Raw genomic sequence first — 288,358 nt, forward strand, 5'->3', positions numbered from 1 at the left:
AGGGAAAACGGGGCTATGACTCTCGAAACGACCGGCCGGACCGTTATAATTTCATAGAGTAGAAAGTGACAATATTGTTTCGTAGAGTAGAAAGTGACAATTTTTTTATTTTTGTATTAAGATTAATAAAGTTTTAGTCTTATTTAGAGAAAGTTGATGGGGACCGCAATTGATCAAATCCATTACCTTTTCTTGTAGTAGTCCTCTCCTAATTATTCCTTGCTTTAGTGCTAAGAATAATCGGGCCTTTCCTAACACTAGAGTTTCAAATTGTCTAATCATATCGGTTTCTCTTATGTTTCAATAGCATTCATCTAGTTAGGGGTCAATGAAAGGGTCATTTTGTATTTGTCCATTGGACTAAATATCAAATTAATGGTGTATAATACAAATATGCATTTGACTTTAGACTTTGAATCAATCTTGATCCTCTCCAAATTAGGGGCGGCAAACAGGTGGGTCGGGTGAGATATGAATGAGTCAAAATGGTAATATAAAAAATAGATAAATTATTTGACGTGACCTATATTAATACAAGTAATGTGGTATCTATATTATATTGACTTATTAAATATGATCACTTTTGAAAGAATTTCTAAGCCTAAGCTCCTGTGTTTTACATCTGTGTCTAGGGATCTGCATGGATCAGATCATATCGGATTTAACACATTTCGGATTTCAGATATTGGATCAGATCGAATTTTAAAGATTGGATTGGATCGAATTTTCGGATTTCGGATCGGATTATTATGCCTCAAAGTTGCAAACTCATATGTATATTTTCTTTGTAAAAGAGGTAATACAGTAAGAAAAATTCATGTTTCTACAATTATGAGAGTATTATGGTGCCAATATAGCTAAATTCAGCAATTATAAAGGTAATAACTTGGAGGAAGATGTAAAGGAAGTACTGACTATCCGAAATTAAAGTTTAATATTTATACATGCCTTAATAATTTCGGATTTTGGATCGGATCGAGTTACAATTATACCAATCCGAATCCGATCCAAATATCCGAAATTTTAATAAACATAATCCGAAATATTATCCAAATATCTTAAATCCGAAATTGAGCGGATCGGTTCGGATTTCGAATATCCGATCCAAATGAACCCTATCTTTGTTAGATAACTCTTTCTAAGTTCCAATGAGGGATATTCTTCGGTTTAGACGATTTTAAAGATTGAAAGGAAAACCATTATTTTAAAAAGAAGAAGAAGAAAGAAAACGGAAGCAAGTTTGTCTAGAACTTTAATAAAACTATTTACCCTTCCCTACCTAATTACTTTTCTACCCATCAAACTAATTACTTTTCCTACCCATCGTAGCTTTTGTGAGTAATTCCATCCTTTTCTCCTTTTCTTTTCTTATTTATCTCCTTCTTTTCTTTTCTTTTTCTCGTCTTTTTTTTTCTTTTTCACCTTTTCAGTTCATTTATTTTTTGCCGAGATCATATTATTATTATTTTTACCATAATTTAATTCCACACTCTATTTTGGCTCCATCATTTTTTTCCTTTTGTTTATTCTTTATTTCTTGTTTCTTTTCTAATTTCATTTAACTCTTTTTTTTTTAATTTTCTTTTCCTCTTCATATACTAATTTCATTTATTATTATTTTTCTCTTTTTTATTCTTCTTCTTTTTTTATACAATAATAAAATATAATTGATATAGTAAATATTTGTTCACATTTTTTTAAAATAGCTGATAATATATATATATATATATATATATATATATATATATATATATATATATATTTATATTTATATTTATTTATTTAAATTTTATTTCTCTTTTGTTTCAATTATTAGAACAACTTATACATTATAACTATTTTCTCTTCTCTTTTTTGCTTTCATTTTCTTTTTTTCTTTTTTTATTTCATTTATTATTATTTCTGTCACGACCCTAGTTTCCCTCCGTTGGGTGTCGTGATGACTCCTAGTCTTAGGGACTAGGTAAGCCTACCAATAATTAAAACAACAACATTATTTAAATAGAATCTCTTAGAATTCCCAAAATCGGTAGTACAAGCCATAAGCTCGACAGAGTGTTTGCTAGAAAACTTATAAATACAACTGTCCAGAAGTAAGAATAACGTTGCAAAATGAAAACTGGAAGGTGACTCCGAAGCCTGCGAACGAAGAAGCAGGTTTACCTTGAGTCTCCATAGCAACAGTCCACACAACTAGCTAACGAATAAGTACCTGGATCTGCACAAAAATGTGCAGAAGAGTAGCATGAGCACACCACAGCGGTGCCCAGTAAGTATCAAGACTAACCTCGGCGGAGTAGTGACGAGGAACAGTCAACACCCACTAGTCTAATAAACCGAACATATATAAGTGCATGAAAAATAGAAGTATGATGTCTACATTCGGAATGAAACACAACCTAAATTCGGAATCACGAACACAGCAAGGACAAGTAATAACTCAGCAATTACAACCGCTTTTACATTAGGTTTTAGTCAACAACTCCACGAGGTACTGAACCTCGGATAATTCACAACTCCACGAGGTATCGAACCCTAACACTTGGCATCATGTGCCCTCGTAACACCTCATAACCACACTGACGACTCACGTGCCAATAGAGTCATTCTCACATAGAAGACAAGTAAACAAGGGTAAACATCTATGCTCAACAATATCAAGAACACCTCTTATCCGATAAGAGTGCTTAACTACATGTATGCTTGTGCAAGTGTCCTAACATAGTCCATACCAGCAAATAAGCATAAGGAAGAAGAAGAACGGACAACCCGTAGAATATTTCCCCATAGCTTTCACAAGATAAAGCTCACACAGGTACCTATACCACTACACAAATATCAACAACAAGCATGCCCCCAGGCCATAAATCATCACAAATCAATCCCTGACACAGCCCACCTTGTCTCGCCACGTGTGCAATAGTAATATAAATGCTCACCTTGTCTCGCCACACGTGCATAATAATGTTCCCACCTTGTCTCGCAACATGCGCAACCCACACATATATATATCCCACCTTGTCACGCTGCAAGCGAAAATATCAATAGTAACAATAGCACGACAGAAACCTCGTGCAACCCCACAACAAATACAACAACAATAATGGCAATAATACAAAGTACGACAAGTAAATCAACTCAAGAACTTTTCAATCATAGGAAAAATGTGGGACCAAATCACAAGGAACAACCACAGTAAAGAATGCTAGGCATAAAGAGAACAACTCAAAAAAGGAGAAATTAATGTGTATCAACGATCCCACAATATACATTTCAACAACAGGAAAACTAACACGATTCAAATAGTTCCAAATAAAACAAGTCGACTAAGACATAGGATATCTAAAACTTCTTTTAAGGTTGAGAAATTACTAAGGATTTTCAACAATTTAATTAAGGATAAGCAGCGGAAAAATAATCATAACCTCAATTAAGACTGAACAAAGTATTGAATGAAATAATATAAATTCCAAGTAAAGATAAGCAGTTATGAAAAGATAGCATGGCTATAAAAGAGATAACAGTTTCAATTAAGGCACATATGAATCAAGTAACGATAATAGTGGATCATGAAACAATTTATTCTAATTAAGCAGGTAGATGTGAATCTAAAAATTAAGATATATAATCATAACAAGAATAACTGCATATTCAATGAATACAAGGACCTAAGGACCCTAAAAAGGCCAACTTTACACAAATAAGCTCATGCACGCGCTCGTCACCTCGTGCACACGGGCTACAATCAACATAGAAGACTCAAATCCTAAGGGAAAAATCCTCCACACAAGGTTAGGCAAGATACTTACCTCGAACCAAGCTCAAATAATCTGTGAGAATGCCCCTTTCCTCAAATATCTGGCTCTGAATAACCCAAATCTAGCCAAACACAATTACATAATATGAATACAACAATAATAGACTTATCTAATCAATAAAATCAATATTTAATAAAAAATCCAAAATTCGCCCTAAAAAGTCGACCCGGGCCAACATCTCGAAATCGGGTAAAATATACAAAATACGAACACCCATTCACTCACGAGTCCAACCATATACGAATTACTCAAATCCGACCACAAATCCCGCTTCAAAACTCAAAATCTTTATTAAAGAAGTTATTCCAATTTTTCTCAATTTCAACACCAAAAATCCGAAACTAAATGGAGAAAACAAATATAGATTAATGGAATACAACCAAAACTAAGTTAGGAATCATTACCCCCAAAGCTTCCTCTGAAAATCCCTTGAAAAATTGCCAAATTCCGAGCTCTCAAGTCCAAAAATGAAGAATGAAACCAAACCCTCGAATTTCTCTTTTCTGCCCAGGTGTGACCGCACCTGCGCATAATTAGTCGCATCTGCACGACTGCAGGTGCGCATGTCCAACCGCACCTGCGCTTCCTCTCGCTTTGTCGTGCCAAAAATCCGCTTCTGCGGAGCCACTGATACGTACAATTTCTCCGCACCTGCGGAGACTGTCAAGTCTAGCACTTCTCGCACCTGCGCCTCAATCTTCGCATCTGCGGGCATCGCAGATGCGGAATATTTCTCACACCTGCGACCCTTGTCACTCCTCCATTTTCCCGCTTCTATGCTTGCCTCTCCGCATGTGCGCTCTCGCACCTGCGGTCTCTTCTTCGCAGGTGCGAAAATACCAGAAGCCTAAAGACTTATCAGTAACACAAATCAAACTTTTAATCCGTTAAGCACCCGAAACTGACCCGAGGCCCCCGGGACCTCAACCAAACATACCAACCAATACTAAAACACAATACAAACTTAGTTAAGACCTCAAATCATATCAACTAACTATGAAACTACGCATCGCACCATGAATCGAACTTATAAATTTCAAATCTTTCAACTTCTAAAACCTGTGCCGAAACCTATCAAATCAAACTGGAATGACGTCAAATTTTGCAGGCAAGTCCAAAATAACATAACGGAGTTGTTCCAACTCTCGGAATCGCATTCTGACCCCGATATCAAAAAGTCCACTTCCGATCCAAATCTCCAAAAAATTGATTTTTGCCATTTCAAGCCTAAATCAGCTACAGAGCTCGGATTTACAGTCCGGACATGCTCCTAAGTCCAAAATCACCCAACAGAGCTAATGGAACCGACATAACTCCATTCCGGATTCGTCTTCACATAGTTTCGACTACAGTCAAAAATTCTAAGACTTAAGCTTCCGTTTTAGGGACTAAGTGTCCCAAATCACTCTGAATCATCCGGTAACTGAATCCAACCAGGCACGCAAGACAATACACATAATATGAAGTTGATCAGGGCCATATGCCGCCAAACGAGACTTAAGTTCTCAAAATGACCGGTCGGGTCGTTACATCCTTCCCCTCTTAAACAAATGTTCGTCCTCGAATGTGCTAAGCATCGCCTCGAAATCTTGAAATCGCTGAAAGTACATATCCAACATACACCCGTGGGTGACCCAATGTCACTCCAATCCACATAAGCCTAACGACACCATCCCAACTATAATTTATCCTTTCTATCAACACCGATAAGCCTTAGAGTCAAAATTCTCACATTTCATTTGTCTTTAAAAGACTCGATTCTAAATCCATAACCGACATCAGTCTCAACCAGCAGTAACAACTCATGCCTACACCCACAAGGTACGACCACATAACAAGACACGCCATATATAGGCCCATAATAATATCTCTGATCACAATAGCTGCCCGAAATCAAAACCAGCACCGGTAATTAGACCCATATCCGTTAGCAACCCGTTTCAAACCTCTACAACGGTGACAATTATGCAAGAAACATGAAGACCTCATAACTATACACCTGAATCGATAAGTCACAACTAACACTACCGGGCACACATCCCGCAGGCCAAAACTCAAGAAGCACATAACGAAATTGACTAAATATGTAAAGAGAAACACATAAGATAAATATCAAACAAGCCCGACAGGCATAACTTTCTAACAATACCCTACTACAAATCAATTCAAAAGAAAAAATCAAAGTACATGAACAAATCATAAGGATCTCATCCTGGTATCACCCTCCACCGCGGCACGCATCCCGGCTCAAACATATCAAATCACATGGAATCACGGGGGTCTCACCCTCAACTCTGAATCACAAGTCGTATACACATCATACCAATGGAAATCCTCCACTAACTCAATTCTGCCAATAAAAGCTTAACACTTGTTAAATTCTCACTCCGGTAGAGTATCAAATCACAAATTATAACCAATTTACTGAGGAATCACATCAAACCTACTATAATGGACAATGTGAATTCACTTATAGTCTCGTAACTTTCGATAATAAATAGAAACAAACGATAGACACGGGCTACCGCTCATAGAGTCTCCTAACAAAGTAAACATCTTAACATAATACTAAATCATAAACTCACCCATAGGTGGGACAACAAGTAGGGGAACTCGCCCCGATAAGCAGGACCGAATAAAAATACGAATGGTGCCCCTCTGTAACAAATCAAAAGCATACATGTATGACATCATCTGGAGCAATGACCTCAAGCCTACTATATGAAACACATTAACGGGCCGAGCCTTCCCCTTTTGGGTGCCCTCTACTCACCTGAATACTCCGTTGTGACATGCTTGTCCGGAGCCTAGGACAATCTCTCACCATGTGGATGGTATCTCCACACTCGAAGCAACCTCTCTATTGATGTGGCTGTGGGAACTGTGCGGTGCAGGTACTTTATGACCCATGAGCACCTGGAGCACTGGCTGACCCACAAACTGAACTGGCTGACCCACAAAACTTCTACCATGTCGTACCCTGCCTCCAAAATAAGGACCAGTATATCTCTTCGGTCTACGAGGCCTCCTCACCTCCCTGTCCTCTCTCTCCTTATCTCGCATGTACTCTCTTTCATGGCCTCACCTATCTCCTCTCTCCTTGTCCCACATGCCCTCTACTCAGCAAGCGATCCCTACCACCTGCTGAAACGAAACATTTGACTCTAACTCTCGAGCCATGCTGAACCGAATATCATGTATGAGTCCTTCAATGAATCTACAGACATGCTTTCAAACTGTGGCGACCAAAGTAGGTTCATGCCTGGCCAAATAACTGAATCTCACAGCATACTCTGACACTGACACTGACATAGTGCCCTGGCGCAGCTGCTCAAACTTTACGCGCCATGCATCTCGAAGGGACTGAGGTACAAACTCTCTCAGGAATATCTCTGAAAATTGAACCCATATAAGTGAAGCTAACTCGGCTGGGCTACCCAACGCATATGCCCGCCACCACTGGTAAGTCACTCCCCTGAGCTGGAACATAGTAAAAGCAACCCCGCTCTTCTCCACCACACCCATAGTACGGAGAACGCGGTGACACTCCTCCAGAAAACCTTGTGCACTCTCTAAAGCCAAACCACTAAATGTGAGAGGGTCATATTTCTTGAACCTTGTAAGTCTAAGCTGCTCTTCTTTGGATGCTGCTACCCTAACCAGGGGATGAACTGGGACCACAGGTTGTGTCGCCATGACACCTGGAACCTGACCAATATGAACTCGCTGCTCTGGGATATGGGCGGCAGGAGTTTGGGCTCCTCCCCCGTTCTGTGAAATAGCTGGTGCAACCGGAATCAACCCCGCCTGAGCCAATGTACCAATCATGCTCAGGAATTGTGCTAAGGTCTCCAGAAGTCCGGGGGTAACAACAGGCGCCTCCGGTACCTGTTCCTTGAATGGAACTACTGGCGGCTCCTCAACTGCTGCTCTGGTAGGCGCTCTAGCTACGACATGTACTCCTCATCGACCTCTGCCTCTTCCCCTCATGGTACCTGCTTTGGGAGCAGCGTCGTCGATAACTACAGCTCATGTCCTCACCATCTGTGAGATAATGGAATGATAAAAGTTCAAACTCCGAGATCAATAAGCTCACACGATAGGAATGAAAGAAGAGAAATTGTCCTACTAGTTTCGTAGCCTCTCGAAGATAAGTACAGACGTCTCTGTACCGATCCGCAAGACTCTACTAAACTCGCTTATGACTCGTAGAACCCATGAACCTAGAGCTCTGATACCAACTTGTCACGACCCAATTTTCCCTCCGTTGGGTATCGTGATGGCTCCTAGTCTTAGGGACTAGGTAAGCCTAACAAAAATTAAAACAACAATATTATTTAAATAGAATCTCTTAAAATTCCCAAAACCGACAGTACAAGTCATAATCTCTACAAAGTGTTTGCTAGAAAACTTATAAATACAACTGTTCAAAAGTAAGAATAAACAGTACAAAACATAAACTGGAAGGTGACTCCGAAGCCTGCGAACGAAGCAGCAGTTTTACCTTGAGTCTCCACAGCAACAGTCCACACAACTAGCTAACGAACAAGCACATGGATCTACACAAAAATGTACAGAAGAGTAGCATGAGCACACCACAGCGGTGCCCAGTAAGTATCAAGACTAACCTCGACAGAGTAGTGATGAGGAACAGTCAACACCCACTGGTCTAATAAACCGAACAAATATAAGTACATGAAAAACAGAAGTATGATGTCTACATAAAGACTATGCAATATGCCTCACAATACATTAATAGTATTAAAGCAAGAAACAACAAGTATTAGCGGAGTATCATGAAAATGACGCACACAAAGTGAATGAAGCACAACCTAAATCCGGAATCACGAATACAGCAAGGACATGTAATAACTCAGCAATTACAACCGTTTTTACATCAAATTTTAGTCAACAACTCCACGAGGTACCGAACCTCGGACAATTTACAACTCACGGGTCTCAATAACCGAACCCTAACACTTGGCCTCGTGTGCCCTCGTAACACCTCATAACCACACTGACGACTCACGTGCCAATAGAGCCATTCTTACATAGAAGACAAGTAAACAAGGGTGAGCATCTATGCTCAACAATATCAAGAACACCTCTTATCCTATAAGAGTGCTTAACTACGTGTATGCTTGTGCAAGTGTCCTAACATAGTCCATACCAGCAAATAAGCATAAAGAAGAAGAAAAACGGACAACACTTAGAATATTTCCTCACAGCTTTCACAAGATAAAGCTCACATAGGTACGTATACCACTATTCAAATATCAACAACAAGAATGCCCCTAGGCCATAAATCATCACAAATCAATCACTGACACATCCCATCTTGTATCGCCACATGTGCAATAGTAACATAAATGCCCGCCTTGTCTTGCCACACACGCATAATAATGTACCCACCTTGTCTCGCCACATGCGCAAACCACACATATGTATATCCCACTTTGTCACGCCGCATGTGCAAATATCAATAGTAACAATAGCACGGCAGAAATCTCGTGCAACTCCACAACAAATACAACAACAACAATGGCAATAATACAAAGTACGACAAGTAAATCAACTCAAGAACTTTTAAATCACAGGAAGAATGTGGGACCAAATCACAAAGAGGAAACTAATGTGTATCAACGATCCCACAATATACATTTCAACAACAGGGAAACTAACACGATTCAAATAGTTCCAAATAAAATAAGTCGACTAAGACATAGGATATCTAAAACTTCTTTTAAGGTTGAGAAACTACTAAGGATTTTCAACAATTTAATTAAGGATAAGCAGCGGAAAAATAATCATAACCTCAATTAAGACTGAACAAAGTTTTGAATGAAATAATATAAATTCCAAGTAAAGATAAGCAGTTATGAAAAGATAGCATGGCTATAAAAGATATAACAGTTTCAATTAAGGCACATATGAATCAAGTAACGATAATAGTGGATCATGAAATAATTTATTCTAATTAAGCAGGTAGATGTGAATATAGAAATTAAGATATATAATCATAACAAGAACAACTGCATATTCAATGAATACAAGGACCTAAGGACCCTAAAAGGGCCAACTTTACACAAATAAGCCCGTGCACGCGCTCGTCACCTCGTGCACATGGGCTACAATCAACATAGAAGACTCAAATCCTAAGGGAGAAATCCCCACACAAGGTTAGACAAGATACTTACCTCGAACAAAGCTCAAACAATCGATGAGAATGCCCATTTCCTTAAATATCTGGCTCTAAATGGCCCAAATCTAGCCAAACACAATTGCATAACATGAATATAACAATAATAGACTTATCTCATCAATAAATTCAATATTTAATAAAAAATCTGAAATTCGCCCTAAAGAGTTAACCCGGGCCCACATCTCGAAATCGGGTAAAACTTATAAAATACGAATATCCATTCACTCACAAGTCCAACCATATAAGAATTACTCAAATCCGACCACAAATCCGCCTTCATAACTCAAAATCTTTATTGAAGAAGTTATTTCAATTTTTCGCAATTTCAACACCAAAAATCCTAAACTAAATGGAGAAAACAACTATAGATTAATGAAATACAATAAAAAAACGAGTTAGGAATCATTACCCCAAAACTTCCTCTGAAAAGCCCTTGAAAAATCGCCAAATCCCGAGCTCTCAAGTCCAAAAACGAAGAATGAAACCAAACCCTCGAATTTCTCTTTTCTGCCCAGGCGTGACCGCACCTACGCATAATTAGTCACATATGCGCGACCGTAGAAGTGCATGTCCAACCGCACTTGCGCTTTCTCTCACTTCTGCGCGCCAAATATTCGCTTCTGCGGAGCCGCTGATGCGCACAATTTCTCCGCACCTGCGGGGACTGTCAAGTCCAGCTCTTCTCGCACCTGCACCTCAATCTTTGCATCTGCTGGCATCGCAGATGAGGAAGTTTTCTCGCACCTGCGACCCCTGGCACTCTTCCATTTTTCCGATTCTGCGCTTGCCTCTCCACACGTGCACTCTCGCACCTGCGGCCTCTTCTTCGCAGGTGCGAAAATACTAGAAGCCTGAAGACTTAGCAGTACCACAAATCAAACTTTTAATCCGTTAAGCACCCGAAACTCACCAGAAGCCCCTGGGACCTCAACTAAACATTCCAACCATTCCTGAAAACACCATACGAACTTAGTTGAGACCTCAAATCACATCAACTAACTATGAAACTACGCATCGCACCATGAATCGAACTTATAAATTTCAAATCTTTCAACTTCTAAAACCCATGCTGAAACCTATCAAATCAACTCGGAATGACGTCAAATTTTGTAGGCAAGTCCCAAATAACATAACGAAGTTGTTCCAACTCTCAGAATCGCATTCCGACCCTGATATCAAAAGGTCCACTTCCGGTCCAAATCTCCAAAAATTTTATTTTCGCCATTTCAATCCTAAATCAGCTACAGACCTCGGATTTACAGTTCGGACATGCTCCTAAGTCCAAAATCACCCAACGGAGCTAATGGAACCGACGGAACTCCATTTCGAAGTCGTCTTCACATAGTTCCAACTACGGTAAAATATCCTAAGACTTAAGCTTCCGTTTTAGGGACCAAGTGTCCCAAATCACTCTGAATCATCCGGTAACTGAATTCAATCACGCACGCAAGTCAATACACATAATATGAAGCTGCTCAGGGCCATATGCCTCCGAACAAGACTTTAAGTTCTCAAAACGACCGGTCGGGTCGTTACAATTTCAAATTAAAATTTATTTTCTTTTTTCATAAATTTAATTTTGTACACATTTTTGGCTCCTTTATTTTGGCATATAGTACATCATTTTGGTATACAGTACAAATTCTTTTTCTCTAGTTCAACGCAGTATTATATATCAAATGGTATATAATATGTTAATTTGGTATATATTTTATATTAGTCTTTTTCACTAGTTCAACTCAATTTCATCCTAAATGTTAAAAATCTACTCCTGAATATATATCAAATTGACTCAAACTTTAGCCACAACCTTCAATCAAATATTTCAAACTAAATATTTTGGTTTAAGAAACAAATTAAAGAAATATGAGAACTCCATTGAAAAGTTAAAAAAAAAAAACTGAATAAGAATTTTTAAAAAAATTAAAGGACCAAATTATAATAGTATACTATTACATTATATAGTATACAGTTGGAATAAACTGTATACCAAAATTGTATATAGTATATTATTTAATATACAATACAAATTCTTTTTCACTAGTTCAAATGGTATATAGTATGTTATTTTGGTATATAGTACAAATTAATCTTCTTTGCTAGTTCAACTCAATTTCAACCTAAATTTTAAAAATTCACCCCAGAATTTGCACCAAATTGACTTAAACTTTAGCCCCAACCTCCAATCAATATTAAAACTAAATGGCTTATACCAATAAAAAATTTCAAAAAATTTAAAAAGGACCAAATTAAAACAGTATGCTATTACATCATACTATTGGATTGAATTGTATACCAAAATAGTATATTTTTTGTCACGACCCAAAATCCATTGTAGGTCGTGATGGCGCCTAACGCCGCCATCAGGAAAGCCAGTGTTGATTTATCAATTTATCAAGGTGATCATCAAATGAACCTGTCTAATCCTGCACTTTTAGTGCAGAAGTGCAGCATGAGTACGTAAATCAATGCGTACCTGGTAAGTATTTAACCTAACCCTGGAGAATTAGTGACGAGGGGTCGACATTGACACTCACTAAAGGTCTGATAAAATAATATAATAAAACATGAGCAGATATGAATCATACGACAATGATGGAGTAAATCTGTAAGTAACATAATCTTCCAATTACTTTTTTTAAAGCAAGAATTTCTAAATCTTGTATTCTACCTTAACAACTCAGAAAATATCAAGTGTTATTATAAAATAATTAAGGAATACAATATAATTGTCGGGCATCAATGGAAGGATTAGCTCGTGAATATTCAGACTACTAGCGGTATAATGCACGATTCTGCTGAGGTCGTTCGACCCGATCCAGAATAATATGTACACTCCCGAGGGTCGTGTGGTACGAACCATTAATGCATCTATATACTGCAGAGGCGTTCGTCCCGCTCTACAAGAAAAGGAAGAAAGTTTCCGTATTACGAGACACGTGTTTACAATACATCACATGAGCAAAAAACAAATGAATATAATCTTTCCCACTTCTTAAATAACTCGCCCACAACTCAAGTTGTTAAGGCTTGGCCTAGTGTACATATATTTATTTCTCAATCGATTTCAATTGTAACTTCAATTAATTAAGCCAACAACATGAGTTTAAATAATTTAAATATTACATAATAAGATCCTAAGTCTACCCGGACATAAACATGTTGTAGCTACGTACGGACTCTCATCACCTCGTGCATACTTAGCACCCACAACTAGTTCCACATAACAATAAATATCACCTAGGGGTAATTTCCCTCTCACAAGGTTAGACATGAGACTTACCTCCCTCCGAAGTTCCAAAACCCGCTCCAATGCCTCTCAAACACCTCAAATCGATGCTTGTCTCTTCAAAACTAGTCACACAATGTGCAACCCATTAAAAATATACTCTAATACCCATAAATAATCAATTTAAACAATTCTCAACTCCGCTCGAAAAGTCGATAAAGTCAACCCTTGGGTCCACGTGCCCGGGTTCCAAAATTCTTTGAAGATAAACCTTACCCATAATACCAAGAACTGAAATATATAATTTATTCTCAATTCCATGTCCAGTTTCGTGGTCAAAATCCAAAAATACCAAATTCTAGATTTTCTGCCAAAATTCCAAATTTCTACTAATTTCCATGTTTAAATCCATATATAAACCATGTATTTAACTTGTAATAGGTGGGAATCACTTACCTTGTATTTTTTGATAAAAATATCCCCTCGAAGTTATCACAACCCAAAATCCCAACATGTCGTGATGACGCCTATCTCGATACTAGGCAAGCCGATAATCTCACTAAACCAAAATTTCTCTTAAGTTGAAAATATAATATTTAAATACAATATAAAATATCACAAATATTGATAGGAACACTCCCCAAAATCTGATGTCACTGAGTACATGAGCGTTTAATATGGATATAAGTCAAAAGAAAACGGTCTATAATAGTCTAAGACTAAATACAATAAACAAATAGATAGGGAAGGAGAGACTAGGTCTGCGAAACACGACAACTACCTCTGAATCTCCGAAAAAATTAACTGTGCGAGAAAATTAACACCATCTATGTCCAGAAGCACCTGGATCTGCACACGAAGAGCAGGGTGTAGTATGAGTACAACCAACTCAGCAAGTAACAATAACAAATAAGGAATTGAAGATAGTGACGAGCTACACAATTATAGTTCATTTTCAGTAATTCCAACAGAGAATAGACATGCTTTCAAATCCAGCAGTTTAAGTCAAATCAATTTATACAATTCAAGATCATGTAATCCGGATATAAAATCTTTCAAAGAATTTCTCAATAATGACAAATAGCAACTAAGTGCAACAACAAATAAATAGCAAGTACAACCTCTCAGGGCTACAATCACTCCACTCGTCACAACAACTAAACCACTCGGCTCTCAGCCCTCACCACTCACACTCAATGGGTACCCGCGCTCACTGGGGGTGTACAGACTCCGGGGGGCTCCTACAGCCCAATCGCCATAATCTGCACGGATAACTCACGTGCTGCACGGACAACTCCCGTGTTGCACGGACAACACACGTGCTATAATATCCTGCATAGACAACTCATGTGCCATAATATCCTTACCTCACCGACAGGCCCTCGGCCTTACTCAGTCATCAACCTCTCTAGTCTCTTGGGCTCACAGAAATCACAAAGACCAGCCCAAACAAAGATAACATAGTGTATCAACAAATATCCAGAAAGACTGAGGTATAATACGCAAGAAAATCATGACTGAGTACAAGACAGCAGTTAGCAAATAATTCAACAAGTCCGCGACCTCTACGAGTCCCAACAATACTATAACATAGCTTAAGAATGATTTCTAATATGATTTATAGTCAAATATCTTCAACACATAGAGAGCATTATTAAACTATACAGTTTTTACAAGACAGACCAAGTCACAATCCCCTCGGTGCACGCCCACATGCCCGTCACCTAGCATGTGTTTCACCTCCAAAATAATAACATGACACAAAATTCCGGGGTTTCATACCCTGAGGACCAGATTTAAAACGGTTACTTACCTCAAGCCGTGAAATTCTTATTCTGCAATGTCCTCTCCTCATGAATTGGCCTCCAAACGCCTCGAATCTAGCCATAAATAATTTGTTTCAGTCAATAAAATTCATTGGAATTAATTTCATAAGAAAATGCCAATTTTCCATAAAAGTTCGAAATTTAGCTCAAAAATTGCTTGTGGGGCCCATGTCTCGGAACTCGAAAAAAATACAAAATCCGAAGGGCCATTTAACCATGAGTCTAACCATACCAATTTTATCAAAATCTGGCCCCAACTCAACCCTCAAATCTTTAATTTAAACCAAGATGGTTTTCAAACTTTTCCAAAAATTAAACGTTCTGCATTTCAAGCCTAATTCCACTACAAACCTCCAAAAAGGTTTACGGACATGCTTCTAAGTCCAAAATCACCATACAGAGCTATTGGAAATATCTGAATTCAAATCCGAGGTCGTTACATATAAATCCACATCCGGTCGACTTTTCTAACTTAAAATTTTAATTATGAGACTAAGTGTTTCATTTCATTTCGAATTCCTTCCTGACCCGAACCAACTAACCTGATAAGTCATAAAATAACTATAAAGCATAAATTAAGCAGTAAATGGGGGAACGGGATTATAATACTCAAAACGAGCGGCCGGGTCGTTACAGAAGCTCTCCAAAATCACCCCAACTAAGTGAAAAAGGGACAAAAATGGGCCAAATCCCGCTTTTAAAAGAACACCTCTGCCGAGATGACCTTTCGCATATACGGTCTCCAGGTCGCCTACCGCATTTGCGGCCCCTCCAGCGTTTCTGCGCCCTGGATTTTGCGGTTCCTTATGCGCAGGTACGGTTCCGTTTCTGCGGCCTCGCTTTTGCGGTTCCTCATGCGCAGGTGCGGTTCCACTTCTGCGGAACTCTACCGCATATGCGGTCCCAGACTTCCCCAGCAAATCCTCTTCTACCCTCCATTGGTCGCATCTGCGATCACGGAGGTGCGGGAATTTCTTCGCACTTGCGGCTCCTGACCATCTCAATCCCAATCGCTTTTGCGGTTCAGTGCCTCGCTTCTGCGGTGAAGCTTCCACAGAAGCGGTTGCACCAGCAACCAGAATTCTCCACCTTTGCCTCATTTTCAAGTTTCGATCCGATAACCAAGCGGAATCCACCAGAGGACCCCAGGACTTTAACCAGATATACCAACACGTCCCAAAATATAATATTAACTTAGTAGAGACCTTAAACCACATCAAACAACATCTAAATCACGAATCATGCCTCGAATCAAACTTATAAATTTTCAAATTTCCAAATTCTATATCTTGTGCCGAAACATGTCAATCAATCCGGAATGACTTCAAATTTCACATCGAGTCATAAATTACATAACAAAGCTATTCCAAGGCTCGGATCCCCAAACGGACATCAAATACAACAAAATCCACTTCAAACCAAACTTATAAAATTCTTAAACTTTCAAAATAATAACTTTCCATAATAAACACTGAAATTCTCCTGGGTGATCCGATACTCAACCCGAGCATACGCCCAAGTCCTAAATCATCATACGAACCTATTGGAACCTTCAAATCCCGATTCCGAGGTCTTTTACTCAAAATTCAAACCTTAGTCAATTCTTCTAACTTAAAGCTTCCGAAATTAGAATTTTCTTTCCAAATAAACTCTGAACTTTCCGAAGTTCAATTTCGACCACACGTACAAGTCATAATACCTGAAGTGAAGCTACTAAATGCCTCAAACTACCGAACGACACGCTAGAGCTCGAAATGACCGGTCGGGTCATTACATTCTCCCCCACTTAAACATACGTTAGTCCTCAAACGTGCTAAGGACTGCTCCAGTGTTGTCCAAAATCATTGTTTAATAGCTTGTGCACCTACCCGCGCCACCACGATCCAGTTGAACACATTAGCTCGAGTCAGACTGAAGATCCTCCCTTTTATTTAGTCAATAAACCTTAGGACCAAATTCCAGCCTCCGAATTTCTCTACAGGTCCTGATTCTAACATACGAACATTGTACCAATCACCACAAACTGTACCAAAGCATGATCATGCATCTATGCTAAAATCTCACCATGCACCACATAAGTCGGTTGCCCATAATAACATCTTCCGACCATAATAGTTGTCATTTCACGAATCTGATCCCGCCATACATCTCATGACACATATAAATCATGTTCCAACTCTCGCAATACTCCCATGACGAAAGAGACATGTAGAAACACATAACCATCTGTCGAATGAATAATTCTTGGAGTCTCTCCTCCTGATAAGAACCATTACCTCATTCTGAACTGAATAACGATATGTTCTCTTTAATGTACCTTATATAAATCTGATTGCACTAATTTTAGGTCTAATAATCTCGTCTCACCCAGCACAAGCTGCTCAGGCAATAAGCCATCTTAGACACTGCCAAAAATCTTATATGACGCATACAACGCGCCAACAAGCTACAATTCGAATATGATACATAAGGAAGAATGAACCCTGGAGAAGGATTACCTAGCCCGCGTAACGAATAAAATGGCCGAATAGATATTGTGAACCTACCTCAGGGATAAAATCAAGGCACACAAAATAAGTGTAAGGAACTATACTCAACATCTCGTTGTTGCGGCACGCAACCTATCAACGCATGACAATGTTGTGGTGTGCAACCCGATCTTAACAATATACTTGTGGCGGCGTGCCACCCAATCCGCACATAGCAATCAAGAAGAAAACACACATATCAAGACGTAATACTTATACTTATGAAATGCCTTAATATCGACCACAAGCATGCCAAGTGTATAATACGAATTCTGGGGAGATGAATAATGGCATACGCGATGAAACCTAGCACAACTAAGGTGCAATGATGACCTGCATCTCGAGAGCCATCTTGCTCACATAACACCACAAGCTACACAGGACCTCAACACGTGTGAAAATAATCAAGTTGTCTCACAACCCACATGGCACAATAGAGATTACACGGAATAACTGACGACAGGAATAACATCCCATGCCTCATTCCTTCATAGGTAATGCTATGACGAACGAACACATCTGACCTGACGTAGCGCACACATCCATATTAGACCCACCAACGGACCTCACACCAATTCTGATCATACCATACTAGGCCAATAACCTTCCAAAGATCCACAATGACCCTATTCATGACACATAAGAACAACAGTCAAATCCGAAACAAACTCACACGGTCCACAGCCCCAAGAATAGGACGCCCCTTAGGCATAAACTCTCGCATTTGCACTATTACCATAACCTCCATACTTGGTTATAATCTTTCACAATCAAATGACTAACATGTCACGCTTATACAATCTTCTCGTGGGGCATGCTCTCACGACCTTCCGCATCAGGTAGCAAAATATGCACCTCCATACCACCAACCGTACTAATTTTGTAAGTCAAATCATAATCCGTAAATTAATACACAATACCACTTCCACAGAACATTATTCTTAGGCGACACTAAGATAGTGCCGGCTTACTCTAAACATCTAAATTCTTCCCTGCCCATCCGAGCTCGTGACATTCTTATCAACACCAAACCACAACCTTAATCCTCAATTTCAAATTCTTATGCCGCTCACTACACCCATTATGCCGCTATACGAGAGTACAAGAATTCATCATAACCCCTGAACTACTAGTGTAATGATCTGACCGATCGTTTTTAGATATAGCACATCGTTTAGCGGTTTGAGACTATGAGTGGCTTCACGTCAGGTATTATAACTTGTACGTGTGGATATAATTGAATTTCGGGAAGTTCGGGATTTGAAGGTTCCAACAAGTTCGTATGATAATTTTGCACTTTGGTGTATGTTCGAGTTGAGTATCGGATCATCTGGGAGTATTTCAACGTTTATTATGAGAGGTTGGTATTTTAAAAGTTTAAGAAATTCTTATGTTTGACTTGAAGTGGATTTTAATGTTATCAATGTCCATTTGGGGTTCTGAGCCTTGGAGTAGCTTCGTTATGTCAATTATGACTTATGTGCAAAATTTGTGGTCAATCAAACCTGATTTGATAGGTTTCAGCGTCGTATGTTGAAGTTTGAAGTTCTAAAGTTCATTAAGCTTGAATTGGGGTGCGATTCGTGGTTTTAGCGTTGTTTGATGTGATTTTAAGGCTCGACTAAGTTAAATATTATGTTTTGGGACATATTGGTATATTTGGTTAAGGTCCCAAGGGCCTCGGTGGATTCCGGATGGTTAACGGATTAAATTTTGCCTTATGAAAATGTTGGTGGCAACATATATGGTGTAACCGCACCTGCGAGGTTTTGGCTGCAGGTGCAGAGCCGCAAAAGCGGCCAAGAGGGTCGCAGAAGCAGCCATGCATGATTGGGGTTGGGGTCGCAGAAGCAAGCATGTGGACCGAAGAAGCGGATTCGCACTTGCGGTTGTTCGATCGCAGAAGTGGAATGGCTGGGGAAGTTTGGGACCGCAGACACGGTCGAGTTCCGCAGAAGCGGGATCGCACCTACGCATAAGAAGCCATAGAAGCGAAGAAAGTAGAAACGCTAGAGGGGCCACAGAAGTAGAGATTGAAGGGCTTGAATAGAGCCGCAGAAGAGGATTCTATGCCGTAGAAGCAGCTCATATTCCGCATATGCGAAAGGACGTTGGGCAGTAAGGTTTTTATAAAAACGGATTTTGCCATTTTTCTTCAATTTTTCACTTGGCTGGGGCGATTTTGGAGAGCTTTAAGGGGAGATTTTTATCAAGCAACACAAGGTAAGTGATTCTCACCTATTACAAGTTAAATACATGATTTGTATAAGGGTTTGATCATGAAATTAGTAGAAATCGTGGGGTTTGGTAGAAAACCTAGAATTTGGTATTTTTGGATTTTGACCAGAAAATTGGACACGAAATTTGGAATAAGTTATATATTTTAGTTCGTGGTATTATGGGTAAAGTTTATCTTCAAAATATTTTGGAATCCGGACACGTGGGCCCAAGGGTTAATTTTATCGACTTTTTGAGCGGAGTCGAGAAATGTATAAAATGATTAATTATGGGTATTATAGTATATTTTGATTTGGTTTGCACATTTGTTTGAATAGTTTTGGATCGACAGGCATTTAGTTTGAGGTGTTAGAGAGGCGTTGGAGCTGTTTATGGAACTTCGGAGCGAGGTAAGTCTTCTGTCTAACTCTGTGAGGGGGAAACTACCCCTAGGTGATGTAATTGTTATATGTTACTTATAACGGGGGCTACGTGCGCACAAGGTGATGAGAGTCCATGCCGTGTAAACTTAGGTTCACACGATGCTATAGCTATACTACTTGAGTTGTCTCCTTCCTATGAAATTCCTTTATTTTAGACTAGACTTGAGACTAGACTTGCGTAGAGTGATAGACTTGCTATTGTAAATATTTGATGGGCTTAATGATAAGACGTGGATTACTTCTACTCTCCTTACGAAATTCTCCCGCATTATGCATTCTCATCGACAAGTTCCCTTAAAATCTATAACTCACATGAGTATTCATGATTGGGGTCAAGGACCCGTCAAAGCTTCGTTTTCTAATGGTATTTGGCCGTTTGCCTCGGCAGGATATATGCATCTATGGTTCGTGTTGTTTGACCCTCGACAGTGTGCACACTATGATGGATCGGGTCGTACGCCTCTGTAGGATTATTTACCACACTCTCATAGGAGCGGGCTGTTTGCGTCGGTAATAAAATAGATTTATCTATGGTTTGGAAAGGTTATGATGGATCGGGTCGTACTCCTCGGCATTTCTATAAAATACTATTATAAAATTGTGCGTAATAATTGGCATAAAGTCAGCATATTTGTGAGCTTTTCCTGATTGAACTGTGACGGCCTATCTGGTAAGGTCCATCATGTATACTCAGATCGAGGATGTAGCTACTAGCTGAGAGTCTGAGTTATTGCTGAGAGTAGGATTGTACCACATATTATGCTTGTTACTTCATCTATTTCCCTCTGATTCACATTTGTTTACTTTTACTGTAACTGTCTTATTGGACCACTAGTAAATGCCGATGTCGACCCCTTGTCACTACTTCTCTAGGGTTAAGCTATATACTTAGTGGGTATGCATTGATTTACGTACTCATATTACACTTACTGCACTTTTTGTGCTGGTGCACATATGTTCGGTGGCCTTTGGGCAAAAAGGCTCGGCCATATCGGGGACTTTACCGTGAGTTGCATTCTAGGTTATAATCCGCAGCCTGCAGAGTTTCCATCAGAGTTATTTATATTTTCCTATCTAACTTGTATTCCAGACAGATATTGTATTTTATTATATTTCCTAGTTGATGCTCATGCACTTGTGACACCGGATTTTGGGGGTTCCTATGGGTTGTTCACTATTGAAGTTTGCGTAAATGCTATTTCACACTATTTCATTAATAAAAATTAATATTTTAAGGTACTAGAATGAGAAATTAAATTGACTAGTCACTGTTGGCTTGCCTGACGGCGGTGTTAGGCGCCATCACGACCACTAGTGGATTTTGGGTCGTGACATCTTGGTATCAGAGCTCTAGATTCACTTAGGTCTCATGAGTCATGAGCAAGTCTAGTTGAGTATTGCGGATCGGTAAAGAGACGTGTGTACTTTTCTTCGAGAGGCTACAAGGCTGTTAGGAGCACTTCCCTTCTTGATTTCCTCATCGTGCAGTTTGATTCCACTGAATCTTTTGCCTTTATTTCCTTCCTACTCAATCTTATGCGACGTGAAGCGCTAGTTAGTAATTGGGTGTCGAGGAGTTATAGTGGTACTGCATACGTGGTGCAGGATGTTTTTCCCTGAGTGTTCGGGCAGGTTATTATCGTCGCCTTGTGGAAGTATGTTTTTTTGTTCCAGTTCAGTATCTGTATTTTCTATGGCTTTGAGACTGTGCACGGATTGCTACGATGTCTATGCGTTGTTATCGCACAATGTTGGTTTAATGGTATAGTGCTCATTTATGTGTGGAGGCAGTGAATGGCTTGAAAAGAGGATTTCTCAAGGCATGATTAATGGGTTCAACATTTAATTCTAGTGGAGGAAAGGCAATCATACTATAGATGTCCATGATCGGTTGATAAAGTAACGAGACTTGATATTTGCGTGGTGGAATTTTCATTGTGATGCGGTATCGCCGTCTTTTTTTTAACGTATTACGGTTTGTAGGTGTTACGGTCTTCTTGGATTATGCCTTCAGGGCAGGGTGTTATGAAATGGTGCCTGAGGGGCGGTTGTCAGAGGTAGCGGTGTGCAGCGGTTCAGAATCAAATTGGTATTTCTAATGTTGATGGCTCGAGAGAGATGATCTTCGGAAAGGCTTAGAGTCGGTGACAATCTATTGGTGCAGGTGCTATAGAGGTGTATATTTGATTTGATGTAATAATTGGGCAGCAAGGTATGGGGGAAGACATGGCTGGAAGTGTTTCGTGGTGGTTGAAGTACTAGCACGACATGTATGAGAAGCAGAGGTTGATAAGTTGCTTAAAGGAGATGATTTAACCGAAGTAAGAGTGGAAGATCATATGGATTCTGTGGTAGGGTAGACGCGTGCCTTGAGAAAGTGTAGAATGGTTTGGGAATCATGATGGAAGGTGATTTGGGCTACAGATTTTATTGGGAGTGATGGTTATTGTACGAAGAAAGATTGAATATGGCATAAAGGAGATTGTTTGAAATGGAGAGGGGTGTGAAGGTCTGATTATCGTTTCAAGTGCAATATAACTTGAGTTCGGAATGTTGATTTTTCAGTTGATGTCAATAGGGAAAGAGAAGACTTATACAGCTGGTGGGCGAGCATGAGCTTAGGAGAACTTATTGATTATAGGTAGTTGTAACTAGAACAACGTCGTTGGAAGATGTTGGTAAGGAATTTCACATGTGGGTTATCTCCTATGAGCAGATTAGCGGTGGCGTGATGTTGTTGAAGCTTTTGCGAGGAATGTTATTTGCTACTCGGTAAGAGGTCGAGTGTGTGACTATGACTGGTGATTCAATATGTTCATGAAAAACTTAACAAAAGACTTCGAGAAGTCTGGCGAGTTAACATTGCGAGATCATGGTAATTGAGAAAAATGGATTGTTGTGGGCTCTGCATTATGTGTTAGTAGCTTAAAGCTAAGTGGGGGAGCCCTAATGTTTACAATTGGATAGTGTGGTTGTCTGCTTGTGCAGTTTCTTGTTATCGGTGCGTTGGCGGATTATGTATGACTAAGAAAAGGAAATATCATGGGTAATTTAGTAAAGAATTTGATGGACGTGTGCTATATTCAGCGTTATCGATGCATGTTCAGGTTTTTGGGAAGACTCGGAGATTATGCTTTTGTGGATGTGATGTATGAGAAAAAGAGTTCAGTCGATTGCTTCTTAGAGAGCGTATACATGTGCTAGTAGAGCCTTGGAGTTTGGTCATATTTGGGACCAGGTCAAAGTGGGTGACTCTCGACAACGATCCTAGTGGATTTAAGAATTTTAGTGCAGTATTAGAGAAAAGGAAGAAATAGCTTCGGTCTCGCGGAAGGTCTTGCAGAATGGGTGCACCAATTGGAGATACTATTGTGCGTGAAAGGAGGTATTAAATGAGTCATGGGTATTGAGACGATGTAGTTTTGCGTTTCGGGTCACTCGGGGTGAGTGTGGATTGAGTTTGTTATGTTGTTAATGGAGCTATCATATTTCTAAGTCAGGTCAATGTAAATTGAAAGAAGTTGGGTCGGTTAGTAATGGCTAAATCAGCGTGATTGTGACAAGGATCAGTCCATTCGTTGTGTGAAGTTATACATGTGGTTTGTGGTTGTACGTGCGGGCTTGACAACCACCGTATTAGATTCAAATAATTTTGTTGTGTAAATGAATTCCAGAAGAGTAATAACGGTTTAGATCATGGCTTGAGATTGTATTTTTTGCGGTTTGGGAATTTAGTTGCATGTTGCATGGGCTATTCGGAAATAAGCTTGGTGAAAGGTTTCTAGTTAATGAAGTGTTTATTCTACTGGTAGTTCAAGGGTTATAATGAATTCTTGTATTCTCGCATAGTAGCATCATGGGTGCAGTGAGCGATATGGGAATTAGAAGTTGAGGATCAAGGTTGCGGTTCGGTGTTGACAAGAATATCATGAGCTTGGAGGATCCGAAAAGAATTAGATGTTCAGATTAAGCTGACATTTTACTAGTGTCGCCTGGGAATGGTGTTCCGTGGTAGGAGTGTTGTGTATTGATTTGAGGGTTCTTGATTTGCTTTAAAGAGTTAGTACAATTTGTGGTACGGATGTGCGGACTTGGCTTCCTGGGTGGAAGGTCATGGGAGCGTACCCCACTGGGAAATTTTATGGGTGTGACATGCTAGTCACTTGATGGTTAAAGATCAAAACCAAGTATGGAGATTTTTGGTACTATCGTTAATGTGAGGGTTTATGACTTGAAGGCGCTCTATTCCTTTGGTTGTAAACTGTGGGTGTTGTGCCAGATTGAGATGGCTTGATTATTTGCACATGTGTTGAGGGCCCGTGTAGCTTGTGGTGTCATATGAGCAGGATGGCTCTCGATATGTAGGTCATTTATCACACCTTAGTCGTGCTTTGGTGTTTTGGCGTATTGTGCTACCCGTCTCCCCAGAGTTGTATTTTTGCACTTGGCGTGCTTGTGGCCGATATTCGGTATCCAGTAGGTAGAAGCGTTATGGCTCGATGAGTATGTCCTTATTTATTGTTATGAGTGGATCGAGTGGCACACCTCCACAGGTACGTTATTCAGATCGGGTTGCATGCCGTAACGGTATCATGTTTGAATCGGGGTGTACGTCACAACAGTGCTACATGGAGTACGGTTCCCTATATCTATTCCTGCATATTTTGTTTCTCATCCTCTAAGGAGGGTTCATAACATATGTTTAACCATTTTTTTCATTACACAGACTGGGTAATTCTTTTCCAGAGTTTGTTCCTCCTTGTGTGTCATATTCGAGTTGTAGCTTGTCGGTGCATTGATGGCGTCATATGAGATCTGAATTAGTGTTCGAAGTGGCTTATTGCCTGAGTAGTTTGTACTGGGTGAGACGAGATTTTCATACCTGAATATTGTGCAATCAGATATATAAGGTGCATTAAAGGAAAATATCGTTATTCAGTTCGGAATGAGGTGATGATTCTTATCAGGAGGAAAGACTCCATAAATTATTGATTTGGCATGTGGTTATGAGTTTCTACACATCTTTTTTGTCGTGGCAGTATTGCAAGAGATGGAACAAGATTTATATATGTCATGAGATGTATTGCGGGCATTGGAATTGTGAAAATTACAGCTTTTATGGTCGAAGGATTTTATTATGGCCAGCCGACTTATGTGGTGCATAGTGTGATTTCAGCATAGATGCATGATCATGTTTTGGTGCAATGTGTGGTGATTAGTACGATGTTTCGTGTGTTAGAATCATGCCTTGTAAAATAATTCGGAACTTGGAACTTGGTTCTAACTCTTGTTAGCTAAGGTTATAGGGAGAATTTTTTGTCTGGCTCGAGCTAATGTGTTCAACTGAAATGTGGTGGCACAGGTAGGTGCATGAGGTGTTAAATAGTGATTTTGGAGCAGTTCTTAGCACGTTCGAGGACGAACATATGTTTAAGTGGGGGAGAATGTAACGACTCGACTGGTCATTTTGAGCTCTAGTGCATCGTTCAGCGGTTTGAGGCCTTGAGTACCTTCACTTCAGATATTATGACTTGTATGTGTGGTCGGAATTGAATTTCGATAGGTTCAGAGTTGATTTGGAAAGAAAATTTCTAATTTCGGAAGATTTAAGTTGGAACAATTGACTAAGGTATGACTTTTAAGTAAATGACCATGGAATCTGGATTTGAAGGTTCCAATAGGTTCGTATGATGATTTTGGACTTGGGCGTATGTTCGGGTTAAGTATAGGATCACCCATGAGCATTTCGGCGCTTATTATGTAAGATTGGTATTTAAAAAGTGTAAGAAATTCTTAAGTTTGACTTGAAGTGGATTTTAATGTTATCAATGTTCGTTTGGGGTTCCGAGTCTTGGAGTAGCTTCGTTATGTCAATAATGACTTGTGTGCAAACTTTGAGGTCAATCGGACCTGATATGATAGGCTTTGGCATCGTATGTTGAAGTTTGAAGTTCTAATCTTCATCGTATTGTGTTTTGGGACGTGTTCGTATATTTGATTAAGGTCTCGAGGGCCTCAAGTGGATTCCGGATGGTTCGAATTGAATTTGGCCTTATAAAAATGCTAGTGCGGCATATCTAGTGTAACCGAAGACGCGGAATGGTTGGGGAAGGCTAGGACCTCAAATGCGTTCGAGTTCCGCAAAAGAGGGATCGTACCTGCGCATGAGAAGCTCCATAAATGAAGGCGCAGAAGCGCTGGAGGGGCCGCAAATGCAGAGATTGAGGGGCATGAATGGAACCACAGAAGCGGACTATGTGCTGCCGAAGCGACCCATGTTCCGCACATGCGAAAGGACGTTGGGTAGTAAGGTTTTTATAAAAACAGGATTTGGCCATTTTTCTTCCATTTTTCACTTGGTTGGGGCAATTTTCGATAGCTTCAAGAGGAGATTTACATCAAGCAACACAAGGTGAGTGATTCCCACCTATTACAAGTTTAATACATGGTTTGTATAAGGGTTTGAACATGAAATATATAAAATGATTAATTATGGGTATTAGAGTATATTTTGATTTGGTTTACACATCTGTTTTAATAGTTTTGGATCGACGGGCATTTGGTTTGAGGTGTTAGAGAGGCGTTGGAGCCTGTTATGGAACTTTGGAGCGAGGTAAGTCTCTTATCTAACTCTGTGAGGATGAAACTACCCCTGGATGATGTAATTGTTATGTGTTACTTATTACGGAGGCTACGAACGCACAAGGTGACGAGAGTATGTGCGTAGCTAGATTCATGTTATGTCCGGATAGACTTAGGTTCACAGCATACTATAGCTGTACTACTTGAGTTGTCTCATGCCTAATAAATTCCTTTATTTTACATTACTACTTGAGACTAGACTTGCGTAGAGTGATAGACTTGCTATTGTAGAGATTTGATGGGCTTCATGATAAGTCGCGGATTACTTGTACTCTCCTTACGAAATTCTCTTGCGTTATGCGTTCTCATCGACAAGTTCCCTTAAAATCTATAACTCATATGACTATTTGTGAGTGGGGCCGAGAACCCGTCAAAGCTTCTTATTCTAATGGGATCGGGTTGTTCGCCTCGGCATGATAGATACATCTATGGTTTGTACCATTCGACCCTTGACAGTGCACACACTATGATGGATCGGGTCGTACGCCTCGACAGGATTAAGTACCACACTCTCATGGGAGCGGGCCGTTCACCTCGGCAATAAAATAGATGTATTTATGGTTTGGAAATGTTATGATGGATCGGGTTGTACGCCTCGACGTTTCTATAAAATACTCTTATGAAATTGTGCGTAATAATTGGTAAGAAGCCAACATATCTGTGAGCTTTTCCTGATTGAACTATGACGACCTATGTGGTAAGGTCCATCATGTATACTCCGATCGAGGAGGTAGCTACTAGATGAGAGTCTATGTTATTGATGAGAGGGGGATTGTACCATGTATTATGCTTGTTACTTCGTCTATTTCTCTCTGATTCACATTTATTTATTTCTACTGTATCTTTCTTATTGGACCACTAGTAAGTGTCGATGTCGATGTCGATGTCGATCCCTCATCACTACTTATCTAGGGTTAGGCTAGATACTTACTGGGTACATGTTGATTTACGTACTCATACTACACTTGCTGCATTTTTTTGTGCAGGTGTACATATGTTCGGAGGTTTTTGGGCGGAGAGGCTCGGCCATTTCGGGGAATTTACTGTGAGCTGCATTCCAGGTTACGATCCGCAGCCTGCAGAGTCTCCATCAGAGTTATTTATATTCTCCTGTCTAACTTGTACTCCAGACGGATGTTGTATTTTATTATATTTCCTAGTTGATACTCATGCACTTGTGACACCGGGTTTAGGGGTTCCTACGGGTTGTTCACTATTATAGATTGCGTAAATTCTATTTCACACTATTTCATTAATAAAAAATTATGATTTTAAGGTACTAGAATGAGTAATTAACTTGACTAGTCACTATTGGCTTGCCTGATGGCGGTGTTAGGCTCCATCACGACCACTAGTGAATTTTAGGTCGTGACAACTAGTAGAATGAACACTTTATTAGCTAGAAACCTTTCACTTAACTCATTTCAGAAGAACCAATGCAACACGCAACTGAATTCCCAAACCACAGGAAATACAACCCTCAAGTCGTGATCTAAACCTCCTGGAAGATCATCTATCTCGAGCCATCAACAGTAGAATCACCAATTCGGTTCGGAACCGCTACACATTGCTATCTCTGATAACCGCGTCTTAGGCACTCTTTCACAACACCTTGCCCGAAGGCAAATTTCAAAGAAGACCTTAACACCGGCGAATCCTTAATGTGTTCCAACAAGAACGACTATACCACATCACAAATGAGAATTCCACCACGCGCAAAAATATCAAGTCTCGTTACTCCATCAACCAAAGCCGGAATATCCATAGTTCGACTGCCCTTCCTTTGCTGGAATTAAATGTTGAACCTCTAAATCATGCACTGAAAAATCCTCCTTTCAATTCATTTACTTTCTTGACACATAGACAAGCGCCTTACCATTACACCAACATTGTGCGATAACAACGCATGAATATCGTATCATTCGTGCATAGCCTCAAAACCATAGGAAGTACAGATATTGAATCGGAACGTCAGAACACCCTTCCGTATGGCAACGATAATAGCATGCCCGAATACGCAGGGAAAAATATCATGCACCACGTCTGTAGTACCAATAGAAATCTTGGACGTCTAATTGACAACAAGCACTTCATGTCACAGAAGATTGAGTAGGAAGAAAATAAAGGCACAAGCCTCAATAGAATCAAACTGCACGATGAGGAAATCAAGAAGGGAAGTGCTCCTAACAACCCTGTAGCCTCTCGAAAATAAGTACAGACGTCTTTGTACCGATCCGCAAGACTCTACTAGACTTGCTCATGATTAGTGAGATCCAAGTGAACCTAATGCTCTAATACCAAGCTGTCACGACCCAAAATCCACTGTAGGTCATGATGGCGCCTAACGCCGACGTCAGGCAAGCCAACATTGATTTATTAATTTATTTACTCATTTTATTACTTTTGAAATCATAATATCCATTACTTAAATAGTATAAAATAGAATTTACAGGGTAAAATGATAATATCTAAGTGAACTACAATAACAAACAACCAGTAGGAAACCCCAAAATCTGGTGTCACAAGTGCAAGAACATTTTCTAAGGAGTACAATAATAATACAACATATGTCCCAAATGTAGTAAGACAAAACAAAATAAATAGTACAATGGAGACTCGGTGGACTCCGATGCGTAGCCTGGAATGCATCTCACATAAAGTTTCCTCAACAGGTGCGCCTACACACCAAGGTAATCATCAAATGAACCTGTCAGATCCTGCACATTTAGTGCAAAAGTACAACATGAGTACATAAATTAACGCGTACCCAGTAAATATCTAGCCTAATCCCGGAGAAGTAGTGATGATGGGTCGACATCGACACTTACTAAAGGTTCAATAAAATAATGTAATAAAACATGAGCAGATATGAAGCATACGACAATGATAGAGTAAATCTGTAAGTTACATAATCTTCCAATTACTTCTTTTAAAGCAAGAATTTCTAAATCCTGTATTCTACCTTAACAACTCAGAAAATGTCAAGTGTCATTATCAAATAAATAAGGAATACCATATAAGTGTTGGGCATCAGTGGAAGGATTAGCTCGTGAATATTCGGACTACTAGCGGTATAACGCACGATTCTGCCGAGGTCGTTCGCCCCGATCCAGAATAATGTATACACTACCGAGGGTCGTGCGGCACGAATCATAGATGCATCTATATAATGCTGAGGCGTTCGGCCCACTCCATAAGAAAAGGAAGGAAGTTTCCGTATTACGAGACATGTGTTTACAATATAGCACATGAGTAAAAAAAATGAATATAATCTTTCCCACTTCTCAAATAACTTGCCCACAACTCAAAGTGTTAAGGCTTGGCCTAGTGTAGATATATTTATTTCTAAGGTTAGACAAGAAACTTACCTCGCTCCGACTAGTTACACATAACAATAAATATCACCTAAGGGTAGTTTCCTCCTTACAAGGTTAGACATGAGACTTACCTCGCTCCGAAGTTCCAAAACCGGCTCCAACGCCTCTCAAACACCTCAAATCGATGCACGTCTCTTCAAAACTAGTCACACAATGTGCAAACCAATCGAAATATACTCTAATACCCATAATTAATCAATTTAAACAATTCCCAACTCCGCTCAAAAAGTCGATAAAGTCAACCCTCGGGCCCACGTGCTCAGCTTCCGAAATTGTTTTGAAGATAAACCTTACCCATAATACCATGAACTCAAATATATAATTTATTCTTAATTCCATGTCCAATTTCCTGGTCAAAATCCGAAAATACCAAATTCTAGGTTTTCTACTAAAATCCCAAATTTCTACTAATTTCAATGTTTAAATCCATATATAAACTATTTATTTAACTTGTAATAGGTGGGAATCACTTACCTTGTGTTGCTTGATGAAAATCTCCCCTTGAAGCTCTCCAAAATCTCCCTAACCAAGTGAAAATGGGCCAAATTCCGCTTTTAAAAGAACACATATGCCTAGACGACTTTTCGCATCTGCGGTCCCCAGGTCACTTCTGCAACAGTCGCTTATGCGGCTTCAATCTCGCACCTGCGAGAACCCAGGCCAGCTCGCCTACCGCATATGCGACTCCTCCAGCGCTTCTGCGCCCTCGCTTTTGCGGCTCCTCATGCGCAAATGCGGTTCCGCTTCTGCGGAACTCGACCGCATCTTTGTTCCCACACTTCCCCAGCAAATCCGCTTATGTGCTCCATTGGTCGTATCTCCGATCACGCAGGTGCGGTAATTTCTTCGCACCTGTGGCTCCTGACCAGATCACTCCCAGCCGCTTCTGCGGTTCACTGCCTCATTTCTGCGAGGTCGCTTCTGCGGTGAAGCTTCCGCAAAAGCGGTTGCGCCAACAACCAGAATTCTCCAGCTTTGCCTCATTTTCAAGTTTCGATACGATAACCATGCGGAATCCACCTAAGGCCCTCAGTACCTTAACCAAATATACCAACACGTCTCAAAATATAATACGAACTTAGTCGAGGACTTAAACCACGTAAAACAACATTAAAATATGAATCGCGTCTCGAATCAAACTTATAAATTTTCAAATTTCCAAATTCAATATCTTGTGCAGAAAATATATCAATCAATCCGGAATAACTTTAAATTTCACACACGAGTCATAAATGACATAACGAAGTTATTCCAAGACTCGGAACCCCAAACGGACATCGAATACATCAAAATCCACTTCAAACCAAACTTATGAAATTCTTAAACTTTCAAAATATTAATTTTCCATAATAAACGTTAAAATGCTCCCGAGTGATCCTATAATCAACCCGAACATACGCTCAAGTCCGAAATCATCATATGAACCTATTGGAACCTTTAAATCCTGATTCCGAGGTCGTTTACTCAAAAGTCAAACGTTAGTCTATTCTTCCAACTTAAACCTTCCGAAATTAGAATTTTCATTCCAAATCAACACTGAACTTCCCGAAGTTCAATTCCGACCACACGTACAAGTCATAATACCTGAAGTGAAGATACTCAATGCCTCAAACTACCGAACGATGCGCTAGAGCTGGGAACCGATCAGATCGTTATATTTTTATACCATTTGGTATACAATACAAATTTATCTTCTTCGTCAGCTCAACTCAATTTCGAAACAAATTTGAAAAATCTACTTAAATTTACCAAACTCACTCAAACTCTAGCCACAAACTCCAATCAATATTTAAACTGAATGTTTTTTGTTAATAAAGTTTTTGAAAATTCATGAGAAATCCGTTGAAAAATTAAAAGAGGACCCAATGGTAAAGTTAAAAAAGTACCATATTATAACAATATACTATTATATTAAATTGTATACTGTAGCAGTATACTGCTGGAATAAATTATATACCAAAATAGTATATTTGTATACCATTTGGGTATACAATAAAAATTTATTTTCTTCGCTAGTTCAACTATATTTCAATCCAAATTTCTAAAAGCTACTGTAATATATTCACCAAATTGACTTAAACTTTAGCTACAACCTCTAATCAACGTTTCAAACAAAACTCATGCAGAATCGGATCAAAAAAATTTAAAACTCAACAAACCAAGTTTATGAGTTTCAAGCTTCAAGGTCCTTCAACGGTGAATTTAATTTATTGTTTTTACAATAAATCTCCAAAAATCAACATGAAAGGTAAAATGTACACATCAAAAAATAATAACTAACGAATTTGAATAGTAAAACACTATGGAAAATCAGATATGGCATTTTGAACTCATTCATATGGAGTTTCAATTTTATTTTTTCAGATTCAAAATTACATCCATTATTTTAATGTGATAATGACTAATAATCAGTTGAAAAGAAGATTATCACGGTATAGTACTCTTTGCAATAAAGATTGGGGTTTATGATGGTATTACATGATTGGGGGTCTTTAAAATAGGAAGGAAAAATTATTAGATGGTCAAGCAAAATGAGTAAAGATGGTTAAATACTTTGGTTTTAATAAGTAGCTTGTGTAGTTTCCTCATTTAAGCTACGGATCTTTTTCTTCCTATACAATATTTGAAACTTATTTACTAAAATTATCCATATTTTGTTTATTACTCGTCTTAAACAAGTTTTTCTTACCATTTATATACAATCCATTATTAATGCCTTAAATTAGGAGATTTAGTTACTCCATTTTTTTTTCCTCCTCCTCTCAATTTCCCTATTCTCTATTGCCTCTCTCTACCCAAAATCCCGTAATTGAGAGCCACAATTAGTGGGCAGTGAAGCCATGCTTCATATGAAATTAATTCCGAACAGACTTGTGTTATCCTCCATGTCCTTTTTCAAAGCTTCTGTAAATATTCCCAACTTTTGAAAAGTTAATTCCGACTTCACCAAGCTCTGGTTCACTTTGCATAAGATCGTGCCATATTACTTATTCATGATTAGCGTCTCGTTGGACTCATAAATCTGCCAAGGGTTCACAATTAGGCTGCTAGTTTTCATCTCTAAAGGGCAACAACACATGTGTAACACTTGAAGTAAATGTTTGATTTCTTTGGCATTAATACCATACAATTTACTTAGAAATTTAGGAGTCGGCTTTAGTAAACTAGTAGAAAGTTAATTTTCACAATTCTTATGAATGGCTCCATATGACCCTTAATCATGTCATCAAGTTTGGCGATGACAAAGAATGGAATTTGATTTTCTAGTAATAACAGAGCATGATCTACAAGAGAACCATCCATTCTGTTTTAATAATTTGACCTTCTCCATTTATATAACTTTCCTACATTAGTTTTACCCAATTAAATATAACTACAATATCATACAACTTAAATACAATTTTTATATAAAATAAATACAATTTTTATTCAACAAATCTTTTTTTTTGTTTCTTATATATGTTCAGATAATCACGAAAGGTATAATTCTTCTAAGAATAGGAAGGATCCAACAATAGTCATGTACCCAACTTGAATTACAATGGTGAATATCATGAACAAGATATATATATATATCAATGATCTCGAGATTAGTTGGAGTTCAAGCGTAAGTAGAAATGAGAGATGATAAATTTGTATAGTACAACAACATACAAATTAAAAAATAAATTTCGTAAAAATTTGATACAAATTTGATACATCTAAAACATCATATAAACTAAAAATAAATTTTATACAATATACACTTATTTACAACTAATCTACAACTTTCATACATTATTTTTACCAGTTAAAATACATCTACATCTTAAATATAATTTTCATATAAATTTTATACAATATGTCTTTTGTATATTTTGTATCTGATTTGTATATATTTTGTATGTGGTGTGTGCTTCTTCCTCTCGAAAATTTTAATCAAATCTCTCTCTTAATACAATTTTGATACATATCAAGAACTTTATGTCAAAGATAGTATTGATAACTTAAATATAAATTTTATACAATGATTCATACATTATATAATTATTTTTCAACTTTTATATAATATTCAAATAAAAATATATATAACTATAACAGAATACAATTATAATACAATTATAATACAATTTAACTATAATTTCATAAGTATATTATATATCATGTATTCTTTTTATTTTAATATGAAATACAGTCAAAATCAAGTCTAATAAAGAATCCGAAATACCGAAAAGTCTTATTAAAAGCTCTGCCACCATTTGATCTGAACCCTCCCAAAAAAACAACACTATTAGTACTAGGTCTGTGCACTTTACTCTTGTCTCTCTGTCATCAAACTGCTCAGCGTCTAATCATAGTAAAGGGAAGATGGGAATAGAGGAAGTGAAAAAGTATGTGGTGGAGAAGTTGAAGGAAGGGTTGCTTTTGCTTGATAACTTAAGTGGTCAATTTCTTGGTTGGTTGGACAAGGTGCTTCCACCTGAGACGAGAAAAGACAAGATCAACCACTGGTTTCACGTTGCTTTACCATTTCTCATCGCCACTGTTGTTTTTGCCTTTGTCACTTATTGCTGCTACTGTTGCTGCTGTCGCCGCCGCGGCGGTGGAGGACGATGGGGCAAGACGATGAAAGCTCCTGGCAGAAACTGTAGAATGTCAAGAAACACTTTTGAGAGCGATCCCAGATCTTACTTCAGAAATCTCCGCGCTTATCCTGGTGATGAACTTGTCTAGTTATGGCACATCTCAATTACTTATATTTGCTTAATGTCATTTAGTTTCTGTCATTTTTCTTCATACTAAAGTGTTGTCTGGTTTGTGTTTGTGATGTGAAAATTTTAATAGTGATGAATTTTATGTAAGGTTTTCTATTGCTAGTTGGGATCTTTATATATATAACGCCTGAGGAGGTGCTGAAATACATAATTGATCACCGCTTGCTGCGGCTATGGAACATGGAATCTTGAAAAAACCAGATTTCATTGCTATTGCTAAAATTCGATGAATCTTCTTTGCTTTTAGAACTTATTCTTGTTTTTCATCCTCAAACAAAGAACATGATATCTGGTTATTCTCTTTAGACATTAAGTAAGTGGTGTGTACTCTGGTACCGGTTCGACTAACCACTATTTGAAGTATTTTGGAAGATCTTAGGCTCATGTGTACATTATATATTTTTCTTTTTTTTAAAAATGTGTTTGTTCATGAAATTTTATAAGTTTTTTGAAAAAATTTCAAAAATGAGTTTTTCTAAATGTTCAAAAAACCTTTTTTCCTCGCTTATAAATCTGCTAGTGAAATGCATGCTCAAACATAATTCAAATTTCAAATACTATTTTCCAATTTAACTTCACGTACTATTTTTTTCAAAAATTAAATTTTTATGTCACAAATGCCGACTTAGTTTTTGGAACTTAGAAAGTTTTTTCATGAAATATTTCATGAACAAACATGTTTTCAAAAAAAAATTGAAATTTGTTTGGCCAAAATCTATGGTCAAATAGAAACTAAATAAAGGGTGTAAGTACAAATTATTGTTTACAAAATATTTTTGCAATCATGTAATTACTAGTAGTGAATTTGTATTATAAACATTGGTCGATATCTTAATTAAATGATAAATATTAAAATAACTACGATAATACAAAGATTTTTAATCTAAATTGATAATTGAGGCTCCACCTATTTATATGTCTTTCTACCTTCCTTTATGCCGAAGCAATTGGGAAGAGAAATACCCTACAAAGTAAAGTAAAGCGGGGATAGTAGTGCCAAGTTCTATTGGGATAAATGTGTTATTGTCATTACTTTAAGTTATTGATTAATTTGTTACATGTTCTCTCTATTATTAAAAAATTCATCTTTTAACGTTAATTAGTAATGAAGCTGATTATATTAATTTTTACTATCTGTTCACATAAAAAATTCACCTTTTAACATTATTGAGCAATGAAATTGATCATATTAACTTTTATTATCTCTTCACATAAACACTCTTTTAGTACATACTTCAATACTATTTATTCCGAGAGTAATGTAAGAAAAAATAATTATTTCATTCTTAAAATTTGAAAAAATTATTTATTTTGGATCACAAAAAAGAATAAATAAATCATTTATTGTGGATCGGAGAAAAGACAAAAATATATTTATTGTTAACAATAATGCAGTTAAAAGAAATAATTGAGAGAGCACTAACTAAGTCAAAGAGAAAAAGGAAAATTGTTATGGATTTGATCAATAGCAGTCCCCACCAACTTTAGTTTAGGTTAGTGATTGCACTGAAGCTTCGCCGTTAATAGAAAAAGAAGACCGCGAAAGTCTACACAATATAGATAGCAACCGGTAAACATTATAATAGGAACTTTTTGTCGTTTAATGAAACTACATGGACTATGGAGTCAATATCATATTTAGAAGAACTTATTCTTGTTTTTCATCCTCAAACAAAGAACGTGATATCTGGTTATTCTCTTTAGACATTACGTAAGTGGTGTGTACTCTGGTACCGGTTCGAATAACCACTATATGAAGTATTTTGGAAGATCTTAGGCCCATTTGTACATTAAATTTTTTTTTTTTTTTTAAATGTGTTTGTTTATCAAATTTTATAAGCTTTTTGGAAATTTTTCAAAAATGAATTTTTCTAAATGTTCAAAAAACCTTTTTTCCTCACTTGTAAAACTGTCATATTTTTTCCCTCAAAATCACATGTAATCTAGACAACTATCATAAGCAAGATTTCACGGGTTATCTTTTGAAGCGTAAACAAAGCTCATTTATAATGTGAGCCTCTAATTCCACAGCAACTCAATGAATTCCCCATCATCAGCATGATAAAGATTCGCGAGCGTTCCACGGTCTTCTACTGTGTTATCCAAATAATATCCGAAAATAGTAATTTCGTGTAGGCACAATTTTGTAGGAAAAAGGCTGAAAATTTCGGCCACCTTGTTCTACCTCATCTTGGTGGAAAACTTTATGTATTTATAGCACAAGTTTTAAGGGTTAAAACTGTTATCCAAAACCTGTTGGTTTTCTTTTCCACCAGAAAAGGGATTCTTTTATTTCCTATTATTTAGGCACGGCAGGGACCACATAATTTAATTAACAAGGCTTTCAATTATGGAATTAATTTATAATTTTCGAAATTAATATTCACCATAATTAATTACGAATTATTCCACTAAAGATTCGTAATTGCACTCCTTATTCAATTTTGAAATTCATCCATTAAATCTTATTTAAATCCATATGTTAAGATTCAGATACTAATCAATTAAATTAAATTACTGATTATTTAATTTATTGATTATTTCCTTTAGACTTTCGCTTAACTTACTTCATGTGCCGGATACAAAATTCACCGGCCGAATTTACACATGAAAACTTATAAGCTTTCATAAAGGTGTATCATCAATCTCTAAACCGAGACATGAATTCCATCAACTAACTGTTACTTTGCCAATGTACATTATTATTATTATTATTATCCAATTTACCAGGCATATTGACCCACGAAAGAATCTCGCCTTTTAATAAATCAAAAACAATAACAATATACACAACTAATAATAATTATATCAAGATTAAGAGTATAAGTACATTTAATGGCTAGAGAGTTTATTTTATTAAGTCAGTATAAAATATTTATCTCTACTTGGTCTGTTCAATACATACAAAATGTACTAGCACAACAAGTTGGAATTAAATCATTCCCATAATCAAGATAAATTATATTAATCTTGTGCTACAATCATCCATGATGGTTTGTCCAATTCCATCATTAGATTGTGAACTCAAACTTTATACTTACAAGAACTGATGATCTAATCTTCCGTGTATAAGCTAAGCTCTATACACTAAATTATCTATTATATAAGCAAAGGACACAGACTAATATATGATTTATTTAAAACTTTATTAAAATTGAATAAACAATTATTCTATAATAAATACTATATCCAAACCAAACTCATGGTTAATAGTATATATCCCAACAATCTCTCACTTAGACGTTTAACATAACAATTATTAGAATATACTATATCTAAACGCATGGTTAATAGTATATGCCCCAATAATCTCCCACCTAGACTTGTGACCATGCATGTACAATTTTCTCATGCATTCTTTTTACATAACTATTAAAAGTCTCCACAAAATAAGATTTTATTAAAGAATCTTGCCAAGTTATTTCTAATGCAATCTTTATCCTGTAGTGCTTTGTCGTAACTATCTAGTTTGGTATTAAACTCTTCAGGGATCCTGTTACCGAAACTATCCCAAGAGTGTACACCAAACTATGATTTTCCTTTGTATTCTCCCACTACGATAAAGTACTACTAATATTACCTTCATTACCTTACGGCATTGAAATATTAGCGACTTCTTACTATAGTGTTCAATGTTCAAACATCACTCCCACTCGATAAAGGCATGCCTATTAACGTTCTCCCACTACTTAAATGCAATGGAACATCAATTCGGACATGTAGGTTTTGATATTCTTGAAAATCTAGTTATTTCTTTGCCCAGTTCCTGTAAAAATAGTTTACTTCTAGGAACATGGTTTATTAAACAGTCCTTATCTAGAAAAAAGTATTTGTTTTAACAATTGTCTTGTTTTCTTTAGGACAATAAAATAAAACTCCATTCATTTTCTTGGATATTCAATAAACATGCACATGTCCATTCTTAGTTCTAACTTACATATCCGCTTTTCCTTTCAGCACATATGCGGGACAAACGCATATATGAACATGCCATAGAGTGAGCTTACATTCAGTCCACAGTTTTATATATGTCCCAGGTACTAACTTTGAAGGAACTAAATTTAGAATATAATTTGCAGTTTCCAGAAAATATTTCAAAAACAAATAAGAGAAATCTGAATAACACGTCATTAATCTATCCATGTCCAAAAGAGACTTATTTCTTCTTTCTACTATATCACTCTATTATGGAGTTTACGGTGTAGTCAATTGAGATATAATCCCTTATTCTGATAAGTAAAAAAAGAACTCTTTAGAGAGGTGCTCGTCACTACAATCAAATTGCAGTAACTTAATATATTTCCTTGGTTCTTCTCCGTTTTAAGTCTTAAAAATCTTGCATTACTTAATTCATTAAGACTTACGGTGCATCAAATAAATATATTAATATTTTGAGTAATCATTTATGAACGTCACAAAAATACTCAAAACTATCTCTTACCAGTATGTTCATTTAACTATACAAATTAGAAGGGATTCATTCTAGCTTATCATTAGCTTTATTTCCTTTTAAATGAAAATAACCTTTAGTCAAATTTCCTTCCAAACATGATCTATAAGTTGGTAGTGCCTCTACTTTCAATGAACCTTAAGGCTCATCCTTGACCAACTTGAAATCCTATCCAAATTAATATGACTTAGGCAAAAGTGTACAGATAAGTTTTTCTCATTTTTTTAAAGAACATATTCTCTTATGAGGTAGACTAATATTGTTTTGTTCAGGAGAGACATTAATATACAATAACAAGGTCATGCATTCATGTACCACAAGTGATAAAATGTTTATCAAACTCAATAACTCAAGAGTTATTCGAAAAAAGAAAATAAATATCCATCTCTTATTTTGCCCAGAAACCGGAATTAAATTCCTTCTAACAAAAGGTGCATATATCGCATCCTTTAAATTAATGTCTTATCACTAAAAAAAAATATTAACAAGTAATACAACAAATTGCATGAAGTCATTGTGGAGTTGAGATAAAAATATTAAATCGATCATAATAAGTCAAAATACTGAATAGTGAAATTCAGACTACATTCAATATTTATATACATACATGCATCTCGAATAATAAATTTCGATGGAAAAAGAATCATTCATGCAAAGTATATTATATAATGCAATAATTATACAATCCAAAAATAAATAGAACCAACTCAGATGGAGAGTATACTATTATTTTCAGTCAATTGTATATAACCTTTTAATATGAAAATTTTAAACACACTACACATATATGTCATGCATCTTGAATAGCAATTTAGATGGGAAAAGAACTACTCATGCAACGTACATATATAATATCAGATTAGTCACTCCAATAATTAAAACAGACCCAACTCAGATGGAGAGTTTGTTGTTAATTTAAGTCGAGTGAACATCATAATTAATAACTCTAGTTCCATTGATCCAACATGTATATTCAGATGGAGAGTAAGTACACGATATCAATTACTAGTATTTCACCTAGTGAACTTATAATAAATTTATCCGATATGGAGGAAGACCTAAAGTCAACGCATAAATTTATTACTCACTTAAAATTAATAGTGGGAGACCATAGAAATATATTTCACCCACTTAATTATGATTGTATTTTAGTTACAAAATTGATTCATCCCTTTAAACTCAGATAGAGAGTTAATACAGGTTATCAATAACTAGTAACTGTATCCAATGAGTTCATAATAAATTTATCCGATATGGAGGAAGACCTAATGTCAACACATAAATTTATTATCTCACTATAAATAAATAAAATGGAGACCATAGGGGTTAATTCCTATCACCACTTTATCACAACCACGAATTTTTTTCTGAGGATTAAATTCCATAATTAAATAAAATGCTTAGTACCCCATTTAAACAGTCTTAAAATGCTAAATTTAACGTTTTTCACTGCATATCAGTAAGTATTGTTCATTAGGTTATTTCTGATAAACCTACCAAATTTCAGACTAATCGGAGATCGTTAAAATCACAATCTCCAAAAATTGCGACCAAATTTGAAAAATTATCATTTTAAGTATTTTTTAAGAATTTAAAATATGACTTATATTCTTATCATGTACCAATTCATGTCAAATCAATATGTGTCGTCATGTTCCAGATTAGACATAAATAAAATGATAGAAAGAATGACTTTTCGTATGTAAATCACACTTTAATCCGTCAAAACTTCAAAAAAACTCATCTAAACGATCCCGAATCATCAAAATATGATGTGGTTCACTGCATATCAGTGAGTTCTTCTTAACTAATCGCTTTCGATGATCATGCCGAATTTCAGATCATTCGGAGATCGTGAAATTCACGATCGCAAAAAACTAGACCAAATTCGAATAAATTATTTTTAGCGTATTTAGGATTAAATCCATGTGATTTGCCTTCTTGCTATATATCATATCTAGTTAAATCACCATGTTTCAGATTTAATACAAATATAGTCGATATATACAGAATAATTTTTCATATTTATAACAAATTCAATTTAATAAACTGCTTGAAAACCCATCTAAACAACCTCAAAATGCCGAAAAATCATGATTCACTGCACAGCAGTGAGTTTTTCTCACTAGATCGTTTTCGATAAACCTATCAAGTTTCAAGTCAATCAGAGTTCGTCAAATTCATGACCACCAGCATGTAACCAAACTCGTAGAATAACCGTTTTAAGTAGTTTCATGAATTGAAATAAATATGATATTAATTTCCATTCTCCTTATAACTATACTACGAGCTCAAGGCATATATATTATGTTCTTCCTATTTCTAGGATACATAATATCTCCTTTTGCAATAAATTATCATTTTATTAAATATAATACGAACCTAAGATATTATATTTTTTTCCGTTCGGCGAAAATCCCAATATCTCTTCTCATGAGTGGAGTTGGTCTCACTAGTACCCAAAGATAAAACTCTTTTTCTAGTTAAGAACCTCCACCACTAATGTAAATTTATCAAGGATAATTTTCATATAGTACATTAAGCATATTTTAATGACCCAAATAAATAGACCATTTTGTGGATCCTACTTATTAATCACAATACTCAATCCATGAATATACATAATTTCACATGTACAAATTTATTAAGAATTTTTCATGAGTTCAAATAAACAAACAACTTTAGTGATAACTATTTATTACTCACAAAATTCTCAATTTTCAAGTAAATATACATGTAGCTCAAAAAATTATTTTATGGCAGAATATTGACCATAGCTTAAAAGCCATATCAATAATATAAAACTCATACAAAATACCGTCATATTTTACTTAATTACAACCTCCAACGAGAGAACATTATTTTTTTATCGAAAATCTAAGACTAGTAATCATGTAGGGCATGAAAACATAAACTAAAATTTGAGAAATCTTTTATGCATAAATATGCCAAACGCACCAATCATTAGTCATCCAGGATATCAAACAGAGGATTTCACTTTCTTACAAAATAATTATATCATCATACAATATTAAGTATACCTTGTAAAACCTGGTCAATAAAATCCTACACTTCTATTATTAAATTTAATACAACACGTCTATTTACTAATAGCCAATGTGTAAACCTATTATATCACCAATATTTAGTCATGGAGACCATGGGGAGTCACCCCACCACCATTGAATTAAAATTATTAAGAAATAATTTCCAAAAAATAGAAAAACATCCAAACCACAGTCCAAACGACCTCAAAACATCGAAAACCACCATGATTCACTGCTAAGGCAGTGAGTTTTTCTCACCACGTCGTTTCCGATGGACCCACCAATTTTCAGCTCAATATGAGTCCGTCAAGTTCGTTGACCTCGGCAATTCGATCAAAATCAGGTTTTGCATTTTTCTAATGTTTACCAAAAAAAAATCCAGATCATCCCTATCAAATATCAATAAAAAACATATATCTCATGATTATAAGAATAATCTAAATTTTTTACATAGTTAATTCACAAAATAACAGTGCAGTTTTTCAGAAAATCACATATACATGTAATTCAAAACCACGCATAAACATGATATTCTTGTTTCATAAAAAACTTAGTTATCTAATTAGATGTGAGTTGGCTCTGATACCAATTGAAGGATTATAATAAGCAGCGAAAGTAATCCCAATATCAAAATCACATGTAATCTGGACAACTAGCATAAACGGAATTTTACGGGTTACCTTTTGAAGCGTGAATAAAGCTCCTCTATCACGTGAGCCTCCAATTCCACAGCAACTCAATGAATTCTCCATCATCGGCATGATAAAGATTCACGAACGTTCCACAGTCTTCTACTGTGTTATCCAAATAATATGCGGAAATAGTAATTTCGTGTGGGAGAAATTTTCTAGGAAAAAGGCTGAAAATTTCTGCCACCTTGTTCTACCTCCTCTAGGTGGAAAATCTTATGTATTTATAGCACATGTTTTAAGGGTTAAAACCCTTTTCCAAAACCTGTTGGGTTTTCTTTTCCACCAGAAAAAAAATTCCTTTATTTCCTATTATTTAGGCACAACAAGGACCACATAATTTAATTAACAAGGCTTTCAATTATGGAATTAATTTTTAATTTTTAAAATTAATATCTACCATAATTAATTACGAATTATTCCACTAAAAATTCGTAATTGCACTCCTTATTCAATTTTAAAATTCATCCATTAAATCTTATTTAACTACCTATGTTAAGATTGAGATACTAATCAATTAAATTAAATTACTGACGATTTAATTTATTGATTATTTTCTTTAGACTTTCGCTTAACTTATTTCATGTGTCAGATACAAAATTCATCGGCCGGGTTTACACATGAAAACATATAAGCTTTCATAAAGGTGTATCATCAATCTCAAACCGAGACATGGATTCCATCAATTAACTGTCACTTCGCCAGTGTACATTATTATTATCCAATTTACCATGAATATTGACCCACGAAAGAATCTCGCCTTTTAATAAATCAAAACAATAATAATATACACAGCTAATAATAATTATATCAAGATTAAGAGTATAAGTACATTTAATGGCTAGAGGGTTTATTTTATTAAGTCAGTATAAAATACTTATTTCTACTTGGTCCGTTTAATACATACAAAATGTACTAGCACAATAAGTTGGAATTAAACCATTCACATAATCAAGATAAATTATATTTAATCTTGTACTACAATCATCCATGATGGTTTGTCCAATTCCATCATTAGATTGTGAACTCAAACTTTATACTTATAAGAAGATCTAATCTTCCGTGTATAAGCTAAACTTTATACACTAAATTATCTACTATATAAGCAAAGGACACAGACTAATATATGATCTATTTAAAACTTTACTAAAATTAAATAAATAATTATTTCATAATAAATACTATATCCAAACCAAACCCATGGTTAATAATATATATCCCAATATTTTCTTCACACTAAAGTGTTGTCTGGAGTAATGATGCGATTTTATTGTCATTAACTTTTTGTCTAGCTATTTGTGATCTTTATATGTATTATGGTTTTGATTACGTCTGATGTTTCTGAAACACAAATATTAGTCAAAGTTTGTTCCTGCTATGGAGGATGGAATCTTGGGACTATACACTTCCACTTCTTTTTCCTCCGTAATTTCTTTGGAGCGACTGCTAATTAATGTTCTTTAATATTCTTTTCTGATTTTAGAAGCTCTTTTTAAAAATTAAAAAAAAATCCTCAAACAGAGACTATGATTTCTGGTTCTCTTTACCAATGAGTATAATTATTCTTAAATTTCGATAATAAGCATTAATTAGTGATATGATAAAAATGATATGTAATATATACTGCTAGTATAACATATTAAATGCAGATAAAACAAATTTAAATCGTCACAGTAGTATATATAGTTGACGCTCCAACAGTCCAACTTTGTGTCTATTTTTATATTTTATTTATGGATTTTTACCTTCCTTGATGCTCCACCTTTGATTTATTCCCTTTATTGCTTTATTGTTAAGAATAATCTTGCATTTTGTCAATTTATTTAATTGTTATGCTTTTTCTACCTTCCTTTATATGGGAACAGATGGAGAAAGAGATCATACAAAGGAATATATTGGGATAAATGTGTTATTGTCATGGCTTAATCTACTCATTAATTTGTTACATACGGAAAAACGCAATATTATATTTATTGTTAACAATAAAGCAATCAAATCAATAATTGAGAGAGCACTAACTCTAACCCAAAGAGAAAAAGTAATATTGTTAATGTATTTGATCAATTACAGCCCTCAGTCCCACCAGCTTTAGCTTGATAATAAAAAATTGCAGTTAAGCTTCATCCTTATCCTTAATAGAAAGAGAAGACCGCGGAAGTCTAAAATTTATCATGCGCAAATTGTACGCAACAAACAATTTTTAAGACTTTCTCTATGCTAAACGACTGAAAAATCATTGTAATAGTAAATTATTTAATAAGTGAATGAAATAGAAAGAGAGCGTGAGCAAACAAATCTAGGCATAATTTCATATGTTCAACAACAAAAAAGCCTCACAAAGGTTTTTATTCGTGTGCATATAATATAACTTTTCTTTCTTCTCTTCTAACCCTTTTTTCATAATCTTCTTACTATTATTATTTCCAGTTTCTACTGTCGGGAGTCAAAATTAGTGTATGAGTTAAAATCTGACGTAGAATATTTAAGATAAGATAACATCAAAAGAAAAGTCATCGAGCCGTCAATCGGTATCAGTCGAGATTGAACACGAAACAACGAGATTCATGTTGAGATGTCAACAATGGTCGAGGTGAAGCACCATTGACGAAGCTGTAATGGCTAATTTTTGAAATAAAATATTAAAAAGAATATTCTAGTGTATATTTTCTGCACTTGTACTATTAGGTTTGTTAGGAAAATGTCTCATATAAATAGAAAAAAGACAATGGTGCATGGGCATTCATTTTTTATAAGAACGGGCTTATAAAAGATTCTATCTTCTCCGCTTTTAGAACTTATTCTTGTTAATTTTCATCCTCAAACAAAGAACATGATTTCTGGTTATTCTCTTTAGACGTTACGTGAGTGGTGTGTACTCTGGACTCTGGTACCAATTCGACTAACCACTATTTCAGTATTTTGGAAGACCTTAGGCCCATTTGTATATAAAATATTTTTCTTAAAATGCGTTTCTACATGAAATTTTGAAACTTTTTCAAAAATGAGTTTTTCTAAATGGTCAAAAAAAACTTTTTTTTCCCACTTATAAAACTGCGATATTTTTTCAAGTGAAATACATGTCCAAACATAATTCAAATTCTAAATACTATTTTCCAATTTAACTCCACATATTATTTTTTTTCAAAAATTAAATATTTATGTCACAAATGCCTACTTCGTTTTTGGGAACTTGTAAGTTTTTTTAAAATATTTCATGAACAAACATGTTTTCAAAACAAATTTGAAATAAAATAGCCAAAATTTATGGCCAAACAGAAACTAAATAAAGGGTGTAAGTAAAAATTATTGTTTACAAAATATTTTTGCAATCGTGTAATTACTAGTAGTAAATTTTTATTATAAACATTGGTCGATATCTTAATTAAGATGGTAAATATTAAAATACTCCGATAATACAAAAGATATTTAATCTAAATTGACAATCGAGGCTCCACCTATTTATATGTCTTTCTACCTTCCTTTATGCCGAAGCAATTGGGAAGAGAAATACCATAGAAAGTAAAGTAAAGCGGGGATGGTAGTGCCAAGTTTTATTGGGATAAATGTGTTATTGTCATTGCGTAGCTATTGATTAATTTGTTACATACATTACAGGAAAAACGCAAGATTGTATTTTTTATTGTTAACAATAAAGCAGTCAAAGAAATAATTGAGAGAGCACTAACTCAAAGAGAAAAAGGAAAATTGTTATGGATTTGATCAATTGCAGTCCCCACCAACTTTAGTTTAGGTTAATTATTGCACTGAAGCTTCACCCTTAATAGAAAAAGAAGACCGCGAAAGTCTACACAATATAGATAGAGAAACATATTTGAGAGAAGCAACCGGTAAACATTATAATAGGACTATGGAGCCAATATCATCGGTTTTTCTACTAAGGTGGTTGAAATTGGCCCCAGCTATTTGGATTCATAATAGAAAAAAAAGAAAATGAAAGTGTTCAAAGTTAGAAGTTGAATAAAGTAATTTTAGATTTTGACATGAATTTTAATTTGAAAAAAGAATTAAAATCTTATGAATGAAAATTACTATTTCACTTAAAATGTTTTTCAAACCAATTTTTCTATTTTGTGCTGAAATTGAAATAATAAATCAATTGGTAGAAAATATTTTAACTGATATTGAAATAATAAAATAATTGTATGGATAAACGGGTGTGTTCTCAAATTTATTCTCAATTAGGCTGCTAGTTTTCGTCTCTAAAGGGCAACAACACATGTGTAACACTTGAAGTAAATGTTTGATTTCTTTGGCATTAATACCATACAATTTACTTAGAAATTTAGGAGTCGGCTTTAGTAGACTAGTAGAAAGTTGATTTTCACAATTCTTATGAATGTCTCCGTATGACCCTTAATCATGTCATAAAGTTTGGCGATGACAAAGAATGGAAGTTGATTTTCTAATAATAACAAATCATGATCTACAGGAGAGACCATCCATTCTGTTGTAATAATTTGATCTTCTCCATTCATATAACTTTCCTACATTAGTTTTACCCAATTAAATATAACTACAATATCATACAATTTAAATATAATTTTTATTCAACAAATCTTTTTTTTGTTTCTTATATATGTTCAGATAATCACAAAGGTATAATTCTTCTAAGAATAGGAAGGACCCAATAATACCCATGTACCCAACTTGAATTACAATGGTGAATATCGTGAACAAGATATATATATATATATATCAATGATCTCGAGATTAGTTGGAGTTGAAGCGTAAGTAGAACAGATAGATGATAAATTTGTATGGTACAACATACAAATTAAAAAATAAATTTCGTAAAAATTTGATACAAATTTGATACATCTAAAACATCATATACGCTAAAAATAAATTTTATACAACTGATTATATAATATACAAATTTTATAAGCTTTTTGGAAATTTTTCAAAAATGAGTTTTTCTAAATGTTCGAAAAACCTTGTTTCCTCACTTATAAAACTGTCATATTTTTTTCAAGTGATATGCATGCTCAAACATAATTCAATTTCAAAAACTATTTTCCAATTTAACTTCACGTACTATTTTTTTCAAAAATTAAATTTTTATGTCCCAAATGCCGACTTAGTTTTTGGAACATGAAAGTTTTTTTGAAATATTTCATGAACAAACATGTTTTCAAAAAAAAACGAAATTTGTTTGGCCAAAATCTATGGTCAAATAGAAACTAAATAAAGGGTGTAAGTACAAATAATTGTTTACAAAATATTTTTGCAATCATGTAATTACTAGTAGTGCATTTTTATTATAAACATTGGTCGATATCTTAATTAAAATGATAAATATTAAAATACTACGATAATACAAAGATTTTTAATCTAAATTGACAATTGAGGCTCCACCTATTTATATGTCTTTCTACCTTCCTTTATGCCGAAGCAATTGGGAAGAGAAAAACCATACAAAGTAAAGTAAAGCGGGGATGGCAGTGCCAAGTTTTATTGGGATAAATGTGTTATTGTCATTGCTTAAGCTATTGATTAATTTGTTACATGCTCTCTCCAATATTAAATTTTTTATCTTTTAACATTAATTAGCAATGAAACTGATTATATTAACTTTTACTATCTTTTTACATAAGAAATTCACCTTTTAACATTAATTAGTAATGAAATTGATCATATTAACTTTTAGTATCTCTTCACATAAATACTCTTTTAGCACATAGTTCAACACTATTTACTCCAAGGATAATGCAAGAAAAAATAATTTTTTTCATTCTTAAAATTTGAAAAAATTATTTATTTTGAATCACAAAAAAGAATAAATAAATTATTTATTGCGGACTAGATAGCACGAAAAGGCAAGATTGTATTTATTGTGAACAATAAAGCAGTCAAAGAAATAATTGAAAGAGCACTAACTAACCCAAAGACGACGACTACAACAAAAACAGTTCAGTATAATTTTACTAGTAGGGTCTGAGGAGGGTAGTGTGTATGCAGATCTTACTCCTACCATGAGTTAGAGAGATTGTTTCCAATAGACCCTCGACATCCTTCCCTTCAAGAACTCCCAACCTTACTTTTGGGGTGACTCGAACTCAGAAACTCTTAATTGAAAGTGGAGGTTGCTTATTACAAGAGCAACCACTTTGTACTAACTAAACCCAAAGAGAAAAAGGAAATTATTATGGATTTGATCAATTGCAGTCCCCACCAACTTTAGTTTAGGTTAATTATTGCACTGAAGCTTCGCCCTTAATAGAAAAAGAAGACCGCGAAAGTCTACACAATATAAATAGATAAACATATTTGAGAGTAGAGGCGGATCCAGGATTTGATGGTTACAAGTGTCACTTTTTAATGCAAATCTACCATTGGTGAATGAGATTGAATTAGGATGGTTTGATCCATTTTGAACTAGTTCGGTTCAGTTCGATCTATTTTAAATTAATTCGTTTCGATTTTCAAGATTTTTGGTGCATAAATAAGTATATGGCCATCAAACTGAATACATTTTGTCCAATTCGATCTAATTCTCTAGCTCTATTGAATGATGTGATTAGATTGATGCATGAAATTAAAATAAAATTTTAAGTTAGCAAATACATCCCTTCTAAGTCTATTGATGCCAATTGAGAGAAGCAACCGGTAAACATTATAATAGGAACTTTTTGTCGCTTAATGAAACTGTATGGACTATGGAACCAATATCATAGGTTTTTCTAATAAGGTGGTTGAAATTGGCCCCACCTATTTGGATTGACAGTAAAAAAGAAAGAAAATGAAAGTGTTCGAAGTTGAAAAAAGTAATTTTAGATTTTGACATGAATTTTAATTTGGAAAAAGAATTAAAATCTTATGAATGAAAATTACTATTTCACTTAAAATATTTTTCTTTTAAAAAAAAATGTGTTTGTCCATAAAAAATTGATTTTTTTTTCGAAAATGAGTTTGTGCTCCCCCTCCCGCCTGAGATATGGATGGGTCCGCTGGAAATAAATCAGTCTGAGTCATAGAATTCATGAACCGCAACATACGACCCATGACCTCCTCGAATCCCGGTGCGGACATGAAATCCACCGGGGCTGGCTCTGCTGCAGGTAGCTCGCCCTGCTCCTCAATAATAGGGTCCTCTACTGGATCCACTGGTGGCACAACTGGGGCAACTCTGGGACGTCCTCTACCACAGGCTAGGGGCCTCCCTCGGCCTCGGCCTCTAGCAACATGGGCAGCAACTCCTCCATGATCGGGTACATCTGCCAAGCGATCTCACCATCTGTGAGAGAATAAGAGAAAGATACCTAGTACAACATCAACTGCACGATAAGAGATGAAGAAAGAGTAGATTCCTAACACCCTATAGCCTCTCGAAGATAAGTACAGACGTCTCTACACCGATTCGAAGACTCTATTAGGCATGATCATAACTTGTGACACCTACGCGAACCTAGTGCTCTGATAGCATGTTGTCACGACCCAATTTCTCATGTAGGCCGTGATGGCGTCCAACGTCGCCGCTTGGCAAGCCACCGGTGAATTAGTCATGTGTTTATTCTTTTTAACAATTTCGAAATGGTTGATTTTTCCTTATTTATTAAATAAGCAAGAGGTGAAAATTTTAATAAAATAAAGTGAAGCTAATTTGAGAGCAAGTATGGTGAATTAATTACTCAAAAGTCACCAAATGTCTACTAGCATAATTTCAATACCCGGTGTCACAAGTATATGAGCTACTAATAGAATATACAAAAATACTAAACTATTGTCTGAAATAGAGTAGACAGTAAGTAATGCAAAAGAAAGACTCCGGGTGTTGCCGAACGGACTCAGAAGAGCAGCTCACCACTAGGCCTAGGTATATCGAGGGTGCGCGCCGGTAAGACTACTAGATGCACCTGCCTCAAATCTTGCACGATTAGTGCAGAAGTATAGCGTGAATATATAAACAGCATGTACCGAGTAAGTATCCAGTCTAACCTCGAAAAGTGGTGACGAGGGGTCGACATCGACACTTACTATGGGCTGACAATAAAATACAGAAATGCTAAATAGACATAGAGTACGTGAACAATAATATTAACACAATAACAATAGTTGGTCCAATAATTCTTCAATAAGTAGTAAATTCCAAGAGTCTTTTATTAGCACCGACCAATTCCAAGTAAATTTCGAACAAATAAATAAATTATAATCTCACTTCATGAAAAGTAATATCCAGTATGTTGATGCTTCAAACATTAATAAGCACGATTTATGCCGAGTTCATATGACCCGATCCAGAATAATGTGTACACTAACGAGGGTCGAGCGACACGAACCATAGATGCATTTATCTACTGCTGAAGCATTCGGCCCACTCCACAAGAAGAGAGGATACTTTATGAACAACCGATTTGAAAGCTAATACAAGGCTAATGCACAATGAAGAACAATTTCTATTAACGACCAAGTAACCCGCCAAAAACTCAAGTAAGTGTAATTCGGTCTCTACTAATTCCTTAATAAGCTTCAATATGATTTAGGCACTTTAATTAACAAATAAGGTGCAAACATTACAAGTATTTCATGATTTGGGTCATAAACTACCCGCACATAAGCATAATTAGTAGTTATGCACGGACTCTCGTCATCTCGTGCGTATGTAGCCCCTACAATTTGAAGTAGATAGTAATTAAAATCACCTATGAGGTAAATTCTCTCTTACAAGGTTAGACAAGAGACTTACCTTGTCTCAAAGCTCGCTTTCCGACCCACAAATTAATTTTAAAGCCTCAAATCGGTGCCGAACAATCTGAAACTAGTCAAATGTTACATAAATTAATCAATACATGTTCAAAAGTTCAAAATTTGACTATTAGAGTAATTACCCAACCCAAATTAGAAGATTCCTAAAACTCACCCAGGGGCCCAGGGGCCCGGTTTTCGAAATTTTTCAAAGATAAATGTTACCCATAACCTCACGAACTTAAATATATATTTTTCACCAAATTCCATAATTATTTTCGTGGTTAAATCTCATTTTTATAAAAGAACACTATGTTTTTCAGCTAAACCCATAGTTTTCACAATTTACATGTTAAAATCTATACATAATATATGTATTTAACTTACATTGGGTATGAATTACTTACCTTCAATATCTAGGTGGAAAACCCTCTTTAAGAAGCTCCAAAATCGCCCAAGGAGTGAAATAAATGAACCAAAAATGGCCTAAGTCCCGTATTAAATGGACCTTACTGCCTCCAGCATTTTCATTTCTGTGGACAATGGGCTGCATCTGCGACTCCGCACCTACGGAAAATCCATTGCATGTGCGGTCCTAGCCCAGGTTGGCTGACTCTACTTCTGCGGAAGGGGTTATGCGGAAAGCTGAGCGCACCTGCGGTTCAGGCATGGCCAGCCTCTTCTCGCACCTGAGGCTTTTCCATCGCAGAAGCGAGGTCACTTCTACGGAAGTTCCTCCGCTCCTGCAGGCCATTGACCACTCACCCCAAACTGCTTATGTGGCCAAGAGCTCGAAAGGGCGGGCACACCAGATCTGGTGCACTAGCAGCTCTTTCAAGCCCAAACTCTATCCGTGCATCGTTCGAGTAACACCTCGAGACCTTGTCCAAACATACCAACAAGTTCATAAACATAAGACAGACTCACTCGAACCCTCAGAACGCGTAAAACAACATCAAAATTAAGAATCACCCTCCAAATCATATCGTATCAACTTATGAACTTCAAGTTCTTCCAACTTGCTTCGAATGCGTTGAACCATACTTAAACTACTCGGAATGACACCAAATTTTTCATGCAGGTCTTAAATCATCATACAGAGCTATTCATAGGCTCAAATTTTCACACGTACCTCGATAACACTAAAGTCTACTTCAACCCATATTTAAAAAACTTTCAAACCCTCAATGAGCCAAATTCCAACTTTAGGCACCGAAACGCTCCCAGGTCATTCAAAATCCGATCTGAACACATGCCCAAGTCCAAAATTATCATACGAAACTATTTTATGTATTAAAATACTTAGGGAGGTATAGTCAATATGTCCAAATGTATCATACCCGTCCCGCAGCCTATATTACAACCAATTAAAGTCTTACTTGATCCTTGACTGAATAAGCTCAATTAGTAGAGTAGTACATTATGGGAAAGCTTATGAAACATCTTTTGTTGCACATGAATATTTTTCTGAGAGTGAGCGAATTCTTCCTATCTTGAGTTCCTAATTGTTCTTAAACTTTATTGTTTGTGGAACTACTGTCTATTCTTGTGTGAGGGCACTTGATTCATGAAGGAATGGTAATGTCATTGACCTATGTGTTAGAGAAAGTGAGGAGGTTGTGAAAAATGTATGGTGTTGTTGAGTCAACTCTTGAGGCGAGGATGTTATGGTCTTGTGCTTAATCTTTTCTAATATTCTTGGTGTGATGAGTTAGGTTAGTTGTTTAAAAAGGTATTGTATATGTGAAGTGTAGTTTGATTGCTCGAGGACGAGCAATGGTTTAAGTGTAGGGTGCTGATAATAGGCTATAATTCCGTATTTTAGTCGCTTATTGCACTCTAATTCACTGCATTTTACATATGTTGAGCTTTAATTATGCGTGTTTTGCACTTATTATATGTTTTATGCCTTGTAGGAGTGATTCCGAGCTTTGTAGATGTTGTGGAATGAATTCATGCTATTTTGGAGCTTTAAAGTCTCAATAAAAGTCCAAGGGTTAAGTTGGAATCGTGTTCGGGGATCAACGGATGATAATGCACTTTAAGAACGAAACGAAGAATCGAGCAGACATATTGCGTATTGTCCAGTAAAATACACATAACATTTTGCTAATAAATCTGTTTGGGCTCCATAATATATCGTTGGAAATATATTTAAAAGGCCTACAACTTTCATGTTTGACGTTTTCCCAAATTCCCAACTTACCACCCAGGTGCGCAACCAAGTGCGCGATCGCGCACTTAGGGCAGAACAATGTGCAAACGCGCGACCAAGTGCATGAGCAGGTGCGCGACCGCGCATATCCTCTCCGGGAAAAGTCCTATTTCTCTAAGAAAGAGTAATTTAGTTCAAGATTTGTTTTGGAGGCGGATTAAATACCCCAAAATACCATTTTTGACACACTTTTGACATACCTTAGATCTAGGGGAGCTTAGGAGAAGAAGGAGAAGCAAGAGCACAAGGATTTCATTCATCCTTTCTCACTCAAATCCGGGTTTGAATTATATTTATGTTTTCCTCTATTTTTATTTCATTTGTGAAGAACTTCTCCATGTCTATGGAGTAGAACCTTTTGGTTTTTGATGGATTTGGTGTATTGATGGTTGTTTGTGGATTATAACTCTTTGTTTATGTATTTGAATCGTTTTGGGAAGATTTAATTGTTGCATCTATGTTCACTTATTCTTGTAATCGAAAGAGGTATAACGTGTGATATATTTGCACTATGTTGTTGGTTGAGTTCATAGATTCTTTGAAGTAATCGAAAGAGGCTAGTTGAATCCTTGATTAAACCTAGTTAGGATGATAATCGAAAGAAGTGCTCCTAAAGACCAATCCATTACAAATTCTTGCATATCTTTACCAAGCATAAATTGGTTCATATTGTGAAGTTGAGACTTAATCGAGAAAGGAGTTTCTACTAAACAATTGTACTGATAATTAAGTTAATTCGAGAGACTCACTTGAACATTAGTAGTGAGTTATCTAGAGTTAGATCCCGAACAATTGTCTTGCACCTAGCCTATCAACCCATATTTTCTCCCATTGATAACTTCCTTGCTTACCTTTGTTGTGATTGTCATTAGTCAATAGCTTTAGATTCTTAGTTAATTATAGTTAGAATTCATATAAATCTCCATTGTTGATCCTCCTGGATAGCAATCTAGCTACAAATTACGAGAATACCATTTAAATCTAATCCATGTGGATACGATATTTATCTGTACTATGTTTGACTAGCGAGTACAATTTAAGTGTGTGTTTTGCGCCTTTCAATGGACCTCACTGCCTCTAGCGTTTTCGCTTCGTCCGAGTAGCACCCGAGGCCCCCGAGGTCTCGTCCAAACATACCAACAAGTTCATAAATATAAGGCGGACTCACTCGAACCCTCGAAACTCGTAAAACAACATCAAAATTAAGAATCACCCTCCAAATCAAATCGAATCAACTTATAAACTTCAAGTTCTTCTAACTTGCTTTGAATGCGCTGAATCATTCTTAAACTACTCGGAATGACACCAAATTTTGCGTGCAGGTCTTAAATCACCATACTGAGCTATTTCTAGGCTCGAAATTCCACACAGACCTCGATAACACTAAAACCTACTTCAAACTATATTTAAAGAACTTTAAAACTTTCAATGAGCCAAATTCCAACTTTAGGCGTCGGGATGCTCCCAGGTCATTCAAAAACCGATCCGAACACACGTCCAAGTCCAAAATTATCATACGAACCTATTGGGACCATCAAATCCCGGTTCAGATTTCAACACGAATGCTTCCAAAACCGAACTAACCATCCCCGCAAATTATAAAACAATAGAAGCACGTAAAAGGTGTCTTATTTAGGGGAATAGGGATCTAGAAAATCAAACAATTGGTCGGGTCGTTACAAAAAATTTCTTACTAAATTAGTATGTCTTCTTCATTGATTTTGATGTAGGTGTTTGATTTATTATTTAATGGTGTTTTCATTCACATACTCTAGTTTTATTTTTTTATGACATCCTCTTATATTAGTAATAACATATTTAACTTTACGAAATTCAAATGTCGATTTTATATACTGCTCATCTTTAATTTAAACAGCGATTTTATTTGTTTCTTATCTACTTCTTAGTTCTCACATATGAACGCATAATTCTATAGTTTGGTAACGACAAAGTCTTCAATATAATGGCAGTGGGACCTAAACATGTCTACCTTAACAGAGCAACATTACACATTGGCTCCGTACAATTTCCTAAAGTCAAAAGTGGCAATCTTTTTGGTTTTCTATTAATTAAGATTAATAAAGTTTCAGTTTTATTTAACCAAATCTGGTGGGGACTGCAATTGATCAAATCCATTACCTTCTCTTGGAGTAGTGCTCTCCTAATTATTCCTTGCTTCAGTGCTAAGAATAATCGGGGATTTCCCAACACTAAGTTTGAAATTGACTAGCTAGCGTTTCTGTCATAATTATTCTTTTTTTCTGTCATAAATTCCCAAATTTAAATTTAAATATAAATATAAATATGTATTTGACTTTATACTAGATAAATTTGAATAAATTTTTATTTTTATTTTAACTTTCTTAAAAGACTTTGGAAGAAAATGTCAAGTCCCATAATTTTCTAGCTTAAAAATTTGATAATAGGGGTTTAATAACATAATTAAAGTGCTCTAAGGGTATAAGGACATATACAATCTAAATAAAGTATTTAAAAATATTTAAATATGTATATGAGATTAAAATTAAAAACAAATAAGATGACTGGGCCGAAGCTAATCCTGGTGATGAACTTGTCCAGTTATGGCACATCTCAATTAAATTAAGTGTGATGCTTGGAGTACTTATATTTGCTTAATGTCATTTTGTTTCTGTCATTTTTGTTCATACTAAAGTGTTGTCTGGTTTGTGTTTGTGATGTGAAAATTTTAATTGTCATTAACGTTTTCTCTAGCTATTTGTGATCTTTATATGTATTATGGTTTTGATTACGTCTGATGTTTCTGAAACACAAATATTAGTCAAAGTTTGTTCCGGCTATGGAGGGTGGAATCTTGGGACTATACACTTCCACTTCTTTTTCCTCCGTAATTTCTTTGGAGCGACTGCTAATTTATGTTCTTTAATATTCTTTTCTGATTTTAGAAGCTCCTTTTTAAAAAATAAAAAATCCTCAAACAGAGACTATGATTTCTGGTTCTCTTTACCAATGAGTATAATTATTCTTAAATTTCGATAATAAGCATTAATTAGTGATATGATAAAAATGATATGTAATATATACTGCTAGTATAACATATTAAATGCGCTAATTAGATAAAACAAATTTAAATCGTCACAGTAGTATATATAGTTGACGCTCCAATAGTCCAACGTTGTCTCTCTATTTTTATATTTTATTTATGGATTTCTACCTTCCTTGATGCTCCCTCCACCTTTGATTTATTCCCTTGATTGCTTTATATTTAAGAATAATCTTGCATTTTGTCTATTTATTTAACTAACTTTAGGTTACGCGCGTTGCACGTGTTTATCGCGTCAATCAGTTAAAATTTATGTAAAAGAACAAGTTATATAAAATTGTAATGGACATTAAAGTAGATGCAAATAAAGAATATTAAAAGTAAGTATGCATGTATATTATTGTGGGAAACAATACATGTAAATTACTAAAATATTAATCATAGGAGTAAAATATTGTACGTACCTTTAATGTTAGATAAAAAAATATGTAATAACAATATTCTAGAGAGTAAAGTTTTATGTCAAATATGCAAAAGAAAATTTGTTGGTGATGTATAGTTCTAAATATTAGGAGTTTCTATACAGTTAAAATAATAAAATTTAATAATTAAATTTTATTTGATTTTAAAATTTTAAATAATAGAAGATTAATTAAATTATAACTTTTTTCTAATATGAAAGTTGTTTTAAAGAAGAAAAATTGCGACTAAAATTTTGCTAAGAAATTTCATGCTTTTAATATAGTATCGATACATGCAAAGTACGTGCGTTGCATCTTATTGTACGTGCGTTAGAACTATAATAATTAAGACCCTTAAACCTAAAAATGATGTTCGAAACTAAAAATATGATTTCAAGGCATTTGGCCTACGTGCATTAACCTAATCTGAATCTGTAATATATGGTTTTTAAGCTTCTAAGTCTGAAAACGTGATTTTCTTTTACAAATAAGGTATAGTACATTTAATACATAAAATTTAATTAATTTTGACGTTCTAAATATTTAAGAAATAATTAAAGTCCTAAATATTTAAAAAATAATTAAATGATTATTTTATTCATTGTAAATTTTTTTAACACTTCCTAAAGTAAAACTATGCAAGTTTTGATGATAAAAACAATAGAATAGTAAAGCTTCTTTTATATAGAAGCATTACATATATAATTGAAACTGGACAAGATTTATGTAAGGCAAAAATAAAGACTCCTAAAACAAAAAGGAGTTCAACGTACTTATTTTTTACCTAATAACTTATAAAAAAATTAATCTAAACCTAAAATGAGTACAAAGTGGTTGAAAATTTCCTAGTATAAAACGAAAGTGTTTGAAATTTAATTGAGTTAAAATTTTATTTAAAAGCCTCCTAAAACTAAAAGGAGTAACAAAGTGGTCAAAAACTTTCCTAAGATAAATTGTGTTTAAAATTTAATACTGCTAAATTTAAGTGGAGGTAAAAAGTGAAAAACCATCCTAAATCTAAAACTAAATGGAGTTTGAAAGTGACAATAATTTTATTAAAAGAACATCTTAAACAAAGTTTCAGAAATTTTTCTAGTGGTAATTGAAAGTTCATGAAATTTAATACTACTAAATCTACAAGGATTTGAAAAGGCACGACTTGTAGAATTAAAAGGAATAGGAAATTTAAATCCTAAATAGTAGGAGAATAATTAATGAGTATCTCTAAATATTAGGGAATTTATTAAATAAATATTTTTAATTATTAGAGAAATAATTAAATGATTATTTTGTCTAGTATAAACTTTATTTTTAAAGAATATAAAAAACGAACTACATTTTACTAAGTCATACTTTTAATATAATATAGATAATATAGATACATTGTTATGCTTTTTCTACCTTCCTTTATATGGGAACAGATGAAAAAAGATATCATACAAAGGAATATATGGGATAAATGTGTTATTGTCATGGCTTAACCTACTCATTAATTTGTTACATACATTACAAGAAAAAGGCTATATTATATTTATTGTTAACAATAAAGCAATCAAAGCAATAATTGAGAGAGCACTAACTCTAACCCAAAGAGAAAAAGGAATATTGTTAATGTATTTGATCAATTACAGCCCTCAGTCCCACCAGCTTTAGCTTGATAATAAATAATTGCAGTGAAACTTCATCCTTATCCATAATAGAAAAAGAACACCGCGGAAGTCTACACAATATAGAAAAACATACTATTTAAGAGAAGCAAACAATGGAAATTATTGCAGGTAGGGTCATGCATAATTTGTTAAATACCGAATTATCGTATCGAAATAAAAAATTTTGATATTCGGTATGGTATTTAATATAAGTTTTAAAATAAAATTGATATTATATATGGTATTTGATATTTAAAATGAAATACCGAAATATCGATATCGTACCGAGATATATATTATATTACACAATTGTATACGGTCAAAACCGAGCTTGCCTTTCGTATAACTGATCAAGACTAGAACATGATAGGGCAAGGTTCAAACTCGTGTTATATCGAACCATGGTGCGAAGTTAGATTGCCGACCTCGTGAACCAAAGATCGATTAACACCGAGATTGGTCAAGATCGAAAATTATTTTGTTAATCAAATCATAAACCCCAATCGCCATGTTGGATAAATATTGGTATCTTCATCTAAAAGGAAAGGTTCCATACCCTAGTCTTTAATTTCGAGTTTGGGGGGTAAAGGATGGGTTATGAGGAGTATGATTCTTTGGTGCAAGAGTATTATTTATACATGCTTGTACTAATAAGGTTTGTGGAAAGATTGTTGAGCTCAAATAAGTAAGGATTGGGTTGTAGAGTGAAGAAAATCTTGTAAAAGAACCTTGTAGTTAAATTTGCACACCTAGTGTTTGATAAAATGCTCAAATGAGCTGAAACCATGAATATCTTCCTAATTTGTGTTCAATTTTGTTATGTCTCAAAATCGATTGGGATTGCTAGAATTTTTGGAACGTTGTAGTAATTTAAAAAAAATCTCAAAGCGAGGTATATTGGCTAAACTATTCTCTTAGAATTGAACTCCATGGTGTTCCCGTAAGTTTCAAGTATGGTTGTCTCAAGTTCCTTATTTGATGTTCCGAGTTATTCCCAATAAATTTGATTGTCCCGAATAAGCAAAGTGTCGAGAATTATGTATTCAAAAAGTGTTCCGAATGTTCCTATCACATTATGTTATCCTTTGGGAATGTGTTCAAGAATGATATGTGTATTAAAATGCTATGTCTTTGAGTTGTGTTTCAAATGAAGGTTATGATACCAAATTGTGTGAGAAAATCTCAATATGTTTAAGACTCTTAATTGCTCATATGGGTACCTAAAGTCTTGATTGGAAATGTCTTATTGTTGATAATCCATAAAGATGGTTGGAAGTGAAATAAGTGAATTGGGAATATAAAGTGTGGCCAATGTGGTAATAGTGAAAGTTATACTTGTGGCGAATGGTGCCAATGAAATGAGATGATATGAGAAAGATTATGAAATGAATTTTGATTCAACTATTCTAAAATTGACTTCGAAAATAGAATTGCCTTAAAGCTTATGAACTCAAATGATGCCCATATGTGGCTGTTTTAACTAATGACATGCTTTGTAAGTAGTATCGATGTGTTTTGCATTCTTACATATACGTGAGTTGAAATTGTGTATTGCCTTTTTTGGAAAAAAGTATTTCAAGAATAAATGATGTGTTACTTGCTTATGATTTTAACTTGTGCTTCGATTGTCAATCATTTTACTCCATTTCTTGGAAAGAAATCCATTGTGTTTAAAACCTTCATTACTAATGAACCTAAAGTTGTGTTTTTTTCGGAATATTCTATTTGTTGATATTTATGATGATGATATGAAAGTGTAGAATATGAAATACAGCCATTGTGCCATGAATGAAGAATTATATGTATGGCCAAGAGAACCAATAAAATAATGATGTTGAAAGTGCCAATAAGCCTATATACGGTATGAAAGGTTATGAGGTAAGTGCATTTGTATTGTTGTTTCCTTTGTAAGCAAATATAAACAAGTGGAGAATAAGCAGGGGAGGAGCTACAATAGTGAATGCGGGTTCAGACGAATCCAGTGATTTTTTTCGGAACCCTGTATTTGTATTGAAATATTTATTAAATCTATATAAATATATACTGCCGAACCTAGTAACAAAAGGGGTCTTGGTTCAATGATAAGAATTGTGGGTTCGCTGAGAAAGATGTGAGTTCGATTCCTGTTGAAAGTAGTATTTTATTTTAAAATTTAAAACTCACACACTTAAATATGTAAATCCGCTTCCGAGAATAAGAGTGGAACATGATGAGAGAACGCAAGTTTAGTTAATCAAGCATGGCAGGGAATTAAAGAGGGAAAAATTAAGTGCAAGAACCACAGAATAATTGTGCTCACCAAAAGGCAAAAAAGTCACAAAGGCACAACAATTGACAGTGAAAGTCAAGCGAAGAACATAGACTCAGAAAGAAAATTGAAAGAAGATTGAAAGAAAATTTCTGGAAACAAGGCATGTGAGAGTTTCACCGTTAAATTCCAGGAGGATAAGAATAGAAAACCACCGTTTAGTTGGGCGAGAAATGTCTAATAAATCCTCACCATAAAGTGTTCCTTAAATGTTTTCAAGGACAAAAGTGGTAGATCGACAATATAAATATAAATATTTTCTTTTTTAAAAATAAATATGTTTGTCCATGATATTTTGATTTTTTTTCGAAAATGAGTCTTGAGAAAAAAACTTTTTTTCCCACTTACAAAACTTCAATATTTTTTTGATGTGAAATGCATGTCCACACGTAATTTCAAATTTTAAATACTATCTTTTTCAACTTAAATCTAAATACTATTTTTTTTTCAAAAATTAAAAATTTTATGTCACAAATGCTACTTAGTTTTGGGAACCTGAAATTTTTTTCATGAAATATTTCATGAACAAACATGTTTTCAATTTTTTTTTTAAATGGCCAAACAGAAGCAAAATAAGGGGTGTAAGTAAAAATTATTGTTTGCAAAATATTTTTGCGATCATGTAATTATTAGTAGTAAATTTTTATTATAAACATTAGTCGATATCTTAATTAAAATGATAAATAGTAAAATACTCCGATAATACAAAAGATATTTAATCAAATTTGACAATTGAGGCTCCACCTATTTATATGGCTGTGTACGTTCCTTTATACCGAAGCAATTGGGAAGAGAAATACCATACAAAGTAAAGTAAAGTAAAGTAAAGCGGGGTTGGTAGCGCCAAGTTTTATTGGGATAAATGTGTTATTATCATTGCTTAAGCTATTGATTAATTTGTTAGGAAAAAGGAAAGATTGTATTTATTGTTAACAATAAAGCAGTCAGAGGAATAATTGAGAGAGCACTAACCCAAAGAGAAAAAGGAAAATTGTTAATGGATTTGATCATCAATTGCAGTCCCCACCAACTTTAGGTTAATTATTGCATTGCACTGGAGCTTCGCAATTAATAGAAAAAGAAGACCTCGGAAGTCTTTCGACACAATATAGAAAAACATAGTCTTTCCAATTTATGTGAACCTATTTAATTGAGCAAAAAATTTAAGAAAAAATAATTTTTTTGAAATTTGTGGTCCTAAACAAGTTAAAAGGGGTCCTAAGATATTTGTGTGGTTATAAAAACTCGATCTATGGCCTCGATCGTGGCTTCGATCCTCGGCCTTCCGACCTTGGGACTAAGTATCCCAATTCATTACGAAACATCCCCGAAATCGAATCAACCACCCCAGCAAGTAACATAATAACAATTGAGCACATAATAAGCAGTAAATGGAGGAACGAACTTTTTCATTAGGAATAGAACGGTAAGTTTAAGCAAAATTATTTTAAATTAAAAAAAAGATACTTTTTTTTTTCAAAATGGCCAAAAAAAAAAAGAAGAAATATGTTAAAGAGAGTACTACTTATTTGAAAGAAGCAAACAGTGAACATTATTGCAGGAACTTTTTGTCTCTTAATGAAACTGTATGGGGCCAATGTCATAGGTTGTTCTACTAAGGTGGTTGGAATAATTGGCCCAGCGAAATTATTACTCACCATAATTTATTATTCTATTCACAAATTGTCCGCAACAAACAATTCTTTTTTAGACGAGTGATAAGTAAGTGAATTGGTAAGTTGATTAACAACTGAAATAGGAAAAAAGGGAGCATAAGCAAAATAATGTATGGCATAATTTCATATGTTTAGCAACAAGAAAGTCTCACGCGGTTTTTGTTCGTGGTACTAGTATTATTCTTCTAACCCTGTTTTCATAATCTTCTTAGTAATTCTTTACAGTTTCTAGAGTTAAGAGTCTATGTCTGACTCTGCTGTGACAAGTTCTGAAAGGCCCCATGCAGCAAGAGACACACCTACATATTTGGACAATACTAGTATTTGATTGAAAGTTACAAAAAGAAAATGAAAGTGTTCGAAATTATAAGTTGAAAAAAGTTATTTCAGATTTTGACATGAATTTTACTTTGAAAAAAGAATTAAATCTTATAAATGAAAATTACTAGTATTTCACTTAAAATGTTTTTCAACTCAAATTTTCTATTTGTGCTAGCTGAAATTGAAATAATAAATCAAATACTTTATTTGGTAGAAAATATTTAAACTGACTTTGAAATAATAAAATAGTACTAGTAATTTGTATGGATTAACGGGTGTGGTCTCCGAACTTATTCCTTGGTCTTTCCGTTAAAAGTTCCTGACTAGTCAATCAGATGTAGGTTCTCGGAAAGTGTAAGAAGCTCTCTCGTTGACTTGTTACTCGATTTGAGGTAATCTTTTAATGTGATTGAAAAAGACGAAAGTTGGTTGAGTGAATGAATGCAAAGAAAAATGATCAAAAATAAATTAAATAGAATACTTTACCAAATGCTCCCTAATTAATTATGACGTTGCCTCTTACCAATTGTCCTCAAAGCTTGAACTTTCACTTTCAATAGTTAGAAGAAGAGCTGATGGCACCGGTCCTCATTGATTGTTTTGAAGTGAAGGCTTTTTCCTACTAATAAGTACAGCGGCCTTAGTATTAGAAAAAGAATTAGCAGGGTACGTGCTAAGTCTTCAATGAATACCGGGGAATTGACCAATTATTGATTGTATAGAAATTTCGTTCTCAACTCAAAATTTTACTTCGAACACTGATCGTCTTTGATGACTCTAAAGTTGCTCCGTTAATTTTCATGAAAATATGGGAAGTTAATACTATTTCAATGACAAAATCAGAAAATTCAATAAAGATAGTCAAATTTAAAATACTCGGGATATGGAAATAGGTTCATAGTCTATATTTTAAATCAATAACAAAAACAATATTGTAAACTTAAATACAATATAATTAACCACACATTCTAATCTAAATCTTGGGTATACTCTAATATGGTCACTGAAAAAATGAAGGTTCAAGAAATAATGGATATATATGATGTCGTGATCTAAATCCAAATTCTCGTGTTTTTACCTAAGGAGAAGATAACTCTACTCAAATCCAATCAAGCCATTCTTCGATTTAGAAGATTTTAAGACCGAAGAGTAATACATTAACGACAATGAAATGAAGTCTGCTAAACTTCAAGAACATGTTCAGTAGCCTTAGAAATAAGCAGTCCAGGTTTTTTTTTTTTTACATAAAACGGGAAATCACTATGAAAGACAAAACAAAAAACCTAAAGATCCAAACCGAAAAAGTTGAACACAACAGTGAAAACACGAAGACTTGATTGGTCACCATCTTTTAGTACATTCTACATATGGATTGAAGCTTTGATGAATTACTTCCGAGCAGAGTTGCGGAAACTGGTATTAGAAGGGCCTCTCTTATGATAATTTCCCCTTCCTGCATTAGGTCTTTTTGTATATTTCTTGTTTCCAGTATTTACTGTTTTAGCCGTTGAGGTTCCAAATACATTCCAAAGATCCCATGCCATTGAAGCCACACTTGTTACTGTATTAAATATAGCAAGCATCTTTTCAAATTTCTCTTTTATCTCCTCCGATGAATTATTACTGTTTGGATTTGTTTGCTCCTTCAATAACGTCTCGTACATGTAAAGCATGGAACAAGCCTCGGAAAAAGCAGGGAGAGGAAATTGAGATGAGATTGTCTTTTGGAAGGGCAAGTATTGAGATGGTAAACCGGCGAGAAGTTGCAATACCAAGTCTGAATCTGGTATGGGACTGTCAATCGCTGCTAAAGAATCGGCTGTGGACTTCAATTGTTTGATATAGACCTCTATAGTTTCATGATCTCCCTTTCTTATGCCATGAAATTGCATCTTGAGTTGAGCTCGCCTGACTTGATCTTGACCTGAAATCGTTTCATCTTTTTCCTGCAATGGAAAACTATCGCCTTTCTCTAATGGAAAACTCATCTCGCTAGTTCTGCCCGGTGGTATTCTTCGCTGTTGGTTTACCCTTTAAGATTGAAAGACCTAAAGATTCAATTTGGTAAAGTGGACATGTGTTGTCTTTGATTGGATAGTATTGAAAGATAAAGTTCCTTCTGGTATGTAATTTCGAGTCCATTTTTTCATTGTGATTGATACTTTGGTGCGCTTTATCATCGAACCTCGAGGGACATAGACCCCTTCGATGATCATATGAATAACGTGCTGGGAATCATCTTGTTCATTCTGTTTCTTGGAAACCCTGTTTCTGAAATGATTCTTAGCTTTGTTGCTCAAAAATTCTCGAAGATGCCCGTCGTTGAATAACCGGGCTATTTCTTCTCTCAATTGTCGATAATCCTCCGTTATGTGGCCATGTGTGCCATAATATTTGTATATTTGGTTGGGATCCCTTTGTGTTGGATCAGTTTGTAGAGGTCGAGGCCATTTAGTATCTTTGATGCGTCCGATAGCCGATACGATGGCGGATGCATCGACATTGAAGTTATATTCTCACAACCGTGGTGCTTCTTTAGGTCTGGTATGCCTGTCGAAACCATTCTTGCTCATGAGCCCTCGAGAGTTCTGGCCTCGATAATTTCTCCTTTCACCTCGTACAGGATTGCGTCCAGGTCTGTTGCCCCTACGATCTCCATTATACGGCTGGTATCGATCCTTGTTCGACTGTGGTTCTCGATCGATATCCCTCTTAATTTTGTCGATGGATCTGATAGGATAAACGGACCCGGAAAGAGTCCTGAGTTGGTCATCTTCGACCCTGATCTTCGATTGGTACCGATTATGTACATAGGCATAAGTGACAGTCGGGTATTCTATCAAATTCTACTTCAACTGCTGCGAAGCCACCGAGCTTCAAACATTGAGTCCTGGGTGAAAGCTTGAACTGCCCAATCGTCGGCGACCGGTGGTAGGTCCATCCGTTCCATTTGGAATCGAGACACGAATTCTCTGAGCATTTCGTTGTCCTCATGTCTTACCTTAAAAAGGTCCGATTTCTGGGTCTCGACCTTAATGTCTCCGGCGTGTGCCTTTACGAAAGAATCTGCAAAAGAATCAATAGAGTTAGGTGGTAAATTATGGTACCATATCATAGCTCCCTTTGATAGAGTCTCCCCGAATTTCTTTAGTAACACGGATTCGATTTCATCGTCCTCTAGATAATTCCCTTCAATTGCACATGTGTAAGAGGTGACATGCTCGTTTGGGTTAGTCGTTCCGTTGTGCTTAGGAATCTCAGGCATGTAAAAAAAAATTGGGATCGGCTTCGGAGCCACACTCGGAGGAAAGGGTTTTTGTACGAACTTCATGGAATCCAGGCCCTTCAATATCAGAGGTGCTCTTGGGATTTGGTCTACCCTGGAATTATAAGTTTCCACCTTTTTATCGTTAGCCTCGATCATCCTCTCCCCTGATTCTATCCGTTTTGTCAGCTCCTCAAACATCTTTATAACTTTGGAGCTAGTCCACGATTCACGCTCGTTTGACCTATCTTTGACCGATTCATCCCGGCGAGTGACTTCCCGGGGAGGATCGGGCTTAGCCCTGCTTGGCGTGCGACTTTGGTTCTATAATTGAGCTATTGCCGCCTGTTGAGCTTGCAACATTTCGAAGATCATTCATAGGTTGTTCCCTTCTCCTTCAACATTTTTTGTGTTCCGAGTTACTGATCGGGCTTCACCACGAACGCTATTTTTGGGGTCAGTAGGAAAATTTGCATCGACAGCCACATGCGAATTAGCGTCGATCGGATCTGCGATCGGAATTCCAGCGGGATTAGCAGGCGGCATCTCGTTATTGGGTGCTATGTTGTTATTTTTACCTTGTTGACCGAACTCGTTGTCAACATGTTGAGATGCTGATTGAGAGTTTGACATTTTTGTATTTTAGCGTAGAATCAAAGATACTCACAAGAACAAGTGTAAAAATAGTGTGTGTTACGAAAGTTAGTACCAGGCAATCACTACTATCCTTAGCCCCACGATGGACGCCAAACTGTTTACCCTAAAAACGGATAACAATTGAATTTATATGCGGTTTATATGTGAATATATATATATATATATATATATATATATATATATATATTGATTGTGAAAGAAACACATGCAAACCAAACGAATCGAATAGCCTTGTCCCTCAGGTTCGATCATCCTCAAATCAAGTGAAGATTCAACTGATATGAGAACATAGTAGCAAGATATTGGAAGTTAGAAGAAGGCAGTATATTGCTTTGTATTGCGTGAATATGATGAGTCTTACAAATGATCAGACCCCCTTTATATAATAGGAGAGTCCTACTCTTGATACAATCTAAATACAGTAAGGAATCTCATGATAGGCTAATTAATCGGTCTCTTCTTGATACGTGCCGGGATTTCCGCTGCGATCCTCGTCCGATTGTGGATATTTCGGCTTTCCGTTGTTTGGCTCGGTAAGCTTCTCTTGGTCTCGTTCGATCTCTATCTTGCTCGGTCTCGCTCTTGGCCGATCTCGATCTTGCTCGATCTATTGTTCATGAGCTCGGTAATCTAACTTCGCACCATGGTTCGATATAACACGGGTTTGAACCTTGCCCTATCATGTTCTAGTTTCGATCAGTCATACGAGAGGCAAGTCCGGTTAGCGAAATTAGATTTATGCCCTTGGTCGACCTCACTTGCCTCTTCTATATAATAGAAATTTAATTTGATTATTTTCCCTTATGGGTGGTTGATCGTGGGAGGTGAAGCTCAACAGGCGAAGTCCTGCTCTCATTTACTCATTATTATTATCGCGCTTGCCTAGTTAAAAAGAGAAAATGATATTTCAGGGAATCTAATCAATTCTTGCTAATACAGTGATAGTGTCAAAGTAATAGAACTGAGAGCAAAGACAACATCACACGCAAATAAAATTCTGTGCACGGCAAAAGTAGATATTCTCTGTGCTTCTCGATTTTCTTTTTTGGTCGACCTTTTCATCCACCAACCAATTTAGTCCTCAGTGCAGGCCAGCAAGTAATGGACAATAAATTGCCCTCTCATCGTACTATTTTAGTTGATTAAAAAATAAAAAATACATAATACTAAATGTCATTGTACAATCTCCTCTCTTTTCGTCTTTTTGAATTGAAAAACAATCTCTTTATTCGAAAGAGATAAGATTTAAGTACACATTATTCTTTTTATATCCCGTCGTGAAACTTTGCCGGTCGTTGTTGTCATTATTCAATCTCATTTTCTGCATGTCCTTTTATACTCGTACACTACCCATCTTTTTTTGCTAAGTTATTGTAATAACTTCATCTATATTACAGGAGTATTTTTTTTTTAGTATGTAACAAAATAAATAGTACTCCCTCCGTTTCAATTAAATGATACTTTTTAAAATTTAAAAATAATTTAGTTTTAAATTCTTTATTTTAGAATCCGTTTCAATTTGTCGTCGGTGCATGCCAGCCAATAACGAACGATAATAAATTGTCATCTCATCGTACTATTTTAATTTATTAAAATAAAATGCATAATAGTATTAAATGTCATTGTCCAATCCCCATTCTCTGCATGTCCTTTTATACTTTATACTCGTACACTGTCAATCTGTTTTTGCTTAGTTATTGTCGTAACTTCATCTATATTACACTTTATTTTTTACTATGTAACGAAAAATAACAATTTACATATGCAGAAATTTTTAGTTTTGATCCTTTTTATTTATTTTTTTGGTAACCATTGTTAAATTACCATTAACTCCAAAAACCCATTACAAATAAAAAGTACTACCTCTTTCCTGAATCAGAAATTTGGCCTCCAACAAAACAAGAAATTACTACAATGTGTTATTTTTCTTAATAACACATTTTATAGCTAAATATATCATGCCATTTTTAAAATCACTCATCTTAAAAATATTTTTGACATGTGAAAAAAAAAATTCTTTGCACTCAAACACCGTTACATAAGATAAAGTCCTAAGATAAATTTAAGGAGGGAGTACTATTTCTAACCGGTTTAGTGCGGTACGATTCAGTCGGTTTAGTCGGTTTTCGAATATCCATTGACACCCCTACCGGGCGCATAGCCGCCCTGGGGCGTTTCATCCTGAGGTCCTCCGATAAGAGCCATCGATTCTTCTCGTTGCTGAAGAAGAAAATTAACTTCACATAGACCCCGGAATGCCAACAGGCCTTGGAAGAGCTTAAACGTTACTTATCGAGCTCGCCGCTGCTTCACACGCCGAGGGCAGACGAACATCTGTACTTATATTTGGCAGTATCAGAGATAGCGGTAAGTGGTGTCCTGGTCCGGAAAAAACGAGGTACACAATTTCCAATTTATTACGTTAGCCGGATCTTGGGTGAGGCCGAAGCTAGGTATCCCCTCCTAGAAAAGTTAGCACTCGCTTTGATAAGAGCCTCTAGGAAACTAAAACCGTACTTCGAATGTCATCCCATATATGTTGTAACAACTTATCCACTTCGAAATATTATGCATAAACCCAAGCTTTCATGGCGGTTGGCAAAATGGGCCGTAGAAATCAGCGGGTATGATATCGAATATCGACCCCGAACAACCATTAAGTCTCAAAGTTTGGCAGACTTTGCGGCTAACTTCATACCGGCCCTAGTACCCGAGGTTGAAAGAGAGCTGTTGGTAAACTTGGGTACATTCTCGGGAATCTGGACCCTCTTTACTGATGGTGCTTCGAACTCAAAAGGGTCCGGACTTGGCATTGTACTAAAATCACCCATATGCAACATGGTTAGACAATCTATTAGAACTGTGAAATTGACTAACAACGAGGCCAAATATGAGGCCATGATTGCAGGTCTCGAACTAGCCAAAGGCTTAGGAGCGGAAGTGATCGAAGCCAAATATGACTCCCTCCTCGTGGTGAATCAGGTTAACGGAACCTTCGAAGTTAGGGAAGAATGAATGCAAAGATACCTAGACACGTTACAAATCACTTTGCACCGATTTAAGGAGTGGATGTGCCTCGAGATCAGAATAGTGAGGCTGATGCCCTCACAAACTTAGGATCATCGGTCGAGGACAACAAGCTCAATTCGGGGGCCGTCGTGCCACTCACGAGGTCAGTAGTCGAAGAAGGACATGCCAAGATAAACTCCACAAGCTTGACCTGGGATTGGAGAAATAAATACATAGAGTATTTGAAAACCGGAAAGCTTCCCTCAGATCCAAAAGAATCGAGGGCCCTGCGCACGAATGTAGCATGATTCACCTTATTCGAAGACGGAACCTTAATCAGAAGAATGTTCGATGGTCCACTAGCAATATGTCTGGGATCAGGAGACACCGAGTATGTCCTGAGGGAAGTTCACGGGGTCTCTTGCGGAAATTATTCCGGTGCCAAATCATTGATTCAAAAGGTAATCAGAGCCGGCTATTATTGGATAGACATGCAAAAAGATACGAAAGAGTTCGTTCTAAAATGTGACAAATGCCAAAGACACGCACCGATGATTAACCAACTCGGGGAACTACTTCATTCGGTCTTGTCACCATGGCCATTCATGAAGTGGAGAATGGATATCGTTGGCCCACTTCCATGGGCACTAGGTAAAGCTCAATATATTTTATTTTGACTGGCTATTTTTCAAAGTGGGTTGAAGCACAGGCTTTCGAAAAAGCTAGGGCGAAGGAAGTCATCGACTTTATTTGGGATCACATCATATGTGGATTCGGGATGCCATCCGGAATTGTGTGTGATAACGGAAAAAAGTTCATCGGCAGCAAAGTAACCAAATTCTTCGAAGAACATAAGATCAAAAGAATTCTATCAACACCTTATCATCCTAGAGGGAACGGGCAAGCCGAATCGACCAACAAAACCATCATCCAAAATCTTAAGAAGAGGCTAGCCAGCGCCAAAGGAAAGTGAAGGGAAATTTTGCTCGAAGTTCTTTGGGCGTACCGCACAACCTCGAAATCCAGTATTGGGGCTACCCCATTCTCGTTAGCTTATGGCGTCGAAGCTCTAATACCGGTCGAAGTCAGAAAGGAGATTATCCGGTTCCAATATGCAACAAAGGAATCAAATGAAGAGGCTATGAATACTAACCTTGAACTCTTGGATGAAAGGCATGAAGTCGTCCTCTTCCGATTAGCCGCCCAAAAGCAACAGATCGAGAGATATTACAATCGAAGAGTCAATCTTCGATATTTCAACGTCGGGAACTTAGTGCTAAGGAAAGTCACCCTCAACATCAGAAATCCAAATGAAGGGAAATTAGGTCCGAATTGGGAAGAACCATACCAAATTCTCAAGGTTACAGGAAAAAGGTCCTACAAGCCCGGAACAATGGATGGAGAGCAACTACCGAGCAATTGGAACATATCTCACCTAAACCGGTATTACTGCTAAGGTACGATCCCTTCCCATTTCCTTTTTATTTCAGAATAACACTTGCAGGTGGTCAACAAGAAACGACGATGGATTTTTCAGCGAGCGACATAAATTCTTTTGGTCTGAAAGAACGTGTTGCACTCTTTTTCCCTTAGACCGGTTTTGTCTCAAATGGATTTTTTGCCGAGGTTTTTAACGAGGCAACAATGAATTGTGCTAACTTAGAATTAAGCCCGATTATAAATCGACACCGAAGATCAGCTCAACAATATTCGAGGTTCCTTTACAATCAACCTCGAATACTGGGGTGCTACCCTCGGATATGCATTGTTTTCGTATATCAACTCTAGCGAGGAAACTACTTCATTAAGGGAGAGTCTCGATAGAAAGGATTTATTGTAAGGGTCAAACGGTCAAAACGAACCGTGCCCATGTAGATTGCTCGAGCCCCGGCATAAAACATGTACGCATTTATGATTGTTTCGATCAAGAATAAAGAGAATTACTTTCCTTGCAATCATCTTATGTTTTAAAATTGTTTCCTCTTTACATCCCCTTAAAGAGCTTCATACTTTTGAAAATAACAAGCCTAAGGGCAATACATAACCAGAATGCGAACGACCACCCCCTCACTCGGGGGACTACCGTCCAACTCAAATAGCCCAAGTCATTGAGCCTCGGGGGCAAAAGACCTATTAGGCAACTCTCCGATTTCTAAAGGCCACGACCACCCCACTCGGGGACTATTATCTCGGGCAAGCCCGGATGACTCGAAAAAATAAAGAGAAGTACTTTCCTTGCAACCATCTTATGTTTTAAAAAGATTTCCTCTTTACATCCCCTTAAAGAGTTTCGTACTTTCGAAAATAACAAGCCTAAGGGCAATACATAACTAGAATGCGAACGATCATCCCCTCACTTGGGGACTGCCGTCCAACTCAAATAGCCCAAGTCATCGGGCCTTGGGGGCAAAAGACCTATTAGGCAACTCCCCGGTTTCTAAAGGCCACGACCACTCCACTCGGAGACTGTTATCTCGGGCAAGCCCGTATGACTCGGGAAAATAAGCCCAATGGGCAGTTCCCGAACTAAAAGGCTATGGCCAATTTAACACGGCTTGGAGACGTTTGAAACCCGTAATGAAAAATAGGCCTTCGAAAAAGAGAAAAATTTTCATAACCGGTTCTAAAGGCTACCCTCGACAAATCCATAAACTTAAGATATTTTCGGGAAAAAATCTTCGATAACATCGAACCCTTAAATACAACCTCATTGTTTCACGCTAAGGCATTTTGACATTTTGAATACAAGTAATAATTTGAATACAAATATTTGAGAGCCGAAACGGGAATAAAAGCCTATATATATATATATATATATATATATATATATATATATATATATATATATATATATATATATATAATAATAATAATAATAATTTTTACAAAGACCAGATTGGCCTAACACAAAAATTTACAAAGCAAAAATGTAAAGGCCTAAGTGGCCTGGTCTTCATCGGGGGTAACATCTCCATCTTCGGAATCTTCCCTATATTCGGATTCACTTAAGCCATCAGAGTCTTCCTCACGAAGGGCCAGCTTCCGGGCCCTGTTTTCCTCTACTTTGGCGTTCTCGATTTCGGCCATCACATCGAAGCCCTGAGCATGAACTCCCTCAAGGCTTCCCTTCGAGCTTGACATTTTGCATGATCCACCATGCTCTTAGCCTCCGCCTGGATGTCCTCGACATCAACATTAAATTGATCCACTATGGCATCAGCTTTGGTGTTAGCCACGATAACCTCAAATCTGGCCACTTCGAGTTCGCTATCCAAGTTTGCCTTATCAGAAACAACCAAGTCCAATCGAGATTGAAGCTCTTTGATTTTCTCGACCTGCACCGAGACTTTCTCTTTTGCAGCTTAGAGATGGGTCTCGGCCGACTTCAGTTGTGTTTGGACGGTTTCCTTTTTTTAGGCTAAGATGTCCATATTCTTTTTGAACTCTTCAGCCTCGGCTTGTATTGTATCTACTTGTTTCTGAAGATTCCCGATCTGTTTGAGACTCTGACGAACTTGCAGGATCAGATTGTTAGTTACTATCTCCAATTCATTTTCACTATCATGAAGTACTCGGAATACCTGCTCGGCCATCTCAGCATGCTCGTCTCGAGCCGTTACTAAATCGGCCTGAAGCTTCTCACTGAGAAGCTTGTAGGTGTCACTTTTCTTAGTGAGGTCCCGGACCTCGGCTTCATGATGAGTCAATTCCTCCCGATATCAGGGAAAGCCTCGTGATGCAGTACCGAAGCCTACAAGCATAAGGGAAGATGTTGTGGTTATTTACAACTTTAAAAGTTAGAATATTTGAGAAAGAAAAGGCACGCCAAATTTACCCGATTTAATACTTGTCGGGCTCCATTGAATAGACCAGTGGCACTCGGCGACGATTCCTTCCTTGATATCGGAAGGTCATTGAGCCCGGTGATGTCTTCCAAAGCAACGGACTCAACCCCATCCAAGAAGCCGTGGATATCGGTCACCCCATGAGGACTCAACATTCCTACCTCACGGATCATGGCATCCAAAATCTGAGGAGACCCGCTGAGGTCGACCGTTCCAAGTTCGTCTATTGAGGTGCCTTCCCTGCTCTCTCTCTCGACCCCCTTAGCTTGGGGTGGAATGGGGTCGACCCCTTTCTGGCCCGGAAGCTTCAAGCAGAGCTCCATCACCAACCTCCTCATGTCGGGATGCTTCAACTTTAGCGCTCGCCGACTCGAGAACTTCTTATACGGTGACGCTGGCCTGCATATGGGCCACCAATTTGAAATTATCTTCCTCGTCTTCTTCGTATTCATCCCTTAATCGACGGATTGAATCCGAAGACATAACAATGGTGTCCCTCTTGGGCTTGCGAGATCTCCTCACCGATCTTTTCTTTTCTGAGCGTGGGAAACACATAGCCCTTTTCCTCCTTTTCTCTTTGGTCTGCTTCGGAGCAGAAGGGTGGGGAAAGACTTCTTCGTCACCATATGAGGGCTTCATTGCAACATCCTTTCTGAGGCCTATAAAGGAAAAAGGTGAGTAAGTTCGAGAAAAATCCCGAACGATCACCGTTCTAAGAAAGAAACTCACCATGATTGCGGGCCTCCCATCGACCATTCGATAACTCCATCCAAGCGCGCTCTGAGTACGACCTCTATAACACAAGGCCTTCGACCCATTTTTTAAGTTCCGAAATTGGGTTCGGCATCTGGGGTACAACTGCGACAACAAAAAATATCAATGAAGAAAGAAATAAGAAGAAAAACGATGAGATTAAACCTTCAAAGCAAAGTACTACTTATGTTTCATGTTCCATTTTTCGAGAAATGGCATATCTTCAGCGGGGATCAGGTCCGAAGTCCTTACTCGAACAAATCGGCCCATCCAACCTCAGTCCCGACCTTCATCTATACTCGATAACGGGGCCTTACTGGCTCGGCGAGCAAGCTTGATCATCCCCCCTCGATAGAGTCGGGGACTGTAGAGGCTCATAAGGTGGTCGGGGGTAAAGGGACATCCTTCAATTTTGTTTACAAAAAATCGAAGGAGAATTACTATTTTTCGGAAGGAGGGGTGGATCTAGCCGAGAGTCACATCATTCCTCTTGCAAAAGGCAATGATGATGGGGTCTAAGGGACCCAACGTAAAGGGGTACGTGTAAACACTTAGAAACCCCTCCACGTGGGTAGTGATCGATTCCTCGGGCGAAGGAACCACCACATGCTTATTAACCTAGTTGCAGTCATGTTTAACCATAGCGAGGAGTTTTTCGGTGATTGTGCATATGTACCTCGAGACCGGCTCACATCGGCCCGTTACCATGGAGGTCTTTTCGACCCTAAAATTAGTAACAGTCGGGCACCCTGCCGGAATGAATTCCTCAGGGTGGGGTTCCGCTGCAGCCTCATCGCTGTCGGGCCGTGATGAAGAAGCAACCTCTTTCTGCGGTACGATCTTAGAAGTTTTCGCCATTGAAGAACAGGAGAAAAGAGATTTAAGATAGTATGCGGATTGATGAGAACTCAAGAAATTTGGGTGCTAAAGTTGTAAGCAAAGGGATTTTTGAAGATAAAGCAAGAGTAGGAAGAGCTTTGAACGTAAAAGTTTGAATGAGAAAAAGTTAGGGTACTTATAGCTTGCTGGTGACAGTTCAGAACCAGTAGTGGCCGACCAACGACTGACAAGCATTTAATACCATGATAATTGGACCAACGGGACATTTAAAGTTGTTGCTTATGTCATGATCGGGTGTACCAATGACGTTCATCGTTTACGTCATTACCCGTCGAGACGAAGCTCAGAAATTCATATCGTTTCTCATCATCTCCTCTCCGAGAAACGAGGGGACAATCTGTATACGGTCAAAACCGGACTTGCCCCTCATATGACTGATCGAGAGTCGAGACTAGAACATGATATGGCAAGGTTCAAACCCGTGTTATATCGAACCATGGTGCAAAGTTAGATAGCCGAGCTCGTGACCCAAAGATCGAGCAAGATCGAGATCAGCCAAGATTGAGACCGAGCAAGATCCTCTCCTCTTATCATATCGTTTCTCATCATCTCCTCTCCGAGAAACGAGGGGACTATTTGTATACAGTCAAAACTGGGCTTGCCCCTCGTACGACTGATCGAGACTAGAACATGATGGGGCAAGGTTCACAGAATTAACAATAATTTGACATAGACCTCTATAGTTTCATGATCTCCCTTTCTTATGCCATGAAATTGCATCTTGAGTTGAGCTCGCCTGACTTGATCTTGACCTGAAACAGTTTCATCTTTTTTCTCCGCCTCAGTCTTGGGCATAGTGTTTGAGGAACTATCACCTATCTCCTTTGGAAAACTCATTGTTGGTTCTTAGCAAATGAAATCTCTAGTCTCTCTCTGGCTAGTATACTTCTTTATTCAAAAAATTATAATATTTAGTTCGATATATATATATATATATATAATAACATCCATTAATTTTTGATAAATTTATTTTTTATATTGTGACTCCATTTAATGAAAATATTGATTTCGCCTCTACGTCCCCGACTCATGACCATATTATTCTTTCCAACCAATTGGTTGTTGTGGGTGGTAATTTGCACTAATTTTCAGAGCCCGGCCCAAGATTTCTTTAGTTGTTTTGGATTTTACGTGCTAATAATTGGAGTTTACTTTCAATATATATATATATATATATTAATAAATTCTTAACACAAATATACTATCCAGATTCTTATTTTTGAAATTATACTGAATTTATTATTGTTATTGAAATTGTATATTATTTCAACAAAATTTATTGGGTACGACCGCACCCTTAGCCGAGCTTCTAACCCAATCCCGGTTATTTTTTTTATATGCTAATTTACAACCACACTATAATACTTATAGATTGTAATACATAAACTATAGAAAATGAGAGGAATTTTTATGAGTGATCGTTCAACTTTGTGTTCATCACACACAAGTTATTTTTCTTCTTTTTGTTACATAAAAATCATTCAACTTTGTGTTCATTACTCACAAGTCACTTTTCTTTCTTTTGTTACACAAAAAATATTTTACTTTGCTCTATTTATCACAAAGTCACATTGGCCACATTTTGTAATACTTTTACTTGAAAAGTCTATTATGCCCTTGATATTATAAATTCTTTCATTTATATAACATCTTATATATACTATATACTATATAGTATATTTTTACCTAGGTATTTTACTTATAATTAAAATAACTTTATATTATTTTATTTATTATTTTTATAATATATCCAGTGACGGAACCAACGGGGTGGCTAGCGTGTTCAACTGAACCTGTTTCACCAAAAAATAATACTGTGTATATGTATAAATTATGATTAACGTTGTCTAAATTTTTTATAAATATATTATTTGAACCTACTTGACAACTACTATTTTACGACTAAAGTTATGTACTTCCAATATTGAACCCATTTGCATAAAATCCCGAGTCTGCCACTGAATATATCCATACATTTAACTTTTCTATGGCACTCAATTTGTTTAATCATATTCAAACATTAACATTTTTAAATATAAAACACAATAGAAATATTTATTTATTAATATTTATTTGAAATAAAAAAATAGATTTGTTTAACAAATGATAGTTTTTTATAGTTATAAGAATTTTAGAAAATATTTCAAAGATATTTGTGTTTAATTAAGTTTTTAAAGGTTTATATGTTAATATTATTTATAGTAAAGTATTAATATGATGTGTCATTGTACTAAATGTAAGTATTTTATTTATTGGATTAATGGGTATGGCTTGGTTGATAAATCAGTGAGCTTTGATTTTATAATTTTCATTAAAAATATTTCATTAAGCATGATTAAGGAAGTGGACTTGAGATTTGTTCAGAGTAATGTTACCGATAAATTTATTAATTCTACTTATATATCTTGAAAATTAATATAAAGAAAATATTAAATGTACGAATATATTATAAAATAATAAATAAAATAATATTAAGTTATTTTAATTATAACTAAAATACTTAGGTAAAAGTATATATATATATAGAAAGTATTGCATAAATGAGAAGATTTATAATGTCAAGGTCATAATAGACTTTTAAGGTGTAAGGTTTGTAAAATTTGGTTAAAGTGACTAATGTTATAACTAGAGTATAGTAAATGATTTTTGTGTAACAAAAAAAAGAAAAATAATTTTTGGGTAATGAACACAAAATTGAATAACTTTTGCGTAACAAAAGAAAGAAATGTGATTTATGGATAATAAATATAAAGTTAAATGATACCCACAAAAAATACTTAGAAAAGGACAAGCAAAGAAGGACTATATCTTTTACTATTGTTCGAATATGGCTTATATACTTTTCTTGCATGGATGACTTATCTCTAAGACGTCCTCTACTAGATCCACTGGTGGCACAACTGGGGCAACTCTGAGACGTCCTCTACCACATGCTGGGGGCCTGCCTCGGCCTCTAGCAACATGGGGAGCAGCTCATCCATGATCGGGTACATCTGTCGCGCGCGATCTCACCATCTGTGAGAGAAGAAGAGAAAGATACTTAGTACAACATCAATTGCACGATAAGAGATGAAGAAAGAGTAGTTTCCTAATATCTTATAGCCTCTTGAAGATAAGTACGGACATCTCCGCATCGATCGAAGATTCTATTAGGCATGCTCATAACTTGTGAGACCTACGTGAACCTAGTGCTCTGATACCATGTTGTCACGACCCAATTTCTTTTGTAGGCCGTGATGGCGTCTAACGTCGCCGCTTGGCAAGCCACCGGTGAACTAGCCATGTGTTTATTCTTTTTAACAATTTCGAAATGGTTGATTTTTCCTTATTTATTAAATAAGCAAGAGGTGAAAATTTTAATAAAATAAAGTGAAGCTAATTTGAGAGCAAATATGGTGAATTAATTACTCAAAAGTCATCAAATGTCTACTAGTATAATTCCAAGACCCGGTATCACAAGTATATGAGCTACTAATAGAATATACAAAAATACTAAACTATTGTTTGAAATAGAGTAGACAGAAAGTAATGCAAAAGAGAGACTCCGAGTGCTGCCGAACGGACTTAGAAGAGCAGCTCACCACTAGGCCTAGATGTATCGAGGGTGCACGCCGGTAAGACTACCAGATGCACCTGCCTCAAATCCTGCACGATTAGTGCAGAAGTGTAGCGTGAATATATAAACAACATGTACCCATTAAGTATCCAGACTAACCTCGAAAAGTGGTGATGAAGGGTCGACATCGACACTTACTAGGGGCTGACAATAAAATACATAAATGCTAAATAGACATAGAGTATGTGAACAATAATATTAACACAATAACAATTGTTGGTCCAATAATTCTTCAATAAGTAGTAAATTCCAAGAGTCTTCTATTAGCACCGACCAATTCCAAGTAAATTCCGAACAAATAAATAAATTATAATCTCTCACTTCATGAAAAGTAATATCCAGTATGTTGATGCTTCAAACATTAATACGCACGATTTATACCGAGGTCATATGACCCGATCCAGAATAATATGTACACTAACGAAGGTCGAGCGACACGAACCATAGATGCATTTATCTACTGCTGAGGCGTTCAGCCCACTCCATAAGAAGAGATGATACTTTATGAACAACTAAGGTGCAAACATTACAAATATTTCATGATTTGGGTCCTAAACAACCCGCATATAAGCATAGTTAGTAGCTATGCACAGACTTTCGTCATCTCGTGCGTACGTAGCCCTCACAATTTGAAGTAGATAGTAATTAAAATCACCTATGAGGTAAATTCTCTCTTACAAGGTTATACAAGAGACTTACCTTGTCTCAAAGCTCGCTTTCCGGCCTACAAATTAGTTCTAAAGCCTCAAATCGGTGCCGAATAATCCGAAACTAGTCAAATGTTACATAAATTAATCAATACATGTTCAAAAGTTCATAATTTGACTATTAGAGTAATTACCCAACCCAAATTAAAAGATTTTTAAAACTCACCCATGGGCCCACGGGCCCGATTTTCGAAAAATTTCAAAGATAAATGTTACTCATAACCTCACTAACTCAAATATATAATTTTCACCAAATCCCATAATTATTTTTGTGGTTAAATTTTATTTTTATAAAAGAACACTGGTTTTTTCAGCTAAACCCATTGTCACGACCCAAAATCCATTAAGGTCGTGATGGCGCTGGACACCACTGCCAGGCAAGCCAACCATAATCAATTAACTTAATTACCCGTTTTAGTATTTTTGAAATAAAAATTTCTTCAATGAAATAGTAAAGATAAAACTCATAGAATAAATGATAAATATTTTTAGCAACTAAATTTCTAAACAATTTGCAACCATTCCCAAACCACGGTGTCACAAGTGCATGAGTATTTATTAGAGAATTAAAATAAAATACAGCATCTGTCCAGAATACAAATTAGACAGAAAAATATAATAACTCTGAAAGAGACCCTGTTAGCTGCGGATCGTAATATAAAATGCATCTCACCTATGTCCCCAAAATTATTAACCACACCTCTGTGCCCACAAGGCCGCTATACATATATGTACCTGTACAATAAAATGTGCAGCAAGTACAGTATGAGTACAAAAACAACGTGTACCCAGTAAGTATCAAACCTAATCTCGAAGTAATAGAGACGAAATAGTCGACTTTGACACTCACTATGAGTCAATAATAATAATTGAAATAAATTATAATTATTCAAATCAGCATGGTTCAGAGTTAACAATAATTTGACATAGACGTCTATAGTTTCATGATCTCCCTTTCTTATGCCATGAAATTGCATCTTGAGTTGAGCTCGCCTGACTTGATCTTGAACTGAAATCGTTTCATCTTTTTCCGGCAATGGAAATTGGAAAACTATCGCCTTTCTCTAATGGAAAACTCATCTTTGGTTCTAAACGAGTGGTCTCGCTAGTTCTGCCTGGTGGTATACTTTTACCCTTTAAGATTGAAAGACCTCAAGATTCCATTTGGTAAAGTAGACATGTGTTGATCTGTGATTGGATAGTTAGAAATAATAGTACTCCCCCCTTTAATTTATCTTATGTAACGGTGTTTGAGTGCAAAGAAATATTTTTTTCACATGTCAAAAATATTCTTAAGATGAGTAATTTTAAAAATGACATGATATATTTTGCTATAAAATGTGTTATTAAGAAAAATAACACATTGTAGTTATTTCTTGTTTTGTTGGAGGCCGAATTTCTGATTCACGAATAATGATTTTTGGAGTTAATGGTAATTTGACAATGGTTATCAAATAAATAAATAAATAAGTTCAAAACTTAAAATTTCTGCATATGTAAATTGTTATTTTTCGTTACATAGTAAAAAAAAAAAAAAAGGTGTAATATAGACGAAGTTACTACAATAACTTAGCAAAAACAGATTGGCAGTGTACGAGTATAATGTATAAAAGGACATGCAGAAAATGGGGATAGAATAAGGGTGGCATGTGGGCCGGGCTCGGTTCTAAGTGGGTTTTGCGGGTCCGGTCCTAAGTGGACCGGTCTTAAGTGGTCCGGTCCTAAGCGGTCCCAGGCTTCGTAGGATTCTTGTTGGAACCGATCCGGGACCGAGACCACGAACTAATGGTCCCGGGGTAAATGGGCCCAATCGGGCCTAAGTGAGCCCAATTGATACTTTTTTTTTATTTTTTTTAATTATAGAAGTTAGAGAAAAAAATGGTAATAAAAATACCTAAGGCAATTCCTTGTAAATTACATTATAGAATTGTCACTTAAATTTATTAATTCAAATTTTAAAACAAAAATATTGTAAAGAGATATTAAAAGCAATTCGTTATAATATTATAATATATATATATATATATATATATATATATATATAAGAAAAAGTGTAATTATAAAAAAATTGGGGTTAAAACAAAGTTGAGGGGGTTAAATGATTATTTATAAATAGCCAACGACTATTTTGGCATGTAAAATAGCCATATTTTAAATGCCATAAAGACTATAATGTGGCAGATTGTTTTTAAAAAAAAATTAGCCCTTGGGCCCGGATAGGCCCGTTTAGGACCGCTTGAACCGGCCCGCTTCCCAGCCGGTCCTGATCTCGGGGGCCTCGCCTATGGGACCGGCCCACTACCCAGCCCACATTTCCACGGTTCCGATCCTATCCGATTAGAACCATTTAGGCCCACTGCTCATTTGAATTTGCGGTTTTGGGCCGGGCCCGGTCCTAACCGGCCCACATGCCACCCTTAGGATAGAACAATGATATTTAATACTATTATGCATTCTTTTTTTAAATAAATTATAATAGTACGATGAGATTGTTCGTTACTGGCTGGCCTGCAATGGCGACTAATTTGGTTGGTTGATGAAAAAGTCGATTGACATACTTAAGTAAAAGAGGAGTTCGGAACCAAAATAATATATTTTTGGATTCAAGACACAAAAATAGGTGGAAAAAAAGTTAGTGACCAAAATACATATATCGTCCTTTAAAAGGGCGCTATATTTGAATATGAAAAGACGGCCAGGTATAACGTCGTTTATTAAGACACTATATATATTTTGTGGGTCCACCAATAATTATTATGCGTTTAACTGACATAACAATAATTCAAATGAGTATAGCGCCCTTATTTAAAGCGCTATGCCTAAAACAATTCGACCCCCGGATTGGGCATTGCCTTATTTAATAACCTTAAGGATTTTGTAAAAATCCATTCAGAAAAATTCTCAAGTCTTGTTAAATTTTTCTTCGTTAAGTTGTTTTGCATTTTGTCATAATGTCTAAAGAGCGAAGAATTAAGGTTTCATTATATTGGGGGAGGGGGGGGGGAGGTTGTGGTAGCGAATAACTCAGTAAGCTATAGTTTATCTCCACAGTGTGATGTTAAGTTGTCACTTACAATGGAGTATGATAGATTGGTATAGTTGTTATGTAAAAAAAAGAGTGTGAGCAAACGTTTGGTGCACCTTAAAGTAACCGGAAGATATCTGTGTTTTGTCACTCCGCAAAGGGTTGTTTGGTATGCTGAGTTTAACATCGAGGATGATGAAACTTTGAGTGATTTTTTGAGGACTCCAGATGAATATCGGGAATTTCTTTTGATAAAAATATTGAAAATATAGGTCAAGGCTGAAGACGTTCGCAATAATGAGGTTGCGCAAAGCAGGGATATCCCTCAGTCATCGAGTGGTTGTTTTGGAGCAGTTTTAGCTGAACAGGTTCCGGTTGAAAGAGTTTGGCATGATCTAAACTTATCTCCACAGGCGAATGAGGAGCGAGGAAATAATTTCTCTCATACTTTACACGATCCACAAGACGAGTGGTAAACTTCAAATTTTCTTTGTATTTTGATGTTTATTTTCGTTGTATTGAATGTGTATTAACACTCATATATTCCACATGGGGTACCGGCCATATATGAATTTTATGAGTTATGAACCAACGCCCAGTTGGAATATGCGTAGTTCTGGTGTGTTGAATCATGGTGGTCCATCCGGTAGTCATCACCAACCGGATGATGTCCATCATGGGATGTCAACACATTACGATTTGTAAGTGAAGTGATATATCTATATGTAAAGTATTTATCAATTTGAGTAACTCAGTATTTTATTGGTTGTGCAGTGAAAACGAGCAACTTGAACGTTCTGTCCTAACTCAATTGCCCGAAGACGACATATTTAATCGGGATCTGGCAGATGCATAGAGTCAGGAAGAGAACAATGATTATGACAATAATACCGATGAGTCTGGAGATGACACACCCTTCCCTGATGAGGGTGATGATGATGAGGAAGAGAATGTTGGACCTTATTTGACGAGGGAGCATGATCCACCCTCGTTAGACCAAGAGTGTACGAATCCCATGTGCAGTTTCATTCAAGGGAAATTCCCTACCTTGATCATTTGCCAAGTATGCCGGATGTGGATGCCCTCATAAGGGATACTTACGAAATTCAGACAGCAATATGGGATGAGTCTAGACCAACGGTGCTGTCAAAGGGCATGCTTTTTCCTGATAAAGCGCGCATAAGTAGGGCGGTGAAAATGTACAGCGTAAAAGAGTGTCGTGCGTTGACGGTATGAAAGTCAACTTTGGATGTATACAAGGTTGTTTGTCGTAGATGGTTTACGGGTTGTAATTGGATGATGCATGCGAAGAAGAAAAAAACAAAAATGTTGGTTGTGGGTAAATACATTGGCACCCACAATTGTGAAATAGACACATTCAGTGGGAATCACTTTAACTTTGATGTTGACTTGATTTCTCTTGTCTTGATTCCACACATTGAAACGTCCTTAAGGTACAAGAACAAAGAGTATATTACATTCGTCCACCAAGAATATGGGTGCACCATTACCAAAAGAAAGGCATTTCTCGGGTGCAAACGTGCGTTTGAAATTATTTATGGTAACTGGGATAAGTTATTTGCATCTCTACCCAGGTACATGGCCCATTGCAACACTTTAATCCTGGGACTGTTGTTGAATGGAAGCTTGAGCAGAGTTCGGGTATACCAGAATATATATCCAGATACGTGTTCTGGGCATTTAAATCAGCAATTGATGGTTTTGTGCGTTGCCGGTCGGTAATATCCATAGACGATACTCATGTCTATAAAAAGTATGATATTAAGTTGTTGATCGCCGTTGCAGTAAATGCTAATGGAAGTATATTTCCCTTAGCTTTTGATATATGTTCCAATGAAAGTCAAGAGACGTGGATACTATTTTTGAACGACTTGAAAGAGCATGTATCAAACAACGTTCATGTATTTGTCTAATATCTGATCGACATGGTAGTATTTTAAGTTTTGTACAGAATTTGCGTGCATGGCAGGAACTGTATGCCTACCACTGTTACCGTATGAGGCACTTGAAGGCCAATTTCCAGAAGGCATATCCCATCAAGGATTTGCATGATTTAATGTGGATGGCTACAACAGATCACCAAGAGTGTAAATTCAGGAGGCGCATGGAATCTATCAGGTAGGAAGACAAGGGAGCCTATCGTTGGTTGATGCGACATGAGCTTGACAAGTGGACTTTGCATGCAGATGGTGGCAGAAGATGGGGAATTCTGACTACAAATGTGTCAGAGTCTTTCAACGGGTTATTGAAGTCTGCACGAGGATTTCATGTCACTGCCATGGTGCGGATGTCATTCAAGCTGATGGCGGAGAGGTTTGTTGAAAGGGCTGCAAGTGCATCGTTGTTGATGGAAATGGGTGTTGAATTTATGCCAATACCAATGAAAAGATTTGAGAAATACAGGAAGCGAGCACATTGGCATTCATTTTTGCAGTATTGCAACGAGAGAAATATTTTTGAAGTTCGCACTGCTATCCATCATAACGGGGGGAATAATACACACACCGTAAATGAATCCAGAAGGTTATGCTATTGTGGGAAATGGTCCATCTACCACATGTCGTGCTCACATGCCATCAAGTGCTTTCAACATGCAGGTTTAGGGCCAACCAACTACGTTGATAAAGAATATAGTGTTGCTGCATATTTAAACACCTATAGTGGGCAGTTGCAGTCAGTGAGCATTATTGGCAATCAGAACCATTTAAAATGGTGTGTAACAAGGATATTTTGAATCAGCCACAAGTGCAAAAAAGAACGCGTATACAGAACCAAATGGATGTTGATGATACCGTTTATGCGCACAAATGTGACATACGTTTGCAAATAGGACACGACCGTCATAAATATCCTTCAGCTGGTTTGGGTGGCGATGGTAATCCAGCTCCCGGTGGAAGTTCATTTAATGTGCCCAACTATCAAGGATAGACATAGTGTTTTATTTCTGTAATGTGATTGTAATAAGTGTATAGTGCATGTGCTTGTTTATCTTGCAGAATGTATGAAATAAAATTACGTTTCCATTGATGTTAAATCTTATTGATATTTAACATTAATACTTCAGTACAATAATTTAACATAAACCTATTTATTTTAAATAATTGTCTTATCGACATGAAAAAGCTGCTCGCCTGCAAAAGCTATCTTTTGGAAAAGTTGTATTGTACCCGAAAGAATCTTTAACACGCGAAGCATAACTCAGTTAAATATTACATTATGTGTGTTGTCTTGTCGACCTGAAAAGCTGCTCTCCTGCAAAAGGTATCTTCTGGAAAAACTGTATTGTACACGAAAGAATCTTTAACACGCGAAGCATAGCGCGGTTAAATACTACGTTATGTGTGTTATTTTGTCGACCTGAAAAGCTGCTCGCCTGCAAAAGCTATCTTCTGGAAAAGTTGTATTGTACCCAAAAGAATCTTTAACACGCGAAGCATAGCGCGGTGAAATACTACGTTATGTGGGTTATCTTGCCTATAAATAACTAGCGCATTTTAGTTATTATCTGCGCTTAACCAAAATAAATAGCAAAACTTTCCATACATTTTTTTATTTTTCTTGCATTAACAAATGTCTGGACGCAATGACCAACCAAGGTGCTATTGTGGCAAACGTATGATTATAAAGGCATGTTGGTCCGATGGTAATGTTGGGCGCAAATACTAGATGTGTCTATACAGGTTTGAACGCAATGACGGAAATCATTGTATGTTTGAGGAATGGTATGATGAACCCATTAACCAGGAATACTATAAATCATGTTTGCAGTATGTTTGAAATATGTACAATGAATACCAACGCCAGATCTCTGAAATGCAATGAGAAATTGCGGCATTACATGAGAAACTAAAAGAGACGGAAGAAGAAAAAGATAAAATGGAAGAGAAATTTAAGTGGTTGGAGCAGAGAATAATAGGCGGTAGTGACTAAACAAACACATGTATGTGTTGAGTGTAGTATTTTATCTTTATGTTTTTCATGTCATGTATTTTCATTAGTTGTACTAAATTTAAATTATGTTATGTTTCTATGTTTGTGTTTGTGTTGTGGTATTAAAATAACGAATAACCGGAGAAATAAAAATATAATGCGCATATAATATAAACAATAAAAATTATTGCAATTATTTACTGAATGTCATATGTACATAAAATACAAAATAAATCAATGCGTCCCACATCGTGTATGCTTTAATGCAGCCATTGGCCTGAGGTGCATCCCATCCCACCTGACTACGCTATTAGGATCATCCTCATCACGTCTCCTCTTTATCGGAGGGCGCGATGCAACATGATCGTCAGTAGGGCTGGCAGGCTCGGTAGAAGGGGTCGTCTGTCCAGCAGTAACCTACAGAATAATAAGATATTTTAATATATGAAAATATATATTTGTAATATATGTGTTAAGTCACAAAAATTTAAATTGTCTTACCATGATCTTGTCGGGCTCCTGAATATAATCATTCGGCGCTACCAGGTCAGTATCGCACAAAGTGGCCTCCGTGACTGGCGAAGATAAAGCCTTAATAAAAAACATAAATATATTTATAGCTAATAAATGTGATAAAAACAAATTTAAATGTAATAGTAATACAAGCATACCTGCGCTTGTGAAGGACCCCCAATATCCCTCGATGATGAGCCATAACTCAGCCGGCGCCCACTATCCATATTTTGTGTCGGCCGATCATCAGCAACGGTCAATGGGCCTAGAAGATCGGTAAAATACTGATCTCGATCCTCTCGCGTAATGCCCGTACCCATGATCAACAATGGAGCTGACGAGGTCACATGTGAAGTCCGTGGAGTGAGCTGAAGCTGAAGGCTAAATGACGGCATGCTGCTGTGAGAGTGGTCTGGCTCATGGAGGTCACCCGGCTGATCAACTCCAACATCCTCAATAGGTGCCTCAATGCCCCATCACTGGGTACCACCTCCTCGCCGATCCCCACGACCTCGTGGGACATGTCTTACATGTCAAACATGTTCCGTCCCCACTAGTGGCCCACGATGGTACTGATATGGTGCCACATACTCAACCTCGTATCGTAATCGCTCATCATCTCGGGCTCGCCTCAATGTCAGGGAAGCCAGATCGATAACCTACCGGCCATACTCGTGCAAAGCAGTTGCTCACTTGCCGGTATGCTACTGCATCTACAGTCCCAACTGGTGGAACATATGTAGGCCAATAGCCTACATAACATGTAAAATATAAATTACAGAACACTAGGTTAACGTTATAAGTAAGTATACCAAATAACATATCAGTGCCTCGTGCCTCCCGGTGTATGGAACGTATCGACCACCAGCTCGATAAATGGGATTCTCGACGAAAAGTCGAGTAACACTGTGGTACCAGCCCATATAATCATGCTCAGTCTCCGTCCGGTCAGGTGGAAGGGGGGAATCAGGTCATGTCGCTGGTCCCAAGTATCAATCTGCGCCTCTAGCCATGCCATATATGTATGAAATGATTATCATGCTGGTAATGTGTTGTATGATAGGCGGGCGGTGGTGGTACAAGTTGCGGGCGGCCAAACTGGCGAAGTACTCGCTCGGTTGCATGATGCTCCACAATATCAAAGCACATCAACGAGACAGAAGAGCTCCACATAATTCGGCCGACCGAGCAATAATCGGGAAAACCATCTATTAACTCGTCAGTGTATGGCCTCCAAATGAACTATTAAGTAACAACAAAAAACGTGAGTATACGCAACACATATGAAGCAAGGCCAAGTAAAGTTAGATATACATTTACCTGTGCGCCCTCCAGCAAATCCAACAAATCCCTGCACAAGGGGAGATTATGTCGAGTCTCGTACTCTCGTTCATATCCCCTCCTATCAACCTACCAGGTAGTTAGAGGGAGAAACAGAGGTGGTGCACCCAGAGCTAATGGTGGTAGAGGTGGCTGCGACTGCAGGAACCGCTCCCAGGCCCAAACCTAACATACAAAGTGGACATAAAATTTAAGGTATATTTTTATTGCGTATGTTATAATGAATAGAGTATTCAAATATGTTTTCACCTGTAGCAGCGACAAAAATCCAGCAACGTCATGCCGGGTGCCCATGCTCGCCCGTCACATCTGCCTGTACAAGTAGCCGAGAACAGCAACACCACAGCTGTACTGGGGTAAATCATCTAGCCGCTCAAGATGATGAAGAAATCTCAAGCTGACTAGGTTCCCCGAAGTGTTCGGGAACAAAACCCCCTCAAAACATAAGGAGTAGCAGCAACCTCGTGTACCGTTGAATATGAAGCTCCGGTGTGTCGTCTGTGATGTCAGGGTACAATGCCTCCAAATACTGTCGGATAGTTGACAACTGCAGACGACTGGCCCTAACCAGTGCAGTCTCCTCCGGTTGTTGTAAACCGGTGAGCCGATGCATCATATCCAGGTACTGCAAACTTGTCTGCTCTCTCATGGAATGCGGTAGAGCAACAGGGTGTCCATCAATGAGCAGCCAATACATGACCTCCACGTCCTGCAAAGTGATGATGGCCTCGCCAATGGGCAAATGGAATGTGTGCGTCTCCGGTCGCCACCGCTCTATCAAGGCTGTGATCAACGACCAATCGAGCTGCAACCAGTCAATCTCTACAATCCTATAAAAACCCGTATCCTAGAGGCGTCTTACTATACGAGGATGGAGAGGGTGGTCCTTGAGAAAGCCCCACATGTCGTCTACTCTCTTGGCGCAGAACGTCTGGGCCAGTAATTGTCCCTCCCATATGTGTGACGACCTATGATCGCACTGTAACAACAATGGCTCCAGGCTTGCAGGTCTGGGATGCAAGGGCAAAACCTCCATGTCGTCTACTGTAAATTAAACAAGATTAATTACATTATTTTATTTTAATATGTTTGTTTATTATTTTACATGTTAGTTTTATTATTTTATATGTTTGTTTGTAAATAAAATATTTATTTTTCATAATTATACAAGATTTAATTATTAAATATTCACATATGGGTTCCGTGCTCGATATTTGAGGCCCAGTAGCACCAAGATATCCTAAATTCTTGTGTTCATGATGAGAAACTTTTCTCGATTTATTACTCAACATTTCTGTTATTTTAAATGTTAGTTTATTATTTATATGTTAGTTTAATATTGTATATGTTAGTTTTATTAATTTATATGTTAGTTTTATTATTATATTTTTTTGTTTGTGACTCACTTATTTTTTACTATAATAAAAAGTTTTATTATTATATATTTTTGTTTATGACTCACTTATTTTTTACTTTAATAAAATTAAATAATTAATTTATATAATTATACAAGATTTAATTTTTAAATATTTACATATGGTTTCCGGGCTCGATATTTGAGGCTAGTAGCACCAAGATATCCTGAATTCTTGTGTTCATGATGAGAAACCTTTCTCGATTTATCATTCAACATGTCTGTTATTTTAAATGTTAGTTTATTATTTATATGTTATTTTAATATTGTATATGTTAGTTTTATTATTATATCTTTTTATTTATGACTCACTTATTTTTGACTATAATAAAATTAAATAATTAATTTTCATACTTATATAATATTTAATTATTAAATATTCACATATGGGTTCCACGATCGATATTTGAGGCCCACTAGCACCAAGATATCTTGAATTCTTGTGTTCATGATGAGAAGATATTCTCGATTAATCAATCAACATGTCTATTATTTTAAATGTTAGTTTATTATTTATATGTTAGTTTAATATTGTATATGTTAGTTTTATTAATTTATATGTTAGTTTTATTATTATATATTTTTTATGACTCACTTATTTTTTACTATAATAAAATTAAATAATTATTTTTTATAATTATACAAGATTTAATTATTAAATATTTACATATGGATTCCGGGCTCGATATTTGAGGCCAATAGCACCAAGATATCCTGAATTCTTGTGTTCATGATGAGAAACCTTTCTTGATTTATCATTCAACATGTCTGTTATTTTAAATGTTAGTTTATTATTTATATATTATTTTAATATTATATATGTTAGTTTTATTATTATATCTTTTTATTTATGACTCACTTATTTTTTACTATAATAAAATTAAATAATTAATTTTCATACTTATATAAGATTTAATTATTAAATATTCACATATGGGTTCCCCGATTGATATTTGAGGCCCACTAGCACCAAGATATCTTGAATTCTTGTGTTCATGATGAGAAAATATTCTCGATTAATCACTCAACATGTCTATTATTTTAAATGTTAGTTTATTATTTATATGTTAGTTTAATATTGTATATGTTAGTTTTATTAATTTATATGTTAGTTTTATTATTATATATTTTTTATGACTCACTTATTTTTTACTATAATAAAATTAAATAATTATTTTTTATAATTATACAATATTTAATTATTAAATATTCACATATGGGTTACAAGCTCGATATTTGAGGCCCAATAGTACCAAGATATCCTGAATTCTTGTGTTCTTGATGAGAAAAGTTTCTCGATTTATCACTCAACATGTCTATTATTTTAAATGTTAGTTTATTATTTATATGTTAGTTTAATATTGTATATGTTAGTTTTATTAATTTATATGTTAGTTTATTATTATATATATTTATTTATGACTCACTTATTTTTTACTATAATAAAATTAAATAATTAATTTTCATATTTATATAAGATTTAATTATTAAATATTCACATATGGGTTCGAGGCTCGATATTTGAAGCCCAATAGCACCAATATATCTTGAATTCGTGTGTTCATGATGAGAAAAACTTTTCGATTTATCACTCAACATGTCTCTTATTTTAAATGTTAGTTTATTATTTATATGTTAGTTTTATTAATTTATATGTTAGTTTTATTATTATTATTATTATTATTATATATTTTTGTTTATGACTCACTTATTTTTTACTATAATAAAATTAAATAATTAATTTTCATCATTATACAAGATTTAATTATTAAATATTCACATATGGATTTCAGGGTCGATATTTGAGGCCAATAGCACCAAGATATCCTGAATTCTTGTGTTCATGGTGAGAAACTTTTCTCGATTTATCATTCAACATGTCTGTTATTTTAAATGTTAGTTTATTATTTATATGTTATTTTAATATTATATATGTTAGTTTTATTAATTTATAAGTTAGTTTTATTATTATTATTATATATTTTTGTTTATGGCTCACTTATATTTTACTATTGTAAAATTAAATAATTAATTTTCATAATTATACAAGATTTAATTATTAAATATTCACATATGGGTTCCGAGCTCGATATTTGAGGCCAGTAGCACCAAGGTATCCGAGAAATATTATTGTTTTCTCATGTTTTTTTTATTACGATCGTTGACTAGAATTGAACAGAATTTGTGTTTGAACTATCAGCTATTTTGACGTATTTTTGGGTATAATATATACTTAAATGATTAATTTTAATAATTACAAGGATACTACGCTAAAATGGCACTACATTTCAAATACAAGCACTACATTAGGCCACAAGATACCACTAGAGGGAACTAAAGTAACAATTTAGTTATTTTACTAGTCTTTAAGCAAATAAATAATCTAAACCGGAAAATAACAACAAATAAATTTAATCACAAAACATTAACGAAAATACATATACCATAGTAAAAAGTAACTAATTAACATTTTTAACAACTAATAATAATTTCTCTATTTTTACTAATATTTTAGCACACTAATATCATAGTCCGGATAAAAATAATAAAATAGTTAATTACAAAATAACATAGGAACACATTAAAAATAACTAATATGCATTTTTTATACGAGTTTTAACAAAAACTAAGTCGGAATAACTCGATTTAAGGTTTTTAAAAAGTTGAAGATTTGGTAATTTGGAGTCGAAACGAGCAACCCACAACGAGAGAACGCCTTAGCAAGGATGTGAGACCGAGAATCTTTACTCTTTTGGGACGAGTGGGGTCCACTCGAGAATTTTTTATCGTTAATGGGGGAGACCGATGTTCCTTAGTTTTTTTACGGGGGTGGGGTGGGGTGGGTATGTTTGGTGGGGGAAGGAAAGGGGACGAGTTTAATATGTAGGTATAGCGCCGTTTGTTTAGGCGCTATACCTGGCCGTCTTTTCATATTCAAATATAGCGCTCTTTTAAAGGGTGCTATATGTATTTTGGTCACTAACTTTTTTTTTCCACCTATTTTTGTGTCTTGAGTCCAAAAATATATTATTTTAATCCGGATCCTACTAAATTAGTATGGCTTCTTCACTGATTTTGATGTAGGTGTTTGATTTATTATTTAATATTGTTTTAATTCACATACTCTAGTTTTATTTTTTTATGACATCCTCTTATATTAATAACAGCATATTTAACTTTACGAAATTCAAAAGACGATTGTATATACTGGTCATCTTAAACTGCGAATTTGTTTTTTCCTATCTACTTCTCAGTTCTAACATATGAACGCATAATTCTATAGTTTGGTAACGACAAAGTCTTCAATATAATGGCAGTAGCAACATTACACATTGGCTCCGTACAATTTCCTAAAGTCAAAAGTGGCAATCTTTTTGGTTTTCTATTAATTAAGATTAATAAAGTTTCAGTTTTATTTAACCAAATCTGGTGGGGACTGCAATTGATCAAATCCATTACCTTCTCTTGGAGTAGTGCTCTCCTAATTATTCCTTGCTTCAGTGCTAAGAATAATCGGGGATTTCCCAACACTAAGTTTGAAATTGACTAGCTAGCGTTTCTGTCATAATTATTCTTTTGTTCTGTCATAAATTCTCAAATTTAAATTTAAATATAAATATAAATATGTATTTGACTTTATACTAGATAAATTTGAATAAATTTTTATTTTTATTTTTATTTTAACTTTCTTAAAAGACTTTGGAAGAAGAGGTTAAAAGTAAATAAATAATATTTTATTATTTTATCCTTGTATTATTATCCCACACCGAATGTCGTATGAAAATAAAACCACATTACAAATGAATTAATCTTGGAATTGCTAATAGCTATGACGAAAAACCAACAAAGCATATATATAATCTAAGGCCTCAGCTCAATATCCTTGTAACCGAGCAAATCCTTACCGGAGCTTTACAATATCTTGCTGCAAATGCAAGGTTCCAAGTATCAATCTTGATCCTCTCCAAATTATGGGAGCCAGACGGGTGAGTCGGAATGAATGAGTCAAAATGAGTAATATAAAAATTAGATAAATTATCTGACGTGACTTATATTTAATACAGATAAAAAATATGTTAATTTACAAATAATGTGATATCTGCATTATATTGATTAGTTAAATATGATCAATTTTAAAAGAATTTCTAAGTTCATGTGTTTTACATCTGTGGCAGATAACTCTTTCTAAGATCCCATCAGGAATATTTTTCGGTTTAGACTATTTTAAAGATCGAAAGGAAAACCATTATTTAAAAGAAGAAGAAGAAAGAAAAGAGAAGCTAAGTTCGTGTAAAAAAAAGAAGAAGCTAAGTTCGTGTAGAACTTCAATAAAATTATTTATCCATCCCTATCCAATTACTTTTTTACCCATCAAACTAGTTACTTTTTCTAACCATTATAACTTTTGTGAGTAATTTTCTCTTTTTCTCCTTTTCTATTTTCCTTCTTTTCTTGCTTTTCTCCTTTTCTTTTTTTCTCGTTTTCTTCTTATTTTTTTCTTTTTTCTCCTTCAGTTCATTTATTTTTTTGCACAAATCATATTATTATTATTATTATTATTATTATTATTATCATAATTTAATTTCACACTCAATTTTGGCTCCATCATTTTTGTCACGATCCAAACTTGCCTTGTCGTGATGACGCCTATCGTGGAACTAGGCAAGTCGACTCATTTCCAAAATAACCGATATTTTTATTTCAAAAAAACTTTCAAGGCTATTTAACATAAAAACCTTCGTAAAGGAGTTCAAATCAAAATAAAAGTACGGAAAAGATAAATCCGACATCGGGATGTCACTAGTCATGATCATCTACTATAATTTGTCTGACAATATCGAGACTAACATAGTCTGGAAAAGTGGCTAAATACAACTAAAGGAAGATAAGAGGGAGAAGAGCAGGGCTGCGATTGCCAGACAGCTACTTTGCTATCCCCGAGAAAATCTGCAACCGAAATAGTCAACAGTCGTTACCGTGTCCAGTTACACCTGGAGTTGCACACAAGGTGCACGGAGTAACGTGAGTATGCCAACTCAGTAAGTAACAACAATAAATAAAGACTGGGCAGTAGTGACGAGCAATAAAGCATATAAAGTTCATATCATGAAATCTCGGTAAAATACAACATGCTTTAAAAATCAGTGTTTGAATCAAATCATCTCGTTTAAACCCAGTTCGAGTAAAAATAATTTAAAGATATTTTTCAACAGTTTCAAACAAGGGCTCAATGCAAATGTGAGCGAAAATGATGAAATCATAATCTGCCCCTCGGGCAACATCACTCGTATATAGCCCCTCGGGCAAACCTCATAGTCACTCGTATACAACCCCTCAAGCATACCTCACAATCACTCGTATACAGTCCCTCGAGCATACCTCACAATCACTCATGCCTCCTAGTCACTCAGCACTCACACTCAATAGCGCTCACTGGGGGTGTGTACAGACTCCGGAGGGGCTCCTTCAGCCCAAGCGCTATATCAAGCCAAATAATGGCATAAATCAATCAGGCCCCCGGTCTATATCAAACATGTTGCGGCGTGCAGATCGATCCCATAAATATCCTCACAAATCAGGCCCTCGGCCTCACTAAGTCATAAACCTCTCAAGCCACTAAGACTCTCAGTAAAATAGGGTATTCAGCCCAAAACAACATTTATATGCATAAAAATAGAGTAATAAAATCGAGTTATGCAGTAAACAAGTATAACTATGACTGTGTATATATTTTCAATCGAAAACAATGAGAGGATAGTAAGAAAAAGGCCCCTAAGGGTCCAAACAGCACTGCCACAAGGTCCAAACATGGCATTCCGCCCAATTTACAGAAAATCATGTCTAAAACTCATAAGTATCATATAGTTTCAACAAAATATCAACTTTACAGTTGCTACAGGACGAACCAAGTCATAATCCCCAATGGTGCACGCCTCTCACCTAGCATGTGCGTCACCTCAAAATAGTAAAATGATACAAAATCCAGGGTTTCATACCCTCAGGACTAGACTTACAATCGTTACTTACCTCAAACCGATCAAATCCCTACTCTGCAATTCTCTTGCCTCTCGATTCGGCCTTCAAATGCTCCAAATCTATTCACAATTAGTATAATACCATCAATTTATGCTAAAGGAATGAATTCCACAAGAAAAACTACCAATTTAGACCTAAAATCCGAAATTGGCTCAAACCTGGCCCCCGGTCCCACATCTCGAAATCCGACAAAAGTTACAAAACTTGTAATCGCATTCACTCACGAGTCCATACATACAAGATTTATCAAAATCTGACATCATTTGGTCCCTCAAATCCTTAAATTAAACTCTCTAAAATTTCAAACCCTAACCCCTCATTTTCACCCCTAATTTCCACTAATTACATGACTAAACAAAGGGACATCACCGTATATACGAGTATTAGGGCTCAAGAAACTTACCTCAATAAAAACCCCCTTGAATCCTTCTTCAAATCACTCCCCAAAGCTCCAAAACTGACTGAAAATGGTGAAGAATGAACCATAATTCGCGAACTGTGTAATATATATCTTCTGCCCAGGCTTTACGCACCTGCGACCTATTTTTCGCGCATGCGGGACCGCACCTACGGTCAGAATCCTCGAACCTGCAAGAATTACTTAAACTCTCAGCCTCCGCACTTGCGCCCAGGTGTCGCACCCGCGGGCTCGCAGGTGCGGCCAATCCTTCGCACCTGCGCTCCAGCCTTAGCTTTCCAATTTCCGCATCTGCGAGCAACTATCCGCATCTACGGACTCGAAGATGCGACCTATCTGACGCACCTGCAGACCTAGCCTACCCCACCACTGCCCGCACCTGCGAACTCCCAGACGTACATGCGACCTTGCACCTGTGGCTCCCCCTCCGCAAGTGCGAAAATATCAGTAACAACAGCTTCAAATGCATTTTCCAACTTTAACCAATCCGTTAACCATCCGAAACACACCCGAGGCCCTCTGGACCTCAACCAAAAATAGCAACAAGTCATATATCAACATACAAACTTAGTCGAAACTTCGAGTCACTCAAAACAATATCAAAACACCCAATTACCCTCGGATTCAAGCCTAAGAACTTCTAATCTTCCAAATTCCACAAACAATGTCGAAACATACCAAACCACGTCCGAATGACCTCAAATTTTACACACACGTCAAAAATGATACCACGAACCTACTCCAACTTTTGGAAATCCATTCCGACCCCGATATCAAATTTTCCACCGCCAACCGAAAATCGCCAAATTTCCAATTTCGCCAATGCAAGCCTAATTCTACCACGGACCTCCAAATCACATTCAGGACGTACTCCTAAGTCCAAAATCACCTAACGGAGCTAACATGACCATAAAAATTCAAATCCGAGATCGTTTACACATAGGTCAATATCCGGTTGACTTTTCCAACTTAAGCTTCTACTTTAGAGACTAAGTGTCTCAATCCACTCCGAAATCACTCTGGACCTGAACCAACTAACCTGATATATCATAATATAGCTAAAAAGCACAAAGGAAGCAGAAATAGGGAAAACGAGGCTATAACTCTCAAAATGACTGGCTGAATCGTTACATCCTTCTGCAAATCCCATTTTCTTCAAAACATGCATTAAATACTTCCAAGAGACCCTATTATATGCCTTTGCCATGTCAAATTTGATAACTACATTGGCAGGCTTTCCCCTTAATCTTATGTTAGTAACAATCTCCTTTGTTAATAGAATATTTTCAAATATACTTCCCCCCTTGACAAATCCTGACTGATTGGAAGAGATCAAAGAAGGCAATATTTTTTCCAGCATATCATGAACAACTCTAGAGATTACTTTATTTACAAAATTGCTTAAGCTAATATGCCTTAGGTCGGTAAATATTTGAACATGTTGTTTTTTGGTAGCAAGATAAGGTTTGTGTGGGTTAGACTTAGGTAAAGAGCTTTCTCCATAAAATAGTTTCAGCATCTCATGTATGTCTTCCCCTATTATATCCAACATTCTTGAAAGAAAATGCATGTGAAACCATATTGCCCATATGCACTTTCACCAAACGATGTAAATATCGCTGCCTTTACCTCCTCCAATGTAGGAATTCTACAAAGTTCTATGTTTTGATCACAAGACACCATTGAGGGAACATTGTTGAGGAGCTCAGAACTTATATGATCAGCTTCTTGTGTGAACTATTTCTGAAATATTTCTACTGTTGCATCAGCCAGCTGATCTTGCGACTCAATCCAACTACCATCATTGCTCTAGATCCTCTACAGTTGGAGTTTCTGCCTTTTACCATTGACATGGTTGTGAATGAATCTAGTGTTTCTGTTTCCTTCTGCAAACCAGGACATACCTGTTTTTTGTTTTCAATATTGTTCCTCTATGCTCAGATATCTCTAACTCAGATTGTGCCTTCTGAAGTACAATTCTATTCTCAATTGTTGGTTATTCTTAAAAAAATATTTCCTTTATTCTGACTACATCTTCCCTTAAAGCTAGTTGGTTAAATATGTCCCCGTAAGTGAGCCTGCTCCATTTTGAAAGAGCAATCTTAACTTTTTTTAATTTATGTTTGAACATTAAGAAGAGGCCACCTGTGAAGTCAGCCTACTAATTCTGTCAAACCACCTCCATAAAAGAGGCATGTTTTGGTCCAGAAATTTAGAAACTTGAATGGTTTAGCAAATGTGGTAGTTTTGTCACCACATGTCATAAACAGTGGTGCATGATCCAAGCCTGTTCTAATTAAATGCTCGACCTCTGTAGTTGGGAATAGAGATTGGAATGGGGAATCGACAAAGATTATGTCCAATATTTTGAATATGCATTCTAAATTTGGCCTCCCATCCCACCATGTGAAGGAATTTCCTGTGTAACCAGTATCAAAGCGTTCACATGAATTTACACAGAAGGCAAATTCTTCATATTTTGGAGGATAGATTGGAAGCCCTCCAATTTTCTCTTCTTTATTTAAAATCACAATAAAATGCCCTCCAACTAGCCATGGTAGTTCCATGTTACTTGCAAGGTAGTATAAAATATTCCATAATTCTAATCTGTCCAGTGATGAGCACTTTGCATATACGAAAATTATCACGATATATTTAGCAATATCTTGATGATAGACTTTGATAGTAAGCTATTGTTCCGTGTCAATTAACAAGTCCCACTGCACTACTAAATCCAGAAAGAGCCATATCTTGCCATTGACATTTGAGATGGTAGCATCCATGCCTAGTCTCCTCCTGTAATTTTGAATAAACCTTTGATTTTGGAAAGGTTCCATAAGTGCTATAACGAAAAAACCATGTTCCTTTTGCATGTTGATAACTCTCTGAAAGGCCTGTTATTTCTTAAAACCCTTATATTCCATATGGGTGTTTTAATCATCATCTAGTCGTGGAGGCTTCCCTTTTGGGCAGTATTCTTGTAGGTGGCAGCTGTTCCTTTAGTTAGTTTTGCTCCTTTCCTTTTTTCCCATGTTTAGCAGGCAACCTAGGTGACAAATCTCCTTCTCTTGCAACAACCTTAAAGTTCTGAGGAATAGATTCATATTCACATTCATCTTCCAGTTGCTCTTTATTGATCAAGGCAGTATGAAGTTCCATTGGTTGTTGGTTGTGTGTAATAATGTCATGCATTACATGATTTGGAGATTTCAATGGTACAATTACTTGAATATGCATTGGAGATCCTGTACCTGATGCACAAGCCATAGACAATGCCTTAAATTAGGGGAATTAGTAACACCATTTCCCCCCCTCTCCTCCCCTCAATTTTCCTATTCTCTACTGCCTCTCTCCACCCAAAATTCCCATAATTGATAGCCAAAATTCTTGGGCAGTGAAGCCACGCTTCATATGAAGTTAATTCAGAACAGACTTGTGTTATCCACCATGTCCTTTTTCAAAGCTTTTGTAAATATTCCCAACTTTTGAAAAGTTAATTCCGGCTTCACCAAGCTTTGATTCACTTTGCATAAGATCGTGCCATATTACTTATTCATGATTAGTGTCTTATTAGACTCATAAATCTGTCAAGGGTTCCCAATTAGGTTGCTAGTTTTCATCTCTAAAGGGCAACAACACATGTGAAACACTTGAAGTAAATGTTTGATTTCTTTGACATTAATACCATACGATTCACTTAGAAATTTAGGAGCCGACTTCAGTAAACTAGCAGGAAGTTGATTTTTACAATTCTTATGAATGGCTCCGTATGACCCTTAATCATGTCATAAAGTTTGGCGAGGACAAAGAAAGGAAGTTGATTTTCTAGTAATAACAGATCACGATCTATATGAGAGACCATCCATTCTGTTTTATTAATTCGACCTTCTCCATTCATATAGCTTTCCTACATTATGTTAACCTATTTTAATATAATTACAATTCAATACAACTTAAATACAATTTTCGTACAAAAAATATATATTTTTCATTCAACAAATCTTTTTTTGTTTCTTATATATGTTCAGATAATAAAAAAAAGTACAATTCTTCTAAGAATAGGAAGGACCCAACAATAGCCATGTACCCAACCCGAATTACAGTGGTGAATATCGCAAACAAGACATATATATCAATGATCTCGAGATTATTTGGAGTTGAAGCGTAAATAGAAAAGAGAGATAATAAATTTGTATGGTATAACAACACACAAATTAAAAAATAAATTTCGTAAAAATTGAAACAAATTTGATAAATCTACAATATCATATAAATTAAAAATAAATTTTATACAACTAATTATATAATATAAAATATATTTGTAACTTATCTACAACTTTCATACATACTAAAAATAAATTTCATACAATTAATTATACAATATTTATTTATAACTAATCTACAACTTATCTATAATTTTCATACATTAGTTTTACCATTTAAAATACATCTACAACTTCAATACAATTCTTATATAAATTTTATACAATATGTATTTTGTATATTTTGTATCTAACTTGTATATATTTTGTATGTGGTATGTGCTTCTTCCTCTCAACTTCCAATCAAAACTTTCTCCTTTAATACAATTTTGATACAAATAATCTACTTTATGTAAAAGATAGTATTGATAACTTAAATACAAATTTTATACAACTATTTTTCAACTTTCATATGATATTCAAATATATATAATATATATATATATATATATATATATATATATATATATATATATATATATATATATATATATATATATATAACTACAACAGAATGCAATTACATACAACTATAATACAACTTTACTACAATTTCGTAAGTATATTGTTTGTCATGTGTTTTTCTTTTTCTTCTTCTTCTTCGAGTTTCAATATGAAATTCAACAAAAATCAAGTCTCATCTTCACCAAACACCCTCAAAATTGAGATATAAACTCCAAAAAATAATCCCAATTGTTTGCAATAACACTCTGTCAATGGTGGATATCAAACATGATAGAATATAAGGGTCCACCAAACTCTATAGAGAACCAGGTTCTCTATCAGTTTCACTAGAACACACGCACACTGCAGTAAGTAGATGACAAGTACGTGGATTATTTCCAGCTCAACGTGATTAAAAACCATGACCTACCCTTGTAGGATTTCAATTTCACTACTGAGCAAGTTTTATATTACAACCTCTGCAACCTAGGAATTAATCTCTTAATCCCTCACTAACTTGTAATACTCCATTATAAGCCACTTTGTAATAACTCTATTACAAAGACTTTTGAACTCGCCGAACTCAAGCCAAGACTCAAACACAAAGGTTTAAGATTTACAAAGGGTTTCCGAAATAATACTTCTAAACAAGCTAAGTAGAAATTATAATTGAAGAACCATTACAAAGCTACAACTCAACTAAGGACATACAATGACTTGTTGTGGAGAACTGGTCCGTAGTAGTGTTGTTCTTTGTTCTTGATGCACTTGAGAATTGATTGCTTGATGATCAATGACCGTGTGAGAGCTTGGATGAATTCTCTAAGTGAACAAGTGATTTATTTTACCTTCCTTGATGTTAATAATGCATTTGTGACATCACTAGGATAATGTAAGCAAGGTAGGTAAAATACACTCCCCACAAAGTTGACTGTTGCACTGTTTCTGCACTGTAGAGTATGCAGGCAACAACTTTACAACTAGGGCAGTTGACTTGTACATTTTCCTCGAGAAACGATAGTTATATGTTCCCTCTGTTGTTCCTCTGACTCTGAAGAGTCGAAGCATATGCCAAGTTGGAACCTTTTGATCTTAAGGTCTTGAGGATATGTAACTGGTTCGTTATCTGGTTCTTGATAGTAAGTTTGTTAGATCGTCAAAACATAAAGCAAGGTACTTGTAACCTATCAATTTCCCCATTTTTGATGATGACAAACTTATAATTGAACATCCTAGAAAAAGACCGCACAGAACCAGACAATGAACCAGAAAAGCCTTAAGTTATGGTTCCCCCTGAATCTGTATTCCCCCTTAATTAGTGCTCACTAATCAATTATGCACATTAATCTTCCCCCTTTTGGAATCATAAAAAGAAGAGAAACAAGTATATAGCAAAAAAAAGTCTAGCCTGAGTTAACCCATGCCACTTGTGTGCACACAACATGACTAAAAACAGAGCATAAAGACAAGGCATAATTAGCAAAAAGGGGAAAACTGGCATTAACATTAATTTGGATTTTTCAACAGAAGTAGAGTCAATGTTACTACCACCATCCACAGTTTTGAACAAACAAAAATAAAACCATAAATATCATCATAAAAACTGACACTGAGGGAATAGACTAATCACTAAAGACTGGACACTGGAGGGACACTATTTAGGGAGCAATAGAAGGACATGGATTAGAAAGGGCTTGGAGAACTAAATCCATTCGAGCATTTGCTGACATTTGCTCATTGAGCAGTCTCTCTTTCAGGTCCTCCACTTGTTTCCTGAGCTCATCATTCTCTTTTGTTAGACAAGCAACCTCTTCTCCTTGATAACTACTGGAACCAGGTGCCTCCTGCAGCTTACTTAACCGATTCTCAAGGATAGAATTCCTTACTTTCAATTTCCTTATCTCCGAGGTAGCACTGTTCTGAGCATTGATCAGCTGAGATATGGTAGAAATGCTTCCAACCCTTCCAATTTTCTCGATACACTCACATTCTTCAAGAGTAGCTTTGGAGAAAGTTTGCTTCTTTGTGCCCACTTTAGCTTATCCCAGAGGAACCTTGAAGTGCTTAAGACCTTGGTGAGAAGGAAACCATACGGCAGTCCATGATTACCATCTTTAAAGTCCGCCACTTTGTTCATGTGCTCTATCATAATCCCAGGAAGATTGATGGTAGTGAAGTTGTCCAGTGCTTCCATAAAGAACAGGTCTACACGAGAGGTGATAGATATTCTCTCACCTCGAGACATCAGTACCTTGTTCACCATCTCAAACAGTAGTTGGTATACAGGAAGGAGGGCCTTTTTCTAAACCCGCCCCCATACTGAATTGCTCTGTCCTTTAATATAGCATTTCTGAAGTTTTGAGAACAGGATCTATGAACACTAGACAGCCCTTCAGCAGGCACACCAAGAATGGACCCCAACAAGGTAGAGTCCATCACTATATCAACTCCATTCACCAACACACAGATGTGATCATCTATAACTTTAAAAAGGCCAGCATAGAAACTTTGAACTTCCTCTTCATACACCATTGGAGAATCATTTGTGAACAAATATATCCACTATTGGAACTCACAGATCTCAACCGTCTCATACTAACCTCCTCCAAGATATCAAGGGCAAATGTGCGGCCCCATAGCACATTTTGACTTCTTAACCTCTCTTTCTCAGCACTCCTTGGATCATCCACTATGGCCTTCATTGAGGAACCATGTTCCTCATCCGTATCATCTTTTCTCTTAGCAGACTTGCAAACATTCTTTCTTTTTTCATCAGACTTCACAGACTTTTCACCCAATTCTTCCATCACCCTGACAACAAACTCTTCTACCAACTTATCACTAGATTCTTTCACCACATTTTCACTAGAGACAACATTATCAGACTTGTTTAGACTTTCAGCAGACACAGAAGATCCCCTTTTAGGCTTGAGGAGACCATGCTTCTGTGAGCACTTTCTAGTCAAGAAACCAAGTTCCTCTTTGACTTCATCATCCACATTCACAACTGGCGCTGTCTTCTCGCTCACAACTTTTCCATCTTTCACTAATTTTCTTCTCCTTGACTTAGCTTGGTTATTCTTAAGCGCAGACTGAAGAGCCTCCTTCCTTTGCAACCTTGTAGTAGGTTACTTAGGAGTAGACTCTTGAGTAACATTGTTCTATGCCTAGTCAAGCTAGCAATTGGCATATCATCAGAATCCTCTTCACTTTCCCAAACTACTACTTCAAAATTAAATCTCATCTCAGGCACAACCAAAGACAAAGGTTGAGCATCGAAATGAGGGGAGAAAGCAGGATCAATACTGACTTGGGTCTCTTGAGAGGACCCCTGAGTTGGATTCTCTGAGGAGGGATCAAGTCCCTCATTTGGGACCTTAGTAGTATTGTCCAGTGCAGATTGTTCAACAAGCACAAGCTCTCTACCCTCTTTTACAGTCTTAGACTCTTCCCCTGAGTCCCAAAACCATCATCATCTCCTCCTATAACAACCCCTTCATGAGCTATGGACAACATGTTCTCTATTGCCTCTTTCTCTTGTACATCCATGGAGAACTCAGTAGAGGAAGGTGTGTTACATGTGGACATAAGATCAGGAGCAGTCTTTGTTGAGACAAACTTCTCGAAAGTATCAGTTTGATCTACCTTTGACCCTTTTTTCATAGGAGAACTTGAAATTTCTTGATCTTCTTCTTTGTCAGCAATACTCTTTTTATCCCCTTTTTTTACGGCTAAGTAGGAGAATGGCTCTGGGCTACAAATCTTTTGGGAGTCAATATTTTGTGACTCCTATGAGAACCAGAACTCGAGTGAGTAGGAAAGGCGACAGAATATAGGGGTGACTTTGTCCTAGGATTTTGGTTAGCAGTGGTGTGGAGTGAGGAGTCTAATATCAGTGTTTTAACAGGAGAGGACTCAATGGGGATGTCACTTGGAACACTTGAGGTTTTTGATTTTCAGCCATGGTGAGAAGAAGAGAAAGGATTTGGCAGTTTGAAGAGAGGCAGAAGAATGAGGTTTTGAAAATTGATGGGAGGAGTTGTGACAGTGATAGATGTATTTATGATGGATGAGGGACCGATTAAGAAAGGGCGGTAGGTTTGGGAGTCAGGTCGATTATTAACGGGTGAGACGTTTGGGTTCACAAGACGCAACGAAAAGAAACTGATGCACTGATGGCGTGGCACTTGTTTTAACCGTTCAAAATTGTGCATGAGAGAACATATAAACTACTAACCTGTGTCGAGAGAACCGGGTTCCCTGACTAATCTTGCATCTGTAATCTTTTCCCTTTTTACCAGCGCGTACTGCATCAACTGCCTATTTGCTCTGTAATCATCATGCGTGTCTACCTGTAACGGTATAGAGATGAGTTAGACTTTGCCAGAAAATACTTTTTAGCTAATTTTACCTGAACATTTCTTTCATAGCCAACTATCGAGGGACCAGGTTCTCAGTTGGGCTTTATCAACCCAGTGCCAAACAATTTCTTTCAAAATGTTCTTTACTCAAGGACTTGGTAAATATATCTGCAATATGATCTTCTGTGTTGCAGAATTTCATGCAAATGAGACCCTTTTCAACATTGTCTCTGAGGAAGTGGTGATGCACGTCAATGTTCTTGGTTATCTTATGTTGGGCTGGATTTTTGGCCATATTGAGTGCACTTGTATTATCGCATAGGGGGCACACAATCTGAGAACACTCCAAAGTCTTTGAGCTGCTGCTTGATCCACATCAATTGAGCACAACAAGAAGCAACTACTACATAGTATGCTTCTGCAGTTGAGAGTGCCACTGAGTTTTGCTTCCTTGTACCCTACGAGATTAGGCAAGAACCAAGGAAATGTGCCAATTCAGACGTGTTTTTCCTGTCCACCAGATATCCTGCATAATCAACGCCAACATACCCAATAATATCAAAATTGTCACTTGAGGGACAATAGAGAACCATGTCCTGCATTTCTTTGAGATATCTCAATATTCTCTTGGCAGCCTTTAGATGAGATTCCTTTAGATTGGATTGAAACCTTGCACAAAGTCCCACACTGAACACAATGTCTGTATGTTTGCAGTAAGATACAAGAGTGACCCTATGATCCCTTTATACATGGTCTGATTTACAGGGGAACCATGTTCATCTATGTCTAGACGGGTATCTATGGCAATAAGGGTGTTGATGACTTTTGATGATTCCATGTCAAACCTTTTCAGCAATTCCTTGATGTACTTCTGCTGACTTATCAATGTTCCCTTCTGAGATTGCTTCACTTGAAGTCCTAGAAAGAAATTTAATTCTCCCATCATACTCATTTTGAATTCACTCCCCATGAGTTTTGCAAATTCTTCACAAAGAGAGTTAGTTGTGGCTCCAAAGATGATATCATCAACAAATACCTGAACAATGAGCAGGTTCCTACCTCGTTTCTTCAGAAAAAGAGTGTTATCAATTTTTCCCTTTGTAAATCCATTTTCTAGAAGGAATTTTGATAACCTTTCATACCATGCCCGGGGAGCCTGCTTTATCCCGTATAATGCCTTGTCCAGTTTGAACACATGCTTAAGATGCTCGTGACACTCATAAGTAGGAGGCTGCTTGACATAGACTTCCTCTTTCAGATAGCCATATAGAAATATACTTTTGACATCCATTTGGAACAGTGTGTACTCCATATGAGATGCAAAGGCAATAAGAATTGTAATGGCTTCCATTCGAGCAACTGGAGAAAATGTTTCATCATAATCGATCCCCTCTTCCTGATTGTAGCCTTGAACTACAAGCCTTGCCTTGTTTCTTGTTGTATTTCTAAACTCATCAAGTTTGTTCCTGAATACCCACCTGGTTCCTATGATAGTTCGATCTACAAGTTGAGGGACCAAGTGCCACACTTTGCATTTTTTAAATTGATACAGCTCCTCTTGCATGGCTGTGATCCAGTCTGCATATTTCAACACTTCTTTGATATATTTGGGCTCTATTTGAGAAAGAAAGGCCGAAAAGGCAAGTGAGTTTCTTGCTTTTGATCTGGTTTGAACTCCTGAGTCAAGATGGGTGATTATGTTGTCAAGAGAATGTGAGATTTTGTGATTCCAATTTGGTACCTGAATCTCATTGGTGGATGGCCCAGGTATGTCTGACTGAGGTTCTTGGGCGCTTCTTACTTCAGCAAGTGGAGTACCTTGAACTGCATCAACAACTCTATTTTTAGCTTCAGTTGTTGTGATTGAGGAACTAGGTTCCTCTATGTCAGCTGGATATTTATCTGTGCCATCGTCATTTGAATCGTTGACCTGGCTCATCATGTCAGTTTTTCCATTTGCCATGTCAATGACTTCACCAGGGGACAAATAAGGGTTCTCTATCTTGATCAACATGTCTGTCTTTCTCACAGGAGATGTGAGATTCATCAAATATCACATGTATACTTTCCTCAACACATTGAGTCCTTTTGTTTTACAGTTTGTAAGCTTTGCTTTGTGATGAGTATCTTAGAAAAATTCCTTCAACACTTTTGGCGTCAAATTTTCCAAGAGCTTCCTTTCCATTATTATGAATAAATCATTTACACCCCAAAGTCCTTAGATGTGTCAGCATAGGCTTCCTTCCATTCAGTAGTTCATATAGCGTTTTGTTCAGAAATGTGACGCTTGAATGACCCAGCCTCCTGTGCCATAGTTCAGCATCATCATCTACGACACTTAGACAACTGAGATCACTATTTTACAAAGACTCAAAATCAGCAACATAGATATTTTTGTATCTTTTTGCTACTAGCACCACCTCACCGGTCACTAGGTTTGTGACTGTACAAATTTTTGACACATATTCTACCTTGTTTCCCTTGTCACAGATCTGGGAAACACTTAGCAAGTTGTACTTCAACCCGTTCACATAGTACACATTTTCGATTGAGTGTGAGAGAGACTTCCCAATCCTTCCAACTCCCAAAATGTATCCTTTCTTTCCATTTCCAAAGGATACACTCCCTCCTTGAAGGGCCTTAAGTGAAAGGAAATCGTTTATACTTCTAGTCATATGCTTTGAACATCCACTATCCATGTACCATTGTATGCTGCTTCCTTTCATTGTTCCATACACAAGAAGATCAGGAGTTAGATTTAGGAACCCAAACTAGTTGGGTCCCTTATAATGGTCCATGCAGGCATCATGCATTTTTTATATGCGGGACCAGGTTCTCTACCAGTAGGTACGTTTTCAGCAAAAGATTTGTTTTTCTGCTGTGACTGAAGTCTGGTCTTACAGTTTTCTTTAAAGTGCCCATTATTTCCACAGTGAGTGCAAAGCCAATTGTCAGGTACAGTAACGTACTTGCTACGAGGGTTGAAAGGAATATTTTCCCTTTGAAACCCAATCCCCTGCCTATTTCCGCCATTATTGGTGTACATGGCAGTGATAGCATCAGAGGACTAGGTCCACTTGAGTGATTTTTTAAGATCAATTTTTACTCTACCTAGTTCTTCCCGAAGTTGTTTGTTTTTCTCAAGCTCAGCACACATACTAGACTTCACTGAATTTAACTCACTTTCAAGCTTAATGTGTACCTCACTTGCAATTTCCTTTCCCTTTTGAGAATTTTCAGGCCTACTCTTCATTTTAGGTTCCCCAATTGTTTCCTTCAAGTCCACTATCACCACTAATAGGTCATCTCTCTCATGCTCAATTTTAGCAACTCTCTCAGCTAAGATTTCTTTTCTTTTCTTACACACTCAAGGGTCTCTTTTAGGTCTATCACAACGACCATTAGATCATCTCTTTCATGTTCTATATGTGAAGTTTTTTCATTTAAGGCATCCTTCTCTTTCTTTAGGTTCTCAATTATTTTCTTTAAATAAACAACAACGATTACTAAGTCATATCTAGTTTGTTCTACTTCTCCTAACTCCACAGTTAAAGCATCTTTCTCATTTATAAGAATGTGATAAGCATCAATTAATACATTTGCCAAAGACATGAGTGTTTTAGGAGAATAAGATTTCGGATTTCTCTGAACATCCAGAAAATTTACCTCATTATCTTCTTCATCTTCATCATCATCAGACAGAGCCATCAACGCAAAGATTGAGTCATACTTAGTTGCGTCACTTTCCACTGCCATCATTGAACTATCACCATGATCATTTTCTTCTTCAGATTTGCTGGAGGAGTCTCCCAATGCAGCAAGAGCTTGCTTTAAAATATTGTCAACGACATTCTTTCTCTTGAAGCATTTGTCAGGAACCGGGTTCCTCTTGGCTGGTTTGTCAAAGTTATTTTTGTACTGATATTACTTTAGGAGAGGTCACTCCTTGATGAAGTGTCCTGGATCGCCACATTTATGACAGAGGTCATAATTGTTTGGCTTGCTAGAACTTCCCCTTTTTGGAATGCCTCCATTCCTGCGAACCATCTTCTGGAATTTTCTTGTCAAGTAAGCCATATCACCATCCTCACTACTTGAATCATTGCTGCCTATCTTGAGGACCATGTTCTTCTCCCTTTTGGATTCTCTTCTTTCATTTCTTCTTATTCTTCATTTCATATGTTTTCAGATTGCCAACAAGTTCATTTATGGTTAGTGTTTACAAGTCCTTCGCCTCTGTAATGGCATTCACTTTGCTTTCCCAAGAACTGGGAAGTACACTAAGGATTTTACTGACAAGCTTGTTTCTTGGAATGGTTTCACCAAGAGAGTGAAGCTCATTAATGATGGAGGTGAAATGAGTATGCATATATTGGATGGATTTATCATTTTTCATCTTGAAGAGCTTGTATTCAGTTGTGAGCATGTCGATCTTCGATTGCTTAACCTGTTTTGTTCCTTCATGAGCTGTTTGAAGATCCTCCCAGATTTCTTTTGCTGATTGGCATCTCGATATCCAATTATATTCATCAGGACCAATGCCACAAACGACAATTTTCTTTGCTCGAAAGTTCTTTTCTATGGCCTTTCGATCAACGTCATTGAATTACTTCCTCGTCTTGGAAATGGCTACAGATGGGTCGCCAAGATTCTTGGTGGGAACAAAGGGTTCGTCATATATGACATCCCATAGCTCAGAATCTTCAGCCATGATGAAGCCGTGCATCCTAGTTTTCCACCATCCATAATACTGTCCACTGAACCTAGGTGGTCTGTAAGTAGACTGACCTTCTTCAAAGTTTGGAGGAGAAGCCATGAGGATCTTTTCTAGGTGTTAGCCTGATAGAAAGAACCCGCTCTGATATTAATTGATAGAATATAAGGGTCCACCAAAATGTATAGAGAACCAGGTTCTCTATCAGTTCCACTAGAACACACGCATACTGCAGTAAGTAGATGACAAGATGATTTTTATGTGAAAAATTCACAGCTCAACGGGATTACAAACCATGACCTACCCTTGTAGGATTTCAACTTCACTACTGAGCAACTTTTAGATTATAACCTCTACAACCTAGAAATTAATCTCTTAATCACTCACCTAACTTGTAATATTCTATTACAAGCCACTTTGTAATAACCCTATTACAAATATTTTACAACTCAACTAACTCTAGCCAAGACTCAAACACAAAAGTTTATGATTTACAAAGGTTTTCCTACATAATACTTCTAAACAAGCTAAGTAGGAATTACATTTGAAGAACTATTACAAAGTTACAACTCCACTAAGGATATACAATGACTTTCTGTGGGGAACTGGTCCGTAGTAGTGTTGTTCTTTGTTCTTGATGCACTTGAGAATTGATTGCTTCATGATCAATGACCGTGTGAGAGCTTGGATGAATTCTATAAGTGAACAAGTGATTTGTTTTACCTTCCTTGATGTTAATAATGCATTTGTGACATCACTAGGATTATGTAAGCAAGGTAGGTAAAAGATACTCCCCATAAAGTTGACTGCTGCACTATTTCTGCACTGTAGCGTGTGCATGCAATAACTTTACAGCTGGGGAAGTTGACTTGTACAGTTTCCTCAGGAAACGATAGTTATCTGTTCCCTCTGTTGTTCTTCTGACTTTGTAGAGTTGAAGCATATTCCAAGTTGGAACCTTTCAATCTTAAGGGTTTGAGGATATGCAACTGGTTCATTATCTGGTTCTTGACAGTAAGTTTGTTAGATCATCAAAACATAAAGCAAGGTACTTGTAACCTATCAAAACACCTTCAAAATTTATTGATTGACAATTTCAATTTGAACACCAATTGTGCAACATTAATGAGAAAATTGCTAAGTTATTGATTGACAATTTCAATTTGAACACCAATAGTGCAACATGAATGAGAAAATTGCTAAGTTATTGATTGACAATTTTAATTTGAACACCAATTGTGCAACATGAATAAGAGATAGAGAGACAGAGAGAGATGGAGAGAGAGAACATGGATGGGAAATAATTGATTCCTTATTCAATTCCTAATATAAAAGGATACACATTTAAAACTAATTTGTATATAATTGGTAAATTGTATATGACCGTGTAATTACGTTAAAACTTAATTAGGAAGGGTAATAAAAATTCATATGTAGTATAGGAAGGTAAAAATCCCTTTAAGCTAGCGCCTTAATGGCCCATTTATCTTATTAGATTTTGTTGTGACTCATTTAGATTTTGACATAGAATTGTCCTCCAATTTTTGTCATATAAAATAATCCTTGTTTTCGCCAATTGATAATCAGAAAAATCCAAAGCTAACCAAAGTATATCCAATAAGAACTTTGTAATCATTTTGTCTTTAATACTTGTTATTCACTATTTAATTTTACCATTTAAACAAAGTTTCATCACAATAAATCAAAATAAGGAGAAAAATGCAATATCTCAAACCATAACCATATGGGAGGAAGGGTTAAAAAGGCACAATAAAATATTTTACGGGGAAAATTAGGCTCCGGAACCAAAGTGTGATTTTTTTGGACTCAAGTGATCATAATAGGTAAAAAAAGATTGTGCACCATAATATATATAGCGCGGTTATTCACCGCGCTATACCTTAACGGCACGTTTGAAAAAGTTGGTTGGATGTTGACCTATGTGTAAACAACCCCGGAATAAAGTTTTGATGATTCCAATAGCTCCGTATGGTGATTTTGGACTTAGGAGCATGCTCGCAAAATTATTTGGAAGCCCGTATCTAAATTAGGCTTGAAAAGTCTAAAATAGAAATTTAAGTTTGAAAGTTTGACAGAGGAGTTGACTTTTTGATATCGAGGTGAAAATCCGATTCTGAAAATTTGAATAGCTATGTTATGTCATTTGTGACTTGTGTGTAAAATTTGAGGTCAATCGGAATTGAATTGATAGGTTTCGGAAACGAATGTAGAAGTTGGAATTCGTTAGTTTTTGTTAAGCTTGAATTAGGGTGTGATTCGTATTTTTAGTATTGTTCGATGTGATTTGAAGGCTTGACTACGTTCGTATAATATTTTAGGACTTGTTGATGTATTTGATTGAGGTCCCGGGGGCTTCGGGTGAGTTTCATATGGTTAACGGATTGAAATATTGGACTTATGATAATCTGGAAGTTTTAATTCTCTTGTAACCGCACCTGCGAAGCTTTGATCGCAGGTGCGCAAGGACCATCGCAGAAGCAGCCAAGAGTGAGGGGAATGGCAGGTTGCATGTGTGCGAAACCCCAGGTGCGCAAGTACCATCGCAGAAGTGGCCAAGAGTGAGGGGCAGGGCAGGTTGCATATGTGCGAAGATTTTGCCTCACCTGTGAGGTCGGAGATGCGGTTGATTTATCGCAGAAGTGGAAAAGGGGGAGTTTGTACTCGTCGCAGAAGAGAACAGGTTCTTCGCCAAAGCGTGTCCGCAGAAGCGGTTAAAATATCACAGATGCGAAACCCCTGATAGTATACATTTCAAAGGGGTTCCGAGTTATGCCACTTTTGGGCTTTCAAGCACGATTTTGGGGCGATTTTAAGAGGGAATTCACGGGAAAAGTTGAGGTAAGTCACTTGTGATCATTTTTACTCCATAATATTGAATTATAATTGAGTAATCCTATTAGATTACGTGTTTTTGAGGTGTATATCGGGAATTTGGACCCAGGGTTTTCATAATAAGAATTTAAGATTTGGAGGTCGAGTTGATGTGAGGAATTGATAAATTTGGTATGGTTGGACTCGTGGTTGAATGGGCATTTATATTTTGTAACTTTTATCGAGTTTTGAGACATGGACCCCACAGGCGATTGTTGAGTTAAAATTCGGATTATGTTGAAAAATTGGTATTTTCATATAGAATTAATTCCAATAATTTGTATTGACTAAATCGAATTAATTGTGACTAGATTCGAGGCGTTCAGAGACCAATTTGCGAGGCAAGGCCATAGAGGAGTAAGAAATTATATGGTTTGAGGTAAGTAACACTTCTAAACTTGGTTCTAAGGGAATGAATCCCCGAATTTGGTGTTATATCAATTGTTTGAAGGTGACGTACATTCTAGATGACGAGCGTGTGGGTGTGCACCATAGAAATTGTGTCTTAAGTAAATTCTGCGAAGTTGTAAATTTAAAGAATCATGTTATTATCCGAATATTCTCCATGTGTTAGGAAATTGATTTGAGACTCTTATTAAAGATCATGTTGAGGCTACGTGCCGATATTTTTGGGACCCCTAGGGTTGTGTTGTTGTTGAATTTAATTGTTTTAAAAATATATATTTCATACTTAAGCATGTTCATCCATTGTGAGAATATTTATGGGATCTGGGTTGACGGCTATATTAGGCCATATTGGCTTTATATATATTATTATTATATGGAACGGGGCATCCCGCCTGTTGTAGGCCTTTTAGGCTTTATTATTATATGGATCGGGGCAGCCATCTTGCAGCAGGACATATAGGCTTATATCACGCTTGGGCGGAAGGAGCTCATCCGGAGTCTACACCCCCCACAGTGAGCGTAGATGATTTATATACGGGATGGACTTCCAAGGGCATGGACTTGCCTTACTTATTTATATTTGTGATGAATTTCCCTGGATATGGATATTGTCCGAATCATTTACATTTGGGGATAAATTACTCCAGAGCTAGATTGGCCTTATACGGTACTAAGTGATTGATTGTCGGTCAATGCATATATATATATATATATATATATATATATATATATACACACGAGATGGAATATCCCTAGGCTGTATTGGCCATAAACAATACCGAGTGATTAGTGATCAAGAGTACATGAGGTTTTCCACTAAGAGGTCATATCCCTCATATCATGCAGTATTGATCTATCTTACTTGTACTGAGTTTAAATGTTGAACTTGAACGTATGCCTACATTTCTGTATTATTTATATACTGGACTGTACTTGCAGAGCTCGTCACTACTTTCATCCCAGAGGTTAGTCTTATTACTTATTAAGTTGGTTGTACTCATACTACACTCTGCACTTCGTGTGCATATCCAGGTGCCTTCAGACACGATGACGGTTAGATTTCAGAGTGCTATCAATCAGAGACTATCAAGGTAGTTGCATGGTGTCTGCTGACATTGACTCTCTTTCTTTCAATTATTGTACTGTTCTATACTTTCAGACAGTGTTTTTATCAGTTAGGCTTTGTATTTATTTAGATGCCCATGTACTCAGTGACACCGGATTTTGGGAGTGTTTTGTATCTATAATGGTGAGGTTTTCTATTAAATTCAGTATTATGTTTTCAAACTTAAAAGACATAGTATTTTATTGGGGTTGTCGGCTTGCCTAGTATTGAGATAGGCTTCATCACGACACAAGAAGGTATCAGAGCCTAGGTTACATAGGTTTCACGAGTCATGAGCAGGTTTAGTAGCATTTTGTGGATCGGTACGGAGACGTCCGTACTTATCTTTGAGAGGTTGCCGAACCCTGAGGAGAAATTTTGCTTTCTTGTATTTTGTCGTGCGAAATTGTTTATTTCGGAAACTAAATTTATGTTATTCTATTCTCTCACAGATTGTGAGGACACGTACTACCGGATCAGACGATTATCTAACAGTGCCACCAGTTAGGGGCGCGAGAGGCCGGGGTCGTAGTAGAGGCCGGGGCCGAGGTATAGCTCGTACAACAGTTGGAGCAGCACCACCAGTTGCTCCAGCTCAGGAGCAGATTCCAGGTATAGTTGAGCCGACAAGACCAGCTCAGGCACCAGTTGTGTCCATTATGATTCTAGGCCTTCATGATGCTTTGGCCTTGATATTGACAATTTGCATTGGACTTGCTCAGGTGGTTTTGTCTCAGGACGCACCTTCCACTTCTCAGGCTGTGGGAGGTACTCATACCCTTGTTGATCGTACTCCAGAGAAAGTAGTGCAGGGACTTCAGATAACGGGGTCACAACCAGTCCATCTAATTGCAGCTGCTCAGACCTAGGTCTCTCCCATTATGGCCGATGATGAGGAGAAGAGACTTGAGAGATTTGGGAGGCTACTAACTCTATCATTTAGCGGTGCTGAGTCGTAGGATGCTCAGGGTATTCTGGATAAGTGCCAGCGGATGCTTCAAACAACGGGTATTCTGGAGACCAGTGGACTACCTTTTAGTTTTCTGGGGCTGCCTTCAGATGGTGGGAGACTTATGAGATGAGCAGACCAGTTGGTGCAGAACCACTTTCATGGCATGAGTTCTCCATGTTATTTCTAGAGAAGTTTGTGCTACAGACTAGTAGAGAGGATTTGCGCAGGTAGTTCTAGTATTTACATCAGAAGGACATGTCTGTGACTCAATATGAGATGCGGTTTTCAGAGTTGGCCCATCATGCAGTTTGGTTAGTTTCAACTGAGAGAGAGAGAGAGAGGATCATGGGGTTCATTAATGGCCTTAACCAGCAGTTCTGTTTTGTTATGACTTTGGAGAATGTAACATGTGCTAGATTCTATGAGGTGGTTGATAGTGCTCGACGACTAGAGATGGTCCGTACTCAGGAACGTGAGGAGAGGGAGGCCAAGAGGTCTCGTGGTCTGGGTAATTCCAGCGGTGTTCCTTCTGGTGGATAACCCTATCACAGCAGGGGTTGTCCTTATAGACCCGCTCAGATGGCTCGTTCAACTCATCGTGGCACATCAACTAGCCATGGTTCATACAGTTCTCGACAGAGTTAGTCTTCTCTTGGTGAACTTCTAGCTCAAAGTTCATCTCGGGCATCATCAGTTTAAGGTTCATCTATACCAGGTTCTTCTGGTAGTTATTCTAGTTCTCGAGGCCCGACTCAGAACTCGTCACCATTTTTCGAAAGGGATTGCTATGAGTGTGGAGAGTTGGGTCACGTAAGAAAGTATTGTCCCCTCCTTTCGCGAGGTCCAATTCAGTAGAGGAGTCAAGCTACGACTTCTGCACCAATTTATCCACCACCCATCCAGCCAGCTCGAGTGGGGCTCAGTCAACTAGGGGTCTCCCAAGAAGGGGAGGCCGATCAGGTGGCGGTCAGGCCTGATTCTATGTTTTTTCTTCCATGCCAGATGTTGTTGCTTTAGATGCAGTGATCACATGTATTGTCTCAGTATGACACAAGGAAGATTCTATATTATTTGACCCTGGTTCCACATATTTGTATGTTTCAATATATTTTGTTCATTATCTGGATATGCCCCGTGAGTCCTTAGTTTCACTTGTTCGTGTATCTACGCCGGTGTGAGATACTATTATTATGGACCACGTATATCGGTCTTGTGTGATAACTGTTAGGGGACTTGAGACCAGAGTTGATCTCTTATTGCTTAGTATGGTTGATTTCGATGTAATCTTGGGTATAGACTAGTTGTCTCCATGTCATTTTATTCTGGACTTTCATGCAAAAATGGTGACATTGGTGATTCCAGGATTGTCAAAGGTCGAGTGGAGAGGTTCTCCAGATTATGTTCCCAGTAAGGTAATTTGTTACTTGAATGCTCAACGTATGGTTGGGAGAGGGTGCTTGTCATATTTGGCCTTTGTGAGAGATGTTGAGGCAGATACTCCTACTATTGATTCAATATCGGTAGTGTGGGAGTTTTAGGATGTATTACTTGCAGACTTGCTGGTATGCCATCAGAAAGGGATATTGATTTCGGTATTGACTTGGTGTCAGGCACTCAACCTATTTCTATCCCTCTATATCGTAAGGCACCGGCTGAATTGAAATAATTGAAAGAGAAACTTCAGGAACTCCTTGATAAGGGGTTTATTAGGCCTAGTATGTCACCATGGGATGCATCGGTTCTATTAGTGAAAAAGAAATATGGTACTATACGGATGTGCATCGACTACAGGCAGTTGAACAAAGTTACAATCAAGAATAAGTATCCTTTGCCGCGTATTAATGATTTATTTGACCAACTTCAAGGACCGAGGGTATTCTCTAAAATTGATTTGAGGTTTGGGTATCGCCAGTTAAAATTCAGGATTCAGATATTCTAAAGACGACATTCAGGACTCGTTATGGTCACTATGAATTTCTCGTGATGGCTTTTGGGTGACCAATGCCCTAACAAAATTTATGCACTTGAGGAAAAGTGTATTCCAGCCATATCTCGAATCATTTGTCGTAGTATTTATTGATGATATCCTGGTGTACTCACTTAGCTAGGAGGATCATACACGACACTTGAGTATTGTACTACAGAGGCCGAGGGAGGAGAAACTTTATGCCAAATTCTCTAAGTGTGAGTTCTCGCTTATCTCGGGGAATTCTTGGGACACATAATGTCAAGTGAAGGAATTAAAGTGGATCCGAAGAAGATAGAGGTAGTTCAGAGTTAGCCCAGGCCATCTTCAGCTACTGAGATTCGGAGCTTTCTCGACTTGGCTGGTTATTATCGTCGCTTTGTGGAAGGTTTTTCAACTATTGCATCGTCTTTGACTAAATTGACCCAGAAAGGTGCTCCATTTAGGTGGTCGAATGAGTGAAAGGAGAGCTTTCAAAATTTCAAGATCACCATGACCATAGCTCCAGTTCTAGTTTTACCTTCAGCTTCAGGTTCTTATACAATGTATTGTAATGCTTCTCAGATTGGTATTGGGTGTGTTTTAATGCAGGAGGGTAGAGTGATTGCTTATGGTTCACGTCACTTGAAGCCACATGAAAAGAACTACCCTATTCATGATTTATAATTAACAGTTATTGTCCATGCATTAAAGATTTGGAGTCACTATCTCTATAGTGTGTCTTGTGGGGTATTTATAGATCATCGGATTCTTCAGTATTTATTTAAACAGGAGGATCTAAATTTGAGATAGTGGAGATGGCTGGATCTGCTGAAGGATTATGATATTACTATTCTGTATCATCCCGGGAAGGCCAATATGGTGGCCGATGCCTTGAGTAGAAAGGCGGTGAGTATGGGTAGCGTTGCATTTATTTATGTTGGTGAAAGGCCTTTGGCAGTTGATGTTCATGCCTTGGCCAATAAGTTCATGAGATTAGATGTTTCGGAGCCTAGCTGGGTTTTAGCTTGTGTGGATTCTCGGTCTTCCTTATATGATCACATCAGAGAGCGCCAGTATGATGATCCCCATCTGCTTGTCCTTAAGGACACAGTTCAGAACGGTGATGGCAAGGATGTTACTATTGGGAATGATGGGGTATTGAGGATATAAGGTCGAATTTGTGTGCCGAATGTGGATGGGTTGTGTGAATTGATTGTTAAGGAAGCCTACAGTTCGCGATATTCCATTGATACGGGTGCCGCTAAGATGTACCAAGACTTGAGATAACACTATTGGTGGAGAAACATGAAGAAAGATATTGTTGGGTTTGTATCTCTGTGTTTAAATTGTCAACAGGTGAAATACGAGCATCAGAGACCAGGCGGATTGCTTTAGAAACTTGAAATTCTGGAGTGGAAGTGGGAGCGTATTACCATGGACTTCGTAGTTGGACTCCCACAGGCTTTGAAAAAGTTTGAAGCTATTTGGGTAATTGTGGATCGGTTGACTAAGTTCGTGCATTGTATTCCAGTTGGTACTACTTATTCTTCAAAGCGGTTGACTGAGATTTATATCTATGAGATTGTTCGCCTACACGGTGTGCTAGTGTCTATTATTTCAGGTCGGGGCGCGCAGTTTACGTCACTATTTTGGAGAGCAATGCAAGGAGAATTAGGTACACAGGTTCAGTTGAGTACCGCAATTCACCCTTAGACGTACGGACAATCCGAGCGCACTATTCAGATATTGGAATAATTTATGGAGGTTCTTGGGATCTGTTTCTACCACTTGCAGAGTTTGCTTATAATAACAACTACAATAGAGCATTCATATGGCTCCGTATGAGGCTTTATATGGCATACGATGTCGGTCTTCGGTGGGTTGGTTTGAGCCGGAAGAGACTAGGCTATTGGGTAATGATTTAGCTCAAAATGCTTTGGAAAAGGTTAAATTGATTTAGGAACGACTTCGCACGGCACAGTCTAAACAGAAGAGTTATGCTGACCGGAAGGTTCACGATGTTTCTTACATGGTAGGAGATAAGGTACTACTACGAGTTTCACCTACGAAGGGTGTTATGAGAATTGGGAAGAAGGGTAAGTTGAGTCCTAGGTATATTGGACCTTTTGAAATACTTAAGAAGATTAGAGAGGTGGCTTATGAACTTGCATTGCCACCTAATCTATCAGTTATTCATCCAGTGTTTCTTGTATCTATGCTCCGGAAGTATGTCAGAGATCCGTCTCATGTTTTGAATTTCAGTAAAGTACAGTTAGATGGTAATTTGACTTATAATGTGGAGCCGGTGACCATTTTGGACCGGCAGGTTTGAAAGTTGAGATCAAAGAACATAGATTTTTAGAAAGTATAGTGGAGATGCCAGCCAGTTGGAGAAGCTACTTGGGAGACTGAGTGGGAGATGTGGAGAAAATATCCACACCTATTTGAGGCTTGAGGTATGATTCTAACCTTGTTCGAGGACAAACGTTTGTTTAAGAGTGGGAGAAAGTAACGACCCGTCCGGTCATTTTGAGTATTACAACTATGTTTCCCCATTTACTGCTCAATTTGTATTTTATAGTTGTTATATAACTTGCAGGGGTAATTGGTTCGGGTTCGGTGAGATCTTGGAATGAATGGGAATAATTAGTTCTAAAGTTTAAAACTTTAGTTGAAAAGGTTGGCTGGATGTCGATCTATGTGTAAACGACCCCAAAATAATGTTTTAATGATTCCAATAGCTTCGTATCGTGATTTTAAACTTAGGAGCATGTACAGAAAATTATTTGGAAGCTCGAAGGTAAATTAGGCTTGAAAAGGCTAAAATAGAAATTTAAGTTCAGAAGTTTGACCGGGGAGTTAACTTTTTGATTTCGGGGTCCAAATCCGATTCTGGAAATTTGAATAGCTCTGTTATGTCATTTATGACTGGTGTGCAAAATTTGAGGTCAATCAGAATTGAATTGATGGGTTTCGACATCGAATGTAGAAGTTGGAATTCGTTAGTTTTCGTTAATCTTGAATTGGGGTGTGATTTGTGTTTTTAGTATTGTTTGATGTGATTTGAAGGCTAGACTAAGTTTGTATGATGATTTTAGGACTTGTTGGTGTATTTGGTTGAGGTCCCGAGGGCCTCGGGTAAGTTTCAGATGATTAACGGATATAAAATTTGGACATAGGAAAATCTGGAAATTTTGCTTCTGCTGTAACCGCACCTGCGAAGCTTTGATCGCAGGTGCGTAAGGACCATCGCAGAAGCGGCCAGGAGTGAAGGGCAGTGCAGGTTGCACATGTGCGGAGATTTTGCAGCACATGCGAGGTTGCAGATGCGGCTGATAGACCGCAGAAGCAGAAATAGGGGAGTTTGGACTAGTCGCAGAAGCTGTTAAAATACCGCACATACTACATCCCTGACAATATACATTTCGAAGAGGTTCCAAGTTTTGCCATTTTTGGGCTTTCAAGCACGGTTTGGGCCGATTTTCAAAGGTAATTCACGTGAAACCTTGAGGTAAGTCACTTATGATCATTTCTACTCCATAATATTGAATTATCATCGAGTAATCCGACTAGATTACGTGTTTTTGAGGTGAAAATCGAGAATTTGGACCTACGGATTTCAAAATACGAATTTAAGATTTGGAGGTCGAATTGATGTCGGAAATTGGTAAATTTGGTATTATTGGACTCGTGGTTGAATGAGCGTTCATATTTTGGAACTTTTATCGGGTTCCGAGAGATGGGCCCCACATATGATATTTGAGTTAAAAATTAAATTTTGTTGAAAATTGGTATTTTCATATGGAATTAATTCCAATAATTTGTACTGATTGGATCGAATTAATTGTTACTAGATTTGAGGTGCTCGAAGACCAATTCGCGAGGCAAGGGCATAGTTGAGTAAGAAATTACATGGTCTGAGGTAAGTGACACTTCTAAACTTGTTTCTGAGGGTATGAATCCCCGAATTTAGTGTTATATCAATTGTTTGAAGGTGACAAGCGTGTGGGCGTGCACCATAGAAATTTGGATCTTCTCCAGTGAATACGGGAGGGTCCAAATTAATAAAATCCCGAATCCTCGCACTTATGGCCCTATCTGCATGACAATATACCTACCTCCTAGCGTCGAGCCTGTGTGGCCACTAATTAAGTCAATAGCTGAATATCATCTCTCATCTCCAGACCTTGTGCAACTGACTGAGGATCTGGGGGTACTGGGCTGGCACTGGCGTTGGAGATGGTGCCCCCCGGATCTCCTCTGGAGAGGGTATGGTATGTATAGTTTGAGATGGAGTCTAACTATGTGACTCTCCCCAAGCCCTGGTAACTCGTGGCGCTCAACTTGTAGTCTCATCATCCACAGACTTGCCCTTCTGGGCAGCTGTAGCCTTCTTGGGCATCGTTGAAACCATTACATAACGTTAGGAAAATGAATTCTTATATCGCAAGATCTAAGATAAGAAGGGAGGGTAACATCCTATATGTCCTACAACCTCCTGTTTGTAAGTGTGGTGCACAACACACTTATAAACAAGACTCTACTAGACACGGTTTGTAGACAACCCTAGGATGGAACTTCTGTGATACTATCAAGACCCAATCTCACCTAAAAGTCGTGATGACGCCGGATCCCGCTGTCAGGCAAGCCAACAATACAAACTTCACTTAATTACACACTTAGTATTTTTGAAATTAAAATTTCTTTAATGAAACAATAAGGATATAACTCATAGAGTAAATGATAAATATTTTTAGCAACTAAATTTCTAAACAATTTGTAACCGTTCCCAAAATCCGGTGTCACAAATGCATGAGCATTTACTACGGAATTAAAAATGAAATACAACATCTGTCCATAATACAAATTAGACAGGAAAATTGTCACGGCCCGAAATTTTCCACTAACGGGACCGTGATGTCGCCTAACATTTCACTTGCTAGGCAAGCCAACGTTAGAGAATCATTTACCAATTTCTTATTTCCATTCAGTAATTAACATTAATTAACTACAATGAAAAATAACAAGTGCGGAATATCATAAATCTGTATTAACTACTACCACCCGGATCTGGAGTCACAATTCACGAGCATTCTAGAATTTACAACAAGTAATAGTCTGAAAGAAATTCAACTGTCTGAACGAAAGAAAACAGTAAGACATAAAGATCAACCAGAGCCGGTATCAAAGTCTATACAGAAAGTGCAGAGTGCAACATCAGTACAACCGACCCCGTGTACTGGTAAGTGTCGAGTCTAACCTCGGCGAAGTAGTGACGAGGCTAAGACAAGACACTCACATATAACCTGAACAGTATAATCATGCTAGAGGCAACAACAATTAGTAAAATAATAATGCAGAAATAATGGGAGGGGGACATACAGTGGAGGAATACAATATAAAGAGTGAGAATACTGAAAGGACATAATTAAATCGAAAATCCTTAAATGAATTGAGCAATCAAGACAACAAGGAAAACTGCACGGCATCACCCTTCGTGCTTTTACTCTCAACCTCACCAAAAAAAAAAGACTGCACGACATCACCCTTCGTGCTTTTACTCCCTTCCTCACAATATAAATAAATTATGCACGGCATCACCCTTTGTGCTTTACACTCTTCCTCACAATATAATTAAATTATGCACGGCATCACCCTTCGTGCTTTACACTCTTCCTCACAATATAATTAAATTATGCACGACATCACCCTTTGTGCTTTACACTCTTCCTCACAATATACAAAATCAATAACAACGGATAGAGAGAAATTTCATAAGAAATCAATATTTCATAAATGATTAATTTTACAATTTAACATCTTAACCTTGAATCAATATTCACAATTTTATCGACCTTGGTGGAACTGGATACAAGTCTTCCAACATTTCAACAACAACAATAAGCATGGATAGCAAGATTTAAGGCTATAAAATTGCAAGAAATAGAATTTCACTCGCATGCTATGACTCAACCACAACGTTTATATGCTTGTCACCTCAACTATACGTCGTATTCAACAACAAAAAATGTAGCAAATACTCACGCAATACCTATTCCCTCGAGCCAAAGTTAGACACAACACTTACCTCACTCCGAAGGTCACTAAATCCTCAATCACGGTTTTTCCTTTGGAATTTACCTCCAAACCACTCGTATCTATTCAAAAATGACTCAATAATATCAAATATTGCTAAAGGAATCAATTATATTTCCAAAATTAAATTCTTCCAATTTTTCCTCCAAAAAGTCAAAAAATCATCCCCGGGTCCGCTTGGTCAAAATCCGAGATTCGGACCAAAATCTTTTTACTCATTTACCCCCGAGCCCGAATATATAATTAGCTTTGAAATTCGACCTCAAATTGAGGCCTAAATTCCCGAAATTCCTATTTTCTACCATAACCCCTAATTCTACCATAAAACGCTAGATTTTTGGTTTATTATTCAAGGAGTGTAATTGGTAATTGAAAGAAAATGGTTTAGAATTACTTACCAACACTTTGGGGGAAGAAAATGGATCATGCCGCACGTCCATCGGCAGTATACACAATACTCTGGATCGAGCCGAACGACCTCGACAGAAATCGTGCTTAATAATAATAATTACATGATACTTTGATAGTTTATTACAGCTTGCGAAGCTAATTGATAAATTGGAAATCTTTGGAATTTAAAGAATTATTATTTCTGCTTATTAAGGAATTATTGTTATTCCTCTAAATGAGACTAATTGATAAATTAGAAATTTATTGGAATTAAAGAAATTTAATTAATATATTGAGAATTGTTGCATTTGAAGAAATTTAATTATTTCTGTTAGTTCAATAAATTATTGTAAATTCTATGAATCATGCTGATATAGATAGTCTAGTTTTATTTTAATTTTTATTATTGACCCATAGTGAGTGTCAAAGTCAGCCATCTCGTCTCTATCACTTTGAGATTAGGCTTGATACTTACTAGGTACACGTTGTTTACGTACTCATACTACACTTGCTGCACATTTTATTGTGTAGGCACAGATATGTCTAGCGGCCTTGTGGGCACATAGGTGTGGTTAAAATTGCGGGGATTTAGGTGAGATACACTCTATATTACGATCCGCATCCAACAGAGTCTCCTTAAGAGTTATTTATATTTTTGTGATGACCCAAAATGTCATCTTATATTTTAGAACTCGAATCTGCCCTCTCTTAAGCCTTAAAAAACTCATTTTTACCCTCTTCGATTTGCGTGCACAGTCCGGGCAGATTTACGTAAAACTTTTATGTTGAAAACTAATGAAAATAAGAATTCTTTCCTTAAAAGTTAATTTTAGTTGACTTTGGTCAACCGTTTTGGTAAACGGACCCGGATCCGTGCTTTAAAGGTCCCGGTAGGTCCGTATCGAATTATGGGACCTGGGCATATGCCCGCAATAGAATTCGGAGGTCCCTAGCTCAAGATATGGATTTTTGATGAAAATTAAAAGTTTGGAAATTATTTGTTTTTAAGAATTGATTGATATTTGGCATTGTTAGTATCGGGTCCGTATTTTGGTTCCGGATCCCGGTACAGTTTCATTATGATATTTAAGACTTGTCTGTGAAATTTGGTGAGAAACGGAGTTGATTTGACGTGATTGAGACGTCCAGTTGTGAAGTTATGGATTTTAAAGTGTTATTGAGAATTTTATTTGATTTGGTGCTAAATTTGTAGTTCTAGGTGTTATTTTGGCGATTTGATCGCGCGAGCAAGTTCGTATGATATTTTTAGACTTGTGTGCAAATTTGGTTTGGAGCCCAGAGGGCTCGGGTGAGTTTCGGATATGCCACGGGATTTTTAGACTTTGGAAATCTGGTTTTTCTGTAGAATCTGTGTTTTGGCATGTCCTTCTTCGCGTTCTCAAAGGTACTCTCGCGAACGCGAAGAGTAATCCAGTGTGGCAGAGAATTCTTCTTCGCGAACGCGAAGGCCTGGTCGCGAACGCGACGTGATGGGGGGATTTACCCTTCGCGAACGCGACCTGCTCATCGCGAAGCACTTGGGGACCTGGGGGAGGGTTGGTCGTTCCTTCATCGCGAACGCGAGCAACGTCTCGCGAACGCGATGGCCAGGGGGTGTAACCATCACGAACGCGAGCAACGTCTCGCGAACGCGATCTGGGTCTCGCGAACGCGAAGGCTTGGCATCCAGTACCCTTCGCGAACGCGATAGTGGCCTCGCGAACGCGATGCACACTGTCGCCCAGTGCATAAAACAGAATCAAACACGGGTTTAAGCCATTTCGTCAATATTTTTCAAGAACCAAATGGGTAGAGACGATAGATGCATATCTCCTGTCGAGGCGTTCGGCCTGATCCACAAGAAAGGAGCACATTTTCTTATGTACCTCCGGAATAAGAGTATTTATTATAAAATTTATTCGAGAGGATAACAATTTATTTCGACAATTAATTAATCTAAACAAAAATTAAGCATATGAAAATTTTATCTTTTACTACCTTTCATAACAATTCGCAATATATATACATCAAACAATTTAATTAATAAAGAATATAATTTACACAAGTAATTCATGCTTTGATTCCTAAACTACACGGACTTTAGCATTAATAGTAGCTACGCACAGACTCTCGTCACCTCGTGCATACGTAGCCCCCGCAATTAGCAATAATTAATTAATTTAATCACCTATGGGGTAAATTTTCCTCTCACAAGATTAGACAAGAGACTTACCTCGTTTTGCTCCAATTTAATCCACAAGTAGGACTTTTCCTCGATTATCCAACTTCGATTGGCTCAATTCTAACCAATAATAATTCGATACAATCACTAAAATTTATAGGAATCACTTCTATAAGAAAATACTACATTTTCATTAAAAATCCGAAATTAATTAAAAATTCGCTTATGGGGCCCACATGTCGGAATTCGGAGAAAGTTACGAAATCCGACAACCCATTCAATTACGAGTCCAAGCATACTAATTTCACTCAAATCCGACTCTGAATAGATACCGAAATCTCAAACATTCGTTTTTATGCGATTTCTAAAAATATTTCCAAATCGTAATCTCAAAACAATAATTAAATGATGAGAACAATGATATATTTGTGTTTATAGACCAAATCCAAGTTAGAATCACTTACCCCAATGTCCTTTCCTTGAAAATCTATCAAAGATCGCCTCTGCTCAAGCTCCAATTTGTTTTAAAATGGCGAATGAGACGGATGCCCTCTTTTATAATTCTGCCTAGGAAGCCCTCGATCATGGCCTCGATAATGGCCTCGATAATGGACTCGATCATGGCCTCGATCCTGGCCTTGATCGTGGCTTCGATCATGGCCTCGATTGTGGTTTCAATATTGGGTCTCGATCTCGGGCCTCGATCTTGGGGCTCAATCTTGGGCCAGAATTTCCAGCAGAAAGGCAAAATTGCAGCAATCGTTTTAAGTCCAACTTTTGATCCGTTAATCATCCGAAACTCATCCGAGGCCCTCGGGTCCTCAACCAAATATACCAACAAGTCCTAAAATATCATACAAATTTATTTGAAACCTCAAATCACATAAAACGACGCTAAAACCACGAATTATTCTCCAATTTAAGCTTAATGAAACTTAAATTTTTCAACTTCTACATTCGATGTCGAAACCTATCAAATCAACTCCGATTGACCTCAATTTTTGCACACAAGTCATAAATGACATAACAGAGCTATGAAAATTTTTTGGAACTGGATTCCGACTCCGGTATCAAAAATGAACTCCCTGGTCAAACTTCCAAACTTAAATTCTTATTTTTAGCCATTTCAAGCCTAATTTAACTACGGGCTTCCAAATAAAATTCTGAACACGCTCCTAAGTCCAAAATCATCATTTGGAGCTGTTGGAATCATCAAAATTCTATTCCGGGGTCATTTGTACATAATGTTGACCAAAGTCAAACTTGGTCTTTTACGGCTAACTTAAGGAACCAAGTGTTCCGATTTCAACCCATACACTTCTAAATTCCGAACCAACCAGCCCCACAAGTCATAAATTAATAAAAGCACATTCGGGGAGTTTTATTTTAGGGAACGTGGATCTAAAAGTTAAAATGACCGGTTGGGTCATTACATTCTCTCCCACTTAAATATATGTTTGTCCTCGAACGTGCTAAGGACTGTTCCTGAGTTGTACAAAATTATTGTTTAACACCTCGTGCACCTACCCGTGCTACCACACCCAGTTGAGCATATTAGCTCGAGCCAATATGAAGATTCTCCCTTTTATTTTGGTAAATAAGCCTTAGAGCCAAATTCTAACATCCAGAATTTTCCACCATGCTCGTTTCCAACTTATGAACACCGTATTAATCACTACACGATGCACCAATACAAGATTGCATAGCTTGGTTGAATTTAAACCACGCACCGCACCATTCACATGCCCATAATAACATACTCGATAACAATAGTCGAGATTCCACAAATCGGGTGTCCACAACACATCTCATGATACATATAAGTCATGTTCCAACTCTCGCAATGCTTTCACGATGGAAGAAATGTGTAGATATTCATAACTAACTGCCGAGTCAATAATTTACTGCGTTTCTCCTTCTAACAAGGACCATTATCTCATTCTGAGCTGAATAGCGATCTTTAATCTTTAAAATACCTTATATAATTCTAATTGCACTGATTTCAGGTCCAATAGTCTCGTCTCACCCAGTATAAACTACGCAGGAAATAACTCGCCTCAAACCCTGACCAAGGTCTCGTATGATGCTAACATGCTACAAATTGGAATGTGATACATAAGGAAAAATAAACTTTGGAAAGAACTACTCAACTCGCGTAACTAATTAGACAACTGAAAATGTGTCATGAACCTTCCTCAGAAAATTGGACACAAAACACACCAAATAGAATATAGGGGACTGTACTCAACATCACATTGTTGCGGCGTGCAACCCGATCCAAACAACATACTCGTGGTGGTGTGCCACCCGATCTGCACAAAAAGAATCTATAAGGAAATACTGACCGAGCTAGAATTCTCATTACTACAAAACATCCGAATATCGGACACAAGCACGCTAAGTGCATAACACCATCCCTAGAAGGATCGACAACACCATAAGCTACAAAACTCAAGCACAACTAAGGTGCGACATATGATCTGAATCTCAAGAGCCATCTGCTCACATAACACCATCGCTCACATAATATAGTATTACATGAAATAACCAACGACGAAACGACATCTAACGTCCGAATACTCCTCCATAGGGAGCGCTAATGCTGAAATGAATACGCCCGGCCTGATATAAAGCTCGTATTCATATTTAAATTCTTCCACGGACCTCAAGCCGATTATGATCGCACTGTAATAGGCTAATACCCTTTGAAGGATCCATAATAACTCTTTTTCCCGTAACACACAAGAATAACCATCATAACCGGAACAAACTTCCACAATCCACTACCAAATGAACCGAGCGCCCCCAGGCATAAATTCTCGAATTAGCGATACCGCCATAATCTTCATACTTGGTTAATAAATATTTAATCAATCAGGTGACTACTTTTCACACTTATACATTCTTCCCGTGGAATACGCTCCCACGACCTCCCGCAACAGATAAAAAGTATGCACATCCATACCACCAGACATACTAATACTGTAAGCAGAATCAAGGATCCACAAATCAATACACAAAGCCTCTTACACATAACACCGATCTCAGGTGACACTGAAGAAAATACCAGCTTGCTTTTAAACCTCTAAATCCTTTTCTGCTCATCTGAGCTTGTGACACTCTTGTCAAAACCGAACTGCAACCTCGATCCTCAACTTTCATATTCCCATGTCGTTCACTGTACCTAACATGCCAATACTCGATAGAACAAGAATTCCATCATAACTCTTGAACCACTAAAAGACCAAACACTTTATCATATAGCAACCTTTTGCTTAACTTAATTCAGGAGAACCATTGCAACACGCGACTGAATTCCCATATCCACAGGAAATAAACTCCTCAGGTAGTGGTCTAAACCATCATAACTCTCCCGGGATCCGTATACACATAACATTCCATAATACTTGAATTCCTCCAAATACAATCAATTACGATGGTCGTTAAGCCTCGCACTTACCACCACAAATCACATCCATAACTCAATGCGCTGAAGGAACTGATCATTGCCACTATCATGCCAATTCAACCATTGTTAGCTAACCCGTCGTTTCTCAATTTGTTTTCAACTTGCCTTAGAAATGATAATAGTCCCATTCATTACATCACAAACTCAAATTCGCACTCATCCCAAGTGACCTTATTTCACGAGACCACGTTGTATCAAAACCCACAAATCATCTCATACCCCTCATTTGCTTACTTTTACATCTTCAACTGGTACACCCATTCTGATACTTCTTTTATGAATTAGAATTTATTTTCTTCCGTTTCTTTAATGCTACACCACAACTTGAAGATAACGTAGAGTACTCCAAGCCCCGTTTCATAATCTGCTGAAAAAGCTTGATACTCAACCATACTACGGACTCGACACCCTTAGGCATTGTACTTTAAATTTTTCAACCCACTAAGACCGTTATAGAGAGTCACTTGCTCTGCCTTGTTCCCAAACATGATCAACTCCAAGTCACTGCTAGCATATGGACACTTTCCCAAGGAAACACCCGTCTATCTCACTTTTCCTGTGCATTAAATCTACACAAAGCATAAACTTTGAGTCTTCCAAAAACCTGAATATGAATCGATAATGCCAAATATGGCACACATTCCCCAAACCCTTTGCTCAAATTACCACTGATGTTTTCTTCCCTTAGTTGCAATGACCCACCAATACACCGATAACCAGGAACCTCACAAGTAGACAACCATACAATCCAATTATAGATGGTGGGGCTCTCCGACTTAGCTTGAAGCTACAATTACATAACTCTGGAATCCACCGAGATTCTTTCTTTATCATTGACATGATCCTGCACACGCAACTTGCCAAATTTCTCGAAATCCTTCTATTAACCTTTAATAAACACTCTGAACCACTAGCCATATTTACATATTAAATCTCTTACCGGGTAGCCAGTAGAATTCTTTGCAGAAGCTTCGTCAACACCACGCGACCACTAACCTGCTCACAGGAGATAGCCCGCAGGTGGAAGTTACATGCTAACATATTCCAATGTCACTCCAATTACTACGAAATTAGTAGATCATCCTAGGTCCGAGCTCATTCACTAGTTGCACCATTTCGTTCACTCCTCATGGACATCAACTAAAAGTGCGACAATATATTCCATTCCAAAGTCATGTTGTATCCTTCTTCATATCAAGCAACTCCCTCCTGTTGTATCTAATCTCACTCGATATAACAACTAATATTACAACTTAAGTCCGTAGACCTAGTCACTGTCCATTCTACATCCCAAATCACTCCAAACTTTCCTCAAGACGTGTAATCATCCTACCACGTAATCCATAAGCTATATTGCCATTCTCCCACTTTGGTCAACCATCTCCTTTAAGCTACTACTCGACTTTTGTTTTCTTACACTTGGCCTTCTCGGAACATAACCACCACAAGAGACCTTCCACGTGTCCTTCCTCATCCTTCGCTTCCCAGTTGTTGCCTTAACTAAAAATCCGTCTTTGTAGTACTGGAACCAATAGGTCATTGCCAACTTTAGACCTTTCTAAGGATCATCTTTCTCGAGCCATCAATACTAGAAACACTGCTTCAATCTTGAACCACTGCCCACCGCGATCTCTAACAACTGCTTCCCCTACACCAATTCCTAACACCCCGCCGTGAAGGCGAGTTCAAGAAAATTATAACACCGAAAAACCTTAACACATTTAATAAGGCAATGAAACCACATCAAAAATATCATGCTTTGTTACTCCATCAACCCCGAACCTGAACATTCATAGTCCGATTGCCTTTTCTTTGCTGGAATTAAACGTAGACCTAGTCACTGTCATACATTAATTTCACAAGATAATAACTCATGAACATCGTAGTAACCTGTGCGTAGCCTCAAAACCCTCTGAAATATAGCTACTGAGCTGAAATGACAGAACATCGTTCTGCAAGATGACAACAATAGTCCAATCAATTAAACAGGGTGAAAACATCCTGCATCACATCTGTAGTACCATTACATTTCCTCAATTCTTGATGTATAGCAAGTGTTTCACGTCGCATAAGATTGAGTAGGAAAGAAACAAAGGCATAAGCCTCAAAGGAATCGAATCGCACGATGAGGAATCAAGAAGGGAAATGCTCCTAACAGCCTTGTAGCCTCTCTGAGATAAGTACAAACGTCTCCGTACTGATCTGCAAGAATCTACTAGACTTGCTCATGACTCGTGATACCTAAGTGAACCTAGTGCTCTGATACTATGTTGTCACGACCCAATCTCACCTAAGGTCGTGATGGCGCTGGACTCCGCTGTGAGGCAAGCCAACAATACAAACTTCACTTAATTACACACTTAGTATTTTTTTTTAATGAAATAGCAAGGATATAACTCATAGAGTAAATGATAAATATTTTTAGCAACTAAATTTCTAAACAATTAGTAACCGTTCCCAAAACCCGATGTCACAAGTGCATGAGTATTTACTAAGGAATTAATACAGCATCTGTCCAGAATACAAATTACACAGGAAAATATAAATAACTCTGAAGGAGACTCTGTTGGCTGCAGATCGTAATATAGAATGCATCTCACCTAAGTCCCCACAATTTTAACTACACCTGTGCGCCCACAAGGCCGCTGGACATTCTGTGCCTGCACAATAAAATGTGCAGCAAGTGTAGTATGAGTACGTAAACAACGTGTACCCAGTAAGTATCAAGCCTAATCTCTAAGTGGTAGAAACGAGATGGCCGACTTTGACACTCACTATGGGTCAATAATAAAAATTAAAATAAAACTAGACTATCTATATCAGTATGATTCACATAATTTACAATAATTTATTTAACCAGCATAAATAATTAAATTCCTTCAAATGCAACAATTCTCAATATATTAATTAAATTCCTTCAATTCCAATAAATTTTCAATTTATCAATTAGTCTCATTTACATGAATAACAATAATTCCTTAACAAGCAGGAATAACAATTCTTTAAATTCCAAAGATTTCCAATTTATCAATAAGCTTCGCAAGATGCAATAAATCATCAAAGTATCGTGTAATTATTATTATTAAGCACGATTTATGCCGAGGTCGTTCGGCCCGATCCAGAGTATTGTGTACATTACCGAGGGACGTGCGGCATGATCCATAAATGCATCTATCCTGCTGAGGTGTTCGGCCCGATCCACAAGAATGAAGGACATTTTTTATGTACCTCCGGAATAAGAGTATTTATTGTAAAATATATTTGAGAGGATAACAATTTATTTCGACAATGAATTAATCTAAAAAAAAATTAAACATATGAAAATTTCATCTTTTACTACATTTCATAACAATTCACAAAATATATACATCAAATAATTTAATTAATAAGGAATACAATTTACACAAGTAATTCATGCCTTTAGTCCTAAACTACTCAGACTTTAGCATTAATAGTAGCTACGCACGGACTCTCGTCACCTCGTGCGTACGTAGTCCCCGCAATTAGCAATAATTAATTAATTTAATCACCTATGGGGTAAATTTTTTCCTCACAAGATTAGACAAGAGACTTACCTCGTCTTGCTCCAATTTAATCTACTAGTAGGCATTCTCCTCGATTATCCAACTTCAATTGGCTCGGATCTAACCAACAATAATTCGATACAATCACTAAAACTTATAGGAATCACTTCTATAAGAAAATACTACATTTTCATTAAAAATCGAGAAATTAATTAAAACTTTGCTTGTGGGGACCACGTCTCAGAAAACACTTCGCCTGTGGGGACCACGAGTTCAACCATACCAATTTCGCTCAAATCTAACTCTGAATCGATACCGAAATCTCAAAAAAAAAATTGTTTCTATGAGATTTCTAAAATATTTCCCAAATTTCAATCTCAAAACACTAATTAAATAATGAGAACAATGATATATTTGTGTTTATAGATCAAATCTAAGTAAGAATCACTTACCCCAATATCGTTTCCTTGAAAATCTATCAAAGATCGCCTTTGCTCAAACTCCAATTTCTTAAAAATAGTGAATGGGACGAATGCCCTCTTTTATAATTCTTCCTCGATCATGGCCTCGATCATGGCCTCGATAATGGCCTCAATAATGACCTGGATCATGGCCTCAATCATGGCCTTGATCGTGGCTTCGATCATGGCCTCGATCCTCGGCCTTGATCATGGCTACGATCTTGGGTCTCGATCTTGGGCCTCGATCTTGGGCCAGAATTTCCAGCAAAAAGGAAAAATTGCAGCAGCTGTTTTAAGTCCAACTTTTGATCCGTTAATCATCCGAAACTCATTTGAGGCCCTCTGGACCTCAACCAAATATACCAACAAGTCCTAAAACATCATACAAATATATCTGAAACCTCAAATCACATAAAACGACGCTAAAACCACGAATTATGCTCTAATATAATCTTAATGAAACTTAAAATTTCCAACTTCTACATTCGATGTCGAAACCTATCAAATCAACTCCGATTGACCTCAAATTTTGCATACAAGTCATAAATAACATAACGGAGTTAAGAAAATTTTCAGAACTGAATTCCGACTCCGGTATGAAAATTCAACACACTCTTAAGTCTAAAATTACCATACAGAGCTGTTGAAATCATCAAAATTCTATTCCGGGGTCGTTTGCATATAATGTTGACCGAAGTCAAACTTGGCCTTTTAAGGCTAACTTAAGGTAGCGAGTGATTCGATTTCAACCCGAACACTTCCAAATTCCGAACCAACCATCACCGTAAGTCATAAATCAATAAAAGCACATTTGGAGAGTTTTATTTGAGGGAACGTGGTTCTAAAAGTTAAAATGACCGGTTGGGTCATTACAGATACCACTTTTGTCACGACCCAAATCGATGGACTTATACATGAAATAAGCGTAGGTCATGCATAACATATACCCCTAAACTGCTTAATCATGTGAATAACATATGTGAGGATACATACTGAAAATACATTATACATATACATGTGGAATACAGTAGGGCGAGCCGACAAGGCCACATACTTTCAACAGACCCCTAGGTAATAGGGGCGTCAGTACGAATAATGTACCGATTATGTAAGGCATAAAAATGAATATATAAAAGGCATGAAAGAAACATGGATTAAAGAACTCAACCTGTAAATGTCATATCATGCGTAGGTATATGCGTAGATAACACATCAAGCCCCTGAGGGCATCCCATCATATCATCTCAGCCTCTGTGGTTGAAATCATAAACGTATACCAGATGATCAGGTGGTGGTGCGTATATCATTCCATAACCTTTCCCTCACACCTCATATACATATACTATACACGTATATAACACCATATGGTCATGGGTCAATATACATGTATAAATGAATGCAATGCATAATGAAATAAGTCAATAAGATATCTCGGAATGTCATGAGACCCATAAACAGACGATATGATAGTAGGACATATGGGGAATCAATAACATAGGTAACCCTAATACTTCTAGCAATAGAATCATTTGCGAAAGTGGTGTGCTTGCTCGTTTAGTTGTATCATATGGATCATGCCAAAAGGAAATAAGGGATAGCCTTAACATACCTGTATGATATCTTCCATATTACTCAACCAAGCTCAACACAACTTCTTGCATCTATAATAAGTGAAATAATATTGTCGTTAACATAAAATGTCGTACCATCGTATTTGGCAAGTCATATGGATTAAGAAAACTTGGGCAGCAACTCCCCTATTTTTAATACATCTCAAAGACCACTAAGGGTCATAAACAGCCCAACAACAACAACTTTAACCAACAATAGCAACAACAACAACAATATAATCCAATATGAGTATCTCCGATTATTTTAACAATCATATTGAGCGGCAAGCTCGTTTTTGCTCATAACAGGATATAAATTAAATACAACTCTTATTCCATAAATTAGTTTACAACCTTCAGAACATCATACTTATATGTACTATATTATTTCTAGTTCAAAACATCCATAAAATGCCTTCCAAAACAGTCTTATACGTCTAGCACCTTAATTTTTATCATCAATCACTTGTTTTTCATCTTTTCTTCTTCAATCAACTTAATTAACACCTAGAAAAGCATAACAACAGCAACCACAACATTATCAAATTATTTCTCACAATTTCTAGCCACCACAAACCATATATTTAGCCACAAAATAGTCCAACCAAAAAGACAACTATATCCCATGTTCTTTGAAGTGTTATCTTATGGTTTTTCACTCAAACAACACAACCAACACAAGATTAACCTTAGGCACAATCAATAAGATATTATACATACCTTGGACAATAGCTACAACTCGAAATCCTATCTCAACTTATCTCACAATAACCCTCAATCACACCACAACACCACAGAAGAATTCTCTTGTAGTATTTAACACCTTTGGGATATGTTATGGAGAGTTTTGGAGAGCTTTTGGACTAAATTTGGCTGATAAATGACCCGAAATGAGGCTAAAACATCTTTTAAAAGATGCAGCATGAGTGGGATCAGTATTTTCCTGATCGACCAGGGCCATCGACGGTTGCTGAGGATTGTCCGATACGAGAGGTGCATAGTGGGCGACTAGTGAGTTATTGCTCATCATTGAGGGGTGTTGAGGCTTGTGTCGCTACTTAGGCGCAGGTTTCCTTGTATTACTATTATTTCTATTAATTTTTATCTCATTAATTAGTCATCAGTATCTAAAGCATTTTTATTTTTTTAAAGACATCATCATCGTCCATCACGGAGGCCAGTTTGTGCGATACGGACATGTCGGACACCGCTGATTTTATTCAGGAGCCCGCCGAGACCATGGTATGACCATTAAAATATTTTTAGCTAACACGTACGTTTGTAACTTATATTTCGTATAGTAAAATATCTTACTATTCTATAGGTTACTGCTGGACTGACAACAGCTTCTACCGAGTCTGCCAGTCTTACCGATGATCATGCTACAACGCATACGCCTATAAAGAGGCGACGTGATGAGGATGATCCTGATAGTGTAGCGGGGCGGGATGGGATGCACCTCAGGCCAGTCAATGCTTTAAAGTACACAGGTTGTGGGACACACTGACATTTATCATTATATGTATATATGACAATAAATATATAATAGCAACATTATTTTTGTTTTACATAATTTGCGCATGTGTTTTTAGTTCTTGGGTTATTTATTAGTTTAATACTACATCACAAAAAAATAACTTAACATAATTTAAATTCAGTACAATTAATGATAATACATGACACGTACAACATAAAGATAAAATACTATACTAAACACATTCATGTTTTTGTTTAGTCACCATCGCCTATTATTATGTGCTTCAACCACTTAAATTTCTCTTCCAACCTATTTTTTTCTTCTTCTGCCTCTTTTAGTTTCTCCTTCACTGACACAAGTTGTTATTGTAGTTTAAAGATCTAGAGTTCGTATTCACTAGTCATATTCCAAACATAGTGCAAACATGATTTGTAGTATTCCTAGTTAATGGGTTAATCATACCATTTTTCAAATCGACATTGATTTCCATCCTACCAATGGGGATTATAACACAACACTATTAATTAACATGTTATATAAAAAATATTAACAAATATTTTTTCCAAAACAATAACTTACAAGTTTTGACATATCCAGTATCTGCACCCCAGATTGCAATTTGACCAACATGGCTTCAAAATCGCACGTTTTCCACAATAACGCCTTGGTACGTCATTGCGTCCAGACATTTCTTAATGCAAGAGAAAAGAATAATTTCTGGAAAGTTTATCTATTTGTTTCGTTAAGCGCAAACAATAACTAAAATGCGCTAGGATTTTGTATGCAAGATAATACACATAACACATATTGGTGGCGCGCTATGTTTTACGTGATAATGATTCTTTAGGGTACAAGTAAGCTTTTCCAGAACGATAACCTTTTCTAGTCGACAAGACAATATACATAACGCATATTGGTGGCGTGCTATGTTTCGCGTGATAATGATTCTTTAGGGTACAAGACAACTTTTCTAAAATGTCAGCATTTTCAGGTCGACAAGACAATACACATAACGCATATTGGTGGCGTGTTATGTTTCGCGTGATAATGATTCTTTAGTGTACAAAACAGCTTTTCCAGAACGATAACTTTTTCAGGTCGACAAGACAATACACATAACGTATATTGGTGTCGTGCTAGGTTTCACGGGATAATGATTCTTTAGGGCACATAACGTATATTGGTGTCGTGCTAGGTTTCGCGGGATAATGATTCTTTAGGGTACAACTGAAGCAAGAGATCTGTATTCAAAGACCATTTGAAGAATCATTACAACATCTATTTCAATCATGCCACTAACATTTGATAAGTTGTTCAAGAAGAGGCAAAAGTGTGAAGGTAGTTCAACAGATCCCAATGGAACACGTCTTAACATATCGACCCCTACATTGAAAAATATATGCTAGATTGCTATACTGATTTGGTTGATGACAAGTGGTATGATGTTCTGCGTCCCTTGAAAAATAAGCCTATCAATATACACATTGATCTCAAAGTTGCAGGGCACATTATTGAGGGCGAAACGTATCCTACAAAGCCTCAAGGTATGCGAATTTAGGGCAAAAACCTACAATGGGTTCCCTTTTATTCAAAACAATGTGATTATGAAGTACTAAGTCGCTGGCATGGGCTTGTTGTGCCACAATCACTGTCTATAACCTTCCTAACAAACACACTCAAAGATGAACTAAACGTGATTCGGCATTTGATGAAGAACATTCTAGAGATGGAAAATGAACTAGTTGTTCATCATGCAATGGATGATCTTAAATACCTAGAAGGAACAGAGGATCAGTACTGGAACTTATTAGAAAGTGAATAATTGCATAGAGACAATGATTATCCTTTTTTCCCAACAGTTGTCGAGCTACCTAAGTTTCGACCACTGACGTTGGACGTAGGAGTCCCATATTATTGTAGAAATTAAGAAAGTGGTCTTATTGATGATAGCGATGAAATACGAGAAATGCATGTCAATTGGGTCCTAAATTACGTACACGATGTTGACAAAAAATATGAAGACAATGACATTGAAATCGTGCTAGACAACGACGATTATGGAGAATGACAAAGTATTAATGCTAAATATCAATTAGACTTAACCTCATTGGAAACATAATTTTATTTCATACATTTTGCAAGCTGAACATTTACAGATATTTATTACAACAAATTACTGCAACAAAACACTACGTGTATCCTTGATAATTGGGCACATTTGATGAACTTCCAATGGGAGCTGAATTACCACCGCTACCCAAACCAGCTGAAGGACATTTACATCGGTCGTGTCCTGTTTGGGAACATATGCCACATTTACGCGCATAAACGGTATCACCAATATCCATTTGGTTACGTATACATGTTTTTTTATGTACTTGTTGTTGATGCACATAATCCTTGTTACACACCATTTTGAATGGTTCCAATGGTCAATAATGCTCAGCACCCACTGGCTACAACTGTCCACTATAGGTGTTTAAGTATGCAACAACACTATATTCTTTATCAACGTAACTCGTTGTCGCGAACCCTGTATGTTGAAATCACTTCATGGCATGTGAGCACGAAATGTGATAGATGAACCATTTTCCACATGAGCATAACCTTCTGGCTTTATTGACAATGTGTGTATTATTCCCCCGATTGTGATGAATAGCAGTGCGAACTTCAAAAATATATCGCTCGTTACAATATTGTAAAAATGAATGTCACTATGCTCGCTTCCTGTATTTATCAAATCTTTTCATTGGTATTGGCATAAATTCAACACCCTTTTTCCATCGACGACGATGCACCTCTCGATCTTTCAATAAACCTCTCTGGCATCTACTTGAATGACATTCGCACCATGGCAGTGACAGGCAATCCACGTGCAGACTTCAATAACCCGTAGAAAAACTCAGACACATTTGGAGTTGTGATCATCTAATTTTTTACTATATTTGAATTTTTATCACCTTCTACTATGTAAATATTTTCAGAAATTTAATATATATTTTTAGCTTTATTACACTTTTTTTATATAGGGTAAAAAATAATAATAATTCAAAAGGTCAATTATTACTATTAGTATTATTTTTATTTTTATTTTAAAATAAAATAAATTTAAAAAAATATATATTAACAAGTAGAAATATAGAATGAAAAAGTAAAAGTAAAAGAAAGTGAAAATTTTTAAAAGTAAAAGTAAAAGAATGTGGAAATTTAAAAAAATGAAAAGTAAAAGAAAGTTGGAATTAAACAATAAAAGTAAAGGTAGCTGAAAATTTTAAAAATAAATAAATAAAAGAAAGTGGAAATTAAAATAAAACAAAGTAAAATAAGTGGAAAATAGAAAAAAGTAAAGTAAAAAAGTGAGAATTTAAATATAATAAAAGAAAAAAAGTGAGAAATTAAAAAATAAAAGTGCAGAAAATTGGGAATTCTTTTTAATTAAAAAATAAATAATGAAATAATAAAATAAAAACGAATCTGAAAAATTCCGAAAGATTTTCTATAAATAGAAGAGAAATGTGAGGAACAAAAAGGAGAAAGAAAGGAAAAAAGAGAGGGGAGGGATTTGGAGAGAAATGCTTTTGCTTTTTCTACGCTAAGGAAAATTCTATTCGTGTCATTCTTTTTTCGTCTTTCTTTCGAAAAATCCAGCAACTTCACCACCCCAAGGCCACCAACCCTGACCCCGTATCTATCTATTTCTACTATTAATTTAGTCTAGTTTCAAATATTGATTAGCAGTAAAATTATAAGAGATTAGGTTGGGCCATGATTGGTGTAAGACTTTAATTGGACCTCCCCGGCGTATTTATGGGCTAATTGTTGTTTATGACCAAAAATAAATAAACATTCACAAGCTAGCCAACTTTTCCATAACTAATTAACTTCATTTCCTCCACAATAATATCCATACCTCATGACCTTACAATAATCTCAAAATTAGTAATTAAATAATATTAGAACATCGTAGCTTGCTTTAGACGCGATTAATAATAACTTATCGTGACTATGGGTACAGTTCCCGTGGCATATTCATGATACATAAACCCCAATTGAAGTGTGTGTTTCACGCGACTTGACCATAACTCCAAATAATAATAAAAATAATAAATATGTTGTAAATCACGGGTGCGTTTCACGTAGCGCGGTTTGCAATGTGTACCAAACGACAAGTGTACGACATCGTAACTTGTTCAAGAAATAACTCCATAAATACTAAAAAGCGATTTAAATACATAATTAAAAGCGGTCAAAGGTAAAATGCACAATAGGTTTAATACAAGCAATAAATTAGATAATTAAAAAGTAAAAAAATCATATAATTAGGCCAAGTATTAATTGTTAAGCGACCGTACTAAAACTACGGAACTCGGGAATGTCTCACACCTTGCCGGGTCTTATGTATTCGCGGATCATAAATAGAGTTAATTTCCTCGATTTGAGATTTAAATAAACTGGTGACTTGGGACACCATAACAATTATTCCAAGTGTCGACTCTGATTAATAAAAATGAGGTGTGATAGCTCAGGCGACTCTGCTGTGGAACCGAACCCAGAATCTTTGGTTCAGGGTTCAGAATTCGAGCTTAGAATAACTTTTATACTTGGCTCTTATTTCCTATCTGATTTGTTATATGTTTGAGCCTAATGTGCTAAATGCCGTTTTTTACTGTTTTGATATTATGTGAAATGTATATAAACTGCGACGAAACCCTTCTTCTCTCTGAATCTTCTAAATCTTCTAGGAAGTGTGCGCTTCGCGTGGCTTCTTTTCTGTTAGAGTCATATCCTAATTTTAGAACGAGGTTCGGACAAGTTGCAAAGCCGGTGAATCTTCTGTATTCCCGGTATGCTGCCCCTCCCCCCTCCTCCCCCACCCCCTCTCGGCTCGAGTTGTCCGCTCGGATAAGCCAAGTCTAGAACAATACACCCAAGATTCAAACTTAGAATGACAAAATCTGATGTTGGATCCCTAGTAAGTACATTTGTTTGCATCACGTGCATTTGACTTTGAGGACTCAACACACGGGTTGAGTCCGTCTAGGATAGGTGTACCCAAAAATTAAAAGACCATCCTGATGCATTTTACGTGAAACTTGTGCATTTATTTGCTTCGGCTTATATGTTGACCGACTTCTAGAATAGGGAAAGAAAGTCAAGAAAAATAAAGTGTGAGGTAGGAGAGAAAATCACCTAGATTTAAAAATTCTGGTATTCAAAATATCCCGAAACTCTACCAAATTTTTGAAAAAAAAAGAGTAGAAAAAGAAAATATCATTTCAAAATAAGTCATATTTTCCTGTTGCGTCAAAACTGACCGAACTATGCGGGTCTGATTCTCACCGTATGTGATATACATAGGCAAATCTCATCGGTTCCTTTCCCCAATTTTAAAAAAATATTTTCCATTAATTCCTACTTTAGGAGTGTTTTCTTAGAAAATCTCAAAAAATAAAAATAAAAAAAAACTTTAAAACCAAAAATATTTTCTTTGTAGAAGTCTTTCATTCAAAAAATGAAAACAAATCAAATCAAATCAAAATCCAAAAAAATATTTTCTACCTTTTTTTTAGAAGTCTTTCTTTCAACAAATCCCAAAAAAAAAAATCGAAATCGAAAAAAAGAATTGAAAATATTTTTGTTGCTAGGAGATTTTGTCGGATTATTGGTATATGAGTAAAAAAAGAGTTAGTTTATCTATTTTATTCAAAAACAAAAGAAATAAAGAAAAAAAAAGAGTCTCTCTAGTAGGAATCAGTTCACCTATGTTAGTAAATCATACTCGAGCTTGTTCCAAAAGCTAATCAGGCTAGGTCTACTGCAGCTAGTAGCCCCGAACCGGCCAAACCCTGAGTTCCCCTCGCACCGGGCTAATGCTATATGTGAGTACTATTCTGGAGCAGTGGGACATGATACAGAAGACTGTTGGACTCTTAAGAGAGCAGTGGAAGACCTCATTGAGGTCAAGGCAATAGTGCTTAGGGATGAAAAGGCCCCTAATATGATGAACAATTCTCTGTCTACTCACACCAATGAGCCAATAGCCGGAATGATCTGTGAAGATGAGGAATTTGATCTGGCACTGAAGGCCATTGCAGCCATTGCCAAAATAGAAGAATGGCCAAAAAACGGTCACCAAGCCTAAAAGTTCCCCATCAGACAGGAGTCTCGGTAGCCAGTCTTGCTATCCTTTCTACGTTCGGATTATCTAAGGGTGTGATCCGAATGTTTTACTTTATTTTCTTACTTTCCGATGTAAACCCTTCAATCTTTAAAATTAAAAAAAATCAAAAAAAAAATCAAATGAAATTAATATTTCATTGTCCAAGAATGTCTCTTTTCTTAATTTTGTCACTTTTTCTTATTCTCTTTTCAGTTCTGTTAATGCAGATTTTAATAACATGACATGCTTGCGGACTTGATACCCAGATCCTAAAATGTTGTTAGACCTCGAAATAATGAATCAAGAAGCATAATATTTTGAAGACAAGGCTTGTAAGAAAATATATAGAAAATTGGAACGAAGTTGAGATTCCCTCTCTTCGGATCATTGTTGGCCGAGATTGAGGATAAAGATTGGGTCAAGAACCGATTTAAACAATTGACACTGATTGATAAAAAATATTTGGTCGCAGTTTGCCACGAACAGTTGTACCAACAAAGAATTGCTCGTGTCAACAACAAGAAAGTGCGGCCCAAGAAATTTTAAATAGGACAACTCATTCTGAGACGTATCCTCCCACCTCATGAAGAAGCTAAAGGAAAAATGGCTCCAAATTTGAAAGGTCCATACATTTTAACGAGAGTACTACAAAAGGGAGAGTTGTACCTGGGAAGCATCGAAGGAAATAACCCCGAGACAATTGTCAATGCAAACGCGGTCAAAAGGTATTATGTTTGACCCTTTTACGCAACTTTAATGCTCTCTGATTGGGATGACGAAGGCTTTCATTCTTGATACCCAAATGCTATAAACCCTTGGCAAACCCTTTGAACCGGTTACCTTTTCTTTGATTACCCTCTTCGGAACCTGAAAGCGTTATATATAAAAAATAAAAAATAAGGACAAAAGAAAATGAAAAAAAAAAAGTAAAAGGAAAGGAAACAAAAAGAGAAAGAAAACAAAAAAAGGTTCCTTGAACTACGTTCGACTTGATTCCGAAAGAATACGTAGGCAGCGTCTCTCTGGGGTTTAATCGCACCAAAACAAAAATCCAAATTCCTCCAAAAGTGAAACTAGGACAGATATTATAATGGTTTGGTGATGGTTTCGCCTTAAAGGTTCCAAAGTTGTAATTCAATCCAAATTCTTTTTACCCCAAATCTAGTTCAAGTCCTTCCAATCGATCAGCAAAAAGGTTCAAAATAGGAGTCTTGTTAGTGAAAACTCGCAAAGAGCATTATAAAGCGATGGTGAGAAGATAAATGAGAGAGGTTAGTTGGTGAAAACCCGCAAAGGGATCCACTGATCGAAAAAGAGGATTCCCACAGTTACTGGCATCGACACAGTCCTGGGCAAGGTTTCTCAGTTTTGAGGCAAAAATTTAATGAATTTCTGAGAGTCGGACGATTTACACAGATCATGCATCCAGTCCAAAAGGCAAGTCATGTTCATTGAATTCCGCATGTACTCAAGATAAGTCCTTCTTCACTTTCCCCGAAAGCGATCCCTCTTGTCTAAATTCATTTGTCCATTCCATTGTTTGTTTTTCTTTGAATCCTTTTTGGTCTAACTCTGCTCCAAAACTAAGTCAAAGAAGGGATGGCAAGACTGATTTACAGGGATTTCATTTGACACAAGCTAATATATGCAAAAGGCACCCAGCCTCGGCAAGGGGATCAATTGACCTTGACTGGCCAACGTAGCCGATGCTTCAAAATCAAAAGGCTCTCAAAAGAATAAAATCAAAGTGAAAGGCATACGAAGGCAAAAATAAAGTCGAAAACAGTTTGAGTCCCACACGACCAACCGTCATGGAAAAATATGGAAAAGTCAGAGGTTCTCCGGGGTCAGAAAGGCACTCGGTATCCAGGAAACAATCAGTTGCAGCTGAAGTCATCATCAAAGAAGTCGGTCTGGGATCAAGTGAACTGAAACGTTCAAGCCAACAAAACCAACCACCGTTTCAAACTGAAAACTTGTTCTTTTCTAGAAAAAAAAGAAAATAGGTGCAATCCAAAAGCAACCTTGCAAGAAGCAGGTGCAACCAACAGAAACTGCGCAAAGGCTAGAAACAGCTCTACAACATCAAGAACTCCAAAACGGAAAGTCTTCTCCAAATTCATTCCCGTATATTTACTCATTCTTTTAAAAAAAAAAAAAAAACAAAGAAAATTCAAAATCATGCTAATATAGGGTCTCCAATCCCTAGCTGCATTTTCTAACATAGGGCCTCAACTTCCTAGTTGATTTGATTTTAGACATAGGGTCTCTACTCCCTAGTATCTTTTCCAACATAGGGTCTCCGTTCCTAATTGATTTTATTTTTAGACATAGGGTCTACACTCCCTAGTCTCCTTTTCCAACATAGGGTCTCCACTCTCTAGTTGATTTTATTTTAGACATAGGGTTTCCACTTTCTAGTCTCCTTTTCCAATATAGGGTTTCCACTCCCTAGTTGATGCTTTATTTGAGACATAGGGTCTCCATTCCCTCGTCTCCTTTTCAACATAGGGTCTCCACTCCCAAGTTGATGTTATTTTTAGACATAGGGTCTCCACTCCCTAATCGTTTTTCTAACATAAGGTCTCCACTCCCTAGTTGAAGTTATTTTAGACATAGGGTATCCACTCCCTATTTGATTTTATTTTAGACATAGGGTCTCCACTCCCTAGTCGCTTTTCCAACATAGGGTCTCCACTCCCTAGTTGACTTTATTTTAGATATAGGGTCTACACTCCCTAGTCGTTTTTCCGATATAGGGCCTCTACTCCCTAGTTGATTTTGTTTTAGACATAGGGTCTCCATTCCCTGGTCTCTTTTCCAACATAGGGTCATCACTCCCTAGTTGATGTTATTTTAGATATAGGGTCTCCACTCTCTAGTCTCTTTTCCAACATAGGGTCTTTACTCCCTAGTCACTTTCCCAACATAGGGTATCCACTCCCTAGTTGATGTTAGTTTAGACATAAGGTCTCCACTCCCTAGTCTCTTTTCCAACAGAGGGTCTCCACTCCCTAGTCTCTTTTCCAACAAATGGTCTCCACTCCCTAGTTGATTTTATTTTAGACATAGGGTCTCCACTCTCTAGTCTCATTTCCAACATAGGGTCTCCACTCCCTAGTTGAATTTATTTTAGACACAGGGTCTCCACTCCCTAGAATCTTTTCCAACTTAGGGTCTTCACTCCCTAGTTGAAGTTATTTTAGACATATATTTTCCACTCCCTAGTCTCTTTTTCAACATAGGTTATCCACTCCCTAGTTGATTTTATTTTAGACATAAGGTCTCCATTCCCTAGTCTCCCTTTCCAACATGGGGTCTCCACTCCCTAGTTGATTTTATTTTAGACATAGGGTCTCGACTCCCTAGTTAATGTTATTTTAGACATAGAGTCTCCACTCCCTAGTTGATTTTATTTTTAGACATAGGGTCTCCACTTCCTAGTTGATTTTATTTTTAGACATAGGGTCTCTACTCCCTAGTTATTTATTTAACACAGGGTCTCCACTCCCTAGTTGAATTTATTATAAACATAGGCTCTCCACTCCCTAGTCTCTTTTCCAACATAGGGTCTCTATTCCCTAATTGATTTTATTTTAGATATGGGGTCTCCATTCCCTAGTTGCCCTTACCGACATAGGTTCTCCACTCCCTAGCTGATTTTATTTTAAACATAGGGCCTCCTCTCCCTAGTCTCTTTTCCAACATAGGGTCTCTACTCCCTAATTGATTTTATTTTAGATATAGGATCTCCACTCCCTAGTCGCCCTTTCCAACATAGGGTCTCCACTCCCTAGTTGATTTTATTTTAGACATAGGGTCTCCACTCCCTAGTCTCTTTTTCAACATAGGCTCTCCACTCCCTAGTTGATTTTATTTTAGACATAGGGTCTCCATTCCCTAGTCGCCTTTTCCAACATATGGTCTCCACTCCCTAGTTGATTTTATTTTAGACATAGGGTCTCCACTCTCTAGTCTCTTTTCCAACATAGGGTCTCTACTCCCTAGTTGATTGTATTTTAGACATAGGGTCTCCACTCCCTAGTTTCTTTTCCAATATAGGGTCTCCACTCCCTAGTTTCTTTTCCAATATAGGGTCTCCACTCCCTAGTTGATTTTATTTTAGACATAGGGTCTCCACTCCCTAGTTGATTTGATCTTAAATGCAGGGTACACCACTCCCTGATATCATTGTCAATATAGGGTATACCGTTCATTGGCCATATTTTCCCAACATAAGGTACACCAATACTTAGTTGAGGCATCCTTTTAACAATAAAGGAACAACATCCAAAAACAATCAGCATGACTTTTTTGGGGTACACCACTCCCGGCCTTTTATTGCTTTCAATAAACAAGTAGTTTAGAATTTTGTTACAATAACTCACAAAATTTTCCTAGTGCAAACTGGGGCAGAAATTTTTTGTTTGTTTGTTTGTTTTGGTGTCTGAGTAGGTTTGACCTCGAGGCACAGGGATCGAGATAACAAAAAAGAAGAAGTCTCAATTCAGAATAAAAGAAAAGAAAAAATAGGTGAATGCAAAATCTAGAAACATTTGAAAAGATGTGGAATGCTCAAGATATGACTGAATCCACGAGCATTGGAGTCCCGTTTTGATTAGAATAAGTTATAGAATAATAAACTAGAACCTACAGCTAGCGGGCATCAAGGTTTAGATCATAGTCTGCATGAAGAACTAGTCAAGACTCAAGATCAAGTTTTAGAAGACTCATATATAGGAATCTTGTAACTCATAACGGATAGGCTTGTTTAGTTTCTTTTTTATTTTGATATAATAACAGAACTGCGGATCGGAGCCTCGACGGAACCTCACTCGACTCCTTAACTCATCATTCTACCATTCTCCTTGAACTACACGCGGCCTGATTCCCCTATAACCCGGAATATGTAGGCTGTCCAAAACCAGAACTCGGTTGCACCCTATCTTTTATTTATTTTCCTTTTTAATAATGGTTTGGTCAAAAAATTAGTCACATGGCTCACCTAGTTTTTTCCTGAAAACTCTTCATGTTTCCAAACAAAGAAGGGCAGCTATGAGCACCTAATTTTTGACTATATTTGAATTTTTATCACCTTCTACTATGTAACTATTTTCATAAATTTATTATATATTTTATAGCTTTGTTACACTTTTTTATATAGGGTAAAAATTAATACTAATTTAAAAGGTCAATTATTACTATTAGTATAAATTAAAAAACTGAATAAATAAATAAAAATCATTTTTAAAATTTCGGATGGGGAAAAGGGAAAAGTAGAAATATAGAATTTAAAAGTAAAAGTAAAAATAGGTGGAAATTGTATAATAAAAAATTAAAAGAAAGTGGAAAATAAAAAAATAAAAGTAAAAGAATGTGGAAATTTGAAAAAATGAAAAGTAAAAGAAAGTTGGAATTAAAAAATAAAAGTAAAGGTAGCTGAATTTGTTTTAAAAAAAAGTAAAAGAAAGAGGAAATTAAAAAAAGAAAAGTAAAATAAGTGGAAAATTAGAAAAAGAAAAGTAAAAAAGTGGGAATTTAAATATAATAAAATTTAAAAAGTGAGAAATTAAAAACTAAAAGTAAAGGAAAGTGGGAAATTATTTTCTTAAAAAAAGAAGAAAAATGGGAAGTGAAAATTCTTTTTAATTAAAAATAAATAATAAAATAAAAAAAAATATCTGTAAAATTCCGAAATATTTCTATAAATAGAAGAGAAATGTGAGGAGAAAAAAGGAGAGAGAAAGGAAAAAATAGAGGGCAGGGATTTGGAGTGAAATGTTTTTGCTTCTTCTACGCTAAGGAAAATTCTATTCGTGTCATTCTTTCTTCGTCTTTCTTTCGAAAAAAACAGCAACTTCACCACCCCAAATCCACTAGCCCTTGACCACTTTTGAGTCATCATTAGATTTGATGATGCCAAGGACAAATGGGTTGAAGTCTGGGACGTCGTTCTTGCTGCAACCGAGCGCGAGGCTACTACTGCCGAAAACGTGATTAACTTAGAAGCAGCCTTGAACTCTAAAATCGACGAGCTTGCTGCTGTGAGGGCGAAACATGACCAGTTAGAAGAGAAGTATAGGAAAACTATCGGGCATAATAGGCTCTATAGTTCAATTGTCCGCGACCTTAATGTTAGCCTCAAATAGGCTAGGTCCGCCCGGGAAAACTTTTCTGTCGAGGTAACCCAATTCAAAGAAGAACTCAAGCGTTGAGAGGCTTCCCTCGTTGTTGATAAAACGTAGGCCATATACAACATGAGGAGAAAAAACTTGGAAGAGGCCAAAGCTGGTGTCATTGACTTTGATGCCGAAATTGCTCAAGGCACGCGAGCTTGAGTTAGTTGCTTAAAATAAACTCCCATCGAGGTCTGATGTACTTGGCCCTTCTGGTTCTGGTTTCGAGTTTTTGGGACTGAAGAAGAATCGGAAGATGATGATGCCGAAGGCTAAACTGATGAAAATGTTGAGCCATCGGTGGACCCACCTACTTCTCCCAAGGATGGAGACACTTCTCTTCCTCCTGGTTCCGGAGACACTGCAATTTAGCTTTTCTTTTATTTTCCCTATTTTGCAATTTTACCGTTTTGGCACGTTCTGGTAAATAAATACATATTTTTGCTCAAGTATTGTTTGAGTTTTACTTTGTTTTGAATATCAATGCAAGTTATTAACCTTTGAAGTTGCTTAAGAATTCTGCGTACATTTTTCTGTTCGCGCTTTACTATGTGTTGCCTCTGTTGTATTTTCCTCGAACCACTTTGGTTTCGAGCATTATCTCTTTTACGTGAGGGTTTCTATAAGTATTTGCACAAGTTTACTTTTTGCGTCCTTTCATGTATGTCTTCGGGTGCATTTTCCTTGAAGGCATTTTGATTTCGGGTACAAATTCTTCCGAAACCAACCCTTTAACGTGAGGATGTCTTGAGTTTCAATAACATTCATCTAGTTAGGGGTAAGTGAAAGGGTCATTTTGTATTTGTCCATTGGACTAAATATCAAATTAATGGTGTATAATATAAATATGTATTTGACTTTATACTAGAAAAATTTGAATAAATTTTTATTTTTATTTTAACTTTCTTAAAAGACGTTGCAAGAAGAGGTTTAAATTAAATAAATGGCATTTCATTGTATTATTATCCCACACCGAATGTCTTATGAAAATAAAACCACATTACTAATGAATTAATCCCGAAATTTCTTATAGCTATGACGAAAAGCCAACAAAACATATATATAATCTAAGGCCTCAACTCAATATCCTTATAATCGAACAATTCCTTACTGGAGCTTTACAATATCTTTGCTGCAAATGCAAGTTTCAAAGTATCAATCTTGATCCTCTCCAAATTAGGGGGGGGAGAACGTGGGTCAGATATGAATGAGTCAAAATGGTAATATAAAAATAGATAAATTATTTGACGTGACCTATATTTAATAAAAATAATGTGGTAGCTATATTATATTAATTTGTTAAATATGATCATTTTTTAAAGAATTTTGAAGGCCTAAGCTCATGTGTTTTACATATGTGGCAGATAACTCTTTCTAAGATTCGATCACAGATATTTTTCGGTTTAAACGATTTTCAAGATTGAAAGGAAAACCATTATTTTAAAAAAGAAGAAGAAGAAAGAAAACGGAAGCAAGTTAGTGTAGAAGTTCAATAAAACTATTTATCCTTCCCTATCCAATTACTTTTTTGCCCATCAAACTAAATATTTTTCCTTGCAATCGTGTAATTACTAGTAGTAAATTCTTATTATAAACATTGGTCGATTTCATAATTAAAATGATAAATATTAAAATACTACGATAATACAAAAGATTTTTAATCTAAATTGACAATGGAGGCTCCACTATTTACATGTCTTTCTAACTTCCTTTATGCCGAAGCAATTGGGAAGAGAAATATGTTACTATCATTGCTTAAGCTATTGATTAATTTGTTACATACATTACATTACACGAAAAAGGCAAGGGTGTATTTATTGTTAACAATAAAGCAATCCAAGAAATAATTGAGAGAGCGCCAACCCAAAGAGAAAAAAAGGAAAATTGTTAATGGATTTGATCAATTGCAGTCCCCACCAACTTTAGGTTAATTATTGCAGTGAAGCTTCGCCCTTAATAGAAAAAGAACACGACAAGAGTGATTGTTCTATTCGTGAACACCCTCCACTTCTAATCGATAGATTGTGAGTTCGAGTTACCCAAGAACATGATGAGGAGCTCTCGGAGGAAAAGAAAAAAAAAAGAGAAAAAAAAAAGGAAAAGGAAGACTGCGAAAGTCTATGCAATATAAATAGAGAAACATATTTGAGAGAAGCAACCGTAAACATTATAATAGAAACTTTTTGTTGCTTAATGAAACTATATGGACTATGGAGCCAATATCATAGGTTTTTCTACTAAGGTGGTTGAAATTGGCCTCAGCTATTTGGATTGATAGTAAGAAAAAAAAGGAAAATGAAAGTGTTCGAAGTTAGAAGTTGAAAAAAGTAATTTTAGATTTTGACATGAATTTTAATTTGAAAAACGAATTAAAATTGTATACGGTCAAAACCAAGTTTTTCCTCGTGTGACTGATCAAGTTTGGGGCATGATGGACCGAGGTTCGTTATTATAATATCAAGTTATGATGTGAAGTCGGGCTGCTGAGTTCTAGCCCTAGAAACCGACCAAGGTCTGGAATAGCCAAGATCGGTATCGAGCCCAGATAGACGTTGAGACCTAGAGACCGATCAAATACCGAGACCAAGTCAAAGTCGAGATCAAAAATCATAGCTCGAGTCAATATCGAGCTCAAGTCAATATCGAGCTCGAGACCTAAACACCGATCGAGCTCGAGTCAAGGGAAAACAAAGTCGTTATAGCCGCACTAAGGGAGAGAATCTCGGCAAAAATCAAGGAAAAGCTAATTAACTAATCTATCATGGGATCTTCACTATGTATTTTTAAATATATTCAAAGTATGATTCCTCCACTATATGAAGAGTGGCTATCATTTCTGTAAGGGACACATTGAACATTGAGACATCAATACACTCTCACATTTTAAAGATTATTGATATTTATACAGAAGTATAGTAGAGATTTTTTTTTGGTCTTTGGACATTGATTCATCTTGCTTGTTTATAAATCATTCTATACTCAATTTGGTTTGTATTTTATCCCTTTTTTACAGTCAATATTCGATATATTTCTACTTATTTTTCCGATGTGTACCAAGTTATACCTCGTATCTTTAGAACTACGTATAAATTCAACCCTATCAGTTTTTCGGGTAAACAGATTGGCACCCACCGTGGGGCTAAGGATAATAGTGGTTAGTTGGTATGAATCTCTACAAAACACACCATTTTACACTTGCTCTTGGAAGTGTCTTTGATTTCAGGTTAAAAACAACGAACACTTAACCAATGGCCCTACCTATTGATGACGAAGCTGGCCTTCAACATGAGAATAACAACCTGACGACCGGGGATGAAAGGCCACTCGTCGATCCCGTTAGAACTCGGGTCGCTGATCCAATTGACGTCAATTCACATATGGCCATCGAGGAGAACCAACGTTCCGATCCCGAAAACAACATCCATGGTGGAACTCAACCTGCAATTCGAAATACCCAAAATATTGGAGAAGAGGGGATCAACCTGCGTATGACCTTCGAAATGTTACAAGCTCAACAAGTAGAAATAGCTCAGTTGCAGAGCCAAACCCAGGCACCGAGCAGCGCCGAGCCCGGTTCTATTCCAAGAAATCACTCACGAAATCGGGCCAGCTGTAGTAAGATCAAATGAACAAAAATCGGGGACTAATCCCGAAATTATCAAGAAGTTAGAGGAACTAACAAGACGATTTGAGTCAGGAGAAAAGAGGATTGAAGAAAACGACAATAAAGTAAAAACGTATAACTCCAAGGTTGATCAGATCTCAGGGGAACCACCGGTATTGAAAGGCTTGGATTCCAAAAAATTCATACAAAAGCCTTTCCCCCCGAGAGCGGCTCCTAAACCGATCCCCAAGAAGTTTCGCATGCCCGAAATTCCTAAATATAATGGAATGACCGACCCCAACGAACATGTCACCTCTTACACATGTGTCATTAAAGATAATGATCTAGAAGACGATGAGATAGAATCCATACTATTGAAGAAGTTTGGGGAAACCCTTTCAAAAGGGGCAATGATATGGTATCATAATTTATCGCCTAACTCTATCGATTCTTTTGCTATGCTTGCAGATACTTTCGTAAAAGCACACGCCGGAGACAAAAAGCTCGAGACCAGGAAGTTTGACCTTTTCAAGGTAAAGCAAAAGGATAACGAGATGCTAAGAGAGTTCGTATCTTGTTTTCAAATGGAACGAATGGATCTACCACCGGTCACGGATGATTGGGTTGTACAAGCTTTCACTCAAGGACTGAACGAACGAAGCTCGATGGCATCACGACAGTTGAAGCAGAATTTGGTCGAGTACCCGATTGTTACCTGGGCCGATGTGCACAATAGATATCAATCGAAGATCAGAGTTAAAGATGATCAGTTGGGTTCTGGGTCCGTTATTAAAAGGGACGTCAACCGAGAATCAAGGTCGAATAAGGGCTGATATCGGCCGTATAACGAAGATCGTATGGGTAGTGAACCTACACACAACTCCATACGAGGCAAAAGGAGAAGTGATCGAGGCCAAGGGTCTCGGGTGCTGATGAACAAGAATGGGTTCGACTGGCATATAGGACCTAAGGAAGCACCACGATTATCATAATATAACTTCAACATCGATGCATCCGCCATTGTCGGCTATCGGACGTATTAAAGATACTAAGTGGCCTTGACCTCTGCTGTATGATCCAGACCAGAGGAATCCCAATCAAATATGCAAATATCATGGCACCCATGGCCACATATCCGAAGACTGCAAGCAATTGAGAGAGGAGGTAGCTTGTTTATTCAATGAAGGGCACCTTCGAGAATTTTTAAGTGACCGGGACAAAAACCATTTCAAAAATAGAGATTTAAATAGATAAAGAGAATAAGAAGAGCCACAACACATCATCTACATGATCATCGGAGGGATTGACGTCCCCCAGGGACCGGTGCTTAAATGCACTAAGATGTCTATTGTACGAGAGAAGCGGTCTCAGACTCATGCTTACACACCTAAAGGAACATTTTCCTTTAGTGACGAAGAAACGGAAGGAATCATGCAACCCCATAATAATACACTGGTAATATCTGTACTTATGAATAATACTCAAGTTAAGCGTGCGTTAATTGATCCATGTAGTTCGGCCAACATCATTCGATCAAGGGTCGTAGAGCAACTCGGTCTGTAGGACTAGGTCGTGCCTGCAACCCTGGTACTGAACGGATTTAATATGGCATGTGAAACTACTAAGGGGGAGATAATATTTCCAGTAAGCATGGTCGGGACCATCCAGGAAATGAAGTTCCACGTAATCGAGGGTGATATGAGAGCAGTGCCCTCGACCCTTCACCGGGTTCTGAAATTCCCAACATCGGAGGGAATCAAAATAATCTATGCGGAGCAACCAACCGTAAAAGAAATATTTTTCGTCGATAAAGTGATTCTGATATCCTCACTATCATCGACAAAGGGATCATATTGGGAGAAGGAACAGGGCACCAAGTAGCAATCACAAACGTTAGCCTCGACCCAACTAGAGTATCGGAAGACTAACGAAGACGATGACTATGTGATCCCTCAATACTTTGTGTTCCCCGATGATTACGACGCTACCCAGTCAATGGTCGAAGAACTGGAGCAAATCATGCTAATCGAACATTTGCCCGAGCGAAAGGTATACCTAGGCACGGGGTTAGATCCCCGAGTTCACGAAAAAGCTTATTCAATTTCTTATAGCTAACATGAATTGTTTCGCTTGGTCCCATCTTGACATAACAGGGATCCCACTGGAAATAGCCATTCATAGAGTAAGCTTGAATCCAAAATTTCATCTGATAAAGCAAAAAAGAAGGCCCCAGTCCGAGGTCAAACATGCCTTCATCAAGGACAAGATAACCAAACTTCTTAAAATAAGATCCATTCGAGAAGTAAAATACCCCGAATGGCTAAAAAATGTGGTGGTAGTCCCTAAGAAAGGAAACAAACTTAGAATGTGTATAGATTTTAAAGACTTGATCAAGGCATGCCCTAAGGATTCCTTTCCTTTGCTTAGCATCGATCTTATAATCGAGGCCACGACCGGCCATGAGACTCTCAGCTTTCTCAATGCCTACTCTGGGTACAACCAGATACAGATGAACCCGGAGGATCAGGAAAAGACCTTGTTTGTCACTAATTACGGTACCTATTGTTATAATGTAATGCCATTCGGTCTAAAAAATGTTAGTGCAACTTCTCAATGCCTAGTAAATCGAATGTTCGAAAACAAAATAGGAAAATCAATGGAAGTTTATATTGATGACATGTTAGTTAAGTCCTTGCGAGCAGAGGACCATTTAAAGCATTTGCAGGAAACTTTCAACGTACTAAAAAAGTACAATATGAAGCTCAACCCCGAAAAATATGCATTCAGGGTTGGCTCGGGCAAGTTTCTTGGTTTCATGGTGTCCAACCGAGGAATCGAGATCAACCCCAATAAAATCAAAGCTATCGAGGACATCACGATAATAGATAATGTGAAGGTCGTGTAAAGATTAACGGGGAGGATAGACGCCCTGGGACGATTCATTTCGAGATCCTAAGATAAGAGCCACTGATTTTTTTTCACTGCTTAAGAAGAAAAGCAACTTTGCATGGACTTCGGAATGCCAGCAAGCTCTAAAAGAGCTAAAACGGTATTTATCGAGCCCGCCTCTGCTTCATACCCAAAAAGTGGGCGAACATCTTTACTTGTACTTAGCCGTCTTGGAGATAGCGGTAAGTGGAGTCCTGATTTGAGAAGAACGAGGTACGCAATTCCCTATTTACTATGTCAGTTGGACCTTAGGCGAGGCCGAAACTAGATATCCCCACTTAGAAGAATTATCGATCGCTTTAATAAGCGCCTCTAGGAAACTAAAACCATATTTCCAATGTCATCTGATACATGTCGTAACAACTTATCCTCTTCGAAACATTTTGCACAAACCCGAGTTTTCTGGTCGATTGGACAAATAGGCTATAGAAATCGGTAGATACAATATCGAGTATAAACGTCGAACTGCTATAAAATCTCAAATCTTGCCGGATTTCGTGGCTGACTTTTCACCGACCCTCATACCTAAAATTGAAAAAGAGCTATTGATAAATTGGGTATCTCTTCGAGAGTCTGGACTCTTTTCATGGACGGTTCCTCGAACGCGAAGGAGTCCTGACTAGGCATTGTACTAAAATCACCCACAGGTAATATAGTTAGACAGTCTATCAGAACTACAAAATTGACTAATAATGAGGCTGAGTATGAGGCCCTGATTGTAGGTCTCGAACTAGCTAGAAGCTTGGGAGCGGAGATCTTAGAATCTAAGTATGATTCTCTCCTCGTGGTAAACCAAGTTAACGGGACTTTTAAAGTCCGAGAAAATCGAATGCAAAGGTACTTGGATAAATTATAGGTGACTCTACATCAATTTAAAGAATGGACTTTGCAACATGTGCCCTGAGAACAGAACAGCGAGGCCGACGCTCTTACGAACTTAAGTTCATCAGTCGAAGATAACAAACTCAACTCGGGGATTGTCGTACAACTTATAAGATCGGTGATCGAAGAACGTCACATCGAGATAAACTCCACAAGTCTAACCTGGGATTGGAGAAACAAATATATAGGGTACTTCAAGACCGGGAAGCTTCCATCAGATCCAAAGGAATCAAGAGCTTTGCGTATAAAGGCAGCACGGTTCACCTAGTCCGAGGATGGAATGTTGTATAGAAGGACGTTCGATGGACCATTGGCAATATGTTTATGATCAGGAGATACCGATTACATCCTACGGGAAATTCACGAAGGCACTTATGGAAACCATTTGCTGGTCTACAAATCAATAAGAGCACGGTATTATTAGACAGATATGGGAAAAATGCGATGGAGTTCGTTCGAAAATGCGACAAATGCCAAAGATACGCGCCCATGATTCATCAACCTAGAGAGTTGCTCCACTCGGTCCTATCTCCATGGCATTTCATGAAATAGGTAATGGACATCGTCATCCATATCCCATCGACCCCAGGTAAAGCTCAGGTTATTTTGTTTATGACTGATTATTTCTCTAAATAGGTTAAAGCACAGGCTTTCGAGAAAGTCAGAGAAAAAGAAGTGATAGGCTTTATTTGGGATCACATCATATATCGATTCGGGGTGCCAACCGAGATTGTATGTGATAATGGAAAACAATTCATCGTTAGCAAAGTAACTAAATTTCTCGAGGATCACAAGTTCAAAATGATCCTATCAACACCGTACCATCCCAGCGGAAACGGACAAGCCGAATTGACAAACAAAACTATCATCCAAAATCTTAAGAAGAGATTGACCAACGCCAAGGGAAAATGGAGAGAAATACTACCTGAGGTCCTATGGGCATATCGCACAACATCGAAATCTAGTACCCGAGCAACACCATTCTCATTGGTCTATGGCACCGAAGCTTTGATACCGGTTGAGGTCGGAGAACCTAGCATCAGGTTTCGATATGCTACAAAGGAGTCGAATAAAGAGACCATGAACATGAGCCTAGAATTACTGGATGAAAGACGAAAGGTTGCTCTCGTCCATTTGGCCGCCCAAAAACAGCGGATCGAAAGATACTACAATCGAAGAACCAATCTTCGACATTTCAAAATCGGGGACTTGGTGCTAAGGAAAGTCACCCTCAACACCCGAAATCCGAATGAAGGGAAACTGGGTCCGAACTGGGAAAGACCATATCAGGTTCTCGAAATCATCGGAAAAGGATCCTACAAGCTCGGTGTGATAAACGATAAACAACTACCGAGCAATTGGAACGTATCACACCTAAAACGATACTACTGCTAAGGTATGACCCTCTGATGTTCATTTGTATTTCGAAATTAAACCTTGCAGGTGTTCGACCATAAACAGGGATGGACTCTTCAACTCGAAGCCTTTAGGTATGAAAGCATGCGTTGCACTCTTTTTCCCTTACACCGGTTTTGTCCCAAATGGGTTTTTCGGCAAGGTTTTTAATGAGGCAACCATTGATCGTTCTAACTTAGAATAATTCAACAATATCTGAAGCCTCTTTACAATCAACCTCGAATACTGGGGGCATTTCCCCCGAATATATCAAGCTCGATGCAAGAAAGTTACTTCATAGCAACAGGGTCTTGATAGAAAAGTTTTTAAAGGGCCAAATGGTCAAACGAACCATGCCCGAGTAGTTTTCTCAAGCCGTGGCACAAAACATGAACACATGTATAATGACTTATAAAGAGAAATTTCTTCTTTGCCGACATCTCATATCTCAAAAAGGTTCTTCTGTTTCATATTCTCGAACAATTATGCAAATAGGATTAAGGGCCGACCATGACCGGAGTTCGAACCATAACCCCGAATCGGGACTACGAATAAAGCCTAAGTGATACCTTGATTCGAGTTCGAGAAAACACCCACTCGACCATAAAGCCTAAGGGATACCTTAATTCGAGTTCGAGCAAACACTCACTCGACTGAAAAGCCTAAGGGCCACCTTAACTCAAGTTCGAGAAATCATTCTCACTCGACCGTAAATCCTAAGGGCTACCTTAACTCGAGTTCGAGAAATCATTCTCACTCGACCTTAAATCCTAAGGGCTACCCTAATTCGAGTTCGAGAAAATAATCACTCGACCGTAAAGCCTAAGGTCTACCTTAATTCGAGTTCAAGAAATCACTCTCACTCGACTGTAAAGCCTAAGGGCTACATTAATTCAAGTTCGAGAAAACACTCACTCGACTGAATATCCTAAGGGATACATTAATTCGAGTTCGAGCAAACACTCACTCGACTGAAAAGCCTAAAGGCTACCTTAATTCGAGTTTGAGAAACCACTCTCTCGACCATAAAGCCTAAGGGCTACCTTAGTTAGAGTTCAAGAAATCACTCTCACTTGATCAAAAAGCCTAAAGGCTATCTTAGCTCGAATTCGAGCAAATCATTTCACTTGAAATCTATTCGTCAAGTCTAAAAGCTATCTCAGTTTGAGTTTGAACAGTCACTCGGGGACTACCTACAAGAAAAGGTCAACTTCTAACATTCACTCGGACCTTCAAGTAATTATCCCGTACTAAGGCACTTGTTAGTCTTTGTATAAATTAATAAGAAAGGAAAAAGATTCAGAGGCCATAAAAGAAAGAAAGTTTTATATATACCAGAAATCTTTTACAAGGGCACCATGGCCCGATCAAGTTTTTCTATAAAAGACCAAAACAGTCTTAAAAGAAATAAGAAAAATACTAAAAGGACTTAGTCCTTTCCAGGAGCAGCATCTTTACCTTCGAGTCCTCATTCGCTCTCAGAACCGCTCATACTCCTGGTATCATCATCATAGGGAAAGACCAACACTCTGGCTTCAGCTTCGATCTCTTTTGCATTCTCGATCTCGGCTGTAAGATTGAAGCCACGAGTGTGGATCTCCTCTAGAGTATCCCTCCGAGATTGGCATTTAGCATGCTCGACAACCCAATTTGCTCGAGCTTGAGCAGCCTCGACAACCTCTTTCGCTCGAACTTGAGCGGCTTCAGCATCAGACCGATAAACAGCCACCATTACATCAGCATTAGCCATGGCTATTTTGGCCTCCGATTTGGACGCTGCCAGTTCTGAGGCCAGTCTCTCTCTATCAAAAGTCATTGAGCCCAACCGAGACTGGAACTCCTCGATATTCTTGGCTTGCACCAAGGTTTTCTCTTTTAAGCTTCGGAGTTGGACATCAGCTGAAGCCAGTTTTGTTTGGGCAGTCTCTTTCTCTAAGGCGAGACGGTCCATGTTCTTTTTCCACTCCTCACCTCTGATTTCACTACATCCACTTCAGCACGAAGCTTCCTAATCACTTCAAACGTTTTCTCAACCCGTGGGACCGAGTTATTAGCCATCAATTACGAGTTAATATCATTAAAACCAAAGATTCTTTGTAACTGCTCGGTTAGCTCAGTTTGTTCTTTCCGAGATACTTCCAGCTAGGCCTAAAGCCATTTTACTTATCCTTCTCTCTGCCCACCGAGAAGCTTTAATGCATCTCTCTCCTCGGTAAGCCTTCGAACTTCGGCCTTGTACCGGCTCAGCTCCCCTCGGGATTGAAGAAATGCCTCGTGATGAAGCACATAAGCCTACGAAAATAAGAAGGGATTATGCAAGGAAAGGAAAACACAAAGATAAAAATAAGCAAATAAAATATGAACATAGCCGGTTCAGGGCTTGTTGGGCTTTGTTAAAAAGGCAAGACACTCCCACCTCGCTCGAGCTCTTTTTCGGAGCCTCCTAGTCACTCATATCTGTGATGTATTCTATACCGATAAAATAACCATGGAAATGATCCTCCCCTCCTTGGACTCTTTCCCCGTGACAAGTTCCCACAGCTTGAGCGTCAAGTATCATCGATTAGGAGAAAGAAGGTAAAAAGGGGGGATCCCCGATATCTATCGCCTCGAGTAGGTCTTTTGGGACACCGCCTCTGTCTTCAGGAGCCCCAAGCTCAGTTTGTGCACCGGCATTCGCCGCCTATTCGATGGTCTCTTTACCTTTAGAGTAAAAGATCCACGGTCTCCAAAGGCTCGTGAACTTGGGTCGAAGTCCCCTTCTCGGCCTCATCAAGCCTGGTCAGAGCAGTATCAACTCCCATCGATACCGAAGTATTCTGAGTATCGGTGCTAGCCTGGGCACGAGCCAACAACCTAGAATCACTTTCTTCTTCTTCTTCTTCAACCCTTAGACTTAGGACTGACTCTATAGTCAAAGGGATTATGTTCACCTTGGGTTTTCGAGCCACTCTCATTTTGGGTTTCGACCCTCAGAGTCTGAGGTCCTTTTTCTCTTAACCGCCTTCGCCAGTTTTGAGATAGGCGGTAAAATCTTTTCATCACCTGATGGGGGTCTCAAAATCACATCTTTTTCGAGACCTACAAAGAAAGGAAAGTGAGAAAAACTTATGCCCGAAAAATACTAAAACATATCGGTGAGCCAGGATAAATGCTTACCATGGGTACGAGTTTTCCATCGACCCTTCAACAAATCACGCCATAAGCGCTCGGCAAATGATGACGTCGAGACCAGGTTTTTGACCCAGTTTTCGAGGTGGGGAATCACACCCGCCATCTAAGCAACGACTGCATCAAGAAAGATACTAATAAGAAATGATGAAGAAGTAAAACAACAAACAGAAATTTAAAACGGGATCATACTCATGTTTCATGTTCCATTTCTCAGAAAACGGCATGCTCTTAGCCGGGATCAGGCCCGAGGTCTTCACTCGAATAAATCAGCCCATCCAGACCCAATCCTTGTCTTCATCTATACTCAAGGAGAACACCTTGGTGGTACGATGTTGAAGCTTTATCATCCTGCCTCGGTAAAGTCAAGGGTTGTATAATCTTACGAGGTGGTCGAGGGTGAAGGGAAGCCCGTCGATTTTGCTTACAAAGAAACACATCAAGATCACGATCCTCCAGAAAGAACGATGGATTTGGCCGAGGGTCACCTAGTATTTTTTGCAAAAGTCGATGATGACTGGATCGAGGGGACCCAACGTGAAAGGGTAAGTATAAACACTCAGATGCCCTTCCACGTGGGTAGTGATCGATTTCTACGGTGTAGGTATCACGACCTCTTTGTCTACCCAATTACAATCTTTCTTAACCGCGTCAAGGAAACTTACTGGTATCAAGCATATATATCTCGATACCGGCTCGTATCGACCGGCAACTGAAGAGGGTTTATCAACTTTAAAATTAGAATCATTAACACATCCCCCGAAAACGAGTTCTTCAAGGCGTAGATCCACCACCGGTTTCTCACCGGCCGGTCGAGATGAGGAAGTAGCTTCTTTCTAAGGAACGATTTTAGATATCTTGGCCATTTAAATTTTCAAAGAACAAAGAAGACGGAAATTTGAAATATTTTGGTGTTTGGTGAAGAACAAGCAAAGAAATTTTTAGAACCTGGAAATAGATAATTCTGGAAAAGACGAAAAACTGTGAAGGTTAGAATGAGAAAAGTTGAAAGTAAAAGTTTAAATTGATGAATGAATGGGACTATTTATAGGTTACACAATGAGGGTTCAAATTTAGCAGTCGCCGACTAGCGACTAACGCGCATTTAATGCCTTGGTAAATGAACCTACGGGACATTTGTCACATACGTCACAATTGGGTTCAATGCAGGCGTTAGTGTGTATCTAGTCATAGGGTGAAAAATCATATCATTTCTCGACACATTCTTTTCAAGAAACGAGTGGACTATCTATATACGGTCAAAACCGAGTTTGCCCTCGTGTGATTGATCGAGTTTGGGGCATGATGGACCGAGGTTCGTTATTATAATATCGAGCTATGATGTGAAGTCGGGCTGCTGAGTTTGAGCCCTAGAAATCGACCAAGGTCGGGAACAACCGAGATCGATATCGAGCTCAGATAGAGGTTGAGACCCAGAGACCGATCAAATACCGAGACCAAGTCAAAGTCGAGCTCGAAAACCATAGCTCGAGCCAATATCGAGATCGAGACCTAGAGACCGATCGAGCTAGAGTCAAAGGACGACAAAGCTGTTATAGCCGCACTAAAGAAGAGAATCTCGACAGAAATCAAGGAAAAGCTAATTAATTAATCTATCATGTGATCCTCACTATGTATTTTTAATTATATTCAATGTATGATTCTTCCATTATAAGAAGAGTGGCTATCATTTCTGTAAGGGACACATTGAATATTGAGACATCAATACACTCTCACATTTAAAAGATTATTGATATTTACATAGAAGTATAGAGATTATTCTTTTTTTTAGCTTTGGATATTGATTCATCTTGCTTGTTTATAAATCATTATCTACTCAATTTGGTTTATATTTCATTCCTTTTTTACAGTCAATATTCGATATATTTCAACTTATTTTTCCGATTTGTACCAAGTTATACCACGTATCTTTAGAACTGCGTATAGATTCAACTCTATTCGTTTTTCGGGTAAACAAAAATCTTGTGAATGAAAATTACTATTTCACGTAAAATGTTTTTCAAACCAATTTTTCTATTTTGTGCTGAAATTGAAATAATAAATCAATTGGTAGAAATTATTTTAACTGATATTGAAATAATAAAATAATTGTATGGATAAACGGGTGTGTTCTCGAATTTATTCCTTGGTCTCTCCGTTCGGTGTCCCTGGCTAGTTAATCAATGTAGGTTCTCTGAAATTGTAAAAAAGCTCTCTTGTTGACTTGTTACTTTGTTTGAGGTGAACTTTTAATGTGTTGATTGAAAAAGACGAAAGTTAGTTGAGTGAGTGAATGGATGCATTGAAAATTATCAAAAGCAAATTAAAAAGAACACTTTACCAAATGCTCCATAATTAATACGTACCTCTTACCATTTGTCCTCGAAATTGAATCGTATAGATTTACTTCTCTAATTCAAAAATTTACCTAAATATCATTTATTTACGTTTATTGTTAGATATATCTCATTCAATGTTTGTAAATGTATTTCATATTTATTGTCATAAATCATATGCGAACTCAGTCTCATCTATCGTGCATCCCTATGATTAATATCTAGACTCATTGTTCTTAACTAGATTTGACTCTTCATTATATAAATTTAATAGTTTAATCGGAGATTATATTTCTCGGTCAAACACAAGCTACATCACAATAAATCAAAACAAAGGAGAAAAATGCAATACCTCAAATTTCAAAACATAAGTCCATAACCATAAGGGAGGAAATGTTACAAAGGCACTGCTGAGAAGATCTCTAAAAAGTCCTTTTCAAATCGTTTAGAAGCGGGGCTCTAAGGCTTTGGGCAGTGAGGCCATTACCTTAGACCACAACAATTCGATGGCCCAAATTTATTTTAATTTTTTTATTATTAACTATATATTATATAATTTATATATATTATAAAAAAAGTGTTACAATATATATTTTTTGTAACTTGATTGAAGTTATTTTATTCCAATAAATTTATAAATTATGATAATTGTTCCCCTTATTAATTAGTATGTTTTCTTCACTCTTCAAATTTAATTTTTTCCCTTTTTATATAGGAATTAAGTTATATATATCGACAACATAATTAGTTTCTTTTACAATATACTGTGAAACTGCATGAACACAAAAGCATTCATGCACCAATTTTCTTCTAGTGTAATTCGACATATTATATTAGGTTATTTGTAATTTATTTTAGATGTTCACCAAAAAGTATTACTTAATAGAATGAATTACAATTATTGCTTAAAAGTATCAGAATGAGTAAAATATTTTTGACACAGTCAATGCTCAAACCTTAAGCTATAACGTTATGTACATTTATTTCTTTTTCTTGTTTGTGATGATAGCCAAATCAAAATTTTCACTTTGAGTTCTGGCCCTCAACAGATAGTCCACCACTTTATTTTTTGTGCTCTTCTTCCTAATTATTTTATGAAATTAACTTCTTTTTTTGTCTTAAATGATTAATTATTCGTTATTTAAAAAGAAAATTTCATTGTTAGGTAAATATCTTATAGAATATTTAAGGCCTATCAATATGGTTTGGACTTACTCTTGTCTCTCATAAACATAGAAAAATCCCTTTTTGCTAAGCGTCTACGGCAACTCCACTTCCTTGCACTTTACTCTTGTCTCTCTGTCATCAAACTGCTCAGCGTCTAATCATAGTTAAGGGAAGATGGGAATAGAGGAAGTGAAAAAGTATTTGGTGGAGAAGTTGAAGGAAGGGTTGCTTTTGCTTGATAACTTAAGTGGTCAATTTCTTGGTTGGTTGGACAAGGTGCTTCCACCTGAGACGAGAAAAGACAAGATCAACCACTGGTTTCACGTTGCTTTACCATTTCTCATCGCCACTGTTGTTTTTGCCTTTGTCACTTATTGCTGCTACTGTTGCTGCTGTCGCCGCCGCGGCGGTGGAGGACGATGGGGCAAGACGATGAAAGCTCCTGGCAGAAACTGTAGAATGTCAAGAAACACTTTTGAGAGCGATCCCAGATCTTACTTCAGAAATCTCCGCGCTTATCCTGGTGATGAACTTGTCTAGTTATGGCACATCTCAATTACTTATATTTGCTTAATGTCATTTAGTTTCTGTCATTTTTCTTCATACTAAAGTGTTGTCTGGTTTGTGTTTGTGATGTGAAAATTTTAATAGTCATTAACGTTTTCTCTAGCTATTTGTGATCTTTATATGTATTATGGTTTTGATTACGTCTGATGTTTCTGAAACACAAATATTAGTCAAAGTTTGTTCCGGCTATGGAGGGTGGAATCTTGGGACTATACACTTCCACTTCTTTTTCCTCCGTAATTTCTTTGGAGCGACTGCTAATTAATATTCTTTTCTGATTTTAATAGCTCCTTTTTAAAAAATAAAAAATCCTCAAACAGAGACTATAATTTCTGGTTCTATTTAGCAATGAGTAGCATGAACCCGGACTGATACTGGTTAGAGAAACGACAATTTTGGGAAGACCACAATAGAATTGAATCCTCGCCTATTTGAATAATTTTGTGGGGTATAATTATTCTTAAATTTCGATAATAAGTATTAATTAGTGATATGATAAAAATGATATGTAATATATACTAATAGAAGGGGTGTACATATGTCTAGTTTGTTCATATTTTTTTATTATCAAACCAATTGTATCGGGTTATTAAATCTAAATACCAAATAAATATTATTAATAAGCCATAATGAAAACAAACATAATTTAAAATTACGACTAACAAGTACTATTATTTATATGACTAACCACTAAAGAAAAATAAATTATATATTTTATCTAAACCAAGTAAAAACTATTTTACCCAGTGCTACACCAAGTGTAGCGGCTGCTGGTTTCCTTCCTACCAAAAAAAAGAGAAGTACAAACTAAAAAATAGATATCTAACATTATTTTTATTCAGAGTACAATTGAAATGAATATTTTATTAACATTAATATTGATTTGATTTTGGTTTAAGATTTATTTGAGGGGGATTTGCAGTCGTACCATATATTTGGGCCACATTTTAACATGTACCTTATTTTTAAAAATTATTAATTTGGTAGCCAACCGACAAAAAATTCGTAATAATATGACAATTACACCCCTGACAAAAGATATAAAACCTGCATCACGCATTAATCACATGAGATCTCCTAGTCTCCTCTCACGTTGAAACTAAAACTTCATGCTAATAATATAGCATGAAGTTGTTTCATGTTGAAGCTAAAACTTCATGTTAAAAGTTATTTATCCTGCAGTCTACAGGTTTGCCATGAGTTTTATCTGAAACTTCTGTCTAAACATGCTGAATTTATTTAGTTCATTTACTAAAATTCAAACTAAACATTAAGTTTTTTAGTTCATTTGCTAAAACTTCAGACTAAACATGCTCAAGTTTTTTAGTTCATTTGCTAAAACTTCAGACTAAACATGCTTAAGTTATTTAGTTCATTTGCTAAAATTTGAGACTAAACATGCTTAAGTTATTTAGTTCATTTGCTAAAACTTCAGACTAAACATGCTTAAGTTTTTGTCTTGCAGTATGTAATTTTCTAATGAGTTTTTGCTAGTGCAGGCTGAAGTTATTTAGTTCATTTGCTAAAATTTCAGACTAACATGTTAAGTTATTTAGTTCATTTGTTAAAATTTTAGACTAAACATGCTTAATTTTTTTAGTTCATTTGCTAAAGCTTCATACTAAACATGCTCATGTTTTTTTAGTTCATTTGCTAAAACTTCAAACTAAACATGCTCAAGTTTTTTAGTTCATTTGCTAAAACTTCATACTAAACATGCTTAAGTTTTTTAGTTCATTTGCTAAAATTTTATACTAAACATGCTTAAGTTATTTAGTTCATTTGCTAAAACTTCAAACTAAACATGCTTAAGTTTGTCTTGCAGTATGTAATTTTCTAATGAGTTTTTGCCAATGCATATTGAAGTTATTTAGTTCATTTCCTAAAATTTTATACCAAAACATGCTGAAATTTTGTCAAGCGTTCTACTGTTTTGTCATAAGTTTGATCTGAAACTTCAGACTAAACAAGCTGAAGTTTTTTAGTTCCTTTGCTAAAACTTCAGACTAAACATGCTTAAGTTTTGTTTTGCATTATATAATTTTCTAATTAGTTTTTTTTAATTCATGCTGAAGTTATTTAGTTCATTTGCTAAAATTTTGTCATGCGGTCTATAGTTTTGTCAATAGTATTTTATTAAAGAAAGGCAAAATCGTCTTTTTAAAACTCTTTTAAGAAAAACAAAAAAAATGTGTACGGATGCACAGAAAAATAAAACGGGTATAGGTTAAAAAATGGCGACCAAATAGGGCGTCCCATACAATTTACTTATTTGAGTTACTAACATTTATGGACAATAAAACTTATTGGAGCATTCAAAAATTATAAGCAAAAAATAATACGTTAAAAGATAAAACTATGAAAAAATTAAAGAAATTTTTATAAACTACACCACAATAAATATTTTTATGTATTAAATATATTTAAAATTTTTGTACATATAATGTCGGATTGATTTGATTTTGATTTTTCTTTTTTTTTTATAGTTAAAATCAAACCAAATATGATCGGATTTCTTTTTTCCAACACCAAACCATAATCGATTTTTTTTTTCCGATTTGACTCAAATTATCGAGTTGTGCGGTTTGTCAGTTTTAGTTGTACACCCTTAACTAGTAGTATAACATATTAAATGCGCTAATTAGATAAAACAAATTTAAATCGTCACATTAGTATATATAGTTGACGCTCCAACAGTCCAACTTTGTGTCTATTTTTATATATTTTATTTATGGATTTCTACCTTCCTGGATGCTCCACCTTTGATTTATTTCCTTTATTGCTTTATTGTTAAGAATAATCTTGCATTTTGTCTATTTATTTAATTGTTATGCTTTTTCTACCTTCATTTATATGGGAACAGATGGAAAAAGAGATCATACAAAGGAATATATTCAAATAAATGTGTTATTGTCATGGCTTAACCTACTCATTAATTTGTTACATACATTACAGGAAAAAAGCAATATTATATTTATTGTTAACAATAAAGCCATAATTGAGAGAGCACCAACTCCAACCCAAAGAAAAAGAGAAATATTGTTAATGTATTTGATCAATAACAGCTCTCAGTGGCCACCAGCTTTAGCTTGATAATAAATAATTGCAGTGAAGCTTCATCCTTAGCTTATCCTTAATAGAAAAAGAAGACCGCGGAAGTCTACACAATATAGAAAAACATACTGTAAGCTTATTTTTTTTAATCCGGACTAAAAAAAATGATCTCTTATTAAATTTGAAATAATTTAGCTTAAATTTTCAATTATATTCTTAATGAGAGCTTTTATCATTACGCAAATATTCTGAATTATTTTTTAACTTGTTTAGGATCACAAATTCTAAAAACATTTATTTTTTCTTAGACTCTGTATCAAGTATAACAAATGACATTATTGCAGGAACTCATAGGTTGTTCTAATAAGGTGGTTGGAATTGGCCCCATGCTGCCCCCCTCCCCCACCCGCAAAACTGCTACTCTCTAAAAGTTATCAATGCGCAAATTGTACGCAACAAACAAATTTGTAAGACTTTCTCGATGGTAACCGACTGAAAAATCACTGTAATGGTAAATTATTTAATAAGTGAATGAATAGAAAGAGAGCATAAGCAAACATATCTAGGCATAATTTCATATGTTTAACAACAAAAAAGCCTCACAAAGGTCTTTTTTTTGTGTGTGCATATAATATAACCTTTCTTTCTTCTCTTCTAACCGTTTTTCATAATTATTATTTCCAGTTTCTACTGTCGGAGTCAAAATTAGTGCATGGTCAAAATCTCTCATTGAATATTTAAGATAAGATAACATCAAAAAAAGAGTCTTCGAGTCGTCATCTGTCGAGATCGAACACAAAACATCAAGATTCATGATCGAGATGTCAACAATGGTCGAGGTCGAGCACCGTTGACGAAACTGTAATGGCTAATTTTCCAAATGGAATATTAAAGAAAAATATTTTAATAGATATTCTCTTTACTTCTACTGTTAGAATTTGTTAGAAAAATGTCTCTATGTAAATAGAAAAAGACAATAGTGTAGAGGGCAATTATTTTTTATAAGAACAGAATTTTGATAAAAGATTCTATCTCTTTTTTTCTAACATGCAAACATTACATTTTCATCAAAAAAACTAATTTTCTTTTAGAAGAACTTATTCTTGTTTTTCATCCTCAAACAAAGAACATAATTTCTGGTTATTCTCTTTAGACATTACGTGAGTGGTATGTACTCTGGACTGGGGGTGTACAAATAAAATCGATAAAACGCACTAAATCGATAATCCGTCAAATCGAAAAAAAATATTCGATGTGGTTTGGTTTGATTTAGTTTGATATTGGAAAATAAAACCCGACCATAATTAGTTTGGTTTAGTTTTTACTATAAAAAGTCAAACCGAAACCAAACCAACTCGCTAATAGTACATTTATATAAATTTTAATTTTTTATACATATAAATATTTATTGTAATGTAATTTATAAATATTTATTAAACTTTTTCACAGTTTTATCTTTTAACGTATTATTTCAAGTTTAGACTTAACATTCTTGAATGGTAAATAAATTTTATAAACCATAAATGTAGTAACTCAAACAAAGTTATAATCAATACTAATGCTAACAAAAAAAATCCAATACTAGGAATGACGATAGTGTTGGATAATTATTTTAGTTTTACATTGGTTTATGATGAAAATGCATAACTTAGTTTATCTTTTTCTTTCGTGCTTAGTTATGTAATTAATATTAGTACTTAATAGCTATACTTATTTTAGCATGACCTATATAATATTTTTAGATTATGTTAATTTTCACTATGGATTATTAATTAGCAATATTTATTTTATGTAATTAGGTATGGTTAAACACATTCATTTTAGATTTGTTCATGGTAATGTTACTGAAAAATTTAATAATGATGCCTATATATCTTGAAAATTAACGTTAAGAAAAAAAAATTGAATGTGCCAGTATCACAAAAATAATAAATAAAAATATTAAGTTATTTCTATTATAAGTAAAATAATGTCAAGAGTATAATAGATTTTTCAGGTGAATGTAAGGTTTTATAAATCTTGTCAAATTGACTATTGTGATAACTAGAGTATAGTAAAAATAATTATTATGTAATAAAAGAAAGAAAAGTGACAAATATGATTATTACCGTAAACTATTATGAGAAAGCTATTTAAAGTAAAATATTATGAGAAAGCTATTTAAAATAATACAACTTGACTATAATTTTATAAGTATATTGTATATCATGTCTTCTTCTTCTTCTTCTTCTTTTTCGAGTTCAATCTGAAATTCAGCCAAAATCAAGTCTAATCTTCACCAAACACCCTCAAAATTGAGATATAAACTCCAAACAATATTCCCAGTTGTTTGCAATAACACCCAATCCAAACAAATAATGTTTTTTGAAAATTCAAATTCGAATCCAAAGTTTCAAAGTTTTTTAATGGCGGTCAATGGTGGAGATCAAACACCTTTAAAATTTATTAATTGATAATTTCAATTTGAACACCAATTGTGCAACATGAATGAGAAAATTGTTAAGTTATTGGTTGACAATTTCAATTTGAACATCAATTGTGCAACATGAATGATAGATAATTAAAGAGACAGAGAGACGGGGAGAGAGAGCACATGGGAGAGAGAACATGGATGAGAAATAACTCATTTCTTATTCAATTCATAATATAAAAGGATTCACATTTAAAACTAATTTGTATATAATTGGTAAATTATTTACGACCATGTAATTAAGTTACAACTTGATTAAGAAGGGTAATAAAGTTTCATATGTAGTATAGGAAGGTAAAAATCCCTTTAAGCTAGCGTCTTAATAGCCCATTTATCTTGTTAGCTTTTGTTGTGATTTCTTTAGATTGTGACATAGAATTGTCCTCCAATTTTTGTCATATAAAATAATCCTTGTTTTGGCCAATTGATAAGCGACAAATCGAAAGCTAACCAGAGTATATCCAATAAGAACTTTGTAATCATTTTGTCTTTAATACTTGTTATTCACTAATTAATTTTACCATTTAAACAAAATTTCATCACAATAAATCAAAATAAGGAGAAATATGCAATATCTCATACCATAACCATATGGGAGGAAGGGTTAAAAAGGCACATCTGAGAGGATGCCTCTAAAAAGTCCTTTTTAGATAGTACTAGTTTAAAAGGTAATTAAAAATGTAGATGTTTATAATTAATGATTTGACAAATATGGTTACTGTGAAAAATTGTGAGAAAGCTATTTAAGTAAAATATTTTACGGGATGATGGAAATTAAGGAGAAAATGATTCTTATGGAAGCAAATCCAAAAGTCTTATTAAAAGCTGCCACCATTTGATCTGAACCTTCCCAAAAAAACAACACTATTAGTACTAGGTCTGTGCACTTTACTCTTGTCTCTCTGTCATCAAACTGCTCAGCGTCTAATCATAGTAAAGGGAAGATGGGAATAGAGGAAGTGAAAAAGTATGTGGTGGAGAAGTTGAAGGAAGGGTTGCTTTTGCTTGATAACTTAAGTGGTCAATTTCTTGGTTGGTTGGACAAGGTGCTTCCACCTGAGACGAGAAAAGACAAGATCAACCACTGGTTTCACGTTGCTTTACCATTTCTCATCGCCACTGTTGTTTTTGCCTTTGTCACTTATTGCTGCTACTGTTGCTGCTGTCGCCGCCGCGGCGGTGGAGGACGATGGGGCAAGACGATGAAAGCTCCTGGCAGAAACTGTAGAATGTCAAGAAACACTTTTGAGAGCGATCCCAGATCTTACTTCAGAAATCTCCGCGCTTATCCTGGTGATGAACTTGTCTAGTTATGGCACATCTCAATTACTTATATTTGCTTAATGTCATTTAATTTCTGATATTTTTCTTCATACCAGTATGTATTGTCGGAGTTATGATGTGAAAATTTTAATAGTCATGAATTTTATGTAAGGTTTTCTATTGCTAGTTGGGATCTTTATATATATAACGCCTGAGGAGGTGCTGAAATACATAATTGATCACCGCTTGCTGCGGCTATGGAACATGGAATCTTGAAAAAACCAGATTTCATTGCTATTGCTAAAATTCCATGAATCTTCTTTGCTTTTAGAACTTATTCTTGTTTTTCATCCTCAAACAAAGAACATGATATCTGGTTATTCTCTTTAGACATTAAGTAAGTAGTGTGTACTCTGGTACCGGTTCGACTAACCACTATTTGAAGTATTTTGGAAGATCTTAGGCTCATGTGTACATTATATATTTTTCTTTTTCTAAAAAATGTGTTTGTTCATGAAATTTTATAAGTTTTTTGAAAAAATTTCAAAAATGAGTTTTTCTAAATGTTCAAAAAACCTTTTTTCCTCGCTTATAAATCTGCTAGTGAAATGCATGCTCAAACATAATTCAAATTTCAAATACTATTTTTCAATTTAACTTCACGTACTATTTTTTTCAAAAATTAAATTTTTATGTCACAAATGCCGACTTAGTTTTTGGAACTTAGAAAGTTTTTTAATGAAATATTTCATGAACAAACATGTTTTCAAAAAAAAATTGAAATTTGTTTGGCCAAAATCTATGGTCAAATAGAAACTAAATAAAGGGTGTAAGTACAAATTATTGTTTACAAAATATTTTTGCAATCATGTAATTACTAGTAGTAATTTTTTTTTATAAACATTGGTCGATATCTTAATTAAAATGATAATTATTAAAATACTACGATAATACAAAGATTTTTAATCTAAATTGACAATTGAGGCTCCACCTATTTATATGTCTCTCTACCTTCCTTTATGCCGAAGCAATTGGGAAAAGAAATACCATGCAAAGTAAAGTAAAGCGGGGATGGTAGTGCCAAGTTTTATTGGGATAAATGTGTTATTGTCATTGCTTAAGCTATTGATTAATTTGTTACATGCTCTCCATTATTAAAAAATTTATCTTTTATCATTAATTAGCAATGAAATTGATTATATTAACTTTTACTATCTCTTCACATAAGAAATTCACCTTTTTAACATTAATTAGTAATGAAATTGATCATATTAACTTTTACTATCTCTTCACATAAATATTCTTTTAGCACATACTTCAACACTATTTACTCCAAAAGTAATATAAAAAAAATAATTATTTCATTCTTAAAAGCTAAAAAAATTATTTATTTTGAATCACAAAAAAGAATAAATAAATTATTTATTGTGGACAGGATAGCACGAAAAGGCAAGATTGTATTTATTGTTAACAATAAAGCAGTCAAAAAAATAATTGAGAGAGCACTAACTAACCCAAAGAGAAAAAGAAAAATTGTTATGGATTTGATCAATTGCAGTCCCCACCAACTTTAGTTTAGGTTAGTTATTGCACTGAAGCTTCGCCGTTAATAGAAAAAGAAGACCGCGAAAGTCTACACAATATAGATAGCAACCGGTAAACATTATAATAGGAACTTTTTGTCGTTTAATGAAACTACATGGACTATGGAGTCAATATCATAGGTTTTTCTACTAAGGTGGTTGAAATTGGCCCCAGCTATTTGGATTGATAGTAAAAATAAAAAATGAAAGTGTTCGAAATTAGAAGTTGAAAAAAGTAATTTTAGACTTTGACATGAATTTTAATTTGGAAAAAGAATTAAAATCTTATGAATGAAAATTATTATTTCACTTAAAATATTTTTCTTTTTTAAAAAAAATATGTTTGTCCATGAATTTTTGAATTTTTTTCGAAAATGAGTCTGTGCTCCCCATTCCGCCTGAGATGTGGATGGGTCCACTGGAAATAATCTAGTTTGAGTCATAGAATCCATGAACTGTAGCATACGACCCATGACCTCCTCGAATCCCGGTGCGGACATGAAATCCACTGGGGCTGGCTCTGCTGCAGGTAGCTCGCCCTGCTCCTCAATAATAAGGTCCTCTACTGGATCCACTGTTGGCACAACCGGGACAACTCTGGGACGTCCTCTACCACAGGCTGGGGGCCTCCCTCGGCCTCGGCCTCGACCTCTAGCAACATGGGGAGCAGCTCCTCCATGATCGGGTACATCTGCCACGCGATCTCACCATCTGTGAGAGAATAAGAGAAAGATACTTAGTACAACATCAACTGCACGATGAGAGATGAAGAAAGAGTAGTTTCCTAACACCCTATAGCCTCTCAAAGATAAGTACGGACGTCTCCGCACCGATCCGAAGACTCTATTAGGCATGCTCATAACTTGTGAGACCTACGTGAACCTAGTCATCTGATACCATGTTGTCACGACCCAATTTCTCCTGTAAGCCGTGATGACGTCCAACGTCGCCGCTTGGCAAGCCACCGGTGAATTTGCCAAGTGTTTATTCTTTTTAACAATTTCGAAATGGTTGATTTTTCCTTATTTATTAAATAAGCAACATGTGAAAATTTTAATAAAATAAAGTGAAGCTAATTTGAGAGCAAGTATGGTGAATTAATTACTCAAAAGTCACCAAATGTCTACTAGCATAATTCCAAGACCCGGTGTCATAAGTATATGAATTACTAATAGAATATACAAAAATACTAAACTATTATGTGAAATAGAGTAGACAGAAAGTAATGCAAAGGAGAGACTCTGGGTGTTGCCGAACGGACTCAGAAGAGCAGCTCACCACTAGGCTTAGGTGTATCGAGGGTGCGCGCCGGTAAGACTACCAGATGCACATGCCTCAAATCCTGCACGATTATTGCAGAAGTGTAGCGTGAATATATAAACAACATGTACCCAGTAAGTATCCAGTCTAACCTCGAAAAGTGGTGTCGAGGGGTCGACATCGACACTTACTATGGACTGACAATAAAATACAGAAATGCTAAATAGACATAGAGTATGTGAACAATAATATTAACACAATAACAATAGTTGGTCCAATAATTCTTCAATAAGTAGTAAATTCCAAGAGTCTTCTATTAGCACCGACCAATTCCAAGTAAATTTCGAACAAATAAATAAATTATAATCCCACTTCATGAAAACTAATATCCAGTATGTTGATGCTTCAAACATTAATACGCACGATTTATGCCGAGGTCATATGACCCAATCCAGAATAATGTGTACAATAACGAGGGTCGAGCGACACGAACCATGGATGCATTTATCTACTGTTGAAGCGTTTGGCCCACTCCACAAGAAGAGAGGATACTTTATGAACAACCGATTTGAAAGCTAATACAAGGCTAATGCACAATGCAGAACAATTTCTATTAACGACCAAGTAACCCTCCAAAAACTCAAATAAGTGTAATTCGGTCTCTACCAATACCTTAACAAGCTTCAATATGATTTAGGAACTTTAATTAACAAATAAGGTGCAAACATTACAAGTATTTCATGATTTGGGTCATAAACTACCTGCACATAAGCATAATTAGTAGTTATGCATGGACTCTCGTCAGCTCGTGCATAAGTAGCCCCCACAATTTGAAGTAGATAGTAATTAAAATCACCTATGAGGTAAATTCTCTCTTACAAGGTTAGACAAGAGACTTACCTTGTCTCAAAGCTCGCTTTTCGGCCCACAAATTAATTCTAAAGCCTCAAATCGGTGCCGAACAATTCGAAACTAGTGAAATTTCATAATCATTTTCGTGGTTAAATCTCATTTTTATAAAAGAACACTAGGTTTTTGAGCTAATCCCATAGTTTTCACAATTTACATGTTAAAATCTACACATAACATATGTATTTAACTTACATTGGGTAGAAATTACTTACCTTCAATATCTAGGTGGAAAACTCTCTCTAAGAAGCTCCAAAATCGCCCAAGGAGTAAAATAAATGAACCAAAAATGGACTAAGTCCCGTATTAAATGAACCTTACTGCCTCCAGCGTTTTCGTTTTTGCGGACAATGGGCCGCATCTGCGACGCCGCACCTACGAAAAATCCATCGCATGTGCGGTCCTAGCCCAGTTTGGCTGACTCTGCTTCTGCGGAAAGCGGAGCGCACCTGCGGTTCAGGCATGGCCAGCCTCTTCTCGGACCTGAGGCTTTTCCATCGCAGAAGCGAGGTCACTTCTACGGAAGTTCCTCCGCTCCTGAAGGCTCCTTCGCTTTTGCAGGCCATTGATCACTCGCCCCAAACCGCTTCTGTGGCCAAGAGCTCACGGGTGCGGGCACACTAGATCTGGTGCACTAGCAGCTCTTTCAAGCCTAAACTCGATCCGTGCATCGTCCGAGTAATACCCCGAGGCCTCGTCCAAACATACCAACAAATTCATAAACATAAGACGGACTCACTCGAACCCTTAGAACGCGTAAAACAACATCAAAATTAAGAATCACCCTCCAAATCAAATCGTATCATCTTATGAACTTCAAGTTCTTCCAACTTGCTTCGAACGCGCCGAATCATACTTAAACTACTCGGAATGATACCAAATTTTGCATGCAGGTCTTAAATCATTATGCGGAGCTATTCATAGGCTCATAATTCCACACGTACCTCGATAACACTAAAACCTACTTCAACACATATTTAAAAAACTTTCAAACCTTCAATGAGCCAAATTCCAATTTTAGGCACCGAGATGTTCCCAGGTCATCCAAAATTCGATCCGAACACATGCTCAAGTCCAAAATCATCATACGAACCTATTTTATGTATTAAAGTGCTTAGGGAGGTGTAGTCAATATATCCAAATATATCCTACTCGCCCCGCAACCTATATTACAACCAATTACAGTCTTACTTGATCCTTGACTGAATAAGCTCAATTAGTAGAGTAGTACACTACGGGAAAGCTTATGGTACATCTTTTGTTGCACATGAATATTTTTCTGAGAGTGAGCGAATTCTTCTTATCTTGAGTTCCTAATTGTTCTTAAACTTTATTGTTTGTGGAACTACTGTCTATTCTTGTGTGAGGGCACTTGATTCATGAAGGAATGGTAATGTCATTGACCTATGTGTTAGAGTAAGTGAGCAAATTGTGAAAACTGTGTGGTGTTGTTGAGTCAACTCTTGAGGCGAGGATGTTATGGTCTTGTGCTTAATCTTTTCTAATATTCTTGGTGTGATGAGTTAGGAGAGTTGTTTAAAAAGGTATTGTCTATGTGAAGTGTAGTTTGATTGCTCGAGGAAGAGCAATGGTTTAAGTGCGGGGTGTTGATAATAGGCTATAATCCCGTATTTTAGTCGCTTATTGCACTCTAATTCACTGCACTTTACATATGTTGAGCATTAATTAGGAGTTTTTGCACTTATTGTATGTTTTATGCCATGTAGGAGTGATTCCGAGCTATGTAGATGTTGTGGAATGAATTCATGCTATTTTGGAACTTTAAAGTCTCAGTAAAAGCCCAAGGGTTAAGTTGGAATCGTGTTCGGGGATCACGGATGATAATGCACTTTAAGAACGAAATGAAGAATCGAGTAGACATATTATGCATTGTCGAGTAAAATGCACATAACGTTTTGCTAATAAATCCGTTTGGGCTCCACAATATATCATTGGAAAGATATTTAAAAGGCCTACAACTTTTATGTTTTACGTTTTCCCAAATTCCCAACTTACCACCCAGGTGTGCAACCAAGTACGCGATCGCGCACCTGGGCACATAGGGCAGAACAATGTGCAAACGCGCGACCAAGTGCGTGAGTAGGTGCGTGACCACGCATATCCTATCTGGGAAAAGTCCTATTTCGCTAAGAAAGGGTAGTTTAGTCCAGGATTTGTTTTGGAGGCGGATTAAATACCCCAAAATACCATTTTTGACACACTTTTGACATACTTTAGATCTAGGGGAGCTTAGGAGAAGAAGGAGAAGCAATAGCACAAGTATTTCATCCATCCTTCCTCACTCAAATCCGGGTTTGGATTGTATTTATATTTTCCTCTATTTTTGTTTCATTTGTGAAGAACTCCTCCATGTCTATGGAGTAGAACCTTTTGGTTTTTGATGGATTTGGTGTATTGATGGTTGTTTGTGGATTATAACTCTATGTTTATGTATTTGAATCGTTTTGAGAAGATTTAATTATTGCATCTATGTTCACTTGTTCTTGTAATCGAAAGAGGCATAACGTGTGATATATTTGCATTATGGTGTTGCTTGAGTTCATAGATTCTTCGAAGTAATCGAAAGAGGCTAGTTAAATCCTTGATTAAACCTAGTTAGGATGATAATCGAAAGAGGTGCTCCTAAAGATCAATCCATTACGAATTCTTGCATATCTTCACCAAGCGTAAATTGGTTCATATTGTGAAGTTGAGACTTAATCGAGAGAGGAGTTTCTACTAAACAATTGTACTGATAATTAAGTTAATTCGAGAGACTCACTTGAACATTAGTAGTGAATTATCTAGAGTTAGATCTCGAACAATTATCTTGCACCTATCATATCAACCCATATTTTCTCCCATTGATAACTTCCTTGCTTACCTTTGTTGCGATTGTCATTAGTCAATACCTTTAGATTCTTAGTTAATTATAGTTAGAATTCATATAAATCTCCATTGTTGATCTTCCTGGATAGCAATCTAGGTACAAATTACGAGAATATTATTTAAATCTAATCCATGTAGATACGATATTTATCTATACTATGTTTGACTAGCGAGTACAATTTAAGTGTGTGTTTTGCGCCCTTCAATGGACCTCACTGTCTCTAGCGTTTTCGCGTCGTCCGAGTAGCACCCGAGGCCTCGTCCAAACATACCAACAAGTTCATAAACATAAGGCGGACTCACTCGAACCCTCGAAACTCGTAAAACAATATCAAAATTAAGAATCACCCTCCAAATCAAATCGAATCAACTTATGAACTTCAAGTTCTTCTAACTTGCTCTGAACGCGCTGAATCATACTTAAACTACTCAGAATGACACCAAAATTTGCGTGCAGGTCTTAAATCACCATACAGAGCTATTCCTAGGCTCGAAATTCCACACAGACCTCGATAACACTAAAACCTACTTCAAACCATATTTAAAAGAACTTTAAAACCTTCAATGAGCCAAATTCCAACTTTAGGCGCCGGGATGCTCCCGGGTCATCCAAAATCCGATCCGAACACACATCCAAGTCCAAAATAATCATACGAATCTATTGGGACCGTCAAATTTCGATTCAGATTTCAACACGAATGCTTCCAAAACCGAACTAACCATCCCCGCAAATTATAAAACAATAGAAACACATAAAGGGAGTCTTATTTAGGAAAACGGGGATCTAAAAAATCAAACAACCGGTCGGATCGTTACAAAAAAATTCTTACTAAATTAGTATGTCTTCTTCATTGACTTTGATGTAGGTGTTTGATTTATTATTTAATGGTGTTTTAATTCACATACTCTAGTTTTATTTTTTTATGACATCCTCTTATATTAGTAATAACATATTTAACTTTACGAAATTCAAAAGACGATTTTATATACTGCTCATCTTTAATTTAAACAGCGATTTTATTTGTTTCTTATCTACTTCTCAGTTCTCACATATGAACGCATAATTCTATAGTTTGGTAACGACAAAGTCTTCAATATAATGGCATTGGGACCTAAACCTGTCTCCCTTAACAGAGCAACATTACACATTGGCTCCGTACAGTTTCCTAAAGTAAAAAGTGGCAATCTTTTTGTTTTTCTATTAAGATTAATAAAGTTTCAGTCTTATTTAACCAAAGCTGGTGGGATACCAATTGATCAAATCCATTACCTTCTCTTGAGTAGTGCTCTCCTAATTATTCCTTGCTTCAGTGCTAATAATAATCGGGCCTTTCCTAACACTAAGTTTGAAATTGACTAGCTAGCGTTTCTGTCATAATTAATCTTTTTTTTCTGTCATAAATTCCCAAATATAAATATATATTTGACTTTATACTAGATAAATTTGAATAAATTTTTATTTTTATTTTAACTTTCTTAAAAGACTTTGGAAGAAAATGTCAAGTCCCATAATTTTCTAGCTTAAAATTTTGATAATAGAGGTTTAATAACATAATTAAAGTGCTCGAAGGGTATAAGGACATATACAATCTAAATAAAGTATTTAAAAATATTTAAATATGTACATGAGATTAAAATTAAAAACAAATAAGATAATTGGGCCGAAGTTAATCCTGGTGATGAACTTGTCTAGTTATGGCACATCTCAATTAAATTTAGTGTGATGCTTGGAGTACTTATATTTGCTTAATGTCATTTAGTTTCTGTCATTTTTGTTCATACTAAAATGTTGTCTGGTTTGTGTTTGTGATGTGAAAATTTTAATTGCCATTAACGTTTTCTCTAGCTATTTAATTTGTGATCTTTATATGTATTATGGTTTTGATTACGTCTGATGTTTCTGAAGCACAAATATTAGTCAAAGTTTGTTCCCGCTATGGAGGATGGAATCTTGGGACTATACACTTCCACTTCTTTTTCCTCCGTAATTTCTTTGGAGCGACTGCTAATTAATGTTCATTAATGTATTCTTTTCTGATTTTAGAAGCTCTTTTTTTATAAAAAAATAAACCTCAAACAGAGACTATGAGTTCTGGTTCTCTTTAGCAATGAGTAGCATGAACCCGGACTGATACTGGTTAGAGAAACGACAATTTTGGGAAGACCACAATAGAATTGAATCCTCACCTATTTGAATAATTTTGTGGGGGTATAATTATTCTTAAATTTCGATAATAAGCACTAATTAGTGATATGATAAAAATGATAGTATGTAATATATACTGCTAGTATAACAAATTAAATGCGCTAATTAGATAAAATAAATTTAAATCGTCACAGTAGTATATATAGTTGACGCTCCAACAGTCCAACTTTGTGTCTATTTTTATATTTTATTTATGGATTTCTACCTTCCTTGATGCTCCACCTTTGATTATTTCCTTTATTGCTTTATTGTTAAGAATAATCTTGCATTTTGTCAATTTATTTAATTGTTATGCTTTTTCTACCTTCCTTTATATGGGAACAGATGGAAAAAGAGATCATACAAAGGAATATATTGGGATAAATGTGTTATTGTCATGGCTTAACCTACTCATTAATTTGTTACATACATTACGGGAAAAAGGCAATATTATAGTTATTGTTAACCATAAAGCCATCAAAGCAATAATTGAGAGAGCACCAACTCTAACCCAAAGAGAAAAAGGAATATTGTTAATGTATTTGATCAATTACGGCCCTCAGTCCCACCAGCTTTAGCTTGATAATAAATAATTGCAGTTAAGCTTCATCCTTATCCTTAATAGAAAAAGAAGACCGCGGAAGTCTAAAATTTATCGTGCGCAAATTGTACGCAACAAACAATTTTTAAGACTTTCTCTATGCTAAACGACTGAAAAATCACTGTAATGGTAAATTATTTACTAAGTTAATGAAATAGAAAGAGTGCGTAAGCAAACATATCTAGGCATAATTTCATATGTTCAACAACAAAAAAGCCTCACAAAGGTTTTTATTCGTGTGCATATAATATAACTTTTCTTTCTTCTCTTCTAACCCTTTTTTCATAATCTTCTTACTATTATTATTTTCAGTTTCTACTGTCGGAGTCAAAGTTAGTGTATGAGTCAAAATCTGACGTAGAATATTTAAGATAAGATAACATCAAAGGAAGAGTCATCGAGCCGTCAATCGGCATCAGTCGAGATCGAACACGAAACAACGAGATTCATGTTTGAGATGTCAACAATGGTCGAGGTCGAGCACCATTGACGAAACTGTAATGGCTAATTTTCGAAATAAGATATTAAAAAAATATTCTAGTGTATATTTTCTGCACTTGTACTATTAGGTTTGTTAGGAAAATGTCTCATATAAATAGAAAAAAGACAATGGTGTAGAGGGCATTCATTTTTTTTTATAAGAACGGGCTTATAAAAGATTCTCTCACTCTCTCTTTCTAGGATACAAACACTACATTTTCATGAAGAATCTTCTCCGCTTTTAGAACTTATTCTTGTTAATTTTCATCCTCAAACAAAGAATATGATTTCTGGTTATTCTCTTTAGACGTTACGTGAGTGGTGTGTACTCTGGACTCTAGTACCTATTCGACTAACCACTATTTCAGTATTTTGGAAGACCTTAGGCCCATTTGTATATAAAATATTTTTCTTAAAATGCGTTTGTACATGAAATTTTGAAACTTTCAAAATGAGTTTTTCTAAATGGTCAAAAAAACTCTTTTCCCCGCTTATAAAACTGCGACATTTTTTCAAGTGAAATACATGTCCAAACATAATTCAAATTCCAAATACTATTTTTCAATTTAACTCCACATACTATTTTTTTCAAAAATTAAATTTTTATGTCACAAATGCCTACTTCGTTTTTGGGAACTTGTAAGTTTTTTTAAAATATTTCATGAACAAACATGTTTTCAAAACAAATTTGAAATAAAATAGCCAAAATTTATGGCTAAACAGAAACTAAATAAAGGGTGTAAGTAAAAATTATTGTTTACAAAATATTTTTGCAATCATGTAATTACTAGTAGTAAATTTTTATTATAAACATTGGTCGACATCTTAATTAAGATGATAAATATTAAAATACTCCGTTAATACAAAAGATATTTAATCTAAATTGACAATTGAGGCTCCACCTATTTATATGTCTTTCTACCTTCCTTTATGCCGAAGCAATTGGGAAGAGAAATACCATAGAAAGTAAAGTAAAGCGGGGATGGTAGTGCCAAGTTTTATTGGGATAAATGTGTTATTGTCATTGCTTAGCTATTGATTAATTTGTTACATACATTTACAGGAAAAAGACAAGATTGTATTTTTTATTGTTAACAATAAAGTAGTCAAAGAAATAATTGAGAGAGCACTAACCCAAAGAGAAAAAGGAAAATTGTTAATGGATTTGATCAATTGCAGTCCCCACCAACTTTAGGTTAATTATTGCAGAAGCTTCGCCCTTGATAGAAAAAGAAGACCGCGAAAGTCTACACAATATAGATAGAGAAAAATATTTGAGAGAAGCAACCGGTAAACATTATAATAGGAACCTTTTGTCGCTTAATGAAACTGTATGGACGATGGAGCCAATATCATAGGTTTTCTAATAAGTTGGTTGAAATTGGCCCCACCTATTTGGATTGATAGTAAAATAAAGAATAAAAAAAATGAAAGTGTTCGAAGTTAGAAGTTGAAAAAAGTAATTTTCGATTTTGACATGAGTTTTAATTTGAAAAAAGAATTAAATCTTATGAATGAAAATTACTATTTCATTTAAAATGTTTTTCAAACCAAATTTTCTATTTTGTGCAGAAATTGAAATAATAAATCAATTGGTAGAAAATATTTTAACTGATATTGAAATAATAAAATAATTGTATGGATAAACGGGTGTGTTCTCGAATTTATTCCCAATTAGGATGCTAGTTTTCATCTCTAAAGGGGAACAACACATGCGTAACACTTGAAGTAAATGTTTGATTTCTTTGGCATTAATACCATACAATTTACTTAGAAATTTAGGAGTCGGCTTTAGTAAACTAGTAGAAAATTGATTTTCACAAATCTTATGAATGGCTCCGTATGACCCTTAATCATGTCATAAAGTTTGGCGATGACAAAGAATGGAAGTTGATTTTTTAGTAATAACAGATCATGATCTACAGGAGAGACCATCCATTCTGTTTTAATAATTTGACCTTCTCCATTCATATAACTTTCCTACATTAGTTTTACCCAGTTAAATATAACTACAACATCATACAACTTAAATATAATTTTTATACAAAATAAATAAAATTTTCATTCAACAAATCTTTTTTTTTTGTTTCTTATATATGTTCAGATAATTACGAAAGGTATAATTCTTCTAAGAATGGGAAGGTCCCAACAATAGCCATGTACCCAACCTGAATTACAATGGTGAATATCATGAACAAGATATATATATATATATATATATATCAATGATCTCGAGATTAGTTGGAATTGAAGCGTAAGTAGAACAGAGAGATGATAAATTTGTATGGTACAACAACATACAAATTAAAAAATAAATTTCGTAAAACTTTGATACATATTTGATACATCTACAACATCATATAAACTAAAAATAAATTTTATACAACTAATTATATAATATACAACTTATTTATATCTTATCTACAACTTTCATACATACTAAAAATAAATTTCATACAACTAATTATACAATATACACTTATTTACAACTAATCTACAGATTATCTACAACTTTCATATATTATTTTCAGTTAAAATACATCTACAGCTTAAATACCATTTTCATATAAATTTTATACAATATGCCTTTTGTATATTTTGTATCTGATTTGTATATATTTTGTATGTGGTGTGTGCTTCTTCCTCTCTAAAATTCCAATCAAAACTTTCTCTCTTAATTAATACAATTTTGATACATATCAACAACTTTATGTAAAAGATAGTATTGATAACTTAAATACAGATTTTATACAATGATTCATACATTATACAATTATTTTGCAACTTTCATACAATATTCAAATAAAAATATATATAACTACAACAGAATACAATTTACATACAATTATAATACAACTTGACTATAATTTCATAAGTATGTTGTATATCATGTCTTCTTCTTCTCCGAGTTTCAATCTGAAATTTAGCCAAAATCAAATCTAATCTTCACCAAACACCCTCAAAATTGAGATATAAACTCCAAACAATATTCCCAGTTGTTTGCAATAACACCCAATCCAAACAAATAATGATTTTTAAAAATTCAAATTCGAATCCAAAGTTTTAAAGTTTTTTAATGGTTGTCAATGGTGGAGATCAAACACCTTTAAAATTTATTGATTGATAATTTTAATTTGAACACCAATTGTACAACATGAATGAGAAAATTGCTAAGTTATTGATTGACAATTTCAATTTGAACGCCAATTGTGCAACATGAATGATAGATAATTAAAGAGACAGAGAGACGGAGAGAGAGAGAGCACATGGGAGAGAGAGAACATGGATGAGAAATAACTGATTCCTTATTCAATTCATAATATAAAGGGATTCACATTTAAAACTAATTTGTATATAATTAATAAATTATTTACGACCATGTAATTAAGTTACAACATGATTAGAAAGGGCAATAAAGTTTCATATGTAATATAGGAAGGTAAAACTAGCGCCTTAATGGCCCATTTATCTTGTTAGCTTTTGTTGTGATTTCTTTAGATTTTGACATAGAACTGTCTTCCAATTTTTGTCATATAAAATAATTCTTGTTTTGGCCAATTGATAAGCGACAAATCGAAAGCTAACCAGAGTATATCCAATAAGAACTTTGTAATCATTTTGTCTTTAATACTTGTTATTCACTAATTAATTTTACCATTTAAACAAAGTTTCATCACAATAAATCAAAATAAGTAGAAATATGCAATATCTCATACCATAACCATATGGGAGGAAGGGTTAAAAAGGCACATCTGAGAGGATGCCTCTAAAAAGTCCTTTTTAGATAGTACTAGTTTAAAAGGCAATTAAAAATGTAGATGTTTATAATTAATGATTTGACAAATATGGTTACTGTGAAAAATTGTGAGAAAGCTATTTAAGTAAAATATTTTACGGGATGATGGAAATTAAGGAGAAAATGATTCTTATGGAAGCAAATCCAAAAGTCTTATTAAAAGCTGCCACCATTTGATCTGAACCTTCCCAAAAAAACAACACTATTAGTACTAGGTCTGTGCACTTTACTCTTGTCTCTCTGTCATCAAACTGCTCAGCGTCTAATCATAGTTAAGGGAAGATGGGAATAGAGGAAGTGAAAAAGTATGTGGTGGAGAAGTTGAAGGAAGGGTTGCTTTTGCTTGATAACTTAAGTGGTCAATTTCTTGGTTGGTTGGACAAGGTGCTTCCACCTGAGACGAGAAAAGACAAGATCAACCACTGGTTTCACGTTGCTTTACCATTTCTCATCGCCACTGTTGTTTTTGCCTTTGTCACTTATTGCTGCTACTGTTGCTGCTGTCGCCGCCGCGGCGGTGGAGGACGATGGGGCAAGACGATGAAAGCTCCTGGCAGAAACTGTAGAATGTCAAGAAACACTTTTGAGAGCGATCCCAGATCTTACTTCAGAAATCTCCGCGCTTATCCTGGTGATGAACTTGTCTAGTTATGGCACATCTCAATTACTTATATTTGCTTAATGTCATTTAGTTTCTGTCATTTTTCTTCATACTAAAGTGTTGTCTGGTTTGTGTTTGTGATGTGAAAATTTTAATAGTCATTAACGTTTTCTCTAGCTATTTGTGATCTTTATATGTATTATGGTTTTGATTACGTCTGATGTTTCTGAAACACAAATATTAGTCAAAGTTTGTTCCGGCTATGGAGGGTGGAATCTTGGGACTATACACTTCCACTTCTTTTTCCTCCGTAATTTCTTTGGAGCGACTGCTAATTAATATTCTTTTCTGATTTTAATAGCTCCTTTTTAAAAAATAAAAAATCCTCAAACAGAGACTATAATTTCTGGTTCTATTTAGCAATGAGTAGCATGAACCCGGACTGATACTGGTTAGAGAAACGACAATTTTGGGAAGACCACAATAGATTTGAATCCTCGCCTATTTGAATAATTTTGTGGGGTATAATTATTCTTAAATTTCGATAATAAGTATTAATTAGTGATATGATAAAAATGATATGTAATATATACTAATAGCAGGGGTGTACATATGTCTGATTTGTTAATATTTTTTTATTATCAAACCAATTGTATCGGGTTATTAAATCTAAATACCAAATAAATATTATTAATAAGCCATAATGAAAACAAACATAATTTAAAATTACGACTAACAAGTACTATTATTTATATGACTAACCATTAAAGAAAAATAAGTTATATATTTTATCTAAACCAAGTAAAAACTATTTTACCCAATGCTACACCAAGTGTAGCGGCTGCTGGTTTCCTTCCTACCAAAAAAAAGAGAAGTACAAACTAAAAAATAGATATCTAACACTATTTTTATTCAGAGTACAATTGAATTGAATATTTTATTAACATTAATATTGATTTGATTTTGGTTTAAGATTTATTTGAGGGGGATTTGCAGTCGTACCATATATTTGGGCCACATTTTAACATGTACCTTATTTTTAAAAATTATTGATTTGCTAGCCAGCCGACAAAAAATTCGTAATAATATGACAATTACACCCCTGACAAAAGATATAAAACCTGCATCACGCATTAATCACATGAGATCTCCTAGTCTCCTCTCACGTTGAAACTAAAACTTCATGCTAATAATATAGCATGAAGTTGTTTCATGTTGAAGCTAAAACTTCATGTTAAAGTTATTTATCCTGCAGTCTACAGGTTTGCCATGAGTTTTATCTGAAACTTCTGTCTAAACATGCTGAATTTATTTAGTTCATTTACTAAAATTCAAACTAAACATGCTTAAGTTTTTTAGTTCATTTGCTAAAACTTCAGATTAAACATGCATCAAGTTTTTTAGTTATTTGCTAAAACTTCAGACTAAACATGCTTAAGTTATTTAGTTCATTTGCTAAAATTTGAGACTAAACATGCTTAAGTTATTTAGTTCATTTGCTAAAACTTCAGACTAAACATGCTTAAGTTTTTGTCTTGCAGTATGTAATTTTCTAATGAGTTTTTGCTAGTGTAGGCTGAAGTTATTTAGTTCATTTGCTAAAATTTCAGACTAACATGTTAAGTTATTTAGTTCATTTGTTAAAATTTTAGACTAAACATGCTTAAGTTTTTTAGTTCATTTGCTAAAGCTTCATACTAAGCATGCTCATATTTTTTTAGTTCATTTACTAAAGCTTCATACTAAACATGCTCAAGTTTTTTAGTTCATTTGCTAAAACTTCATACTAAACATGCTTAAGTTTTTTAGTTCATTTGCTAAAATTTTATACTAAACATGCTTAAGTTATTTAGTTCATTTGCTAAAACTTCATATTAAACATGCTTAAGTTTTTGTCTTGCAGTATGTAATTTTCTAATGAGTTTTGTCTAGTGCAGGCTGAAGTTATTTAGTTCATTTGCTAAAATTTCAGACTAACATGTTAAGTTATTTAGTTCATTTGTTAAAATTTTAGACTAAACATGCTTAAGTTTTTTAGTTCATTTGCTAAAGCTTCATACTAAGCATGCTCATGTTTTTTTAGTTCATTTGCTAAAGCTTCATACTAAACATGCTCAAGTTTTTTAGTTCATTTGCTAAAACTTCACACTAAACATGCTTAAGTTTTTTAGTTCATTTGCTAAAACTTCAAACTAAACATGCTTAAGTTTGTCTTGCAGTATGTAATTTTCTAATGAGTTTTTGCCAATGCATATTGAAGTTATTTAGTTCATTTCCTAAAATTTTATACCAAAACATGCTGAAATTTTGTCAAGCGTTCTACTGTTTTGTCATAAGTTTGATCTGAAACTTCAGACTAAACAAGCTGAAGTTTTTTAGTTCCTTTGCTAAAACTTCAGACTAAACATGCTTAAGTTTTGTTTTGCATTATATAATTTTCTAATTAGTTTTTTTTAATTCATGCTGAAGTTATTTAGTTCATTTGCTAAAATTTTGCCATGCGGTCTATAGTTTTGTTAATAGTATTTTATTAAAGAAAGGCAAAGTCGTCTTTTTAAAACTCTTTTAAGAAAAACAAAAAAAATGTGTACTGATGCACAATAAAATAAAACGGGTATAGGTTAAAAAGGGGCGACCAAATAGGGCGTCCCATGCAATTTTTACTTATTTGAGTTACTAACATTTATGGACAATAAAACTTATTGGAGCATCCAAAAATTATAAGCCAAAAATAATACGTTAAAAGATAAAATTATGAAAAAATTAAAGAAATTTTTATAAATTACACCACAATAAATATTTTTATGTATTAAATATATTTAAAACTTCTGTACATATAATGTCGGATTGATTTGATTTTGATTTTTTTTTTTTTATAGTTAAAATCAAACCAAATATGATCGGATTTCTTTTTTTCAACACCAAACCATAATCGATTTTTTTTTTCCGATTTGACTCAAATTATCGAGTTGTGCGGTTTGTCAGTTTTAGTTACACCCTTAACTAGTAGTATAACATATTAAATGCGCTAATTAGATAAAACAATTGTAAATCGTCACATTAGTATATATAGTTGACGCTCCAACAGTCCAACTTTGTGTCTATTTTTATATATTTTATTTATGGATTTCTACCTTCCTGGATGCTCCACCTTTGATTTATTTCCTTTATTGCTTTATTGTTAAGAATAATCTTGCATTTTGTCTATTTATTTAATTGTTATGCTTTTTCTACCTTCATTTATATGGGAACAGATGGAAAAAGAGATCATACAAAGGAATATATTCAAATAAATGTGTTATTGTCATGGCTTAACCTACTCATTAATTTGTTACATACATTACAGGAAAAAAAGCAATATTATATTTATTGTTAACAATAAAGCAATCAAAGCAATAATTGAGAGAGCACCAACTCCAACCCAAAGTAAAAAAGGAATATTGTTAATGTATTTGATCAATAACAGCCCTCAGTGGCCACCAGCTTTAGCTTGATAATAAATAATTGCAGTGAAGCTTCATCCTTAGCTTATCCTTAATAGAAAAAGAAGACCGCGGAAGTCTACACAATATAGAAAAACATACTAGTAAACTTATTTCTTTTTTGGTCCGAACTAAAGAAAATGATCTCTTATTAAATTTAGAATAATTTAACTTAAATTTTCAATTATATTCTTAATGAGAAGTTTTTATAATTACGTAAATATTCTAGATTATTTTTTAACTTATTTAACAAATTCTTAAAAAATTTATTTTTTCTTAACTCTGTATCAAATATAACAAATGACATTATTGCAGGAACTCATAGGTTGTTCTTGGTTGGAATTGGCCCCATGCTGGCCCCCAGCAAAACTGCTACTCTCTAAAATTTATCATGCGCAAATTGTACGCAACAAACAAATTTTTAAGACTTTCTCGATGCTAACCGACTGAAAAATCACTGTAATGGTAAATTATTTAATAAGTGAATGAATAGAAAGAGAGCATAAGCAAACATATCTAGGCATAATTTCATATGTTTAACAACAAAAAAGCCTCACAAAGGTCTTTTTTGTGTGTGTGCATATAATATAACCTTGCTTTCTTCTCTTCTAACCCTTTTTCATAATCTTACTATTATTATTTCCCGTTTCTACTGTAGGAGTCAAAGTTAGTATATGGTCCAAATCTGTCTTCGAATATTTAAGATAAGATAACATCAAAGGAAGAGTCCTCGAGTCGTCATTAGTCGATGCCGAACACAAAATATCAAGATTCATGATCGAGATGTCAACAATGGTCGAGGTCGAGCACCGTTGATGAAACTGTAATGGCTAATTTTCCAAATGGATTATTAAAGAGAATATTTTAGTAGATATTCTAGTAGATATTCTCTTCACTTGTACTGTTAGAATTTGTTAGAAAAATGTCTCATGTAAATAGAAAAAGACAATAGTGTAGAGGGAATTCATTTTTTTATAAGAACGGAATTTTGATAAAAGATTCTATCTCTTCTTTTTTTTTTAACATGCAAACATTACATTTTCATCAAAAATCTTATTTTCTTTTAGAACTTATTGGTGTTTTTCATCCTCAAACAAAAAACATAATTTCTGGTTATTCTCTTTAGACATTACGTGAGTGGTGTGTACTCTGGACTAGGGGTGTACAAATAAAATCGATAAAACTCACTAAATCAATAATCTGTCAAATCGGAAAAAAATATTCGATGTTGTTTGGTTTGATTTAGTTTGGTATTGGAAAATAAAATCTGACCATAATTGATTTGGTTTAGTTTTTACTATAAAAAGTCAAACCAAAACCAAACCAACCCGCTAATAGTACATTTATATAATTTTTAATTTTTTATACATATAAATATTTATTGTAATATAATTTATAAATATTTATTAAATTTTTTCACAAATTTATCTTTTAACGTATTATTTCAAGTTTAGACTTAGCATTCTTGAATGGTAAATAAATTTTATAGACCATAAATGTAGTAACTCAAACAAAGTTCAAATCAATACAAATGCTAACAAAAGAAATTCAATACTAGGAATGACGATAGTGTTGGATAATTATTTTAGTTTTACATTGGTTTATGATTAAAATGCGTAACTTAGTTTATCTTTTTCTTTAGTGCTTAGTTATGTAATTAATATTAGTACTTAATAGCTATACTTATTTTAGCATGACCTATATAATATTTTTAGATTATATTAATTTTTATTATGGATTATTAATTAGCAATATTTGTTTTATGTAATTTTATTATTTTATCTTTGTTATTGAATATTTTAGTGGAAAACACATTATATAGTTGTATTTTACTAGGACTTAAGAAATATTTGGAGCATAAGTTACATATTTTATGTTATGTAAACTTTATCGGAAAAAAACCCGAAAACCTGAAAAAACCCGAAAACTCGAGAAAAACGAGATTGAAAAACCGACTTTGTTGGTTTGGTTTGAGTTTATATATTTAAAAATCTGACACCATTGGTTTGATTTGATAATTAAAAAATGCAAACAAATCCGACATATATACACTCGTCATCTGGACTCTGGTACCGATTCAACTAACCACTATTTCAATATTTTGGAAGACCTTAGGCCCATTTGTTAATCAATTTTTTTTTAAAAAATGCGTTTGTCTGTAAAATTTTGAAACTCTTTTAAAAATGAGTTTTTCTAAATGTTCAAAAACAAAATTGCCCACTTATAAAACTGGGACATTTTTTGAAAATTGAGGTCGATATCTTAATTAAAATAATAAATATTAAAATACTACGATAATATGAAAGATTTTTATTCTAAATTGACAATTGAGGCTCCACTATTTATATGTCTTTCTACCTTCCTTTATGCCGAAGCAATTGGGAAGAGAAATGTGTTATTATCATTGCTTAAGCTATTGACTAATTTGTTACATACATTACAGGTTAATTGAGAGAGCACTAACCCTAAGAGAAAAAGGAAAATTGTTAATGGATTTGATCAATTGCAGTCCCCACCAACTTTAGGTTAATTATTGCAGTGAAGCTTCGCCCTTAATAGGAAAAGAAGACGACAAGAGTGAGCAGTTTTCAGCTTTACAAAAAAGTTGTTTTATAAAATTGATTTTCAGCTTTTCTTTTTTGTTTTTACAAAAACATTATTTTAGAAAATATTTTTCGGTTTTTTCTAAAGCAATTTTTTTGTAAAACTGAAAAAAAAAATTGTTTTTTTTTTCAGTTTTTAGTAAAAATAATTTCAGTTTTTTCCGGTTTTTACAAAAAAACATGCTTTAAAAAATTATTTTTCGGGTATGGATAATGAGTCTTTTTAATTAATTAGGAGATATTTAGAATTGACCAACAGGACGATGACACGTGTACTTCCGTTTAAATGAGGAGTATATTTGAACTCAAAGTATGACGAGAGGGGTATAGATAACCCAATAGTATAACGATGAGTATTCTTAGACCATTTTCGAAGATAAAAGGATATATTTTGATTTATTCCCTTGATTGCTTTATTGTTAAGAATAATCTTTCATTTTTTCTATTTATTTAATTGTTATGCTTTTTCTACCTTCCTATATATGGGAAAGAGATCATACAAAGGAATATATTGGGATAAATGTGTTATTGTCATGGCTTAACCTACTCATTAATTTGTTACATACATTACGGGAAAAAGACAATATTATATTTATTGTTAACAATAAAGCAATCAAAGCAATAATTGAGAGAGCACTAACTCTCACCCAAAGAGAAAAAGGAACATTGTTAATGTATTTGATCAATTACAGCCCTCAGTCCCCACCAGCTTTAGCTTGATAATAAATAATAAATAATTGGAGTGAAGTTTCATCCTTATTCTTGATAGAAAAAGAAGACCACGGAAGTCTACACAACATAGAAAAACATACGCTTAACTTTTTTTTTTTTGGTCCGATTTAAAAATAATGATCTCTTTTTAAATTTGAAACTATTTAACTAAAATTTTCAATTCTAACCTAAAAGAGAAACTTTTATAACCATACAAATATTCTAAATCTCTTTTTGACTTATTTAAGATTACAAATTACAAAAATCATTATTTTTTCTTAAACTCGATATAAATCAAAAAAGTTTACATAAATGGAACGGAATGTACTATTCGAGAGAAGCAAACAATGGACATTATTGTAGGAACTCATAGGTTGTTCTTCTAAGCTGGTTGGAATTGGCCCCAGACTGGCCCCCCCAGCAAAACTGCTACTCTCTAAAATTTATCATGGGCAAATTGTACGCAACAAACAAATTTTTAAGACTTTCTCGATGCTAAACGACTGAAAAATCACTGTAATAGTAAATTATTTAATAAGTGAATGAATAGAAAGAGAGCATAAGCAAACATATCTAGAAATAATTTCATATCTTTAACAACAAAAAAGCCTCACAAAGGTCTTTTTTTTTTTTTGGTGTGTGCATATAATATAACCTTTCTTTCTTCTCTTCTAACCCTTTTTCATAATCTTCTTACTATTATTATTATTTCCACTTTCTACTTTCGGAGTCAAAGTTAGTGTAGGGTCAAAATCTCTCATCGAATATTTAAGATAAAATAACAACAAAGAAAGAGTTTCCGAGTCATCATCAGTCGAGGTCGAACACAAAACATCAAGAGTGAGCACGTTCCCAACAAATAGATTGTGAGTTCCAACGGAGCTCTTGGAGGGAAATAAAAAAAAGAAAAAGAAAAAAGGAAGTAGAAGACCGCGCAAAGTCTACACAATATAGACAAAGAAATATATTTGAGAAAAGCAACCATTAAACATCATAATAGCAACTTTTTGTCGCTTAATGAAACTGTATGGACTATCGAGCCAATATCAAAGGGTTTTCTACTAAGGTGGTTAAAATTGGCCCCAGCTACTTGGATTGATGTTTAACCAAAGAATTAGATTCTGTCTATTTTTAGAAGTATTCGGGTAACTGATAATAAAAAAATTTAATATTCTCTAAAAAATAATAAAGGAAATCGGAATCAGAAATAACAAAGTAATCAATAAAAATTACAAGAAAGTAATTATATACCAATGTTCATCAGAACATGTCTTTACAAGTGAAATTTTCTTCCCTTGTATATGAGTTTACAAATATAATGTTTCTTCCCTTTTACGACTGAATCATTATGAACATTAAAGACATTAATGAAACATTATAATTGGCAACAGTAACTGTTCATGAAGATTCTGTAACGGTTCTGATTCTTCTTCCATATTAATTAGAGATTCATGAATCTTTCCTCTTTACTGTCTTGATTCATCCTGCCTATGTCTCTTCGCCGAGTAATTTAGGCTCGGGCAACCGTATCGTTTCGTCTCGTGAGTGATTTGCTCGTACCTGTTGTAAATCGTGAATCTTTTAATGCGACACTCCATTTGTCATCTTATTAGTAATCCACGTATCTTACCTTGTCATTCTCATATAATTCCACGTGTAATATTTATTTTTACCAATACAGATAGTCCCCTCACTTGCCGAATATTCTGTAATGGAATATTTGGGAAGTGGCACGTATTTATGGCGGAAATCTTTTGCAGCCGTTTCCCATGTATCATTGCATCTTCTTTAGAACCATCGCTTCACATGTCACTTCCATTTAATATATGTGCTACGTGGCCTTCGTCGATTGGGTCTACGATTCTTCAGCAGTTTTTAAGGCTTTCTTGCGACTACGTCAGTCACTTTTAGTTTCACAAAACCTTCAATCTACAATGTTCTTCTTCTTTAATCGTTCTTGTTCTTCAGCACGCATTATTTTCTCGTATAACCATGTCTTCATCAAACCCCGATCCTCGCAGAGTAGTAATTGTAGATGAACTTCCCCTTTCAACTGCTCCTGTAAGGAGTAGAAAAGGTGGTAGATTACGTAGTCTAGGATCTGTATCCATTCGTGGTTCTACTTCTTAATCCAACGTTGCTACCCCTTCTTCTTCTAGAACTAGGGCATCTTCAACTCATAGATCTTCTACCAGAAATAGGATTCGATTGAACCTATTCGAGAACCAATTGTTGATGAAATTATTCCTGCATAATTTTCTTTCTCTATTGATCGTAAATCAATTAAAAATCAAGTTACTTCTATGACTTCCCATGATCGTGCCGATTTTTGTCCTTCCCAGATTACTGAGGGTTTGATTTCTCTTGTGCGAAGAGATTACCATTGGAAATTTGACTTTCCAATTTTAGTTCCTCGTCCAAACCAAAGGATTATTTCATTCCAAGCTGGTTGCTCTTTCGTTTACACAAATCCTTTTACGTTAGGTTTTAGACCACCTATTGACCAATCCATCATAGAATTTTGCCGTTTCTTTAACGTTTGCTTAGGACATATTGGTCCTATTGTATGGAGAGTTGTTGCATGTTTAAGATACCTGGCTAATTCGCCCTCTTTACCCTTCACCTTTCAACACTTGCTTCATCTTTATTCTCCTAAATTATTTCGTTCAGGGGTGTTTACTCTCGTGGCTAGGAGTAAAAGGGTTTTGGTTAGCCCTGAAGATGATAAAGACTGTGGCTGGTATGCCCGTTTTGTTGCTTCTCCCACAAGTAATTTAGTGGGTGAAGAGAACATGCCTTTTCCATAGAAATAGAACTTTGCACGTAAGTTGTTATTTTATATTTTTCTTCTCTTTTATGAAGGAAGAAGACACTTACGATCCTGTGGTTGTTTCTTTTTTTTTTAGCAACCATGGAAGTTGTCAAAGAAATACCAGACTTCCGTTCTTGGGTAGAAATATTGTTGTCGGTTGCTCCTATGGAAGGAAGGTCTTGGAAATACCTTTCTCATAGGTTTGGTTGGAAAGTTAAAACTCATGGTATGCTTCCCTTTAACTTTCTTCCTTTATTTCATATTTATTTGGAGATTTACTAACTCCTTCTTCTGTTAGGATTTCCCATACAGGGTGTTAGTGTCACGTCTATTGCTTTATCAAGACTTTCTTTGTTCATGGCTTAAGATATGATTTTGAGTTCTTCATCAAAGAGAAAAGTAGAGAGAGCTCATGTTTCTGAGGGTGAAGAGGAACGAGAGAAGGGTTCTTTAGTGCGTAAGCCTTGGGCTAAGAGCCGCGTTATTTCAGATGATGAAGCCACTCATCCTCCAAATTCAGTTCTCGTGAATGAGCCTGAGAGTGCCACTTTGGTGAGCTCTGATGAAGAGATGATTGTTGCACCTCGTAACTCTACATAACAGTTGGTTTCCCATGGGTTTGATAGCGAAGACTTTGGCCAGTTTATGATGAAGCACCCCTTGTCTCCTTTCCAGTATTTCTTCCTATTGGTTCTCAGTTTCCTGCGCCTGTTGTTGCTGCCACTGCTCCTCCCGTGGCTATTTTTACTTCCTCAACTATCCCTATTGCTACCACTTCTCATGTTAAAGTTGGTTCTTCTAGTAGTAGTAGGATGATGAAAAAAGTTACCATTGAAGTCCCCGAGGATGGTAATCTTTTGAATAAGTCTGGCCAAGATGATGTATGGATAAAACCGTTGATTGGTCCAGTTGAGAAGTCTAAATTAGAAAACTACGGCTCTTTGACATAGATGAATGACATTGTCCATTCATCTTTAAAGGTATAAGCCTTAGCTTTTTATTTTGCCTGTGATTTCTTTATCTTTGTTTGATAATCACTTCTTCCCTTTCTTTTGTAGATCAACCTGATAGGCACAGAGCTGATGAAGAGAATTGTCCATACTGAGCAGTTAGTCAACGTCGATTGATCACGCCCAACTATGCCTTATAAAAAGGACTAAACGGTCGTTGAAAATATATTCCGGCTAATAAGTCGAGAGTCGAATCCCACAAGGGATTAACCTATCAAACACAGCTACTAGACTCGCACAAATTCACACAATCAATCTTTAGAAATATTTAAGTAGCAGATTGGGTTTTATTAACTAAATATTACGTAATAAAAATGTAATAATTAACAACTAACTATGAACAAGTTGTAAACAAGAATTGGAATGATCTAAGGTTGTGATTTCCCCTATTGTTGGAATTGTTCCGCTACGTTTTCTACAAATTTACCTAAGTCTTCTCTATCGACCATGAGCACTCTAACTGCTGTAACTCTCTCTCTCTCGAATAATTACCATAATTTACTAGGCATATTCTTCTGAATTACGCTAACTGGCATTAAGTATAGCTCACTCAGATCGCATCAAGGTTTTCGTTATCCCTAAACCCACCTTTAACCTCCGTATTGATCCCTCATATACGTTTAGGAGTGATGTTGTTCAACAACTACCTAAATATGCACTCTCTCCCGAGTAATACATACTAAATAGGCACAGCTAATTGAGGGGCCTTCAATCAACCACAAGAATAATATAGTTGAACAAATAGAGAAAATACTATGACAAATCTCTATTAACGTAAAAAGAAAATTATCATTCAATAGGTTCCATCAAAACCCTAGATTAGAAATTTAGCTACTCATACTCATAGTAACAATATCCCAAATATTTTGCATAATTAAAAAATAGAGTAAAGATGAAAAGATGTAGAAATGATGATTCTAACTTCCAAGAGTTGATTCCACCAACTCTTCTTGCCTCTGGCTGCCCAAGTCCCTTGGCTGCTAAAAACTTCCTTCCAAGTGGTGTTTTAGGTCTATTTATATGTGTAGAAGAAACTCTAAATGTATGGGTCGAGTCCTAGTCAAACCCGGAACGAATTAAGTCTTCAAAACTCGGATTGGACCTGGTGTCGCCAGCCTAACACCTGGAATTTGGCTGGCCTCGCCAGGCTAAAGCCTGGTCCAGCCTGGCCTTTGGCTGGCCTCGTCAGTTCTCTTCTTTTCACTGTTCTCGAGCACACTTTCAACGTTTAAGTATCCCCTTTTTTCTACTTTCATCTCCAATTCCTACACATAAAATAGACTCTATTATGCGCAAATAAAGTGCAATTTATCATTAAAGCATGTAAAATGCAAGGCATATAATGTACGAAACTATGAAATTATAGCCACACATCAATACCCCACAATTAAACATTGCTCGTCCTCGAGCAATCAAACTACATTTATAGATACGACCTTTTTAAAGAAATTCTCCTAACTCATTACACCAAGAATTTTTAAAATAGTTTAAGCACACAAGTGTGACATCCACTCCTCAAGATTCGACTCACAAATACCATGCCTTATTCACAATTCACTTACTTACTCTGACATGGATGTCAACAATATTACATTTCCTCTATGAATCATGTGCCCTCACCCAATTATAGAGCTTAGTTCCACACATAATGAATTTTAAGAACATAGGAACTCAAGATAGACAAAATTCACTCACTCTAAGAAATAACATTCATATGCCACAAATGATGCACCATAGGCTTGCCCGTAGTGTAATACTCTACTAGTCGAGTTCATTCAGTCTAAGATCAAGTAGGACTTTTATTGGTTGTAATGTAGGTTGCGGGTCATGTATGATACATTTGGATATGAGTGACTACACCTCCCTTAAGCACTTTAATACATATACTTTAACACACATACCATACTTGTGCCAAGCCAAATATTCCACCTTCACTTCAATTTATATTACCCCATATTTCTTTACGCATAATTACATTGAGAGTCGCCACTTATCAAAGAATATTCTTTTTCCCAGCAATACAACTATTTTTTTTCTTTTTTAGTTCAAGCGACTCTTACTTTTTCAAAACAGTTCACCTTTCTCCTTATTTCATTAGTTCCACTCAAAAACCAAATCAACCACCACACACTTTAACTTTTACAAAGTTCATAACAATTCAAGTGCTCATTAGGGGTGAAAATGTTCAAATAGATGATTAATTCAAACAATTGGGTAAGGCTTGTAGTGTGGTTGCCAAAGAAATAGGATTACAGGCTCAAAGGGGTTAACTACGTTACATAACTTTTAAGTGGGTAAACTATATATATATGGCTTAACAAAGAAATGCCTATATCACTTCTCAGACTGAACAAGACTAATATTTCGTTTTGCAAACACACAGGGCAAGTTTTAGACATCAAATGCAATGCACAAAATACATACAAAACTCATACACGCATGGCACATAACTCACTCAGGATTGGTTTCATCACGACACTCCAGTCAAAGCAGTTAAGCAAAATTAGGAATCTACAAATTAAGATACTTATGCGAGAGTCAAAAACTGAGCCTAAGCGTTACAACCATAGTACTAACTATTCTCAAGGCATAACAAAGCTAAGAGATATTTCTACAATTAAATGCATAGCTTCGTGGTTCCAACTCCTAAAAATTAGAACTAACTACGTCCGGTTCAACTAAAAGCCCCTGGAAAAGAACCGCGGCCCAAAGAAAAACCAAGGGGGAATTACTACAATACCTGCACACAAAAAATCTTTTGGGTATTTTCTTTTGACTTACTTCCCTCAAGAAAACTGTCTCGGAGATCCATCGTCGGGATGAGTCCAACTTTTTTTTAACGGCACTAAAACAATTAACACTAAATAACTAAATGACTAAAATTAAACATGTAAAATTCCCCACCCCACACTTAGATCATGCATTGTCCTCAGTGCATGCTCAAAATGATAAAACACGAAAAATGAGTAGGGTGTAAAGAAACTCCCTGATCATGCAACATCTTCATCCTCTAACGCTCTCCATTCCTCATCTTGTTCGTCATCCTCATCATCATCTCCCTCACCATATGACTGCTCTGGCTCAGCTTCAGACTGTTTCGGTGTGTTGATATCCTCATCATTGGGGAATCTGTATATATCTCCTAACCCAACTAGCTGCTGGGCATGAGCATTGAACGGATACCGGTGCTCCAATTCAGTCCTCTCCTCAGATGTGGCATGTCGACCTTCTATCCTTAGTTGCAAATCCATCATCCCATAGAGATGGGCCATAAAACTATCATCCCGAGCGTTGCACTCGGTACTTGTCAAAGATGTCATGGCAGTCTCTTCTTTCAGTCGGAGGCTAGTGATGTCTGTTTGTCGTAGGGGCTGATCAATGGTGTGGTCAAACTCTGGCTCCTCCTCAACCTCCTCGTGTCTTAAGTACTGAGTTAGAAAATTGGCAAATGGCATTCGATCGATCTTTTTACTCATTCTGACTACAGATATCAGGTAGAGGATCATATGGCCCACATTTACCCTTTGACCTGTCATGAGGAAGTAGAGTACACAGATCCTCTCACGGCTAATGAGTGTGTCATGATTGCACGGTAGGAGTCGTGCATTTATCAGTTTAAGCCACACTTGAGCCTCCGCTCTCATCTTCTTCTTGGTAAACCTCTTGTGCCGATTAGTTATCTTATCCCGGACCCATGTTGTCGTATAATCGTCACCACAAAGCATGTGTCTCAACTCCATTATGTAGGCTGGCGAATGAAGTGGTCCAATGGCTCCACAGGAACATCCGGAGTACCTAAAAAGTTACATATGGTCGTGGGTGAAAAATCTATCAATCGCCCTCGAATTGGCACCAACTGTTAAGTACTCTGCGGATCAAACACTGCATAGAATTCTCGGACTAAGTTGAGATTAATGTTCCCTGTGTTCTTGAATACATAGCTCAACCCCATATACTGAATGCCCCTCCAAATTGCCTGATACTTTGCTTTCAAGCTGCATTCATTGATAGCTACTTCCAGGTGTACATGTTTAGGCCTACAACGCCTGTATCAATCCTTAGTATGCGGTGGTATGCTGTTGATTCCAAACTCCCGTTGGCCTTGTGGTTGTTGATGCATAGCTATTATAGCTGCTACAACTTATACTCCACTTAGATTGGAGGTAGCTTCCCCCCCCCTTTTCTCTTCTTTGGGGGAGATATTGAGGTCGCCTTTACTTTAGCTGGTGCAGTGGAAGTAGCCTTGGCTCTTCCTGTGTCTTTTTTGGGAGGCATCGTTGTTCCTACACAAATAAGCAGTAGTAAGATAAAACTACATTACACACTGCACACATAATTTCCCGACTTTCCGAGGTTACTCAGACTTCACCATGTCTTTTCTTAATATTAGAATCAAAGAACAATACATGGGCTACCTACGAGCCACCCATACTTAAGATTTTGTCGTGGTGTATAACTTCATAACACTAGTCTATTAATCCCGGAGACTCGGGATCCAATGGGGACAAGGAATTCCATTGAGGCATTATATCAAACACTTAACATGCATTAGTGCCATGGAATTTCTTATGGACATGAGGGATTGCCTCATCCTCCCAAATCGGCTTGGGGGTTCCGTACCACCACATGTTGTCATAATCGCAGCACCATTCCTATGGGGTTTCATGGGGTTGGGGCACACAAACTCAATACCACAATGAAGTGCAACCACCAATTTTTGTGTGTAATTGTATACTTGTACCTCTCTCAAAATTACAAAGGAAAGAGAATAAATCATACCTTTGAAGCTTTTGAGAGGAGGAATCTGCCTGAGAATTTCTGATTAGTGTGAAAGAATAGCAAGATTAAACTTGACTTCAATGGGGATGAGGGAGACCACTATGGCAATGTCTTGTTGAGTATTTGTGGGTGAGGGAAATTCATGCAGTGTGTTTGGTTGAGAGCAACGATGATGAGAAGATGTGTGTGTTTGTGAATTTCTTTCCTAAAGCTTGATGTGTTTTTGGTTTAAGTGAGGTTAGGGTTGTTTGTATTTTGTTCAGTGTTTAGGGTGTGTAATGTGAGGAGGTTCGACTAAAATAACTTAAACTGGATCAAAATAATTTACCTGGCGTCGCCTGGCCCAGTACCTGGAGTTAGCCTAGCGTCACCAGCCTAAGGCCAAGCAGACCCTGGCGTTAGCCAGGCGCCGCTAGCCTAAGGCCAAGTAGAACTTGGCGTTAGCCAGACGTCACCAGCCCTAATGCCTAGTGTGTCAGGTGATGATGAAACCCTGTTCGAGTTGCCCAACTCACTTGCAAACTTGTTAGTACCTAAAAACAAAACAACAACAACAACAACAACAAAAAAAAGGAAAATTCTAACTACACTAAAAATCAACTACGAATTGGGTTGCCTCCCAACAAGTGCCCGATTTAATGTCATGGCACGACGCAGATAATTTCACTTAAGGCTCGCTTAACCTTGGTGGCTCCAGCAAATGAGTCACCAACACTACCTTCGCATCTTCCATGCCCAAATAATGTTTTAACCTGTGCCCATTGACTCTAAACGTGCGAGAGTCATTTGATGCATTAATCTCTATGGCTCCGGTGGGGTGAATCTCCACCACACTAAATGGTCCCGATCATCATGACTTTAACTTACCCGGGAATGACCTCAACCTCGAGTTGTATAGCAATACCTTATCTCCGGGTTTAAAACTCTGCTCAAGAATATTTTTATCATGCATTATTTTCATTCTCTCCTTGTATAATCTTGTGCTCTCAAAAGCGTGGTAACAAAATTCATCAAGCTCGTGCAACTCTATGACTCTACTTGTACCCGCAGCTTCTATATCAAGATTCAACTGTCGCAGTTCCCATAAAGCTCTATGTTCCAACTCCGCTGGTAGGTGACATGCCTTCCCAAATACCGATTTATATGGCGTCATACCAATCAAAGTTTTGAAAGCGGTACGATAGGCCCAAAGTGCATCATCTAACTTTCTTGCTCAATCCGTTCTTGTAGCATTCATAGTCTTTGTCAAAGCACTCTTTATCTATCTAGTCGACACTTCTACTTGCCCACTCGTTTGTGGATGATATGGGGTGGCAACTTTGTGACGTACACCATACTTTTATAACAGCTTTGCGAAGGCTCGATTGCAGAAGTGAGTGTCTATGTCACCGATTATTGCCATTGGAGTGCCAAATCGGGTGAAAATGTTCTTTCTCAAAAAACCCAATTACCCTCTTAGCATCGTTTATCGGGAGTGTTGTAGCCTCCACCCATTTTGACACATAGTCTACAACTACGAGTATGTATTTGTTACTATATGAGATGACGAAAGGCCCTATGAAATCGATTCCTCACACGTCAAATACTTCTACCTCTTGAATTGTGTTCATAAGCATCTCATGTCGGATGGAAATATTCCCAGTTCATTGGCATTCGTCACAACCTTTCACCCATAAGTGTGCATCTTTGAACACTATCGGCCAGTAAAAGCCTGATTCCAGCACTTTCGCGGTGGTCCTTACTCCTCCGAAGTGGCCACCATATGGTGATGCATGATAAGCCACCAAAATAGAAGATTGGTCTATCTCGGGGATACATTTTCGGATCATGTTATCAACATAAATCCTGAACAGGTAAGGCTTATCCCAATAATACATGTGACAGTCATGAAAGAACTTTTTCTTTTGAACAGAGGAAAGATCATAGGGGACAATACCACTTTCTAGGTAGTTTGCAATGTATGCATACTATGGCTCTTCCTCCAATGTCACTGCTATTAATTGTTCATCTAGTAATGTATCAGTTATATCTTCTACCTCGACTTTCTTTTCAACTCCCTCCAACCTTGAAAGGTGTCCTGCCACTTGGTTCTCTACCCTTTTTCTATTGCGGAACTCCAAATCAAATTCCTGTAGCAAAAGAACCCAACGGATCAAGCACGACTTTGAATCCTTCTTTGCTATTAGGTACCTAAGTTCTACATGGTCAATATAAACAATCACTTTTGAACCAATCAAATAAGACATGAATTTGTCGAATGCAAACACCACAACCAACATAGCTTTCTTAGTCACGGTATAATTGAGTTGTACACCGCTTAGCGTTCTGCTTGCATAGTAAATTGAGTGCACCAGTTTGTCCTTCCGCTGCCCCAGGACTTCTCCTATAGCATAGTCACTCACATCACACATGAGCTCAAATGGTTGCTCCCAGTTGGGTGCGGCGATGATTGGTGCAGTCACAGTCTCTATGATGACCCAAAATCTCATCTTTAAATTTAATAGTTAATTTTGTGTTCTAAGACCTCAAAAAGCACTATTTATCATTCCTCGACTTGCGTGCGCAGTCCATAAAATTTTCCGAAAAGTTTTCAGGTGAAAAATGGATTAAAATGTGAATTAGAGCTTTAAAACTCAACTGAGTTGACTTTGGTCAACATTTTGAGCAAACGAACTCGGATAAGTATTTTGATAGTTCTGGTAGGTCCGTATTGTTATTTTGGACTTAGGCGTATGCCCGGAATCAAATTCCGAGATCCCTAGCCCGAGATATGGAATTTTGATGAAAAATTTAAAGTTTAAGTTCAAATAGTGACCGGATGTCGAATTATGTGCAAATGACCCCGAAATAGAATTTTGGTTAGTCCAACAGCTCCGTATGGTGATTTTGGACTTAGGAGCGTGATCGAAATTTTATTTGGAAGTCCGTAGTGGAATTAGGCTTGAAATGCCGAAAGTTGAATTTTTGAGAAGTTTGACCGAGGGGTTGACTTTTTGATATCGGGGTCGAAATCCGATTCTGAAAATTTTTATAAATCCATTACATCATTTATGACTTGTGTGAAAAATTTAAGGTCAATCGGAATTAATTTGATATGTTTCGGTGCAAAATATAGAAGTTGGAAGATTTGAAAACTCATAATTCGATTCGATGCGCGATTCGTAATTTTGGCGTTGTTTGGCATGATTTGAAGCCTCAACTAAGTTCATATTGTATTTTGGGACATGTTGGTATATTTGGTTAAGGTCCTGAGGGACTCGGGTGGATTTCGGAAGGTTAACGGAATGGATTTCGGACAAAAAGGAACTGCTGGAATATTTCTGCTGCAAAAGTTATTATTGGACAGCAACCGGTGCAATCGCAGAGCTGACTTTGGAAGCTTATATCTCGAAATCTATAAGGAATCTGAACATTATCATAACATGAAAGTTGTAGCCCTTTGATTCTAGTTTCCAGAATGATAAACTATTTATCATTCAGACATTTATACAAAATGTTATGATCGATTAACAGAAGTTGGTACTGCATATTTTGGCTACAGCAGTGTGCATCGCCAGAATTTTCTGCTGCACAGGGCTAACCTTGGGAGCTTATATCTCGCAATCTATAAGGAGTTGGGCGATGAGAAAAAACATGAAAGTCGTAGTACTTTGTATCTAGTTTGCAGAACTTTAAACTGTTTGGTAGTTGGAGTTGAGTACAAGAAGTTATGATTGATACACTACAGGCTGTCGAGGAAGAGTTTGATGTTTTCAACATAAGCATGTAATGATCCAAAAGTTCATTTTTAGTTCTAGAGATCGAAATTCGATTTTGAAACTTTCGACATTTTGATAATGAATTGTAGGAGTGATCTGGAAAGTTTGGTCTAATTTCATCTAGTCGCGATTTAGTTTTAAGCGCGAAATATGAGTTAATTGTTTAACGGGCGAAATTGGTATCACATTGAGCAAATGAGCTCCGAATTGAGTTTCGATTGAACAAATGGGTTCGTAGTTTTATTTGTGACTCATAGGAACAAGAATCGTCGAATTCCGAGTTCGTATGATGGAGTTAGAGCCTTTTTAGTGAAATAAAACTACTGGTGTAAATAGTCCTGGTGTGCACCTTTAGCGACCAGATGTGACACTTTTAGCGACATGATTGGACTTTTAGCGACCGGAATAGTGTTTTTGGGACAAAAACTTAAGGACCAAAAATGGTCATTTCCTTCATTTCGTTTTGGAGTTTTGGAGCACGGTTCTTGGGCGATTTTGAGGATATCTTCAAGACTTCAACTTGGGTAAGTGTCCTATATCTAAATGTGATTATATTTCATAAATCCATGGTCATATTCATCATTTATTTCGGATTTAAATGGAAGAAATCAAGATTTTTGCAAACTCTTCCAAAAACGAAAATTTAAGATTTGGAGGTCGAGTTGTTATCGGATTTTGGTAAAATTGGTATGGATGGACTCGTAATTGAATGGTTTGTCGGATTTTATAAGTTTCGCTGGATTTCGAGATGTGGGTCCCAGGGGCAAATTTTGAGCTAATTTCGTATTTTAATGAAAATATAATATTTTCTTATAAAATTGATTACTATAATTTTTGTTGACTGTATCGAATTAATTATGACTAGATACGAGTCGATCAGAGTCGTAAATTCGAGGAAAAAGCATAATACTTGGTTAAATTGGAGCAAGTCGAGGTAAGTGGCTTGTCTAACCTTGTGTGGGGGAAATTTCCCCTAGGATTGGTATTGATGTGATTATTGAAATGTGTTGAAAGTCGTGTGCACGAGGTGACGAGTGTGTACACGGGCTAAATTGCGAAATATTATATTTTAAAATTGTGTAGATCACTGTTGCACATTTATTAAATTATTTTATCTTGTTATATTCTTCATCCTTGATCTGAGATATATACTTCAAATTTGTTTGATATTTTCTTACTAATTGTTTTACCTATTTAGTTGAAACTTGGTTTATTTTATTCTGTGCATTATTTGAAGGTTGATTTTCTTTAAATTAAATATTATTAATATGAAGTATTTGACATTTTTAAACTTGATATTGAAGCAACGTAGTAAAGATTTTGAAATATTATTTTCCTAAATTATTTACTCCTGAATATTTTTATACTCATTGTGAGGGAGCCGTGAGCTCTTTATTGTGGAAGAATATTATTGTTGAATTATTTTGACATGAGTCGCGAGCTCTTTATTGTGGAAACATATTATTGATGAATTATTTTGACATGAGTCGTGAGCTCTTTATTGTGGCAAATTATTATTGATGATTTATTTTGGCATGAGCCGTGAGCTCTTTATTGTGGAAAAATATTGTTGTTGAATTATTTTGAAAAGTTAAATTATTTGAGCACTTGAGGTGCAAATTGTGATATATTGTGATATTGATACGCATGCGGTGGTATAAGGTCTGGGTGTTGAAACACATGCGGTGAGATAAGGGTGGCTTGATAAGTGTGGCTAGTAGGGGAACTACTAGAAGTCATGCGGTGTGATAAGGGTGGCTAAAACGCATGATGCTATTTCGGGGAAAAAATATTTTCTTTAAATAAATTGTGAAGGCTCCCGCGGTGATATAAGGAAATGAGATATTGTGAATTTATTTATGTTTTGGGACTATGAGGCGGTACCTCGGTAGTGCCCTTGTTGATATTGATTTATGGCCATAGTTGCTTTCGATTAATGGTTGTGATTTTCATAAAGTTGAAGAAAATTCTGTTTTGATTCCACGAGATATTATTTGCAATTATTTGGTGTCATTAAATGTGAAATACTATTTGAGTCATTTCTAATGTCATTTTATTTTACTACATTGATAAACATTTTACCATGCCATTATTATATTCCAGTAGGGCCTCACCTGACCTCGTCACTACTCTACCAAGGTTAGGCTTGGCACTTACTGGGTACCGCTGTGGTGTACTCATACTACGCTTTTGCACATTCATTTGTGTAGATCCAGGTATATTTTACCAGCCTAGACGTCAGTGAGTTACCTGCGCACGGAGACTTCGAGGTATATCTGCCAGCGTCTGCAGACTCCGTAGTCCCCTTCTATCATTTTATGTTGCTTCCTTATATTTTATTTAGACCTTGACATATAGAGACATTGAGAATAAATTCTTAGAAGCTTGTGACTTATTTATACCGGGTTTTGGGAGTTGAAATTGTTTGAATTATAGTTTATTTATTTCAGATATTTATTATTATTCCGTATTGATAGGCTTACCTAGTCTTAGAGACTAGGTGCCATCACGACATCCTACAGAGGGAATTTGGGGTCGTGACAATCTCCTTTTCAGCTCCTCAAATGCTAACCTGCAGTCATCAGAGAGCACAAAAGAATGATCATTTTGAAGGAGTTTACATAAGGAGTTAGCAATTTTAGAGAAATCCTTTATAAATCGCCTGTAGAACCCGGCGTCCCCGAGGAAACTTCTTACTGCCTTAACTGAAGTGGGCGGTGGAAACTTCTCAATCACCTCAACCTTAGCATGGTCAACCTCAATACCCTTGTTGGACACTCGATGCCCCAGCAATATGCCTTGATGTACCATAAAATGGCACTTCTCCCAGTTCAGCATTAAATTTGTCTCCACATTTCTTTTCAACACTCTTCTTAAATTGTGCAGACAGTATTCTAACGAATCCCCTACCACAAATAAATCATCCATAAAGACTTCCATAATATCGTCAACCATGTTAGTGAAAATGGCTAACATACACTTCTGAAAGGTGGCCGGTGCATTGCATAGGCCAAACGACATTCTCCGAAAAGCAAATATGCCATACAGTCAAGTGAATGATGTCTTTTCTCTATCCTCAGGGGCTATGGAAATTTTATTGTACCCCGAATACCCATCCAAAAAGCATAAGTGAGACCTCTCTGCCAGTCTATCCAATATTTGGTCAATGAATGGTAAAGAAAAATGGTATTTCCAGGTGGCCGTGTTTAGTTTTCTATAATACATATAAATTCGCCAACCCGTAACTGTACGAGTTGAGATCAACTCATTATTCTCGTTGGGCACTACAGTCTTTCCACCCTTCTTTGGCACACACTAAACTGGGCTAACCCAGTTACTGTCAGAGATTGGGAAGATGATTCTCGCATCTAACCACTTGATCACTTATTTCTTCACCACTTATTTGATGTTCTCTGGAAGGTTTGTGCCCATCTTGCAATAGAATCTTATGCATACAAAAAATCGGGTTGATCCCCCTAATATATGCAATGGTCCAGCCAATTGCAGTCTTGCATTCCATTAACACCTGCAAAAGTTGTTCTGCCTGCACCTCTAACAAACTGGATTAGATAATAAAAGGTAAAGTGTATTTAGGTCCCAAGAAAGCGTACTTGAGGTGAGAAGGTAACGGTTTTAGTTCCAACTGTGGTGACTCTTCAATTGACGGCTTAACTAGAGGTATTTTTCTTTCTTCTAAGAGTATGGGCTCGAACTCGAGCTCTCTTTTACAGTACCCTCGCCCTTCAAGGGCCAAAACCCACTATGCCAAGTTTTCACCATTCATTTCTTCTAAGTTCAATCTCAGCTGCTAGAGGGTCTTTTGCATTCAGAGTCTCATCTTCCTCCTCCAAGATCACATGCACAACTTCTATCAGAGAGCAGTTAGCAAACTCACTGGGTCGCCACATAGATTTTTGCACATTAAATGTTATCTCTTCATCGTTCAATCTCATCTTTAGCTCTCCAGTTTCACAGTCAATTAGGGCTATTCCAGTGGCCAAGTATGGCCTTCCCAAAATTATGGGAATCTCCTCGTCAACCCGACAGTCTAAAATGACAAAATATGCTGGGAAAACAACCTTTCCCACCTATACAAATACATCATCAAGTATACCATAGAGCCTCTTCACTGTTCGGTCGGCTAGTTGTAACAACATAGACGTGGATCTAGCTCTTCCAATGCCTAACCTTTTGCAGATAGTTAAGGGCATCAAGTTTATGCTTGCCCCCAAATCACAGATTTCCTTAGCAAACGCATAGTTACCTATTGTGCATGGGATTGTGAAACCCCCTGGATAAGATAACTTCTCAGCTATGGGTCTTGTCATAACAACACTACATGTCTGAGTTAGTATAACTGTGGCCAAGTCTTGAAAGTCAAACTTATGAGACATCAAGTCCTTCATCATTTTTGCATAACCACGCATTTCCTTTAAGGCATCAATCAATGGGATGTTTACCTGAATTTTCTTCAACATCTCCAAGAATTTCTTATATTGCTCATCTTTTTGATATTTGGCCAATCTTTGGGGGAAAGGTGCTGGAGGCCGCTTCTTTAATGTGGTTTGATTTTGAACCTATTCTGGCACTGTTTATGCTGCCGTCTCTTACTCTGACTCAGTTTCCTTCGCGACTTCTTTTTTTTTGCTTGTTTCGGCTGGCGCATGTTGTACCGTCACCTCTGTCAACCACGTTGAGTCATCTATCTCGATGAGGACATGCACAAGTGTTTCAGTAGGCCGGCTTTCGTGAGCCATCTCTTGCTCCAGATCTAGGTCTCTACCATTTCGTAGACTCACTGTCATAAGCTATTTTGGGCCCTGTTCTTTTGGATTAACTTGTGTATCTGCAGGTAAAGTCCCTTGGGGACGATTGTTTAGGGCCATAAAAATCTGTCTTAATTGAATCTCAATACCCTTTATCGTTTATTCATGCGAGTCTACCATCTGTTGCATTTTTTCTATGGACCCAATCAATTGTTGCAGCATTCTGTTGTTGATGTCCAACATTCCCTCAAGTTTAGTAAACCCATCATCTGGTCTTATAATTTGTTGTTGTTGAGGTTGTTGATAAGCCAGGTGCTAATTTTGTTGGATGTAGCCCTGTTGCCTTGGGTAAGGCGCAACTTGACCCATTGGTCGCATAGCTCCAGGATTGTTGTTGTTATTGTACTACTGCTGCGCTGGTCTATATTACTGATTATGTTGACCCCAATTCAGACCACCTTGCCTCTGTCCCCCATAGTTGGCTACATAATTCATATCTTTATGATATTACTGGTTTTCACCTTCCGCACTCCATGACCAAACACATGGTTGGTTAATGCATGGTGTACATAAGCCCCCATTAGTTGTGTCAACTATGTGAACCTACTGCTTCTGGCCTGGTTCATCAATCCTTTTGGTGAGGATACTCATTTGTGTCATTAGAGTGGCCACATTCTCAGCTATGGAGTTGTTTGGGTCCAACACCACTGAGTGAACTACCGAAATGATCTTGGAGGATCTAGTCATTCATCCTGAGTTTTGTGCCATCTTATCAAGTAGGATCTTGCATTCTACGAATGTTTTACTCAGAAATGCTCTACCTGCTGAAGCATTAACATTGGCCTTTAAGCTGTCAGTCAGTCCCATGAAGAATATCTTCCCAACATCTGATCTGGAATACCATGATGTGGACACTTAACCATCATGCCTTTGAACCTCTCCCACGTTTCTTGTAGTGATTCTGTTGGTCTCTGCCTATAGCTCAATATATCATTAATCTGTTGGGCAGTTTTATTTGGTGGGTAGAATTTGTTCAAAAATTACTTGACTAATTCCTCCCATGTAGTGATGGAATTTATGGGGAGTGAATTAAGCCAAGTATGAGCATCTCCTGTCAGCGAGAATGGGAACAACAAAAGCTTTATTGCGTCCGGTGTTACGTTAAGTTTCCTTTGCATTAAACATATTGACAGGAAATTCTTCAGGTGATGCTGAGGATCTTCAATGTGTGACCCTGAGAACAGTCCCTTGTTCTGCAACAAATGTAGCATGTTATTTATGATTTGGAATAATTCTGCTTGTATCTGAGGGACTACAATTGCGGTTGCCAGATTGTCGGCGGTGGGCTGTGCTCAATCATATAATGTTGTTTCTGGTACAGGAGGCACCACACCCCGAATGTTTGGTTTATTCTCATTGTTTCTGTTGTTTATTGGATTTTCTATTCTGTCAACCATGTTTGGTTCAATTTGTTATCTCGAGTTTCGTTGTTGTTTGCTTCTCTTGTTTGCACGATTTAGTGCCTCGAAAACTTTCTCAGGATCTGATACCGCTTCAAGCAATTCACCAGTTCTTGAGTAATTCCTAGGCATGCACGTGTAACACCTAAGACTACAACCGTTAAAATTTCAATGTGTTTGGTTTAGAATGGATAAAATTGACTACACTAAGAATTCTAGAACTTCTTTTAGCTGTAATTAATACCGTTAATTCCCCGGCAACGACGCCAAAATTTGATCACGCCCAACTATGCCTTATAAAAAGGACTAAGCAGTCGTTGCAAATATATACTGGCTAATAAGTCCGGAGTCGAATCCCACAAGGAATTAACCTATCAAACACAACTACTAGACTCACACAAATTCACACAATCAGTCTTCAAAAATATTTAAGTAGAAAATTGGGTTTTATTAACTAAATATTACGCAATGAAAATGTAATAATTAACAACTAACTATGAACAAGTTGTAAACAAGAATTGGAATGATCTAAGGTTGTGATTTCCCCTATTGTTGGAATCTTTTCCGCTACGTTTTCTACAAATTTGCTTAAGTCTTCTCTATTGACCATAAGCACTCTAACTGTCGTAACTCTCTCCCGAATAATTACCATAATTTACTAGGCATATTCTCCCAAATTATGCTAGCTGGCATTAAGTATATCTCACTCAGATCGCATCAAGGTTTCGTTATCCCTAAACTCGCCTTTAAACCTCCGTATCGATCCCTCATATACGTTTATGAGTGATATTGTTCAATAACTACCTAAATATGAACTCTCTCCTGAGTAATATATACTAAATAGGCACAACTAATTGAACTCTCCTCAATCAACCACAAGAATAATATAGTTGAACAAATAGAGAAAATACTACGGCAAATCTCTATTAACGTAACAAGAAAATCATCCTTCAATAGGTTCCATCAAAACCCTAGATTAGGAATTTAGCTACTCATACTCATAATAACAATATCCCAAATATTTTGCATAATTAAAATACAGAGTAAATATGAAAAGATGTAGAAATGATGATTCTAACTCCCAAGAGTTGATTCCACCAACTTTTCTTGCCTCTGGCTGCCCAAGTTCCTTGGCTGCTAAAAACGTCCTTCCAAGTGGTGTTTTAGGTCTATTTATATGTGTAGAAGAAACCCTAAACGTGTGGTCCGAGTCCTAGTCAAACCCGAAACAAATTAAGTCTTCAAAACTCGAATTGAACCTGGCGTTAGGCCTGGCATAGCCAGCCTAACGCCTGGAATTTGGCTGACCTCGCCAGGCTAAAGCCTGGTCCAGCCTGGCCTTAGGCTGGCCTCGCCAGGCTAAAGTCTGGTCCAGCCTGGTCATTGGCTGGCCTCGCCAGGTCTCTCCTTTCCACTGTTCTCGAGCACACATTCAACGATTAAGTATCCCTTTTGCTCTAATTTCATCTCCAATTCACCTACACATAAAATAGACTACATTATGCGCAAATAAAGTGCAATTTATCATTAAAGCATGTAAATTTCAAGGCAAATAATGGACAAAACTATGGAATTATAGCCACACATCAACTATCATACGGAAGTGGACAATTGGAAAGAACAATTTGAAGGCCTTCAGTTAGATAAAGAAGTTTTAGATGAGGAAAAATGTGCTTTGGAAAACCAAGTGAAAGGGATGGCAGTAGAACTGGCGATTGAAAAAGCCTCTTCCAGTCAAGTGGGTAAGGATAAAGACCTCCTTGAGTCTTCATTTGTCGAGCAGCTTTCTAAAGCTACTGAGTAAATTAGGGGTCTGAAAGAACTGCTTAATTAGAAGGATGTCTATGACGGGGAGCTTGTTCAAATGCTCACTCAGGCTCAAGAATACCTCCGTGCATCTTCTAACAAGGTCCAGTTCTTTGAGAGATCACTCGCCCCTTTACAAACTTCTTATGATGCTGCTTTGACTGAAAAATCAGAATTGGAGGCCGAAATTGAGTAAAGGGAGAGGGATTATGAGGCCCTTGAGGATAAATCAACTCTTGATATAAGCTGGGCTTTCTTGAACACGCGCCTCGAGACTTTGATGGAGTCTAACCAGGAAGGTTTTGACTTGACTGCTGAGATTGCAAAAACTAAGGAAACCATTGAAAAAACTCAAGAGAGCCAAAACTTTTCTTCACCTAAGGTCGGCATTCTCGAGGGTGATGAACTTACACCTGGTGAAGTTAGTGTTCAAATCTCTCTTGCTCAAGTTGAACCTTCTGCTGCTGCTGATGATGCCATCTTAACTTCCCTCCCCCCGTTGCTGATAGTACTACTTTAGAATCTGCCCCATACTAAACATGTGTTTGGAAAGTTTATTGTGTTTTTTGTGGAATGGTTGGCAAGGTTTACCCCTGATCCATTTTGGGGTTTAACATCAAATACTTTAGTTTGAACTAATTTTACACTTAGTTTTAACCAGGTTTATATAATATTTCATTTTGAATTTCTGTTCTACTCTTATAATATTTCGTTTTGAGTTTCTGTTCTACTCTTGTATTATGCTTTTAAAAATGCTTCAATACTCCGTGGCTTTTTTAACATGCACAAATTATAAAAGAGGGCCCTTTTATAAATGACAATTAATGAAGAAGACGTCTCAACTTCATAATGGTGTAAACATACGAAAGATGAGATAGGAACATACACGTTTCTTTGAATAACTTTGAGGAAGTTTTGTATCATTCGAACTTTCAAATTGTATAATACTTTACATGTATTTAAGTATCATCTATAACTCTTTCATAATTATTTTCTTAAAAATAGATTTTACAAAATTCAAGGGTATATCTTGCAACCTATGACTAAATATTGCCTTTAACCTAAATATTCGTAAGATTTTAAAATTTACATCCACGAGTGTATTCTTCATAGGTTTTTGAATCATGCTTGCATTCTTTACTCTTGACTCTGCTCTTAACTTTCGATTTGTTGGGTAGACCATAGGCTTGATTTGAATTCTGACTTTTTAAGTCTTTTTTACCTTCCTTATATATATATATATATATATATATATATATATATATATAGTCTCCCAAGTGTTTGAGCTTTGAAGTATGAAATCTCGAGCACTTTATTATTCCTTCCATGTGGTCCATTTCCTGAAAAGAAAAAACATACGGGACTCAGAGGTATATATAATTTAGATGATGACTGCTTAACCTTTTATATTTCCATCAGAAAAGTTGCAACCCTAGACCGGGAATAATGTTGTTTTCCCGTGTCCTTCAGGTCTAATATCATCATTTGGTGTGGGCTAGATTTTTGCCTATCATCTAAAATTGTAAGTATAATTTTAACTGTACAAAAAAAAATCGTAATAGAACGACTCCTGACCGTTGGTATTTCTTTTGCTCAGAAATAGTATTTCTTTAAATGAACACCATTCCAACTCGAGGGTAAAACCTTTCCATCCATGGTTTCTAATTCGCAAGCACCTTTTCCAGCGATACCTCGAACTATATAGGGTCCTTCCCAATTTGGATTTAACTTTCCTGCTCCGGTTGTTTTCGTTGATTGGAAAACCTTTTTAAGAACGAAGTCCCCAATTTTGAAGTACCTGAGGTGAGCCTTTCTGTTGTAGTATCATTCTATGATTTGTTTTTGTGCTGCGATCTGTATTAATGCTGCTTCTTTTCTTTGTTCGAGTAAGTCCAAGTTTGTTCTTAATTCCCCATCATTCGACTCTTCCATTGCCAATGCGAACCTCGTACTTGGTTCTCCTATTTCAACCGGGATTAAAGCTTCTGAACCATACACAAGCGAAAATGGAGTTTCTCCCGTGGCTGTTTTTGTTGTGGTTCTATAGGCCCATAACACTCCTCGTAATTCTTCAGGCCAATTCCCTTTCGATTTTTCTCGTCTCTTCTTCAAATTATTGATGATAATCTTATTCGTTGACTCATCTTGTCCATTTGCCACGGGATGGTAAGGTGAAAAGGTTATTCGTTTGATTTTCCAACTTTGAAAGAACTCTGTGATTTTTGAGCCTATAAATTGTGGGCCATTATCACATACGATTTCTTTTGGGACTCCAAACCGGCATATGATTGTCACGACCCCAAATTTCCTCCGTAGGATATCGTGATGACACCTAGTCTCTAAGACTAGGTAAGCCTATCAATACGGAATAATAATAAATATATAAAATAATTAAACTACAATTCAAATAATTTCAACTCCCAAAATCGAGTAGAAAGGTAAAAATAAAAATGATATAAGGGGACTCCGAAGTCTACGGAGGCTAACATATATACCTCGAAGTCTCTGTGTGAAGGTAACTCACTGACGTCTAGGCTGATAAAATGTACCTGGATCTGCACAAAAGGATGTGCAGAAGCGTAGTATGAGTACACCACAACGGTACTCAGTAAGTGCCAAGCCTAACCTCGGTAGAGTAGTGATGAGGTTAGGTGAGGCCCTACTGGAATATAATAATGGCATGGTAATATGTATAACAATATAGTAAAATAAAATAACATTGGAAATGAATCAAGTAGCGTGTCACCATTTAATTAAGAAAAATAATGGCAAATAATAGCTCGTGGAAACAAAACAGAATTTCCTTTCAACTTTAAGAAAATCATAACAAATAATCAAGGCAACTGCATCCATAAATCAATATCAACAAGGGTACTCCTGAGGTACTTCCTCGTAGTCCCAAATCATAAAAAATTCACAATATCTCATTTTCGTATCTCACCGCGGGAGCCTTCACAATTTATTTGAAAGAAAATATTTTCCCGAAATAGCATCCCGCGTTTTAGCCACACATATCAAGCCATACATATCAAGCCACCCTTATCTCACCGCATGCATTTCAATACCCAAACCTTATACCACTGCATGCGTATCAATATCAGAATATATCATAATTTGCACCTCAAGTGCTCAAATAATGTAACTTGCCAAAATAATTCAACAACAATATTTTTCCACAATAAAGAGCTCACAGCTCATGCCAAAATAAATCATCAATAATATTTTTCCACAATAAAGAGCTCACTGCTCCATCGCAATGAGTACGAAAATCTTACAAAAATATTCAGGAACAAATAATTCAGGAAAATAATATTTTAAAATTTTTGATACGTTTCGTCAATATCAAATTAGAAACAAAATGTCAAATATTTCATATTACTAATATTTAATTTAAAGAAAATCAACCTTCAAATAATGCACAGAATAAAAGAAACCAAGTTTCAACTAAACATGTAAATTAGCAGGAAAAGGTCAAACAAATTTAAAGTATATATCTCAGATCAATGATTAAGAATATAACAAGATAAAATAATTTAATAAATGCGCAACAGTGATCTACATAATTTAAAATATAATCTTTCACATTTATCCTGTAAACACACTCGTCACCTCGTGTACACGACTTTTAACACATTTCAATAATCACATTAATATCAACCCTAGGGAAATATTTCCTCACACAAGGTTAGACAAGTCACTTACCTCGACTTGCTCCAATTTAACCAAGTATTATGCTTTTTCCTCGATTTTCTAACTCCGATCGACTCCTATCTAGTCATAATTAATTAGATACAGTCAACAAAAATTATAGGAATCAATTTCATAAGAAAATACTACATTTCTCAATAAAATTCGAAATTAGCTCAAAAATCGCTCGTGGGGCCCACACCTCAGAATCTGGTGAAACTCACAAAATCCGACAACCCATTCAATTACGAGTCCAACCATACCCATTTCACTTGAATCCAATCCTGGATTGACACCGAAATCTCAAAAATTCGTTTCTATGAGATTTCTAAAAGTTTCTCAAATTTTTATTTCAAAACACTAATTAAATGGTGAAAACAATGATATATTCGTGTATATTGACCAAATACGAGTTAGAATCACTTACCCCAATATTTTTCCTTGAAAATATATCAAAATTGCCTCTCCTCAAGCTCTAATTCGTCAAAAAGGCAAATGGGACGAAGTCCCATGTTTTTATAACTTACAGATTTGTTAGGGAGCTCGATATTGTTAGGGAGTCCGATTTGTTAGGGAACTCGATTTGTCAGGGGACTCGATTTGTCAGGGAGCTCGATTTGTCAGGCAGCTCGATTTTGACAGCATTTCCAGCAGAAATATTACAGCAGCTAAGTCCCACTTTTAGTCCGTTAACCATACGAAACTCACCTGAGGCCCTCGGGACCTCAACCCAATACACCAACAAGTCCTAAAACATCATACATAAGATTTGAAACTCAAATCACATCAAACTAAAATCACAAATCATGCTCCAATTCAAGCTTAATGAAACTTAGAATTTCCAAGTTTTACACTTGATGTCGAAACCTATTAAATCAAGTCTGATTGACCTCAAAGTTTGTACACAAGTCATAAATGATATAACAGAGTAGTGAAAATTTTCAGAACCGGATTCCGACCCCGATATCAAAAAGTCAACTCCCTCGTCAAACTTCCAAACTTTAAATTCATATTTTAGTCATTTCAAGTCTAATTTCACTACGGACTTCCAAATAAAATTCTGATCACGCTACTAAGTCCAAAATAATCATACGGAGCAGTTGGAATCATCAAAACTCTATTCCGAGGTCGTTTACACAAAATTCGACATCCGGTCACTATTTGAACATAAACTTTTAACTTTTTTAATCAAAATTCCGTATCTCGGACTAGTGACCTCGAAATTTGATTTCGGGCATACACCCAAGTCCCAAATCACGATACGGACCTATCGGAACTGTCAAAACACTGATCCGAGTCTGTTTCCTCAAAATGTTGACCAAAGTCAACTTAGTTGAGTTTTAAAGGTCTAATTCACATTTTAATCCATTTTTTACCTAAAAACTTTTCGGAAAATTTTACGGACAACGCACGTAAGTCGAGGAATAATAAATAGTGATTTTTGAGGTCTTAGAACACATAATTAATTATTAAATTTAAAGATGACATTTTGGGTCATCACATTCTCCACCTCTAAAACAAACGTTCGTCCTCGAACAGAGTTAGAAAAATAAATACCTGAACTGGTGAATAAGTGTGGATAACAGCTGCGCATATCATGCTCGGTCTCCCAAGTCGCCTCCTCGACCGGATGACCCCTCCATTGAACCTTCACGGAAGAAATGTTCTTTGACCTCAGCTTTCGAATCTACCTATCTAAAATAACCACTGGTTCCTCAACATAAGATAGATCCTTGTCCAACTGAACCAGACTGAAATCTAACACATGAGACAGATCGCCATGATATTTCCGAAGCATAGAAACATGGAATACCAGATGAACTACAGAGAGACTAGGTGGTAGCGTAAGTCTGTAAGCCACGTCTCCAACTCTTTCAAGAATCTCAAAAGGCCCAATATACCTAGGGCTCAACTTGCCCTTCTTCCCGAACCTCATCACACCCTTCATAGGTGAAACCCGGAGTAATACCCGCTTACCAACCATGAATGCAACATCACGAACCTTCCGATCTGCATAACTCTTCTGTCTAGATTGGGCTGTACGAAGTCGATCTTGAATCAACTTAACTTTTTCCAAGGCATCCTAAACCAAGTTTGTACCCAATAGTCTAGCCTCGCCCGGTTCGAACTAACCCATTGGAGACCGGCACCGCCTACCATACAAGGCCTCATACGGAGCCATCTGAATGCTTGACTGGTAACTGTTGTTGTAAGAAAACTCCGCAAGTGGTAAGAACTGATCCCAAGCATCCCCAAAATCTATCACACGCGCCCGAAGCATATCTTCCAATATCTGAATAGTGCATTCGGACTGCCCGTACGTCTGAGGGTGAAATGTTGTACTCAACTCTACCCGAGTACCCAACTCACGCTGTACTGCCCTCCAAAACTGTAAGGAAAACTGTGTACCCTAGTCATAGATGATAGAAACCAGTACACCATGAAGTTTGACAATCTCACGAATATATACCTGAGCCAGCTGCTCTGAAGAGTAAGTAGTAATCACAGGAATGAAATGAACTGATTTGGTCAGCCTATCCACAATCACCCAAACTGCATGAAACTTCCGCTGAGTCTGTGGGAGACCAACAACAAAATCCATATTGATCCGCTCCCATTTCCATTCTGGAATCTCTAACTTCTGAAGTAATCCACCCGGTCGTTGATGCTCATATATCACATGTTGACAATTTAGACACTGAGATACAAACTCCAATATGTCTTTCTTCATTCACCTCCACCAATAGTGTTGTCTCAAGATCCGATACATCTTTGCAGCACTCAGATGAATGGAGTACCGCGAATTGTGATACTCCTAGAGAAACAACTAATGCAAGCCATCTACATTGGGTACACATAGTCTGCCCTGCATCCGTAGTACACCGTCATCTCCAATAGTGACTTCCTTGGCATCACCGTGCTGAATTGTTTCCATAAGGACAAGCAAATGAGGGTCATCATAGTGACGCTCCCTGATACGATCATAAAGAGAAAACTGCAAAATCACACAAGTTAAAACTCAACCCGGCTCGGAAACATCCAATCTGACAAACTGGTTGGCCAAGGCTTGAACATCCAAGGCTAAAGGCATCTCTGCTACCGGTAAATATGCTACGCTACCCAAACTTTCTGCCTTACGACTCAAGGCATCGGCCACTACATTGGCCTTCCCAGGATGATAGAGAATGGTGATATCATAATCCTTAAGAAACTCCAACCACCTCTACTGCCGCAAATTAAGATCCTTCTGTTTAAACGGATGTTGTAGACATCGGTGATCGGTGTAGACCTCGCAATGGACACCGTACAAATAATGTCGCCAAATCTTCAAGGCATGAATAATAGCTGCTGATTCAAGTTTGTGTACAAGATAATTCTTCTCATGCACCTTTAACTGTCTGGATGCGTAGGCAATTACCCTATCATCTTGCATCAACACTACACCGAGATAAATACGCGATGCATCACAATACAAAGTATAAGCCCTTGAACCTGTAGGTAATACCAATACTGAGGCTGTAATCAAAATCTCAAATCACGATACGGACCTACCGGAACTGTCAAAACACTGATCTGAGTCTCTTTGCTCAAAATGTTGAACAAAGTCAACTCACTTAAGTTTTAAAGCTCTAATTCACATTTTAATCTATTTTTTACCTAAAAACTTTTCGAAAAATTTTACGAACTGTGCACGTAAGTCGAGGAATGATAGATAGTTCTTTTCGAGGTCTTAGAACATAGAATTAATTATTAAATTTAAAGATGACATTTTGGGTCATCACAATAATGTTTCGCCAAATGAAATCTTTCACCACCTTCTCTCGTACATGTTTGAAAGCTCCTGCCTCTACCCATTTTTGAAAAGTAATCAGTTAACACTAATAAGTATCGTACCTTTCCTTTAGCTTGTGGTAAGGGCCCTGCTATATCCATTCTCCATTTCATAAATGGCCATGGGGAAATAACTGTATATTATAACTCTGCAGGTCAATGCATATTGCTGGCATATCGTTGACACTTATCACATTTGGCTACAAACGTTTCCGCATCTTCTTCCATCTTAGGCCAGTAGTATCATGCCTTGATTAGTGTTTTAACGAAAGATCTTCCACTTGCATGATTTCTGCAATGCCCTTCATGTACTTCCCTCATCACGTACTCCGTTTGATTGGGTCTAAGGTACCTTGCTAATAGACCGCCAAATATTTTTTGATATAAATTATCTCGAATTAGGCAGTAACGAGCAGCTTTTCGTCAAAGCACTTGAGATTCTTTCTTGCCTTCAAGTACGATCTCGTACTGCAAAAAATTAATAATCTCGTTTCTCTAATCCCAGGTTAAATTATTAAAGCTTACCCCATGTTTATCATGGTTCAAGGAATTAAATGGATTATAATAGCATTTTCCTCATTCGTTATTTCTGCAACTAAAGCAAGGTTAGCCAACGTGTTTGCTTCTACGTTTTCTTCCCTGGGTATTTGCACTATCTTCCATGATTGGAATTGCGTGACCAGTTCTCTTGCCTTTTCCAAGTATTGTTGTATTCTTGGCTCTCTAGAAGTGTAAGTCCCTTGCATCTGATTGACTACCAGTTGAGAGTCACTTTTAATCATGATTTGCTCTATGGAGAGTTCTCGTGCTAGTTCCAAACCTACAATTACAGCTTAATACTCTGTTTCATTGTTAGTAATAGGGTAACATTTAATTTCTTGTCTTATACTTTCACCTAAGGGTGGGATCAAGAAAATACCTAAACCGGATCATTTGACATTTGAAGATCCATCAGTAAATAAAGTTCACGTACCTGGATTAGCTCCAGTAAAAAATTGTAATTCCTTTTCTACTTCAGGAATTATTTTTGTATTAAAATCTGCGACGAAATTTGCTAGAACTTGAGATTTTACTATTGTTCTAGGTTGATAAATAATGTCATATTCACTTAGTTCTATTGCTCATATGGCTAGTCTGCCTGACAATTCTTGTTTATAAAAAATACTCCTTAATGGATATGCAGTTACTACGGAGATAGGATGCATAGAAAATATGGTCTCAATTTCCTAGCTGCCATGACTAATGCTAAAGCTAGTTTCTCTAGATGAGGATATCTAGTTTTAGCATCTAATAAAGATTTACTAACATAATAAATAGGAGATTATTTACCTTTGTCCTCCCTTACTAAATCTACACTTACAACTACTTCTGCAACTGCAAGATATACAAATAATCTTTCTCCATCCCTCAGTTTAGACAGTAGGGGAGGATTTGTTATGTATGCCTTCAAATCTTTGAGGGCTTGTCGGCATTCTTGAGCCCATTCAAGTTATTTAGTTCATTTGCTAAAATTTCACACTAAACATGCATAAGTTTTTGTCTTGCAGTACATAATTTTCTAATGAGTTTTTGATAATGCATGCTGAAGTTATTTAGTTTATTTACTAAAACTTCATACCAAAACATGCTGAAATTTTGTCATGCAATCTACAGTTTTGTCATGAGTTTTATCTGAAACTTCAGTTTAAACAAGCTAAAGTTTTTTAGTTCATTTGCTAAAACTTCATACTAAACATGCTTAACTTTTTGTCTTGCAGTATGTAATTTTGTAATTAGTTTTTTTTAATACATGCTGAAGTTATTTAGTTCATTTGCTAAAAATTTATACCAAAATATGCTCAAGTTTTGCCCTACAATCTACGGTTTTGTCAATAGTCTTTTACTAAAGAAGGACAAAACCGTCTTTTTAAAATGCTTTTAACAAAAAAAAATGGGTACCGATACAAACGGAAAAACAAAATGTGTATAAGTTAAAAAGGGCGACCAAATAGGGCCCCCAATGCAATTTTTACTTATTTGAGTTACTAACATTTATGGACAATAAAACTTATTGGAGCATCCAAAAATTATAAGCCAAAACTTGAAATAATACGTTAAAAGATAAGACTATGAAAAAGCTTAAGAAATATTTATAAACTACATTACAATAAATATTTTTTTGTATTAAATATATTTAAAATTTCTATACATATAATGTCGGGTTGGTTTGATATCGGTTTGACTTCTTTTAGTTTAAACAAAACCAAACCAAATATGGTCGAATTTTGTTTTTTTCAACACCAAACCATAGTCGGGGTTTTTTCTCGGTTTGACTCGGATTATCGAGTTAATGTGATTTGTCGGTTTCTTTTGTACCCCTAACTACTAGTATAACATAACCCAAGGGTATGACCTAGTGGTCAATGAAGTGGGTGAGAACCTTGAGGTCTCACGTTCAAATCACATCGGAGGTAAATACTAGGTGATTTCTTCTCATCTATCCAAGCCTTGGTGGATAGAGTTACTTGGTACCTGTTGCTGGTGGGAGGTGGCAGGTATCCCGTAGAATTAGTCGAGGTGTGTGCAAGCTTGTCCGGACACCACGGTAATCAAAAACAAACTACTAGTATAACATATTAAATGCGCTAATTAGATAAAACAAATTTAAATCGTCATAGTAGTATATATAGGTGACGCTCCAACAGTCCAACTTTGTGTCTATTTTTATATTTTATTTATGGATTTCTACCGTCCTTGATGGTCTAAGAATACCTCCCGTTATACTATTGGGTTATCTATACCCCTGCAGTCATACTTTTGGTTCACATATACCCCTCATTTAAATGGTGGGACACATGTCACTGTTCTGTTGGTCAATTCTAAATATCTCTTAATTAATTAAAAAGACATATTACCCATACCGAAAAATAAATTTTTAAAGCAATTTTTTTTTTCTAAAAACTAAAAATATTTTTACTAAAAACTGAAGAAAAAAAATTCCCATTTTTTACAAAAAAACTGCTTTAAAAAACTAAAAAATAATTTCTAAAACAATATTTTTGTAAAAATTGGAAAAACATAAAAGCAATTTTCTAATGCAATTAAAGGAATATTCTCTCAAAAATAATAAAGGAAATGGGAATCAGAAATGACAAAGTAATCAATAGATAGCACAAGAAAGTAATTATATTCCAATGTTCATCACAACATGTCCTTACAAGTGAAATTCTCTTCCCTTATATATGAGTGTACAAATATAACGTTTCTTTCCTTTTACGACTAAATCATTATCAGCATTAAAGACACTAATGGAACGTTATAATTGGCAACCGTAACTATTCATGAAAATTCTGTAACGGTTCTGATTCTTCTTCCACATTAATTAGAGATTCATGAATCTTCCCTCTTTACTGTCTTGATTCATCCTGCATGTGTCTCTTCGCTGAGTAATTTAGGCTCGGGCAACCGTACCATTTCGTCTCGTGAGTGATTTGATCGTACCTGTTGTAAATCGTGAATCTTTTAATGCGACACTCCATTTGTCATCTTCTTAGTAATCCACGTATCTTACCCTGTCATCCTCATATAATTTCACGTGTAATATTTATTTTTTACCAATACAGATAGTCCCCCCACTTTTCGAATATTCAGCAATGGAATATTTGGGAAGTGGCACGTATTTATGGCGGGAATGTTTTGCCGCCGTTTTCCATGTATCATTGCATATTTTTTAGAACCATCGCTTCGCATGTCACTTCCATTTAATATATGTGCTACGTGGCCTTCGTGGATTGGGTCTACGATTCTTCAGCGGTTTTTAAAACTTTCTTGCAGCTGCGTCAGTCACTTTTAGTTTCACAAAACCTTCAATCTACAGTGTTCTTCTTCTTTAATCATTCTTGTTCTTTAGCACGCATTATTTTCTCGTATAACCATGTCTTTATCAAACCCCGATCCTCGAAGAGTAGTAATTGTAGATGAACTTTCCCTTTCAACTGCTCCTGTTAGGAGTAGAAGAGGCGGTAGATTACGTTATTTAGGATCTGTATCCATTCGTGGTTCTACTTATCAAACCAACGTTGCTACCCCTTCTTCTTCTAGAACTAGGGCTTCTTCAACTCATAGATCTTCTCCCAAAAATAGGGAATCGATTGAACCTATTCGAGAACCAACTGTTGATGAAATTATTCCTGCATAATTTTCTTTCTCCACTGATCGTGAATCAATTAGAAATCAAGTTACTTGTATGACTTCCCATGATTGTGTCGATTTTTATCCTTCCTAGATTACTGAGGGTTTGATTTCTCTTGGGCGAAGTGAGTGCCATTGGAAATTTGACTTTCCAATTTTAGTTCCTGGTCCAAACCAAAGGATTATTTCATTCTAAGCTGGTTGCTCTTTCGTTTACACAAATCAGTTTACGTTAGGTTTTAGACCACCTATTGACCCAACCATCATAGAATTTTGCCATTTCTTTAATATTTTCTTAGGACAGATTGGTCCTATTGTATGGAAAGTTGTTGCATGTTTAAGATACCTGGCTAATTTGGCCTCTTTACCCTTCACCTTTCAACACTTGCTTCATCTTTATTCCCCTAAGTTGTTTTGTTCAGGGGTGTTTACTCTCGTGGCTAGGAGTAAAAGGGTTTTGGTTAGCCCTGAAGATGATAAAGACCGTGGCTGGTATGCCTGTATTGTTGCTGCTCCTACAAGTGATTTAGTAGGTGAAGAGAACATGCCTTTTCCAGAAAAATGAGAGAAGAAACTTACGATCTTGTGGCTGTTTTTATTTTTTTTAGCAATCATGGAAGTTGTCAAAGAAATACCAGACTTCCGTTCTTGGGTAGAAATATTGTTGTCGGTTGCTCCTATGGAAGGAAGGTCTTGGAAATAAAATTTCTCATAGGTTTGGTTGGAAAGTTAAAACTCATGGTATGCTTCCCTATAACTTCCTTCCTTTCTTTCATATTTATTTGGAGATTTTCTAACTCCTTCTTCTGCTAGGATTTCCCATACATGGTGTTAGTATCGCGTCTATTGCTTCATCAAGACTTTATTTTTCTATGGATCAAGAGATGATTTTGAGTTCTTCATCAAATAGAAAAGCATAGAGAGATCATGTTTCTGAGGGTGAAGAGGAATGAGATGAGGGGTCTTTAGTGCGTAAGCTTCGGGCTAGGAGACGAGTTATTTTGGATGATGAAGCCACTCCTCCTCCAAATTCAATTCTCGTGAATGAGATTGAGAGTGCCACTTTGGTGAGCTCTGATGAAGAGATGATTGTTGCACCTCGTAACTCTACAGAACAGTTGTTTTCCCATGGGTTTGATAGCGAACACTTTGGCTTAGTTTATGATGAAGCACCCCATGCCTCCTTTCCAGTATATGTTCCTATTGGTTCTCAGTTTTACGCGCCTGTTGTTGCTTTCACTGCTCCTCCCGTGGCTATTTTTACTTCCTCAACTATCCCTATTGCTACCACTTCTCATGTTAAAGTTGGTTCTTCCAATAGTAGTAGGATGATGAAAAAGGTAACCATTGAAGTCCCCGAGGATGGTAATCTTTAGAAAAAGTCTGGCCAAGCTGATGTATGGCTAAAACCGTTGATTGGTCCAGTTGAGAAGTCTAAATTGGAAAACTACGGCTCTTTGACATGGATGAATAACATTGTCCATTCGTCTTTAAAGGTATAAGCCTTAGTTTTTTATTTTGCATGTGATTTCTTTATCTTTGTTTGATAATCACTTCTTCCCTTTCTTTTGTAGATCAACTTGATAAGCACAGAGCTGATGAAGAGAATTGTCCATACTGAGCAGTTAGTCAACGACTATCATACAGAAGCGGACGACTGGAAAGAACAATTTAAAGGCCTTCAGTTAGAAAAAGAAGTTTCAGATGAGGAAAAGCGTGCTTTGGAACAACAAGTGAAAGTGATGGCAGCAGAATTGGCGATTGACAAGGCCTCTTCCAGTCAAGTGGGCAAGAATAAAGACCTCCTTGAGTCTTCATTTGTCGGGCAACTTTCTAAAGCTACTGAGGAAATTAGGGGTCTGAAAGAACTGCTTAATCAGAAGGAAGTCTATGCTGGGGAGCTTGTTCAAACGCTTACTCAGGCTCAAGAAGACCTCAGTGCATCTTCTAACAAGGTCCAGTTCTTAGAGAGATCACTCGCCCCTTTACAAATTTCTTATGATGCTTCTTTAACTGAAAAAGCAGAATTGGAGGCCGAAATTGAGTAATGGGAGAGGGATTATGAGGCCCTTGAGGATAAATCAACTCTTGATATAAGCTGGGCTTTCTTGAGCACGCGCCTCGAGACTTTGATGGAGTCTAACCAGGAGAGCTTTGACTTGACTGCTGAGATTGCAAAAACTAAGGAAACCATTGAAAAAACTCAGCAGAGCCAAAACTTTTCTTCACCTAAGGTCGACATTCTCGAGGGTGATGAACTTACACCTGGTGAAGTTAGTGTTCAAATCTCTCTTGCTCAAGTCGAACATTCTGTTGCTGATGATGATGCCATCTTGACTTCTCCCGTTGCAGATAATACTACTTTGGAATCTGCCGCATAGTGAACATGTGTTTGGAAAGTTTATTGTGTTTTTTGTTTTTTGTTTTTTGTGGAATGGTTGGCAAGCTTTACCCCTGATCCATTTTGGGGTTTAATATCAAGTACTTTAGTTTGAACTAAGTTTACACTTAGTTTTAACCGGGTTTATATAATATTTCATTTTGAGTTTCTATTCTATTCTTATAATATTTCGTTATGAGTTTCTGTTCTACTCTTTTATTATGCATTTAAAAATGCTTCAATACTCCGTGGCTTTTTTAACATGCACAAATTATAAAAGAGGGCCCTTTTATAAACGACACTTAATGAAGAAGACGTCTCAACTTCATAATGGTGTAAACATACGAAAGAAAAAATAGGAACACGCACGTTTGTTTGAATAACTTTGAGGAAGTTTTGTATCATTTGAACTTTAAAATTGTATAATACTTTACATGTATTCAAGTATCATCTATAACTCGTTCGTAACTGTTTTCTTTACAACTGATTTTACAAAATTCAAGGGTATATCTTGCAACCCATGACTAAATATTGCCTTTAACCTAAATATTCATAAGATTTTGAAATTTACATCCACGAGTGTATTCTTCATAGGTTTTTGAATCATGCTTGCATTTTTTGCTCTTGACTTTGCTCTTAACTTTCGATTTGTTGGGTAGACCATAGGCTTGATTTGAATTCTGAGTTTTTCAATCTTTTTTGCCTTCCTTATATATATATAGTCCCCCAAGTGTTTGAGCTTTGAAGTATGAAATCTCGAGCACTTGATTATTCCTTCCATGTGGTCCTTTTCCTGAAAAGGAAAAACATACAGGACTCGTAGGTATATATAATTTAGATGATGACTGCTTAACCCTTTATATTTCCATGAGAAAAGTTGCAACCCTAGATCGGGAATAATGTTGCTTTCGCGTGTCCTTCAGGTCTAATATCATCATTTGGTGTGGGCTAGCTTTTTGCGTATCATCTAAAATTGTTAGTATAATTTTAACAGTACAAAACAAAAATCGTAATTGAATGATAACTGACCGTGGACATTTCTTTTTCTCAGAAATAATATTTCTTTAAATTAACAACATTCCAACTCGAGGGTAAAACCTTGCCATCCATGGTTTCTAACTCGCAAGTACCTTTTCCAGTGATACCTCGAACTTTATAGGGTCCTTCCCAATTTGGATTTAACTTTCCTGCTCCGATTGTTTTCGTTGATTGGAAAACCTTTTTAAGAATGAAGTCCCCAATTTTGAAGTACCTGAGGTGAGCCTTTCTGTTGTAGTATCGTTCTATGATTTGCTTTTGTGCTGCCATCTGTATTAAAGGTGCTTCTTTTCTTTGTTCGAGTAAGTCCAAGTTTGTTCTTAATTCCTCATCGTTCGACTCTTCCGTTGCCCAATGCGAACCTCGTGCTTGGTTCTCCTATTTCAACCGAGATTAAAGCTTCTGAACCATACACAAGCAAAAATGAAGTTTCTCCCGTGACTGTTTTTGCCTTGATTTATTCCCTTGATTGCTTTATTGTTAAGAATAATCTTGCATTTTGTCTATTTATTTAATTGTTATGCTTTTTCTACCTTCCTTTATATGGGAACAGATGGAAAAAGAGATCACACAAAAGAATATATTGGGATAAATGTGTTATTGTCATGGCTTAACCTACTCATTAATTTGTTACATATATTATAGGAAAAAGGCAATATTATATTTATTGTTAACAATAAAGCAATCAAAGCAATAATTGAGAGAGCACTAACTCTAACCCAAAGAGAAAAATGAATATTGTTAATGTATTTGATCAATAACAGCCCCCAGTGCCCACCAGCTTTAGCTTGATAATAAATAATTGCAGTGAAGCTTCATCCTTAGCTTATCCTTAATAGAAAAAGAAGACCGCGGAAGTCTACACAATATAGAAAAATATACGGGTAAACTTATTTCTTTTTTAGTCCGGACTAAAATAGATGACCTCTTATTAAATTTGGAATAATTTAGCTTAAATTTTTAATTATATTCTTAATAAGAAGCTTTTATAATTACGTAAATATTCTGAATTATTTTTTAACTTGTTTAGGATCACAAATTCTAAAAATTGTACGCAACAAACAAATTTGTTAACAACACTAGGCATAACAACACTACACAACACATTGTTCAAACAATATTCTTAAATTGCAACTGAAGGTAAGCCAAACATATCTAGGCATAATTTCATATGTTTAACAACAAAAAAGCCTCACAAAGGTCCTTTTTTTGTGTGCATATAATATAACCTTTCTTTCTTCTCTTCTAACCAGGGGCGGATTTATGTACACGGTTCGGGGTGGTACGCCACCCGCAAGTTTCGGCGAAAATTTTATGTATATATATGTAAATATGTATAAGAAATAAGATATATATTTAAAGTGTCCCCATAGAATAAAAGTGGCAAAGGTGCCAGTGGCAAAGGCTTGCCTTTTCATTTAGCAGGGCAAGAGTTTGAATACAGGCAAGAGCAAATAATATTTTGGCTTACCTTCAGTTGCAATTTAAGAATATTAACAACACTACACAACACATTCTTCTATATTTTATATTAAATGTCTTACCTTTCAGTTTGTTTGTTTAAGTATAAATAAATAAATAAAATAAAATAATAATAAAAGTACTCTTTATAGAATATTCTCTTATAATTAATACTCCTAATAGAAAGTTCAAATTAATTTTTAAGATATTTCCCAATTTCCAAAAGGTAAAACAAAGTCCCAATTCCTCCCCAGTCCCTTTACGCCACTTTCCTCTTTCCCTTTCTCCGATTCTCGCTGCTTCAGCCTTTTTACTCCAGTACTTCTCGATTAGACGTTTAGTGTTAATATTTATTTTGTTTTACCTTTGCGGATGCTTCACACCTTTATTTCTTACTAGTCATGCACTACACCCACTATTGTAAAGAATCCTCACCTCCTCATATTTATTTCTTAACCCAATGTGGTTATTTTTTTCCCATCAAATATATGTTCTTGCTATGTATTTATTTTGTATTTAGTTGGATTTTAGTGTTCTTGCTAAACTTTATAGTCACTATTTTGATTTTTTTGTTATGTATTTCTTTGGTTGTGTTTGAAAATCAAATGCCTCTTAATTGGTTTCACCGTAGAATTTAGTATCGTGGCTAAAAGAGAAAGAACATCCCAAATAATTTTGATCAAGAAAAATTAAAAATTAACTCTATTTTAACAACGATAAAAATATTAGGGAAGGTTGAGTTATTTAAAATAACTAAACTTATTGATGGTATGACCTAGTAGAAATTATTCTATATTTCTCACTGGAATGAACTTCTATTTTATAGGAATTGATTGAGATGGATAAATTTGTCAAGGTTGGACCATTCTCAACCATGTCCTAGTTGTCAATCCTTGATCCAAACGAATGTCAATCATTCCTATCTTATAAATGAACTCGATTTGGGGTCACTTAAAGGCGATCAAGGAGAAAGAATACCTATTGCTAACTATAACCCTAGAATACAAGATGAAATAAGAAAATCTTACATTCAACAAGGTCTTTGTCAATCTTCCAAGCATCAATTTCCCAAAACTCAAATAGGAGGAAGAATGCGTCATTTTGTTCCAAGTTGGTTCAATGGTCAATTTTCTAAATGGTTGGAGTATAGTGTGAAGAAAGATGCGGTATTTTGCTTATGTTGTTATTTGTTCAAAAATAAATTTATTCATGGAAGTGCGGGTGAATTTTATATAAATCTTGTGGAGACTTATTCGTATGTTTATTTACTTGTGAAGTTAACTCTGATTTTACTTGTTGCTACCGCAACTGTGGAGAGAGCATTCTCATCCATGAAGCAGATTGTTTAGTTTGTTACATAGAGCGTGATTTATTTACAAATGTAAGTAATGATGTCATTATTGATCGTTTTCAAAATATGAAAGCTCGTCGAGGACAATTATAAATTGATTGTGTATGATATTAAAAATATTGTTGGAAGTTTTATGATTTGCTTCAATTAGTTATAGTTATTATATTTTCTTTCGTTTGATCTATTTGTCTATATAAATAAAAAGGATGAATAACCCGAACCGACGCTCGAGTTGATCACATCGATTAGGTCGGCACCCGTAACCCCTAAATCCCGGATCTGCCTATGCTTTTAACCCTTTTTTCATAATCTTCTTACTACTATTATTATTTCCAGTCTCTATGAGTCAAAGTTAGTGTATGGTCAAAATCTGTCATCGAATATTTAAGATAAAATAACATCAAAAGAAGAGTCCTCGAGTCGTCATCAGTCGAGGTCGAACACGAAACATCGAGATTCATGGTCGAGATGTCAACAATGGTCGAGTTCGGGCACCGTTGACAAAACTTTAATGGCTAATTTTCAAAATGGGATACTAAAGAGAATATTCTAGTACATATTCTCTACACTTGTATTATTAGATTTTATTAGGAAAATGTCTTATATAAATAGAAAAAAAACAATGGTGTAGAAGGCATTCATTTTTTGATAAGAACATACTTTGATAAAAGATTCTCTCTTTTTTCCCCCTAAGATATGCAAACACTACATTTTCGTCAAGAATCTTATTTTCTTTTAGAAGAACTTATCCTTGTTTTTCATCCTCAAACAAAGAACATGATTTCTGGTTATTCTCTTTAGACATTACGTGAGTGGTGTGTACTCTGGACTAGGGGTGTACAGACAAAATCGATAAATCGCACTAAGTCGATAATTCGAGTCAAACCGGAAAAAAAAAATTCAATGTGGTTTGGTATTGGAAAATAAAATCCGACCATAATTGGTTTGGTTTAGTTTTAACTATAAAAAGTCAAATTGAAACCAAACCAACATGATAATAGTACATTTATATAATTTTTAAATTTTTTTATACATATAAATATTTATTGTAATGTAATTTATAAATATTTCTTAAACTTTTTCACAATTTTATCTTTTAACGTATTATTTCAAGTTTAGACTTAACATTCTTGAATGGTAAATAAAGTTTATAGACCATAAATGTAGTAACTCAAACAAAGTTCAAATCAATATTAATGATAACAAAAGAAATTCAATATTAAGAATAACGATAGTGTTGGATAATTCTTTTAGTTTTACATTGGTTTATAATGAAAATGCATAACTTAGTTTATCTTTTTCTTTAGTGCTTAGTTATGTAATTAATATTAGTACTTATTAGCTATACTTATTTTAGCATGACCTATATAATATTTTTAGATTGTTAATTTTCACTATGGCTTATTAATTTGCAATATTTGTTTTATGTAATTTTACTATTTTATCTTTGTTATTCAATATTTTAGTATAATGCTATGACTTATCTCATATTATTGTGTTAGTTTCTTGGAAAACACATTATATAGTTGTATTTTACTAGGACTTAAGAAATATTTGTAGCATAAGTTACATATTTTATGCTATGAAAACTTACCGGGAATCCGAACCAATCCGACTTATGTACACCCCGACTTTGGACTCTGGTACCGATTCGACTAACCACTATTTCAGTATTTTGGAAGACCTTAGGCCCATTTGTACATAAAATATTTTTCTTTTAAAAAAAAAATGTATTTGTCCATGAAAATTTAAAACTCTTTTGAAAATGAGTTTTTCTAAATGTTAAAAAACAATCTCCACTTATATAACTGCTGACATTTTTTGACAATTGAGGTCGATATCTTAATTAAAATGATAAATATTAAAATACTACGATAATATGAAAGATTTTAAATCTAAATTGACAATTGAGGTTCCACTATTTATATTTCTTTCTACCTTCCTTTATGCCGAAGCAATTGGGAAGAGAAATGTGTTATTATCATTGCTTAAGCTATTGATTAATTTGTTACATACATTACAGGTTAATTGAGAGAGCACTAACCCTAAGAGAAAAAGGAAAATTGTTAATGGATTTGATCAATTGCACTCCCCACCAACTTTAGGTTAATTATTGCACCGAAGCTTCGCCCTTAATAGAAAAAGAAGACGACAAGAGTAAATAGTAATGAACATGAATTCTAGTCAACCAAGAAGAGGAATAAAAAAAAGAAAATATAAATAGAAAAAAAGGAAAAAGAAGACCGAGTCTACACAATATAGATAGAGAAAAATATTTGAGAGAAGCAACCGGTAAACATTATAATAGGAACTGTTTGTCGCTTAATGAAACTGTATGGACTATGGAGCTAATATCATAGGTTTTTCCAATAAGGTGGTTGAAATTGGCCCCACCTATTTGGATTGATAGTTAAAAAATAAAAATGAAAGTGTTCGAAGTTAGAAGTTGAAAAAAGTAATTTTCGATTTTGACATGAATTTTAATTTGAAAAAAGAATTAAAATCTTAATACATAGGCTCTTACCATTTGTCCTCAAAATTGAATTGTATAGATTTCCTTCTCAACTCAAAAATTTTCCTTCGAACACTGATCGTCTTTTGTTTTCGGCTAAATTGACACTTAAACTTCCATTTACTGCCCATTTAATTAAATTTTTAATTTTCATGAAAATATGGTGACTCTACGAAATGGATATGATGTCATGATCTATATCTAAATTCTTGTGTTTTTACCTAAGTAGAAGATAACTCTACCCAAATCCAATCAAGCCATTCTTCGATTTAGAAGATTTTAAGACTGAAGAGTAATACCTTAATTAACGACAATGAAATGAAGTCTGCTAAACTTCAAGAACATGTTCAGTAGCCTTAGAAATAAGCAGTCCAGGTTTTTTTGTTACATAAAACGGGAAATCACTATGAAAAACAAAAAAAAGCTAAAGAACCAAACCGAAAATGTTGAACACAACAGTGAAAACATGAAGACTTGATTGATAACCATCTTTTAGTACTTTCTACATATGGGATTGAAGCTTAGATCAATTACTTCCGAGCAGAATTGCGGAAATTGGTATTAGAAGCGCCTCTCTTATGATAATTTCCCCTTCCTGGTCTTTTTGTATATTTCTTGTTTCCAGGATTTACTGTTTTAGCAGCTGAGGTTCCAAATACATTCCAAAGATCCCATGCCGTTGAAGCCACACTTGTTACTGTATTAAATATAGCAAGCATCTTTTCAAATTTCTCTTTTCTCTCCTCCGATGAATTATTACTGTTTGGATTTGTTTGCTCCTTCAATAACGTCTCGTACATGTAAAGCATGGAACAAGCCTCGGAAAAAGCAGGGAGAGGAAATTGAGATGAGATTGTCTTTTGGAAGGGCAAGTATTGAGATGGTAAACCGGCGAGAAGTTGCAATACCAAGTCTGGATCTGGTATAGGACTGTCAATCGCTGCTAAAGAATCGGCTGTGGACTTCAATTGTTTGACATAGACCTCTATAGTTTCATCATCTCCCTTTCTTATGCCATGAAATTGCATCTTGAGTTGAGCTCGCCTGACTTGATCTTGACCTGAAATCGTTTCATCTTTTTCCTGCAATGGAAAACTATCCCCTTTCTCTAATGGAAAACTCATCTTTGGTTCTAAATGAGTGAGCTCGCTAGTTCTGGTATTCTTCGCTGTTGGTTATTGAAAGACCTAAAGATTCTATTTGGTAAAGTGGACATGTGTTGATCTGTGATTGGATAGTTAGAAATAATAGTACTCCCCCCCCCCACTTTAATTTATCTTAGGACTTTATCTTATGTAACGGTGTTTGAGTGCAAAGAAATATTTTTTTCGCATGTCAAAAATATTTTTAAGATGAGTAATTTTAAAAATGACATGATATATTTTGCTATAAAATGTGTTATTAAGAAAAATAACACATTATAGTTATTTCTTGTTTTGTTGGAGGCCAAATTTCTGATTCACGAAGGAGGTGCTTTTTATTTGTAATGATTTTTGGAGTTAATGGTAATTTGACGATAGGTTACCAAAATAATAAATAAAAAAGTTCAAAACTAAAAATTTCTGCATATGTAAATTGTTATTTTTCTTTACGTAGTAAATAGATGAAGTTACTACAATAACTTGGCAAAGACAGATTGGCAGTCTACGAGTATAAAGTATAAAAGGACATGCAGAAAATGGGGATTGAACAATGACATTTAATACTATTATGCATTCTTTGTTTTAATAAATTAAAATAGTACGATGAGAGTTACTGGCTGACCTGCACTGACGACTAATTTGGTTGGTTGATAAAAAGGTCGACTGGCATACTTAGGTTAAAGAGTGTCGAGAAGCACAGAGAATATCTACTTTTGCCGTGCCCAAAATTTTCTTTGCTTGTGATGTTGTCTTTGCTCTTTGTTCGAAATTTTGACACTATCGCTATTTTGGCGAGATTTGATTTGATTCCCTGAAATATTGTTTTTCTCTTTTTAACAAGGCAAGTCCGTTGATGATCGGTAAAATAAATGAGAGCTGGGCGTTGCTTGTTAAACTCAAACGATTAACCATCCTCAAAGAGAAAATTATCACATTTATCGATAGATTTAGTAAATATAGTGACAACCAAATAGCACACCAAAAGGCATTAGTATAAAAATTACTATTTCATTAAATGATACTTTTATATCTCATTTAAAAGAGAGATAATGGTTAAGTGATCTCTCAGAAAATTGCATAACTCATCTGTTAGATCAAGAGTGGAACGAAAACAAAATGATTAATGTAATTTGATTTCGCAAAAAATGTTGGAATTTTAAGCTTGTGTAGCTTGAGGGTGAATGAGAAATTGAGGAAAAATGAAATATTTGAGTTTCTCTTGGGAAATGGACATTATCTCATATCGGATGAAGAAAAAGCTTTTGATGAGTATATATATAATTGCTCTTCTTCTAGCTCTTAAAGAGTTAAGAAAAAAGCAAGTTTCGCGCCGTCGTCGTCGCTCAGCTCGGGCCTGGACAAAATTCCTTTCAATTATTTAATTAATTAATTAAATAATTAACGAAAAATTCAATCCAGAATAACCCGAGAACCGGTTCGGTCAGGCCCATTTTCTTTCTCGGATTATTTAAAATTATTCTTCTTCTTCTTCTGCACAATATTTTTCAGTGTGTTTTACGACCATTGAGTGGTTCGCAGTTCATCAGAGTTTTTGGTACCAATACACTGGTGAGTTAAATCGTTCTATCCTGAAAGGATATATTCCAGCACCTCGGGTACTTGAGAGGAATAATTTTCTTAAGGACACACTGTGTATTCAGTGAGCTCGATTTATTCCTATACTGTATTTTGTTTTTTCAGAATCTATTTCGTTAAACAATATTACTAACTTTCTGTTTTATTTTTTCAGAAAGTTTAATTGTTTATTACGGCAATGCAGAATTTATAACAAAAACTACACTAATCTTGAATCAAAATTATATGCAACTAAAATGACATTTAAACTGGATCACCAGAGAAGTTTGATTTTCTTAGCATTAACTCACATTGGCGTTCTGCTCAAATTTCAATAGCATTGAAACGTCATCTAAAATCGTGTAACAAGTCAAGCACAATGCTTCTAACAGTTTCCAAGACCAATTAATTGCGTAGATATTAGCAAGGGTCAAAGTTTCACTCAACCTTGGATAATTCTCATATAATTACCCGAAGAATGCAGCTTCATTGCTCTAGACATAATCTAAAGTATGCATATGATTTAAGAACCATTCTACGCCTAATTTAAACGATATTGAGACTGACAGGAAAACCAAAAAGTAGAAAGAGATCGAAGGTAAGTTTTGATACAACACATCATATACTAGCATATATCATCTCAATTCTCAAACGACATTTAAATTAAAACATATGAGTAGCATGCAGTTGAAGCTTTGATTACACAAACCGAAGATGAAGATCCAATTACATAAAAGACAAACACAACAATAATAAAAGAAACAAAAGTAGCAAGCGCGCGCGCATACTCATTCAGCTAATTTTGATTAACTGATTACTTGCGTTCGAGTGCGGTCCAAATTTTCCAGCCTGCGGAAGCCATAACACCCACTGCACCAACTACAGTAGCCGCTGTACCTACTGCACTTACCGCAGCACTTACTGCTCCTACAGCAGCAACTCTACCTACTAAACTTACGGCAACACCCGCTATGCCTACTGCAGTACTCACTGAACCTGCTGCACTTACTGTAGCTTCGATCTTCTCTATGGTAGACAGAGGAGGAGGAGGATCTTGATCCTGCAATAATATGTCCTCCTGCATATACACCAAGGAACATGCCTCTTCAAAAGTGGGGAGTGGAACCCGAGATGATATTATCTTTTGGAGGGGCAAGTATTCAGAAGGTAAACCAGCAAGAAGTTGCAACACCATGTCTGGATCTGAAATAGGACTCCCAATCTCTGCTAGAGAAACTGCTATGGACTTCAATTTATTCACATAGGCGTCCATTGTCTCATCATCCCCCTTGCTCGTACCGTGAAATTGCATTTTGAGTTGACTTCGTTTTATGTGATCTGGAGCTGAACTATCACCACTTTCCACCATTCTTCCTTATCAATGAGTTAACTCTCTAGTGATCTCTCAGCCCTTTGCTATTTCTGATCCTCTAAGGAGTAGACTGGGCCCTCTTATGTTGAACACTTCAAGATTCCATTGGGCACCGTGGGGAAAAATTATTTTGTAGTCTGGTAATTAAAAATATACTTATAGCTTTACAAAACTAGTTAATTATTGAAGTGTATGTATAAATAAAAGTATATGGAGAAAAAGAGGGTTTGAACAATGACATTTCACTATATCCCTTACTTTAAGATTAAGATATATAGTACGCTGAGATAATAAGTTAGGACATTTCATTGCTGGCTAGCACAAATAACTAATTTTATTGGTGGATGAAAATTAGACTCGAATACTTGGATAAAACTTACAAGTAAGTGACCAAGCCAAGTTTTTGGCCAAATATTATACTATTTTGATCCGTCGGCCATTATCATATTTAGTTTCTTAAATATACTCAAATAGAACACCATTAGTTTTAGTGACACAGTGTGTTAAAAAACTAACGTTGTTATCCAACTCTTATTCATGAAACATATCTTTTGTTCTAAATCAAAACGTTTCTTATCCTTTTATAGGATAACGCAAATTATCACTTTATTTTCTCATTTTTAAATAATGTCTTCTAAAATTTTTGCATAATAATTGATTCATGAATCACAGTTGGGTAACACCGTTAGTTTTTGAACATATTGTATGAGTAAGACTAAAGATACTCCACTTTAGCATACTTAAGAGACTAAATATGCTTATATTTATATTTGAGGGACCAAAATACACCTATTCTGAAAAATAAGGGACAATATTGATCAAAAACTCCACGAGACGTATTGTACTAAGTTCCCCATTGATCATAGATTTGGGCTTCATTTTGTTAAGTTCATTTTTTCAAGTTCCCAAAAATTAGATTAGGATAATTTTTGGGTGAATTTATTTTTTCTACTTACAAAATTTTAACTTTTATTCAAATAATGCTTGTTTAATAATAACTTCAACTTTAAAAAATAATTTTTCAACACAAATTTAAAAAAAAAAAATTGTCATAGTTTAGTACCACTACACTTACTACCTCTTTATTGAAAAGTGGAGAGTGTTCACCACCAAAGCAAACTACTCTTGTCTAATAACTATAACGTTAATAAAATTTAATTAATTATAACTTAGAACAGAAAATCGCAATCCTTTTATCTTTCTAGTAAGTCTTATTAAGCTTCAACACAACTTTTTAGCCAAAGCTGGTGGGGACTACAATTGAACAAATCGATTCCCCATTACCTTTTCTCGTGGATTAGTGCTCTTATAATGATTCCTTTGATTGCTTCAGTGTTAAGAATGATCTTGCCTTTCCTAATATTAGGGTTGTCAATAGTTCGATTCAAGCAGTTAATTCAAAATATTTATACCATTTTAATTTCTTAATTAGTTTATTGTGTATAAATGAAGTAACCGTCTGATTATCTTGTTTTTTTTTTCGCTTCAATTTGGTTCGATTAATTAACTATACTTTATTATTATAATATCGAAGAAGAATGCTATCGTTGCTAGAAGTAACTCTTTCAAGATCCAATAATGGCCGCTATTCGGTTTAGACGATTTTAAGATTGAAAAGAAAACCATCACTGTTACTCATTATGTTTATAGAAAAAGAAAACAACAGCAAATTTGTATAGAACTTCAACTACTACTTGATTACAATGATCTGAAGAAGACTGAAATTAGAAAGCAGTTCAGGCTTGATTACATAAAACTTGAAATCACGAAACCAAATTAAAGATCCCAACACTCAAACGTAAAACACAGTAGAACAAATTAAAGGAAACATCTATATCTTTGCACTGAATTACGACCAACTATTTACTTTCGAGCAGAGTTGTGTGAATTTGCAGTAGAAGGGCCTCTCTTATGATAGTTTCCCCTTCCTGGATTAGGTTTTTTAGTATTTTTCTTGTTTCCAGTATTTGCCGGCGCCGCAGGTTTAATTGTCTTCGATGAGGTTGAATGACCAGACCATGACGGAAGTGCACTCAAAAAATCGCGTGCAATTGAAGCCACAGAAGTCACTGCACTTGCAATCTCACGGATCATCTCCACCGTCTTCTTTATCTCTGTATCATTAGTAGTACTACTCTTACTCGAATTACTATTTTCTGCACTAGTACTGAAATTAGCAGACTGTGCCTTTGCACTTTGCTCCTGCAATAATGTCTCGTACATGTAAAGTATAGAACAAGCCTCGGAAAAAACAGGGAGAGGAAATTGAGATGAGATTGTCTTTCGGAAGGGCAAGTATTGAGATGGTAAACCGGCGAGAAGTTGCAACACCATGTCTGGATCTGGTATAGGATTCCCAGTTGCTTCAACAGAATTTGATATGGACTTCAATTGTTTGACATAGGCTTCTATGGTCTCATGATCCCCCTTTTTCGTACCGTAAAATTGCATCTTGAGTTGAGCTCGCCTGACTTGATCTTGAGCCGAAACGGTTTCATCTTTTTTCTCCGCCTCAGTTTTTGGCATAGTGTTGGAGGAACTATCACCTTTCTCCTTTGGAAAACTCATTGTTGGTTCTTAGCAAATGAAATCTCTAGTCTCTCTCTCTGGCTAGTATACTTCTTTAAAATTATAAGTAAAACTAGTAGATGTGCGCGCTAATAAAAAATCTAAATAATATTTTAGAAATATTTTAGTCTAAATATCTTAAAAGATTAGATTTTAAGTTGTGATCTATTTTATTATTAAGAATTAACATCACTTAAGTCTTTTTAGTTTTTTAAGATAAAAAGAAATATTAATCTTTTTATTTGAGCGTGTAACAAATTTATAAGCATGGCTTTTCCGCTATACATTTACTACATATATCAAACTTTTTTCTTTTTAAGTATCCAACTTTTTTTACTCGAGTTAAATACAAAACACTTTCGTAAAATTCTCGTTGTTTAAAATGTAAAAAGAAAGGATACCACAAAAATAACACCTCAACTTAGCAAGATATTTCAAGTATTAAACTTTGCGTGAGACATATTCCTATACTTGTTACAAGTAGACATTTCTTAGGATAAATGACGCTCTATAGCCCCTCAAAATTTTAATAGCCCATATTTTTTTTATTGACATGAAATGTCCCTCCGGCCCAAACATATTATATTTAATAGCCCAAAATATCTATTTTATATTTTTATGTATAATGATAGTCTATTTTGTATATTTTTTGTATAATGACAGTCTATTTAGTATATTTTTTGTATAGTGACAGTCTATTGTATATAAATTGTATAGTGGGAGTCTATTTTGTATAGTGACAGTCTATGGTATATAAATTGTATAGTGACAGTCTATTTAGTATATTTTTTGTATAGTGACAGTATATATTGTATATAAATTATATAGTGACAGTCTATTTAGTATATATTTTGTATAATGACAGTTTATTTTGTATATATTTTGTATAGTGACAGTCTAGTATATATAAATTGTATAGTGACAGTCTATTTAATATATATTTCAACATTATGCATAGTTATCTGAGAAAGAACAATCATAAAACCTCTACAATTCAAAAAAAGCTTATGGTTTCCTAGATACTTGCTTCTTAGCCGTTATTATTAGTTGAGAGTAACCACGTTTTGTGGCTATCAGGTGATATAAGTTTGGCTCGAATGGCTGTAAATGAATTTTAATTTGCTCGATTTCGTATGCACCTGGTGTTGCTATGTAGGAAGTGTATTTTCTTTCAATAGAAAAAAGTTGAAAATTTAATTTTTACGGCATGTCTTTCATTAAAATATCTTTTTCCTACTCTTTTATATTAAACTTTAACATGTTGTTTCCTATCTTTTCTTTTTTCCCTACCATATCTCTTTTGTAAATTTTCCATGTACATTTTCCTTCCCTTCCATTCTTTTGCCTTTTTCCTCTCGCAACTCAATTGACATGAAAGTTACACTAAGTATTTGACAACACTTTAATAATTTAACATCTTTTAGCAGTGTTGCAAGATGTATAAGTTGGATAAAATAACTTTAAATTCGATGAGTTGCTCAGTTCATGCAGTTATCTTCCGGGAAAAAAAATATTTTTTTTTTGGATAAAATAATACCATATTATTCAAATACCGATATATCGTAGATTATGAACGTTTTATACATGATATAACACATCTCAATAAAAAAAGAGTTTTAAATATTTGAAAAGAAACAATCAACCTTGAGAAAATAAGGTTTATTGATTTAGATGATATAACCACTTCTAGGTCCCCAAAAAAATGAACCAAAGAATAAGAGAACATCAATTGAAAACGATAGTGACCAGCAAAAAATAATACATGAATGACCATTGAAACAAAAATACATCCACCAAATTAGAGAAATAGAAGAGAACAAACAACCTTTTGAAACAATTATTATCAGGCAAAAACAACACATCAATGAATAATCAAAAAGAAAAATGATAAAGTAACAGTGTTATAGGTCAAACAAATTATATAAAGATAAACAACACAAAAAGGAAAAAAAAGATTTCAACCGGATTTTATCTCCTCCATATTGAATCAGTGGTATTAATAACAGAAGATTTTATGAATGAAAAGGAGATTTTAATTGGTGAAGGGCAGGTGAGAGAAGGAACGAGAAGAAAGTGCGAGGCTATTTATGAAGATTAAAAGACATGGCTCTTGGAAGAGAAAGAGAGGGAGGCTAAATAAGAAGATTAAAAGACATGATTCTTGGTTTTTATTTTGAAGCAAATATATGGGAAAAAAATGAACAAAGCTTAAAAAAATAATAAATAATAAATTAAATATATATATATATATATATGATTCCTAATAAATAGTACCGAATAGAAAAAAAACATTCAAAATAACAATGGAAACATAATAATAGTTATCAGTAATTTCAAAATCCTTCCTCTGCATCATAAATTGATAACCATTATGTATATGATCACAGTCATTATGTACATCATAAAAAGAAAAATCACATACGTTGATTCTTCGAAAGTAACGCGTAATTAGAAAAGCCGAAAGATTTAAAAAGATATGTACCAAAATCATATCGAAGTAGCACTCCATTATAGAAAAGTTAAAAAAACGCAGTTGATGCCCGGTGACATCATGAAGAACGTATTTCGTTGAGAATGAAAAAAGTTCTACATACAAAAAAAATAACGAAGAGTTAAATGAAAACGATTAAAATAAGAATATAAAAAATTAACACACCTCATGAGTAATTCCACCGGTTGTGAAAGATTTTGATGAATTATGAAGTAGAATGCAAAATTGTAAGGCCCTTCGGGATTTTCGTTTTCTTAATAGCAAGTGAATTTAAGGACTTTTAATATATAGAAAGGAACGATTGTTTCCGATCCCTAACGGTGACGTTTTGCATTCTTTGAACGTTTTGTTATTGAAGGACTTGGGGAGGTGCCTTTTCAATTAACCTTAACTAGTGGGGAGGTGCCTTTTCAATTAATTAATGGTGTAAAAATTAAAATAGGAGGAAAATTTTAAAAAAAGGAGAAAAAAGATAAATATGATTCCTAACTATTGAGACATGCCACATCACTCTTTCATGTCCCTCTTTATATATATATATAAATTTAATACAATTTATATATACAATATGTTTTATTTAGTTGAGATAGAATAGTTAAACATTTCATGTATATACATATAAATTTAATTTTCTTTTATTGATGAAATCACAAAAGATAATACTCTATTTATCAGAATTAGAGTTTAAATGAATTTCATTTTTCATTACCGATTTTCTTTAGTCTTTTAATATGTATGGGCACTAACTTCAGAAGTTTAGTCCCATCATCGTAATCAATCTCATTCCCATTAACAGTTACCAAATTGAGAGGCTATAAATCAAAAATTTCAGCTGGTACCTCATCAATTATCAGTTCTAAAGGTAAATGTTTACTTGACTCTGGGATTGATCATGAATTAAAATATGAATACTCAAGATCTAGACCCGTTTGGTAATAGATTTTGTCAAAATAAATTTGGGTTTTATTTGGCAAACACATGTTTGGCCATAGATTTTGCCTATATTTTGGCAAAATCCCAAATTCCAAATCCCAAATCCCAAAATCAGCTCAATAGCTGGTTTTGGGCCAAATCCCTAATAATACACATGTTTTTCCAAAATAAATGTGGGAAATATATTTTAAAAACGTATGTCCAAACACATTTTCATCTTCAAGTCAAACTTCACCCAAAATAAATTTTTCAAAACAAATTTAAAAATCTATTGCCAAACGCCAGCAGAGATTTTGGCCGTTAATTTCCGGAACCCAAAAAAAAAAAAAAATAACAACACACAAACACATCAACACACATTCTCAACTCAGTGCAACAAAGCTTTTTACTAAGGGAAAAAATAATTCAGTTAATGTAGTATAAGACAGTCCTGAATCATCCTTCGCCTCAAGATTCAAGAAACAAAATAAATTAATAAAAGGCAATTCAAGCACAGTACATAATAATAACACCATTATTTGATACAAATGAAAACTAAATGAAAAAAGAAATTACAGCAAACGCAGAGAAAGCAAAAAGGCTCCTGCAATTACTTGTGGATCTATATACATATGAATTTTCTCGTAAACTTGATAAAGGCAGCCGCCATTAACCAATGTCGATGAAATAAACTTTTTCTCTCAAATGGACTGTTAGAGAGCTTGATTTCCTTTTCCCATAGAAACATTACAAGTTAAGATAAGTCAAAAATTAGAACAGCTATTATAGCACAGAGGACTAAAAAGATTGGCTAAAATTATCTTTCTTATGTATCTTACCTTCCCAGATGAAGATTTTCAAACAGAATAAAGTAGATGTTTGTCGTTCTGGATAAATTATTCAGCCTCGTAAAATAACATTTTCTTCAAACAACGCCTTCACCAAGATAACAAAGTTTATAATATTATTAGGGCAACCTGAAAAATCAAACAGTGATGTGGCAGAAATTGAGTTGATCGCATGATTTACAGTCATCAAGAAAGTCATGAGCATTCGGGGCCTGAGCGGCGTCGCTGCGACCTTCTGCGGGATTTATTTCAAGCGGTGATCAAATATCTTCAATTCTTTAAAATCAAAACTGCATACGAAGAAGAATAGAAACACTTTAATTTAAGCAATCATAAAATTGATAACAATTTCAGAAAGTGAGGCATTGCAAGAAGGAATAAGGAGACATTGTTTAGAATTTTTACACTTTTCATAGGTAAATACTCGAGGATGAAGAAATACAGTGAAAGACCAGATCGTTTTTCCTGAAAGCGTAAATTGTATTAATTTGAAATTTTGAATGTGACCTTTCTACAGAAAAACCAATAGCAGTTGTTTATGTAACCAATGTGACCTTTCATAAGTAAAACGGTTTAGTCTTGTACGTAACAAGATTTTCCTTTTCCTTTTTTATTTATAAGGTACGAACAAAAAAAGCAAAAAAATGAGATATAAGATAAATAGGATTCTAAGTTTTTAAAGATGCCACATCAGCACTATTGACTCTCCTTTATAGATATATATAGATACTTAGATAAAAGTATATATATATATATATAATATAGAAAATATTGCATGAGAAGATTTATAATGTCAAGGTCAAATAGACTTTTAAGGTGAAAGGTTTGTAAAATCTAGTTAAAATGACTATTGTGATAACTAGAGTATAGTAAAATAATTTTTGTGTAACGAAAAAAAGAAAAATATTTTTTGTGTAATAAAAAAAAGAAAAATAATTTTTGAGTAATGAATACAAAATTGAATAACTTTTAAAGAAAAGTAATTTATGGATAATAAATATAAAATTAAATGATGACCCACAAAAAATACTTAGAAAAGGACAAGCAAAGAAGTGTTATAAGAAAAATCAAATTATGGTGGATGTCTACTCTTCCTCCATGTTCTTCTCAAATGCTTAATGACATATTCAATGACATATTTTTCTTCACTTTTCATGCCTATATAAAGGCATTGTAATAGATAAGAAAATACACACAATTGAAGAAGAAAATCTCTTCCTTCTCTCTATCTCTATTTCTTGTTCATGTTTTGCTAAATATCTTTTATTTCATAACATGTCTTCATGTTTTACTAAATTACTTTTATTTTATAACACGTTATCAACACGAATTACTCATTTCATGATCTTCTACGTCAAGACTATGTAAATTATAAGCAGACAATGAGATCAAGTACAATGAAAAATGTCTTGGATGATAATACAAAGATAAGTTTTACATCCATCTAAACTCATTCATACTTTTATATCTTTGCATTAACTTTATGTGCAGTATTTAATTTTTAAAAAAAATCCAATTGTATCCACTGAAATAAAGAATTGGAAAGGTATATCTTTATTTGCTACATCTCTTATAGGGTAAATATAATATTCCAACATATATATATGTTCTCACCTTTTAAATACTATGATAGATAATTATTAAGGTAATTTAGTAATAATATTTTTACCATCACATGATGTATTTCATTGAAAGTAAAATTATCAAATATGTAGGCAATTTTACAGTACCTTGCAAATTTGGCATTAGAATATATAATCAATATAAACTCATTATAGTTATAATTTATAATAGTCACAGTTATGCATTAAGCCTTAAATATTTTTGATGGAAACAAAAGGCTCATTCCTCCGTATTAAATTTTTTTGGTGAAGTTCTTATAGTCTTTGAAATATAAGTGGTTATAGGTTATCTACACCTTCCCCCTAATTAATTTATTAAAATGTAAAAGTGATTGTATCATTTAAAAAAAAATGGCATATATCCTAACTAGCATTTTTGTTGTAGAGGAACTCTTTCAAGATTGAAATAGTTATATATGTCTTCTTGAAAGTTAATTTACTTATACTTATAATTATGAAGTAATAATATTTTAAAGGTTCGAGTGCGAGTCCTAGTGAATTTTGGCCTATTATGCCAAAGATTGAGGGTAAGACGATGGGTTCAAGTCCCAACACACTATGTTGATGAAAAGACGTTGGATTCAAGTTCCAACGCATTATGACCTAGCATGCCTTTATATGGGTAAGACATTGGGTTTGAATCCTAATGCACCATATTGATAATAATAATAATAACTAAAAAAATAATATATTTTTCATGAAAAAGCATGAAGCTTGTCCCACTTGATTTGCTCCATTCTTGAAGTGAATGTGATAGCAGTGCATGATAAGTCTAAATAAAGATAAGTGGTTGAAAAATGAATGTGGGCGTGCGAAAAGCCAAAATAATAATAGTTATCACTATGGTAATTATATAAAAAAAGAGAACAAGACAATGTTTACCATCAAATGGGTATAAAAAGTAAATAAAGCACATTGTAAGATTATACTCCATTATTTGAAGAGATTGTGACTTGTGATAAACATTGAGAATGCATACTCATTCCTGAAAGTGAATGTGAAAATATATATGTGATAAAGATTATGCATAATAATGTACTTGTGCATGGTTGGATAAATACTACAACTCACCTCTAAGGGAGGTTTGAGACAAAGAAAGATAATGAATATTATTGTGTATTTACATGAATATATCATTGGTCGCATACATGTGATACGCCAAATATTTTGTCAAGCCTTATGAAAGTTATTAAAAGCAAAATTAAAGCAAGAAATTATTTTGCTTATGGTGATTTTAAACATGACAATTATTATGATATGATTCTCTTTGTGAAGGAGACATTCATTATATGGATGATGTGACAAAAGATCTTGTAGTACAAAAGCAGTTAAGAGATTTGAAAGAACTAATTTGTTACTACCCGAATGAGTGAAATTGTTCATGACATTAATCTTGTAGTAAGTCTCAAAAGAAACATTTTGATTTACGAATATATTAGCCAAAGTGGTTGGCATATTGAGACTATAAATGAAAAGAAAATTGAATATCTTTATATTACTATAATCATACCGGGTAAATATGAAATGTTACTTGGCTTTTCTTCTATTTGTACTACACTAGTATAAGCATGATGATGCAATCACAAGCCACAAGTAAACTAGAGGTTTACTGAAATAAATATTAGTTGGCATGACCGGTTGACCATCTCGGTTCAATTATGATGCAAAAAATTAATTGAGAATTATATTGGCATATATTGAAGAAATATAAGATTCTTCAAGAATTCTCTTCTGCTGCTTATTCTCATGATATACCAGTTAAAGTTGGGATTAAATCCCTTGATTTATGAAACGAATAAAAGGTGATAAATATATAGGCCCAGTCACCTTCCACGTGAACCGTTTACTATTATATGATTTTAATAGATGCATCTGTTTTATGGTCACATGTGCATTTGTTATCAACTTGGAGTTTGGCTTTTGCAAGATTGATTGCTCAAATTATTAGAGCACAGTTCTAGAATATAAATTATGATGATTTATCTTGATAATATTGGTTTAAATCCAAGTTGATTTAGTAGAAATTGTATGCCTCCAATTATATCTAAACCATTGGTTATAAGAACAAAATTGTCAAAATAAAATTTGGTATGTGATATATTATTTAATATACAACAACACTTGTACGCATCTAGCCAAGTTATGATAAGTTCTCCCTATCACAATCGGTTCAGGGTCAAAAATCAAATAATTTCCATCTAGAAATATGAATGTGCTATATGATTTAATTATTCCACCATAATGCACAAAGATGGATCCCCAAATAAGGCTAGTGATATTTGTTGGCGATCCCAACAATAGGGGGAGAAAATGGGCACCTGAAAAAGTAATGCATGTAATAAATTATTATGAGTACATCTAGATCCTCGTACGAGAAAATGTGAACTTGAATTTCAAGTAATAATTCATTTGTAAAATATTGCCAGGCGTATTTGCTGACCCAAAACTAAATATCATATTCAGCTACCAAATAAAATAAAGTTCATAATGAATAAAGTCTATGGCATGCATAAAGCATGATAGACTAATCGGTTCCAAAGATAAAACTCCTTAAAGAAGGAGATGAGCAAATGTTCAAGATGGTCATAATAAGGAGGCAAGTGCTCTAGAAGAGCACCACGACATAACACTTCATAAGACCTCATGGGAGAGGCTCAGGTACCTGAAGATAATAAGATAAAGAGATCTCAATAAGTTATGTCTTTATTGGGTAATAATAGAACCGATATAAAATGATCGTTGACAATATTGTTAATATAATGTAGCGCTCAATATTATTAATATTGACGAGGATCTTGAGCTCAAATCTGTCATGAAATTTGGACAGATAAATAATTGGCCAAATAAAAAATACGCAATAAAAATTAATTTCACCTAAAAAATATGAAGTTGGACGGATAGTCCCAACATCTGAAAGTATAAAGCCAGTGGAGGTATAAATGTGTTCTTGTGCGAAAATAAAGGTCAAGTCGATAAACATAAAGACGACTTGTGTCACAAGAAAATTAATAAATATCCTGGCATTGATTATATAGAGACATGTTCTCTTGTGGTGGATGTCGCCATTTCAGGTTTTAATCTGGCAGTACAAGAAAAACTTGATATGCGTATAATGAAAATCATTGAAGGATTTAAATTGTTCTGAAGCATATTAAGGTTTTCAAGAAATTTATTAAATAAAGCTTCAAAAATCCTTATACGGATTGAAACAATCAGGGCGCATGTGGTATAATCGCATGAGTGAGTACCTGTTGAAAGAAGGGTACAAGAATGATTCAATTTGTCCTTGTGTCTTTATAAAAAGATCTGGATCTAAATTTGTTATAATCACCGTGTATGTTGATAATTTAAATATCATTTGCACTCCTAGGGAGCTTCCTTAAGCAGTAGACTAATTAAAGAAAGAATTTGAAATGAAAGATCTTGGAAAGACAAAATTTTGTCTTGGTCTACAAGTTGAGTATATGAAAGATGGAATTTTTATCCATCAACCAGCATACACTAAAATAATTTTAAAACGATTATATATGGATAAAGCACATCCATTCCGACCTCATGAAAATAATGAAGAACTTCTTGGTCCCGAAGTACCATATCTTAGTGCAATTGGTGCACTAATGTATCTTTCTAACATTACAAGGCGTGACATAACCTTTTCAGTTAATGTCTTAACAAAATATAGCTATGCTTCTACAAGGAGACATTGGAATGGAATCAAACACATATTGCGGTATCTAAAAGGGACTACTGATATGAGATTATTTTATGGCAATGATTGCAATCCCTATCTTGTTGGTTATGCCGATGCTGGGTATTTATATGACCCACACAAGGCTCGATCTCAAACAGGCTATGTGTTTACATATGGAGACACTGCCATATCTTGGCGATCGATTAAGCAATCAATCGTGGCTACTTCATTTAATCATGCTGAGATAATTGCTATTTATGAAGCAAGTCGAGAATGTGTATGGTTGAGGTCTATAATACATCTTATTCGAGACAAATGTGGTTTGAAGTGTGACAAACTACCCACAATTTTGTATAAAGTCAATGCAGTATGCATAGCCCAATTGAAGAGAGGATTCATAAAGGAGATAAGACAAAGCAAGTTTCACCAAAGTTATTTTTCACACATGATCTTCAAAAGAATGGCGATATTAATGTGCAACAGATCCGTTCAAGTGATAATATGGCTGATCTGTTCACCAAATCTCTACCGACGTCAATTTTCAAGAAACTAGTGTACAAGATTGGGATGCGAAGGCTCAAAGATGTGAATTGATGCTCTTATCAGGGGGAGTTAATATGCGTTGTACTCTTTTTTCCTCGCAAGGTTTTATCCCACTGGATTTTCCTTGCAAGGTTTTTAACGAGGTAACCAAAAGGCGTATTTCTAAACATGTGTACTCTTTTTTCTTCACTATGATTTTTTTTCCATAGGGTTTTTTCCTAATAAAGTTTTAACGAGACACATTATTTATGGATATCTAAGGGGAGTGTTATAAGAAAAATTAAATTATGGTGGATGTCTACTCTTCCTCCATGATCTTCTCAAATACTTAATGACATATTCAATGACATATTTTTATGCTTAATGACATATTAAATGACATATTTTTCTTCACTTTTCATACATATATAAAAGCATTGTAATAGATAAGAAAATACACATAATTGAAGAAGAAAATCTCTTCCTTCTTTCTATCTCTATTTCTTGTTAATGTTTTGCTAAATTACTTTTATATTATAATATGTTTTCATATTTTAATTAATTGCTTTTATTTTATAAGAAAAAGGACTATATCTTCTACTATTGTTCAATTAAAATAGTAGGATGAGGTAACAACTTTGTCGTTTAATACACCACTTTTCTTGCATGGATGACTAATTTGATTGGTGGATGAAAAAGTAGCCCGGATAAAAGCGAATCAACAAGTATAGAGAATATCGACTTTTGTTGGGGCCTGAAAATTTTCTTTGCTTGTAATGTTTCTTTTGTTATCTGTTTCCAAATTTGCCACCATCATTAATTTGAGATTTCCGTTCAATTGTCATTTTCTCTTTTCAACTTTGATCGATACTAGTAGTTGTTTTGAATCCTTGACCAGTGGAAGACTTTGCCTTAACCACTAAGAAATTTATGGGCGAGGAATAAAGAAAATGGGGGCCCTCCCTGTCAGTTGGATTATTCAGAGGTTCAACAAATCAACTTTATGCTATAACAAAAATAAAATTATGATAGATGCTTATTTATGTTTCGTGATTTTTATCTCAAATGTTTAATGACATATTAAATGATATATGTTTTTCTATTTTTCATGCTTATATAAAGGTCTTGTAATAGATAGGAAAATACACACAATTGAAAAAAAAATAAGAATCTCCCACCTCTTTCTCTATATACCTCTTAGCTTGTTTTTCTTTGTTCTATATTGTTACTTTGAGTTATATTTTATAACACGTTATTAGCACGAAATCTTTAACCTCAAGGTTGAATTCCACTTCTGATAAGGTATATCTCGATGATCTACTGTAAAAATTGTAAAGCCTAACAATTCTTTTAGATTTTGATATCAGATATACCTATCAAGTTACAACATTGTACCCAAAAACAAGTTGATTAATTCCTTAGATCAAATAGATGTATTGGTACTGTAGAGTACCTTGTCAAACTGCATAGTTTTCTATCACATTAATCATGTCAATAAGACAAGATTTTCTAGAATAACATATAGAATAATTTTTGTTTCTTGAATCGGTGGATTAAACAACTACAGGTTAAAAAGATTAAAGTGATCCTATATATGATAGTCTTAACACTCTAGCTTAACATATATCTACATGTATTAACACATGGATTATGACATTAATACTACCATTATAGTCCATATGTTATTGAGTAATATTCGCAAATTAAATTCAGATTTTATTCAGAAAGCTATGTAGTGTTACAGACACGTATTTCTGCTACAACAACAAGTCCGAGATTTAAACTAGATAAGTTTATACCACTATTTAGAATAAGCAATGGTTTGATTATTAAAAAATTAGTATTTATGTGGCTGCTAAGGATGTCACCTTGTTAAATTTTCATGAACTAAATAATAGGAGGCATGCAGTATACTAAATAATCTACAAAATTAAAATTATACTTTATTATGTATGCTTATGGTTTTACCTTATAATAATATTTCAGTATGCCTAGTATAATGATTATACATTAGTTTAATGTCAAATATAATATAATAATAATAATATTTGTAACTATTTTATTTTGATAAGATAAAATATTAGTACAAGAAGTATGTACTACACCAAATTTTTTATTGATGATAGTTATTATCAAATTAACATGTTGAATCATTTCTATATGAAAAACATATAGTAGTAGATAGTAGACAGAGATTTGTCCACTATTTTTTTTTATTCCCTTAGGTTCTGTTATATCTTTTTTGTTTCTCTAAAGAGCATAATACTTAGTTTCTACAAAAATGCATGGTAACTAGTAGTACTATTATTCTGTTTGATACATCATTTTTGTTTAATGTTCCTGTCATATCAATTTCATCTTGAAGTAAGCTTATTGCTATAAAGACCACATGTGAATATTCAATACTATTCTGTATTTTCATATATATGTTTGATACTAATTACTTAGTTGATTTAAGTAAACAAAAGTCTATTATTGAGAATTATATCCAAATGACATTATGAAGAGTTTAACTCAAGAGGTAAGCATTTCCTTCGTATTTGAAATTATTTTTATCCTTTTCTATTAATGATATCAACTTCAATTAGTTCAAGTCGCAATGCACCATGATGGTAAGACATCAAGATCTAGTCCTGATACTCCATGATGATAAGAGTTGGGTTTGAGTCCCAATTCATTATGCCCTAACATGCCTTTAAATTGGTAAGACATTGGGTTTGAATTTCACTATACCATATTGATGATATAATGATAACTAAAGAAAAATAATATATTTTTCATGAAAAGACATGAATATTGTCCCACTTGATTTGCTCCATTCTTGAAGTGAATATGGTAGCGGCGCATAATAAGTCTAAATGAAGACAAGTGGTTGAACAATGAACGTGGGCGTTCCAAAGATCAAAATAATAATAATCATCACTATGATTATAAAAGGAGAACAATAAGGGTTCTCAAAATAGTCCTTCAAAATATGAAGGCAATGTTTACCATCAAATTGGTCTGAAAAATAATAAAGCACGTCTCTGATTATGATCCATTCCTTGAAGAGAATGTGACTTGTGATAAGCATTGAGAATGCAGACACATTCCTAAAGGTGAATGTGGAAATATGTGATAAAAGTAATGAATAAAGACATGCAATGCATGATTAGATGAATACCACACAACTCACCTCTAAGGGAGGTTTGAGTGAAATAAAGAGAATAAATATTATTGTGTGGTTACATGAATATGTCATTGGTCGCGTACATGTGATACGCCAAACACAATATATTTTGTTGTGCCTTATAAAAGGTTATTAAATGCAAAATTAAAGCAAAAAATAATTTTGCTTATGATGATTTTGACCATGATAATTTATTATGATATAATTTTCTCCGTGAAGGAGAAATTTATGCAACGACCCAACCGGTCATTTTGAGTACTACAACCTCGTCCCCCATTTACTGCTTAATTTATGCTTTACAATTGTTATGTGACTTGCCGGGGCGATTAGTTCAGGTCCCGTGAGGTTTTGGAATGATTTGGAACACTTAGTTCCAAGGTTTAGAACTTAAGTTGAAAAGGTTGACCGAATGTTGACTTATGTGTAACATGCCACGACCCAATTCTATGATAGGCCGTGATGGCGTCCAGCGCCACCGCTTGGCAAGACAACAGTGAACTAACCACGTGATTCCTCTTTTTAAATTTTTTTTTCCAAGTAATTTAAACCTTCCTTAATTTTAAAAGATTTAAGAAATAACAGATTTAAATAAATAAAGCGAAAGCAACTGAATGCATTCATAACCATAGGAACGAACCAAAAATCACAAGTCTACTAGTGTGTGCCAAGACATGGTGTCACAAGTATATGAGCATCTAGTATAATATACAAAAGAATATTGGTCTACTGTTTGAAGTGAAATAGACAGAAAATACAATAAAAGAAAGATTCCGATTGCTGCAGAACGGGCTCAGAAGGGTAGCTCATCGCGAAATATCGGTAATCAGGGATGCACGCCGGACTGATATCCAGATGCACCTCCCTCAGATCCTGCACATTCAGTGCAGAAGTATAGCGTGAGTACATAAACAACATGTACCCAGTAAGTATCTAATCTAACCTCGAAGAAGTAGTGACGAGGTGTCGACTTCGACACTTACTATGGGCCAACAATATAATATACTGTGCAGTTCTAATTTAACATGATATTTATAAATGACAATAGAACTCGGAGCAAGAATAATTAAACAATACTTTTACCGTAGTAAAAATTAAATCTTTTCCCTCAATTTAACTATTTAACCTCTCAAGTCAATGAAATGATATCAAATATAAGAGGGCTTCAGTATTATCACGCACGAATTATGCCGAGGACGTATGGTCCGATCCAAATATATATAAATATAAAGTGAGTGCACTGCCGAGGGTCGAACGACACGAACAATAGATGCATCTATTAACCTGCCGAGACGAACGACCCGCTCCTATGAGAGTAGTGAAAATTTACCCCCGCTCGCGGAATATACTTGCGACGCGGTTGGACATAGATTTTTCAACTTATCATAATATCCCTCAATTCTTTCCAAAATAAGAAATTCAACTAGAAACTCTTAAAATCTTGATATCCTTAACCTCAACTCTATTCAAGATAATTAATAAGCATAATCAAATAACGGTGTCAACAAAACATGGTAAAACCTAAAACTACCCGGGCATAAGCATGAGTAGTAGCTACGTATGGGCTCTCATCACCTCGTGCGTACGTAGCCCCCCACAAATAGAATCACATATTAATTAAGTTCACCTATGGGGTTAATTCCCTCTTACAAGGTTAGAAAAGAGACTTACCTAGTCTCAAGCCTACTTTCCGATCCAAGATTTGTGCTCCAACCCTCAATTTGGTGCCAAAATGACTCGAATCTAGTCAAATGTTATATAAAATAGTCAATATAGGCTCAAAAGTTCGTATTCTAACTATTAAAGTGATTACCCAACCTCAATTGAAGAATTCTCAAAATTCACCCCCGGGCTCAGATTCCGGAAATTATCGATGTAAATTGTTACTCATAACCTCATGAAGTCAAATATATGATTTTCACCAAATTCCATAACCATTTTCGTGGCCAAATCCCATTTTTATCCAAAACTTAGGGTTTTCATCTAAACCCTTGATATTACCAATTTTTACATGTTAATCTACCCCTAATCTATGTATTTAACCCATGTTGTATAGAAATTACTTACCTCAAAGTGCTAGGTGAAAACCCTCATCCAAGAGCTCCACAAATCTCCTACGAGGTGAAAGAAATGAGCTAAATGGCCTAAGTCCTACATTTAATAAGCTGTGCACAAGTCTCATATGTCTAATTTGCAACATCTGGTTCACAAATGTGAAGGTCGCAAATGCTACAAACACATCGCAAATGCGATCCTGGTCTCCCACTGCCAAGGTCGCAGATGCGACCAAGGACTCGCAAATGTGAACCCTGTCAAGGTCGCAAATGCGACTGATTTCTTGCAAATGCGAGCTATGCCCAGATCAGGTTTCTTCGCAAATGCGAACTATTTCTCGCATTTGTGACACCTGCAGAAACAACAAAGAAAAAACCAAAAACTGAAGCTTCATCCTTCCGAACATTGTCCGAAACTCACCCGAGCCCTCAGGGCTCCACACCCAATATCCACACGAGTCTTAAAACATCATACAGACTCGCTCGCGCGATCAAAACACCGAAATAACATCAAAATCCATGAATCATACACCAAAACGCATGGATTAACTAATGAACTCCAAACCAACAAGTGCGAATCATCAAATTGTCGAGCTTTGATATTCTCCAATAGTGAAGAATGGGCAATGAGGCATACAAGAACTCAGTTGGGCTCTGAAATATCCAACCTCACAAGTATTTAGCAAAGGACTGAATGTCCGAAGCTAGTGGCCGCTCCTCTGCTAAAATGAATGCCAAGCTACCCATACTCTCTGCTTTTCTGCTCAAGGCATCCACGACTACATTCTCCTTGCCCGGATGATAAAGAATGGTGATGTCATAATCCTTCAGTAACTCAAGCCATCTGCGTTGCCTCCAATTGAGATCCCTTTGCTTGAACAAATACTTTAAGATACGATGATCAGTGTAAATCTCACAAGACACCCTATAAAGATAATCCCTCAAGATCTTTAGAGCATGAACAATCGCGACCAACTCCTAATCGTGCACATGATAATTCTTCTCATGGGGCTTCAGTTGACGTGAAACATATGCAATAACTCGCCCCTCCTGCATCAATACACAACCCAAACCAATGCGTGAAGCTTCACAATACACAGTATACATCCCCGAACCGGAAGGCAACACTAGGACCGATGCTGTAGTCAAAGTTGTCTTGAGCTTCAAGAAACTCGCCACACAATTATCGGACCAACGGAATGGAGCACTATTAAGTTCCCAAAATCTCACCTGTCGTGATGACGCCTATATCACTACTAGGCAAGTCGACAATCTAAATAAACCACCATATCTTTTAGGTTTGAAAATAAATATTTAAATTCACTCCCCAAAATCCGGTGTCACTGAGTGCATGAGCATCTAAATGAATACAAATTAAATCTGACAGATGAAATTCATTGTCTGGAAAATATAGAATAATACAATAACTAAAGAGAAAGAGAGTCAAAGTATGCGGATGCCAAGCAGCTACCTTGATGGTCTCCAACAAAAATAGCTCCGAAATCTAACAGTCGCCATATCCAGATGCACCTAGATCTGCACACGATGTGCAAAGTGTAGTATGCGTACAACCAACTTAATAAATAATAAGACTAACCTTTGGGCTGAAAGTAATGACGAGCTCCGCAGGTATAGTCCAGTATAAATAATGGTACAAATATGTAGGCATGCTTTCGAGTTCAACAGTTAAACCCAGTTCAAGTGAAATTGATCAATACTGCATGATATGAGGAATATGACATCTCAGTAGAAAGACCTTATGTAAATACTGGTCACAAATTATTCGGTCACTCGATACTGTTTATGGCCAATCCAGCCCAGGGATATTCCATCCTGTATATCTATACACATCGACTGACAGTCAGTCACTCAGTACCGTATAAGGCCAATCCATCCCTGGGGTTATTTATCCCCAATGTAAATGATATGAACAAGATCCATGTCCAGGAAATATTCATCACAATATATAAATAAGTAAGGCAAGTCCATGCCCTAGGAAGTCCATCCTGAATATATATAAATATCTACGCTCACTAGGGGTGTGTATAGACTTCGGAGGGGCTCATTTAGCCCAAGCTCTATATAAAGCCAATATGGCATACTGCGGCGTGCATTCCGATCCCATAATAATAATAAAGCCTATAAGTCCTGTTGCTAGCGGGCAACCCCGATCCATATAATAATAATATATATAAAGCCAATATGGCCTGTTGCGACGCACAACTCGATCCTATAAATATCTTTACAATGGATGAGTATGACTGAGTATGAAATGTATATTTTTTAAAATAATTAATTTAACAGCAACACGACCCCATGGGTCCCAAAATATCGGCACGTAGCCGAAGCATGATCTTTAATAAGAGCCTCAACTCAATTCTTCCAACACGTGAGAGATGTTCAGATAATTACATGACTCTTTAATTTTTATGACTTTCACAGAATTCATTCAAGTCACAATTCCAATGGTGCACGTCCAGTCGCTCGTCAACTATCCTGTGCATCACCTCAAAACAATTTATATAACGCAAATTCGGGGATTCATACCCTCAGAACTAAGTTTAGACGTGTTACTTACCTCAAACCGTGTAATTTCTCACTCCGCTATGCCATTGCCTCGAGAATTGGTCTCCGAAAGCCTCGTATTTGGTCACAATTAATTCATTTCAGTCAATACAAATTATTGGAATTAATTCCATAAGAATATACTAAGTTTCCAATAAAATCCAAAATTTAACTCAAAATTGTCAGTAGGGCCCACGTCTCGAAACCCGACAAAAGTTACAAAATATGAAAACCCATTCAACCACGAGTCAAACCATACCAATTTTACCAAAATCCGACCTCAACTCGACCCTCAAATCTTCAAATTAAACCAAGAGGGTTTTTTAAACTTTCCAACATAACTTACCCATTAAATGTTAAAAACAATCACAGATTCAGGTAATTTAACCAATATTGAGTTAAAAACACTTACCCCGTTATTTTCTATGAAAATCTCCCCAAAATTGCCTATATCCTAGCTCCAAATCGGTAAAAATAGAAAATGGAACGAAGTCCCATTTTCAGAACTAAACCTCTGTGCCTAATCATTTTCTCTACGCGATTGCGGACAAACACACGCGATCACGAAGCACATTTTTCCACTGTCCAATTTTAACCTAACGCGATCGCGGTTGCCTTCATGGTATCGCGAAGCACAAAGTCCCCAGCTCTACGTGATCGCAGACCTTCTCACGTGATCGCATAGAGCAAACGCGTGGCCCAACTTCCCCTCCAATTCCCCCATGCAAACGCGGCATTGCCCACTCGTTCGCATAGCACAACCTGGCCAAACCTACACAATCGTGGTAGCCTTCACGCGATCGCGGTAGCCTTTATGCGATCGCATAGAACAATATCACCTCTGCCCAAACAAGCCTACACGATCACAAACCTTCTCACGCAATCACATATAAGGAAACCAAGTCCAAAATTGATCTGTTAGCCGTCCGAAACTCACCCGAGGCCCCAGGGACCTCAACCAAATACACAAACAAGTCCTAAAACATCATACGAACTTAGTCTAAGCCTCAAATCGTATCAAATAATATCAAAACACAATTGCACCCGGATTCAATCCTAATGAACTTTAAAATTACCAAATCCTACAAACAACGTCGAAACCTATCAAATCACGTCTGATTGACCTCAAATTTTTCATACAAGTCAAAAATGACATAACAGACCTATTCAAATTTCTAGAATCGTATTCCGATCTCGATATCAAAAAGTCACCCCGGTCAAACTTCCCAAAAATCCAACTTTCGCCATTTCAAGCCTAATTCCACTACGGACCTCCAAAGAATTTTTTGGATACACTTTTAAGTCCAAAATCACCATACAAAGCTATTGGTATCATCAAAATTCAAATTCGAGGTCGTTTACATATAAGTCCACATTCGGTCAACTTTTCTAACTTAAATTTTCAATTATGAGACTAAGTATCTCATTTCACTCCGAATTTCTTTTGGACTCGAACCAACTAACCCAGTAAGTGATAAAATAACTATAAAGAATAAATTGAATAGTAAATGGGGGAAAGGGGTTATAATACTCAAAATGACCGGCTGAGTCGTTACATTCTCCCCCTTTTAAACAAATATTCATCCTCGAACGGGTTTAGAATCATACTTGGAGTCTCAAATAGGTGTGGATATTTGCTCAGCTTCTCCTGCTCAATCTCCCAAGTAGCTTCTCCGACTGGCTGGCCTCTCCACTGGACCTTCACTGATGCTATGTTCTCTGACCTCAACTTTCGAACCTGCCGGTCTAAAATAGCCACCGGCTCCACATCATAAGTCAAATTACCGTCCAGCTGTATTGTACTAAAATCCAAAATATGAGACGGATCCACGACATACTTTCGGAGCATGGATACATGGAACACAGGGTGAACACCTGATAGACTAGGTGGCAAAGAAAGTTCATAAGCCACCCCTCCAATCTTCTTAGGTATCTCAAAAGGCCCAATATACCGAAGGATCAACTTGCCCTTCTTTATGAACCTCAACATACCCTTAATGGGTGAAATCATGAGAAGAACCATTTCCTAAACCATATAAGTAACATCACGGACCTTTCGGTCAATATAACTCTTCTGTCTAGACTGCACCGTGCGAAGCCACTCCTGAATCAATTTAACCTTCTCCGAAGCATCCTGAAATCAGTAACCAATAGTATAGTCTCACCCTGCTCAAACCAACCCACCGGAGACCAACACCGTATTCCATATAAAGTCTCATACAGAGCCATCTGAATGCTCGATTGGTAGCTGTTTTTGTAAGAAAACTTTGTCAGTGGTAGAAATTGATCCCATGAACCCCTGAAATCTATAACACAAGCACGTAGAATATTTTCCAATATCTGAATAGTGCGCTGGGACTGTCCGTCCGTTTGAGGATGAAATGTTGTACTCAGCTGAACCTGTGTACCTTATTCTTGCTGTACTGCCCTCCAAAACTGTGAGGTCAACTGCGTACCCCGATCTAATATGATGGACACTGGCACACCGTGCAGACGAATAATCTCAAGGATATAAATCTCAGCCAACCACTCTGAAGAATAAGTAGTACCAACTGGAATAAAATGCGCGGACTTGGTCAATTGATCTACAATCACCCAAACAACATCAAACATCTTCAAAGTCCGTGGGAGCCCAACTACGAAGTCCATGGTAATACGCTCCCACTTCCACTCCGGAATTTCAAGTCTCTGAAGCAATCCGCCCGGTCTCTGATGCTCGTACTTCACCTGTAGACAATTTAAACAACGAGCTACAAACCCAACTATATCTTTCTTCATTCGCCTCCACCAATAGTGCTGCCTCAAATCCTGATACATCTTCGCGACACCTGGATCAATGGAGTACTGCGAACTGTGAGCCTCCTGGAGAATCAATTCACACAAAATCTCTACATTAGGCACACATAGCCTACCCTACATCTGTAATACACCATCATCCCTAATAGTGACTTCCTTGGCATCACTATGTTGAATTGTTTCCCTAAGGACAAGCAGATGAGGGTCATCATATCGACGTTCTCTAATACGATCATAAAGAGAAGACTGAGAAACCACACAAGCCAAAACTCGGCTCTGCTCGGAAATATCCAATTTAACAAATTAGTTGGCCAAGGCCTGAACGTTCTAAGGCTAAAGGCTTTTTTGCTACCAGTAAGTATGCTAAGCTACCCAAACTCTCTGCCTTACGACTCAAGGCATCGACCACCATATTGGCCTTTTTAGGGTGATTGAGAATGGTGATATCATAATCCTTAAGAAACTCCAACTACCTCCACTACCGCAAATTAAAATCCTTCTGTTTAAACATATGTTGTAGACTCTAGTGATCGGTATAAACCTCACAATGGACACCATACAAATAATGTCTCCAAATCATCAAAGCATGAAAAATAGCTGCTAACTCAAGGTCGTGGACCGGATAATTCTTCTCATGTACCTTTAACTGTCTGGACGCATAGGTAATCACCCTACCATCTTGCATCAGCACTACGTTGAGACCAATACGCTATGCGTCACAATACACAGTATAAGGCCCTGAACCCGTAAGCAACACCAATATTGGGACTGCAGTCAAAGCCATATTGAGCTTCTAATAGCTCTCTTCACCCTCATCCGACCACCTGAACATAGCACCTTTCTGTGTCAACTTAGTCATAGGCACCGCAATAGACGAGAAACCCTCCATAAAGTGGCGATAATAACCAGCAAAGCAAAGTAAACTCCGAATCTCAGTAACTAAAGATGGCTTGGGCCAACTTTGAACTGCTTCTATTTTCTTTGGATCCACTTCAATCCCTTCACTGGACACTATATGTCTCAAGAATGCCACCAAACTAAGATAGAATTCATATTTAGAGAATTTGGCATATAGTTTCTCCTCTGTCAACCTCTGCAATACAATACCCTAAGTGCCGTGCATGCTCCTCCGGGATACATGAGTACACCAGGATATTATCAATAAATACCATGACAAATGAGTCAAGATATGGACTGAATACGCTATTCATCAAGTGCATAAATGTTGCTGGGGCATTGGCTAACCCAAAAGACATCAAGATGAATTCATAGTGTCCATAACGAGTCATGAATGCCGATTTTAAAATATCCGAATCCCGAAATTTTAACTGGTGATACTCGGATCTCAAATCAGTTTTGGAGAACACCCTCGCTCCCTGAAGCTGGTCAAATAAGTCATCAATACGTGGAAAAGGATATTTATTCTTGATTGTAACTTTGTTAAGTTGCCTGTAATCGATGCACATCTGCATAGTACCATCTTTCTTTTTCACGAACAGAAATGGTGCACCCCAAGGCGACACACTAGGTCTAATAAATCCTTTGTCAAGAAGTTCCTAAAACTACTCTTTTAAGTCTCTCAACTCAAATGGTGCCATACGATATGGAGGAATAGAAATGAGCTGAGTGCCCAACACCAAGTCAATACTGAAATCAATATCTCTGTCGGGTGGCATACCCAGCATGTATGCAGGAAATACATCCAGAAAGTCTCGCACTATCGGTACTGAATCAATAGTAGGGGTATCTGCATCAACATTTCACACAAAGGCCAAATATGACAAATACCCCTTTCCAACCATATGTTGGGCTTTCAAATAAGAAATTCCATGTCGGGAACATAGTCTAGAGAACCTCTCCATTTGACCTTCGGTAACCCCGACATTGCTAATGTCATGGTTTTTGTGTGACACTCCAGAATAGCATGACATGGAGACAACCAATCCATACCTAGAATTACATCAAAATCAACCATACTGAGAAATAAAAGATCAACTCTAGTCTTCAGTCCCCCAATAGTTACCACACACGACCGATACACACGGTCCACAATAATAGAATCACCCACCAGTGTAGATACACAAACAAGTAAAACTAAGGACTCACGGGAGATATCCAGATAATGAGCAAAATACGATGATACATATGAATAAGTGGAATCAGGGTCAAATAATATAGAAGCCTCCCTATGCCATACTGAAACAATACCTGTGATCACTGCATCTGAAGCAACAACATCTAGCCTGGCAGGAAAAACATAGAATTAGGCCTGACCACCACCTGACCGGCTTCCCTCTTTTGTGTGACCCGTAGCTGACTGAACCCTATCCTGAGTTGGATGAGTTGGTGGTGGAGGAACTGGTGCAGAAGTAGTAGCCTGACTCCTCTATTGAGCTGGACCTCGACTAAGGGGGGGGGGGCAAAATTTCCTCACATGACCTAGCTCTCCACATTCATAGCACTCCCTCTCGATGAATGGTGGTGAATTCTGAGGCAAACCTCGAGAACCATAATAACTACCAGAAGAACTTGGTACAGATAATCCCTGAAGTGATGGTGAACAAGGCGTAATATGGGCTAGAAGTACACTGAGAGATGACTGGCCCTAATCAGAACTATATGAACCATGGCTGGATGATGCACCACGGTGAACTGGATGACCCGTCTGAGCGTGTCTGTAAGAACGACCCCTACCACGATAAAACTGACCCCCTAAAGAGACACCACTAAAACCACCTAGTCTACGAGACCTCTTGGCCTCCCTCTCTCCACGTTCCTGGCTACAGACTATCTCTATCTGCCGAGCAATGTCAACTACCTCATCAAAAGTAGCACCAGATACCCTCTCCCTAGTCATAAGTAACACAGCTGATATGTGAGACCATCAATGAACCTTCTAATACTCTCCCTATCAGTGGGAACCAATCAAACTGTATGACATGCCAATTCAGAAAATCTCATCTCGTATGGCATCACAGATATGTCATCCTGACGTAACTGCTCAAACTGCTTGCGTAGCTCCTCTCTGCTAGACTGTGACATAAACTTCTCCAAAAAGAGAACGGATAACTCCTGCCATGTAAGTAGTACTGCACCGACCGACCTACGCCTCTCATAAGCCTCCTACCAACTGAAGGCAGCCCTAGAAAACTGAAAAGTAGTGAACGAGACCCAACTGGTCTCCAAAATACCCACTGTCCGAAGCATCCGCTGACACTTAAACCGAAAACCCTGAGTATTCTCTGACTCAGCACCGCTAAATGATGGAGGTCGTAGCGTCCAAAATCTCTCAAGTCTCCTCTGTTTATCATCTGCCATAACGGGGACTACCGGGGCATGAGCAACTGCAACTGGATGGACTGGAATTGCTCTCGGTATCTGAAGTCCCTGCACTACTTGATATGGAGTACAGAAAACAGGGGTATGAGTACCTCCCCCGGTGTGAGAAGTAGCAGGTGCATCCTGAGCTGAAACCACCTGAAGAAGACTAGTGCAAATTGTCAATATCTGGGCTAGAGCCTCCTGAAGGCTTGGAATCACAATAGGCACAACTAGTGCCTGAGCTGGTCCTGTGGGCTCAGCTATATCTGGAACCTTCTCCTGAGCTGGAGCAATTGGTGGTACTATAGGTACTGCTCCAATTGTTGTACGAGCGATACCTCGACCTCTACCTCGGCTCCAACCTCTACCATGGCCCCAGCCTCACTTGGCCCTAACTGGTGGTTGACCATCCGATCAAATAGTACGTGTCCTTACCATATGTGAGAGAATAGAATAACAGAAATTTAGTTTTCAGAATTTACAAATCTGCACGACAGAATGCAAGAAGATGAAATTTTCCTAAGGATTCGGCAGCCTCTCGAAGATAAGTACAGACGTCTCCGTACCGATCCGCATGACTCTACTAAACCTGCTCATTACTCGCGAGACCTATGTAACCTAGGCTCTGATACCAACTTATCACGACCCAAAATCTCACTTGTCGTGATGGCGCCTATCTCACTACTAGGCAAGCCAACAATCTCAATAAAAAACCATATCTTTTAGGTTTGAAAACAAATATTTAAATTCACTCCCCAAAACTCGGTGTCACTGAATACATGAGCATCTAAATAAATACAAATATGACCGATAAAAATCATTGCCTGAAAAATATAGAACAATACAATAACTAAAGAGGAAGAGAGTCAAAGTGTACGGACGCCAAGCAGCTACCTTGATGGTCTCCAACAGAAATGCCTCAGAAATCTAACAGCAGCTGTATCCAGAGGTGTAGAGTGTAGTATGAGTACAACCAACTCAATAAGTAACAAGACTAACCTCTGGGCTGAAAGTAGTGACGAGCTCCGCATGTACAGTCCAGTATAAATAATGGTACAAAAATGTAGGCATGCTTTCAAGTTCAACAATTAAACCTAGTACAAGTGAAATAGATCAATATTGCATGATATGGGGAATATGACATCTCAGTAGAAAGACCTCATGTAAATACTGGTCACAAATTATTCGGTCACTCGGTACTGTTTATGGCCAATCCATCCCAGGGATATTCCATCTCGTATATCTATACACATCGACTGACAGTCAGTCACTCAGTACCGTATAAGGCTAATCCAGCTCTAGGGTAATTTATCCCCAATGTAAATAATACAGACAAGATCCATATCGAGGGAAAATTCATTACAATATATAAATAAGTAAGGCAATTCCATGCCCTGGGTAGTCCATCCCAAAAATATATAACTATCTACGCTCACTGGGGATGTGTATAGACTCCGGAGGGGCTCCTTCATCCCAAGCGCTATATAAAGCCAATATGGCCTACTGTGGCGTGCAGTCCGATCCCAAAATAATAGTAAAGCCTATAAGGCATGCTGCTGGCAGGAAACCTCAATCCATATAATAATAATATATATAAAGCCAATATAGCCTACTGCGGCGCTCAACTCGATCCCATAAATATCCTCACAATAGTTGAATATGACTAAGTGTGAAATGTACATTTTTAAAACAATTAATTTAACAGCAACACGACCCCATGGGTCCCAAAACCAAGTTTAGAAGTGTTGCTTACCTCAAACCGTGTAATTTCTCACTCCGCTATGCCCTTGCCTCGAGAATTGATCTCCGAAAGTGTCGTATCTGATCACAATTAATTCAGTCAATACAAATTATTGGAATTAATTCCATAAGAAAATACTAATTTTCTAATAAAATCCGAAACATAACTCAAAAACCGTCCGTGGGGCCCACGTAACCCGACAAAAGTTACAAAATCCGAAAACCCATTCAATCACGAGTCTAACCATGCCAATTTTACCAAAATCCGACCTCAACTCGACCCTCTAATCTTCAAATTGAACCAAGACGGTTTTCTAAATTTTTCAACTTAATTCACCCGTTAAATGTTAAAAATAACCATGGATTTAGGTAATTTAACCAATATTGAGTTAAGAACACTTACCACGTTATTGTCTCTGAAAATCTCCCAAATATCGCCTCTATCCGAGCTCCAAATCGGTAAAAATGGAAAATGGCTTCCTAGTCATTTGCTTTATGCGATCGCATACAAACACACACGATCACGAAGCACAGAGTCCCCAGCTCTACGCGATCGCGAACCTTCTCACGCGATCGCATAGAGCAAACGCGTGGCTCAGCTTCCTCTCCAATTCCCCTATGCGAACGTGGTGTTGCCCACGCATTCGCGTAGCACCGCTTGTCCAAGCCTACACGATCGCAGTTACCTTCACGCGATCGCATAGAAAAATCTCACCTCTACCCAAACAAGCCTACGCGATCGCAGACCTTCTCACGTGATTGCAAAGAAGGAAATCAGTGACAGAAAACCAGCATTCTTCAGTTGAAATGCCAAGTCTAAAATCGATCTGTTAGCCGTCTGAAACTCACCCGAGGCCTCCGGAACCTCAACCAAATACACAAACAAGTCCTAAAACATCATATGAACTTAGTCAAAGCGTCAAATCACATCAAATAACATCAAAACACATTTGCACCTAGATTCAAGCCTAATGAACTTTAAAATTTCCAAATCCTACAAACAACGTCGAAACCTATCAAATCACGTCCGATTGACCTAAACTTTTGCACACAAGTCAAAAATGACATAAGAGACCTATTCAAATTCCCAAAATCGGATTCCGACCTCGATATCAAAAAGTCAACCCCCCGGTCAAACTTTCCAAAAATTCAACTTTCGCCATTTCAAGCCTAATTCTACTATGGACCTCCAAAGAATTTTCCGGACATGCTCCTAAGTCCAAAATCACCATACAAAGCTATTGGAATCATCAAAATTCAAATCCAAGGTGGTTTACACATAAGTCCACATCTAGTCAACTTTTCTAACTTAAATTTTCAATTATGAGACTAAGTGTCTCATTTCACTTCGAATTCCTTACGGACCCGAATCAACTAACCAGGTAAGTCATAAAACAACTCTAAAGCATAAATCGAGTAGTAAATGGGGGGAACGGGGTTATAATACTCAAAACGATCGGCCGAGTCATTACAAGTGCCCTTCTGGGTCTATCTAGTTAAAGGTGATGCAATAGATGAGAAGCCCTCCACAAACCGGCAATAATAACCTGCTAACCCCAAGAAGCTAGTGTTCTCAGTCGCCGAAGTGGGACGAGGCCAAATCTGAACTGACTCAATCTTCTTGGGATCCACCTTAATACCCTTGCCAGATACAACATGCCCCAAGAATGCTACATAATCTAGCAAAAACTTACACTTGGAGAACTTAGCATATTGCTTCTGTTCCCGCAAGGTCTGAAGCACTACTCTCAAATGCTGCTCGTGCTCCTCCATGCTACGCGAGTAGATCAAAATATCATCAATGAAGACAATGACAAATGAATCAATATAGGGCTTGAACACCATGTTCATCAAATCCATAAATGCCGCTGGGACGTTAGTCAAGCCGAAGGACATCACTAGAAACTCATAATGGCCATATCTAGTACGGAAAGCAGCCTTCGGAACATCCGAGTCCCAAATCTTCAGATGATGGTAGCCCGATCTCAAGTCGATCTTAGAAAACACTCTAGCACCCTAAAATTGGTCAAACAAATCATCAATACGCGACAACAGGTACTTGTTCTTAATGGTATCTTTGTTCAACTGGTGGTAATCAATGCACATCCGTATAGTCCCATATTTCTTTTTCACAAATAACACTGGTGCACCCCAAGGTGATACACTCGGCCTGACGAACCCCTTTGCTAGCAACTCCTCAAGCTGTTCCTTTAACTCCTTCGGAGCCATACGATACAATGGGATAGATATAGGCTGGTACCTGGAGCACAATCAATGCAGAAATCGATATCACGGTATGGTGGCATGCCTGGAAGATCAGAAGGAAACACATCGGAGAACTTCCAGACTATTGGTACCGAATCAATCGTCTGAGTCTCTGCGGTAGTATCCCGAACATAAAGCTAAATAAGCTAAATAACCATTCTCGACCATGTGTCGATCCTTCATAAAGGAGATGATCCGACCATGTGTGCTGATAGACGAACCCTTCCACTCCAATCTAGGCAGCTGTTGCATGGAAATCAAGGATAGTGTGATATGGAGATAACCAGTCCATGCTAGGATAACCTCAAAATTAGTCATCTCGATCAGTAGAAGATCCGCTCTGGTCTTATATCCACATAATGTAATAATGCTGGACCGGTAAACCCGATCCACAACAACAGAATCACCCAATATAGTGGACACATAAACATGAGTGTCACGACCCAAACTAACCCTGTCGTGATGGCGCCTATCGTAGAACTAGGCAAGCTGACTCATTTCTAAAACAAATCGATATTTTCATTTCAAAGATAATTTCAAGGCTATCTAACATAAAAACCTTCGTAAAGGAGTTTAAATCAAAATAAAAGTACAGAAAAAGAAAATCCCGACATTTAGTCTGAAAAATAACTAAATAAAACAAAAGGAAGATAAGAGGGAGAAGAGCAGGGTTGCGATCTCCAGGCATTGCTATCCTTGAGAAAATCTGCAACCAGAATAGTCAATCGCCGCTACCGTGTCCAGCTACACATGGATCTACACAAAAAGTGTAGGGAGTAACGTGAGTACGCCTACTCAGTACGTAACAACAATAAATAAAGATTGAGTAGTAGTGACGAGCTATAACGCATATAAAGTTTATATCTTGAAATCACAGTAAAATACAGCATGCTAAAACAATCAGTGTTTGAATCAAATCATCTCATTTAAACCCAGCTCCAGTAAAATCATTTAAAGAATTTTTCAACAGTTATCAAACAGAGGCTCAATACAAAGGTGAGAAAAAATGATGAAATCATAAGCAGCCCCTCGGGCCAAACATCACTCATATACAGCCCCTCGGGCAAATCTCACAGTCACTCCTATACAGCCCCTTGGGCATACCTCACAATCACTCGTAAACAGCCCCTCAGGCATACCTCACCATCACTCATGCCTCCGGGTCACTCATTACTCGGTACTCGCACTCAATAGGTACATGCGCTCACTGGGGGTGTGTACAGACTCCGAAAGGGCTCCTACAGCCCAAGCGCTATAATCTGCACGGACAACTCACGTGTTGCATGAACAATTCACGTGCCATAATAACCCAATAAGGCCCGCTGCAGGCGGGTAGCCCCGATCCATATAATAGTAATAATATATATAAAGCCAACACGGCTTGTTGCGGCATGCAGCCCGATCCCAAAAATATCCTTACAATCAGGCCCTCGGCCTCCCTCAATCATCAGTCTCTCCAGTATCTCTCTCATGGGCTTACAATGTCACGAGAATAGCCCAAAAATGATGATATGATGTATCAATAAAGAACAACAGAGACTGAGATATGATATGTAATGAAATAAATATGACTGAGTATGAATTTTCAATTTAAAACAAATAACTCACAACAAATATGACTTCTGTGGGTCCCAAAAATACTAGCACATAGCCTCAACATAGTTTTTAATATGCTTTTCAGCTCAATTTACAGAAACTCTTTCTAAAACATATAAGTATCATATAGTTTCAACAAAATATGCAACATTACAGTTGCTACGGGACTGACAAAGTCACAATCCCCAATAATGCATGCCCACACGCCCGTCACCTAGCATGTGCGTCACCTCAAAATAGTATAATAATACGAAATTCGTGGTTTCATACCCTCATGACTAGATTTACAATCGTTACTTACCTCAAACCGTTCAAATCTCTAACCCGCGATGCTCTTGCCTCGGCCTCCAAATGCTCTGAATCTATTCACAATCACTACAATACCACCAATATACGTTAATGGAATGAATTCCACAAGAAAAACTACCAATTTAAACCAAAAACCCGAAATTGGCTCAAACCCGGCCCCCGGGCCCACGACTCGGAATCAGGTAAAAGTCACAAGTTATGAACACTTATTCACTCACGATTCCAACCATACTAGTTTCACTCAAATCCAACTTTATTTGGTTCCACAAATCCTTAAATTAAACTCTCCAAAATCCCAAGACCTAACCCCTCATTACACTTCACAAATCCTACTAATTAATGATGAACAAAGCCATAGATTCACGAAATTTGTACCATTATGGGTTAGAATAACTTACCCCAACGTTACTCCTTGAAAACCTTCGAAAAATTGCCACAAACCGAGCTCCCTAGGTCCAAAATGTAAAATAATGCCTTAAACTCCGTTTATATAGTGCACCCTCTGAACTCCCACTACACGGTCCGCGAAATTCCAAGCGCGGTCGTGCCTCCCAGGTCCTGCGGTCGTGAAAAACTGGTGCGGCCACACATTTTGGTGGCTGCACTGCCAAGCTTTAGTATTTTGGCCATAACTTTCTCTACAAATGTCCAAATGATAACTTCCATTTTTCTAGAAATTACACACGAAGGGCTACAACTTTCATTTTTGAACCATCTCAAGATTCCTTGTATATCAAAAGATATAGGCTTCCGAAGTGGGACCAACGAATCTGCAGAAATTTTTCCCGGAGCACAGCCGCAGCAAAATTATGTGGTCCGCGAAATTCTACCGAGGTCCGCGAAATTCTAAGCACCAGAACCATACCTGAGTTCCGGAAATGCCCGGACTCGCTTAAAACTCACCCTAAAACACATCGGAGGCCCTCGAGACCTCAACCAAAAATACTAACAAGTCATATATCAACATACAAACTTAGTCGAACCTTCGAATCGCTCAAAACAACATCAAAACACCAATTTACCCTTAGATTCAAGCCTAAGAATTTCTAAATTTCCAAATTCGACAACCGATGCTGAAACCAACCAAACCACGTTTGAATGAACTCAAATTTTGCACACACTTCACAATTGAAACTACGAACCTACTCCAACTTCTAGAATTCCATTCCCACCCTGATATCAAATTTTCCACTGCCGACCAAAATCGCCAAATTTCCAACTTTCGCCAATTCAAACCTAATTCCACTACGGACTTCCAAATCACATTCGGAACGCGCTCCTAAGTCCAAAATCACCTAACGGAGCTAACAGAACCATCAAAATTCAAATCCGAGATCGTTTACACATAAGTCAACATCCGATTGACTTTTTTAACTTAAGCTCCTACTTTAGAGACTAAGTGTCTGAGTTCACTCCAAATTCCCCCCGGACCCGAACAACTAACCCGATAAGTCATAAATCAACTGTAAGGCACAAATTGAGCAGTAAATTGGGGGAACAGGGCTGTGATACTCAAAACAACCGATCGGGTCGGTACAATGTGTACGCAAGGACTCACTAGAAATTTCTAGGAAACGAGCAAACAGAGATGACACATATGAATAGGTGGACCCTAGATAAAATAATACCGAAGCATCCCTACCGTAGACAGAAATAATACATGCGATCATGACATCTGAGGCCACTGCATTTGATCTGGTCGGGAAAGCATAGAACCTAGTTGGAGAGCCACCTTGTTGGCCTCCACCTCTATGATGACCCCTACCCACCTACCCTCCGCCTCTGGGCAGTCGGATGACTGGTACGGCTACTGCTACTGCCTTGAAGTCTGACCCTGATGGCCTGAATACCCACCAAAAGAATCCTAAATAGCTGGTGGGCAGTATGAACTCTCCGGTATGGCAATGAAATAGGCGCTGGAAGAACCCTGAGGTCATGAGTACCCACTGGAAGAACCCTGGAAAACTGTTGGGCGATAAGAACTCTCTAGCATAGCACTAAAATAGGGTCGTGCTGGATATGTGGGCCTGCTAGGCTGACCCCTCCCAAACTAACCTCTGCCCCCAGCCGGGGCACCTTTAAACTCTCCAGAAAAATGGAATCCGCTTTACCCGTTGCATCTACTCTCTACCTCGATGACGGTAACCCTCAATCCTCCGAGCTATCTCCACAACAGCTGATAAGAAATACCCATCTTGACCTCTCAGGACATAGTGGCCAGCATACCGGAGTACAATCCTACAACAAACCTCCGTACTCTCTCAGCATCACTAGGAAGTATCATAAGTGCATGGCGAGACAACTCAGAGAATCTCGCCTCATAGTCGATCACTGACATCTGACCCTGCTGGAGCTGCTCAAACTGACACTGCAACTCTTCCCCTGGGAGGGTGGAATATACATATCCAAGAAAAGGCATTTAAACTCATCCCAAGTCATGGGAGGAGAACCTGCTGCTCTGCCAAAAAGATGTGACTGCCACTACCTACGGGCCCTGCCCTCAAGCTGAAAAGTAATGAAATGCACCCCATGGGACTCTAATATACTCATGTTGTGCAGTTTGTCCCTGTACCTATCAATGAAGTCCTGGGGATCCTCATGTCGCTGACCCCCGAAGACAGGAGGATAAAACCTGGTCCATCTATCTAATAGCTTCTGTGGCTTGCCGGTCGCAGATGGTCTAGGCTCAGGTACAACTGCTGCAACTGGCTGGGCTACTCCCACAGGTAGTGTGCCCGGGGTCTGATATACGACAATTGCATGCCCAGGAGCCTGAGCAGTAGGGGTCTGTTCCCCCCCTGAGATATGGCCGGGTTTGGTGGAAATAAACAAACCTCGGTCATAGAATCCATGAACCGTAGCATACGACCCATGACCTCCTGAAAGCCCGGTGCTAACATAAAATCGACTGTGGCTGGCTCTGCTGCGGGCACCTTGCCCTGCTCCTCAACAATGGGATCCTCTACTGGGTCAGCTGGCAGTACAACTGGGCCAACTCTGGGACGTCCTCATCCCCTACCTCGGGCCGGTGCTCTTCCCCGGCCTCTGCTCGACCTCTAGCAATAGGAGCGTATCCCCTCCTGGGTTTGGAACGTCTGTCGTGCGCGTTCTCACCATTTGTGAGAGAATAAGAGAAAGAAACTTAGTACACTATCAACTGCACGATAAGAGATGAATAAATAGTAGTTTCCTAACACCCTATAGCCTCTCGAAGATAAGTATGGACGTCTCCGCGCCTATCCGCAAGACTCTATTAGGCCTACTCATGACTTGTGAGACTTACGTGAACCTAGTGCTCTGATACCATGTTGTCACGACCCAATTCTATGATAGGCCGTGATGGCACCCAACTCCGCCGCTAGGAAAGCCAACAATGAACTAACCATGTGATTCTTTTTTTTTTTAAATTTCCAAGTAATTTAAACCTTTATTTATTTTAAAAGATTTAAGAAATAACAGATTTAAATAAATAAAGTGAAAGCAACTGAATGTATTCGTAACAATAGAAACGAACCAAAAACCACAAGTTTACTAGTGTGTGTCAAGACCTGGTGTCACAAGTATATGAGCATCTAGTAGAATATAAAAAAGAATACTAGTCTACTGTCTAAAGTGAAATAGACAGAAAATACAACAAAAGAAAGACTCCGGCTACTGCAGAACGGGCTTAGAAGGGTATCTCACCACGAAGTCTCGGTAATCAGGGATGTGTGCCGTACGATATCCAGATGAACCTACCTCAGATCTTGAACATTCAGTGCAGAAGTGTAGCGTGAGTACATAAACAACATATACCCAGTAAATATCTAGTCTAACCTCGAAGAAGTAGTGACGAGGGGTCGACTTCGACACTTACTATGGGCCAACAATATAATATACTGTGAAATTCTAATTTAACATGATATATATAAATGACAATAGAACTCGGATCAAGAATAATTAAATAATACTTTCACCGTAGTAAAAATCAAATCTTTTCCCTTAAAATATGGTAAAACCTAAAACTACCCAAATATAAGCATGAGCAGTAGCTACATACAGACTCTCATCACCTCGTGCGTACGTAGCCCTCCATTGAAGTCAAATATATGATTTTCACCGAATTCCATAACAATTTCGTGGTCAAATCCCATTTTTATCCAAAACCTAGGTTTTTCTTCTAAACCCTTGATTTTACCAATTTTTACATGTTAATCTACCCCTAATATATGTATTTAACTCATGTTGTGTAGAAATTACTTACCTCAAAGTGCTAGGTGAAAACCCTCTTCCAAGAGCTCCAAATATTGCCCAAGAGATGAAAGAAATGAGCTAAATGGCCTAAGTCCCGCATTTAATAAGTTGTGCACAGGTCTCATATGTTGCATTTGTGACATATGGTTCGCAAATGTGACAAACACATCGAAAATGCTAACCTGGGCTCCCACTGCCAAGGTCGCAAACGCTACCAAGGACTCACAAATGCGAAACCTGTCAAGGTCGCAAATGCGACTGATTTCTCGCAAATACGAGCTATGCCCAGATCAAGTTTCTTCGCAAATGTGAAGCCTTTCTCGCAAATGTGAGGTTTGCAAATGCGAATTATTTCTCGTAGTTTGCAAATGCGAACTATTTCTCACATTTACGACACCTGCAACACTAGCAAAGAAAAACACCAGAAAACTAAAGCTTCATCCTTCCGAACATTGTTCGAAACTCACCCGAGCTCTCGGGGCTCCACACCCAACATCCACACGAGTCTTAAATCATCATACAAACTCGCGTGTACGATTAAAACACCAAAATAACATCAAAATCCACGAATCGGATGCTCAAACGCATGGATTAACTCATGAACTCTAAAAGCTTCTAAAATAGTTCCGCGCGTCCGATTCCTATCAAATTAACTCGGAATAACGCCAAATTTAGTGTGCAAGTCTTAAATGACATTACGAAACTATTTCCGGTCTCGGAATCCTATTTGGACCTCCACACCACCAAAACCTTTTCCAAACCAAATTTAAAGAACTTCAAAAACCTTCAAAGAGCCAACTTTCACTATTAGGCACCGAAATGCTCCCGGGTCATCCAAAACCCGATATGAACATACTCCCAAGTATGAAATCATCATATGAACATATTGGAACCGTCAAATACTGATTCTGAGGTCATTTACTCAAAACGTTGACCAAAATCAAACTTAGCCTTTTAAGGCCAACTTAAGGAACCAAGTGTTCCGATTTTAACCCGAACCTTTCCAAATCTCGAACTAACCATCTGCGCAAGTCATAAAATAGTAAAGAACATACTGGGAGTCTTATTTAGGGGAACTGGATTCTAAAAAGTAAAATGACCAGTCGGGTCATTACATAACAACCCCGAAGATTTTTTGCTAAGGAAATTAATATTTCGTGGTGCCGAACTAGGCTTATGTGTTTGAGATTGCTCAGACATTTTGTGTCAAACAATGCGCTGGTGAGTAAAAGAAAATTTTGAGCAGGAAAATACATTTCTGCGGCCCACTATGCGGCCGCAGAATCACGATGCAGATCGCATAATGGCCGCAAAGTCAAACAGTTGGAGCAAGTTTGGAGATTACGTTTGCGGCGCATTATGCAATCGCAAACCAGAAATGACCGTAGACTGAGTCAGTTCGCCTAGTTCATAAGGGCAATTATGCGGCCCATTATGCGGACCGCATATGTGACCGCAGATCTGCGTCGAGGCTTTAATTTTTCTAATTTTTGACCCGACCCTATTTCAATATATTGAGGTAAAAGGGGCTCTTTTGGAGCTAAAATCTGATATTTTAGAGAGTTGTGAGAGCATCTTAGAGAGAGAGAGTGAAGACCTAGTCAATTGTTCATCAATTCTTGTTCAAGTCTTGAAGATTTCACAAGGATCTTGCTAGGGCTTCAAAGAGGTAAGAATTTCTTTTCCCAATTCTTCAATTTCGAGTTTGGAGTAAAAGATGGGGGATTAAGAGTATGATTCTTGGGTGTAAGAGCATTATTTATACATACACGTACCAATAAGGTTTTTGTAAAGATTTTTGAGTTCAAATGGGTAAAGATTGGGTTGAAAATGGTAGAAATTTTCAAAGGCTTTAATTGAACCTTTGAGGGTCGAGTTGATGTCGGAATTTGGTGAAATTTGTATGGTAGGACTCGTGGATGGATGGGCGTTCATATTTTGTAGTTTTTGTTGGGTTCCGAGAAGTGGGTCTCACGTGCAAATTTTGAGTGCAATTTCGGATTTTATTGTAAAATTAGCATTTTCATATGGAATTAATTCCTATAATGTTTTTTTGACTGAATCGAATTATTTGTGGCTAGATTCAAGGCATTTGGAGGTCGATTCGCGAGGAAAAGACATTGCAGAATAAACTATTAGACAGTTTGAGCTAAGTAGCATTTCTAAATTTGGTCCTGAGGGAATGGAACCCCAGATTATATGTTATGTGATCGGTTTTGAGATGACGCACATGCTAGGTGACGGGCGTGTGGGCGTGCACTGTAGGAATTGTGACTTGGACAAATTTTATGGAATTGTGTAGTTGAATAATATGTTGTTATCTGTACATTTTCCATGCAGTAGAGAAATTGAACCACAAATCATGTTTAGATTATGTGTTGGCAATGTAGGGACCTACATAGGTCGTGTACATGTTAAACTATCTGCTAAATTATTGTTTTGTAATGAGTCACAATTTACTTATTTATTTTATCTTAGTCTCTATTGTCCATTATTGATGCATCATATCATTGTCGCTTGGGTTGATTTTCATGATTATTAAAAATTCGAGAAACCGAAAAGATTTATGACTGAGTGAGGCCGAGGGCCTGATTATGAGATACTATACTATAGCACGTGAGTTGTCCGTGTAGATCCAGATATTGATACTATAGCACGTGAGTTGTCTATGCGGATTATAGCGCTTGGGATGTAGGAGCCTCTCCGGAGTATGTACACACTCCAGTGAGTGCAGGTACCTACTGAGTATGAGTGTTAAGTGAATGGAATGACTGACTGATTGTGGTCTTGAGAGGATGCATTTGATTTCATTATTGTTGCACTTCAGCTGTCATATATCACTGTTTTGGAAATTTCTGATAGATACTATCTTATGTTTCAGTTGAACTTGACACAAAATTATTGTTTTGGCCTTAATTGGTAAACTTGAAAGCATGGCTACTTTATTATGTTAGAAATTACAGTAATTGGACTCCGCTGTGAAGCTCGTCACTACTTTTAGTTATTTATTTAGTATTGTTACTTGTTGAGTTGGTTTTACTCATATTGCACCCTGCATTGCGTGTGCAGATCCAGGTACTTCCGGACACGGCGGTTGCTAGTTTTTTGAAGTTTTATCTGCTGGAGACTATCGAGGTAGCTTATTGACGTCCGCAGACCTTGATTTTCTTTTCTTTTAGGTTTTGTACTGTTCTATATTTTCAAATAGTGTTTTATCAGTAAGACATTGTTATCATTTAGATGCTCATATACTTAGTGACACCAGGTTTTGGGAATATATCTTATGTCAGTAATCTGTGAGATTTTTCTATGGAAATTCAAATATTATGATTTCAAACTTAAGAGAAAAATGTGGTTTATTAAGGTTGCCGGCTTACCTAGTATTGATATAGGTGCCATCATGACATGTTAGGATTATGGGTCGTGACAAGTTGGTATCAGAGCCGAGGTTACATAGGTCTCACGAGTCGTGAGCAGGTTTAGTAGAGTCTTGCGGATCGGTACGAAGACGCTTGTACTTATCTTCGAGAGGCTGTCAAACCCTTAGGAAATTTTCACTTTCTTGCATTTTATCGTGCGAACTTGTTGATTCTGGAAAACTAAAATTTTGTTATTCTATTCTCTGACATTTGGTGAGAAAACATACTACCAGATCCGACTATCAGCCACTAGTACCACTAGTTAGGGCCGAGAGTGGTCGGGACCGAGGTAGAGGTCGAGGTGTCGCTCGTATAGTAGTTGGAGCAGCACCTGTAGCACCAGTTTCTCCAGCTCAGGAGCAGATTCTAGATGTAGTTGAGCCGACTGGACCTGCTCAGGCACCAGCCGTGCCCATTGACATTCTAGGCCTACATGAGGCTTTGGCTCAGATATTGACACTTTGCACTAGACTCGCTCAAGTGGTTTCGGTTCAGGCCGCACCAGCCACTTCTCAGGCCGGGGGAGGTACTCATACCCATGTTGTCCGTACTCTGGAGCAGGTAGTGTAGGGATTTCAGATACCTGGGGCACTACCAGCCCAACCGGCTGCAACTGCTCAAGCCCTGGTAGTCCTTGTTATGGCAGATGATGAGTAGAGGAAACTTGAGAGATTTGGGAGGCTTCGACCTCAATCATTTAGCGGTGTTGAATCAGAGGATGCCCAGGGTTTTCTGGATAAGTGCCAGCGGATACTTCAAAGATCGGGTATTCTAGAGATCAGTGGGGTCTCGTTCACTACTTTTTAGTTTTCTGGGGATGCCTTAAGATAGAGTGAGGCTTATGAGAGGCGCATGCCGGTCGGTGCAGTACCACTTTTATAGAAGGAGTTCTCTATTCTCTTTTTGGAGAAGTTTGTGCCGCAGTCCCGTAAGGAGGAGCTGCGCAGACAGTTTAAGAAGATTCGACAGGATGGCATGTCTGTGAACCAATACAAGATGAGGTTTTCTGAATTGGCTCGTCACGCAGTTTGGTTGGTTCCCACTGATAGGGGGATGATTAGGAGGTTCAATGATGGCCTAACATATCAGCTACAGTTGCTTATGACTAGGGAGAGGGTATATGATGCCACTTTTGATGAGGTGGTTGATATTGCTTGACAAATAGAGGTGGTCCTTAGCCAGGAGCATAGTGACAGAGAGGCTAAGAGGCCTTGAGGTTTGAGCGAATTTGGTGGGATACCTTTTGGGGGACAGTCCTACCACAACAGGGGTCGCCCTTATATGCCAGCTCAGACGACTCGTCCAGCTCATCTTGGTGCATCAGCTAGCCATGGTTCTTACAATGCACACTCAAGACTGTCGTCATTCAGTCCACTAACAGCGCAGAGTTCTCATCATTCCTCATACGATCAGTCTTCTACAGGTAATTCCTCGGGTTATCAGGAGCATCAGTTCCGTTAGAGGAGGTGTTGTTTCGAGTGCGGAGAATTTGGTCATTACAAGAGAGATTGTCCTAAGCTATTGACTGGGGATCCACAACAGAGTTCTTGGCTGACGGCACCAGCACCAGTAGTCACGCCACCCACCTAGCCAGCTTGGGGTGTGGCTCAGTCAACTTGGGTTCGCCCAAGAGGGGGAGGCCGATCAGGTGGCGGTCAGTCCTGATTTTATGCTTTTCCTGCCAGGCCAGATGTTGTTTCTTCAGATGCAGTGATCACATGTATTGTCTCAGTGTGCCATGGAGAAGCTTCTTTATTCTTTGACCCCGGTTCTACTTATTCGTTTGTATCATCAAACTTTACTCATTTTCTGGATATGCCCTGTGAGTCCTAAGTGTCACCTGTATGTGTATCTACGCCGGTGGGTGATACTATTATGGTGGATCGTGTGTATCGGTCATGTATGGTAACTTTTGGGGGACTGAAGAGTATAGTTATTGCTTAGTATGGTTGGTTTCGATGTAATCCTGGGTATGGATTGGTTGTCCCCATGTCATGCTATTTTAGACTGTCACGCAAAAACCGTGACGTTGGTAATGCCGGGGTTGCCAAAGGTTGAATGAAGAGGGTCTCTAGATTATGTTCCTAGTAGGGTAATTTCTTATGTGAAAGCCCAACGTATGGTGGGGAAGGGGTGTTTGTCATATTTGGCCTTTGTGAGAGATGTTGTTACAGATACTCCTACTATTGATTCAATACCGGTAGGGCGAGACTTTTCGGAGGTATTTCCTACAGACCTATCGTGTATGCCACCCGATAGGGATATTAATTTCGGTATTGACTTGGTGCCGGGCACTCATTCCATTTCTATTCCTCCGTATCGTATGACACCAGCTGAATTGAAAGAGCAACTTCATGAACTACTTGATAAGGGGTTTATTAGGCCTAGTGTGTCACCTTGGGGTGCAGCAGTTTTGTTTGTGAAAAATAAAGATGGTACTATGCGGATGTGCATTGATTACAAACAACTGAACAAAGTTACAATCAAGAACAAATATCCCTTGCCGCGTATTGATGATTTATTTGACCAACTTTAGGGAGCAAGGGTATTCTCCAAAATTGATTTGAGAATGGGGTATCACCAGTTAAAAATTCGGGATTCGGATATTCTAAAGACGACATTGAGGACTCGTTATGGTCAGTACGAATTTCTTGTGATGTCATTTGGGCTAACCAACGCCCAACAACATTTATGCACTTGATGAATAGCGTATTCCAACCATATATTGACTCATTTGTATTGGCTTTTATTGATGATATCCTGGTGTAGTCACGTAGCCAAGAAGAACATGCATAATACTTGGGTTTTATACTACAGAGGCTGAGAGAGGAGAAACTTTATACCAAATTTTCTAAGTGTGATTCTGGCTTAGTTCGGTGGTATTCTTGGGACACATAGTGTCTAGTGAAGGAAGTAAGGTAGCTCCGAAAAAGATAGAGGCTATTCAGAGTTGGCCCAGGCCATCTTCAACTATTGATATTCGAAGTTTTCTCGGCTTGGCCGAATATTATCGTTTCTTTGTGGAGGGTTTCTCGTCTATTGCATCACCTATGACTAAATTGGCCCAGAAAAGTGCTCCGTTCCGATGGTCGGATGAATGTGAAGAGAGATTTCAGAAGCTCAAGATAGCTTTGACTACAACACTAGTATTGGTGTTTCCTACAGGTTTGGGGTTTTATACCATATATTGTGATACGTCACGTATTGGTCTTGGTGTAGTGCTGATATAAGTCAGTTGGGTGATTGCCTATGCGTCCAGACAATTAAAGATACATAAGAAGAATTATCCGGTCCACGACCTTGAGTTATCAGCTATTGTGCATGCCTTGAAGATTTGGCGGCATTATTTGTACGGTGTCCATTGTGAGGTTTATACCGATCACCGGAGTCTACAAAATCTGGTTAAATAGAAGGATTTTAATTTGCGGCAGCGAAGGTGGTTGGATTTGCTTAAGGATTATGATACCACCATTCTCTATCATCCCGGAAAGGCTAATGTGGTGGCCGATGCCTTGAGTTATAAGGCGGAGAGTTTGGGCAGCTTAACATACTTACCGGTAGCAGAGAGGCCTTTAACATTGGATGTTTAGGCCTTGGCCAACCAGTTTGTTAGGTTGGATATTTTGGATCCAAGCTGAGTTTTGACTTGTGTGGTTTCTCAGTCTTCTCTTTATGATCGTATCAGAGAACGTCAGTATGATGACCCTCATCTGCTTGACCTTAAGTACACGGTTCAGCACGGTGATGCCAAGGAAGTCACTATTGGGGATGATGATGTATTACGAATGCAGGGTAGGCTATGTGTGCCTAATGTAGATGGTTTGCGTGAGTTGATTCTCCAGGAGGGTCACAGTTCACAGTACTCCATTCATCCAGGTGCCACAAAGATGTATCAAGATCTGAGATAACACTATTGGTGGAGGCGAATGAAAAAAGATATAGTTGGGTTTGCAGCTCAGTCTTTAAATTGTGAATAGGTGAAGTACGAACATCAGAGACCGGGCGGATTACTTCAATGACTTGAAATTCCAGAGTGGAAATGGGAGCGTATTACCATGGACTTCGCAGTTGGGCTCCCACAGACTTTGAGAAAGTTTGATGTTGTTTGTGATTGTAGATCGGTTGACCAAGTCCGTTTATTTTATTCCAGTTGGGACTACTTATTCGTCGGAGCGGTTGGCTGAGATTTATATCAGTGAGGTTGTTCACCTACATGGCATGCCAGTGTCCATCATTTCAGATCGGGGCATGTATTTTACATCCAAGTTTTGGAGGGCAGTATAGCAAGGATTAGGTACACAGGTTCCATTGAGTACAACATTTCACCCTCATACGGACAAACATGCCGAACGCACCATTAAGATATTGGAAGATATGCTACGCGCTTGTGTTATAGATTTTGGAGGTTCTTGGGATCAATTTCTGCCACTGGCAGAGTTTGCTTACAATAATAGCTATTAATCGAGCATTCAGATGGCTCCGTATGAGGCTTTATATGGGATACGGTGTCGGTCTCCGGTGGGTTGGTTTGAGCTGGGTGAGACTAGGCTATTGGGTACTAATTTGGTTCAGGATGATTTGGAGAAGTTTAAATGGATTCAGGAGACGTTTCACACAGTATAGTTTAAACAGAAAAGTTATACCGACTGGAAGGTCTGTGATGTTGCTTACATGGTTAGGGAGAAGGTTCTGCTCAAGATTCGCCCATTAAGGGTGTGTTGAGGTTCGGGAAGAAGCGCAAGTTGAGCCCTAGGTATATTAGGCCTTTTGAAATACTTAAGAAGATTGGAGAGGTGGCTTATGAACTTGCATTGCCGCCTAGTCTATCGAGTGTTCATCTAGTGTTTTATCTATCTATGCTCCGAAAGTATGTCGGGGATCCGTCTCATGTTTTGGATTTCAGCAAAGTGCAATTGGATGGTAATATGACTTATGATGTGGAGCCGGTGGCCATTTTTTACCGGCAGGTTGGAAAGTTGAGATCAAAGAACATAGCTTCAGTGAAAATGCAATGGAGAGGCTATCCAGTAGGAGAAACTACTTGGGAGACTGATCGGGAGATGTGGAGCAAATATCCATACCTATTTGAGACTCCATGTATAATTCTAAACCCGTTCGAGGACGAACGTTTGTTTAAGAGGGGGAGAATGTAATGACCCGGCCGATCAATTTGAGTATTACAACCCCGTTCCCCCATTTACTACTCAATTTATGCTTTACAGTTGTTATGTGACTTGCCGGGGTGATTAGTTCGGGTCCGGTGAGGTTTTTGAATGATTTGGAACACTTAGTTCCAAGGTTTAGAACTTAAGTTGAAAAGGTTGACCGGATGTTGACTTATGTGTAACGACCCCGGATAATTTTTGCTAAGGAAATTAATGTTTCGTGGTGCTGAACTAGGCTTTTGTGTTTGAGATTTCTCAGACCTTTTGGGTCGAACAATGCGCTGGTGCATAAAAGTAAATTTCGGACAGGAAAATACATCTCCATTGGCATAATGACCGCAGACTGAGTCAGTTTCGCCCAGTTCAGAAGGGCAATTATGCGTCCCATTCTGCGGACCGCAGAAGCATTATGCGGTCGCATATGTGACCGCAGATCTGCGTCGGGGCTTTAATTTTTCTAATTTTTTACTAGACCCTATTTTGATATATTGAGGCAAAAAGAGCTCTTTTGGAGCTAAAATATGATATTTTTAGAGAGTGGTGAGAGCATCTTAGAGAGAGAAAGTGAAGACCTAGTCAATTGTTCATCAATTCTTGTTCAAGTCTTGAAGATTTCACAAGGATCTTGCTAGGGCTTCAAAGAGGTAAGAATTTCTTTCCCCAATTCTTCAATTTCGAGTTTGGAGTAAAAGATGGGGGATTAAGAGTATGATTCTTGGGTGTAAGAGTATTATTTATACATACACGTACCAATAAGGTTTGTGGAAAGATTGTTGAGTTCAAATGGGTAAAGATTGGGTTGAAAATGGTAGAAATCTTCAAAGACTTTAATTGAAACTTTGAGGGTCGAGTTGATGTCGGAATTTGGTAAAATTTTTATGGTTGGATGGGCATTCATATTTTATAGTTTTTGTTGGGTTTCGAGACGTGGGCTCCACGAGCGACTTTTGAGTGCAATTTCGGATTTTGTTGGGAAAATTAGCATTTTCATATAGAATTAATTCCTATAATTTGTTTTGATCGAATCAAATTATTTGTGTCTAGATTCGAGGCGTTTGGAAGTCGATTCACGAGGTAAAAACATTGCAGAATATAGAATTAGAAGGTTTGAGGTAAGTAACAGTTCTAAATTTGGTCTTGAGGGTATGGAACCCTGAATTATGTGTTATGTGATCGATTTTGAGGTGACGCACATGCTAGGTGACGGGCGTGTGGGTGTGCACCGTAGGAATTGTGACTTGGTCAAATTTCATGAAATTGTGTAGTTGAATAATCTGTTGTTATCTGTATATTTTCCATGTAGCAGAGAAATTGAAACACAAATCATGTTTAGATTATATACTGGCACTGTAGGGTCCCACAGAGGTCGTGTACATGTTAAACTATCTGCTAAATTGTTATTTTTTACTGAATCACATTTTACTTATTTATTTTATGTCAGTCTCTATTGTCCATTATTGATGCATCATATCATTGTTGTGTGGGCTGATTTTTATGATTATTGAGAGCCCGAGAGACTGGAGAGGTTTATGACTGAGTGAGGCCAAGGGCCTGATTGTGAGATATTATACTATAGCACGTGAGTTGTCCTTGCTAATCTAGATATTATACTATAGCACGTGAGTTGTCCGTGCAGATCTAGATATTATACTATAGCACATGAGTTGTCCGTGCACCAAATGAGTTGTCCGTGCGGATTCAGATATTGATATTATAGCACATGAGTTGTCCGTGCGGATTATAGCGCTTGGGCTGTAAGAGCCCTTCCGGCATCTGTACACACCCCTAGTGAGCGCAACTACCTACTAAGTGCGAGTATTAAGTGAATGTAATGGCTGAGTGACTGTGGTCCTAAGAGGATGCATTTGATTTCATTATTGTTGCACTTCAGCTGTCATATATCACTATTTTGGAAATTTCTAAGAGATATTATCTTATGTTTCAGTTGAACTTGACACGAAATTATTGTTTTGGCCTTAATTGGTAAACTTGAAAGCATACCTACTTTATTATGTTGGAAATTACTGTAATTGGACTCCGTTGTGAAGCTCTTCACTATTTTCAGTTCTTTATTTAGTATTGTTACTTGCTGAGTTGGTTGTACTCATACTACACCCTGCACTTTGTGTGTAGATCCAGGTACTTCCGGACATGGCGGTTGCTAGTTTTTCGAAGTTTTATCTGTTGGAGACTATCGAGGTAGTTGCTTGACGTCTGCGGACCTTGACTCTCTTTCCTTTTAGGTTTTGTAATGTTCTATATTTTCAAATAATATTTTATCAGTAAGACATTGTTATCATTTAGATGCTCATGTACTCAGTGACACAAGGTTTTGGGAATGTATCTTATGTCAGCAATCTGTGAGATTTTTCTATGGAAATTCAAATATTATGATTTTAAACTTAAGAGAAAAATGTGATTTATTGAGGTTGTCGGCTTGCCTAGTATTGATATAGGCGCCATCACGACAGGTTAGGATTATGGGTCATGATAATTTATCATATGAATCGTGTGAAAAAAGATCTTGTAGTACAAAAGTCTTTAAGAGCTCCGGAAAAATTAATTTGTTACTACCAATATGAATAAATTAATTCACGACATTGATATTGTAAAGTCTCAAAAGAAACTTTTTGAGTTTCAAATGTATAAGTCAAAGTGGTTGGCATATTGAGACTATAAATGAAAGGAGTATTGAATATCTTCATATTTCTATAATCATAACGGGTAAATATGAAAGGTTCAATTATGATGCAAAAAATTAATTGAGAATTACATTGGCATATATTGAAGAAATAGAAGATTCTTCAAGAATTCTCTTGTGATGGTTATTCTCATGATATACCGGTTAAGGTTGGGATTGAATCCCTTGATTTTTGGAATAAATAAAAGGTGATAAACATATGGGCCCAGTCATCTACCATGTGGACCGTTTACTATTATGTGATTTTAATAGGTGTATCTATTATATGATCACATGTGTATTTGTTATCAACTTGCAGTTTGACTTTTGAAAGATTGATTGCTCCAATTATTAGAGCATAGTTCCAGAATATAAATTATGATGATTTATCTTGATAATGTTGGTTTAAATCTAAGTTAGTTTAGTAGAAATTTGTAACGACCCACCCAGTCATTTTGAGAATTTATACTTCGCTTGGTAGTTTACGGGCATGAGTAACTTCATATGATGTATTATGACTTATGTGCATTGTTGGTTTTGATTTTCAGGTTATTCGGAATCGAATTAGAAGAACAGATTTCATAGTTGAAGCTTTAAATTGGGAGAGTTGACCAAGTTTGGCCTTTTCTGAATTTGAACCCGGAACGGAATTATGATGATTCTGATAGCTCCGTATGGTGATTTTGAACTCAGGAGGAGCGTGTCCGGAAGAATTTTTGGAGGTCCCTAGTGGAATTTGGCTTGAAATGGCGAAAGTTGAATTTTTGAAAATTTTGACCGAGGGGTTGACTTTTTGATATCGGGATCAGAATCCAATTCTAGAAATTGGAATAGCTCTGTTATGTCATTTATGACTTGTGTACAAAATTTGAAGTCATTCTGGATTGATTTGCTATGTTTTGACACGAGTTATTGAATATGAAAGTTCAAAGTTCATAGATTTTGATTTGAGACGTAATTCGTCATTTTGATGTTGTTATGTATGTTTTAAGTCCTCGAGTAGGTATGTATTGTGTTATGGAACTTGTTGGCATGTTCAAACGGGGTCCCGAGGGGCTCGGGTGAGTTTCAGATGAGGTTTAGATCATTTCATCGCCTTTTTGGATTGTTGCTAAGCTGTTGGTTCTGGTGTGATCGCATCTACGACTAGTTTGTGCAGGTGCGATAATCGCAAAAGTGGTAGTCTCATCGCAGAAGCGTGAAGGGGAGCTGGGTGTGAGGATCGTAGGTGCAGGTTCTTGGACGCACCTGCGCAACTGCAGATGCGGTTCAAGTGCGCAAAAGCGCAATCGCAGAAGCAACTTAAAGACCGCAGGTGCGAGGGATTGCTGGGTCAGGTTGTTTTCGCAGAAGCAAAGTTTTACCGTAAAAGCGGTGGTCGCAGGTGCGACAAATTGTCCGCAAATGCGGAATCACTAGGCAGAAGCTATAGTATCGAGGGTTTTGGTTCTTTCTTCATTTTGGGAGCTATGGAGCTCCGGTTGAGGTGATTCTTGAAGCAATTTTCATCTTGTGGACTAGGGTAAGTGTTCTCTACTCATTCTTGATTTTATATCACGAATCTACCTTCATTTTTGGTAATTGGATTGTGAATTTTATAGAGAAAATTGTGGGTTTGACCTAAAGTTTCATAATATGAATTTTTGAGTTTTGAACATCGAATTGGAGTCAGATTTGAGTGAAACTAGTATGGTTGGACTCGTAATTGAATGAGTTGTTGGATTATGTAAATTTTGTCAGGTTTTGGGGTGTGGGCCCGGGTTGGATTGGTTCAAGATTTGATCTTTTTCGATTGGGATTGGTTCCTTTAGCCTTGTTTGATGTATTTGAGTTCTTTTTGGTTAGTTTTGAGCCGTTCGGAGGTAGGAA

At 36.4% G+C, this 288,358-nt stretch overlaps 1 long non-coding RNA gene across 1 annotated transcript; it reads right to left on the bottom strand.

The window, feature by feature from the left end:
- Nucleotides 1-64,676: 64,676 nt before the first annotated feature.
- LOC104103042 (uncharacterized) lies at nucleotides 64,677-236,072 on the bottom strand. Its single transcript, XR_011411938.1, has 2 exons — nucleotides 234,843-236,072; nucleotides 64,677-64,837 (listed from the first exon to the last, which is right to left on the bottom strand). It is a non-coding gene; the product is annotated as an uncharacterized lncRNA (long non-coding RNA).
- Nucleotides 236,073-288,358: the final 52,286 nt, after the last annotated feature.

Source organism: Nicotiana tomentosiformis, chromosome 11 (assembly GCF_000390325.3).
Source record: "Nicotiana tomentosiformis chromosome 11, ASM39032v3, whole genome shotgun sequence".
NCBI classification, from domain to species: domain Eukaryota; kingdom Viridiplantae; phylum Streptophyta; class Magnoliopsida; order Solanales; family Solanaceae; genus Nicotiana; species Nicotiana tomentosiformis.